The sequence below is a fragment of the Amia ocellicauda genome, chromosome 8 (genome assembly GCF_036373705.1).
Source record: "Amia ocellicauda isolate fAmiCal2 chromosome 8, fAmiCal2.hap1, whole genome shotgun sequence".
Taxonomy (NCBI): Eukaryota; Metazoa; Chordata; class Actinopteri; order Amiiformes; family Amiidae; genus Amia; species Amia ocellicauda.
The window spans coordinates 24,006,120-24,294,477 of NC_089857.1; the positions used below are offsets into that span (position 1 = coordinate 24,006,120).

The following is a 288,358-nucleotide window of genomic DNA, read 5'->3' on the forward strand; positions in this document are numbered from 1 at the left end:
GATAATATGCATAGATAGTAGATACTTATCCATCATGCAATACCTTCTGATTGGCCCCAAATTTATTCTGCAGCATGACAACGACCCCAAACATACAACTAAATTCTTTAAGAACTATCTTCAGCGTAAAGAAGAACAAGGAGTCCTGGAAGTGATGGTATGGACCCCACAGAGCCCTGATATTAACATCATTGAGTCTGTCTGGGATTACATGAAGAGAAAGTGAAGCAGCTGAGGCTGCCTAAATCCATAGAAGAACTGTGGTTAGTTCTCCAAGATGTTTGGGCCAACCTACCTGCCGAGGCAAAGAGTGGTCACACCAAATATTGATTTGATGTAGATTTTTCTTCTGTTCACTCACTTTGCATTTAGTTAATTGATCAATATAGGGCCGGATTAAATCAAAACTTTGACCCACCCGCTAATAGCAAACTACAAACCTGTACATCATAGCGGTTACATTTATGATTAGAAGAAAGTGTCATCTTACTAAAAATGAAGCCGCAACTGAGTACAGTTCTGAAGTTTTTTATTTGCGGGTGGGTCAAATAGGCCCATAGTCTATATATGTCTATTTCTGAAAGCATTCTTACTTTACAGCACTTTTTCACACCTGCCTAAAACGTTTGAACAGCACTGTATGTCTGTGTCTGTGTGTGTGTGTGTGTATTTGTCCATATACAATGATGCATCAGTATTATGGGACTATCAGAACCAATTCACTGAATTACAACAAATATTTATTTTTATGATTTAATCTATTGATTTTTTTTTTTAATTCAAAATAAATTGCATATTTTGCTATAATTTTACTGCATTACTTTTAGCAAGCCCAGCTGCACATCATGCATTAAATTACAAGTGTTTTCTTCTTTCTCATGTAAGTACTTTATGTATAGTTTGGCTTTATATAAAGGGGTCATAATTATATTGAAAAAAACACCTTTGCTGAAAGGTTGATTTACTGATGGTACTGCTTGGTGTCAAAGACTGAAACATGAGAATGATCAAAACACAGTGTCAGCATAAATCTAAATCACTAGGTTTTAGAAAGGATCCCCTAAACTGTGAAACAGAAGCTATCATATATGCAATATGTGATTGTTAACAAGTGGGGTATTCTGATCTTATTTTGTTTGCTGTAAACTGTCCAGTTTGACATTTACTTTTGAGAATATGAATGCATGTTAATAGGAAGCAGTAGTATATGCTGATACATGCTTGTTTAGTTGTATTTCAGTATGAATGTCCAGGTAACCCCATAATTCTAATTCTTTATTTCTGCATTACAACTTTTTTATGTTGGGTGAACACTGTTTTATGAGCCAGAAGAAAACACACATACAAGAAAAAAATATATATATATCTTGTTCAATATTTTTAATTGGAAATGTAAAATATAAGGTTAGAAGAAACAACTGTGTGCCTGTTTGGAGGTCCTAATGCAACAGAAAATTGAAAATGTCTCAGGATAACATCTTGTTGGACATGTAGTTGACCTGCACTAAAACTTACCACTATAGTTCTTCTTTATATGTATTGCAGTAAATAACAACCTTTTTATTTTTAACAAGTGGAATGTTAATGCAAGTTTTGTCTTTCATTGTTAAATATGCCGTAATTCCTCCAATCTTATATCCATTTATCCACACCTAGTGTTGTCCAGTCTGATAGGTTAAGTGCATTAAGAACAGAATAAATCCTTCAGTTTGTTTGTTATGGTTTTCACCTTTCATTAAATATATTTAGCATCTTTGTAGTGTTTATATGTATCTATGTAATACAACATTTGGCAAACAGTTAAATTGGATACATTTAAGTTTTGTTTGAGATCATGAGCAGGTGCTGATGTAAAACATTCCCGCAAGACCACAGTGTTTGATACTTTGTAGGTGATCCTGGTTGGTAAATGTGTCATATTTAAAACCTTCAGTAACAGGGGTCAACAGAGCACAAATGGTAGTGATTGACACCATCTCCTATTCTTTTCCAATATTTATTTATTTTCCCTCCTATCTGTTAAAATTAAAGTTGGTGGGAAAGGTAGCCATAAGACCTTTTAATTAATTCTACTCCAGTTGCAGTGTAAACATAGAATTGCCCACAGATATAATTGTGTCCATGAATTTGGCATACTAGAATTAAAATGTAAGGGATGACTCCTGCAGTTACAGTATTTATTTTTGGTTTTCATCAACATCAATTGACAATCAAATTAAATAGCTGGACACCTAGCTGAGTAAAAAACAACACATCTGACAGAAAATAAATATAAATCATCCAAAGGGGAAAAAGAAACACTTACTGCATATTTTATATAGCTGTGAGATAATCAATGTTAACATTCAACTCTGGAGCCGGTCTCCAGTCATACTGGTAATTTGTACTTGCCAAACTAAATTTAAAAATAAGTTTACAGTAATTATTTTCAACTGCTCCTTTGAAAAAGAGATCTGTTGTTTGTTTTGTGTACTTTTTTAATAAAGCAATAATGACATGTAACACATATTGCACTGAATTTACTTTAATTAAAACTGGTTTCATAACTTAGACTTAAATAGTGGATTATATTTCAATTTTGAGTCTGCTGGTCTGAGAGCAAAATTACACTAAATTAGAATAACATTATCCCTACTTGGTAATTAATTTGGAGCCTGTGCCCTGTAACTGAATGCTTCAAAAGTGTCACATCCTGCATTGCTTTTGGAGATCCATATATACAGTACAGATATAATTGAATATATATGTCTTGTGATTAATATAATTAAGCATGATAAAAATAATCTAGATTGACCTCTTGGATTCATAAAATATTATCAGCTTTTATAGATATTTTAGAGATCATTGGTTTCTTAAATTAATGCGTCGGAAGGCTAAAAATTATATTGAACAATTCCTTGCGCTTTGTGAATATAATATCTTTACAACCACAGGGTCTATGATTCAGGATTGATGAGTACCACTCTCTGGAGAAAACTGTCTATTACTACTTCAGTCCTGTAAAGTACCATTGGTGTGGTTCCACAATTCTTTTGTGAGTTTTCAACATCAAAAACAAAACAAAAAACATCTTGCAGTGTAATGCGCACAATGACCTCTTATGTAATACAGGATTATACATATTGAAAAACAAATCACATAAGGAAATAAGTAAAAAAAAAACTAAAAAAAAAAACCCATGGCCATAGAGAATGAATTGTGCTCAAGCTGATTGTTCAAATATCAACAATTATTTTAAGAAGCAACTCATAGTTTAATGGTTTGGATAACTCAATTTAAAGGTTTTACTTGAGCTCTTCTTATCAACTTGGTTTTGCAATTAAATTTTTATAGATACGATTTAAAATGAAATTGATACTTGATTAGTTCGCTGCAGGTGATTAAGGGGGTTAACTTTCACTTAATAGATTCTCCATGTTAAGTTATGTGGCTGTTACAAGAGAAAGCCATCAGACAAAAAGAGATTTCTTCGCCAGTTCATTGCCATAATCTGTGTCTAACTCAATTACCCATCTCACATGTAAACTATTTCTGATGTCTCATAGTTTTAGACTTCTCTTCTCTTACAGTATCATCAAAGCTGTGGAAAATTGAACGGGCTCTTGTAGGGAAGCATTATATTTTATACAACATGATGCTTGGTAGGTTCTACAAAGAGAGGTTACATTAAAACGTAGTATATAGATCTGTTCCAGTGGACCCTATCCATTTAATTTAATTTTATTACCATATTCTCAAGACTAGCAAATTTGTCTTGACAGCCTAGCAATCGTTTTTTGCATGGACAATGCGCCTAGATCATAACTGTTGTACGTATTTTCCCTTGTTTTAAGAGATAGAAATATACTGGTCATATAGAGTATGCATTTCAGTTGTATGTACCTTTTAACTATTGCCAAATAATCAGATAGAAACTCGTTACTTACAGATAGCCAATGGATGATTTACTAGATTAGAACATAGTGATCACTATGAAGTTCACTGGAGCTGCAAAGCCATTTGAAATTGGTTTTAAAATGTGTGGTTTCTCCCATTAGGGAAGACTTTAGTCCCTTATTAATGGATCCTTTTACACTGCATATTACTTTTTTTGTCATAGAACCATGCTGGAGAATAAAATAAGCTACACAATTCAAACAAGGATCTGTTGATAGGAAAAACATGGTTGATTAGATGTGCTGCTGTAAATTTGAGATGAAAGCATTTTTTTAAACACAAGTTCCTGGGTCCATATGCCTTAGAAGACATATTGCAGTTTTCATTTCATTACTTTGGAGCCCTTTCTGGGCCTCATCCATCTACAAACTACAATCATACCAGTGTGATAATATTGAAATTATAGGGTTTTTCTATTTTTCTAAGAATCCTAGACTGTCAATAAAAACAACTTGTTTTGTTGAATTTTACTTTTCAGATAAAGAGGTCAGATGCTATGAGTTTATCTGATTTTGAAATCACTATTGTGATTACATTCAAACTACAGCTTGCCCAACATAGGTAGTACCTATCTGTACTATGAGAAAGGGCTTTTTTTTTGGCTACTGTGGTCTTTGTTAAAAGACTTTATGCAGGCTTAATTATGTCATCCCTGGTAAACATATGACACCGGGGAAAACCAGCATTCTTCTTAGGAAGTCTCTCGTGTTCTTCTTCTAGTTTGTATAGTCTGAATTCTGAGTTAATTTTCACCTGCAGTACTAAAGCAAACTGTATGCACACTGTTGTAATTTATTTTGTACACACTAGACAGCATACAACATAGCTGACTCAGTTTTCTAAAGATCAACATATATAGTCATCAGTGCTTGTTGTGTCATTGACTGCAGTAGTATGAAATTAGTTTGAAGTTGTTACTGGTAGGGAATAAAGAAAGGTGCATTGATGTAGCTTTGATACAAGAAAATATTTTTCTTATTTTTTCTTAGAGTTGTTTTAAAAATCACAGTTTGATAATAAAATGTACTGTTCAACCCGAAGGTATTTATATGGCGTGACTTTGTTTTATCTTTTGGTATCACCCAGATCATGTGTCCCCTATATTTACATTTCCGACAGACTTCCAAACTAAAATCTCTATCTTTTAACACAACCGATTATACCTACTGAAGAATTTTAGGTGAAGTATTTGACCTAATTCTCATATTCTATCTTAACTACACTTGTTTTAAAATCAGCATAAAACTATCAGACTCTGTTATCAAGTTTTACTCTTACACAGTCTATGTAGTGCATTTTATTATCTCACTGGGCTTTCCTTGCCAAGCCTAGGTATAATGTCAGTGATTAGTTTTAAATTAACTTAATCAAGTTCTGGTTAAAGTGGCTGTGTCAACTCTCCTAAACAGACAGCAATACTGGCAGTGCTCTAAATGGTTGAGTTATTTTATTTCAATATTATTCTCCAAGAAACATTATGGTGCAATAAACACTTCTCTACTGTGGTAGGAGTGAGGGGCGGCTGCTGTTTCTACAGTTGAAATTAAATGTTTAGAATCTCGTGTCCAGTCTAATACAAAAGACGTTGAAAAAATAATCAGGTGGTGTTTTTTTTTTTTTCCTCTTTTTTTTTTGTACTGTAAGTGAACCATTTTGTTAAGATGTAAGACTGAATTTCTGTATCTGGTTCCTACAGCAGTGCTTTGTAAGTATGCCAGTTTTTCAAGCTCCAGCTCCAGGGTAGCGTTTGAATTTAAAATAAATGAATTAAAAAAAAAAAAAATAAGAAATGGTAAAAACAAACAAAAACTGATAAGCACTCAACATTTTAAAGGTACTGTGTATGTAAAAATAAATATATGTATGTGACTGAAAATAAACAAAAACTTTGAACTTGGGAATGAATGTGTATTTTTTAATAATATGAAAATGCTTCCCTGTTACTCATGATACAGTAACACCCTCACTGCACTGTATGCATTCGACCAATACCTCTTCCTTCTCCGGCGATAGCAGGTTGCTATACTTTCCAGAGGATCCTAGGCACACGAAAGCACTGCATATTAGAATATAAACACTTGAGGTAAGGACAAGAAAAACTCATTCATGCAGCGTAGGGCCTTTTCTTTCTCATAACACCTACATCAGTGTAAACATCATTTGTGATTTTGTAATGACCTACATAAAAACACATTACTGGGATTCACTGTTTATAAAAAAAAACATTGCACACAGTATTAGTCTATTTCCATTCCAAAGAACCACATCTGTTTACTTAATGTGTGCTGTATGTAAGAATTGATCCTGTTTTCATTTGCCTTCCATCATTCATTATTTTTTGTCTGTGAAAATTCATTTTTTCCCTTTAGATTTCCCTATTTTCTTTCAGCTCATGAGTTCCAAAGAATTCATATTGTTGCACTTTTTCTATAGAAGTTTTTATAAACTTCTTGAAGACCAGGAAATGGAATGGGAGACAGTATTGAAGACGGAGCCTCATTGTGGGATTATGATTAATTACATGATTTTTAATTGGTCACCTACCAAATGTCCATGTATTCATTCAATTGTCTACCCAAGGGAGCTCAAGTGTTCTAGTTATAATTTACATGAATATCAAAAGGTTTAATTAATAATTGAATCATTTATTTTATGTTACATAAACAAAAGCTTCTTTCTTGTGAGATGTCATACAATTCTCACATTTCTTATTCAAAGCAGTCTTAGCTTACCCATCTCAAGAGTGCACCCCAGAATGACAGAATAAAAACCCAAGAGCAGCTGACTAGCCCCCTTTGAATTTGGTGACAGGAATGATTACAGATGGGTAACAGTAATGAGAAAAGCAAACCCTCTCAGAGCTTCAGCACAGCCGGTGGGTTACACAAGCACTCTGTCACAGTACATGACCGCAGTTAGAGTCCAAACACATTTATAAATTGTCAAAGCAAATGAACCGAAAAGCCAGCCAGTGGCAGGAAAGATAAATAAATATTGTATAAAGTCGCATTTAACAGTCACCCAAATTTGTCTTCTTGACAACAAAGTTCAAGCTTAATGAAACTATCAGAAGCTGCCTGGCACTACGCTCTGCCTTCTACATCCTACAGACTCACTCTTTAATAGCTTTAGGCTCTTTAACAACAAAATTGGCCATTGATAACTTTTGGTTACAGCTAGTTAGTATCTAAATCATGTTGTGTACACTTTTCAAGTTGCAGAAGCATTGAGAATCTGCAGCCTATGAAGGTTTGTCATATTGATTTTTTCAGGGTAAAATGATGCAGATTCTGTTCTCTTTAAAGTCCCCTGATGTCCCATGATTGTGCATGTCATTTGACTGGTGTAATTTTAACAGCTTCAATTACAACATTGCTAGAGCACATGTGCACAAAAAGGATTTTCCCCAGATCTACTTATCTGAAGTTTAATAAACAGTAATAAAAAAATACAAAAACAGACTAACAGGGGTAAATTCAGATTATAGTTGCATTATTATTGTTTACAAACAGAAGAACCCTACTGAAAAACAGTAAAATAATTAATAATACCATCTGTTTTTTAACATTACTTTGAATTATGGACCTTTTCCTGAAAATTGCAGTAGGTGGCAACACTAGAAAAAATTGAAAATCAGATATAAATCAAAGGTATGTTATATAATGATGGGAGTATTAAATTAAATAAATAAACACTGCTTTATAATGAACAAAAATAACAACAACAAAATGAATGGAAATTACATGACTGAATAGAAAATGTATGTTGACAATGTGCAATTGTTTTCACACATCTTACATTCATTTTTTGTTTTTTATGTCCGTGGTAGGGAACTCCTCACCATGTCCAAACCCACCCAAAATATATATAAAAAATACAGCTGTAGTAATATCTAGTTTGCTCAATAGCAATAATACAGGTATCAGCAGCAAAATATAAACTGTACCCCATATTAGAATTTGGAATTCCCTCCATAACTGAGTCTCACAAGTTTGGTAATTAACACCTGGCAGGGGCTGTCTGGGTAAAACAACCAATTTATCCACCAAATCTCCAGGGAAATTTGAAAAGAACAGGTTTTCAAAGTTGCTGCTAAATTGAAAGAAATTAACACATAAATTGAGTAGTGTTTCAATATTCCTGCAGCCACTCAAATTAAGTGAAACACTGATCAATATTTGAACAGAGTACTGTACGTGCAGATTATGCTGATACATTAGCAGCAGATTAAATATGGGTTTCTGTAAAATAAAAAAAGTATAAAAAAACTATAACAACTATAACAAAATAAATACATTCCAGATTAATTTAAGTGTTTTATATTTTATTGAAAACTATTCTACTGCCAATGAGGCAACTATTTTTAGAAAAAGTTGAATCCTCAATTTACACTTTCAATTCTTTCAGTTTACTTTAGTGTCTTGGGGATTAATGGACCAGTTGGCAGCTTTGTGTCTGGTTCTATCAAACACATGTAAATAATATAATGAGTGGAAACCTTTATAGAAACATTGGCACTGAAATGTGACACCATTTAAACAAGGTATAACTGTAGATACACAAGAGCATTCCCTTTTGCCTGTTTTGACTCCCTTGGGTTTCCATACACAGTAATCATCTGGCATATTTTCTTTGAACACACTGCTGGGCAATGTTCGAAGCCAAGTATTACAGTTTTCATCTTGTTGTTGTTGTTGTTTTCGTTGTTTTTACTGGACAGCTAACTATTGTATAATTGTCCCTTGTGGCTTCTGCAAGCCAGAACTTCAAAATGCCTTTTCCTCAAAATTACTGAATGTTTACTGTTGGCATCCTAATCAGATGTGACATGTTTCAATACTCAAATCATTCAGTTCCTTCATGCCAAGCTGAAATATACAACTCAGATGTATGCCTTGATTAGTAATGTTTGAACGGGTAGATCCCACTGTGCTGCAATCATTCCCACTGGTTTATGTTGCAGTTGCAGTGCGTCAGAATTGGAAGCACAGTGAAAGCCATCGGACACTACAAAAAGCAAGAACAGTTTTCTTTCAATTTGTTATATTTTTCCTTATAGCGATTACTATGTAGACCGTACACATATGAATCCCTTATAAAATTACACATTGTTCAAAACATGTTAGATTTGATTATGTTGACTTTTGAACAAATATATTTCACTAGAAGGTCTGACATTTGTGTTTTCTTTATTTCTAAGGTAATGTGTTCAGCTTCAGGTTTTTTTCTGCATTACTAATCTAACCTGTCATGCCTTATTTCTCATTAACCGCTGCAATGCTGAAATAAAACAAAATGTCCATTCTGTGTTCATTCTATGCACCACATTCAACATTATAGATGGATCTAATTTATACATAGTGCCTTGCAAAAATATTCACCCCCAAATAACAAGTAATATAATCCAATTTTATACATTAACTTTTTTTATTCAAAACTCTAATGATCAAACTTAACACTGTTATATGTTAAGGAGGTTGAATGTCAGCAAAACATGCATATAAAATATATACATTGAAATGTCCTGATCGCATCAGTATTCAGTTCCTTAAGTCAGTCCTCAGTGGCGGCACCTTTGGCAGCAATTACTGTCTCTTTGGATACATTTCTATCCAGGTTTGTCATTTGTGCACAGAAACATGCCCCAGTTCTGACAAGTTTGTTGGGGATCGATGATGAACTGCAATCTTCAAGTCTTTGGACTTTGACTAGCCACTCAGGGACATTCGCTTACTTAATTGTAAACCATTCCAGTGTGGCTTTGACCTTGACTTCGGGTTATTGTCCTGTAAATTCTTTAGCCAGTATTGATTCTGACTCGAGCAGGTTTTTCTCTTTGTCACAAACCCCATTCAAGATTAAAGACGGGTCTTTTTTTAGTAATGGCTGCTTTCTTGACAGCTTTGTGTAGTGAGTAGATTGTGTAGATTCTAAATATAAAGTCCTATTTGAAAGTTTAATGATTGAAAACTCAGATGGCATGGGTGAATACTTACCATAATAATTTGATTAATATTTAACAATATGTTAATTGATTCCATGATACTAAATACTATACTAAGGCATATGTTTCTGCATGTGTGTGACACAGTAGTTATTTAAAACATGTTATAACCCCCATAAATACATTAACATTTAAAATGTTTAATTTTGTCTTCTATACATCTTTGGGGAAAGATTCTATATTAAGTATTCAATGGTTATTTTCTGTCAGCTGGGACAGCAGTACTACAAAACAATTGTACTGCCTGAGTGTTAATGCCCGAATAAATCTTCTTAATAAGAGTGAACTGTGACAATTAAATAAATATAAATAAAATACAATAAATCTTTATAATAGTTCAGTGACTTGCGCAAAAAGCTTTCTTATTACTAATAGAGCCAGACATTGTAAATGTTCCAATAATCAGCTAAGTGTATTTATTGGAAATGCACCAAAGCTATGCACAGTGCAATATAAATAATGTCTTACACTCACCTAAAGGATTATTAGGAACACCATACTAATACTGTGTTTGACCCCCTTTCACCTTCAGAACTGCCTTAATTCTACGTGGCATTGATTCAACAAGGTGCTGAAAGCATTCTTTAGAAATGTTGGCCCATATTGATAGGATAGCATCTTGCAGTTGATGGAGATTTGTGGGATGCACATCCAGGGCACGAAGCTCCCGTTCCACCACATCCCAAAGATGCTCTATTGGGTTGAGATCTGGTGACTGTGGGGGCCAGTTTAGTACAGTGAACTCATTGTCATGTTCAAGAAACCAATTTGAAATGATTCGACCTTTGTGACATGGTGCATTATCCTGCTGGAAGTAGCCATCAGAGGATGGGTACATGGTGGTCATAAAGGGATGGACATGGTCAGAAACAATGCTCAGGTTGGCCGTGGCATTTAAACGATGCCCAATTGGCACTAAGGGGCCTAAAGTGTGCCAAGAAAACATCCCCCACACCATTACACCACCACCACCAGCCTGCACAGTGGTAACAAGGCATGATGGATCCATGTTCTCATTCTGTTTACGCCAAATTCTGACTCTACCATCTGAATGTCTCAACAGAAATCGAGACTCATCAGACCAGGCAACATTTTTCCAGTCTTCAACTGTTCAATTTTGGTGAGCTTGTGCAAATTGTAGCCTCTTTTTCCTATTTGTAGTGGAGATTAGTGGTACCCGGTGGGGTCTTCTGCTGTTGTAGCCCATCCGCCTCAAGGTTGTACGTGTTGTGGCTTCACAAATGCTTTGCTGCATACCTCGGTTGTAACGAGTGGTTATTTCAGTCAAAGTTGCTCTTCTATCAGCTTGAATCAGTCGGCCCATTCTCCTCTGACCTCTAGCATCAACAAGGCATTTTCGCCCACAGGACTGCCGCATAATGGATGTTTTTCCCTTTTCACACCATTCTTTGTAAACCCTAGAAATGGTTGTGCGTGAAAATCCCAGTAACTGAGCAGGTTGTGAAATACTCAGACCGGCCCGTCTGGCACCAACAACCATGCCACGCTCAAAATTGCTTAAATCACCTTTCTTTCCCATTCAGACATTCAGTTTGGAGTTCAGGAGATTGTCTTGACCAGGACCACACCCCTAAATGCATTGAAGCAACTGCCATGTGATTGGTTGGTTAGATAATTGCATTAATGAGAAATTGAACAGGTGTTCCTAATAATCCTTTAGGTGAGTGTATATGAGCAACACATTTTAGCAGTAATATAAAATAAAATATTTATACATTTTCTAGTCTGTGCTGAGAAATGTATAAAATGTGAAAAAAAAATCATCATCATAAATTAAGACATTTCCATTTGAATGGGTTCATGGGGTTCTTATTAGCCCTTTAAAAAAATAATTACTAGGACCCTGCATTTTACTTTGCTTAATTATTTTGTTATCCTGCAGGTATTCCTGTAGCCACTCCAGTTCAACTAAACTAATTACCAATAAAGACATTAACACATTAAACTAAAACTAAAGGTTGAATTTAAAAGAAACTAAAAGAAACGTTGAGAATGCCATACCTTTAGATGTAATCTCAGAAAATCAGTTTTAACCATTACTTTATTTTTGATACTGACACAGTATGAAATTAAATAGGTAGCAAATAAATCAAGATAAGCTGTTAAGGTGTTTTATATGGATTGCATTTTCTCAGTGGTGATTTTAATAATAATACACATTATAAACTTACTTAATAGTACAGTTTACTAAAATAAAATGTATAGTATGACTTATGAGTTCTCTGTTAATTTTTATGACTGACATTTTGGCATTTTAATATTTCTACTAATCATTGTTTATAGACTGAAAATAAAATTATACAATATATTTTTGATAATAATTAGTAAATAGTACTAGCTGATTAAGTGAATATGATTTATATTATTAAAGTACAAGAACAAGTAGAAACCACCAAATTATTATTATTATCATCATGGCACCTTTTTTTGTGACATAAATAGTATAAAGTGGCTTCTAACTAGAAATTAAACAATGATAGGGTACAGAGTTGTACTTTGTGTTTCATGAGTAGGTCAATGTTTTGATTTGGTCTTGCCCTAAGTGAATTTGTTTTCTAATGTTAAAGTCACTGTGGGGAAAAAAGAAACACACAAAGCTAAGGATGCATGGAGCACAACTCAAAAAAATAATGCAGGGACACTAGTGCTTCCTCCTTAAAAACTGATCACTTACTACACATCCCACATTGATACAAAATATAACAAAATGTAAATAAAATATGTTTTTTCAATTATGTTGCTGATGCTAAAAGTTTATCCATACAGTGAAGTTTTTAAAGAAAAAAATGAAAGGGTATGAAAAAGGCTTAACAAATATAATGCACCATACTTTCTTTCATTAAATCTTATGTGCGCCTTATGTAAACTATTAATTACTTTTATTTTCTCTTTATATTACAAGTATATACTGTACAGTTTAAATGTATTTTTAAATATATTTTTATATTTCAGCTTTTATATTTATATTCAGGGATCAATCCTGAATGAAAATCCCTTAATAATCTCTTCTGTTAACAAGATGTTACTGGAAATAAATAATTATTTTACACACTGTTTGAATAATTCTATGTACAACTTATTACTAACAAAACAATTATTAATTTCATGTTAACCATATACGCAATTATTTGATGTGTGAATGTGCATAATAGAATGATGGAGTTGAATAAAATAACATAATAGGATGATTGTTAACAATTACTAGGTAGGTGGCTTATTGAGGAGCTATATATTGCCTCTTGGGTATGGAGGACTGAAGAACAGGTTTGTTTTTACTAATTAAATCATTGGTGTACTAAAATAAATTTTGCATTTCCACCACAGGCTTTTGCAAGATGGGAGAACAACCAACAAAACAGACTCTATAAGTGTTATAAGGTTAGGACTTTGGATCCGTTTTTCTACAAACAATTAACATTTGGTTAAAACCTAAATGACTGGTTTCACAGACTGAGATTAACATGAATCTTAGACCACCTGATGTTATTTTAGATGAGAAAGTCCAAGACTGATGCTATTCTGGGTATGTGAATCCCATTTTGGTTGCTGACCTGACTTAGAGAACCATGGACCCAAAAGACAATACAGTTTTCCAAACTACATTCGGATGGTAACAACTATCATATTATATGAACATTATACTATATAATTGCTCATATATCTGAGAGCTTTATGCATAATACCAGATGTTTCCTATGAACCAGAAGTGTCTAATTCAAAACTGAAAGAAATGTGATCAAATGTAATTTAGTCATTAATTAAAACAGATGTTCATTATATTCTTCATTGAATACATATGAATGAAATGTGCAAATTAACAAATAAAATGGTTAAAAAAAGATGGCCTACATTGTGATCAATATTTGTAGTAAAAAATAATTGAAAATCAATTGATGTCTTTTTTCCATTTAATTATGGCAGGCTTACTGCAGGATTACATTATGTTATAGTTTGATATTGAACCTACAGCATCACTGAAACTACCGAGAGTTACATAAAATTCAGGATCCTACCCAGTCAATGCACACAGTTGAGCAGTCTCCAAATTGTGCACGAAATTGCAATTTTACCAGTTAATTCCCTTTAATAAAAACACACTGAAATAATGCCTGTAAGAAAATATCACAGCATAGTGGTTTGTGCAAAAGTCTTATCTGTGTCATTTGTTTAAACACCATATTTGTTTTTGTTTTTTAAGTTTTAATTTATTAACACTAAACTGGACTAGTTGCAGCTTCCTGGATTGAATTTAACCTTTCAAAAAAATGTCTAAGTTTGGTTATGTTGAACTTTGGTGTTTGACTGTTTTCTCTTTGAATATGAAACATGCCGAATGTAAAAACAATCCTACTACCTGTTATTATAAATACCCATTTGTAAGTCACCCTATGCTTGCTCAGTGGGCATTGACTCAGCAGAACCTGGTATACATTTTGAATAATATAGGGTGTCTTTGAAATTCTGTATTTTCAACTGACAGCAAGTGCCAAGCACAAGTAGAAGACAAAGACAAAGGCACTGCATGTATTTTATAAAATATATACATTTTTCCCCCTCTCTTTTTGGTGATGAACAACTCCAATGGCACATAAAGCACAGCCACAAGTCATATTAAAATAAACAATCTTCACAAGATGGGAGGAACACAGGGGGAAATTAAACTGACATACAACAACAACAAAAAGTTACATTACCACATTGAAAAACAAATAAGTGCAAGGAAGAGCCTTGATATAAAACTTAAATGCAACACATTGATAATTTTCAGTTTAAATACAAGACTTGCATTAAAATATTCCTAATTTAAGATACATTACTTTTTTGTTGGTGGTGCAGACATAACTTTTATCTATATACACAACCAGATATTACACTTAACAGTTACATAGGTGGATTAAATATTTGGTAAGTACGCAAAACAAATACTGGCAAGAAAATGTTTCTTTGTTTTCCTTCTGTGTTAATGTCTTGAGTACTAGCCTCAGTCAGGTGACCAGCCACCCGATACCTTATCAACAGAGCAACAGTCTTCTTTAACATATTTTGGCTCAGTTCTATCCCTCTTCACTGGATCCATATAGTATTTCCTCTCTCTGGCCTGCGAGGCTCCACTGTTAATTCTCCAAACGTGGAGAAAAATTGCTCCATTTCTTTTTGCAGCATCTCATTTCTCTTTTCAGCGTCCTCCTTTGCCCGTTCAGCATTTCTCAATTTTATTTCCACCATAGTGTACTTCTTCCTCTCCTGATCGAGTTCCTCATGAAGGGACACCATTTCAGTTTCCAGTTCAATGTTCCTGTGTTCCAGGCTGTAGGAGCACAAATAAACCAAGAATTGAGTGAAGAATAAATCTTTGTTCAAAAAACCCTTCAGGGCTGGGACTTTCCAATCTCTGATATCCACAGCCAATTCTGACAGCCACATCCATTATTTATTACACTTAAACAGACACATTCACAAATCAATTGCTAAACCACTGTTTAAGCTTTTTGTCCATAGGAACTTTTCAGTTACCTTTTCAAAACTATATTTAAGGTAAATAAAACAATATTTTCCCCTTACTTCTTAGATACATTTTTTTGAACTGCCTTCAGAAACTGGCTAACAAATGTTTTTCTGGAGAAGGTATATATGAAAATGTCTTAATTCCAATACATTTTCATCCATTGTCTTACAGGGGGATGAATTAGATCAATTCAAAGTGGTAAACAATTCTTCAATGTATTAATAAGTCACGACTTAACATTAATTGCAAATAGTGACAAACTGCACAAGTGTATTATTTTGGCGCAACACCCAAGTTGGAATGAGTGTGTGCTATTTAATCAGTCTTTCTAGATCTTACATACTTGACTGTCTTTTCTAAAATAACCCATACCTTTTTATTTTTGTTTCATATTCTGTCTTCTGCTTGAGCATCTCTTGTTTGAGACTGGCAACGAGACTGTGCAGGGCGCTGTGGTTGGTACTTGTGTTGTTTGCCACAAACGCTTCGCTGTTGTCGCTGCTGCTAGTTGCTCGACTGCTCCGGCCTCCCCCACTCCGACGGTCACACTTGCTGTCAAATTCCCCTGCCTGGGAGATGTCCTCTTGGGAGGGAGTGTCCAAAACGGGATCGTCGTAATTCCCGCCAAAGAAGTCCTGTTCTGGGCACGTGGTGGTCGAAGAGCGGCAGGAGTTTGAGTTGTCTGGTAAGGAGATTTCGCAAGAGGATGTGGACCAGGTAGCACTGTCAACACTTTGCTTGTCTTCACTGTTCACAGAAGAAAACTGCTGTTGGACATTGTCATAGGTGGACAGTCTGTTCTGCTGTGAGAGCTGATCGTTAACTGAGTCTTTCTGCTTACTGTCTCTCATTGTCACAAATCCATTAGGCATCCAAACCCCATTGCGGGTGTTCATTGCTGTGTTCATCACATCAGTGCTTGAGACACCCATTCTCACTCCTCCATTGGGAACCCCACTAGTGCCCATTTTGGTTCCAGACCCTTTTAGAGATGCCGTCCTTCTAGCCTGCAATGTACCATTGGGCAGCGTCTGGCTCTTCTCTTGTGTTTCCACTGCAGAACTGCTGAAGGAGCCATTCGTCACTATCCCACTGCCTTTGTTGAAAGCTGGATTTTTCTTCACCATTAGAGGGGGGCTCCTGGTTATGTCAAACTTGCTAGCCAGACTGTTTCGGGGACTGCTCGACCTGTTGCCCCCTGTTGATGTCGGGGAACCATTGTCGATGCTGTTCCTGTGGGGAGACTCGGGCTTCTCCCATGTGCACTGTCTTACGGACACATCCTTAGTGTTGTTGTTCTCTTTGTTTTGGAGCTGGCCCGTGGTGAACTTCTTCTGTACCTCGTTGTTATTATTGCAGACCTCCAGGGCTGTTTCATTCTCCTCTTCTTTGGGAAAAAGCTTGTCGTGCTTCCCGATCAGCACAGACATTAACTGCTGTACCAGCACTGTACCTACAAAAATAAAATTATATATATATATATAGATATATATAGATATATATTTAGAAATCAGCTGATAACACGTTTAAGTTATTTTTCTGTGTCAGGAATTATATGCACTGGATTATATGTACAGAAAGTCATAGGAGGATATTTCTTTCTTAGGTTAACTCAATACCTATTGCAATCTCTTTCCAATAAATTATGACACTCCCTGCAATACCTGGACATCATTACCTGCACATGTATGGTGAGGTTATATAGAGAGCTGTGACCATCCACCTCACCCACAACCACACGGCATATCATTGCCTTTTATGTGGTGGTTAATTTAACATTTATAAAATGAAAGATACTTGCCTTCCATGATTGCTACAGGATCCTCTATCTTAGGCCGCAGGATATTGGGTCCAAACACCGTTGCCAGATTCTGAACACTCATTTTATTCACACCTGCATAGGACTGAACTTCATCAAGGAACCTGGTGGGTAAGACAGGGTCTCAGGCAGGATACATCGCTATGCTTGAAATCAAGGGCAGCTTGAAATCATTTGATTGTTTGCATGATATGTCAATACTATTTTTTAATAATAACATATTTCTTTACCACATTTTAGAATATGGTATACCGTACCTGCATATATATTTAAGCAGGTTGTAGTTAACTGGAGGTAGGCATTTTACTTGTTTTAATAATTCCTTCATTCCCTGGATGAAGAAAAGAAAGAAAATATTAAAATGATAAAAGACAAATCTTATATTACAGTTATATACAATGATAGTCTGCTTCAATGTATAGGCCTATTATCTCCCACCTTTACATTATGATATAGTAAAAGAGTCACAATTCTTACACACATACAGACATTTTCCATTGCAAACAGTTTTCTTCATTTAATGGAAATCATGACAAATTCAGTGTTTTTCTTTTTTTTTTTAGGGATATGATATTATACTGATGTGGCATTTGGTTTTTATAGTTGATTGTTAGAGAACATTTGTTTATGCATGGTCCTAAATTCAAGTGACAAGAATGTTCTCAGATTTCATAGTACATACGTGAGTTCAACATGTAATTTCAGAAGCAATCTGAGTTAATATGGTGTGATATCTATTCATTAATATTTTAGGTAATTTGACATAAACTTCAACTTCGATTTACATTTACAGGTATATATATTGGAAAGAGATAATATGACATAATTGCAAAATTGCATTAGATTTTAAACTCACAGGTAATGCAAACTTTACATAATGCAATGCAATGACAGTGGTCTGATAAATTGCAGGATACAGCATGAACCACAGCAACCAAAGCAAATACGATGCAAGATTATAAGATATGCTTCAACAGCGAAAAGAGACACCAAAGAAAATTAAGCACAATCATGAATTATACAGCATGCAGCAAAACAAGGATCTTGTGAAAAGTTGCTAAAGCAGAAATAATATTTTTTGGAGGCTACTTTTGGGTATAAATGATGTATATGTTGTTTGGACAAAGCATAAAGGTATAACTGCAAAAAGTGTAGTGAGGGAGAAGGCTGGGAGGAGAACAAAGATAAAGGAGTAAATATCAAAAAAGTGATGCAAAGGGCCCCTAAACTTACAGATTCGTCATCCTTGCTGAGGAGTTTAGTACAGGAAAGAAATTCTTCATATTTTGCAAAAGGTATGACTGGTTCTGGGAGCTCCCTTAGATACAACTTCAGAAGGGAGGCCACTGTGTGCACATCTGTGTTGCTGAAAAGAAAGAAAATGTATTATTATGTTCTCTTGTTAATATATATGTTACAGCATTTATGACATGATTTCAGTATTTTATATAAACTGATACAGGAATCAGTGCTGTTTCTTGTTTTCCTTTTATTGACAAGCTCCTATTAGTAAACTGAAACTTTTAAATTATTTATTTACACATTCTAAGAAATACTTTTGAATAAGATGTATTTGTAATAAAGAGATGCATGACAAAATAAATGTCTGTAGCTGCTGCCTCTTAATCAACGTGCCAATACACAGTAACAGAATGACTAATTCAGATAATTAAAGGAATCGGGAGATTAATAATCAATAAGTGGTTTAATTAAGTAGACCACATGACCGCCTTGCACTGCGAGGAATTAAGGGCAGCCTAAGAAAGTTAGTCGCTTAAAATGCAAGGTTATAGATAATATGACTCTAAGATCTTTTGAACACCAAAGAATCAGACCTTAACTATTGGCCTACCTATATCATTTTTAGTGAATGTATTAACATGAAAAGAAACACATATAACACCTGTCACCCACCTAGTGCATCTGAGCTTGATACATGACTGAGTATCAGACATTCAGGAACACTGTGGATTTATTACTCACTTAAGAGGAAGATTTCACATTACTCACTTTCAGCCGTGCCACTTATAAGTTATAGTGTCTGTCACAGTTCTACAATAAATACCAACGATCTCGGAATCGCTTTTTTTTTTGGTACTTAAAATCAAAAGCACAATCTGGATCCTTGTTGGTCTAACAGTTTTTTTTAAACAAATTTAAGTTTTATTACATTCTTGCCAAAGATTATTATTATTTTTTTACATGGATTGAAATAATGCAGTTTTACTTCTCCCACACAGCTTCTGCAGAATTGAAAGTTGTAAGCAAAACCAGGTGACCTTTCTTCTGTCGCATCAACTAACACTTCTGTGTTGTGTGAATTTTTTAATTCCACTCTTACTGGCTTTGCAAACCCAAGAACTGTCTCTGCTCTTTTGCTGATATGCGGCAATCTGCCTTCTCAAGCAAAAATAAAGGAATACAAATTATTCAAATGCTTGGGTGCCATTAAACTGAAATACAGTACAACATGAATTTCTTACAGTACTCTACAGAAGTGAGTCTGCCATACAAGTTAATGAGAAATGACAAATTTAGTATCATTTAGTACCAAAGTCTAAAGCACAGAATTCAGTTTACAATTCGACTATATAGACAGCAGAATATTTGTCCCAAGGACTTGGTAAAATTAAAGGTCTTATGGGAACTACTATATACTATAACTAATATATCCAATATGGTATGGCTAATCTAAACAAACACTATGTCAAGCTTATCAATGAAAAAAGGACCTGTGATGCTTCTCCATTACTTTGTAACACCAGCAAGATATCACTGACAAACACATACATTATTGTGCCATTCTGGTGATTAACATTTCTGATATGAAGCCATACAGTTTTTATAAACCACATTTACAAGATTTCTACAAAATATTTTTCAGAATCCCTCAGTGTAAAGACTTTCCTTATTCAGCAGAAGTAAAACAAAATGGAGGACTGAGAAAAGTTATATTTTTTTCAAAACCAAACAGTTAAAATTAAACAAGCACAAGTTGTATTTCCTGAATGGGAAAATAAGCAAACATGGGTACATTTCAAGGAGCTTCATTTTCACACCAAGCCGCATATCTACACATCATTTACGTCACATAAGTGGAACATCATCTTGCAAATCAGTTTAAGTTAGTTTTACGGTTTCACAGGGTTCTGCCTTATTTCATATATGTATCACAGTTTACTGTATCCCTGTATATGACTTCAGCATCATTAATCGATTCCTCAAACACTGGCATTTACTGAATGCTCTTTAATCTTACTATGACTGCAACACATTAATTATTCACATACAAATCTTTCACACTGTTACCTTAAGCTTTTAAAATGTTAACATTTTCTTAGACTTGAAATAGCTGTTCTATTAGATCCTCAATTCACTCTTCTCTCTCAATCTTTGGTCAATCAGAAATTATAAATATGGTGTGTACTAGGCATACCTCAAGGTTACATTCTTGAGCCCAGAATAGTAAATGGGGCGACAGGTGATTCGCCCCTGAACACTGAAATATCACTACCCCCACCAGGTGCTGTGAGGGAAAGAAAAAAATGAAATCGCCCCCACAAAAAAACAGAACATATAACTCACTGTAATGCAGTTACTACAGTACAGTGTGTGGTTTACAGTTAGGCACAGGTGGACACCAGCTAATTAACTCAGCTGCTATCCAGACCCTGGTTCTCTCCCACCAGGATTACTGCAACTCCCTCTTAGCTGTATCTGCTGCCCGCCTGCTCCAGCTCATCCAGAACTCAAATGCTCGTCTGGTGTTTTCTCTGCCTCAATTTGCACATGCTATTCCACTACTCTACTCCCTTCACTGGCTCACAATCTCAGCTCACACCCAAGTTCAAGACTTTGCCTCTTATCTATCATTGTCCCTCAAGACCACTCCACTCCTTCTGTGCATGAAGACTCACTGGACCCCCTCTCCACTCTCCATCCTCCAGAGCCCGCTCCTTTTCCACCCTCGCCCCTAAGTATTGGAACGACCTACCCACCAAGGGCAGGACCACACAGTACCTGACCAACTTATGATGGTTACTCAAGACACATCTGTTCCAACTATATATGTAATGCAGCAGCCTAATCACCTGGGCTGCTCAGCACTCTTGCCCAGGGTTAGACACCAAACCTTATAAAAACATAACTCCATGTTCTTTATGTTACTGCACAATGACTTCCCATTTATTATCTATTCAATATTTCAAATGTTGCTTTCACCTTTGGACTCACATCTCAGATATACAGAACGTGATGATGAATATCAATCAAACAACTGTACAGTTACACACACTTTATTATTTGACCCCTCTAAATAAGATCTAAGGCAATGTTTCAGGTGTCAAAAGTGGTTTACAATATCCAGAACAACAGTCTATCAAGGCATATTAAAAGGTATGAATGTTTCCACATCATCTTGGTAACAATGTAAGACTGTAATCAAAGAACTAAATTAAAAAATCCCAAATCTTTAGAATATTTGATATGCAACTGTTGCACCAGTCAGTTTGCATAGCCCTTGAAGAGGTCATCCTCACCAAGGGATCCAGCCCAAGCCAGAGCCTACAGTGGTCTCCAGATCATAGGCAACTTTCTACAATGTAAGGTCTGTGTAAGTGCACAAGTATCTTGTTCCTGGGGGTCCACATTTTTAAAAATACAATTATAAATCTGCTTTTCTTCACACACACATTCTCTCTGACCAAATACTTAAATTGAGTCCATTAGTTCAGTTCATAAGATCCTAAAAAATGTATTTGTTTGATTCACTAAACAGCCACCCGACAACTGTGTTACTTAGAAAAGACCTCCATGGGGGCCTTTGACGTTGTTTAGTAACATTAGTTAAGTGTTTTCATAGTTGGAACATGGAGAGCCCTCATTCCCAATTGTTTTGAACAAGGCAGTTGCTTAGTATTCCTTAGCAGCTCTCAATGTTAGCCACAGTAGGGCATGTCTGCATTTAAAGGACATGTTCTGCTCCCGGGGACCAGCTGCCTTACCGTTTCTCGCCCCTGTGCACCACCGTGGGTCTGCAGTCTGTAGCGGTTTCATTTGTTTCCAATTTGCAGTGTTTAGCCTCAGTAGGCAAGGGAAATTATGAGGGGTGAACACTGTAGTATTGAGCTTGATCAATGTTTTCTAATCAAAATCATTGTGTAGAATGTCACTGCTTCTTGTACATTATATATAAGTTATGAAGTAAAGAGAGGCATTATATCATCAGTCCACAGATGGTAGTTGTGCAACATTGGTTCCCAGCCAAGCATACGCCTCTGCACTCTGCATGGTGCTTCAATTCAAGAAGCAAGGCAACAACAGGCACACAGAAAGCAGAAACAGGTGATTTACAAAGTTTATGCTGTCAGCAGGGACTTGCAGTTGGGGGGGGGCAGGGGTGGCATGAGCTACTGCCCCTTTGGTCCTCAGAGCCCATGATGTGCCCGCCCCACCCTTCACCGGAGTGCAATATACTCATATTTGCCATGGAGTCGCCAGCACCTCCCGGTCGAGAAACCATCAGCAAGTTCCCAGTTGGTGGGTATAACCCCCTGAATTAATTTTCAATTAAAACATCATACTTAATGATCCATAAATAGTGTTCCTTATTTTTGCTACATTTTGGCCCTATCCCTGTAACACTTCAAATTTAGTTTCGTTGTAGTTTCATACTGTTTTTCTGAACCTGAGACATATTGGATGTTTCTTCCATCATTTGCAATGTCATTTTAATCACTTAAAATTCTGTATGAAGCAAGATAAACCATATATAATTTGTGTATTTGATTATTGAAAAAAAAAAATGTGGATACCTAGATTTGCTTTTCTGGGTGGCAGGTGGCAATTCTTACCAGTCAAAGGATGGCTTCTCTCCACAGTCAAAAGCATCCTGAAGCTCTTTAACAAGGTTGGCTTGTCCTGGGAGACGGAAAAGTCCCTCCTCCTGCAGTCCCCTCTGACGAATGAAATCTACACACTGTTCCACCAGCATGGGCGCCATCTTATTGCCAAACCTCCTCTCATAACGCACAGTCTCTTCCAGCTTCTGACCAAAGATACCTGCAAAAAAAATAAATTATTTGAACCAAGCCTCTACAGCAATCTTACACAACGAGGAAAATCAGACCATTAATAATGACCCATACTATGCATTTAAGCTGCAATTGTTGCTAAACACTTTTATAATACAATATATTGATGTTATGATCATCAGCCATTTCATTCACAGGTGGAACTAGTATTATTTACTTTGACTGTTATTAAGAAGAATACAATAAATCTGTGAATTAACTTGCATCACTTCATTTTCATAGTTTGGTATCCAGAGCATAATTAACATGGACAGTGAAACATCATCAGTAATTGCTGTTTAAAAGGATAACATCCTGAAGAATAAGAAATTAGACCATTGATGAACAGTAACAAAGGAAACAAGACTGAAAGTCTAAAATATGCAGAAGAGCACAGAGGTTGGACTATGACGCAATAGTCAAAGGTGCTTTGGATAGATGAGTCCAAATTTCAGAGATTTGGATGTAATGAAGAGAAGATGCAAGACTACAAACAACTGCAAATCATGAAGAGCCTTGTCTGAAACCAAGAATGGAAGAGATTCACTCAATTTGGTGGTGCATATCCTCAAGTAGTGTTGGAAATTACATTTTAATCCATTATGTTATCCCCAGTGGTGCAAGATGTATTGGTCCAAACGTCATCTACAGCAAGATAATAATCCAAAACAGCTACATAAATCATAATTATTTGTAAGAGGAAGCTGGAGTCTTTCAATTCATTCAATTCCCCCCCTCAAAGCCCATATATACATTTCATGGGTCTATCTGGACAAATAAAAAAATTAAATAACCCCAGCAATTTAGATAATTTGTGTAAGATGTCAGTGTAGGCACTGCAGATCAACTAAAACAAGTAATAATAAAGAAATAAACACATAAAGATCTGCCTAATTAGAAAAATAAGACATAATTATGGTGAGTATTTGTGGTCATTCAAAAAATCTTTGTGTTTAAAGAAAGGTTGAGACTGCTCTCTCTCTGTAGATGTGGTGTACGAAAAGCAGTTTTAAACACTTTACTAACATCATATGAAATCTAATATAATTAATAAAGCAATAAAGTAGTTTTTTAGGTAGTTTAAACATAATCATACATTTTCCCTGCAATGATTTTAATAACAGAAATAATAACACACATTATCAGTTACTGACATAACGCACATTCATAAAGTTTCCTTGGATCATAATGTCAAATCTGTTTATTTACTTATTACCTATGTATTGAAATATGAAGAGACTTTGGACTGTATTTTATATTATTTTTGCAATTGATTTAATTACTGACATGAGACTAATATGTCATTTTTTTTACTTTTTGTAATAGTTCTCTCCCTTTTGTACTATGTCATTATGTTATTATGTGTTTTTATGTATGCACAGCGGCTGCAAAAATAATTTCCCCTCTGGAAAAAAAACTTTGTCAAACTATGTCAAATAAAATGTATGGTATTATTCTTTTGAGTTCTGTAATTTTTGTAAAAAAGACATTTAATTAATGTGTTTCTGCTAATCAAAATATATAGACATAAACAAAATTATATAATATATGTGCTTCAATAATGTAATACAGTAAATTGTACAGTAAACCTGTTGAAAATGATTTCCATTATTAAACTAACTGTGTTTCAATGGTTTTGTAAAAGAGAGGAAATACTCACCATTTGTTTATATCAAGATATATTGGGCTAGATGTATTAAAGTATTTTGCATATTTTAAGAGACATAAACCTCTTACAAAAGAGTCAGAAATCGTGGGTGACGTGTTCTAAACAAGCACAATAACCTTTGTATGGTTAAACAATAAATAATAATAAATAAGTCCCTGATGAATATTTAATTCTGTGCTTATCTGCAAAAAGTTACAAAAATGGGGTGGTAAATAAAATGATATATATTAAAGATGCTATTACCATCAGCACTTACAATTGCATCAGTTAGTTAGGAACTGTTGAAGCAGTTTTTAATCAGCAATCCTCTAAAAGGTGAGAAAAACACTGTAACCTTATCAAATCAAAAGAACAAATCAGGAACAGGTACAGCCTCGCCAGCCACACAATTATTGAGCTATTGAATGATCTAAGAGATGACCTGGAGCCTGCCACCCTGAAAAGCAATGCTATCTCTGTGGTGGTGAAACTATTATCCACCCTGCTTATTCTTGCTTCCAGGTCTTTTCAGGGGAGTGTGGCAGAAGTTGCTGGCATCTCCCAGTCTGCATTCTCCAGTGCATTGCCAGTTGTGTTTAATGCTTTTGTGCAAATGCATACATTGCTATTTTTCCTTAAAGGCATGCTTGACCTAAAAGTCTTCAATATAAATTTTGAATTTCAGGTTTCCCCAACGTGTTGGAAGCAACAGACACAAATGCAAGGTATTGCAGATCAGTCCACGACTCCCTTATTTTAAGAACAGTTCAATATTTAACCTTCTGAAGAAAACAATAATGGAAATGGCTGGCCATTAGGTAAGTATACCTGCTTTACATTGTTAACAAATGTATAAGTGATGGAGCATCCAGTCCCCTATATTCAAAACAACAATGTCACACTGACATTTCAGTTTTTTGTATCTGACCTTGTACTGACTGTTTTAAATTCCATATATGTACATGTGTTGCATAAAGGGTGATATGATATATTGAATAGATTTATTATAGTTATTATTGTATTGTACATTTCTTTCTTTCTTTACATGTCCTTCATTTATTCCTTCAAAGGGGTGGTAGTGGATTCTAGCAGAAACTACCATTAGGGTGGGGGTATTGGGGTGCTACTATGCTTTAAATATAAAGTCTTATACATACTTATTACAACCATATATATGTTTATTTGTTTCTTTTAAAAAAACATGATTTAATCAAGGAAAATATTTTGGAACAAAAGACAGTAGATTTAATTGTGTCATTATTTTCAAAGTATTACATGAAACAGAATAAGTGGTCAGTGTTCCTTTAGTTTATACTCCACTTATTTCAGATGGCCTTGGCCTCGCAGGTCTCTATCCACACTTGCTGGCAGACTCCATCCATGCTCCCAGTTGAGCTTTGCCTCTGGTAGCCTTTCCTCCTGGTATTATTGTTCTTCAGTTGAGTCTTGGGCCCTTGATGACCCCTGCTCCTGATTGTGTTTGTTCATCGTTCAGCTAAGCCTATGGCAGTTCTTGTCACTGGTGTTATTTACTTTGATCTCCAGTGAGCTTGGACCATATTGGTTCCTGCTCCTGGCAGTATGATCATGGTCTCCTGATGACATTGACCACCTACTGAGCTTGGCTTTGAGTGGCCCCTGCTCAGGGTTGTACGTTTTAATTTCAGTTGAGTCCCTTTAGTGGCCCTGGTGTAATTCATATTCAGATGAGTCCCTTTTCTACCATTTGAAGTTAGGTTTAGAATTAAATATGCATCTGTTGTTCTATACTACAGATAACACAATACCTGATTTATTTTAATGGCTATTTCATAGAAATTATAATAAGCAAAGTAACATATTAAATAACACTAAACCAAAGTGGTTAATATGTTTATTATATCCATAATAACCAGAATACCATATGTATTGCTGCAGTCTTTACACCCTTATATGACTTATGATTTATTCTCTGATGCCTTTGCTTAAAGTTATATCAGCCACACCAAGCATTCTGGGAATAATGTTGTTTTTTAAAGTCTTGACAGCTGACAAAAAGCAGTGCTAAGTCATGCAGAACGACCACTGAAGTAGCTGGATTTCAGTTGGGACCTATTTATTTTTGCAGAAAAAAAAATCTTTGAAGCAGGAAGAATTGATATAAGACCAAGTTTCAGACCCCACATATTAGTTCTTCTGTTTTTGTATTTATGAATCTGAACTTGTAAATAAATGTATTTACAATATTCTTTACAATCTTTAAAATTAAAATTGACCTTTGTGTTTCTCATTTTATCTTGGCCAGGATACAAAGATGGATTAAGTTTTCCTTCTTCTGTTTGATCTGGAAACTTTGGATTTGAATTTTTCTGCTCTATATGGATACAAAATCAACAATGGCTCTATCATCTATAGTAGTTTACACACTTTACCCTTGTACAGGTACATAAACTGCAATTTAATCATCACGTATTACATCCCAGTGCACAGTGCCAAGTTAATCTACATCTGTGCTTTTATTTAATCAGAACAACATGAATGAAGATATGTTGTTTATGTTACATACTTCAAAATAAGGTCTTCAGATGTTAATCATTTAAGCCATCAAACATATGACTAACTAAAAGTTCAATTAAAAACTATAAAACTATTTTTAAAAATATATTATTCTTGGATGATATCACAAATCTGTTGGGTTTGTCTTTCTTTTCCCAATTCAATACCACAAAGCTTTACAGTATCTACTCTGTAGACTTATTTCAGTTGATGAATGACTCATTGCTGGTTTATTCAGCCTCTCCTCTTCAGCTGGTGAAAGATCACATTGCCTTCTGTTTACAATGCTGTCACCCTCATTTATAAGACTTACCTCCTCTGAAGCTGACACATCTCCTAATTTTCCGGTAGATGGTCATGTGAATAAATCTGTGATATGTAAGTGCACCTGCAGTGCTCAATTTGATATCCTTGTTTTCAAACATGTTTTAAAATGGTATCCGCTTAATAGCATTGCCAATTCTTTCAGGCACTGAAGTCAAGAGAAAAAAACTAATATTAAGAGAAATAAAAAGAAATCCCACAGGCATTAGAATTTCAGATTTGATTAAGATGTTGCTCTCCCCGTTTAGCGCTGTTCCACAATTTGTGATTAGAAAGTCTCCACACAGAATATATAATTAAGGATTCTCTATAAATGTGACTCCTTACTCCACACTGACATAATTGCTTTGTCTTTGGCTGTCTCCTCTTCCTCCATTTGGCACTGCTTGCCTAGGGGAAAGGTGGCCTCTAGTTTCATTCACCTTTATTTATATTTGCTTTATCATGCCAGTTGAGGGAGTTAGGGAAATGTAATCCAATGTACAAGACCATGGTGAAAAATGCAAATGAAATTATTTTCTCTTTCCCTTTAGAAATCATTTTATTACATTGCAGAAAGAATGAAAACTTCAGTTTGAATTAATTAAAGCTTCAGTGCTCTCAACTACTGTACACAGAACATTAAAACATATTATACAAGGAAAGCAATACATAGAGCCATTTACACTATGAAAATAATGTATAAGACATCCATTAATACTTAAACCCAATTCCATTTTGTTGCCGGCAAGGTCTGTGTGAATGGAGCAGGAAAATTCCGCGTCAAGTCCTTGCGTGTGGCCGCAGTGCGTCAGCTAACTGCTGTAACCAATCAGAATAGGGCCGCATTTTGGTGACCAGACACTAATGTTAAGTTGCCTTTGAACAACAACTTGTGACCGTAACGAGAAACGGACCGGATTGTTAGAAATGGCGGAGGCTGCAAATAATATAGTCGCAGCAATTCTATATATATATATAAGTGTTATAGATTAACCGGTTGTCACACATGTCAGAAGTTATGTACCAATAAATCATACAAAATATATTATCTCTATACAGGCAAACGTGTTACCCCCTCACCCTGGAATCGGTTTGGTTCCTTTGCTGTGAAACAATGTATCAGTCAGTGTGCTGTTCACTTGTCTTCTGTACAAACTGCTCAGTTCGTAACTCGGGATCGTTTTCATGATTCACTTCCGTGTTTTCTCAGGACTCAGATCATTTTGCAATAATAAAGTGAGCTCGGTTCATTGTGTATTAATAAAACACTGGATATTTACATTTTACATGATTAATGCATATAAGAAATGGCAGCATAACACGTCCAATAACAAATACATATGACTACATTGTATTGTTTACTGTATTTCCTATACACGTGTGTAAATTTGATTTTGTAACTTGCATTATGCTTTGAACTGTACTGTAGTTTTGCACTTTGTATTGCTCTTATTTGTTAGTCGCCCTGAATCAGGGCGTCTGCCAATAAATAAATAATAATGATAATGACGGCAATAAAGTTACTACATGTAGTCTAACACATTTGACTACTTCTGATACAACCAAATAATACACAGGTGCATTCATGTTGTGCAGAATGTGCTCAGATCTGACCAGCAAAGCGATTCATTTTCATAATCGTATGACAACAGTGTGAATAGTGACACATCCAGCTGTCTATTTAAACACTGTATGCAGTTATACAGACACAACAATAGGCTGCTATATTTGTGAATATTATAATCAGCGTTGCGCTGCCGAATGGTGATTGTTTTGCCTATTTAAAAATATACAATAACACAGTCGTGTGACATCTCCTAAATATCAATCTCGTAATATTTTACTGCTACTGCCATATCTTTAAACGAGGAAATGATCGCACTTGTACAGACAATAAATGGCCTCAATGTTCTTGCTGGCAGTCTCTGTTTTCTGTGTGATTGGGTCCTTGCCGGAATTTTCTGGCATTCAAACCCAGTGTCAATGGGGCGAAACAGGAAAAAGCAGGCAAACGTTGCCGGCAATTTGGTGGCATTTCAGTGTGAATGGGGCTTAAGATGGCAAATATAAAATGCTGGAAATTATTAAAAGCCTTGTCATTCAATCCACAAGCAACACATATGGACAAACAGACCACGGAAAATGTATTGTCAAATCCTTAAATAGTCTAATCTTCTCTTGAACAAATCAGTGTTGAAGCATTTCCATCAAGCTGTCTACATTTTTTTCTTTCTTTCTGGTCTTAAGCTCTGGATACACACATCAGTTCATCAAAACACAAAGCTTGAAATGTAGAAATTATGTACTGACTTTCAATTGACTTTTAGCAGCTGTCACATGTGGCAACTTACAGCAGGCAGTAAAAAGCCCCCTTGGCATGCACAGGTGGTGCCAGTGCCTTAAGCCTTTAGAGTATTTTCTCTGTCAAGAATGTCTTTTCAGACAGTAAGGCAGTTCCTCCAACTCCATTATCCCCAAAAGTTTTCCATCCGCCTAATCTAATCAGGAAAAATAACTTGAAAGTGAATGAGACTGTACTCTTTATACCCTTTTACTCTGTTCATTAACTTGCTGACCACTGCACAATGTCCTAAGCTGTACCTCAAATTGCACCACTTTCTAGTGCCTCCGTTTCTGCCCTCTCCCCCACACCACAAACAAAACAATATAGTCCTAACTAAGCCTCCATGGTTACAAGTCATCAAACAATTATTTCAGGAGTAGATTATTACAAAAAACAGCCTTGTCTGCCCTGGTTACTGCCATTCCACACACATTAAGCAGATGGAAGCAGAAGTGTTGGAGGGGGAGGGCCTAAGTAACTCTGTTTTGCACTCAACAGGAGAACTTGACTTGGCATCAAGTGTAATGGTCCTAGCCAGGCATGCTGCACTGCTTCTTCCAGGCCTCTTAACAAATTATCCACGTTTAGCAGTTCAAATGTTTGAAATTGTGGTTTTCTGGTAGGTATTTATGATTACAATTTGAGAGCATGACGTAGCCTCTCCTCTTTCTCCATTGCAAGTTAGATCTCAACATGAGCATTGTCTCCAGTTTTTACATTTCAGTCAATTGTATTAATTTCCTTTGACAAAATCACTAGTTTCCTTAAATTATCAATAGTTCTGAACATACAGTGGCTATAGAAAGTATTTTCCCTCCTTGAACTTTTTCACATTTTGTGGTGTTACAACCTGATATTTTCATAAATTGAAATGGGATTTCCTACGAAGAACAACACTACGAAGGCAACACTACGAAGAGGCGAGATCATTTTTATTGTGAAACAACAGTTAATGAAAAATAATAAAAAAATTAAATGTCTTGGTTAGAGAAGTATTCACCCCCTTGAGACAATACTTTGTAGAGCCCAGCTTTGGCAGCAATAATTAGGCCTGTGAGTCTTTGGGGATAAGTCTCTACCAGCTTTGCACATCTGTATTGAGCAATATTAACCCATTATTCTTGGGTTAGTTTATAATAAATAATCGGACCACATAATCTTTTGCCACATCTTTTTGCAAATCCCAAGTGTGTTTTACTTGGGCTTCTGTCCATACAGGACAGATTTGTGGAGTATCTGAGCAATTGTTGACATATGGACAGTTTACCATCTCAGCCCATGAACACTGCAGAGTCTTTCAGAGTTGTCACTGGCCTCTTGCTGGCTTCTCTGACCAATGCCTTTCTTACCCGGCTGCTCAGTTTTGGAGGATGGCCTGCTCTGAACAGATTCTGGGTGCTGCTGTATACCTTCCACTTCTAAATGATCGATTTGATTGTGCTCCGCCAGATATTCAGTGCCTTTGAAATGTTTGTTTTATACCCCTCCCCTGATTTGTGCCTCTCCACAATTTTATCTCTCCATTGTTTTGAAAGCTCCTTGGTCTTCATGGTAGTATCCTTGCTTTGAATGCACTATATCTTTACTTATTGTGTGAATTCTGAAGGCGACTGGTTTCACCTGAGCTTATTGCGGAGGGTCATTGCAAAGAGAATGCACACTTATCAGGTTATTATTTTTAATGAATAGGCTACTTCTAATATTCATTGTAACATGCTGTTTAGACAGGGAAAAACATACTTTATACTATAATGTATACTATAATTTCTATCAGATCATATTTTTATATTATGTATGGTCCCAAAAAGTTCCACATTTCCCTTTGATATAATTTTGCCATTGAGGGTCTTTGGAAAAGTTTTAATTAAGAAGCGTGTACCAGCTCAAAGATGATAATTGGAGTTTCCTAAATTTCCATTGTTTGAAAAATATAACTGCAATTTATTAAATATGGTGAAATGTTAGAAAAGTTGAAAACAACTGAATCAAATGATCATACATAATAGTCTGACCTGACCTAGCTGTGTATAGAGCAACTTCACAAGTTGGACTGCTCAGAACTTTCCATGAAGATGCTGTTGATCTTTCATTTTTTGGTTTTTGGGAGGCTCAATTCATTTGGAAACTAACATCAGGAACAGTATGCACATTTGTTTAACTTTACTAAACCAACACCAATATGAATGTATACTAAACATTTGGACATGAACAGATGTCTGTAAGATTTATCTAAATAACATATGCCACTAATCAACATTAAAGAAAGTCCTAAACCTACAGCTAATCAAAATTTGCATTTGCATGTGCTCCAAATGTATATTATCTACCTATTTATGAATCCATTTAACGGCCTAGACCCGAAACACAAAACAGTTTAGCTGCCTGGGGCTTCCCAATCTTGAGGGTTTACATTACCAAAGAAATCCCTAAGTAATTTAAGAGGAAACCCCAGACTAATTCAAAACTTCCTCCTTGCCTCTTCCACATGCTTTTAATACACAAATCCTCAGTAACAAACTAGAATTATATTCAAAATGTCTAATATTTACATACAATGTCCAATATGTTTTTAAATGAAACAAAAACCTTATCATTCCTAGCTTGTGTACTTTGGTGATATCTGCTTGGAAAATGTAAGCTGCCTCATAAGAAAGAGAAATTAAAAACTGTGGATTTACTGATTTTGTATTAAACAGCAAAAAAGCAAAAGCTTAAAAAAGTGCATTAGATGAAGTATGCATAATAGGTTGTTTCAAGTAAGCACTTTTTGAAGTGAATATTAATTATATCTTTTTCTCATAGAATCTTATCAGGGGTGGATTTACACTGCTTCACAGGGTTCACATAAACTTGTCAGAAAAATGAAAATCCATTGACAGAGCATTAAAATGTATTTGTCTCACTTTAGAAATTCTACCACTCACCTTACAATTATTGCAAATCACTTAGTGGTCATGAAAATGTATTTAGATTTAGACTATTGATTATGCATTCACCTCATAAATCATGACACACTGCTCTCCCCTACATGAAAGTACATAAGCTGCTTTTAATAATAAAAAGTATCGGTATCAGTATCGATATCGGCGATTCTGGCCCTGTATTACTTGGTATCGGATCAAACACAAATTTTGTAGTATCACACACCCCTAGTTCATAACCTCGTTTTGAAATCCAAAATGGTGCTGCCCATAGGGAGAAAAAGTTAGCCAAAACGCATACAAAATTGTGAATATCCTTAAAATGGAACATATCCTGGATCAGGCGCCTATTAGTATGTAATTGTAATATATACAGCTAATAGAATTAAGATTAAAAAAAGTAGTGTGCAGTTCCCCTTTAAGAAACTATGAAAAGTGATGATCAGCAGTAACACTGGCAGAGAAAATCTTAAGTGGAATTTAACCTTATGTTACTTTGATATTCAACAATTTGCTCTTGGTGATATTAATTTGGAAGAAATAAGCAATATTTTCAGAGTAGTTTTATTCCTTAAGAAGCCAGAGTGATGTATGTGTCATAAATATTTTTCCAGCTTAACAAAAATATATTATCCCAATTATACCAATTTAACAGGCCTGTGTATATGACATCTATAATCTGCTGTATTCCTAGGGTTTAAGACTGCCCCATAAGAATTAACCAGTTAATCTGGCAAATCAGTTACAGTACAACTGATAGTCAACCATGGGAACTGCTTTACATAATTCTGATCACATTCACAAGACCTTGTGGGTTCTCTCTACTCTTTGAAACATTATGTAAATCTATGTCAGCCAAGTAGAAAATTATGCTGTGTGTGCACAAGGCTTTAACGAGGGAGACACCACTCCTGAAACACATCTTTGCAGAGTTCTTAGCTGTCATGGACTTCATATGCCTGAAACAGAGTGAGGATCCTTATCACATCAAGTCCAGCAAACCAATGGCTCTGGAATATTAGCAGTAACTTTTTGTGTCCATGGCATCATGCAAACATTCTTTACTTTATAAATCACCAAATAACATTGTATCAAATGAACAGTATGAACACTTCAGCTATAAGTCTGTGCATGTATGAATGCAGTACATATACTGACCTCCACCAAATGGTGCCCAGATGACTCTGCGAATGGTCTTCACCCAATCCTCCATGTCATTCTGGGTGCTGGCCATAAGAAGGTAGGTCTCATGATTGGCTGTCATCCGCTCCCGATCTCCCCCTGTGGAACATATACAGTGAATATGAACTTCACAACAAATGTGTTTATGTAAGGGGAAAAGACCATTAAGCCCTGGATAAGAATTCAACAGATTAAATGATTCAATTAAATTCTGTATTCTTAATCTGAACATCTGAACTATGATACACATGTATTTGTAATGAAGGCTTGAAAAAACGCAACTTCCAAGACATTATCTCCAACATATTAACCTGAAAATCTAGAGGAGAATTCAAAGTAAATTATTGTCAATGTGCATTTAAATGATTTTTCATTAGACAGTTAATTTAGTTGATGACGTAATTGCTTATGTTAGTGTTAAGGTAGAATTAAGATCCTTTTCTGTAATTAATGTATTTGTAATTCCTCTACTATAGACTACAATATTCAATGTTCACCACAGATATATAATAGAAAGTGTTCACTCAAGTCCAGTTATGGCAATTCCAAACGGCTCTGTACTAAATACATTTATATTGGCAAAATGGGAAAGAACAGAAATAGCAGTACAAATAATAAGACCTAAAATAAGGGTTATAATTGCATAAAATGACTTAATTAAGAAGTTAGCTCCAGGTGGAGATTGATCAAACAGCACCAAATATGACTTTTATCATATAGCAGCACACTTCTTTACAGAAATTATTTAATTATTCCCACACTTACTACAGTTATCTTCAAAAAGTACCTTCAGCAATATATGGGAAATATTACTTAAAACTATAAAAAAAGATTTACAAGTTAAAAGCACGCAAACAATATACAAAGTCGTCGACAGCTTCAGTAACATGCACTTAATCAGCTATCAATCATCATGATCATAACAGCCACAAGCACTTTACAATTAGGTGGCGACTCACATTATCCACCACCCAAATTTTGCCAGGACAAAAGGGTTAGTACCCATACTCTTCAGAAAAGTGCCACTGGATCTTCAATGACTACAGAGAGTCAGGACATTGGTATAATGTCTTATTGGAAGGACAGTACCTCCTACTGCTCTCCCCTTTCAGAGTAGAGGGGCACTGGTTTTAGGAAATCCTTTTCCAGAGGGATGCCCCCCTAATTGTTCATTTAGTTTATTTTGGAAAATGTAATACTCATCACAACAGTGTCTATTTACAGTTTACAATTAATTATCTCTCTTGGAACATCTCACAAGGGGTCCCTTCAGCTGCACAACCAAATCAGTAACACATAAAGGATGTCCTTATGGGATGATAAACCCATGCACTTTTAAATGTGTGCGTGTAAGAAAATATCAGTAATTCAATCAATAATCAGTCAAAGTAGCATGACAATGAAACTAAAACACAGTGTCGAATAATTGTGATATAGTAAGGGGGTATGTTTGTTCCCATTACATGCATACAATATATTTCTTACTGTCAGTATACATTAAATAATCGAAACATTAAATCATAATTATTAAACAGAAACATACATTTTTTTATTCTCATGCTATAAATGATTTTAAATTATCAGATTCAGAGGATAATTATGGTTAATACCAATCTGGTTTGCCAACAATTAAAAATATGGTTCCTCAGGATCCACTGCCTTTTCATATCTACATAACACATATGAAAGCAGATAAAATGCAATACAGCCTGCGACTAATCCGTAATCTGAAGCAGACATCTCCGAAGCTTTCTGATAACAATCATTCACAATGACAGAGTGCTGGTGAAAAAGAAGCAGAGGCCTAGTGGGCGGAAAAGTGCTTTTAGTCAGGAAGCAGGACTACCAAGCAAAACACTCAACTAAGAGGAGGTCACTCCCCTCACCATTCAACCATTAATACCTGCACAATAGAGAATCCGTGTAGTCAGTAAATGCCCCGGTGTTCCTTGAACTTACTAAGGAAAAAGTGCTTACCACTGGGGTTTAACAGATGAAGAGAAGCAAAACAATATATATATATATATATATATATATATATATATATATATATATATACTGCTCAAAAAAATTAAAGGAACACTTCAAGTTCAGAAATCAATGTTGAGTGTTCCCTTATTTTTTTTGAGCAGTATATTTTACATTGATTGTCTCAATTAATCACTGCACAGAATGCACTGGCAGTTGAAAAATAAAAGTTTTTACAGTGTTTATCTATTGGCACATAATAGACATATATAGATAGAGAAAGGAGGAAAATTATGTCCAGTCTGTAATATATTAATAATTGACTTATTTAAATCAAATGATAATTTAATAAAACCAATTAGTTTACAAAAGCAGTTTTTACTTCTAAATAACTAAACTAAATATATCAACAACAATGCCACATCATCAGTCAGACTCCACCAAGACACTGACAAGATCAAGATCTGCAAAAGAATGTGTCAAGGAGACAAAAAGCTGGATTTTAAAAAGGCTTTAGTCTTGTTGCATGTGCTTAACAGCATTTGCGCTCCACTAAGTTCTCTATGTCAGTTTTTAGAACAGTTTTAGAAGTGCCTACATCTGGCGTTAAGGTGCGCTCATCTTGCCTGCGGCCAATTCCACCAAATGACCCCAAACTGTTGATTAAAATATGTTAATGAGAAGCGCAGGTAGTCTGCATTAGTAGTTTCAATTTTAAGCACGATGTAACATCCCTTGCAGCCTGGTTGCACTAAGTCAAGGTAATAAGTGATGCAAGTCCAAGCTGTGATTCTTGATTTCTACTTTGTTCCTGCAAAATGGCTTTCCAGGTGCTTTGTCGGCAACGGCAACATAGACTATATCCTGAAAACGGAATTTACAGAATATGTGAAAACTTTATGGATGCTACTGAGAAGCAAATATTACGAACATACCGATTACAAAATTGACCATTTTAGATATATGTGACATCGTGCACAATGATCTAGAATCACCCACCAGAAGGTGCAATTCCTGTATTGACTATGAACATAGCACTACATTTTAATGCCTATGGGCTGTCACAAAAGTCTAACAGTTTAACATATTCTCATTTTAATATACAATTATGCATATCAGAACTCATATGTTACCTGCAGTATTATTTACATTCTTTACATTCTCATATCCATTTGATTCATAAATAAAGTGTTAACCCTTGATGGTGTGCATTAATGTACATGAACTGTATTTACATTAATTTTAGGGCTTGCAAACAATTGTTGAAAGTAGTTAATCTGTATGTTGGTTGAATTGGTCTTGAAAATAAATAGAAACCCCTATTCGTTCACACATTACTCTCACCCGGAGACAGTGATTACAGTTATTACCCAATACCTCCAATAAAACAAAACATACATATACTAATTTATCAGGTGCTGTTCCATCTTCATTTCCATCCACTGCAAACCTGAGTGAACACCTAATTTTTATAGGGCGGTTCATTGCAAGGTGTATATTTGGTTCCACCTGGTGCAAGTTACAGCTGCTTTCAGCTGCGATGCCAGGCGTAGAGATCTGCAATCTTTAAAAATTGCTGACTAAAAGCGGAACGCATGGCGAGCATAGCATTTGAATGCAAGTATGGCGAGATTGCGCACCTGTTTATAATCCAGTTGAAAATCTCTCAAAATCTCTTCAGTCAAACTTCTGGTAAATGGAATTTGGACAACTTACGATTTGTCGATGACACCTGAAGACCTACTGCTTCAAATTCAAGAATGCTTATATAATATATCAATCAAGATAATTTATAAAGAAAAGAAGATAAAATATAGTCAAGACCCAAAACCAAACGTTAATTACATTGAGCTGTGCAAAACCATAAGGAAACAAATTACTGAATATTTACAGCAAAACAATGAAAGAAACCATCAAAAATAATGGGAACATCAAAAATTCAAAACAACTCCTCAAAATAAGAAATAGTCAAATCACTGCCATGAAACATTATGATGGCACAATAATCAAAAACAAAGATGCGATTATCAGAAGAATGGAAGAATTCTAAAAAAACGTATATAGTAGTGATCACAGCTGTAAAGAAGAAGACGTCTCAGTGAACACAAGTGAAATACCAGATGTGATTCCAGAAGAAGTAGGCTATGCCATTAAGAAGATGAAAAATTAAAAAACACCTGGAGATGATGGAATCACAGTGGAGATCCTAAAAGAAGCAACATTTGTCACAAAGTGTCTCAGAAATTAACAAATACAAGATAAATGGAGCAATGCAACTGTCATTCTCCTTCACAAGAAAGTAGATCTGAAGAACTACAGTCCCATTAGTCCACTTCCCATCCTATAGAGTATTTAGAGTATTTAACAAAGATATTAACACCTCACCTTGAAGACACTTTGTCCAACCAAGAGAAAAAGCAGGATTCAGAAGTGGATATAACACAATGGATCATATACAAGTTGTCAGAGAAGTATTGGAAAGATGCAGAGAGTATGAGCTTCCTCTGTGCCTGGGCTTTGTTGACTGCGAAAAAGCATTTGATTCAATATATACAAACTCAGTCATCAGGTCCCAGACATCAACACATTGCTGAAACCTATATAACTCTTATTAAATATATCTACAACAATGCAACATCAACAATCTGACTCCACCAAGACACTGACCAGATCATGATTTGTAAAGGAGTATGGCAAGGAGACACAATCTCTCCAAAACTCTTCACAGCAACTCTTGAAGGTGTGTTTTTGAGAAGAAAAAGGAACCAAGTTAAACGTAGCTTAACTTATCATTTGCTGATATTGTCATATTTGGAAAAACACCTGAAGACCTGCAGCTTCAATTTCAAGAACTCTCCGATTCGAGCAAGAAAACTGGACTTAAAATGAACCTGAGTAAAACAAAAGTCATATTTAAAAGATATGTTAAATCTAAGAAAATGAATGTAGATCAACAGTTACTTGAAGAAGTCCGAAGTTTATGTCTACGGAGATATTATGGAAGAAATCAAAAGAAGGAGTAAAAATGGGATGGAGACTGGAATAACAAGAAGAGATTAATGGGCCCGAACAAAACAAAATATGTGACAGCACTGAAAGAGTGAAAATGTTAAAATGGCAATGGACCAGACACATTGCAAGAAAAACAGGTCAAAGATGGGAAAAGGAAGTTATTGAATGGATCCCAAGAGATGAAAAAAAAAACTAGAAGACGACCACATAGAAGATGGGAAGATAAAATCATACACTCTGCAGGCGTGACGTGGAAAAGAGAAGCTGTAAATCGAAGCAAGTGGAAACATCTTGGGGAGCCTTCATCCAGCAGTGGATCAATATAGGCTGATGTTGATGGTGATATATATATATATATATATATATATATACACACTCACCTAAAGGATTATTAGGAACACCATACTAATACTGTGTTTGACCCCCTTTCACCTTCAGAACTGCCTTAATTCTACGTGGCATTGATTCAACAAGGTGCTGAAAGCATTCTTTAGAAATGTTGGCCCATATTGATAGGATAGCATCTTGCAGTTGATGGAGATTTGTGGGATGCACATCCAGGGCACGAAGCTCCCGTTCCACCACATCCCAAAGATGCTCTATTGGGTTGAGATCTGGTGACTGTGGGGGCCAGTTTAGTACAGTGAACTCATTGTCATGTTCAAGAAACCAATTTGAAATGATTCGACCTTTGTGACATGGTGCATTATCCTGCTGGAAGTAGCCATCAGAGGATGGGTACATGGTGGTCATAAAGGGATGGACATGGTCAGAAACAATGCTCAGGTTGGCCGTGGCATTTAAACGATGCCCAATTGGCACTAAGGGGCCTAAAGTGTGCCAAGAAAACATCCCCCACACCATTACACCACCACCACCAGCCTGCACAGTGGTAACAAGGCATGATGGATCCATGTTCTCATTCTGTTTACGCCAAATTCTGACTCTACCATCTGAATGTCTCAACAGAAATCGAGACTCATCAGACCAGGCAACATTTTTCCAGTCTTCAACTGTTCAATTTTGGTGAGCTTGTGCAAATTGTAGCCTCTTTTTCCTATTTGTAGTGGAGATTAGTGGTACCCGGTGGGGTCTTCTGCTGTTGTAGCCCATCCGCCTCAAGGTTGTACGTGTTGTGGCTTCACAAATGCTTTGCTGCATACCTCGGTTGTAACGAGTGGTTATTTCAGTCAAAGTTGCTCTTCTATCAGCTTGAATCAGTCGGCCCATTCTCCTCTGACCTCTAGCATCAACAAGGCATTTTCGCCCACAGGACTGCCGCATAATGGATGTTTTTCCCTTTTCACACCATTCTTTGTAAACCCTAGAAATGGTTGTGCGTGAAAATCCCAGTAACTGAGCAGGTTGTGAAATACTCAGACCGGCCCGTCTGGCACCAACAACCATGCCACGCTCAAAATTGCTTAAATCACCTTTCTTTCCCATTCAGACATTCAGTTTGGAGTTCAGGAGATTGTCTTGACCAGGACCACACCCCTAAATGCATTGAAGCAACTGCCATGTGATTGGTTGGTTAGATAATTGCATTAATGAGAAATTGAACAGGTGTTCCTAATAATCCTTTAGGTGAGTGTATATAAACAGTGAGGGAAAAAAGTATTTGATCCCCTGCTGATTTTGTACGTTTGCCCACTGACAAAGAAATGATCAGTCTATAATTTTAATGGAAGGTGTATTTTAACAGTGAGAGACAGAATAACAACAAAAAAATCCAGAAAAACGCATTTCAAAAAAGTTATAAATTGATTTGCATGTTAATGAGGGAAATAAGTATTTGACCCCTTCGACTTAGTACTTGGTGGCAAAACCCTTGTTGGCAATCACAGAGGTCAGACGTTTCTTGTAGTTGGCCACCAGGTTTGCACACATCTCAGGAGGGATTTTGTCCCACTCCTCTTTGCAGATCCTCTCCAAGTCATTAAGATTTCGAGGCTGATGTTTGGCAACTCGAACCTTCAGCTCCCTCCACAGATTTTCTATGGGATTAAGGTCTGGAGACTGGCTAGGCCACTCCAGGACCTTAATGTGCTTCTTCTTGAGCCACTCCTTTGTTGCCTTGACTGTGTGTTTTGGGTCACTGTCATGCTGGAATACTCATCCACGACCCATTTTCAATGCCCTGGCTGAGGGAAGGAGGTTCTCACCCAAGATTTGATGGTACATGGCCCTGTCCATCATCCCTTTGATGCGGTGCAGTTGTCCTGTCCCCTTAGCAGAAAAACACCCCAAAACATAATGTTTCCACCTCCATGTTTGACGGTGGGGATGGTGTTCTTGGGGTCATTCCTCCTCCTCCAAACACGGCGAGTTGTGTTGATGCCAAAGAGCTTGATTTTGGTCTTATCTGACCACAACACTTTCACCCAGTTCTCCTCTGAATCATTCAGATGTTGGCAAACTTCAGACGGGCCTGTACATGTGCTTTCTTGAGCAGGGGGACCTTGCGGGCGCTGCAGGATTTCAGTCCTTCACGGCGTAGTGTGTTACCAATTGCTTTCTTGGTGACTATGGTCCCAGCTGCCTTGAGATCATTAACAAGATCCTTCCGTGTAGTTCTGGGCTGATTCCTCACCGTTCTCATGATCATTGAAACTCCACGAGGTGAGATCTTGCATGGAGCCCCAGATCGAGGGAGACTGACAGTTATTTTGTGTTTCTTCCATTTGCGAATAATCGCACCAACTATTGCCACCTTCTCACCAAGCTGCTTGGCGATGGTCTTGTAGCCCATTCCAGCCTTGTGTAGGTCTACAATCTTGTCCCTGATATCCTTGGACAGCTCTTTGGTCTTGGCCATGGTGGAGAGTTTGGAATCTGATTGATTGATTGCTTCTGTGGACAGGTGTCTTTCATACAGGTAACGAGCTGAGATTAGGAGCACTCCCTTTAAGCGAGTGCTCCTAATCTCAGCTCGTTACCTGTATAAAAGACACCTGGGAGCCAGAAATCTTGCTGATTGATAGGGGATCAAATACTTATTTCTCTCATTAACATGCACATCAATTTTTTAACTTTTTTGAAATCCGTTTTTCTGGATTTTTTTGTTGTTTTGTTATGTTATATATATAATAGAACATCAAACAATTTTCCTCTTCAATACAATCTGGAATTGTCAGTTACTGAACTAGGATCACTGCTATGACTCTGTGCTTTGGGAGGGATGAGATTAAAGTATAAATCCCCTGAATTACATTTTCTCAAAGCATTCCAACATTTTCAGTACTGCAAGATCAGACAGCCCAGTTATTACAGCAATCAGGGAATTTTATGTAAGTGGAACTGCTGAACAGTCTGAACTCAAGAGGCCACAGGAGTCCCTGGTGTGCACTGAAGCAAGGAGACTATAGCTGACTTTTACCTATCTAGCCCCTCTGACACTCAGTTTATTGTGTGGCACTCCATTCTAGCAATAGCATATCCTGATAATGGGAAATAGAGTCTGGCATCTCCAGTCTATAGAACGTATTTTGCATGACCTGAGCAGATCTTCAATGTAAATGGAGAAGCAGTGGTTTATTTGTAATTTATGTTCCATAGATTACATTATTCATAAAGAAAATGTACTCCTGGCTTAGGCTGCATTTCAGGAGGCAATTCCATTGTACAGAGATGTTAGCTAAAGCAATGTATTACTCTGAAAAATACATAGAAAGCATGATCAAAAGAAGAATAAATGTGACTCATAATACCTCAAACATAAGATCTATATATTTTTTAAAGCAGACTAACAGGTATCCCTTCTTCTGTATTTCAGTCCAGCAAATTTAGCAATACCAAAAGATGTTCTATTTGTTTTTTGCAGAGAAACCAAATGTTTGAGCCCAGCATTAATCTTGAGATAAACACATTGAACTTGAAGGTGTGTTTACAGAACATCTGCTGTCTGCCCTTTGAAAGTCAGCTACAGAAACTGTAATCTACCAACAAACCCCTCCTCCTCAGGGAATGTGTGCAAACAATGTAGGCATTCTTTTGAATTGAAATTTACTGATTGTAGATCTGGATTTATATTTGCTGTAAAGATATTTTGCAAGAAACATGATTCTCTTCATGTAGTTCCATTAATAAAATCTCATCAATATCATGTACTTACACTGAACTCAAGTTAGTTAAACAATTAAGCCACAAAGGTTGTGCATACTGTATAGTAGTCTATGTTTCTGCATGCCTATCCCAGACTCACGAGATAGTAAGATCCTTTTTCTTCATGTCTTGGAAATTATTAATTAGCTGCATATTCACTGCAGATCTGAGGTCCTTCTCATTCTGGGTAAGCACTTAACATTAGCAAAAACTGGTCTTTTCTCACATTCTCTTTTAAATTCTTGTCTATGTCTTATTTATTCTTTATCCCAGTCCAGACAGATTTCATATTTCAAAAGTGACCTGCATCTTCACTGTGTTGCATCTGGTTTTTCATGAGCTTGAATTCCACACACACATTTGACCATGGGTCGAGCTTGAATAGTTTTATTTTTCTTATTTCACTTTTTTGTGTGAAAGCATTTCATATCAGTAAATGGGATTTATGCTCTCTCTCTCTATATAAAAATCCATGTCCCAACCAAATGCTTTGTTGTTTCGTTACTTAATGTCAGCTCTCAATAATTTCCCCAAAGATGGTGTTTACAGTCTTTTTTCAATTGATGATAAATTCTTATTATGAAAGTTATTGAAGGATGACAGTTGTTTCTATTTTTGTAACAGTATATAGTACAAATATATATTTTTATATGGTTCAAAGAACAAATTGTGACAAACAGTAATTCTCATTCCTATTCTTTCCTGCTCCAGTATGCGTTTTGTATTTTATTCTTAGACACCCAGTAACATTAATGAGGCTTTGGATGAAAAAATGTTGTTAATATAGAAATTGTCTGCTGCAGAATATTTTAAAGCTTAAACATAAGTAATAAACGTTCAGACAATAGCCATCATATTTGTGGGTAGGTAGGCAGAACACTGACCTCAGGTGTGCTTCAGTATCAGCTCTATTCAAAAGGAAAGCCATTCAAACATGATAAGTTTGAGGATTGCTATCAACATATGCTCATTAAATCTTTTTCATTAGGCTCTCTCTCTCAGGGGAAGAAAAAAAAAGCATGACCGAATCCTTTGAAACACAGGAGTGTTGTTGAGAGGGCTCAGAAGTCTAGACATTATTTTGACTGTGCAACTCAAAATCACAGTGTCAACTATGTGTCAGTATTTCCTAGTGAGCTGAATGCAGGATCATTTTCCTTTTAAACCAGTATTCTTATTCATAAAAGGCTGTACATGGATGACATTTTGCCTAAAGCAAATGAAAAATAAAGCCGTGGTTAAGAAACCGTGCACAATTGGTCCTGCTGATCTGTTGAATATACTGTATTCCCAGATTTCACAATACGGAGAAAAAAGTCAACCCCATCTATACCGCGAGAAACTAAAAACCTTAAACGGTGTGTATGCATAACACAGAGTGACATATATGTCATAAACATTTTATACTCTTGACAAATATATTATCTCTCTAATTTAAAGGGCCCTCACAACTTAACCATTATTATAATTATTATTAGTTACCTGTTTAGTCTATCTATACAGATTGTTTAGAAAAATGTTTCCTTTTGACATGTACAACTTTATATCTAATATAAGAATGATTTTTAATGACATTTAATAAGTATGAAAATGATGGACACATTCTCATTATCCTTCCCTTCACGAACAGTAAGGAGATAGTACTCTTAAAAAAATGTTTTCAGTAGCCTTGATCTCAGTAGGGGTGATCAAGCTTCCAGAAGAACATCAATCTTCAATAGAATCATTAACCTTCTTTGATAACACAATGATTGGCTATGACTCTGAGGTCTTATTGACCTTATCTTTCAAAGACAACCAATAAATTACAATTTTCATGAACTCCATAATTGATCATTTTGCCAATGGTAAACCACAGCAGATAACAAATTAGTTTTTAATTTATATTCGGAAACACTGTTACAGTTTTTATACAACCACAGGTTGATCCTGTTTAAACTGAAAACATGCTGAAGGCAGGTTTATAGTAGGGTGTAATGTTTACATTTACAATGATTTCTCATTTAATTAAGTGTAATGAATTGTGAATAATGATATGTTAAATGGATGATGTTGCTTAACCAAAATTACTAAAGACGTACTGTTCACAACACAAATAAATGATCAAATCAGTAAATAATAACATCACAATCAATGAAAAAGTGACAGTAATTGGAAGTAATTTACTATTCCGTTCAAAACATAGCAATTCACAAACATATTCAATTGAATGTTAAAGCTCAACAGAATATTACATGTAAATCAAATATAAAAACTGCAAGTTAAAGCAAAGACTAATTACTTGTATGATCGTTTATAGTAAGTTAAATACTTGTCTGTGGTAGGTTGTTATAGCATCATTTAAAATGGCTTGGCATAGTCTGAATCATTCTAAAACCTCCAAGTTACACTTCATTCAAAAGCTTTATTATAACTGACATAGTGGTAGAACATTTTGATACAATTCATTATCTGTAATAGCAAATTCCTTGAGATTAAAACAGGCTAGGATGTTGCTGCTGTGGGAATTCTCACACAGTATGTAATATTATCTTTACTCACAGTGATTCAGGAGCAGAAAAACAAACAAACACAACAAATTACAGTCACAGGGATAGGTTATTAAAAGCACATACATTAGTAACTGGATTTGTTCCTTAAACAAAAGTAGAAGATTTTCTATACTAGATGCATTCATATCTAAGTATAAGTAATTGTGTTGTGCTGTATTGGTTTTTGCATTGTATCCATAGGTCATTCTTTGTTTTTGTTGGAACCAAAATCCTATACTTTATGGATACAGTAAGACAGTAAAAAGATCATTCCCTGCACAAAACATCTCATTATGAATCTAAAAAAGTGGTATTAATACTATGGAAGTAAATTAAGTTTAGTATTTAGATTCTAAGATTATTTTAATATTAAAAACAATAAGAATAGATTAAATATCTAATGCCTCTAAGCATTACTTAACCATTATGAACATATTTCAAATATTGTCACTTGTGTTGTCAAAGCAATGCCAATAATACATTTATGCAGCAGTTTTCTTCACCCTCTGTTTATGACAAATTACTCTTATGAAAGGACTATAGCTCATCTCAGAGTAAGTGTACTTATAGAAAAGAGAGGAGGCTGTCTGAAGTTAACAGAAAATAAGTAACATTTATCAGTTTGTTTTTCTCATTAATTCCTGCTGAAGTTCCACATTATGTTAAATCAGTTTCACAACATATACTGTGCTAAGTGCAATGTATTTCACTCACATTCCCTACACGACCACCTCTCTCCTTAAACTAGTGTTTCCTGAAGGACTCTATTCGGCAAACCTGCTTCTGCAACCCATTACTTCAAGCTTCAAAAGGACAGAAAGAGAACAAGAAAAAACAACAATGACAGCGTGCTATACTGACCCTCGTAAGGCACTCAAGTAGCAGTCACATGAGGTATGTATCAGCTGAATGACCACGGGAAGTCTCCGTCTTTCACAGGCTCTGGCTTGTTAAAACATCCACAAGCCCCTTTTCAGGTTAAGCTTCATGCATCAGCTGCTAGACAATGGAATTAGAGAGCATTCCAAGCCCCTCCTACACTGAGCCACTGAGAGCGGAGGAGCCGAGTTGTCAGCAACAGCAACACTGCTGCAGAGCTCACTATAGGCAAGCCGCTGTTTAATGATATTTTGAATTAATACTGCTTACATGCCTGCCACTTTGCTCTCTACAACCTCCTGGGCATTGAACTGGGACTATCACAGGCAAAAGCCCTGTGAGGAAGTGTGTGGGGCCAGGGAAAGATAAATGATCTATATAGAGTGGCTGTAGTGAAGATCTGAGTATTCCCAAGTGCACTTTCTTGGGATTATTTAAATATTAACTCAGTGACAGCAGTATTCATTAGGAAATCCAGCTTGTGATGGATAAAGATTAATCTGAGTTCCTCCGATACTAACCTGTGGCTATCGTATCACGCTTCTAGACTCACACCAATCATTTGCTTTTGTCTTTTATTTTGGAGGAGAAGCATGATAAAACACTAGTGAATTAGCCTTACATCATTATCAGCAGTAAAACTACAACTTTTAAAATAATACAAAATGTAAGTAAGATGTAGTTACCTCAATCTTTTCAAAGTATCTGAATTAACAGGATTCACAGTTAATCATAATTTTCAAGATGCAAAATCTGATTATGAAAAAACATCAGTAGTTTAGGAGAAACATATTTTTTGATGGGATGAAAAGCCTCTGACAGGCTTCTTTCTTGTCTACGGGTTTTTGAAGTCATTGATCTGGAATTCTACTATTGTGAAAAAAACACTGACTGACATTGAAGAAATCTACTATCAGGAGAAAATGTTCATAACTAAGAGATTGCCAGTGAATTGCATGTCTTTTTTAATCAATCAGAACTAATTTTAATAGCAGTAATAGTAGTAGTGTTTGTGATTTTAACATTACTGATTAGGAACCTCAGATCAGTCTCATTATTCATAGCAGTTTCAGTCAATTCTCCATTTCCATATTTATTTATTTTTTCATGAAAGGTTAATGTAGTTTTTTCTTAGAGTAACTTTTTTAACCTACTCATAAAATTCAAACTAAATAATGTTCCTGATGTCAAGTTTGCATTATTAAAAGGACAGATCCTTTGGCCATCAAGTATTGTAATTGTATTTTGAAATTGACAGCTTGGTAAAAGTTTGGTAAAATATTTTAAAAATCAGAAAGTCGATAACTATGAACAGCAATATGTCCGTGAGAAACAAAGAACATTTCAGCAAGGTCTTGCTTTGAGGTGTTTATCTTACGTTTTATTCAAGCCCCTCATATTTCAAGTGTATAGATATAGATATATACACATAAGTACTGAGTGTTTTATACATCCTGATGCAGATATTACATATATGTATATGTCACTGCATGGACGTTAGCATGGACTTTTTGAATGTGAAGACATTTGTTTTCTCAGAAATGTCAAACAAGTTTAAGGTATCTGTATCTTTTTTTTTAGGTGAAAGTTATTTTTTCTTGCCAGAATACTATTAAGTTTTGTATTCCTATACTTGTTACTTTTGACCTTCTTTTTTTATTAGTTTGCTAGTTATTGTTAATTAAATCAGTGTATTTTTTGATAGAAAACAAGGAGAATAGTTGTTATACCAATTAATACATTTTCTAAGAAGAATGCTTACTTGGACTCAAGCAATTTCTTTAATAGAGAACATATGTGAGCTGCCCACGTAAAAAAAAGGGGTTACTTCTCAAGATTTGAATTCTGGCAAATTTGATTATACAACTATTGTAACTTTATACAGCCATACCGGCAAAAGCAATAAAACAAGAAATGATGGTTATGAGCTGATTAAAGCTCTCCTATTCAGTTTAACAGTAAGATGAATTACATGATAAAGCTTATTTTTGGAGGTCAAATAATGAACTAAGAAAACAAGCTGTTTTTTGGCATTAAAAAGAAAGAATAGTTAGTGTATGAAATAAATCATTCAAACCCTTCTGCTCAGGCAGTGTCCCCAACATCTTGGGGAGGACTTCATCCAGTGGTGGATTGATATAGGCTGATGGTGGTGATATATATACACACACACACACACACACACACACACACACACACACACACACATATATATTCTAAGAGCTCCTCCCGTGAAGGTGAAAGCAATAAGACACCAACTCCTGATTCAGTGTAGGTTCATAAAACACACCGTGCCAAATTAGAGTAGTATATTTATGAATTACTTAATTACATAAGAAATCGCTACTGCATACGATATGCAAGGGCAAAGGAGGACCCTACTGTGCATGTCATTGCCTTAGTAACAGGTTATATGCAGTTAAATAAGTTTGAAAGTAAGGATATCCTGTCTGCCTTTTTCAAAACAATTGGTTACTTCTGTGAGGCTTGTGTCAGCTTCCTAAATTGCAGTTACACACAGCCTCGTCATCATACTCAATAATTTTTGTATGCATAAAATTTGCAAGCCTCTCTTATGTAAATGTTTTCACAGCACAACTGTGAGCACTGACTGGTGGCAGGCTGATCCCACTGTGCTAGGTAGCTGAAATTAAATTTGGGGAATAGTGGAATAGTGGAAGACAATAGTCTCATTCTTCAATTCGATTTTTATGGGGCGATGCTGGGTACACAAACAAACAAACAAATTTAAGTTTAAGTCAGTCTTGTGGTTATGAGTTGACTGCAAATGTCAATGGTCTCTTTTTGAAAGACAGATGTGCTTTATGAAAGATGTGATTAATGATACAAAGTGTTTGTTTCATTGACAGGTAGAATCTGTAGGGAGTTTGACAGCAACAATTAAATATTGGTTAATTGAGCAGTTACTAATGAGAAATGCTTATTGCCCCACACAGAAGGCTTTAACTCCTTAAGTTAAATGTTGTATAGCTTGATTCAGTAATGAAAAATGGCTTATCTATGAAAAGTCTATTGTGGTGGGTTTCCATTAGTCAAACAGTGAAGTATAATTACTTAATGTATAACCCAAAATGCACAAAAAAACCCAAACTAAATCAATATCCAATTTAATTGTTCTCTTTAAATAAACCCTGTAGCACACATTTTCAATTTTCTTTTAATTATTCACTGAGACAAGTCATGACTATTATTACTCTCAAAACCATTCTGATTATACTGAAATTACTTTTATGTAGCTAGGGAAATACATTAGTTTGTTCTTAATGTGCTTCAAATGTAAATTATACACATATTTATGAAATATTCACCATATGGGAAAATGCATTGAAATAGTAATTTATTCAACAGTGAATATATGAACACTGAACAGCTTAAAATTTAAAGACCTAAGGGGATGTATTTCTAGATTCTAATATGCAAATACTTTTGTAAACTAGACTTATTGTCATATCCAGAAGTATTTTAGAATAAAATAAATATCTATATTAAAATGCAGCATGTTTAATATTTTAATATTTGCAAAACTCCATAGCATAAAATAATATGATGAAAAACAAATATCAAGTAAAATCTTAACCATACTATAACACTGCATGTTCACATAATGTCCACTAAATTAATCAGTTATTCAAAAAAGTAAATCAAACATTATTATTCACACATAACATATTCACTGTTGCAATGTAATAATTTTCACAACACTTCCTGTGCTTCTTAATAGTACAGCAGTCTTCCGATAATGATTTATATTGATAATAAAGAGCCACCATAGTATGTTACAAATTAATTGTTCCTGACCAGTTCTAAATTAAATAATATTTTGATAAACTGAAATAGCTTGTTTGTTTATTAAATACAGTGTCTATAAATAAAGTCTACATTACTTTCAAAATCTCCACCTTTTGCTGCCTTATAGCCTGGAATGAAAATTAGGTAAAATAATAATAATAATTTAACTGCATAATTTCCAAGTGAAAAACATATTCTAGACATTTCCAGAACATTTATTGTAAATAAAATCTGAAATTGCTTGGTTGGAGAAGTGTCCACCCACCTTCTAATAGTGCATATAAAGTACAAATTAAATCTGCCAAGATCAGGTTCTCTCTCCAAACTGGATGACCGAGCAAGATGTAAACTGATCAGAGAGACAACTACTATGGCCAAGACTGGACAAAGTGTGCATGTGTCAACAAGATCCCAAGCACTCCACAAATCTGGCCTGTATGGTAGGGCAATAAAGAAGCCATTATCCACCTGAAACACTCAGGAGATTCTGTAGCTATGTGGCAAAAATGTTTTGTGATCTGACTAAACTAAAATTAAGCTTTTTGGCCTACATGCAAAGTGTTATGTTTGGTGCAAACCCAACACAGCACAGATATTTAATAATGTCAGAAAAATTAAACTATGTGTATATTGAATGGTTTCCATCCTAAATAAATCTCTTGAATACTGCTCTTCCTTCTGCAAACTAAGAACCCAGTTGTATTTCCTTACTAGATTTTGTTCTTAACAAGAGCTATCCAGGCCAGTCTGCCTATTTTAAACAATATTTTGTATTAAATAAATGGGATTATTCAGTACATGGATGCATTTTTAAGAACAGTGTAGAAAATGAGAAAAGCTCTTCTGAGGACACTGCGGCACAGTGACAGCTTTCAGCACTTTGACATGATTACTGATTTAAAGCTTAGCTAACAGCAGCAGTGCAACAGCAATACACTGTGGGAAGGAAAACAAAATGTTTCACTGAAGCCAAGTCTAACAAGGTTCAGAGGACCCCACTCATCCACAAGAGCAGAACTGTATCATCTGAAGCAGTATGAGCTCTATTAAGGAATAGGTAATTTAATAACAAGTTATTCTGTTTGCTTGTCCAAAACTTATTTAAAAAAAATTCTAAAACTATTAGAAGAGGTAGGCTAAACGTTGATATAAGAGGTAAATGCTGAAGAAAATGTTCACAATAAGTGAATGTTCACAGTTCATGATATTCAATCATCCCTTAACAACATGCACACAGATGATCAGGTAAAAACAGATTGCGAGTGTGATCCAATGCCCACAAAACTCATCTGCAAATTAAAATTACAATACTCGATAGTGTTTTCTTTCCAAACACCTGAAATAGCAAATGCCATAGAGGGCTGGTTTTAATTTGGTATTGATGAATTTGATATAACATCAGCCTCTGATATCTAAACTTCCTGCATTTCTTGGGAGCATTAAAGGTTTGTATGAATACCATCAGCCATCAGTGCAGTTTCATGATGTGACATACTGTGAGGGAAAAAAGTATTTGATCCCCTGCTGATTTTGTACGTTTGCCCACTGACAAAGAAATGATCAGTCTATAATTTTAATGGTAGGTGTATTTTAACAGTGAGAGACAGAATAACAAAAAACAAATCCAGAAAAACACATTTCAAAAAAGTTATAAATTGATTTGCATGTTAATGAGGGAAATAAGTATTTGATCCCCTATCAATCAGCAAGATTTCTGGCTCCCAGGTGTCTTTTATACAGGTAACGAGCTGAGATTAGGAGCACTCTCTTAAAGGGAGTGCTCCTAATCTCAGCTCCTTACCTGTATACAAGACACCTGTCCACAGAAGAAATCAATCAATCAGATTCCATACTCTCCACCATGGCCAAGACCAAAGAGCTGTCCAAGGATGTCAGGGACAAGATTGTAGACCTACACAAGGCTGGAATGGGCTACAAGACCATCGCCAAGCAGCTTGGTGAGAAGGTGACAACAGTTGGTGCGATTATTCGCAAATGGAAGAAACACATAATAACTGTCAGTCTCCCTCGGTCTGGGGCTCCATGCAAGATCTCACCTTGTGGAGTTTCAATGATCATGAGAACGGTGAGGAATCAGCCCAGAACTACACGGGAGGATCTTGTTAATGATCCCACGCAGCTGGGACCATAGTCACCAAGAAAACAATTGGTAACACACTACGCCGTGAAGGACTGAAATCCTGCAGCGCCCGCAAGGTCCCCCTGCTCAAGAAAGCACATGTACAGGCCCGTCTGAAGTTTGCCAATGAACATCTGAATGATTCAGAGGAGAACTGGGTGAAAGTTTTGTGGTCAGATGAGACCAAATTCGAGCTCTTTGGCATCAACTCAACTCGCCATGTTTGGAGGAGGAGGAATGACCCCAAGAACACCATCTCCACCGTCAAACATGGAGGTGGAAACATTATGCTTTGGGGGTGTTTTTCTGCTAAGGGGACAGGACAACTGCACCGCATCAAAAGGACGATGGGCGGGGCCATGTACCGTCAAATCGTGGGTGAGAACCTCCTTCCCTCAGCCAGGGCATTGAAAATGGGTCGTGGATGGGTATTCCAGCATGACAATGACCCAAAACACACAGCCAAGGCAACAAAGGAGTCGCTCAAGAAGAAGAACATTAAGGTCCTGGAGTGGCCTAGCCAGTCTCCAGACCTTAATCCCATAGAAAATCTGTGGAGGGAGCTGAAGGTTCGAGTTGCCAAACATCAGCCTCGAAACCTTAATGACTTGGAGAGGATCTGCAAAGAGGAGTGGGACAAAATCCCTCCTGAGATGTGTGCAAACCTGGTGGCCAACTACAAGAAACGTCTGACCTCTGTGATTGCCAACAAGGGTTTTGCCACCAAGTACTAAGATGAAGGGGTCAAATACTTATTTCACTCATTAACATGCAAATCAATTTATAACTTTTTTGAAATGCGTTTTTCTGAATTTTTTTGTTGTTATTCTGTCTCTCACTGTTAAAATACACCTTCCATTAAAATTATAGACTGATCATTTCTTTGTCAGTGGGCAAACGTACAAAATCAGCAGGGGATCAAATACTTTTTTCCCTCACTGTAACTTCACAATTGTTATGTATTCTTACATTTTTATTCAGTGATATTATTTATGCAATTTATAATGCTGGAGCAATGGCTTAGACTGCCCAACAGACAGCATTTGCTAAAGCAAAACTAATGTGGTATCTTTGATTGATGTAGTCAAAGACAAAATAAGTATCAGGTAAATAAACCAAAGACCTTGGTTTCTTGCATGTGAACCGTCTAATGACACACACATATTTCCAAGACGAAGCTCAAGAAATCAATGCCTATGGACTCTAATCATGCCCACAGTATGTATAAATGTGGGACTCAGAAAATACTTTTCCATCATTCATTGCTTCACATCCCTCCATCCTCTCCACACACCGCCTTTGCAGCAAACTCCCTGGTTATTCCAACCTGTCGGGGGGGTTTCAATGCCTCGTTGAGAAGGCCAGGCCATCATTCCCTTCAAGTTCAAACTAAATCTAAATACATTATTACACTCCATCCATCAAAGTCTTATTAGCCCCTGAGAGATAGGTTAGCTCTGTAAAGACAAAATGCACTCTCTGGTTGTCCATAAAATACATAAATGGAAATTCAAACAGGATGTGAGAATTTCAGTAAGGCTTTGTCAAAAAAAAAAAAAAAAAGCATTAGGAAATGTCAATGTTATTTTTTTGGAGCAGAGAAAGAGAAAAAGGCTTTTTTAAGATTTGAGATTTACCCTGTAAAATGTTCAAACATCGGAAGCATGAAACTTCCTCCCTAAATTTGTGATTTAAAGTAAAATTATATTAAATTCTTGTAAAATTTGAAAGAAATGCTAAAAATATGAAGACAATTTTGTATGGGCAAACAGTCTGTGTATTAAATCTCTGTAGACACATATTTCCTTTGTTTATAAATCTGAGCTAATAAATAATGTTTTTGTCTAGACCAGTGTAATTTTATATAACTGACCCAAGCTTCCATCAGGGAAATAATTATACATTTCAAATCCTTAGAATAAGTAAGTAAATTAGATTTTTGTGCTTGACTATCTTTGCTATGTGCTCTTGCCTGTTGTCAGAATAATGTATGACTCTGTACTTAGTGTGTATATTTGCCTAAAGGTCATCAAAACAGAACTGCAGCATTAAAGCTCAAGCATTTTATCCATGTATGCTATGAAAACCGGATATTTACTAAGAGAATTTGACTTTCAGCAGATGTTTGTAGATGTCTTTCAAATGTTACAAGGTGGAGTACCTCATGTATGAGTAGCAGGACTAGCGTAAAATACCAATCCTGGGACTGACAACATACAAGTATAGATATATATATTTGCCTTTGGCCTGTAAGGTTACACTATTAACAACACAGTAAGGAACTGGTCAACCCAATGTATTATTTGAAAAACAGTAGGGAAATCAGTACACAAATTACAAAACAAGATTAACACCAGAAAACAGGAGGCATTTATTAAAGAAAATGAATTTTGAAAGGCTGAAAAACATATTCATGGTATTACTCTTTTCATTCCTTTTCATTTTTAAAATACTGCTTATTTGGACTCCAAAGATGAAGTAGCCTTTTCTAATGTTTAGCTTTCTTTTTCTTTTTTTTCCTTGGTGATCAAAACAATACAATGAACATGGGCTATTCTGAACTGACTCAGCACAAAAAAGGCACAATTTCATTTAAGCAATTTCATTTTGCTCTGCTGCTGCTGTATTAAATGATCAAAGTAAACTGTTTTTTGAAACAAACCTGACAGCCTGTGATAGCTATATATATATTATATATATATATATATATATATATATATATATATATATATATATATATATATACACTCACCTAAAGGATTATTAGGAACACCTGTTCAATTTCTCATTAATGCAATTATCTAACCAACCAATCACATGGCAGTTGCTTCAATGCATTTAGGGGTGTGGTCCTGGTCAAGACAATCTCCTGAACTCCAAACTGAATGTCTGAATGGGAAAGAAAGGTGATTTAAGCAATTTTGAGCGTGGCATGGTTGTTGGTGCCAGACGGGCCGGTCTGAGTATTTCACAATCTGCTCAGTTACTGGGATTTTCACGCACAACCATTTCTAGGGTTTACAAAGAATGGTGTGAAAAGGGAAAAACATCCAGTAAGCGGCAGTTCCATGGGGACGAAAATGCCTTGTTGATGCTAGAGGTCAGAGGAGAATGGGCCGACTGATTCAAGCTGATAGAAGAGCAACTTTGACTGAAATAACCACTCGTTACAACCGAGGTATGCAGCAAAGCATTTGTGAAGCCACAACATGTACAACCTTGAGGCGGATGGGCTACAACAGCAGAAGACCCCACCGGGTACCACTCATCTCCACTACAAATAGGAAAAAGAGGCTACAATTTGCACAAGCTCACCAAAATTGGACAGTTGAAGACTGGAAAAATGTTGCCTGGTCTGATGAGTCTCGATTTCTGTTGAGACATTCAGATGGTAGAGTCAGAATTTGGCGTAAACAGAATGAGAACATGGATCCATCATGCCTTGTTACCACTGTGCAGGCTGGTGGTGGTGGTGTAATGGTGTGGGGGATGTTTTCTTGGCACACTTTAGGCCCCTTAGTGCCAATTGGGCATCGTTTAAATGCCACGGCCTACCTGAGCATTGTTTCTGACCATGCCCATCCCTTTATGACCACCATGTACCCATCCTCTGATGGCTACTTCCAGCAGGATAATGCACCATGTCACAAAGGTCGAATCATTTCAAATTGGTTTCTTGAACATGACAATGAGTTCACTGTACTAAACTGGCCCCCACAGTCACCAGATCTCAACCCAATAGAGCATCTTTGGGATGTGGTGGAACGGGAGCTTCGTGCCCTGGATGTGCATCCCACAAATCTCCATCAACTGCAAGATGCAATCCTATCAATATGGGCCAACATTTCTAAAGAATGCTTTCAGCACCTTGTTGAATCAATGCTACGTAGAATTAAGGCAGTTCTGAAGGCGAAAGGGGGTCAAACACAGTATTAGTATGGTGTTCCTAATAATCCTTTAGGTGAGTGTATATATATGTGTGTGTGTGTGTGTGTTTTTCTGTTTTACTATTGGTCTGTTGCTTGAACCCCCGATTCCCCATCCCACGTTATAACCTAGGGCCAGATTAAATCTAAACTTTGACCCACCCGCTAATTGCAAACTACAAACCTGTACATCACAGCAGTTACATTTCTGATTAGAAGAAAGTGGCATCTCACTAAAAATGAAGCCACAACTGAGTACAGTTCTGTAGTTTTCTATTAGCGGGTGGGTGAAAGTTTTGATTTAATCCCAGCCCTAGTCTCCAGTTTTATGGACAAGCAGAGATCTAGAACTAGTATATGTATGAAATAGCTTTATAACACTGCTGCTTTCTCTTTAAAGCTTTAAAGTTTTGTTTTCATTATTATTTGGAAAAGGAACATGTTTGTATATATATAACGGTTTTACTTATGTAATAAAACTTGCTATTGTTCTAGGTATCAGTCTATATGTAAAAATGTGTAGACTGAATTATGCTTCACTCTTGGCTGAAGACACAATGCAACAGTATGGAAATGCTGATAAATGCTCAATACATATTTCACAGGCAACTTCACTTCAGAAATATGTGATATATTGATGTGACCTCAGTTTAAAAGGTAAATTTTGGTTCTATCATTATCATCCACAGTCCAAAAAAGTTACAACATATAAATGCCTCCAATGTAGCAAGAACATATTTCCCAAAAGGTGTGCTTAACACTGCAAGTACAGTATATCTGGAATGACTTTTCAGTTGGAATAAGTATAGCCAGCAGCATTAGGACACTGAACAAAGATTTTACAAGCTGCAATTCTGTGGAGGCTCAGTTGACTTTGCTACTGTAATTCTGTGATAAGAAGTATTTCTCCATATCCTGGACACTGCAGCAAGGTGATTGTTACAGAGGTCAAGTGAAACAGTGAATTAAGCCTCAGACTGTACCATACTAGACTGAAACATATTTTCATTCTAAGGTAAGGGGAAAGTATTCAGAAATAAGGTCTTACCACTGACACTTTGCAATAGGCCAAGGTAGAAAGAAGGTCAGTTTAATTTTATAGTTCTGTCTACCTTGCATGTTACTTGATTTATCTGAGAAGTGTATAACAGCACTTGGCTGGTGACAAACGTATTACCAAGGATCATATTCACCTCACACTTCCCCTCTGAGACACAATTTGATATTTGATTCTGCCTACCAGGGCTTGGGTTTCTAAACCATTACTGTGGTTGAGTCTGAAGTACTGCTAGAATCCCATCCTTTCGTGGAATGCCATTTTGTATCTCTCTGATGCACAGTCATCTTGTGAGCTTCAGACCTACCTGTTCTTCAGGTTGGATTTGTAGATTGATAACATTTATAAAAGGTAACATTATATTTGGAGCATATTACCAGTTCTCTTTTCAGAATTCTCTCATTTCTAAATTTGAAATAGACACATATTTTTACTTTTATACCATCCCAGTTTAGAATGGAAAACTGTTAATAAAAATGGCTCACTAATACATCTCCAGTACTAATACAGCAGACTGAAAACACACTGCACTGTAAAACTATCATGTGTGTCCATTGTGTAAAGGTTAATGCAAATCTCACTGATAATACTGTAGGCTCAACTCTGTGATGAGCCACAGGAGTCACTGTTCTGTCACAATTTGAGGAAAAGCATTCCTAATCAAGCCTACCTAAACAAAGTAGTGTTTGGTTAATTGAAATCACATTGTGGTTACAGTAGACAAAATGGTGGAGTTTACATGTGTGTGTAAATATAAATGTTTTATAAAGTTAGGATTACAACACAATGAACAGTATTGAACAGTGCACAAAAGACCCACAACAATATAGAGAGCATAATGATAATAGGAAATAAAAATAAAAACATGCTTTCCACATTGCCATTAACCTGAAATACACCATCGCTAACCACAAAATATCCTTTGGCAACTTACTTTACCTTAAAACCCACAATAAACTGACCAGTTATCTTGCACTTTTATAATGCGGTCATTTAAGGATATGTACAGATATCTCAATAGCATTTAGACATGAAATGTGGGTTTACATGTGGAAATGGACGTGTTTTCACAATTTATACGTCATTTACTTGAGTATGTGGGATTGACCCTGTCCTTCTATGATGCCATTTTTTTTGGCCGCAAACCTGCTATTTTCACGAGTTTGCGGGCCAAACATGCATGCGCATCATCACTTCACAAGTTAAAAACACTGCATGGAAACTCCCCAATGACAGTCCAGTACTGGACACTAGGGCTCAACCAAGGGCAGATTTTATTACTCAATGAAGTGTGGGCTATTTTCTCACCAGTGACCATTCAGAGTTACAACTCTCAGACAGTCATTACTATCTTTCCCACAGTCATTGACTTCCACCAGGCAATTATATTATCAAAAGGCAACTGCTACATGCTACTGTGTCAAACAAAAGTCTCAGAAAGACAGCCTTAACAATTATAATCTGTGCATGCATCATTTTAGCACAAACATCCTTCTGATTCAACCTAGGTGTAACTACCCTTAACTATTAAGGAGATAAAAATAGAACATAATAGGCTATAAAATGCTTTGGCATTCCATTGTAAATCCTTTGAAATCACTGCACTTCTTTCTTTGACTGTAACCCTTTGTGAAAGTCATTCATCACATTTACACTGTGGTACCGTAATCAACAGACATTTCAATAATACATGGGCATTATTAAATTACATGCATTCCACCTAATTAGAGTATTACATAAGCTACTTTACTATTAACACATACAATCTTCACTGAAATGGAATTAAAATAGATGGTATTTTCACGTTCAGAGACTAATCAAAAGCAAGCAAGACAAACATAAAACGTGTTTATAAAAAGACTATAGTATGTACGTTCACATATGTCACTATAAATCTACCCACCACCCTGAATCTACCATTACCTGACTTTTGTGTTTTGTTTTGTTATTCAGAATGTGCTGCGTGGCTCTATAAATGTGATGTGCTCAGTTAATTACTGTTTTTGCTGTTTATGTATTCCTTTTGATGTCAGTCTCATACTTCTTTAGGAGAATGGGCAATTGATGCAGTTCACTGCATTCTTCTATTGTATCATATTTAGGAAGGCAATTGTTTTCAAGCTGAGAGCGAACTCCTTCCACCAGCTCAAATTGAATTATTCAAAGGTATGATACTCAGGCCATTTCTGGAAATCAAATGACAACCCCAAGATATAATCTATAAGCTCAGAATGGTGTCAGATTCCCAAATTGGTACAGAGTCTATTGTTCATTTGTATAGTTTCTACATCAACACAAGCAGTTTGAGAGTCAGATGTTAGGTAGTACTCAATTACTGTCTTGTCTCAAGGTTTAGAATCAAGTTTGTTGACCTGTGATCCAGTACTTAATGAGAGACCTTCTCAAACATAGCAAGAGCTGGGTGGAAGATGACAAGAAACTGCAGAACAATTAGGATTTTTGGTTACAAACATTTGGTGAAAATAGACCCCTTTTGGAAATCACTTTTCCAGGTTAACCCCTGTTGTTTTCTAAGAAACTTGAATATTAGCAGCATAGATAAGATAGTTATTCATTTAATTCTGTCTCAGTTGGGATGTAATGGCAAACATAATAACATGTGATTGTATTTACCCTATAAGATATTGGCAGATATGATGCATTTTAGTAGTCTAACAGGCAATTAAAAAGATGGTCATTCCTTCATCTGGTTGTTGATTTGTAATTAGTTTTATTCACTGCAGCTGTGTACATTGTATCATATACTCAAGTAAAGCACAGCTATGCTGAAGTGATATGTGATAACATATCTAAACCAAAGTAACAGTGGCACAGTGATTCATATACAACCTGCTAGCTCTCTCCCATCTTAGATTTCACCACTGCATGATACTATTTTTGTTTTTACATGTTTTGTATTATTATAGTGTTTGAAAGAGCAACAGCAATAAATCAATCAATCAATCCATACAGCCATACAAGTGAATGCATTATGTTTTATCATGAAATAATATGATCAGATCTGTTTGTTATTGCATATTTGCATTCCCTTCTGTGTTTTCACAGTTATATGTTTTTCAGATGATGATAAAATCATTTTTTAATGATAAAACATATATCTTGATTAATATTGTAATTAAATCATTCATGTAAAAAAATAAAATCATGTAGGTAAATAAATGTTACGTTTCCCAATAGATAAAACAGGAATAAAAAAAAAAATGTGTTCAAATTAACAGTATAATACTGTAGACACTAAAAAGAGCAGAACAACACATATAGGCTACTTATATAGTTGCATATTTATAGCCACAAATCACAGAGTTTAGAAAAGCAGGAATCATGTACCAATACACTCTCACTTTAAAGATACCCTATAATGAGACTGAACAATCAGCAGCAGGCCTGGGCACAACACATTGGATAATAACAGCCTGGGACTCTCCCCTCAGAGAGTGGTGTTCATAAACGCCTTAGGGTTTAGAACATGAGGCCGGTCTTGAATCAAAGGTAAAATTTAAACTTACTTTTGAAAATATATTAAATAGATTAAAATAGACCCCTTATGTATATAGCTCTGTGTTTTATGTGACCTGCTTTGTAATGCTGCACTTCATTCCTCCACAAGCAAGGTGGTCATGTAGTCTGCTTAATTAGTCTTTCTATTAAGTTGCATTGGCATGTTGGTTAACAACAGCAGTTACAGACATTTACTCAAAGGGACATGCATCCCTTTATTACTAGTACATCAAATTCAATATTGATTGTTAGACTATGTAAATAAATAATTACAATATTTCAGTTTACTATTAGGAACACATAATTTGTCAACACAATATAATAACAAAAATTACAAAATAACAGCACTGATTACCAGAACAATGTATATAAAATACTGAAAGTCCTAACACCATATATCATGTAGCGTGCACTCCTTAACGATGCAAAATACATACATTCGGTGAAAGCCGGTTGATAAGTGTGAGCTGTTCACCGTTCTCAAAATCGGTTCGAATTGTAAAAGTTGTGTAGTGTGTGCCCAGCTAGATAAATTACAAGTTGTGCAAAAGTGCATACGTTAGCTCAATTTAATGGTTTTTGATTGCTATATGTTTGACTTCATGTCACACACATTTCTTCAATTAGCATGTATACTAATCATAATTATTTTTTTATTTTCTAATTAGTCAAAGTGCAATTTGTTGATTTCTTAATTGTGATTTAAATTACTATAACTGGGGAGGCAGCAAGGACATCTAGGGCATTGCAGTGTAATTACAATTGAAAAAAAAAAAGGCACATAATACACGATGTCCTACTTGTGAAGCTTTATATTACTAGAACATCAATTACATTATTGCTTTTTCATAATCACTTTATTCAAAGGCATTGCCTATAAAAATAAAATACATTAGTAGTGATATGATCTACCTGAAACCTGAAAAAATGCTGTGTTTTCTGCTGGATAACAACTTATTTTTATAAAACAATAATGTTACAGAAGCTATAACTACAATACCACAGTGGCTAGAATCACCACACTCCAAAGTAAGAACTAATAAACAGCTTATTTCTCCACTTCCATGTTCTAGTTTATCCATTCAGCCACCCCATTCAAGAGGTAACCCTACTGGCTACAGTTACAGTTCAGGCCTTCTGCATCTGTTGGCATTGCCCTGTGCTAAGATTGTAGCTCTGTAAGGAATAAAATCACACCCACCCATCCCTAATAATATAGACTGAACAATGGGGAGATCATATAGTTCTCATAGGGACTTTGAAGTGTTGTGTTTAATCAGATGTTTGTAGGCTTGAGCAAACACATCACCTTTAATTTAACAGACTTTCCCAAAAAAGGAACACAAACATGTTTGAAATCTGAATATCCCAATGTATAATTCCCTGTGGGTTCATTTTATAGCTGTGTCAAAGTAAATATGGAAAGGATGTTTTAATATCTGAGCTTGAATTTCTTAGCTCCATATCATTACATTTCTCAATTCCAAAACTGTTACATGTTTAGAACAGCCACAAATACAGTTTAATTAAGTGCAACTGTCTTGTGAAGAATGCATTATCACTGGGAAGTAAGGAAGAAAGTAAACAAGATGGATATACCAACAATTAAATAAACACAAGAGACTCAGACACATTAATCTACTGACGGAATTCCAAAGTTTTATTAATGCATGTGAGAACATTGTGATTTGATTAGTTCAGCTTGAGAAAGTATGTGACTTGCCCTGATGCCCTGGTAGCTTAATTTTAAAATAAACAAGATTGCTGACAACTTAGTTGAACACATCACTGTTGATATTACACCACTCTTGGTGGAGTGGAAGAAGCACTGTTATATATGGTGCAAATATGTATTACTGGTAGAGTCGCCTATATTACAAGAGTTTAAACAAAATACCTTCCCATCTTTAGATTTCTTCTATAATATTTAATCTGCGCTGCATTTTTTTCTGAGGCAGACATTACATTTGACATTTTACATTACTTGTTTTACTCAAGTTAATTTTAAGTCCAGTTGTTTTCTTGTCTGCATCCGAGAGTATTTGAATTTTAAGTTGTAGGTCTTCAGGTGTTTGTGTAAAGATGGCAATGTTATCGGCAAATCGTATGTTTTTCTTCACAATTCAGAGTCTTGAACACCTCTACATGAGCTGCTGTGAAGGGATTTGGAGAGATGGTGTCTCCTCGACATGCTCCTTTGGAGATCTTGATTTTGCCAAGGTGTCATACAACAGGGGAACTACTGAAGAAGTGTCTCGCTCTTCTCCTGTTCTGTAAAGCTCCATTCCCACTGAAATGCCGCCAAATTTAGCAATTTGCCTGCTTTTTTCCTGTTGCCCCCCATTCACACTGGTTTTGAAAGCCGGAAAATTGCCGGCAGGGATGCATTCACACAGAAAACAGAAATTGCCGGCAAGAGCACTGTAGCCATGGGAATATGACACTACAGAGCCCATGGATCCGGAGAGCAGAGCCAAACTGACACTCTGGACATGTCTGTACAAGTGCGATCATTTCCCCGTTTAAAGATATGGCAGTAGCAGTACAATACTCTGAGATGGATATTTAGGAGACGTCACACTACTGTGTAATTGACCCATTCACACCGACCTTGCCAGCAACAAAATGTCGGCAAATTGCTGGAAAATTGCTGGCAATTGTTTCAGTGTGAATGGGGTTTAACCCAGCTGGCATGCAAAAAACACCTGCTAACAACCTATCCACCAGGTGACCAGCAGACACACTTGGAATTCATTTTGTTCACTCTATATAAGGGAAACAACCCCAGTCAGTCACTGTTAAAGAGTACCTAAGGGGAAAAGCGAGGAGGGTGTAGGTGTTTGACAGTGCAACAGTCAGAGAGAATAGCGATCAGGCTTAACAACTTAATAATGACCCTTGACTGGACAATGACCCTATTATGAACAACGACCCCCCCCTTTAATAAAAACTAAGAAACTGGACTGGAGTATCTGCTACGTGTTTTATCTGGGAAACTGAGCAGTGGCTCGAATACAGATAGGGAAAATCTTGGGAGATATACCAGGTGTTTTTTTTGTTTTACATCTGCTATGCAACTATTGAGTTTGAAATCAAAGTAGATTTACTTTACTAAATACAGTTGATTCCAGTGGTAATATTAGACTTTGGTTTCTTCCTTTATATTACAAGACCACATGCATTGTAAATGTTTCCTTACACATCTATTCCATTTTAAAGTCCCCTGCTGTGAAATAGACTGTGAAAAATTATTCAGGATTCAGAGCTCTAGGATAATTAATTAATTCATTAAGTGATTATCAGTAGTGACCCACAAGCAATGACTGATTAGAACTAAAAATCAGCCCTGGAAACTTTAAGGATAATATGTAAGAAAGGTACGAACATGGCTGAAGGGTAATAGTAAAAGTTGTGGTCTATCATTTGTATCCACAATGTGTTACATGTAGAAAGCTTTAGCAAAATTCGATTTCACACTCTTTATTTATTTTATTTAAGCAAAAAGACAGCAAGTATAAATTAATAAACATTATTTAAACCTCCTTAGAATCCTTCAATCCTAAAATAATTGTCAGCCAGCAGCCAGGGGTTGAGGACCCAAGTGCAGGGTATAAGCGGGACCATCATCGTGACCATCGAGGCGGAGGAGCGACTGTAGGAGTGAAAGCAGGACTGGAAAGGTGTGTGGGATCTGGACCTACTGGTTTCAGCAGTGAGACATGAAAAGTCGGGGAGATGCGATAGGTGGGTGGCAATTGTAGATGGTAGGTCACTGGATTGATTTGGCGGATTATCTTGAAGGGTCCTATAAATCGAGGACTGAGTTTCTTAGATGGAAGCTTGAGACAGACCTCCTGCCCGGGCTAATACTGGGGGCCAGGATGGTGTCGACGATCAGCCTGGGTCTTCTGTTGGTGAATGGCTCATTGCAGGCGTACATGGGCTGCCTGCCAGATCTTGTCACTATGCCGGAACCAGTCATCGACAGCCAGGACGTCAGTAAGGGAATAAGGGAGGCTGGTAACCAAGCATACATTGAATTGGTGTAAGGCTGGTGGAGGAGCTGATGACAGAATTCTGGGCATATTCAGCCCATGGAAGGAAATGTTGGGAAGTGCTGCAGACCTTGGAGGTGAATTGGGGACCTCTGTCTGAAACAATGTCTTCTGGCAGCCCAAAAACACATAAGACGTGATTAAAGAGGAACTCTGATGTTTCCAGGGCGGTAGGGAGTCCTTTCAAGGGAATGAGTCGGTATGCCTTGGAGAATCTATTGACAGCAACAAGGATTGTAGTGTAGCCTTAAGATTTAGGGCGATCCATAAGAAAGTCAATAGCAATATGGGACCATGGATGATGTGGAATTGGTAGTGGCTGCAAGAGACCTGCTGGGAGCTGTCGGGAGGATTTAGATACAGTCTGACCACAATACATGCAGAGGCGCTGTTGCTTCCTCCGTTGTCGCTCCTCATGAGACAAAGATGTGTGGCTGAACTGCGTCAGTGCTTGTGCATAGACAGGACTGGACATGTGGATCAGTTCGGCTGACTGACATGGAAAGTTAGACAAGAACAGCTTCCTTCTAGCTTTAATCAGATTGTCTAAACAAACAGCCAGTTGGATTAGTTGCTCCAAACCGAGGGCTTCATCACAGATTGTAAGTCGGGATGGAGCCCCAGTCTGAAGAGTAGCTGGCAGAGTACGAAACTCAAGAACATAATCAGCTGCCGAAGTATTACCCTGCCTAAGGCCAAGAAGTTGCTCCCCCTTATCCATTCCCTCTGCGGGGTGATTGAATACTTCTCGGAAGTGTATGAGGAAGGCTTTCAGGGACCGGGTTATTTCTCCATGCTGTGTCCAGACAGCCGAAGCCCATTGGAGTGCTTTCCCCGTCAGGAGGGTAATTATAAAGGCAATCCTTGGGGCGTCATCAGAGAAGGCAGCGGGCAGATGCATGAAGTATAATGAGCATTGTAATGAGAAGCCTTCACAACCTGCTGGGGAGCCGTCATATTTCTCAGGGACAGCTAACACACGGGTCTGATGTCAGCTGCAGGTGCCGAAACGGGGGGAATTGCCAAAGATGCGCTTAATGAAGTTTATGAGACGATCAAGCATATCCAAAATCTGTTGCAACCTCATGTCATGTTCTCTGAGCAGGGCACCCTGGGCAGACACTGCAGTGAGAACATTTGGGATCTCCGCTGGGTCCATTTTAAGGCTAAGACTTCTGTCAGCCAGCAGCCAGGGGTTGAGGACCCAAGTGCGTGAAATACAAGAAAGGATGGCAAGTCAGGAAACAAGCTGATGGTCGAATCCCAGTAAACAGTGTAATAGAGAGAATCCAAAGTCATAGTCAAAAGGCAGGCGAAAGGTCAAGGATCAGGCAGACAGGGTTGAGCAGGAAATCCAAAAATCGTAAGGCAAGGGAACAGGCAAAGGTCTAAACACACGAAAGGCAAAATACTAGAAGACAGGCTTGGAAATGTAGCAGGATAGCAAAACAAGAGTTAGCACTAATGGAGTGTCACATAGGGGTACGTATAGACAATGCGTGATGAGCAAGAGAAAAGGATCAGGTTAATGGATTCTGGCACCGGGGTGATAATTAAATAATTAGGTGAGTGAAACAGGAGAGTGAAAAAAGGGATTGGAATGACTGTGGCAAGGGTGGGCTCTGCTAGAAACTAGGAAGTGCTGATCAGGGAATGTTACAATAATATTGTCCTTATACAAAAAACTAATTTTCAACTATAGGACTGGTCTTAGGTCTATGCATACAGCCCAATATATTAATGTAGATATTAATACACAATGGCCAGGCTAGAATTGTACAGACAAAATAACTACAAATGTATAAATTTACTTACATTTTATTTAATATTTACTTAAAACAGAAGTCCTTTTCTTTTCATCTCATATGGTGTTAATATTACTTGGTAAAATACATTCTGCATAGAAGTTATACAATATTATTCTTGAGCTCTGGCAATAATAGGAACTTGCCTATATTTGGGTTATTTGAGAAACCAGCCTTGGCATGAAGTTGATTGATTATTTATTTTCACTTTATGGACTTCTAATTACCTCCAGTGATGTTTCATCATTTAAACCTGTCATGTGCAAACAGCTGAACTAGGGGAGGGCATGTTGTTTAAAGGTTAGAGGAGTAGAGATGGATGTGTTTTGTTTCCTGGCCATTCCTTGCATTCCTTCAGCTGCTATATTATAACTCAGTGGGCTAGACTGCAAAACACTAGGATAATCTGAACAAGATAGCTGGATACTGATGGATTCATTACCTTGATGTATCTTTGTTTCTGAGACCGGGAGGCTATTGACACAATAAAGGCTGTGACGCACAAACACAAATAACTTCAGTGGACCTATAATTAGGGCCTATGAAACCAAAACAAATGTGTTTTGCTGACTACAACCATTTTCACCTCTATAATAACTTCTCAGTCCTAATCCAAACAACTTCAAATGCTGCACCATGTCAACATTAAACAAACAAGTTAAAACCTGGTTTGAATAATTGTATCATAGGTCTACTGCATGATTTGATTTGTTCTGATTACTGCTGTACTGCTGGAACATTACATGAACACATGCACACAATGTTTAAGTACAGTATGTAAATAGTGTGACACACCACAGAGTGTAGTGTATGACGGCTAGTATATACGGCAGACACGCCTCCCACATCTGCTCTCCTTGGACTCGGCTACATGGAAAGTTAGCGGTGGCAACCATAGCAACCAGAACAGGTGCAAGCACCTGCTGATCACCAGAGCTCCTCTGTATAAGCACCATGGCTGGAAGTTCAGTGCATTGTATCTGAGAAACTGACCCTGTTGGTTTGAAAACCTGCTTTGTTATTTGACTCTGGACTGGAAAACGACTTCCCGGGACCACCAACGCTTTTCTGTTCTGGACAATTGCTCACCCCCCATCCCAGACTGACACGTCTGACATCCATTCATTTTACAGCCTCGCTGTTTACACATATTTTCTTCACCATTCTCTTAGAGTTCTTCATTCATTATACATATTTCCATAATTCATAGTTTTTATGAATTCCCAAGTCGCTTTATCTGTACTTTATATGTATAGATACATTATGTCATATTAGTATGCTTTAATAATACAATTATTACATGTATTCAAAGACGTTTGTGCTCTTAAGGTATTCAAAGGTATCGGTTTATTCAGCAGTTTGTGTGATGTTTTTTTTTTTTTTTTTTAACATACTATACAGTTTATATATTATGAATATCTGGATACAGGTTATAGATATAGGAATATATATCCGGAGTAAGTTAGGGCTTAACATGGCTAGTTAAAGGGATGGTTCAGTTTCACGACTCAAGGCATGTGTGTACATAAATCAATTAATAGAATTGACTACTCTTCAGCAGGCCTGTTTTGTTGTGCTTCCTCTAGCCACATTAGTCCTGGTGTGCAAGGCATGCAGCTTCTTCTTGGAACCAAGCCTTCAAGAGGGAGGTCTGGGAACAGAGTCTAATGGGTCCAGTTTTACAGATACATTGAAAGCACACATTTCCAGTTGTTAGCTAGACTATGACACAGCTGTGGTCCATTTCTGTGCTACACATAAATGCTGAAAAGTAGTTTTATTGTTTTTTTTGTTTGTTTTTTAACAAACATGGTAATCTAAATATTTATATCTAGTATCTCTTCAATTAGCTATTGTTACTTAATTGTTAGTGTTTTTCACAGTGTGTGTTTTACAAATTTACATCTCCCCCAAAAGTAAAGCAGTCTAATATTGATTTAAGTAATTTCATAAAAACACTCAGATTTAAACATTTTCCCCAATTAAAAAGAAAAAAACAAGCAACAAAAACATAAATAGTTTGATAACCACAATTTAACTGGTCAAATGTTAATTTAAAAGTTTAGTTTATAATTTACGTAACTTAGTTCGATCCTGTTTATCTCTTACCAACCTTATCAACAGGAACTAAGGAACTGTTTTGCTAAAATCAATTGTTTGGCTATTAAGGAGAGAGTGATATCGACACTTACCTTTAGGCATACAGAATGTGCTATCTTTGTCAATAGCTTTTTTAGCAGTAAAAGTTCAAACAGTTCTGATTTTAAAATCTTAATTTTAATCTTAATCTTAAACAAGGAAATCCCAGTGAAGAAACATGAATAAACAATTAAATAAAATGTACTTAAATGTAAAATATATAATTTAAATATGAATTTCACTACTCAATTGTTCATGTCTGTACACTACAATTAATTTAATATAGTTAGTTTGTAGACCACAGGTTCAGTATATAGAGAAATTAAATTATTCCAAAGTAGTAAATATATTTTAATTAACAATATTGATTAAAGTAAATTAATTTTAAAAATACATATGCAGATATGCAGTTAACCTTATTTATTGTTAAATTCAGAACTCTGTGTTTGTATATGCTACCTATACCAAAAATGTTGTCAACTTAAAAGCAAAAAACTCCAAGTTTCAAAGAGGGCCCAGCCATCTAAAGAGGAGATATCAAAGCAATAGACCAAGTTATAACATACTACTGGGGCAGACTTCTCCAGCATGGAAACATTTAATCCATTAGTCAATTTACAATAAACAATTGGGACCATCATCAAGAAATGGATGATGCATTGTCCGACCCAGACAATGCCTAGATCAGGTTGTCCCTCCAAACTGAGCAGCATAATGGTCAGTCCATGTAAGAATTCTCAAGAGTTTTCCACATATCCAGACATACCCACACATTTCAACACACAATCCAAACTAAACAATTACCCCAGCCATAAATGCAGACCCCCAAGAACATGTCAGGAGACTGGAAGACCTGATTTCAAGGCAAATTCCTCTATCAAAATGTGTTTGACTTTTTTGTGACATGGAAAAAAACAGGAAATGGCAAAAGCAGTAAATCAATTACATAATATATTACATTGTAGCTATATTGCATGTATTTGGGTATAATCGTTTTACAAAATTGAGCACATCCCGCTGATGTACTTATACTGATGTTTATGATGTGTTTGTGTGTGTTGCAATGGATATAATCTTTACCTAAAGCCCCTGAGGCAAAAATCGTAGTATCTGAACAACATGGTGAAAATAAGAGATAAATCAGCTTTACCAGAAGCATGTTCCTTGGATGAAGGAGATTTGTACACTTTTGAGAATCCAGTGATGTCTCCATAACAGGCTCAAGTACATGATGAGTCCAGTTACCACATCACATATCCTTGATGAAAATGACGTCCCAAACATTAAAACATAAATTAAGTTGTTGTTATCTCTCTGGCTTGGTGACACACACACACAAGCATTAAACAATGTATCCATTAAATCACTTAATACTGTTTTTTAATCCTTGATTTACTCATTAATCCTAAATACAAAGTGGAAAACAGTATTACCACGAGACAGTGTTTTTCTTAAAGCTATCTAAAAAGGGCTATGATGTGCTTTCTGAGAGAAGGGCTCTTCTGAATTGCTGGCACTGAAAGAATTATTATTTTCCTTTTAGTGCAGGCTTTCGTGTTAAATTGTGCACTAAAGTAAATGGACAACATTTTGGCTTCAGCTATAATCCTTGCTCTTCATAATATTCTTAACAATGTTTTCTCACTAAAATGCCGTGCAGTTCAAATAGATTTTAAACGACATGAAAATATGTATTTATGCCTACGGAGGCTGGAATGTTTTGATATTGTTAGTGTAAACTACTTTTTCATTGAAAATACTATTGTGATATTTGTAATACACTCACCTAAAGGATTATTAGGAACACCTGTTCAATTTCTCATTAATGCAATTATCTAACCAACCAATCACATGGCAGTTGCTTCAATGCATTTAGGGGTGTGGTCCTGGTCAAGACAATCTCCTGAACTCCAAACTGAATGTCTGAATGGGAAAGAAAGGTGATTTAAGCAATTTTGAGCGTGGCATGGTTGTTGGTGCCAGACGGGCCGGTCTGAGTATTTCACAATCTGCTCAGTTACTGGGATTTTCACGCACAACCATTTCTAGGGTTTACAAAGAATGGTGTGAAAAGGGAAAAACATCCAGTATGCGGCAGTCCTGTGGGCGAAAATGCCTTGTTGATGCTAGAGGTCAGAGGAGAATTGGCCGACTGATTCAAGCTGATAGAAGAGCAACTTTGACTGAAATAACCACTCGTTACAACCGAGGTATGCAGCAAAGCATTTGTGAAGCCACAACACGTACAACCTTGAGGCGGATGGGCTACAACAGCAGAAGACCCCACCGGGTACCACTCATCTCCACTACAAATAGGAAAAAGAGGCTACAATTTGCACAAGCTCACCAAAATTGGACAGTTGAAGACTGGAAAAATGTTGCCTGGTCTGATGAGTCTCGATTTCTGTTGAGACATTCAGATGGTAGAGTCAGAATTTGGCGTAAACAGAATGAGAACATGGATCCATCATGCCTTGTTACCACTGTGCAGGCTGGTGGTGGTGGTGTAATGGTGTGGGGGATGTTTTCTTGGCACACTTTAGGCCCCTTAGTGCCAATTGGGCATCGTTTAAATGCCACGGCCTACCTGAGCATTGTTTCTGACCATGTCCATCCCTTTATGACCACCATGTACCCATCCTCTGATGGCTACTTCCAGCAGGATAATGCACCATGTCACAAAGGTCGAATCATTTCAAATTGGTTTCTTGAACATGACAATGAGTTCACTGTACTAAACTGGCCCCCACAGTCACCAGATCTCAACCCAATAGAGCATCTTTGGGATGTGGTGGAACGGGAGCTTCGTGCCCTGGATGTGCATCCCACAAATCTCCATCAACTGCAAGATGCTATCCTATCAATATGGGCCTACATTTCTAAAGAATGCTTTCAGCACCTTGTTGAATCAATGCCACGTAGAATTAAGGCAGTTCTGAAGGCGAAAGGGGGTCAAACACAGTATTAGTATGGTGTTCCTAATAATCCTTTTGGTGAGTGTATATATATATATATAAACGATTTAAGTTTTCAAAGTTCTTCCTTCCTTCAACCCCATTTACACTGAAAGAATTGCCGGCAAATGATACGTCAAGTCCTTGCGTGTGGCCGCAGTGCGTCAGCTAACTGCTGTAACCAATCAGAATAGGGCCGCATTTTGGTGACCAGACACTAATGTTAAGTCGCCTTTGAACAACAACTTGTGACCGTAACGAGAAACGGACCGGATTGTTAGAAATGGCGGAGGCTGCAAATAATATAGTCGCAGCAATTCTGAGTGTTACTGATGAACCAACAGGTTGGCGTATGTAATGCTAACTATTGTCACACATATGTCAGATGTTATATACCAATAAATCATGCAAAATATATTATATCTATAAAGGCACACGTGTTACCCCCTCACACTGGTTTGTTTTGAAACAATATATCAGTCCGTGTTCTGGCCATTCACACTTGTCTTCTGTACAAACTGCTCAGTTCGTAACTCGGGCTCGTTTTCGTGATTCGCTTCCGTGTTTTTTTCCGGTTCGTTTTGTATTAATAAAACACCGGATATTTACAATTCCAGCAATGGCAGCATAAAGCGTCCAATAACAAATACATATGACGTGAATAAAGTAACTACATGCAGTAGTAACATATTTGACTACTGATACAACCAAATAATACACGGGTGCGTTCAGGTTGTGCAGATGTGACCAGCAAAGCGATTCATTTTCACAATCTGTGATGATTGTATCATGAACCCATCCAATATTGAAACACACTGTATGCAGTTATACAGAACACAACAATATGCTATATACTTGTGAAGATTATAATCAGTGTTGCGCTGCTGAATGGTGATAGTTTTGCCTATATGCAAATATACAATAACACAGTGTTAAGTCCCTTAAAAATCCATCTAGGAGTATTTTACTGCCACTGCCATATCTTTAAACATATAGTGCTATTTTACATAATACATTAATTGTATGGTTTTTACAGCAATTTGTTATTTCTGACATGTTCTGCCGCAAAATGATTGTAAAAATGACTCACTCGCAGCATCTTTAGATACAATTGTACGCTGTGATGTATTAAATGTAATACGTTTAGAAAAAAATGAGAAATACCTTTGTAACACCATTGATGAATATACCCCAATATCAAATTGTTCAGATGACTGATGTTACCCTTAACAATAAGTAACTGAACAAATACAAATGCGCATGTTATTTCAACATACTGTACACGTTTTTGGGTTAATTTTGGAGCATTTCTTTTTTGAAAAGGAACCAAAACCCTGCAGTGTCACATTCAAGTTTCCCAAGCGAACCAAACTCAGTTATTTTGCCAAAGAACACCTCTTCCGGTGTCTCAGTTCGTTTCGGTTCCTTTGCCAATCGAAATGTGTTGTTCACACCTTTCCCCAAAGGAACCAAACCACACTTAATACAAAACAAACCTCTAGTGTGAACGAGCATTTAGTCTGCATTACAGTGACACCAATGGTAATTTGTTTCAAATTATTTAATTTTATTTTAATGCAGTATTGTTAAACAAAAAATACATTGTTTTGAGCAACCAATCAATTGCAGATCTGCAAACCCAGACTTTTGGGAGATACAGATATACACACAATGTAAAGTCATGCTTTTTCTCTAATTTATTTCAGTTGATTTAACTTTGCTGCAGTGTGTCATGACCCACACAATGCCTCTCGTTACGTGACCATGACCCGAGAGAGAGTCTCATACTGGGTTCACTGGTTCAAATGCTCTGTGATTGCTGGGTCCAGTGACCACACCACAAAAACACACAACCACACAACTGATGAATTGGACATAGCGCACCTAGATTGATGTATCGTTTGCCTTTCCATCCTGACTAGTTCTTGGTAGTGAGTCCGAACCAAACCGGCGCCCTGGTTAGAACCAATAGCCCAGTAAACAAAATGGAAGGAAACTGCAAAACAGGGAAATGATCGAACTTGTACAAACACGTCCAGAATATGAGTCCATGTCTCCTCTCCTGGCTTCTGTAGCTTCTGCCTCGATCCCATGGCCACAGCGGTCTTGCCGGCACTCTGTTTTCTGTGCGAATGGATCTTTGCCGGCATTTTTCCAGCATTCCAAGCCAGTGTGAATGGGGTGCAACAGCATGGAGTATGAGCCCAATTCTCTTGTTATCAATCAATACCCTCTTTACACTGTAGAATGTTTGCACATGTAGATCATTTTCATTGGAAACCCCCTACAATATTATTGACAAATCAAAGACACAATAGAATCCTGTACAATCTGTGTTTCTAATTCAGTTATCGGATTTCCAGATTAATGTGATATAGCTACTCATTTCATTCACAACAGGGAAGCAATCTGAGCTTAAAATAAACTATATACATCCTGGTTATAAATTATTGCAATCACCTCAAAGATTATGCTATAAGCTAGCATATGATTCATCTGTGCACACTATGAATCTTAAATAATTTGGATGCATGATTACAGATATTATTATTCGTATTCTTATTATTGAAAGACTTTATACTCACCTTGGGTTTTTGAATCAGATAATTAAATACAAAGGGTGTTCTAAATCAAGCTGCCTTGTCACTGACAACCTCTCTGTCTGCATTCATATGTTGTACACAATGTTACATTGATGAGAACTGGGGAACATGTTCATGATTTGCTAAGACAAAAACTTGTATAATGCAAACATTTCTGTGCAGTTATGAATTGTGGAACACTTATCTTCCAACAATATATGCTAATTTCATGTTTTCATTGTTTTATTTCCAAAGTAATTAGTTCAATTTTGTATGTTCCTCCAAGGATTGATTATTTAAATGAGCATTTTGGTGAACTTGCTTTACACTGTCATTTCAGTGTAATGAGATACAGTTATAATTCAATCCCAGAGGCACAGCTCAATACTTTATTTAAGGCTGATGTGAAAATAGACTCCATAACTCAGCAAATCAGGTGCCAGTAAAGCTAAATAAAGTATGTAGTCCAAATCACCTGAAAGAGAAATACATGTTTTTGCTTCTGTAAAATATTAGCAAAACAAATATCTATATGTGTGTGTAAATGTGTTGGGGTGTCTATTAGTTCATGAAACATGTTCAGAATATGAAGAAAGTGTGTTACATTATCTTATGGTCCCAACAGAAATAAGTCAGAAGACGCTGATTTTTCTTCAGTGCTTGCGAGAACATACCCAGTTCAAATGTATTAAACACTATATTTTCACACAGAGACTAGTGTGAGTTAGATGACAAATTATGTGAAATCTACCATTTTATACAAAGCAACTGTGCATATTACAACCACTGATCACATGGTATTAAAAAGATAAGAAAAGGTTATACAGTCATTTTATATCTGCAAGGCTGCTTTCTGCAAGTAATACAATCTGTGCCTCAAATAATACATCCCAAAGCTACTTGGCCCATCTCCATAAGATGTAATACATTCAGAAATGTGTTTTAGCTACTGCTGCAGACCTGTGTTCATTCAATGCAATCTAAATCTGTATTCTGCTGAAAGCATCCATTCACAATCAACACCCCTTGTTCATGGTAAGCAATTTTTGAAAAGCACATCCCTCACTTCCAGCTGCAGTTTCAATTTCTGATTATGGAAACAAATAATAGTTTATATAACTAAAATGTACATGGTTTAAAACTTGGGGTAGGCATAATTAAAGCTTCATCACATAGTGTACCACCTAACCTCCCCAAAAGTGAGCTCTTCAAAATAAGCCTACCATGCCAGGTTGGTGGTAGATGATTGCTGCCTGATGTGTATACTAGAAGGTAAATGGTTGCTGTATGTCTACCTGAAAAAGTAGACATGTGGTTTGGGCCTTTAAGGTGTAAATGCATAATAACAATTTAAAACAACTAGAAGTTGAAGGCAACCTGGTAGCTTCCAAGTTGCTTTTGCAATTCATTGAACATTTTGTAGACTTTGTGTGTTTGTGCTTTTATGATTTGCATTGTATTTACTTTCATTTTTGTATTGTAGCACCACCTATTGGGTGTTTCCTTTAAATCCCAATTGATAAATTTATAACAAATTAAACATATTCTTCTTTGTGCTCCCTATTAACATATATACGGATACTATATTTATTCACATACCACGATTTAACATCTGGCTCCTTTTGATAAACACAATATGACTGCCACACACTAAATATGCATCATCATACAACTTTGTGTAAGAGTTTTCACAGCTGCTCCATAGGTGGTCACAGAGGAGAAAATATTCTAAATGTGTTAAAAAGTCTTATGAAATGCAACATGAAGGTCATTGGCCACATGACACATGACACAGCTTCAATATCAACACAAAGCACCACAAGAGCTAGACAAGGCTTCTGTCTGTGAGGACAATTATAGGCTGCCTACAGAAGAACTTGACTGATTCCTAGTAAAAGCCAGTGCACAGTATTGCTCAGTTCCTCTTTGTGACTTGTGGGAGACAGTGTATTTGTTCCGTTGTTGCCACAGCAAATGGCTGATAAAAGCTCACTGTAGGCAAGGTTTAAGGACCTAAACAATGTTTGTATTGATTAGAAATGGTTTTATTTGTTTAGTATTAAGAATAATGCAATACCCAGTACAGTAATGACTATTTGCTTTTATAATGGCAGGTAGGGAATGCTAAAATATACATTGAAATTAGGTAGTACTATCGAGGGAGGCTGTTACTTTGAATTGTAAAACTAAATAGTGCATCCTATAACTGGTTTGTGGTGAAGGGTCTCTATCTCTCTCTCTCTCTCTCTCTCTCTCTCTCTCTCTCTCTCTCACACACACACACACACACACACACACACACACACACACACAATTGATATACTAAGGGTAAGGGATTTATTAAGGGTACAAGCTTCAGTGCAAATAGATACTGTACATATTGTACATGAGTATTGTTTTACTTTGTATCTAAGCCTGAACCCTTTCTCTATAACCTCCAGAATAATTTCACAGTCATCAATCAAAATGGACCAGTAAGACAGTGCTCCTGATGTGAAGATTAAATGAATGTTTGATGACCTCCTATTGACATGTTGTATTTATTATACCGTTGCCTGGCTCTAAAAGGAGAAAAAGGAGGATTGTGTGGATTCAGATTTCATTGATAAACTGTTCTTTCTAAAGAGCGCTTTCTCTGCAGTGTTGTTGCTCTTCTGTCCGCCTTGCCACACTTCATCCCTATTGCTTTCTCTGACAAAGCTGCTATCTAAACCAATACCTGGGGCTAAATGCTCTGAGTGAAATATAATGTGTCAGTGGAAGAGACTGTAAGGAATTTAATTGGAGTTTAGTGGGCCATTTGAATTGTATATTTGGCTGCAAAACTGCTGACTGTAAAGACAGGATCAAAGTGGGGATGCTCCACATGATATCAACTTAATGCCCCTTTTTCACATTTATCTCATCCTGTAGGAATACTGATGGGTTATCAATAGGAAGATCAAATACAGCCTGGCACTTTAAGCACAAGTCCAGTGGGACTGTGGCCTGAGTTTCAGCATAGCATATGCAGGAAGGTGAAATCAGCCCTGCTGGTTAGCTGGGTGGGTTTGCAGCCCTTCTCTCTGACTAGATGATTACAGTGCTTCCATACTGTGTGTGTCACCACTCCATTTAGAAGAATATCGCATTATGTTAGAATGATTTATGAAGATTATTTTCTGGGTATGGGTAATATAATATTTAACATTTTTCTTTAGCACTAACTTTAACTGAAATTTAATTATTATATCTGTTGATATACTAGCCAATGGATTTATTATCTTGGTAGTCCAAAAATGCAGGGTGCCATAAAAATATGAAAACATTCTACCTGGTGCAGAACATGACCTCTGGGAGCTGTTCTGGGATGTGACATAGAGCAGTACAATGTCAAAAACATTTGTTCATACTGTTCATTTCACAGTATATGGCCAAGTCTAAAGAAAAACTAAAAGAAAGGTCTAATGTTTTTCATTTGACTCCAGTAAGAGAAAAGCAGCAGCTGCAACAATATGTATTCATGCCACTGTAAACTAACACTGAAGACAATTATGGAAAATAACATAATAAATAAATAGTCACATCTAAAATGTTATTTTGGGATGAAATCATATATACAACATGCACAAAACATGTTTGCTTTAGGTGAATAATGAATATTCCAATATCTCCTATGCAAATTCCTTTTGGAACCAATTCTATATACAAATATATTAGTTCTTATTGAAAAATAAAATAAACTGAAATATACAGTATAGCCTAATTGATGATTTGTGATTTACAAAACCAGCACAAACAACAGCTTTCTGACACTAATTACACACGTTCCATCTCAGAATCCACCATGACAAGACAAACAAGAGTCTCCCATTTTAAGTTCCACAGCTCTTAAAATTGAGATATGAAGCATGAATAAAATTATCCTCCGGACCTATTCACTGACATAGTTTTAGTGGTAAAAAGATGCTGAAGAGACCTGCTTACAGACTTGGTAAAACTGAACTCTCAAATCAGAAAGTCTGCTATTGTCTTAGAAGATTAGACGCATGGGTAAAATCAGGTAAGAAAGATGTTCATTATATAACATATCTGGACAGGCTTTGGGTGCAAACTGGCATCATAGGCACATGATCAACAAAGCTGAAATGAGCAATAAACCCACCACACCAAAACAACAAAGAGGGGGGATGTTTTTTAATTATAAAAATCTAGGGAGACATCACTGTAACAGGCCCAGGCATCTTTTAGAACACACAAATCACATAATAATCAAAAAAATCTCAGAACAATATGCAGGAGATAAATATAGATAACTAGCTGAGAGAAACATGCTTAACAAAAACACTAAATGAATAATATTTCTTGTTTTTTTAGGAATAATTGTTGTTCCACTCACTGCCTTGCTATGGGCTGGCATCATGTTCAGATGTACCCTATCTTGTGCCGTGTGCTTGCCGGATTAGGCTCTGGCTCAACATAACCTTGGCCTGTACTGGATGAAGCACTTTTTGAAAATGTGGGGGTGGATGTTGTTACATTCATTAAATTAATCAAATTAAAGTTCTAAATTGTCACAAGCCACTAAATGTGAGATTTCAAGATCCAATAACCCTGAACTCTATATAAAGAGGTTCTTAATCTTAATCTTACTACCACGTGCATTGGAAAGGAAAGCCACTTACACATTTATTCTGGGCTGGCATAGGACAGATGTTGAATCATGTTTACCCTTTCATCACTAAGGACATAATAGAATGGTTTGAAAGCGTAATCCGCATAACATGATGTAATACCGACGATGATGGAAAGTCACTTAGCAGACTTACATGGTTAAATAATCACTAATAAACAGAATATTACAAGGAGGACATCATTGTAAACAATAATTAGATTAAGGTATAAAAGAAGATTTGAATGCTTTATAGGTGTAATCTGTGTGCCTTAGGGAAGTATCGAAAGGTCGAAAGACACTGTGTAGGACTAATGCTCACTGACTGCTCAATCCACCACTGTGTGGGAAAAGAGAGGAGCTGTACTCCTGATGTTACAACAATTGTCTTTCCCTTCTTACACAATGACAAAATATTAGAATGAAAACAGACATAAAACAGCAAAAAGTATCATAAGAATGGGAAAATGCAAATAATGAGTTGGAAATATATCCCAAAATGATGTATAATTATAATCAGCTTTCTATAAAAGGGACCAGTTCTGGTGGGTTCATACTCCAGCACAACTAATAAAGCCATTATTCCTTTCCCTTTGTTATGCATCCTCACACAAATATAAATCAAGAGGATTGTGTCAGCATTTCTATTCAATTCCTGAGTGTTTTATGTTGCTTGTTTAGAGTACTCCTGTGCTGTCTATTTTTAGTTAAGGACTTTGGCCTTTAACCTCCAGAGCTAAGCAGGTCAGACCTTTTGATCAAGCTGAAAGTGGATGAGGTAAAAGAAAGATATATATAACGAGATCAATACTCCTGTCATGTCAGGTAAACTGCATTGGAAGAGCATAGCAACTTCACTGAACAGGATATGACATGTTTTTGGTGGTCTACACATGAACCACATTGTCCATATATAGTATAAGGGATAAAACCTTGCCCAAGGTTTTGAATATAATTAAGACAGCTAAAATCAAACAGGTATTGTTTAATATATTGTATAAATATTTGATTCCATTAAATCAACTACTTCACACAATAAGAAGCTTCATTGTAAAGTGCCTCCAGCCTACATTGTTCTAAGCAATTCATTAGACATTTCATTGGCAAGCCTAAGGCAGTGAATATAACATTGTTAAGTCACTGGCTTGGTAAATAATAGAACAAGTAACACTTTTACTATTTACATTAGAGGCAATTTACCTCTCTCCTCTATTCTGTTAAATATTTTCTTTAATAGGTTTATCTAATTTCTTTATTTCATGGACAGCACTTAGCTTTTACCGTCCAGGATGTAGGACCTCACTTACTGTACTTACCTGTGTAAATTGTAAATTAGAAGTTGTAAAATGTATTATATTTTGAATTGCTATGTTTTATGTAAATTGAATCTGTAATAATTGATGCCTTTACCGAACTGTATTTTTGCACTTTGTTTTGCACTCATGTTGTAAGTCGTCCTGGATAAGGGCGTCTGCCAAGAAATAAAAATAAAATAAAAAATAATAATAATTAAAAAAAAATATATATATATATATATATATATATATATATACACCAATCAGCCATAACATTATGACCACTGACAGGTGAAGTGAATAACACTGATAATCTCGTTATCATGGCACTTGTCAGTGGGTGGGATATATTAGGCAGCAAGTAAACATTTTGTCCTCAAAGTTGATGTGTTAGAAACAGGAAAAATGGGCAAGCATAAGGATCTGAGCGACTTTGACAAGGGCCAAATTGTGATGGCTAGACGACTGGGTCAGAGCATCTCCAAAACTGCAGCTCTTGTGGGGTGTTCCCGGTCTGCAGTGGTCAGTACCTATCAAAAGTGGTCCAAGGAAGGAAAAGCGGTGAACCGGTGACAGGGTCATGGGCGGCCAAGGCTCATTGATGCACGTGGGGAGCGAAGGCTGGCCTGTGTGGTCCGATCCAACAGACGAGCTACTGTAGCTCAAATTGCTGAAAAAGTGAATGCTGGTTCTGATAGAAAGGTGTCAGAACACACAGTGCTTCGCAGTTTGTTGCGTATGGGGCTGCGTAGCCGCAGACCAGTCAGGGTGCCCATGCTGACCCCTGTCCACTGCCGAAAGCGCCTACAATGGGAAACGTGAGCATCAGAACTGGACCACGGAGCAATGGAAGAAGGTGGCATGGTCTGATGAATCACGAGTTCAAGGTGTTGACTTGGCCTCCAAATTCCCCAGATCTCAATCCAAACGAGCATCTGTGGGATGTGCTAGACAAACAAGTCCGATCCATGGAGGCCCCACCTCGCAACTTACAGGACTTAAAGGATCTGCTGCTACCGTCTTGGTGCCAGATACCACAGCACACCTTCAGAGGTCTAGTGGAGTCCATGCCTCGACGGGTCAGGGCTGTTTTGGGACCTACACAATATTAGGCAGGTGGTCATAATGTTATGGCTGATCGGTGTATATAGATAGATAGATAGATAAAAAAACAACATGAAAACAAATAAAATGTATTTCTGAGTACAGTGAAAGCTGTAACTTATTTATTGTGATGAATGCAGAGTCTGATCTGTAAAACTTTGATAAAGTTATGATCAAGAGGTGAAATAACTGAATTAATCTGTAGTTAGCTTAAAGCTTACTGAAATCAGCACAATGCATTTTTAAAATCTTGATTAATATGAATAACTCTTATAAAATAAAAGGTTGTATTTATATATTAGATTGTTTATCTCTGAAGTCCTATAGAACTAAAAGTCCACAATGAACCTGAATCACTCATCCAAATACTGCTTTGAAAAATATAATTTTTCAAAGCAGTTCAAATCTTGGTCAGACAAGATGGACAAAATAATATGGAGTCTGTGACTTGACAGCCTATAGAGATAAAATAAAAAGATGGACTCAAACAATATAGTATAGGCTGAGGGTGATTAAGTTATTTTTTACAAAATATGAAAAAATAATAAATTCTACAGTATTTTTAAGGAAGGCTACTGAAATATACATTCTGATCTATCATATAACTACCTATTTCACAATGGAATAGATGTTACGTGTAAAACACTTGTTCAACTAGAATGCAAATAAAATAATCAACTTCAGCCATCAAGAAGTCTCACTTTAATTAAGATTTTCCAGCCAATCATAATTCAGGAGTTTGCCTTCTCGCAATACCATAGGATTTTGATTAACACAATATGGAGTGGATCTGATATGGATCTGACAACCTGATAGGTAGTAGTACAACTGATACCTACTGGACAACAGATACTAGCTCTTTTCATTAAAGAAAAGCATTTTTGTAATTTTATTTACCACACATTTCAATACATTCTAGCTTCAGAGAGAATTCAGACTCCACTAGTCTGATTGTCATGCATCACAATTCCACATTGCCTAATTTTCTCCTTTTCTATTGCCTACTGATTGTGTCAGGTCAGACAGATTTCAGTAAAACATCATTATCCTTTTAATGTATGATTAGGGGCTCCAAAAGTACTTCAAAAGGACACACGAAATTACAATTAAACAAAAAGCAAAAATTCACACAACAATATTGCAATAACTATGTTTGTGAAGTATTTTATTTTTACCCTAGATACACAGAAATTAAAACTTAAATAACCCATATAGGAATGCTGCATGCACACTGATTCAAACATGAGTGATAAAATAGATTTGCAAAAAGCAATAGTTTTAAAGCACATGCATTCTGTATAATAATTCCCCTTAAGAAAAAGACAACTGGAGAATTCCACTCACCTTGATTAAAATTACAATCCATTAACAACACAGGGAGCCCCTTCTCTGGAGTGAAAGAGCAGCTGCTGCTTTGTAGAATTGGCTGCACTCAACTACGCATCTGTCCCTATCTGCCGGCACACTGCAGCTTCTCCAAGTAACTCCATCACCCAGGAATGGGAAACACCTCCAAGTGCTACTGAGCTACTAGTTGCCTGTGTTTGTTTGTGTGTCAGAGCCAGGTATGGAATGACAGTCACAAGGTCAGGGGAAGGTGAATGGGCCCTACAATAAACTGTGTCATCTGAGAGGAACACACAGAGAGAAAAAGAGAGAGAGAGAATGAGCTAACTGGTGAATGAGTGAGAGCAATTGATAGTGTGAGTGAGAGCTGTCTTGGGAAAGTGACGCTCTGCTCTGTAAATCACAGGCCGAGGCTGCCAGGTCACAGGGGACGAGTAAATCTGATAATTGAAGTGTGGCGCACGGCCAAGCTACTCACCCGCGAAGCCTCGTTTCAACTATAAATACAATCAGCAACCAGCGTCCAAATCACAGCAATCGGTCCGATTGTGATTAAAGATCTTTAATGGTCTTTTCTTTCACTCTGTGATCTTGTACAGGCTATTAGAGTACCGAAAATGATTGTTATTAATTGCAATTAGGGAAAAGAAAATGCTGTAACGTACATAGTAGCTTATACTCAGTCTACAAAAACACTGGTGGGAAAATGCATTTAATGATTTGCCCAGCTGGTGCTTGTGATATATAATTTAAAGAACATGTTTTTACTTTTCCTTTTTTTGTTGTGCTTTCTTAACCAGGTTTCCATAACACTTGCATAATACAGCTACTGATTGATTTACAATGAGAGCCTTTAGTTATGGTCTGGCAATCTGCAGTAAAAATCATTTATAAATAACTATGAACTTGTTTCTGAATGTAAAAAAGGGGTCAGCCCTGGGTTTTGACTTCTGTTTCAATTCCTTCTAAAGAAAGTGGGGAATGTTGATTCCACTGCCTGTAAAGTTGACTTCTTTTAACCCTTTCTGAAAACTGTAGCTGACTTTTATAGTGGCAGAAAATCAATGGTCGACATGAGTCTTGTAGGTGTATTATTTAGAGTTTAGTTCCATAAAGACCCATAAAGTCCTTTAGCTTTAATTCATAGGGTTCATTATTGTATCTGACTGAACAAATCCTAAGGTTCTGCCTTCTTTTCAGCAGAATTGCCTGTGAATCATGTACATTTCATAATAAAATTATTAATTATAAATTACTTTAAATGTTTCTAACATGTTTAACATCCTGCTAAGCAGATTAAGCTATTACATTCATACAGTGTGCATTTTAAATGGCAAAATAGCATTGCTCCTAAACTTAAAAGAATATAAGCAAAACAATGCAACGCACTGAATTTGCTTAAAGTGTTCAGCACATTATTTAGAGACAATTGTTGTCTAAGTGAAAATGTCTAATCAATCATCAGTCTTGTCTAATCTCTTATAATTCTTCCCCAATAATAATGATAATAATGTACAGATAATATATTAGATAAGAAAATCGTGATACTTTATTATTGCTGATAAAATTGTATAGGCCTATAGGGATATAGCAAATTACCAGATTTGATAATACAGTGCAGTGGTTGTCATTGTGAGAGGAAAGGCAATGGTTGTAAGATAAATGGTAGGCTATTGGAGTAGCATTTATGAATTTGGTGGTAATTTCATACGGCATTTGGGCTTTGAGATTATGGCAGGTAAACAGGATATTGACTGCTAAAATCTCATGAGATGTCCAATTCTTGCTTTGATAACTATTTTCAAGGCCCTCAAAAACATACCGCCTGGGGGATGTGCTTTTGTTCTGTGGTGAGGAATGTGCATGATATGTGAATCATATCACAAAATCATGACTCAAGAGCAGATTTATAAGTGTATGTAGACCCAGTCACTGAAAACAGAGGGAAAACAAGACCTAATGTGCAGAAGAAAGCTGAATCTTAAATCTAAAATATGTCAAAAATGGCTTTCAGAGTAATGCCAGAATTAATAAGAACCAAAACCTCACAGATTTGTTTTTAAATCTGTTTTCAAAAGCTTTTATGTAGTAAGTATACATTGACATTTTCTGGGAATTATTTTTTGCTGAATGATGGTGGTCTCCTATTAAAGTAGTAGTAAAGTAGACTACATTAATTTTTAAACTGGACTATATTAAACAATAGCAAAAAAATCATATTTATTTTGTCATGGGCATCTAATTACAATTGCCTTTGGGTAAAATGTGGTTGTTACAGTATAATTCAAGGATAATACAATCAAAGTGATTTGTTTATAATCAGGCATATGCATTACAGTTACTGGAAACATACCATTGAAAATGTACATTAGATAAACACATGTGCCTGTCATGTATTCCTACTCAAGAAATACTTTTAAAAACAAAAATAAAATATATTCTGTAACAGATGGATGTCTTTCAATAATATTTAATAATAAATAAGCATTTCACATTTTGTTGTTGTTGTTTTCTTTTTTTGAGACCAGGTGCCACAGCAGGCTGATCCCATGATTAGGGCCCAATCTCTTCATTTCTCAGAAATGGGATATAGTCCAGTTCACAACACACTAAATACATGCCCATATGGTGAATGCTCTAGTTCCAGAATATGGAAACAGCAATAGTCTCTAACTCTCTCAATGTTGCTATCAATTCCCAATTCCACCACAAAAACTCCGACTTGGGATATTCAAATTGGCACATTGCTTAAAATCCTTTCTCCTTAAAAGATGAGAATAGCAAATGCAGTCACTAAGAACTACCTGTGTAAACACCTGGTAAATATCTGTAGCAATATCACATTGAACGTCCTCTTTCTGTTATGTCTCATATTTGCAGAAGTCAATTTTATTTCAGTAATTGCTATGCATTAAATAGAACTGGTGGGATCCTGCCTGGATATTTGCAAATAGACTGGATAATCTAGCCAATGTAGCATGATGATGTTCTGGTGCTAGCAAAGAAAAAGACAAATGGCCTTCCTCAACAATTATGTATTTCATTATTCAGTTTCCTGAGACCTGTTCTCTAAAAGCTTAAAGATTGACTATCTTAAAATAGCCCTTTTTTAATAAATGATATTACCCAACATATTTTGACAGATCCATAATGGAATTTAAAATATGTGTACTGCATATGTTATATCTATATTTTCTTTAATGAAAACACAATCAATTCATTTCCAAATACAAGGGTAGGTGGGAGTCTTGAGTAAGATCCTGAAGACCTTGAGGAGAATCTCAGCTCTTGGTTTTAGAATTTAAACTTGTCACAGATGAAAGATATCTTATTCCTGGGATGAATTGTGTGTGCTTCTATTTTCCCTTATGAAGTATTCTTAAACTGGTTACATTTTTAAAACATGTAAAGGTGTAAGTTTGCATATTAATGTTGTATAATAAGCTATGGTCCACTTGTGTTATCGCCGACTGTATTCTACAACAGCTGTGTGAGTTACTTCAAAAGCTCTTATTGCCAATAGAGCCAGACATTGGAACAATTGAATAATTGGGTTTAATATTTTTTTCAGACACCCTCCAAAGCTCCAATATTCAGTATTGTATAGCCTATCCACAACATATATATTGGAAGTGACATGTAAGATTGACTGGACATCTTCAAGAGGAGGATTTCGAAGCTGGCTTTTCAGAATTATTTATCATTATAAACTGAACTACACAATGCTTTTAAAATAAAAAAAACAATAACTGGATATAGGGTACTCAAAGGTAGGAAATGATGTTGTATAAGCTTATGGGGTGTATATTAGCCCTTTAAAGCTTTGTAGGTTTATTCTGAATATGTGTCAAAAAGGCCATGTAATTAGGAGAAAACACTGTGAGGATGCAAGAAGATGGAAGATAGTCTAATATGAGATTGACTTCCCCTTATTTCACATCAATCACAGCCATACATACATTTGGAAGCATAAGGATTTGTTTTTTAACTACTTGTAAAATCACCTTCACGGTTTCAACGGCAGCCATAATACAGAATCAGCCTCAAGAGAATGACCATTGCCTCAGTCCAAGAAGACACTGAGAAATAATTTAGGGCATCCAAAACCTCGCTATTAAAAATAAGCATGGATGTTCTTATCCTTATGCAAGGCAAGGTGTCATTTAATGTATCCAAACTTCTTCCTCTCTTTGTTTGCTGCAAAATTGCTTCTTTACAGCTACCTAAATCTAATGTACTCCACCGAGACAAATGCAATGTAGCTACAAAGGGATACAAATCAGGTATAAAAGGAAAGAGTTGCTTAAGTGTTAAATGCTTTTCATTAAAAGTACACATGCAGTCAAATCATTGAAACAAACTATTTAATCTGATTTTTTTAAGGTAAGGCAAGCTGCGTAAAATAAAATGGTAGCCAAAATACTAACTGAAAATAAAATAAAAAATTTCATTTAAGATGTTGCTATAGATAAAAACACACTTTATTGAACCTATACTAGTTACAAAGTTAACACTTTTAGTTAACATATGAATTATATTATAATTTAAATAATTTAAACTACTTTTCTTAATCAAGGGAATTGTTGACAATACAGATTTATAAAACATAACAAATATGTGTGTTTTAAATATTCTGGTAGTTATTTCATTTTAATGTCTACCCTGTAACCTTAAAGTTAAACAAAAAAACACCATAACTGTGAAACAGCCATCTAAAAAGTAAATTTCAAGCTTCATTGCGTGGTAAAGGTGATGGTGGACTGATTGATGTTATTCTTAATACTTTTTTTTTTGATGATTATCATTCATGGGGTCATCAATACAAGACCAAAACATGACGTGGAAGCCACATCCTTATCTCTATTGATAGTTTGCAGGTGGTGCCTTCAGCATTGTGTTGGACATGGGTTGGTTCAGTTATTCTTGAAACACTTTAATGGCAAAGGCTGTCACTATGCAGATAAGCTGGTTTGTGAAGCTTGGCTGCAGATCATAGGCCACAGTGCCTTAGCAACAGACATGGCAAAAGTAACTGACAGGCGTCACATAGCATAGGTCCTACAGGGACACTTAAACAAAAAATGCTCCACAACTAGTGCTGATGTTTTTCGGACCAGGAACTTGGACTGGGATTAAAACAAAACCTTGACCCACCTGCTAATTGCAATTTTTGTGACCCTGTATTTGCTTGCTTATTTCTTTTTTTGGAGAAGAAGCAAAGCCTCTGAGATAAACAAAAGCTGGCAGACAGGTTTGTAATCTGTGATTAGCCACTGGGTCAAATTTTTGATTTAATCCCAACCCTAATGTTTTTAACTGTAGTGTAAAAGTAATTGGGAAGTAGAGTTAACTTAACAATAAACAAACAAAATGTGTCTCACTGCTTTTTATGCTTCATTCAGTTGCTCATCTCATTTAGGATTTACAGTCATAAATAATACTGGAATTTACTGTACATTATTTTCTTTTTTAACACTGTTTTGTTTTGTTTTTCCTTAGATCACACTCTCCGGTATGGAAGTGTATTGCTGTCACCCAAAAAAAAAAAAAAAAATCCCCTGGCAGCAACACTCCCCCAAAATACGAAAAAACACAACAACAAAAAACATATATATATATTTTTTCGGGTGGCAGCAATACGCTTCCTTACTGCAGTGCTCATAACATTCATAGCATTATAGCCTGTAGTTTAATTTCCTAATTCAAAAGCAAAGTGCCCTGTTCCAGGTCTACTAAGTTAAGAGTGTTCTACCAGACAATATAGGCAGGGACTAAGGTACCACTGTTGTGTGTAGTTCCTAAACTTCAGATTAGTTTTGTTTTATTCAAATTCCCATGGATAGTGCAAATGCTAATTCTAAAGATTAGGCAATTTGGAAGAAAAATTCAGGAAAATAATTAAAGGGAAATGTATACGGTAAATTGATGGTTTTATGCGTCTTTAAGTGCTGTTATAGTGTATAAATAAGATACATACCACACAGATCAAGGGCCGGATTAAATCAAACTTTGACCCACCCGCAAATAGAAAACTACAGAACTGTACTCAGTTGTGGTTTCATTTTTAGTAAGATGCCACTTTCTTCTAATCAGAAATGTAACCGCTATGATGTACAGGTTTGTAGTTTTCTATTAGCGGGTGGGTCAAAGTTTTGATTTAATCCGGCCCAAGATCTGCGAGACGTTCCTTTGGCACCACATATCAGTTTTAGATCTGATACCACAACATTTTTGCAGTGTGTGATATCCATTTGCAGAAATGTTGCTAATGCTTCTGCTAGCGATTAGCAGCACAAACATTTTTTATTTAACCGGGCTACAAGTGTTAATGATCTGTGACCTTTTCTTTTTCAGACTGAATCTATCATTGTTAAACTCTTCAGTACCTTTGATTTCTGTGGGAGTTATTTCTGCATCTAGCTGATTAATATTGTAATTGCAGTCCTATTTGTCGTATTGTCTGAGCCAAACCTCTGTGTTCTATATATCCCCACTACTTACTCAAAAAAGACTTCTGTGCCAGAGGCCATTAGCCCATTCTCATATTTCTTTTGTAGTTCTCCAGTTTCTATTATATCCTGATTAAGAACTCCACTAGTAATATAAATCCCCTTCCATTAGGGATGTTAGCTACTTTATTTAGGCCACATTCCAGCATTTCATATATTACTTATTACAAATAGAGACAGGTTGGAATAGCATAACAGTTGTGCAGTGAGTTATGGTCACTTTTACATGACAGGCAAGTTGGCACGAATGAAATAGAGTAATTGAAAGGGTTCTTTGAGATGTAAGTACCACACTGCACACAGCCATTTGTTAAATACCTTTACAACTTTAACAACGAGGATGAATTGCTTTTAAATCAAAGACCAAACAGCAGCCCTGCTTTGGTTACTCTACTGATAAAGAGTCACTGAGCCGTGAACAGAATGTACAAACCCATTCCTATTTGTATTAATGAACCTATTTAAATAGATGAAGGATGCTATTAAATGTTTGTAGATACTTGTTGGATATTAAATGAAACATCAATCTAGTTTTCAAAATACTGTCGAGTTTACGGATGAACGTGTTTCTATTTCCCTTCTCCACTAGCTGCTCACCCACTGTTTAAAGATGTCAGACTATCACTCTCGTCATTCTCAAACAAAAATATTGTTTTATGACTTCTCTCTAATGGACTGAGTGGGGATTAAAAATGAAAAAGAACATATACCAATGAATAGGTCTTACTAAAAGCCCTAACTAATCAGTAAATACATAACTAAATCTACATTATTTTTAAAGTATAGTGCTGTATTTTGAGTTACAAGAAACTGATAATCTATTTTCTAGCACAAGGCTCAGAATTTGATATCTCATATTAGTGAAATACAGGCTCATTTGGTATGATTAGTATTTAATATGTTGTTGGTTTTAATAGTAAGTATCCAAAATGCACCACAAAAAGGCAAAGTTCTGTCTACTGAAGAAAAAACTATGGACACAAATATATCAATTTCCCAGTAAAAAAAAAAAAAGTATTTTCAAAGGAATATATTTATTTCAGGGAAAGGTTCAGAAAATTAAATAATATAATCTGTTTTGACATTTAATAGAGACATAGTTGCTAATGTGTCCACTAATTCACTAACATCCACAACTAATGTAATGCATGACAATGCAGGCAACAAAGAAATACCCATGCTCCTTAGAACCATGTAGGTTACAAACTAAGCAAAGGATTGCTACATAATGGACAATTACCATTTACTCTAAGCAGAGCCAAGCTCCAGAGCCAATAATTTAAAATTGCAGGTTGTGTAAATTAGTATAATTTTGTATTTATTTATTAACTGTATTTGCACTTTTAAACAACAAGAAAATGATCAAAGCAAATATATATACAACAACTCTATATCATTACTTAAGGTCCAAAAAGATCTGCAGTACAATACATTCTGCTGCATCTGTGAAATGAGGAAGTATATATAGTATAGATGTATCTCTGTGTGTGTGAGAGAGAGTCAGTCATATCTAAGCATACAATGAATGTGTAGGAAGGAATACATACATAAGTTATGAAGGCAGTCAATATATGAATGTGTGAATGATGGCCTGATGACAGAACACTCTATATGTCTTTGCATAGGAAGCATTGGGGGGGGGGGGGGGGAAGACGATTGATGACATAAAGGCCAGACATTTCAATAAAACACTTATAACTCATATTTTCATTCAATTTTATGTGTCTTCACCACTTTAGTTTAATGAGGTATCCATATTTTAAATTTTGTTTCACAAACTATGTTCATAAATCCTTTATTTTCTTCGATATCTACTTCATTAATGCAAATCTTGTCAGGCACATGTGTGGTGCCATATTAAAATATCAAGGGCTTGTGTTTTATATATGAATAAGTTGTTATTATTATTATTATTTGCTTCATATGATCATTATATGTACGTTCATGCATGAAAAACATGAGACTGGGAAACTGAAAACAACAGTCATTCTTAATAAATTGGTGAAGTTGTATCTTTAAACATTATTTCCATTTGAACATTTCAGAAATCTATAACATGTTCATAAATAAAAGACAAATGAGAATGATGAACAATCTTCATTAATCTGAAGAACAATATTTAGCTCCCCATACTGTCCAATGAAACCATTACAGTGAAATGGTGCTCAATTATAAACATTTTAGATAACGTTTTACAAAAAATTATTATTTTAAACTAGTTGCCGTACTGAAAAAACATATGTTGCATATCCGAAAAAGCACTAGGTAACGATTCGATTTCTCAATTATTTTATATTAAAGAGAGAAACGGTTGCATTAAATTAGCTCTAAAAAAGGCCAGTGTAAGGATTGACAGACATTTATATTACCTTTTTATAGCATAAGTAGGTGTAAACCTTGATGAATTGTAGGGGGTGGGGTATAAATGGTAGGCTGTATATCACACAGCTTGCCACATGAGAGATTGATCTGTTAAACCCTAAAGACTTTTTCTTCCCTTTCAGGTGATTTATTTCCCTAGACAGAACACATTGCTAAGCAAATGCCTTTCAATAGTCTCCTTTTCTGTGAATCAACCAGTGATTCATTGTTTCCTTTTGGATTTCTAGAACCCCCCACCCCTCAACTCACACACACATGCCATACCAACAAAAATACCAACATTAATACAGGACTGAAGTAATACAAAAAAATATCTGATGAAAAAAGGAAATATGCAATATTGAGGTATGTACAGTGCCTTGCAAAAGTATTCATCCCCCTTGGCATTTTTCCTATTTTGTTGCATTACAACCTGTAATTTAAATTGATTTTTATTTGGATTTGATGTAATGGACATACACAAAATAGTCCAAATTGGTGAAGTGAAATGAAAAAAATTGTAAAAAATAAAAAACAGATAAGTGATGGTGCATATGTATTCACCCCCTTTGCTATGAAGCCCCTAAATAAGATCTGGTGCAACCAATTACCTTCAGAAGTCACATCATTAGTTAAATAAAGTCCACCTGTGTGGAATTTAAGTGTCACATGATCTGTCACATGATGTCAGTATATAAACACCTGTTCTGAAAGGCCCCAGAGTCTGCAACACCACTGAGCAAGCGGCACCATGAAGACCAAGGAGCTCTCCAGACAGGTCAGGGACAAAGTTGTGGAGAAGTACAGATCAGGGTTGGTTTATAAAACAATATCCGAAACTTTGAACATCCCACAGAGAACCACTAAATCCATTATTAAAAAATTTAAAGAAAATGGCACCACAACAAACCTGCCAAGAGAGGGCCGCCCACCAAAACTCACGGACCAGGCAAGGAGGACATTAATCAGAAAGGCAACAAAGAGTCCAAAGATAAGTCTGAAGGAGCTGCAAAGCCCCACAGCGGAGACTGGAGTATCTGTCCAAGCCGTACACTCCACAGAGCTGGGCTTTATGGAACAGTGGCCAGAAAAAAGCCGTTCCTTAAAGAAAAATAAGCAGACACATTTTGCTGTTCGTCAAAATGCATGTGGGAGACTCCCCAAACATATGGAAGAAGGTCCTCTGGTCAGATCAGACTAAAACTGGCCATCAAGGAAAACGCTATGTCTGGTGCAAACCCAACACCTCTCATCACCTTGAGAACACCATCTCCACAGTGAAGCATGGTGGTGGCAGCAACATGCTGTGGGGATGTTTTTCATCGGCAGGGACAGGGAAACCTGTTTCAGTCTTCCAGAGATTTGAGACTGGGACGAAGGTTCACCTTCCAGCAGGACAATGACCCTAAGCAAACTGCTAAAGCAACACTTGAGTGGTTTAAGGGGAAACATTTAAATGTCTTGGTCTGGCCTAGTCAAAGCTCAGACCTCAATCCGATTGAGAATCTGTGGTATGACTTAAAGATTGCTGTACACCAGCGGAACCCATCCAACTTGAAGGAGCTGCAGCAGTTTTGCCTTGAAGAATGAGCAAAAATTCCAGTGGCTAGATGTGCCAAGCTTAATGAGACGTACCCCAAGAGACTTGAGCTGTAATTGCTGCAAAAGGTGGCTCTACAAAGTATTGACTTTGGGGGGTGAATAGTTATGCATGCTCAAGTTTTCAGTTTTTTTGTCTTATTTCTTGTTTGTTTCACAATAAAAAAATATTTGCATCTTCAAAGTGGTAGGCATGTTGTATAAATCAAATGATACAACCCCCCAAAAAAATCCATTTTAATTCCAGGTTGTAAAGCAGGGGTAGTCAATTATTTTGTGTCTGGGTCCAAATTTCTTGGTCAAGGTATATTCAAGGTCCAGACATCAGGGAGGGGGGGGGTCACACCTTCAAATGCCCCTTTCCAATAAACACACAATTCAGTGAATCAGTAATATACCCTGTTGCTTATATTTAGTACATCCGTTTGACAAAGTACAAAAATAAAATGTTTAAATAAATGTATATATTAGTATTAAAACGATTTCAGACCATTTACATTTTAATTTGTTTAAGATTATTGTAGTCATATAGATAAACATAATATAAACTTGCAAGCATTTTGTGTCTTATTAGATTCAAGTATTTACCATTTCCCTTTGTCCCACTACAAAATAAGTGTTGAAAAATGAGGGCAAAGATGATTGAGTAATTGAGTGCGGGGGGTCTGGGGGTCCTCCCCCATAAGATTTTGACAACTGGAGACCTGAAATGCTTGATTCTGGGTCATTTCGAAGTAAAAAAACAGCTCAAAATCTCCATGAAATCAGGCCGATTTGGACTCAAACATATCTTTGCTTCACAACCACACATCACCAGCGAGACATATATCAACCAACATTATACATGCAAACTAGACGCGGTTTCTGGTACTTGTCAATCACAGATCTATTTCGGTGGAGCTCTGTACTTGAAGTGGGTGAGAATGCACAAATACGCGTCTGCATTGGAAATAAGATGTTTCCACCCCAGATGTATTCTAGGTGAACACAAGCTGTGGCACCGTGCACCCCCCAGTCTTGTGTATGCACTTTTATATTTTAGAGGCAAGGTTCACATATGTCCACACGACAAACCATTTTAGCTGCTTGTTTATAGAAATCAGGAAAATCGAATACCTGATTTTGTTTTGTGTTTTTGACAGTGCAGCTCTTGCCCCAGTCCAGAATGTGTACATAGACGCCGAACAGGGAATCTGCGAGCAATCAACTAACTAACTAAAGGGAACACTAGCTCTATATAGGACATCCCATATTAATATGTCACATCCTATTTGCTAATAACCAGGAATTGCTGCGACTAGGTTCCACACTATAACAAGCACTGAGTGCAACAAACCTCCGTAACATTACTTAAAAATATATATATATGATAAAAAGTTAATTAAAATTATTCTCGTGGTCCAGTCAAAAGCTTCTGTCCGGCCGGATTTGGCCTAGGGGCCGCCTATTGACTACCCCTGTTGTAAAGCAACAAAATAGGAAAAATGCCAAAGGGGCTGAATACTTTCACAAGGCACTGTACTTGGATGGATGAATGAACTGCAGGGTCAGTAGTAAGTTTGTCTGTAATTTACATTAGAAACTAAAATGATGAGTTCTATGCTCAGAAACTAATCTGGGATGTTTTTCATGTGCTTAAGAATATTGAAGAGAATTGAGATTGTTTATATAATATATCAACTAGACAGACTCAATTTCAGAACATAATTTCCTTTCCAAAGCAAATGAACAATCAGAATATATCATTTCCTTTTTTTGTGGACCACTGGGACCATTTTAGTTTTTTGGCCTATGGCTTTGTGCCTTGGAACACACTGTACTGACACAGTGGTAGCAAAGACAATTATGAAAATTCATGACTGGTAAATTAAGTTAATAATAATAAAAAGTCAGTATGCAATATAGGTGGTACTTGAGGGCCCCTTTTGTCTACACTGGGTACACTGAAATACCAAATAAGGGATATAAGGTAGCATATGATATTCAGAAAACATTCAGAAGCTGAAATCCGACGGTCAAAGAACGTGGATTTTATTACAAGCACAATTATAAGAAATTACATTAAATCAATTAAATAATAAATAAGATCAGCTTTTCTATAATAGTCTTACACAGATCATGTTTTTTAAATCCTTTCATTTTTTTAATATCTCCATGAAAATAGTTTAATAAATAATAAATAAATAAAAGTATAATAGTTAATGTTTAGAGTTCATGCACCAGTCTGCTCACATTTTCATGCTGGACCTTTTCAAGCACCTCAAAAACCTTTAAATATATTTTAAAAAGGAGATATCACACCAGTGATGTCCTCTAAAGAAGAAACAAACTGTTCTCTGTATGATGTCTGAGGTGTCGTTCCCAAGAGCTCTATAGCACAGAGTTTTGAATGCCAATCCTATTTGCTGTTTTCGTTATGCATGCTGATCGGCTAATCACGGTCAGCAGGAGACCTTGGAGAGAGAGCTGTTGAATGTAAGAGTAGCTTCATTATTATTGAGGACACTGTGATGCCAGCCACCGGGGTATTTCTCCTCCTCTATAACATGTTGCAATGCCTGCTCAATACATTTAGCACTGAGTTGTAAAAATGTTCAATAGGACTTAATTATAACCGGTAGTTATTTTTATATCTCCATCCAGACAAGGATGTGTGGCTGGAAAATCCATACACACAAACAGGAATGCCAATTTGTATGGCACAGTTTGCATGAATGTGCATTCATTGTTGTTCAGCAAGCTTTTGATCACAGGTTTCCTAATGGTTCTCTGAAACTGGTGAGAAGGTGTTTTTGTTACTGCTTCTCCCTAACCAAATCTGTCAGTGCAGATTATGGATTTATGGATGACATAAAAGTGATTCAATTTGCTATCTGTTCCATAATTTGGCTTTTTTGAAACACGTGGAAAGTAATTAATATGGGTCCTACTGGCTGACTGGAAGTAAACCTGTGGGCGTTACACATAGGTATGATTTACAACCTAACATATTAGGAAATCCAGTACAGAAATCTGCCTTTGTTGTTGAACAAACACACCTGTTCTGTGCAAAAATAAATAAATACCTGTTCCTTTCCTGGCAAAGTAACTATCATGCAAACAATCTGAAGATGTAGACTAGGATAATCGTCCATTATCTACCACAATGGTTTAGCCCAGAGCTAAACAAATATACTACTCCACATGAGCCTGCAGAGCATATGTTTGAAATTTAGTTATTGCCAGATCAGGCCTGACATTTTCTCTTTGGTAAAACTAATGATGCACCAGCACAAGGATTTGTTTTAAGACTTATTTTTGTGGCACACTAACAATGTATAATATTCTCACCATTGATTAAATAATCCAAACTAAACTAGACTGCCAAAGTCAGGAACATCTTTAACTACTCCTTTCTGGATAGTTTATAAAGACTAAATCATAGCCCCTGGGGCTACTGGTAAAGTCCAGTTCTCCCTTATTGATAACAATAAATCTCATAGTAATTGACTGTCAGCTTTTACAATCACTAAGCAACATGGAAGCTGGAAGTAATCAGATAATTGAAGGAAAAACCTTAAGGGCTTTTCAATCAAGAGGAAAAACACAGCAAATATATAATCAGTAAGTAATGCATTCATATATTAGCAGTTGTTATTAAATTTAATGTTCTTGCTGTTGGCTCTCTCAAATAAGTCAGTGGTTGTCTGTAGCCAAGATGTTATCAAGCAACTCTCATACATATATTCCTCCTTTGCCATATGTATATGTGATTAAGATTGTTATATATGTGTGTGTGTGCGTGCGTGCGTGTGTGTATATACACACACACGCATTCATTCTCCAGCACCCACTATAAATAAAGGTTGTTGAGATTCAGATCTGACCTTCACATTTCTTACTCTTTACTTTGATATGGAAAATAAAATATGTGGAACTGAGATCGGCAGGAAGTTGAGTGCTGGTTAGGAAAGCCATGGAATTAATCAACCTGTCTTCTGTTTTTGTAATTTTCCTCTGCTTCAGCCTCTTTTGTTTCTGTAGCTACTAATACTTCCCTATTTCTTGCTTGTGACCTGTACGATATTATGTAAAGTATATACGTAGTTCAGTAAGTGTAATATTGTTAAATATGATAGAGAAATATGTTAAGACTTCAGCCGACTCAACAGATCCACAGATCTATTTCTTGTAACATTTTCTCCTCATCCACTAAAATTAGGGTAAAAATTTTTTACGGTTAAAAATGTTTCCTATTTGTTGAGAAAGATTTAAAGAAATCATCATCTGGGAATGTAAACTTTGATGTAACTATAGCCTATATGTATATGTAGCATTAACACAAGGCAGTGCTTGTATCTGAGGGTTGGAAACATAAGAATATAAAAAATATATTAGAATAACCATTAATAAATCAAACAATTGTTCCAACAAAATCCTTTTCTTTTGGAGTACTGCTAATATAAACCTAGTTGGTTAACATCATTTCTTAATCGATTACTAAATATTTTACCTCATCCTCTCTCCCACAGAGAAAATAACAGCCCCCAAAACAGTCTTATATATCAGTGTCTAACTATCCTGACAGGATCAGATACTCTGCAATTTTCCATGTGTTGCCTACACTGTTTGATGTCTACTAGGACATATGGTATTTTATCTATCACATCTCAGCAGTGGCAATCTTGTCTTTCTTTTTACAGATGGGAATATACGTTTTGCATTACACAGGTTCATGTAGTCCACTTGCACAACCTTCCTCTAAACTGCCCTAGCGTATGTATAATTGAGATATATTGCTCTAGGCAGTCAGATATTTTTTTTATTAATTGGCAATTTCTGGTAATAATCCCTGAAGCCTGTAGGAATGTTAGCTTACCAATTTATTTTTAATATTTTCTAGTAAAGGAAGATGATTGATGATTGATTTTTTTGGTGTGCAGTCCCAGGTGGTTGACTGTGCATAACATGATCTAATTTCAAAGCTGTAAATGTAGTCAATCTGCCCTGTACAGTTACAGAATAAAATGCTTCTTTTTGATTTGATTTGACACATTCAAAAATGTTACATGTGATCACGAAGACTTAAAAATGTACAATAAAAACATTGTGCTTAAACTTTTGTGCTTGACTTCATCTTTAACCTTCTACAGCTCTGAAACATATTCAAGAAACATCTTGTTCAGCTTAACAGCATTTTAAAGTTTGGTATATGGCAATTCTTTTTTTATATCCTCCCAATTTGGAATTGGCAATTACTTTTACAACTTCTGCACTAATGCAGGAGGTTTAATAGTCAGAAACATCCAAGCCATTGGCTACTTTTCAAACTGTGAGTCGAGAGCGCGAACAGCAAAGCTAAAGGGAGGACAAATGTAGCTCTACATCATAAATCACAGGTGCTGTGTGAGCCACAGAAAGTTTTCGTTCGTCAACAAGCCAAGGAAACTCTGGCTGACTCAAGTCCACTCATCCCCTGCAACTTTCAGTCAATTGCAGTGCTCTGTGGGGAATCGCTGTCTGTGACATAATTCAGACTCAAAGTAATGATGTCTGGACTCAATCTTCACTCTGAGATTTTACATTTCACTCAGGAGTTCTAACTAAAGCAACTATCTTCCGTTACCTCTGTATTACATTGCTGGCATGACAGACCACCAATATAAATCACAGTTTTGCTTATTCAAGCACGATACAGGATACACCAATGAATACATAAATGCCAATGTTCTAAGATAATACTATCTCGCCAAAACTAAATAAACCAGCATATTGTTTGTATGTTCACATAATCCCATTGTTTCATTTTACATAATATATGTATTTATATCTTGTAAACGAATGTGATGTATTCTGTATCTGTGACATGTTGAGAACAATATGTGATTATTTCATTATTTCAGACAGCCCAAGATCACAAGATTGATTCCTGGGTGGAATGTTGAGGGTGCCATTACCTTGCTTAGATGAGGGAATGTTCTGGGAGATTTGACTGGCTGTTATTTATTTAAGCAGGCAAATGAACCATGAATATTATGTTTATGTAATATACTACTACTACTACTACTACTACTACTACTACTACTACTAATAATAATAATAATAATAATAATAATAATAATAATAATAATAATTGTATTAAAATCTATGTTGTTAAAAACAAAATTGCAATAATATTACATATACTTTGGGCACTTATTGCAGTACCCCTGTACTGAGCAATTCCTATAAAAGCATTTAATTCCTTCCACTTTGTACTGCTAGCTCCCTGTTGAATCTTTATTATGTGCCTGGAAAAGCTAAATTAAGTCTATAATATCCTGCCATTCAATATCAGGAGAGAAAAAAAAAAAACAGCTGTGGGTTTAAAAAGCATTTCCCGGCAGGACTGGCTATGACCTTGCTAATACTGCCCTTGTCCCTTGCAGAGCCTATGTAAAGAAGATGAAAGTATTTATTTCAGGCAGGCATTGACCATTATTTGCCAATATAAATGACATTTCGTGTATCAAAAAGGACGAGACTCCCTTTTCACCAAAGAAGCTCAATGCTGTAAAGAACTTCAGTGACAAAATGGAGCAGGGCTAATTCTGATCAAACTTGTAGGCCTATACATTTAAAATGCACTGCAAACTGGAGTAGATCTACAATGAAGGACTGAACCAGCTGTGCTATTGATTGAAAGGATATAAAAAGCGTAATTTAAAATTATGAAGGAATTCAAAGTCATCCATCTCTCATTCTGAGACACGTCAAATCTTCCTCCAGCGCACCCTGAAACAGCGACACATCCAGTGCACTGAAACCTCAATGTCACTTTCCAAACTGTCCGCATGTCCTGACACTTCTGTTGCCATGGTAATATGTGCAATCCAATGACTTGTAGTGAAACATATTGAAAGTCTTAATATGAGGTCAGTTCCTTGAAAGCTTGTGGCCTAGTGTTGCTTTATTGTTGTTTTATTACATATCCCTCATATAACATCATTAGGACAGTCTTTTTAAGAGAGGCCAGGGATTGCCACCTGGCCTCATAATCCCAGGACACATTGAGGCAGGTTTTGAGAGTCATCCTTAATCTGAAATTAATGAATGCATACATTAAACAATTGCTCAAATGATAAGATTGCTCTATTACTAGAAGGTTTCATTACAATACACATCTTTCTTGAGTTTTTTCAATTTGTTTTAAATGTAATTATGTTTTGTCATTACTTCTTGCCTGTCTGCAAATTTTAAAAAATTGCTCTTCATCTTATAAATCAATATTTCACCTTCCACACTTCTTCTATTATTAGATGAATAACACTGATCAATAGTCCTGTATGAATCAAAGAAGGAATACTAATCAGTTTTATATATTTGAAAGAGGACATATATTTAAAAAATAATAATTTCAAATAAATAAACAAGCAACCAAAAACAAAACCACCACCAGAAACAATAATAATAATGGAAATAAAAATAATATTAAAGATGCATTTTTTAAATTTCCTGCCTTAGAGTAAGCAACATAATGAAATTAGCTTTAAGTTAAGGTTGAACATTCAATTTACATTTAATTGTATTTTATTTTATTGGCACTTTCCTGATACTCAGCTACTCAAGTTTATATTATTATTATTATTATTATTATTATTATTATTATTTTATTATTTTTTTGTATGTATGTGTATTTCAAAATTAAAAACTATTACCCTTTTGTCAAATCAACTTTTCTGCACCTTTTCAATTTGTTTCTGTAAAGAATACTGAAGAGATTTAAGAAAATCTCTAAAATATTTGCCTAAATAAAAGCTTTTGTTTTTGAAGAATTGGTTCTCTTTTCTTGATTAAATAAAACAATATACTATTTACCATTACATTTGATCTAATTCAATGCATTATGATGTTTATTAGCACTTAGTACTTAGTAGCAAGTATGGGTAATGTTATTGTTTTGTTTTGATATGCTCTTAGTTACTAACTAGAGATTTATACTACTTGCTGTCTTGCACACATGTAGCTCTACATGTACAGAGATTTACAGTTATTTTAATTACCAGTAGAGGGAGACTGTGACACAATGATAATAAAATGTTTTACCTTTATTATTCCATCTTATCCTGCACATTTCCCCTTTGCTGCACTCTCTTTAAAGCACAGCTAATACAGCAACTATACAGTAGCCTTGTGTCTTATCAATCAAGATTAAACACATTATCAATCTGCCACTTGCATGTTAATAATAATAATAATAATAATAATAATAATAATAATAATAATAATAATAATAATAATATATGCAAATGTATTTGCTAAATCCAATTTCATTTTAGAAGTAGTCCTCTTCTTATTTATTTATTTATTTATTTATTTATTTATTTTCCTCATTTGTATGTAGTTACTCCCATTACCAGATGAGGCCACTACTATCACTTATGAACCAGGAAAATAATAATGATCTTTTTTATAGAATTGTATTTCATGTCAAAATTCCATATCCAAATGCAGTACTTTATGGCTTATTTCAATTTGTTACAAGTGCAATGTAAACAGAAAGCCACAATACAATACTAGATGTGCAAATTGTAGCTGTATAATTGCTTGACATTTTGACTCTCTGACTGTGACATTTGGTAGCTAAAAGACAATATTCAATTAATTCCTTGTATGATGTAATTGTATCAATACCCACTTATCTACAATACTCATTCTAGTACATGAATTGTGGCTAACATCAGCCTTTAAAATGCCAAGGTACATTTTACAAGGGTGATGTTGATAGCTACCTCTCGGCATAGTCTAAACCTTTATAAAGCTTCAGGGTTTTGTGGATATATGGACTGTAAACAAAACCAAGATATGTCCAAAGAGAGGTAGGATTTTTTAGGAAGCACAGAACCAGACAACCAATAATAAAAAAAAATGTCCCTTAAAAATAAAACATGTCACAATGATATCCAAGAATGGTGTTTGAACACAATTTGCAACCCTAGACACGATCCAAGGTTCAGCAAGGTTCTGTTTAAAATCACTGGCTTTGCATTGTACAAAAACACAGAAGACTTGAAATGTCAGTACACACACACACACACACACACACACACACACACACGTAGTTGCTGTTTTTACTCTATAACTTCAATTTAGTTTATTTGTTCATGATTCATAACATTATGAGTACTTGTATTAGACAGCTCCTGTATTTGCACTATAAATGAATGGGTGATTTGTGAAGAATAGATTATTATCTGGTCATTTCTGAACACAAATTGTGACAGAGAATTCAATAATATAAAATACAATCACTAAAACATGTCACACACCATCAGCATAATATCTCAGGAAAGCCCTGGTAGGAGATGCTGTAGAAAACACTGAAACACTGAAACACACAACGGTCCACTATTTACTCAGACACATTACAGGTGAGTCGCTGTGTGATTCTGTTTTTTGATTGCATCCAGAACAGTAATCACAATCAGTTTCATAGATTAGTGCATCACTAAATGATTTTCATGCTTGAGAAGTAAGTAGTGTGGGGGCATCCCATTTATTTCCAGCCAGAATTAATTTAACTGCCTCATTGAAACCTTTCCAAATGATCGCAGGTGCAATATGACACATTTAAGAGCTGATTGCAAGCCGTCTCCAGCTCTCAGCCTAGTCTTTGGCATTGCAAGACTAGCAATTAAATGTTCCAGATTTTAGCACTCCCATGTCAGTTCAGAGACTGCTTCAAAAATGAGAGGTCCATGGCACTGGACTAATTTTACAGCCTTTACCATTTCAAAACAGTTGTAGAAATAATTTGTCTTCTAATAGCCTCGGGAATCGAGCTCTGTGCCAGCATTACTTATCTTCTGGTTGAATGGACAGGTGCCAGAAAACTGCCACTGCAGGACTTATTAGAACAGTAAATTTGAAGATGACAAAATAACCAGACCAGCATCATGAAGCATTAAATGACTATTTATTATTATCAACCCCTTAAAGTTTCATAGTAGATTGTGCATCTCCAGTTGCTTGTCATCTCAAAGTGTATGGTTTCATATCCTGGTACACACACACAGAGGCATATTAAAACAGACACACAGAGATAGAGAGATAAATATAATGTATGCGTTTGCAAAATATCTCTGTTCTTATCTCCTTGGTTTTAGGTTTGCTTTAGTAACCATAGCTAACATAACATGTATGTGTTTGCATAATCACATAATCCAAAATTCAAATCAAAATGTGACCTTTATGAAATACTTAATAAATACACAATATATGATCTACACTTTCATGCCTACCTGCTATTTTTATATTTTAAGATCTATATATATTTAAATTCAAGACAAGTAAAACTTTTTTCCCCTATATCCTGTGTAACCAGCGTTAATCTGTAACTCGTTACTTCAATGTTTTATACTCTGAGAACGAAAGCTGCAATTAAGACTGTTATTAGTCAGCTCTAATACCTCCATCTCTGGCCAGATGAGGTCCCTGGAACAAGAAGTATTTCCATTTACAAAATGATATGAAACGTGCTGTCCTGATCAAATAAATCATGCTCATTCCTTGCACTTTGACTCCCTGTACTTTCAGCATATAGATACCTGGAACACAGCCAACTTCCATAGCCGAGATCTAAGACAATAAGTTGCTCTGTACTGTGTTTACCAAGCTATGCCAAATGGTAGCAGATGGTGCACTCCTTCCACAGTCAGTGCACTGCATTTGGCATGCTTGAAAGATAGATTTGCTGTGTAGAATTAGTTTCCCCTGTCTCTTTCAGTCTCTTAACACGCATGGCAATAGAGAATTTCTGTCACATTTTCCATCATTATGGAGAAAAGATGCCATGGAAGACAGGACTTTGTTTTGTAGAGCAAGCGGTAAATAAGAACTCAGTAAAAAAAAGGTTTTGTCTGCTATTGATTAGAAAAACATCAATCGTCATTAGGTTTGCAGAAAAACAAGTTGTTTTTGTGCTATCTGTAGTCAGGAAGCGTGAGAAAAAAGGAAACATAACAAATTAGAGAAGGCCACTTGGCCCAGACTATAATTGACATTATAACTAAATTCTTATTTTCAAGTACGTTTCAAATATATATTCATAATATATTTCATAATAGAATAACATTCAGACTGAGACCCAATCTGTAGATATGACAATTCTCTGTTTATTTATTAATGTTTTATTATATTCATCAACATCTTGAGCTGCATTTTCACTTTTCTTTAAGCTTTACATTACTATGATCTTTAAATGCTAAAGTCTCTCCAACACGGTACTATTGATATTACAAAATCAACTATTTTGGACTGCATAAAGTCATAATTCAAAGCATAATAATTCAAAACTCCTTGTTCCCCAAGCTACATTGTCACTATAGAAACAAGTGATTGTTAACCTTGTTGTCTGGATTTTGTGTGAGCATTCATACTTTTGGGGGAATCCATGGCAACCAGACTCCGTGTTTAGTACTCAGAAATTATAATAAAAAACAAACACAAATATATGTCACAAGAGGTGAAATGGGCTAATTGCTATTAATTACTGTATTTATGTTTTTGTTTTGTTTGTTGTGCTTTCTCAATAATATTATTGTTTTTTGGAGTTGCATTTTAATATGTTGCTTTACTCTGTTATAGTTTGGATGGGATTCTTTATTTGTATTTATTGGGATTACATGAACATTTGTTTAATTAAGACCTGCCCCCCCCAGCACACCTGTTGCCAGTAGTGAGGTTGCCTGGCAACAGGTTTCCCTCCAGTCTTTTAATATAACTGTTCTTTCTTTTCCCCAATTAAGATGGGGTTTAGTGTGTGTGTGTCTGTCTGTGTCTGTTTTACATAGAGCCAGGGTGGAATGGGGGGCTGTGCAGGGAGACAGTGTGACCGGGCAACTCCTGGTGTTCAGGACGCTGTCAGGCCAGGAGAAGCCGAGCTGGGGAGTTATAGGGCTTTATACAGAAGGGGATGATCAATTTCTTTCAATATCATGAGCATTTTATTTGAGATATTTTAGATAGATAAGTGAATTATTGAGGATGGTTGAATTTCTGTTTCAGGAGCTATGACACATCATCCCTGACAATATATAAATGATTAAATAAATCAACTAAATAAAAGTAATATTAATGTCAGATTCATCATGTGATAAAGCTATGTAAGTCCCAGCCAACCACAACTTGGTTGTGATTATCCCTGAACCTTTACAGTCTCCGTTAATGTCTACATGTTTTTTGCCAAAATAATCAGTGTATATAAATGCTTGAAGGATGCGATGTTCCTGTTAATGAGTGTATTCCAGTATGTATGTAACACTATTTATGTACATACAGTGGTGTACATTTACTGAATGCATAGTGTTTTGGAATAGAATATAGGAGGTCATCTGGTCTAGGCTCTGCTGTAGGTATTAAGTAGATGCCCAAATTTAATAAATCACCAAGCTGTGACTACAATCTTAGTTGTGATGGATGTCACAGAATTGACATCCTTAGTTTGAGTGCACAAAAACAGACAATTAGAGCACTGGAAGTTTGTAGCTTCCTGAAAAAGATGCCTACTAATACTGCAGAGCGCTGTACATTAATCATGGGTTCATTTAAAAACAAAATAAAATCTTATAAAGGTCTACAAAATTGATTATCATAATATTCAGATATATAGAATATTATGTGTGTATCAAATAAACTGATTTACTGTGTTAGATGTAGGGAACACATAGATGTGAGAGAATTACTTTTCAGGTAGTTGTTGCAGTCAAACTGGATGAGAGATAACTTATCATTTGCATCATTAACAGCTAGATGTCACACATTTAATGAAGGTTCCAATTTAATTTGCACAAATTGATGACACTTTGACTACACAGACTGTTTATGGAAAGTTGTGTAGTTAAGCTGGACCTCACTGTATGAACTCAGCCAGGAGGTATATTTTTGCTTTTGAATGTTCAACAAAAGGAAAAATAATGTATCCCAGTTTAATCTTATTGCTATCTATGACTTCAAACATGTGTGACATTTGTAATCTTTATGCTTAAGAGTATAAAAGGAGGGGTCAAGCAGTTTTCCACTGGGCACTGAGTCACAGTGTTTAGAGTGACTGAATAAAAACCAGTTAACATATGGTGACTAAAAACGAAGCATTTACTTCATGAAAACATACGAGTACATCCATTACTAATACACTTCAGGCTAGGTATTGATACGGGTGCTGGATCCATTACCAGAGTTTGTTTAATCCCCCTTTGTGCACACAACATATGTGTGCCTGACAAATGTACTTGCCACCAATTGCTCCAGTCACCCCAGCTATATAAATAGATTTCAGCTGTATTCACTGTGGGGTATAACATACTATTTGACTAGTGTCCCATCAATGGGGTATCTTGCACTTCCAGTCTGGTTAACACTGCACTGTCACTCTGTGGTGGGTTGGGGTTAATCTCAGTGTCCTTCCTAACAAGTAATTATAAAACTTGCAGAGATAAACTGAAAATCCAGCATTAGCAGATATCCAAAGCTAGTGGGGTTGAAATACTTCACTTTGGGGGAGGTTGCATAACGGAGAATGTTAGTAAAGTCAAAGATTTCAGACAAAAGCCTGTGAAGAACTTGAACCTTATCTTTAATTTGACTAAATTATCAAAACATAAAGCACAACATAGACCCAGTATTCTAAAAATACACTTCTAAATAATCCACTGCACAAACAACAGTAAGTGTGTTATTCTTCGTAATAAATTACTGCACTGTGCCTAGCCTTACATATACCCCTAATATCTTCATACATTTTTTCAGATTTTTTCTAAAAGTGATTCAGTGTAGTAAATACAGCTCTGGAAAAAAATTAAGAGACCACTGAACATTGATTTCTGAACTTGGAGTGGTCTCTTAATTGTTTCCAGGGCTGTATATGTTTTAATATTGGAATTGAGAGATGAGATGGAACACAAACCAGAAGACACGAAGAAAAACAATTGACAATACACATTAACTCCAAAATCCATCTTATAGCATGCTTCAAGTTTAATACCTCTCATTTCATATTTATAATGTACATTCCTGCAAGCTGCATGTCATATTTTGCATTGGTTAACATCAGTCTTTGTTTTGCAGACAGCTGCTCATATTGAATATCTACGTCTTTTCATATTTCCCCTTGTACTGCTGTATTGTTACGTTTTGTCCCTTGGTGGGGTGTAAGCAGCACATGTAATGAGTTTATTAACTATAGCAGATATATTTGATACAAATTAGGTAGAGCAGTTGTACTTAAACCATTCCCATGTATAATGTAAAGCCTAGATAAGGATGTTGTATTCCACTAGTCTAATGCCATGCTGCTTTCCAACTAAGAATACATTCCACAACAATTTTACATTTGGTGGCATAGGTTTAGACAGGAGACATTTAATTGCCCATACATATATTGCTTAGTACGTTACTCAAATACTGCTGTAAAGCTCTAAGCAAATGTCACAGATGCTGGTATTCTACTGTATGACATAAAAAAACAAAACCCACAGGAGCCTTCTGGCAGACCAAACGTCAGTGTTCCCTGAGAGACAAATTAAATTCACAGCTATTAGGATTATATATAAGAAATGTTTCAAGTTTCCAGGGGATAGAAATTTACAGGCTTACAAATAGAAGTCTTAATATTTTGTTGATTTCAGATATCAGAATCTTTGGAGGACTTTTGGTCCCTAGTGCATGATAGTGCATACTGAACCCAATTCACACTAAAACAATTGCCGGCAAGGTCTGAGTGAATGGGTTATTGCCAGCAAATCATTGCACAAATCGTCAACGTGTCTGTGTGAATGAAGCAGGAAAATGATTGCCGGCAAGTGACACATCACGTCGTTGCATAGTCAACTCGAAGCAGCTAGTCAGCTAACTGACGTAACCAATCAGAATAGGGGCGCATTTTTGTGACCACAACACAAAGGTTAAGCCGCCTTTGAACAAGAACTTGTGATCGTAAAGAGAAACGGACCGGGTCGTTAGAAATGGTGGAGGTTGAAAATAATATAGTCGCAGCAATTCTGAGTGTTATTGTATGTATGTAATGCTAACTATCTTCACACATATGTCAGATGTTATATACCAATAAATCATGCAAAATATAATATATCTATACAGGCAAACGTGTTTTTTGGAGCAATCAATCAATCGCAGATCTGCAAACTCAGACTTTTGGGAGATATAGATATACACACAATGTAATGTCATGCTTTTTTTCTCATTTATTTCAGTTGATGTAACTTTGCTGCAGTGTGTCATGACCCACACAATGCCTCACATCACGTGACCATGAAGCGAGAGATGGGTCTCATACTGGGTTCACTGGTTCAAATGATCTGTGAATGCTGGGTCCACTGACCACACTGCAAAAACACTCAACCTTACAACCTGATGAACTGGTCATAGCGTGAACCTGTACAAACATGTCCAGAATATCGGTCTGTGTCTCCTCTAACAGATCCACAGGCTTCTGTAGTGTCTCATTCCCATGGCTACAGTGCTCTTGCTGGCAGTCTGTTTTCTATGTGAATGCATCCTTGCCGGCAATTTTCCCGCACTCAAAGCCAGTGTGAACAGGAAAAAAGCAGGCAAAAGCCTCCACTTCTATGGCATTTCAGTGTGAATGGGGCTTTGGTTACTCTGTGTTTAAGACTCAAGGAGGCAGACTTTTTCTACATTAAGAAGACTCCAACTTGACCTTAATGTTTCCTCTCTGCATCTAGATAAGCATTAATTCCAATATTGTTATAACATTCCTAAACTGGTCAGGCAAAGAACACTCAACACTTTTATACCTCTGCCAGTTTGCTGAATAACTTGGCTGTGCTGCAATACAGATCATTAGTATTCCCCACCTCGCCATAATTAAGCTATAACTGAAGGTGACAATAATATGCTACAACATCAGGGAAAGAGAATGAGCCCATTAAACTTCAATTAATTTTGGTACATCAGCATTTGGAAGCTACCTAGGCATAAATTGAGTGCAGGCAATTGTGATACATGGCATGATTCCAGATTCCAGTCACAGGGGTCTCTAGTACCACTGCAGTCAGCTACTGTCTGGAGGAATGACTTCCTGACTATGTTATCTGTAATCTTCAGCTAGTGCAGAATGCTGCTGCCAGGATTTCAACAAAAACAAAACATATATAATCATATTTCAGTTCTACCTTCTCTTCTCTTCCATATAGAACATTTAGTTACAGGGAAGATAAACTGTGTAATTATTTGCCGGCCAATGTCAGCCTTTAACTCCACGCTGAAGACTTATTTCTTTTGTCTAGCATTCCCGCTGACAAAAACGCTGACAAGCCCCCCTCCCAAGGTCTGACAACGTACCCTGCCACCAGAGGGCTGACGAGGTCCCCCTACAGATGGCAGATAGGCCATCCCAGAGGGAAGTCTACAGACAGCAACTTCATCTAAGAACTTTCTGATCTTGCTGCCTGTTTGTAAATATTGCCTGCAGGGGAGGCAACCATTAGGCTGCCACACTACCTTAAGCTGTGGACCCCCAGAGATTTATTTTCTCCTAAAATATAATTGAATGGGAAGGACAGCATAGGGGTTCCTTCTGCTTTCAAATACCACACTGCTTTGAATTTTCATATACAGAAGTTTTAAAGAAAGTTTAATTGATTTATTTGTATGCTATTTATTATTATTATCCATCTTTTCATTTATACTCCATGTTGTGTGATTTGCTAAATATTTCCACAGACATTCACAGAATGTTTTAGGATTATAACTTTGGGGATTTATTTTAAAACTAAATAGACATCGTTAAAGTATTTGTTTTGTGTTTTAAAGTTGTATTAAATATTTGTAATTAACATATTGCATTCGTTTGACTGTATATATTATAAGATGTTTTATTTTCTTTAGATTATTGTGTTTGTATGGTTTATTTTTTTTCCAACAACTGAATGAGCACTTCAGTTCAGGACAAGTGGATGTAAGTTGATAATGGAAAGCATCCCCAAACTTAAGAAAACCCTCAGTAGTAACAGATACAAGTCTAACATATACACTGGAGGTAGTTGTAAAATCCCAACAGGATTTAACTACAACATTGATGCTTTTGGTTAGACAACACAAAACCTTCTCAATCCATGAACTTAAAGTGGAGAGTTTTGTCAGAGAAAAAAGACAGCAGAACATGAAGTCTAATATTGAATTTAGATATTTAAATCGCATCCTTGCACTTGCAAAAGACAAAATCCTCTGTCACAAAAAGCCAGCTGTAATACAGCATTGTAATTGGAATTGACAGACCCAAATCTACTCATGTGGATAAAATGATCAAAGATGTTTGATTTAAAAATCTGTCACATTACTTGTAATTACATAAAAAAATGTTTCTTTATAATACACAGTTCACAGTATATGATTTATTAGACTACCGTTGATGCAATATGTTGTGTTCAAATAAAGGGGAAAGGATTAACTCATAACTAAAAGACTCGATTAAATATTATGTATATGATTTTATTCAAACTTTCAAAATAAATATATAAATAATGAGCACTACTTGTTGTCTATTTTATGACTAAAGTCATCTGAATGTAGGATTGTGGATCACTTTAGGTTCAATGGCACTGACCATAGGAATGGATGACACATCCAAAGCCATATGAAGCCCTTTGAAGTTGCAAATTACATGCATGGCTTAGGAAAGAGCATTAAATACCCTAGAAGAAGATAATAAATCTCAAACAAAATTATGTGATCTGACTTTTGTACAACAGTCCACAACTTGAACTGCTTTGCTCTTTTTAAAAGCAGACTTGTTTCATTACAAGGGCTAGCTTCTCTCTTGGACTTCTGTGGTGCCTCTAGGCTAATATGTGGAAATGAGTCATACTGTGGCAGCCTAGCTTTAACATGACTAAGACCATGTAGTGGGAATTTAAATGTATGTTCAAATAGTAACTATATACTTTTGTTGTTGAAAAAAAAAAAACAATACCCCCAAAAATGTATAAAAAAGCTTGGCACATCTGATTCAGTTCCTTACACCTAAGCTGTATCGATTAAAGTTTGGTCATGCATTCCATTACTGGCAAGCTGAGCTTAGTTTCACAGCTGTCTATCTGTTTTGAAATCCCGTTTTAGGACTGAAATTCCATGCATTACTCATACTGGGAAAAAAATATTCTCTTTCCATTGTGCTGTCTGTATTTGTCACCTTCAAGGCAGCTTAGGTTTCTTCTGTTTAATGAATTAATCAGTAAAGCCTCTTTTGTTTATTCTTTCATTTTTGCAACAAAGAGAGGCTACATTTTAGTAAATAACTAACCACAAGCATCAACAAAGAGTGGTTAGTGATGTATCACATCATTTTTTTTCTGTTTTAATTTATATTGGAAAATAAAATACTAATTAATGAGATTGAGTCTACATTAAAGCTTAATGTATGAAATAATCTTAGGCTGTAACATATTATGTGCAGCACATTGTCCTACATAAAACAGCATATAGAACAACTCCAAAAACATGCAATTTTATGCCATGATGTGACAGTGATGGGCCTGAATGCAAAACCTAGATTTTATTCAATGCCTTAATTCAGCACCACATGCAACATTGCAAAAAGGTAGTTCAGTTACTACACTACATACACTGGCTGTGGCAGTCTATACAACAGACTGCCGATTAGAATCCACCCTATGTCACGGCTGACCATGATAGGGATTGCACATGGGGTGGCAGGCAATTGGCCAACTCCTGTATAGGTTTACTGTAGTATAGTATAGTAAAATCATAGTAAGGTGTAGGAATTAAAAGTGAAATCATGGTTTAACACTGAGAGGTAACGTAAACCATGACATAAACCTGGAAAACCATTACAGAGCAATTGTGAAGGGTTGCTAATGTTGGGCAGGTTTCCTGGGTTTCTCATACATGAGTAGTACCCCTGTAGTTTACTTACTCATAAACCTGCAGTGTCATCTGTGAAATCTGTATCAATCCTCAAAGCAATGCTAATAGGACGCACAATGTGAAAAGAAACTGGTAGCTATTAAGTCATAAATTGGAGCACTAAATTGAGCTGATTAAAAGATGCTGATCCCACATTGGCAGAATAGAAAATAAACCACATTTGGCAATTTGTAAGTATAAAAAATAAAAGCAATTTTTTAGTCACTTACGTATGCAAAGTGTAATATCTAATGAAAATAAATAAGTACAAAAATGTATTTACATCTGTTGCTCCTGTGAAACAGCATACATTTTCCTGTCAGACAGAAAGAACTAACTAATGAAACAGACCTGTGAGAATCTAGGTCTAGGAAATGACAGATTGAAGTTTCACAATATATATATATATATATATAATATATAATATATAAGCTCTTACGAAAGAGAATGCTTCAAAGTCCCTATATCCACCTTGAAATTGACTCCTTCTGAAAATAATAAAAACTAACCCCACTAAGTTGATTGCCCAATAGTCCAAGGCTAATTCTTTCCAAAACAACAGTCAACTTGCTGCTGATTTCAATTTCACACCAGCTCTATCCATATCTCAAGAAAAGGTATCTACACACCTTCAAAACACTGTTGTGAATGGTAAACATATAGCTAAAATATCAGACCAATTATTAAAATGTTATGTAGTGCCTACAGTTAAACCTGGCATTTGTGGCATAATAGTCTGGGGCTGTTTTGTTGCTGTACAGACAGGACATATAAAAAAGACAGATTCTTCAGTATGTGAACCATCTGTTTATCACATGACCCTAAACACTTTCAGCTTCAACCCAGATGACCAAAACAATAAATTGAACAACTGGGTTTGAAACTCATGTGCTAGTATAACTAGTCACCTGACCTTAATCAGAAAAATAAGCTCAACAGGAGATGAAGCAAAAAAGAAAAAATCTTCAAGAAGAAAAATAGCAACATGTAATTCTTATTAAATTGTTAGGGAATGCTAGTATATTCTAAAACTGTACCATGTATTGTGACATTAACATTGTTCATTGTTACTGTACAGTCATCACACCATATGGTATGAATTATTCCAGAACAATTAAAAGAATCTAAACTGCAATAGCCAAACAAAGAGGTATGGGGAGTTACCATAACCTCATAGTTACATAGTTTCATTTAACATTTTCTGCCACATTCTCCACCATCACTGGAGCAAAGTTGTGGATTTATTTATTTGTCTGATGTTTTTAGCCAAAGCAACGTCCATAGATACACATGGGGGCTGAGGGTTGACATGTTTTTTGTAGTGGTGTATTCCCCTTGAGACATTCTACTATATTGTGCTAATGTGCTGAGTGATTCCAAACACAAGTATAACACATGTGCAGTGCCAGGCATAAATGCATTTATTTCCAACAAGTGCAGGCCTGTTTTATACCTGGACAGGGGAAAGTAACTGTTGCCCAGAACATCTAGTTGCTTGATTCCAAATACCTAATGAAAGGTATAATACTTCATCAGCTAATTACTCTGTGCAGCATACCAGTATATAGGCACTTTACTATTACTAACCTGAATGTAAAACAACTTCCAAAAAACATATAAAGTTACCATGTTGTATCAGCTGGGGGGTGTACACGTTTTCCCAGTTTGAACTTGCCAAGAAGAAAAGCCATGGAGTAAAAATGTTGTATGCTGCATTGCAGGGTAAGCGACTGCAAACATCAAGGGCTGCACTCCAGCTAGTTTTATTGGTCTGTTTCAATGATCAATAGCTTGGCATAACTAAAGGGTTGGAGTAAGGTAATTATTAGTGCAGGCAATTAAGAGCTCTGCTGGAATGAAAACCAGAAGACCCTGTAGCTCTCGAGGACCAGAGCTGAAGAACCCTGCTCTAGATTATACACTAAACTACAAAGATAGGAAGATTAAGCGCTATATAACACTGGTCTACAGCTGGAAAATGTATTACAACTTGTTTGCATTAAGGCTTGAATTGGTGGTGTTCTAAACATATACAATATGGATGTTTCAGTGTAGTAAAACACTGTAATGTATTGTATTGTGTAGTACTGTTTGTTAATCTATTTTCCAACATTTGAAGTTATACAGCAGGCCTTTTTCTTCCCAAAGCCTAAGCAGTTTATTTTTATTTCCCTACCTGGAACAACCTCGAACAGAAATTTCCCAGAGTCCTCTCCATTAGTTGGATGCTCAGTGACTCTGTTTCCAGGTAAAAAAATTGTCCCCTGAAAGAAACAGATAAAGATTAAGCTTAAATAGTGGTTATAAATACATGTGCAAAAAAATGGCAAAGATACCCCCAAAGTGGTACTTGACAAGAAACATATTACAGAGTTGTATACACTCACCTAAAGGATTATTAGGAACACCATACTAATACTGTGTTTGACCCCCTTTCGCCTTCAGAACTGCCTTAATTCTACGTGGCATTGATTCAACAAGGTGCTGAAAGCATTCTTTAGAAATGTTGGCCCATATTGATAGGATAGCATCTTGCAGTTGATGGTGATTTGTGGGATGCACATCCAGGGCACGAAGCTCCCGTTCCACCACATCCCAAAGATGCTCTATTTGGTTGAGATCTGGTGACTGTGGGGGCCAGTTTAGTACAGTGAACTCATTGTCATGTTCAAGAAACCAATTTGAAATGATTCGACCTTTGTGACATGGTGCATTATCCTGCTGGAAGTAGCCATCAGAGGATGGGTACATGGTGGTCATAAAGGGATGGACATGGTCAGAAACAATGCTCAGGTAGGCTGTGGCATTTAAACCATGCCCAATTGGCACTAAGGGGCCTATAGTGTGCCAAGAAAACATCCCCCACACCATTACACCACCACCACCAGCCTGCACAGTGGTAACAAGGCATGATGGATCCATGGTCTCATTCTGTTTTCGCCAAATTCTGACTCTACCATCTGAATGTCTCAACAGAAATCGAGACTCATCAGACCAGGCAACATTTTTCCAGTCTTCAACTGTCCAATTTTGGTGAGCTTGTGCAAATTGTATCCTCTTTTTCCTATTTGTAGTGGAGATGAGTGGTACCCGGTGGGGTCTTCTGCTGTTGTAGCCCATCCGCCTCAAGGTTGTACGTGTTGTGGCTTCACAAATGCTTTGCTGCATACCTCGGTTGTAACGAGTGGTTATTTCAGTCAAAGTTGCTCTTCTATCAGCTTGAATCAGTCGGCCCATTCTCCTCTGACCTCTAGCATCAACAAGGCATTTTCGCCCACAGGACTGCCGCATACTGGATGTTTTTCCCTTTTCACACCATTCTTTGTAAACCCTAGAAATGGTTGTGCGTGAAAATCCCAGTAACTGAGCAGATTGTGAAATACTCAGACCGGCCCGTCTGGCACCAACAACCATGCCACGCTCAAAATTGCTTAAATCACCTTTCTTTCCCATTCAGACATTCAGTTTGGAGTTCAGGAGATTGTCTTGACCAGGACCACACCCCTAAATGCATTGAAGCAACTGCCATGTGATTGGTTGGTTAGATAATTGCATTAATGAGAAATTGAACAGGTGTTCCTAATAATCCTTTAGGTGAGTGTACATTACACATGTGAGTGATTTTTATTGATTTGAAATGTGAAGAGCACTAGAATTCATGGACAAATCTAGCTGAAAGGGTTTTGAGTATCTGTAAATGGTTCATTATTAGTCCTGTGAGAGTACTATGTATATTAATTACACGTGAAGCATAATAAATGAAAACATAAGGCTTTCATAAATAAATGTACTGAAATGGGGAGAATTGCTGAATTAGATATAAACTTTATACTTACTATTTTAACATACAAAATCAAACTGTTACTAACTCAGCTGACTCCTTAATGTTAACAACACTGTCTTACTTCTTTCTCAAATAGTCATAACATCAGCAGGTTTTGATTTCTCTACAACCTTGCCAGCTATTAATAGATTTGTTTTCTGTGTGGCTGGTCTGCAGCTTACAGTTCCTCTCATCTGCTCCATTTTTACCATGGCACAGCAAAAGCATTTTGTTTCATTTTCCTTGTCTTATAAAAGGTTTCGCAAAACAAGTATAAACAAAAACCTGTCAATGTTGCTGTGATACTCTTAATTTGCAAAATCATCTGTATTTGTAATATTTTAAGGCACATGACATTTATATTACTTAAAATGTTTTCTCCTTTAAAGAATAGTCTACTGAACTATGATCTAAAATATGTATCTTGGGGACTTCTTAGTAGTTTAACTGGCACCTGTCAGAAATGTGAACCAAATAGCCATATGAAGTGCTAAAATCATACATATGGTTTATTACACACAGATTGTGCTCCTGCAGCTCCCTTACATTATTATTTCAATCACATTCCCTGTGACTTGCTCATTATGCCAGTTAGGCATTATATTATAAATAAATGGATTCCTGCAATAGCAAGGAATTAATTTGCTTGGCTATCAGTGTGGGTCTTATTTAGATGAAGAAAATGATGATGAAGAATAAGAATTAAAAAAATTGAACTCCAAGAGATCCATGACACTCTAATTAAGGAGTCTACATTTATCACTATGATAATAAGACAAAACAGAAAAAAAATAAGACCAATATTCATATGAAGTAACTCTCAGTCTCTCTGGAGCCAGGAAGGCAATTTCTGTCAGATTGCCAGAGTCAGAGTACCTCAGATGCATTAATAGATTGTGGTATATTATATTACAAAATAGATGGCTTTTTTGCCAGTGTTGCATGCTGTGCCATTGATTCTCTCTTTTGTTGCTTGACAACCCTTATACTATCAATCTAGACAACACAAGACCTTAAACTTCACCAATGTGGAAGAGAAGACTGTAGGGGAATGTAGGAAACATTTCCTGTCAGATGAAAATGTCTTATGTTCTTGTTAAAGAACCATGCTCTAATATCCATGTTATTTGTACATTCTGAGTACAATAATATAGAAACCTGGAGAAACCTCTTTGTAAAATGACCTGATAGGTTGGCATTTTCTGTAACTATGTGGAATTAATGTAAGCTAGTGCTAGCTGCTATGATACTAGGTTCGTATGAATACATAACAATTTATTTAAGAAGAGGCAATCTTGGCTTTTGTCTCCTCATGGTATGTTAAAAATAAATACAAAATAATAAGCCTTGGAATTAAATTCCCAAGAACATTTATGGCAACCCTCTCTATTTTGATTAATTTACTGTTAATCAACTTGGCTCAATGCTACAAGACAAAATTGTAACGTCTCTATTATTATGTGGATTCTTCAGACTGAATTTGAATTGCAGAGGGAGATGAGATGAGCTAGAAGACTCCCCAGTAAATCAATCAAGAGAAACTTTTATTTATTGATTAAATAAACAAACAAAAACTGCCTCGGTAGACCTAAATGAAATAACTTCCACAATATAAATATTGGCTGTATCAATACTCAACATCTCTGTTAGCCTAGTTCAATCAGCTTCTGTTTTCGCAGCTCCTAGTTTCCTTCATATACATATTCATATTCAGTACAGTTCTATTGGCCTACAATTCCTATCACTTCAACAGCTCTCTGCACAGAGCTGAAACTATACATCAATGTTTGTTTCAAGCTATCTTGATAACACTCCCCTCAACTATGTCCCACTCATATGTCCATAAAAAGATAATTCCAGCTTTTTTCAACCCAAATTCACATGCCGAATATGTATGAGCTCTGGAAGACTATATTATTGAAAGTAATAGAATACAATGAAAACCCATAAACAAGGACTAATGAACAAGGTTGAAAATGATCTAAAAACAATAAATAATTTATATTTATTTATATATAATTTAATAATTTATAAAATGGAATGAAATAAATAAGAATATAAAATTTATTTAAATAAAAATGCTCAAACTGTTATTTCCAGTTATGCTATAGAAACCTTTTGCACATTAACTGAACATTATGTTTAAAAGGTAAAGAATGGAAATGTTTGAATACATTTCTCTTTCTTTTTGTCTCCAAGTTATCTGGGGAGTGGGTCCTTGTGAATCTGAGTTGGATTGTTAATAAAAAAAAAAAAAAAAACATTGCTTTATTGTCAGATATGTTACAGCCTACTTCTAAATGACTCCTTTTGAGTTCATGTTATAGTTTTTGAAACTGATGCTGCAAAGTGCACTCTTTAAAGCCAACAAAGATTTACAAGATTCAGAAACTACATCCTGCTATAAAAGGTCTTTAATGAAGGTCTGTAACACCTTAAAAGTTTGATTTTATTATGTAATTTGTGGCTTCCTCTTAGAATCGATTTCATAGCTATTGTCATAAATTAGGGCTCCTATGCCCCTTCCACAACCATATTTTATATCCAGCTAATTCCAACAATGACAGAAGAGTTGAAACACAATCATTATAGATTAGCTGCACAAACTAAATATACCGGAATTCTTCCCAGTTGATACACCTTGTTCTTTAGAAAATCAATGTCTATGTACCATAACTATCCATGCACGTCTGCTTGTATTATTTCTTGTACATAAAACCATATTTTGATGTTATGACCATGTCTCATGACTGTGTGCAGGGAGGTATTTTTTATCAGAGAAAATTCCTAGATCCCGAAGAACAGTGACAACAGGCATCAGTCAGTTTCTATTATGGTGTTATAGGCACCACAGAGACTTCAGTCCACTGTACAGTATCTTTGTTCTAGCTGTTGTCAGCAGTCAGGAGTTCGAATCTCAGCAGGAAACCTCAGCTGTTTGACCTTGGTGGCTCGAGGATGTATTTTACGTGTCACAATGTCTTGAAGGCTACGGCAAGACAGTTCTGGTATTGAGCAAGTACACAGGGTGATATAAAGTTTACTTGCCTGTTTGGTTAGGGAACAGGAAACATCCTGGGGAAATACATAAAAATACAGGAAATAGGTTGTCTTTGCAATTTTTTTTTTTACATTTTCAGTTGATACTCTTGTTTTTAAAAATTGAATTATTTAAAAATGTATTAAAAAATGTATCCAAGGTTTCTCCTTTGATATTACAAGAATTATGTTAATAATATACAAATACAGCAATCTTAATGTATTTTACTTAAGCAATCAATAAGAATGTATAATCTAAATGTTTCAATTGTTAAATTAAATAATAAGCCCAATAAACTATTATGTCCTTCTAGATAACCTGTATTTGGTTAAAATCAACACAGTCTGTACAAAAGCGTGGCTGTTTACATTTTTTTTTAATTATGTTTACAAATGTAGTCTTTGAAGAGTGTATCTTCAAACTTTTAGGTCACATTAAGTTAAATAGGGCCTATACTATCAGTATAGGTAATAATGAAAACTGGTTTTGCATTCAGCATTTAGAACAACATTCCAATCTCACACACAGTCAGTATTAAATGGAAGCACAACTCTATTTACATTTCCAGTAAGAAATTTAGCTCCAAAGTGCTGAATTAAGGAACGATATAGTGTTAAGATGAGACCTGTTTTGAGTACTGAAAGAAAGCGAGCCATAAAATTCACTTTGGAATCACAAGTCCCCCTTAGGAATCAATTAGGAGAGTGCTACCGCTGGGTAAGGGCCAATAAAAAGGCATTTAACCTTGGTAGTTTCATGCAAAGCTGTTTCATCTTCAGTTATTAATGTGTGTGACATGGCAAACTTATTTTAACACAATTACTAGAAAAAGACACAAGTAATGAATGATTCAACTCCTGGCTTGTCATTAACCTTTGCTCTCAGCAAACTTCATGGTATGCTTCTGAATAACAAGGCATCAGCAAAACTCTGATTCAAAGTGACCTGCTGTTAGTATTGACACTCAATCTGCATCTTCACCACAGTTCTGTAATCAAAACCAGGTATTAATTGTCAGCCTATCTGTGTATCATACACACTCAGCTGTGTATTATAACTGTAGTTACCTGAGACATAGCTAATAGGAGTCTAGGTGATCATAAAGGTAACAAGTGTGAATGCAGGGGGTTCCTGGGTCTCTAAATTTACCCTAAGTAAGTTACTGAAACTTATTGTGCTCCATTATTTGGATGAAAATTAAAACCTTGTCTGTGATCTCAAATACAGCCTTTGTCCCTAGGGGTTGGAGTGCAATTAGTAGAGCACCGATAAGGGTTGGTAGAAGCTGGCTGGGAAAACGTTGGTTTTCTTCACACAAACAACTAATCTGGTGCCTGTAGGTTCAACATGTTAGCTGTTCCATCAGCATGAAATCCTCCAATTGCTGTAATAGATGGACTGTAGGCATTCTGGGCTTGCAGTGTGAAAAATAGCAGATGGGCTTGACAGCATGCATATTGGAGGACTTTGTCTTCATCCTTCCTGAAACAGTATTGACGTATGTGCAGTGAGACATTTCAGTAATTGGAAATTCCAAATTTGGGTTAAAAGAGGCAAAAATAAGTGCAAGTTTTTAAATAATAGATTGTGTTTTAAGTGACTTGGTATCAGAAGCTTTAAATGGATAGTTCATCACTAGACTCTTCAAAGTCACTTTGGATAGAGTTTGCTAAATTATGTATTATTATTATGCTAAGGTATTAGAAACAGAAACTGCTGATTGTTGCAAAAAATGCTGAAGGTATTCATTAAAATTCCTATTGTTCTTATTGTCCTACTTTTGATCCATTTATAGTTCTACTTGTGTAAATTGGTTTCTAAGAGAAATCAAAGGCATTTTTTTCCAATGGGCAGCTGCTACAAGCCTATAAAAAGAAGGTCATGTCAATCATTCCTTGCACTGAGCAGTGAAGTACAAGGAATCCCATTTACTGTTCTGCTGTTTGGTTAGTTTGAAACACATTTTGGTAATTTCAACACAACCTGCCTTATCTGAATTTAACTGAATGGAACTCACCCATCTTTTGGAACTCAACTGAAAGCTGAGCAGGATTGTGATATGTGATTTGTGGGTGGGTCCAAGTTTGGACTTGGTGTGCAGCAAAGTGATGCAAGGGCTTGAAAGCATTACAATTAACCTTGCAAGAACATCTATCCCTTTTGCAGTGGGGGTAATATGTTAATCTGAGGATTATTGTTTGATCCTGAATACTAACATAGAATCTGATAAAATAATCATTACATTTGTTTTTGTATGGAATATAAATTATTAAATAACTGCTTCATACAGCACAAGGCGAGCGAGGCACAAGGCAAGGTACACCTTGGACGGGATGCCAGTCCATCGCAGGGCAGCACACACACACTCCCACGGCTACAGGTCAAGCAGTCAAACTAAACATGTTATTTGGTGATTTGTTTTCTTTTAAAAATAGTCTGTTAAACTTTATTTATCGATCAATTATCTTTTCAGAATTTGCTGTAAACAGATTGAGCCTATGCAACTAAACTTTAAAAATGCAGGCTAACTGAACTCATTTAAGACAAGGGGTGTGCAAACCTTGTTGTTTTCCCACTTAAGAAGCTTAATTTAAAATGAATAACAAAGTAGATTAAACAAGGAAAAGGTATGGATTATATATAAGATTATTTCAAATTAAAGAACATAATGTTAGTGGCTGAATGTTACTTGTTTTAATAATAAAGAGAAAACAATGTATACTACTACTACGTCAAAAACGCTACAAAATTGAAAGAACTGGAATTAAATTAACTTAAATACTGAACTGTAATTATCTAATGAAAATAGCACAAGTACTTAATTGTCTGAGTACTGTACATATTCGTCCTCCCACAAAGCAGATTAACAGCTGGAGTTGACCATTCCTCCTGCAAAAGTTTTCCTCCTGCTATGATTAAGAACAGTCTAGTTGCCATGGAAACTACTGTACATGTTTGCTAGAGATTTTTGGAAGCTTGTTCTGGAGCACAATGTAATTTAGAAGCAACCCATTTTTTACGCTTTGGGAGAATATATCATAAATTGTAACTCCATTGTTTTCTGTTCCAAAAACCAAGCCAAAAGACATGACAGAAAGCTAATAAAGACTTACCAGACAACGGTTTATGCTTCTCACAAGAAACACCCACTCATTCACAACTGCAGCTTTCCTCCTTGAGCGAATTGGTTTCAAGACAAGTGTAGTGATAAACTAATGGTATAATATTCCTCAGTTATTTTATTTCAAATCCTAAGTAATGCATAAGTAATATGATGCATTGCCGGGCAGCATGATTAGAACCCTTCCCGTGAGGCTCTGGCACTCCCTGGACCCAGGTGAGGGCAATCTACTGGGAGAGATTTGCTTCCTGATGTGGAGAGGCAGGAAGAGAGCCAGGGAGAGGAACTGGAGAGAGTTTTGAGAGCAAGTGTAGAGAAGTGATTACGATTTGGTTAACGGGGCTTTGTTTACGACTACGATTATGGATTAGACTGGCTTGTTTGCTGTATTTTTTCATTCATCTTATTATTAGTTGTATGTTTTATGCCTGTCCTTTAGTTTTGAGCACTGCACACTGTGTACAATAAATCACACTAAACACAATAAACACTCACATACAGTGCCTCTAGATAGTCTACACCCCCTTTCAATATTTTCACATTGTGTTGCCTTACCTGGAAATAAAATGCAGTAAAAGATATATAGATATATACATTTTTCCAAGTGAAAAAAATAACTATAGACATTTGTAGAATATCACAATCACACACCAAGTTAAGTGGCCTCCACCTGTGTTAAACAGTAGTGATTCACATGATTTCATGATAAATTCAGCAGTTCCTGTAGGTTCCCTCTGCTGGGTGGAACATTTCAAAGTAACGACTCAACCATGAGCATCAAGGAGCTTTCTAAAGAACTTTGAGACAAAGTTGTTGAAAGGCATAGATCAGGGAATGAGTTTAAAAAACACCAAAGGCCTGGAATATCCCTTGGAGCACGGTCAAGATGGTTATTAAGAAGTGGAAGGTATATGGCACCACCAAGACCCTGCCTAGGTCAGGCAGTCCCTCCAAACTGGATGACCGAGCAAGAAGGAGACTGATCTGCTCTGATTTGCAAGAGCTACAGGCTTTTATGGCAAAGACTGGTGAAAGTGGTGTGCATGTAATGATATACCAAGCACTCAACAAATGTGGCCTGTATGGTACTCAAGAAAGCCCTCCCTGTATCCTGTCTTCATGTGGCAAAATGTTTTGTGGTCTGACAAAACTAAAATATAACTTTCTGGCCTAAATGCAAAGTGTTTTATTTGGCACAAACCCAACACAGCACATCACCCGTTTGTTCTGTGAAGCATGGTTGTGGCAGCATCATATTATGGAGATGTTTCTCATTGGAAGATACTGGGGCACTTGTCAGGATAGAAGAGAAATTGAAGTGAGAAAAGTATAGAAAAGTCCTTGAAGAAAACCTGCTGTTTTGACCTTACAGAAACAGGTGTATTTAATCTGAAATCATGTGAACCACTTTTATTGCACACACAGACTCCATTCAACTGCAATAGGTTGTGTAGATCAGAAGAAAAAAAAACTAATTTAAATGCATCAATATTTCAGATTGTAACAAAACAAAATGTGAAAAAGTCCAAGGGGGTGAATACTTAGTATAGGCCCTGTATAGGGAGAGAGAGAGAGAGAGAGAGAGAGAGAGAGAGAGAGAGAGAAACGGGAGGGGATAGATAGATGGTAGAAGCATCACCTTGGTTAAAGACACTAGGAATGAGCGAAATAATAATCAGAAAAAAATATATAGATCTGCAAGGCATATATTTAAACACTTGTTCACAGTGATCGTAAACTTGATACTTGTCTCATAGCGGTAACATTATTTAGAATTCAGGACACTACCACAGCATTTTCTCATTTTACCTTTTTGTTCAAAAACAACTGATCATTATTGGCTACTGGTCTACAATCTCATAAACCAAACATTGAAACATGTTCTTTAACAACAAGTATTTTGTCTGGCTATACAAAAGAACAGTAAAAAGGAGCTGTTGTAGTCGGAGGATACCTTCTCATAGAGGTAACCTATTTGGCTGTACAGGCTTACAGTTGTCATGCAAACATTAAACATTGTTGACTAGTCAACTAATCACTAAAATCCATTAATATAAACACGTATTACTACTACTACTACTACTACTACTACTACTACTACTACTACTACTACTACTACTACTAATAATAATCATCATCATCATCTTAATAATAATAATGCCCTGTGATGGATGTAAGCCCTTTGTGCAGAAGATTGGGCTTCAACTTACTGTAAGACTGTACTCAATGACGCGGTTGTTGAAAATGGATGGATAGATGGATAATAATAATAATAATAATAATAATAATAATAATAATAATAATAATAAAACTATATATTATTTTCAGTATAAGGCTTTGGGGAATTTTCAGACTTGATGATAGGGGTTTGATTCCGTTTATGGCGATTTACTCTTGATTATACAAACATAACTGTACACAGCCTATAGACACTATTCCGTCATTTGGCAGAAAAAAACGTGTTAGATTTAATACGACGAAAGTTTAGAAATGCGATATCCATTTGCAGATATGCTGCTCATGCTACTGCGAGCGACTCGCAGCACGAACACTTTTTATATAAATCAGGCCATTCGTTGGGTTACTGAATTTGGCAGAGACGTGGTGATGGAAAAACGAACAGCATAAATAAGTTATAGTCGTTAATGAAAAGTCAGGACACTACTGCATTGTTTTTCTCTCTTCTGTGTTACCAAAACATATCTTATATTTTCTCCCCTGACTATTCATACTTCAATGAATAGTAGCTTACATATACCAGTATTTCACAAGCATGATACCAGAGTAAGCTAGTAAGCAAAACTAAATTAAAATCTGAAAATCACCCAGAAAATACTAGACAAAAATAATTAAATACACAATTTCTCATTTTAATGTAAATCTGGTAATTCAAATCTAAGAAGCAATGCACTTATTGAAATCAGTTATTGCTATCCACTGTCTTAAAGTAAAATATTCACAGATGTGAACCAGTTAATTTGAAAAGTGTTTCTTGTTGACGCCATCTTGGCAACATCATTAAAGCTCTAATGGAATCCCTTTTATTGTCATTGCTGCAGCAGCTGTGTTCTAGATTTTCAGTTATTTCCGTTGCTTAAATTGTCTTCTTTTGGAAGAAAGCTTTGAGAGGAGAATAGGGTTATAGTATACAGTGAGGGAAAAAAGTATTTGATCCCCTGCTGATTTTGTACATTTGCCCACTGACAAAGAAATGATCAGTCTAATATTTTAATGGTAGGTGTATTTTAACAGTGAGAGACAGATCCTCTCCAAGTCATTAAGGTTTCGAGGCTGACATATGGCAACTCAAACCTTCAGCTCCCTCCACAGATTTTCTATGGGATTAAGGTCTGGAGACTGGCTAGGCCACTCCAGGACCTTAATGTGCTTCTTCTTGAGACACTCCTTTGTTGCCTTGGCTGTGTGTTATGGGTCATTGTCATGCTGGAATACCCATCCACGACCCATTTTCAATGCCCTGGCTGAGGGAAGGAGGTTCTCACCCAAGATTTGACGGTACATGGCCCCGTCCATCGTCCCTTTGATGCGGTGCAGTTGTCCTGCCCCCTTAGCAGAAAAACACCCCCAAAGCATAATGTTTCCACCTCCATGTTTGACGGTGGGGATGATGTTCTTGGGGTCATTCCTCCTCCTCCAAACACGGCGAGTTGAGTTGATGCCAAAGAGCTTGATTTTGGTCTCATCTGACCACAACACTTTCACCCAGTTCTCCTCTGAATCATTCAGATGTTCATTGGCAAACTTCAGACGGGCCTGTACATGTGCTTTCTTGAGTGCTCCTAATCTCAGCTCGTTACCTGTATAAAAGACACCTGGGAGCCTGAAATCTTGCTGATTGGCCTAGCCAGTCTCCAGACCTTAATCCCATAGAAAATCTGTGGAGGGATCTGAAGGTTCGAGTTGCCATATATCAGCCTCGAAACCTTAATGACTTGGAGAGGATCTTCAAAGAGGAGTGGGACAAAATCCCTCCTGAGATGTGTGCAAACCTGGTGGCCAACTACAAGAAACGTCTGACCTCTGTGATTGCCAACGAGGGTTTTGCCACCAAGTACTAAGTCGAAGGGGTCAAATACTTATTTCCCTCATTAACATGCAAATCAATTTATAACTTTTTTGAAATGCGTTTTTCTGGATTTTTTTGTTGTTATTCTGTCTTTCACTGTTAAAATACACCTACCTTTAAAATGATAGACTGATCATTTCTTTGTCAGTGGGCAAACGTACAAAATCAGCAGGGGATCAAAAACTTTTTTCCCTCACTGTATATGTATGTGTTTTACATTTGCAGTTGTTTTTACAATTAAAATGCTAATTATAATTGTAATATAAGGGTTCCTGAGGGACTTCATTAGTAAAGCCCTCCAATTGGAGAGCAAGTTGTGCCTTATCACCCAGAAATCATCAATCACTAGGGTTATCATTTTCTGACTGCTACTGGGTTTCAATATCAGCAGTAAACAATGGGCCGGATTAAATCAAAACTTTGACCCACCCGCTAATAGAAAACTACAGAACTGTACTCAGTTGCGGCTTCATTTTTAGTAAGATGCCACTTTCTTCTAATCAGAAATGTGACCGCTATGATGTACAGGTTTGTAGTTTGCTACTGGTGGGTGGGTCAAAGTTTTGATGTAATCTGGCCCAATGTACCAAGTGCAGCCAGGAGTAGATGATGCTGCCAAGACAAGGTGGGTTTGAAGTTAGCCTGGGTTTCCTGGGCATGTCACAACAATGATCCCAGTGGTTTGCTTGGTGCCATAGTGTTAACAGTGTTATCAGTGAGAGCCACACCAGACATCTATCTCTTAAACAGTATATAAATATTTCAGAGGACAATTTCACATATTTTTCTCCATTTCTCATTCTGGAAAAAGGGTTAAGGCACTGTGCCAAGTCAATTACAAATTGGTGATTCCAAAAAAGAAATAGCTGGCAATTCCACAAAATTGTACAAAAGTAATGTTATAAAAAACATTACTCCATTGTACAATTTATTCTGGTTTCATTAACCATCTTGTTCCAAAATATGTTTCTTTACTGCCAAAAAGGGTGAAGAACTGTTGGTTCCTAAGTTAAAAAGACAATAATAAAATGTATATAATACTGGAGTATTAATCAAGGAATTCAAATTAAATGAAATACAATTAAGATCAGAGCTTAACAACATTATGGTCTGATAACAAACAAGAATGTTATTTTCATCATGACAAATAATTATTTTGTTAATTACTTGGTCTAAAAACATTAAGATTATCCCTCATACTTTAACATTGTTTAACAGTATCCAAAAACTAGGTATTTCTCTGAAGATAATTCAGATCAATTTTACAGCTGAAATGTCACAGTAACTCCACTAAAAAAGTCTTCATACTTTAACTGTCTATTCTCAGAATGCATTTTTTTACATCTCATCCCTCAGTTAGCTTCTAATTTGACACCTGCTTGTATAAATAGATTTAAGTGTATTTCCTTAAAGTACATTTTATTACTTAAACCTATTAGACACTGCTTGTGGGTGTCAATCACCTGCTAATTTTCTCCCTTGGGTGCTGCACTTCTGAGGTGCTAAGGAGTTGGCACCTGTGAATTCATTCCTTAAATCCTATTGGAAAAATTACAAAAAATGTTAAATTCCAATGATGTGGAGCACGATGGCATCAGGGGTTACACGACATTACAGCAAAACAAAGAGCTCAGTGACATGACTGGGAAGATAGATGCACAAACATTTGAGTATTGAGGCCATGCTTAGTCAACACCAACTTCGCTGGACAGGTCATGTCACTTGCATACCTGACTTCTGCCTGACGAAGCATTTTTTTGTACTCACTGAAAGAAGATAAGTGAAGTCACAGACGATAAATTAAGTGCATCAGAAACACTTAAATTACAGTTAGCTGGTATATGTTACAGTGGCTGGACAGTTTCTTTGTAGTATTTTATGCATATAGAATAGTATTTTATTCACATATCGTTTTTTGTACTAGCTTTTTTATGTGGTTGCTAGAGGATAGCAGACAAAATGATTCATTAAAGAATTAATTACACAAGACACTGAATGAATTATGACTTGCTATAGATATATCATCATCAATAATATCACCCATAACTAGCTGAAAACTGACAGTTGAAAAACCCTTCACTTAAGAAATCTATTTTTTTCAGTTCGGATAAAACAAAGCAGGTTCACTTCCTCTGACTCATGATCGAGTCCTGATCCCACTCAGGGGCAGGATGAGCCAAGCGCTGATCTGTTTATTACAACTGGGCTCATACGCGGAGCCCAGGGCCCGGATCCCTTCAGTTTAAGTACACCCAGCCACAGGAAGCTTACTGATTAGGTGACGTATGTATGTTTGTGCACCATCTAAGTTACTATAATGCCATAAGTATGAGGATCCAGCACTGTAAGTAATAACATGGGTGTAAATGCCGGAGCGCTGTAAGTGGGAATCCCAAGTCAAAATGCTGCCGCCGTTCCACTCCACCTGCATATTTTTGTCATCATACACAGAATACAGTCTCTGTTGTTCAAATACCAAACAACTGAATGTAATTCATTTGCTTTGTATAATTTATAAACATAGTACAAATATTAAAAATTCATGATTTATTTGATATTCACCCACTTGTACACCCAACTGTGTACAGTTACAAATATGCCATATTGTTTTTGTGTATCTTTGTTTTAACATCAACAACAAAATTATAACAATGTTACAGTTTTATCATATTTGTCTTATACTTTTTATTGGAAGTATATTTTCTACTGTAAATTATCAATGTTTTGTGGGAACCATATCAATATAGGATGTTAAGAAAATTATTTAAGAGATTTTAAGAGTTTTTAAAAACTATCAGAATGGTTATTGTTATGTTTTATAGTTTTCTTTCTTCAATTCACAATATATTGAAATGTCGCAATAAAAAGTGAAATTGATTGATTCAGTTAAGCAATGTGAAATAACTCCTCTGGTTTTCGATGCAAAGGATATTGTTTTAGGCCTTTTTTTGTTCTAACCCTAAGTTTTGTTATGTGTTATTTCGATTTGCAAAAATCATAGTGCTCTAACAATAGGTTAAATGAGCAATGGAAGAGGAAGCAGTGGCTGAAATGTTCAGTTCCAAGCAGAACCGTCTAAATATTGTGTAGCCTACTGCCTACATATTCAGGTTTAAAGTTGTTTTGCTGAAGCACAAACATGAACTAAATATATATTTGTAAAGGAACAATCTAATGACATACCCTTAGGATGGTGACGTGGATAAAGGTGAAGGTGGATACAATTGATTAAATTGGTAATGAGCCTAATACTTAAACAGACTTATATCAGACCATATATCAGAATAAAGAAAAGCAGGTTGTGAACCTGGTATGCTGGCCTTCTAAGTGACCTGACTATGGGCATTGAATTATTATGAGAAAAATAGTAATGTACAAAAAGAGTTAATAAACAACTTGTAATTGTATGCAAGAATGCCTAGATTATGTACTGGTGTGATTATTAACAAGGCATAAGATCTTCCTGACAAAAGGATATAGTATCATCAAAATGTATCCTTTCTGTTGTTCATTATTTGAGATATTCTTTGAGTAATATTATTGGCATACAAATCAGCTTATTATCCTGATTGTCCTTTGAATGTGATTATCAACAGGGACCTAATTTTGACCTCCAGTTTATAAAAAACAGGGTTGGACTGAACTATTCATGTGAAATATGAAGGCTATGAAATGAGAATTACAATTAATTTAGAATTATATTAAATTACTGTAGTATACAATGATATAATATGATTTTATGAATGTTGATGAGTATAATTATCTCAGTAGAATAAAAAGGAACAATATAGCTTTTGGCACATGCCTCAGATGAGTTCATTCACTGTATGGATGCAACTATACAGAAGGATTTTTTTTAAATTAAGGATTCAAATTCAAATTGAGCAAGTAAGTTGATTCATTAACACATGGGGTTTGTAAAATAAGCAGTCACTTAATAAACCATTTTCATTTTATTTTAGATTTGTGGATAATATATGCTAATTGTGTTCGGAAATGGCCAAATAATTACCAGTTTAGGCTGGGATTATATAACAAATTGCAAATTATAACCCAGAACTGTGATTCTGATTTAGGACTGGATTAAATAAAAATGCATTCCTTTAGAAATTGTGAGCATGTTCCTTGCTTTGTAAAATAAGAGCTGCGAGAAGTCAATTTTTAAAAATAATTATTTGTTTAGTCCCGCTGATGGTTTTGTGAATGATTCACGGATCAAATATTTTTAATTTAATCTAGTCCCGAAGCCCTACGGTACAGCACTCATACAACCACAGGAAAGGAGTAGATAACATACGAGTCCTCAAAGCATTCACTGTCACAGAGCAGAAGCATGGAGGAATGGAGGAACATAACATTAGCTAAATGGATCAGTTCTGTCTAAGTAGTGTTTACCAGTTGTTCAATGCTTACCACTCCAAAACATGTACTTTTTACTTGGTTTTGTAAAATTATATCAGTCATAAAAGAGTGACTGAATTCCTAATGGATGAATATGTATACCAGCAGTATAAGAACAAAAGAAGCAATAGTGTAGTTCTTATGGTGCACCAAACAGCCAGTTTCCAAAAAATAAAATTACAAATGACAACCTTGGACCCTCGAAGCAAATAAGCACGATTATAAAGCAATGAGGCCAGAGTTACCCAAGGGGTTAATTTACTAATGTGGGTTCCAAGACAACAGATAAACAAGAGGTCATGTGACAACCATTGATTTAATTATATATTTCCCTCAAGTCATCATACTTTGTGCATGGAAACCACCCTTCCCAACATTGAGAATAGCACAGAACCTGTTTGCATGGCTAAATTGCTATGCTGCTGCTGCTGGGATAACAAAAGCTCTTTCAGAGTGAAATAAAATCAGCCCATATAAACATTGTGAGCAATAGGATCATTTAATTGTGGATGTAGCAAAAAGTCTTCAGTCTGGTTAGAATACGCATGTAAATTCCAAATATTTTTTGTGTAGATAGAGCACAGTTCATGGAATGTAATTTTGGAGCTTTATAATAGAAGAGTCTGTACATTTTAGAAGAATTCTAGAGTCCTCCTACTGTGTCTCAATGGAAAACTCCATTCTCTTGGTTTCTTTGTTCTTCAGACTATAGTAAAAAGTTAATTGTCCTTTGATTCAGGCTGAATGTAAAAAACATTAATAGCAATGCTGTTGAGAATGTCATTATATTTTTAAATCACTTGTTTATAATTAATATTAACGCTGTGAATAATATAAATATATAAGTATTATTAATGACACATTTTTAGATGAATAAATGTCACTGCATATACAATTTAAATGCAGGGATAATTACAATGATCAAAGTTCTCTGGCAGCTTAAGAACCTATAATTGTGTTTAATTATGTTATCACTGTGAAGTCATTTTTAATAGAAAGATTAAAATGTGGAATAAGGCAATTAAATACATTTTATCCATCAAGAGTTATCCAAAGTGGCATCACTTGCATGCAAAGTCCTACAGTATTTACAGTTTTCCCTCAAAGCATCTGATACAAACACCCATACAAGGTTCAGTGATTCTCTGAATTAATTTTTCAGCTTGAAACTGGGCCACCAACATTACTGAGCACTTTCTTATTTGGGTTTCAGATTTAAAAAAATATAAAAATAATAATGTACAAATGGGAAACCCCAGCTCTACCTGCACAGATCATAATTTAATTAATTCCAATATTTTGCCCCTTGTTCTGGCTACACCTCACCTCCTGCACTGTGTGACCAGGCATGTCATGTTGAGCATTGATATATTTGGTGTAGGGGTGTAATTTGACAAAACAATCGGGAAGGATATGAGTGCCACAGAAGCAGTGTTCATGTGTGTATGTGTGTGGAAGGGAGGGCTAGGTCTCCTCTAAAAGTTCTTGTGGAAAGGCAAACGAATGACACCCCTGGTTTGGTGAAGAATTTCTGGTCAGCACAAATTAATTCAGGGCAGACAGAGAACTCAAAAGATCTGTGAGCTGAGTTTTGCAAAGCCACAGATAGGTAGGCGAAGGGCAATTTGGACTTCTACTCACGTTTGTGAACATGCCATACTTGGTTTAACATTTCATCTGGAAAGAGCACACTTAGGTTAAGTAACTTTGCCCGGGGGAACACAGAGTGAGTCAATGACAGACCCAGGGCTTAGACAAGGTACATCCTGATTAAGCTAGCCTCCAGTGAAACAAATGTCATGAGTGTATTACAATCACATATCCACAAATGGTACTTCATTTTAAACTGCTGTGTATACACATTACTTCAGTAGTGGTGACGGTGGCAGTAGCACCTGGAAAAGCAGTGGAGTGAGTCTTTAATCATTAAGAAGAATGCAAGCTAAGCACAGTAGGATCCTCGTTAAGTCTCTCTCGCTACTATCATGAGACACGGCCTAATTTATCCCTGTTTGGAACAACTGCTGCTGATATTCTTATAGGAACCATGTCTACTGTCTCTCTCAGCTCTACCTGTAACTTGTAACTGTCACTCCAGTACAGTACAAGTGGGTACACTTGACCGTTTGCAATGAATCCTCAGTATCATTTTAGCTTTACTTCCATTGTAAACCATCATATGTAAATCTGGCAGAGAGGAAAACATATTCCCCTATCAAAAGTTGATTTTCCAGCACAAATAATTAAAAACATGCTGCACTATTTATTATAAAGCATATTTTTTACTTTAATCTTTGACGAGACTTGAATTCAGGACATATGACTTTGCAGTCCTTCCCATTATTTTTCAGAAAATAAAACATATTTCAGTGACAAAATAATAGTTACTGAGATAAATAGTCAAATGCAAGTGGATTTAGTTGAGGTAATTCAATGATGTCCGTCTTGAGTTTTCATGTATATGTATATGTTTTCATGTATATCTAGTTGTGCTTTCTATCAGTTGCATCTGTTTAACAAAGATGATATATAATGGCATGATATATATTATAACTGTGCTGTAATGCGGTTATAGGTCAAAAACATTTGTTTGGCTTTTTAAAATGCATTTTGTCTGATCAGTAAGAAGTAAGAGCCCCTGGCATTACTTTTAATGTCTATGCAAAGTTCATCTCATGTCAATGGGAACTCTCTTATGGAGTACATTTTTTTGCACTCAAAAAACCCAAAGTGGTTGTTAACATGTTTATTTACACTCACTATTTAATACATTGTAAGAAGCTACAGAGATGGGACTGTTTTTAGCTTTAACTTAAAGACAGTGAGAAAATATAATCAGGTGAATATTCTCTGTAGTTAAAAGTAGACAACATTGTGTTTGCCATGCAGCAGACAGGCAGTACACATATCACTGAATACCAAAACTCCACTACTCCATCACTCTTTCAATATGGTGGATTATACCTATATCATTCCTCAGCTAAAGTACAAAGCAATCATTCAAATTGTATTTTGTAATGGACCACAAAAGAACTGTAAAACAATGGCTAAAAACAGTATTAAAGTATTGTTTAAAAGTTAACCCTGTTTTATTGAAATGAAATACAGACATAGAAAGCTCACTCCCAGAATACATCTATTTTACAAATGAAGGTTGTTTCAAGTACAAACTAGTACAAAAAGTAATTCAGGTTTTAGTCATGGTGAATGCTTTTGAGTTTCAATTTGCGGCATTGGAGTGAGTTTTCTTTCGTGAAACTGATTGAGTCACATGGTTGTTAGCTGAAAATAAATGTGTACCATAAAAATCAGTCCATTTTAAAATATAGCCCAAATGCAAGGCAAAACAAACACAATATATATAATGCTGCATAGATATGACTCTGCATGGTATCTGCATAACGTAGGGTAGATGAAGGCCGAAAGACCGCTACAATGGATTAACCTAAAGTGAGAAATATGCATTCAATAACATTGAGATATAATATAATATGCTTAGGCTGTTCTGTATTTTCATACAGATAAACCATTATTTGATCTCATTGAGAGCTCTAAAGAGCAAAGAGATTCTTATTCATTTACGTTCATGACATGACAAAATGGCCTGAAGCTGAATAATTACACATTGCTCTTCGATATATATATGCTATATATGCAGTCGTGTAAGAACACTGGGGATTTCTAACTTCATTAGAGGGGTTCTGTGATGTGGAACAGTTCAAATTCAAATTGAGATGTGTGAACTCTTGTCAGATATGCCTCTGGAGAGACAAAATCCTAAAGTTTCTGCTCAAAGATTTTCTTAATTAAATCTGATAGCTTGTCTGAGATTCCTCTGAATTCTTAAGACAGAACTGACACTCTCACTATAACTGATCCGCAGAGACATTGCATTGGCTCTCTTGAAGAGAAAATGTTGGTCTAAGGCCTCAAAGAATGTAGCATCTTGAGTGAACTTATATTTTGTACATAGAAGAGGAGACACACAATCTAAAAATCACTATGGGGGAGCTCATGTGTAGTCTTATCCCACAGTTAGTTACCTATGGTTTGATTAACATGTATGTATACATTCAGAAAACAGAAAAGTATGCTGAAAACAAGTGTAATATATTTAAGTTATTTCGTTTTTTTTTTTTTCAGTTGCATTCATCATAATGTTCAAAGTATGAGTTGTCGGAAAATTACAGGTCACTAACTTCCTTCCACAAGTTGGGTCATGGCTAATAAAAAATTTACCAAAAGCGGTCAGCCAGTTTCCATGATAGCCTCCATCATACATAATTAAAAGGATACTGGAACAGTCACTACCTTGCTAGGAAGAGGATGCATGAAAATATGATCAACACCTGTGGAAAGGTGGTTTGGGAGGCAAACTCAAACCCAAGGGCAATAGTTGGAGATCTCCAAAAGAGTCTGGCATCATCAGGATACAAGGTCTCAAACAGTAACATTTGAGGCTGACTGCATGAATGGCAGAGTTGCAAGAAAGAAACCTCTTCTGACAGCACAACACAAAAGAAAGTGTTATGAATTTGCCAAGCTACATCTCAGTGACATTTGGGATCCAATTAAACAAATATTGAGCTTTACGGACATGGTCATCAACATGTCCGGAAAAAGGTGAAGTTCACTTTGAGAAGAACATCTCTCAAATATATGTTTTGCTATTGGGAGGTTTACATTTTCTGGTCTTGGTCCCTTTATTATAACTGAGGGAAACATTGATTCAAGTAGGTACCAGGACAAAAAACACAACATTCTTAGTCCAAAATGGACATTTCAGCATGATAATGATCCAAAGCATGCAACCACATCTACAAAGAAATGGTTAAATTAAAACACATTTAATATTCTCGAAGAGCCATCACAATCTCCAGACCTAAATCCAACAGAACATATGTGGTTTGAAAGCAAAAACCTGTTCACAACTTGTGGGGATGTGAATAAACATGATTTTTATGAAAACCTGCCATTATTTATAAAACATATTATAAAAGTTGCTTTGTGCAGTGTTGATAGTTTTACAGTGTTACATATTTTCATTTATTTGAGAAAACAATATTGCAAACTTTTCTGTTAAATCATGTTTTGTTAGAGTGTATCAATGGAATGAATGGATATACATCAAGGCCACTGAAAATATGATATTGTTTGTCTCAAAAATGTTAAGAATTACAGGCTTCTAAGAACCCTGACTACCAAATTCACCACAACATGCACAAAAGTTCCAATTATAGAATAAGATGTAAATGTAAGTGAAGAGAAACAATCAATAATCTCTTGATTTTAGTAATTGGTGAAGTATATTCAAGTATATACAGACTACAGTGTAGTGCTGGATTACTGTTTTTATTTTATATATGTTTTATATAAGTATATAGAGATTTTTTTGTATAGGTTTTGTAGACGATTCATTTTGCACCGAAATAGCGAAGAGTGGAAATTCAACTCTATTGTATATCAGATTATCTCTTGAAACATGTACAGTATTTAATTCAAAGGTTAGTTTATTTAAAAGTGGGCCACAAAATCCTGCAGACAACTTTCAGTGTGTATTATTAATCAGGTCAGCATTCTCTCAGGAATATAGTCAACACAGATGAGACCACCGTTACAAGGTACATAGCATACATAATATAAAAGGCTTATGAGGTTTCAATAGTTTAAAAATACAGACACTGGATTTAAAATAACTGGATGACTCGTATGGTTTGGTTACATTATTAACGGTGCTACATTGACCAAAAAATTTTAATGAAGAACATCTTTTTTTTCTGAAACCACAGCAATCTTAAAGAGATTTGACACTCTACTTTCTGGTATTATTGTGAAGTTTATTAAAAGTGTAAAATAATGTATAGAGATCATTGCTGTCTGAAAATACATTAAGCCCTAACATTTCAGATATAGTTGTTATTAATAAATAGAAAATGTTGCATAGTTAATTACTGTACAGTCTTTTCTTCAAGAATATAAGGACAAACCAGGATGAGAACAAGACTTGTAATCAATCACAGCTTTGTGAAGTTAGCACTTAGCACATCAATGTTCCTGATTTGGCAAATTGTTTCCACTTATAACAATCCTCTTTTCGATAACATGGTATGTTCTACAATAAATATTATGTAAGTAAATAAGAAGGTTGTACCAATACAAATGGGTTACCTGTGACAATAAGTACAATATATGTTAAAGAACCATTGGTGTAGCAACATCTTCACAAGCCTTGACGCAGCTAGTGGATTTTGGCAAATACCCCTAGATGCAGACAGTTCTAGGCTGACGCCATTTCAAAGAAAAATTAAAGAACTCCTGTGTGACCAAGAGGGTACAGCATCTACATGGACGATGTCCTTGAACATGGGGCTACCATGCAAGAGCATGATGCTAGGCTCAGGAAAGTCCTGGAGACGATCAGGAAGTCAGGTCTGAAACTTGACTGCCAGAAGTATAAGATTAGACAATTACAGCTGAACTTTCTGGGCCAGATGGTTAGTAGAGAGGGCATTGCCCCAAATCCAGACAGAGTATCCGCCATAGCAGCATTGGAGCTGCCACAGAACCAGACAGAGCTCAGGAGGCTACTTGTCATGATAAACTATAAAGATATTTATCACACCTGTCACACATGTTACATCCACTCAACGATCTACGGATGTTTTGTGGCTGTGAGGCCCCCTGCAGGATGAGGCTTTCAGGGAGGTAAAGAAATTAATTTAATCTGCTCCTGTGCTTCAATATTTCAACCCAAAGCTACCTGCAGTGGTAAGCACAGATGCTAGTAGTTATGGCCTTGGTGGGGTGTTGTTGCAAGACCACGAGGGCACCCTCAATCCAGTAGCCTTTTGCTCACGGACACTTACTTACTTGCTCAAATTGAGAAGGAGTGTCTCAAAAGCATATGGGCCTCTGAAAGATTCTACCAATACTTATGTGAACTGGATCACAGACCACAAACCACTGGTAATTCTGGTCAATAGCAAGGACCTAGACAGAGCTCCCTTAAGATGTCAGCGGCTACTGATTCGGCTCATGAAGTTCAACCCCATTGCAGAATATGTGCCGTGTAAGAACCTAGTGGTCGCTAACACCCAGTCTAGACACCCAAAAGCAGGTACAGAGGACTCTGGATTGGAGGCTGAGATTCGTGCGTATGTGAATGCTATTGATGAAACGGATAGAAAACCTGATGGAACAGGAGACCGAAAATGATTATTCTCTCCATTTCATCAGGGAATAAACAAGGTCAGGATGGCCTGCTTATGACAAGGATGTGGCTAGACCTGTACTGGAGTACTTCCCAGAGAGGGGATCTCTGACTGATGGGAATGGACTCCTAAAAAGGGGCAACCAGATAATAATTCCACCCAGCCTGAGAGAGTAAATGCTCGAGAGAATCCACCAGGGACATCAGGGCCTAAATAAATGCAGGCAGAGATACAGAGATGCCATCTGGGGCCGGTTGTATTAACAGGATCAGAAAACAGGATCGGATCTGGGCTCACTGGATCCGGATCATGAAAAAGCATTGTACGAAGCAGATCAAGATTATTAAGCAGCGCGTGCGATAACTAAGGAGTTTCCTATTGACATAAACAGGCTCGTCAGTCTCTGTGCGGCTGTTTGAACATCTACCGCTCTAATGACATAATGACAATCATAAACCTTTCAGAAAACTATACTGTGCTACACTGCTGATGAGTTTATTAATTAAACAAGCTTAGTTGTTCAGTACGTTTCCCAATGCATGTTAATGTCAGTGTGCTTATCATTGTCACTGGATCAGACGCGATCATTTGTCATCCGAAAAGTTGTCTGTCAAGGACAGGACACATTGGATCCGTTAAAAACTCATGAAGTACACAACCTTTCCAGATTATTGCACTGATGTGCGTTTCTTTAACTCCTCAAATACAAAAATAAAATAATAATAATAATTAGCCAATATTCAATTGTATTTATAACATGCTTTTCTCATACCCAATACCCAATACCCAATAGTCAAACAGTCAAAACAGACAAGATCAAACAGGCAACACCGCAGTAGCAACTCAAGAGTATTTAAAAAAACTTCCACCTAAGAGAGCTGAGTTTTAAGAAATGTCTAAAAATTATGGAGTGTAGGGGCACTTCTCAAAGCGATGCACAGCCATGGAGTTGCTAAAGTAGTTTGCAATGGGAGTGCTGGAGAAATTTTTTACAATAATGTAAATAAATAAAAACCTAATAGCACACAAACTACACCTCAACATTAGGCACAAAAGCACGGTTCAACATTATATTGTTTATTTGAAAGTGCAAATAATAACCTACTATTTGCTAAAATCTGCCAGTTGCAAAATATCTCAACGCTAAACACAGCTTCAAACATTTTGATAAGGCATGACTGCGCTTCGATGTAGGCCCTAAAACAGGATCAATTATGTCTGTGAGGTTAAATATGCTTCATGCTGTTAATCTATACTGGTTTCATATGCCTTCCACCCGAAAAACCTCTAAAGGCTTTTGCCTGTCTTTAAATGCACGCGGCCTGCGTGTTTGATGATGGTGAACTACAGTGAGGGAAAAAAGTATTTGATCCCCGGCTGATTTTGTACGTTTGCCCACTGACAAAGAAATGATCAGTCTATAATTTTAATGGTAGGTGTATTTTAACAGTGAGAGACAGAATAACAACAAAAAAATCCAGAAAAACGCATTTCAAAAAAGTTATACATTGATTTGCATGTTAATGAGGGAAATAAGTATTTGATCCCCTATCAATCAGCAAGATTTCTGGCTCCCAGGTGTCTTTTATACAGGTAATGAGCTGAGATTAGGAGCACTCTCTTAAAGGGAGTGCTCCTAATCTCAGCTCCTTACCTGTATACAAGACACCTGTCCACAGAAGAAATCAATCAATCAGATTCCAAACTCTCCACCATGACCAAGACCAAAGAGCTGTCCAAGGATGTCAGGGACAAGATTGTAGACCTACACAAGGCTGGAATGGGCTACAAGACCATCGCCAAGCAACTTGGTGAGAGTGACAACAGTTGGTGCAATTATTCGCAAATGGAAGAAACACAAATTAACTGTCAGTCTCCATCGGTCTGGGGCTCCATGCAAGATCTCACCTCGTGGAGTTTCAATGATCATGAGAATGGTGAGGAATCAGCCCAGAACTACACGGGAGGATCTTGTTAATGATCTCAAGGCAGCTGGGACCATAGTCACCAAGAAAACAATTGGTAACACACTACGCCGTGAAGGACTGAAATCCTGCAGCACCTGCAAGGTCCCCCTGTTCAAGAAAGCACATGTACAGGCCCGTCTGAAGTTTGCCAATGAACATCTGAATGATTCAGAGGAGAACTGGGTGAAAGTGTTGAGGTCAGATGAGACCAAAATCAAGCTCTTTGGCATCAACTCAACTCGCCGTGTTTGGAGGAGGAGGAATGACCCCAAGAACACCATCCCCACTGTCAAACATGGAGGTGGAAACATTATGCTTTGGGGGTGTTTTTCTGCTAAGGGGACAGGACAACTGCACCGCATCAAAGGGACGATGGACGGGGCCATGTACCGTCAAATCTTGGGTGGGCATTACTCAGCTACAGAGATACTACCACGGAACCAACACAAGAAAGTCCAGCCAGGCTCCTCATGGGCCCGTAGGCTCAGGACTGCTGTTCCGACACTACATCAGAATCTGACACCAGCGTGGCCAAACCTGTTCCAGGTCAAGCACAACGACGCCAAAGCTAAATCTGCTAAATCCAAAGGTACTCAGCCAGACCTCTTCCAGCTCTTCAGGTAGGAGACAGACTGCACCTGAAAACAGATGGCGAGAAGCAATGGAAGGCAACTGGGTCATCAAGAGCTCAGCGGCCGCACCAAGGTCTTTTGTCATCCAAACTACACAAGGAGACCTGACAAGACGGAACCGCAGACACTTACAGCCTTTCAACAGCGAGGGCAACAATGAGGACACACTCCAAAAGATGGGACCTACCTGTGAACCCTCAGTTCCAGACTCCAGCTCTGTGGTAACCAGTCCAGAATTAAAGGATCCAGGACCAGTTCCAGATGGAGCTCTGGTGACCCGATCCGGTCACATTGTGAAACCCACCAACAGACTTAGTTACTAGTAGGAGGGAACACATGTTAATGGGGCAGAATAAATCCCCTGTCTTCCCACCAGGGTATATGGCAGTCTACCCATTGACCTTAGCGTAGGCCACAATAACTCTAAAGTTGAACCCAAGAGACTTGGAAGTTAAAGTGATGTTAAAGAAAAAAATAATTGTATTATGATAAAAATGACCTTATGGAAATTTAGCTTAGTTCAGTTCACCCACTAAGTGCATTAGAGTGTACCTTATTTGGTACAAAAAACAAAAAAAACTGTTTAGTTTAAGGAAAGGTATTTGTATGTTTATCTTTCACTAAAAGGGGGAGATGTGACGATAAGTACAATATAAGTTAAAGTACCATTTGGGTTAATTAAGCGTTAACCTTTAGAGCCAGCACTGGTGGGTACAGGCGCAGTTGATGTTGTGTTGTGTGATAAATTCATAAATTCCCCTTAACGAGAGATAGCTCATGGTGACTGTCCTTCATAGCTAATAAGCTAATACTAGGGTATTTAATATTACCAGCGAAATACCACAATACCACAGAAAGTTCAGCTCATTAAAATTACTAAACTGCATCATATGTAAATAGTATCACTTGATTGAAAATAAATTATTCTAATTTACATAAAAAGATAAGTATAGGGGTGGTTGCTAAACATAACATAATGCATCATTTATTTTATAAACAAAAGCATGCATCAGTGAAATTGAGATACTCTTTATTAATATTACTATATAAATGTAGTTTCCAGAATTGTGTTTATACCTTTATACGCTATATGTCTAGAGTATAGTATAGATCTAGAGAATTTAAAAAATAATGTAAGTTACATGTGCAGTGCCTGTCTGTAGAAACACACTGATGTGTTTTGTGCATTTGTTTTAACAGAAGAACCTCTGTTTTTTGCTAGGAACATGAAAGTAGAAGCGTAGTTACTAGGGGTGTGCAAAAGACTAATTAATTGTAATACTTGCACTTGGTGGACAAGGAAGAGAAAGTGAGTGGTGAAACTGGAAGTTTTGCAAAAAGTGGCCTTTTATTTTATCTCAGACACCCCACACAGTGCTTTAAATACTTTATAAGACTTGGTTTGTTTAATGAAAGTTAATATTTAGCACTACATCTGTGTTGTAGAAAATTATGACAATATGACCATCATTATAATGAAAGCAGCACAAATTTAAAAAAGTGTTAGTAGGGGTTAATTATTAAAATGACTTGAAATAGAGCTACTGCTCTAACCACTTTACTAACTACTGTAGTTGATAATACTTTTACTTCCCCTTTTGGGGGTTTATTTTAGTTTTTCCATTGCTTAACTAATACAACAATTTAGATAACACTTCTGCTTCTTGAAGTGAAAGACTATTAAGTCTAAAATGAACATGTACCTTGGCTCATTCATTATAAAAATAAAATGCAAAGGAGAAATGGATCACACTTTCAAACCTCTACATAAATTAACAGACAGTAGCCTACTAGCAAACATATATATGTTTTTAATTAAACACTGTTTTTGCTACAGAGTTTTTGATTAAACAAGTTCAATAATAATGAGAGAGGTCTTGAATAAGTTACATCTTGGAAAAAATAATAAGTCTAAGAACACGATAAAGCAAGCTGACATATTGTTTGTAACACCAAAAACAAACAATGCTATCAATTAATGATATTATATCAATCTTAGGGCTTGACCAAATCAAACCTTTGACCCACCCATTTTAAGCAGTACAATTGTATATTCATATATAAGGGACAGGGATTTTGCTTCCGTCAAAGGGTGCTTTCAAACATTACCCAGGGTGGGAGTTGTATGTATGTATATAAAAAAATAACATAACATACTGTTGCAGTGTATTGTTCATGGACAAAATGGCCAACTTTGGCCATACTGCTTCTCTTATAAGCCCTGTGTAGGTGTTACACTGCCTGTCATCACCTGACCTGCACAACACCACCCATTATTCATGTAGCCACTTAATAGCAGGTAGCAGAGGCTCTCTGGTTCAAAGGGGTATTGGAAATGGAGCAGGGAGAGAAAGAGCAGCTGTGTGAAGGTACTGTGACTTTAGACTGGGACTCATTTTGCATTACGATTTGGCTTTCTATGCACACAATTTGTTTAGTGTGGGTTTTGTTCAGGCAACTGCTTTGCTGGGCTCTGAACAAATGTTTAGTTAGGGTTGACGAAGAGTTACGTTTTTCTTTGTGTTTCATTTTGCATTCACTTCAACACTGTACATAAGACATCACACTTGTGTGCTCTTTCCCATGCTCTAAGTGTCTGTTTACTGAGAAATGTCCTTCTATCAAGAGCCCAGATGTCAAAGTCAGCCACCTGCAGTGTCACAATATGTATAATATGTGTATATATTTCAGTGCACTTCATAACTGCCTAAAGACTGCTGCTATGGGCACAGAGTAAAAACAACAGAACTGGAATGAGAGAGGGAGCTCTTAAATTGTCACAACAGAATTCCACTCTAACATCATAGTTGAAATTTCAAAGCCATTCTGATATGTAATTTATTATTTAATGGTTTAATAGTTTCTTCTCCGTTCCCTGCATGCTCTCTCAAGCTCTTTGAATATAGAGCTACCCCATTCAAAACTAATGAATAGAAATATCTACCAGACATATAATTACTCTTTTTATAATGCTTCTTTAATACCTCTACTATGGTCCACATGAAAATTAAAAAGTGGAAATTACTACACACAGCAACTAGGAAATAGCTCACCTTGCAACAGATTGCTATGCTTAGCGTGCTTTTGCTTATCCACTGCTGAGCTTTGCTGCTGCCTAAAACTGGCTTCCATTTTTCTCCTTAGCAGAAAACAGATGTCCTCCTCCTTTACAGTGTTGTTTTTCATGACTTGATTGAAATATTTACGCACTATTGCAGCTGAGAATCTTCACTTAATTGTTTGCACAAGTTCTACAAATTAACAGAAAATATTAATTATTTTTTCCTACTTCCACTCATGCACTAAAGACAATGATTATCTCATAATATATTAGATACTCAGAGCAGAGTCCTTGGCACATCCCTAGTAGTCAAATATTATACTTCTACTTTAAGGTTATTAAATAAGGTAATTACATAAGGCCAGGAAACTGAACACGATAAATAGCCTACAGACAATTGACGTCTATTAGGTATGTCACGATCACTGTATGTGCTTCAGATTTGTACAAACATGGCTCTTAATATCGGTTTCCATAATCTTATTACACAACAGTCCCAATTAATTCATCTCTGTGGGGTATTGCTATAAGGCATTAACATCTGTTGCTCTTTACCCTTTTCAATGAACCACTTTTATTAACTTATTGAAGTGGACAAAAAACAGGTAAATACAAGGCAAAAATATCTACCATGCAGCCAATGTAAATGATTTTAGGCACAATGTACTGCAACTGCAATCTCAATTAAAAAGATACAGGGGAATGTGTGTTGTTTTGCATGCCATGATATATTGTACATTGCCAGACTGGTTAGTGTTTTCAGAGGATGGCTTTGGGCTGTGCACTGACCTGCTAGCACTGTGTAAAATTAACAATTCAGCTTTTTTTAATTACATAGTATCTCTCATACATTTAATACAAATATAATTAAATTAGACATTGTTATCATCACTGTTCCAGACTGGAGGAAAATACACAAGGGTAACTGAGCTCTGGGCATACCAGATAGAATGAAAAAGCATATAGACAAACCTATCTTCCATCATTGCAATGAATAATTAATTATTTAAATGCACTCAGATTGTTAGTAGCTTATTACATTCCTCTTTGTCTGCCATTTAAATATCATATGCATTGTTCTTGTAGGCTGACATGAATGGCTTTTTTCCAGATACATCCAAGACATACCCTTATTTAAAGAAAACATTATGAATATAAAGCTTTTAAACACTGCTTTTAAACATTCTTTTAACAGGGCAGAAACACACTATTATTGTGTAATTAGATGATACGTGGTTTAAATTACAATAATTATGCCATTAATTGAATCCAACAGGCAGCTTCTTTGTGGAATGGATTATTTGTGTATGCTACACAAGCAGCAACAGGCATATATTGAGCCCATTCCTTGCCTACGCGTGCCAGTCCTGCAGTGCATATTTATGCCTTTGACATCACTCTCCCATTCCTCAAATTCTTTAAATTACAAAGAAAAGCTGGTATGAAATGTCTTTCACAATATACATCCATTCTACACAAAGAATTATCGAAGGAGCCTCTTTCTGCTAAGTATTTTGTAAGATCCTACAGAGAAAATCAAGAATCGGACTGTTGTTAGACAATTATTATTTGTAGGCCCTGCGATTGAGATTTGATAGGAGCAACATCCCACATACACACCAGGGACAGATGCTCGTGCTGCTGGGCTAGTGACAGCAATTACCAGAATTAGTCAGGTAATGAATGGAGACATCACTTTCAATGAGTTGGCTAATTAATAGTAGTTTTTATCTTCATGCTTCATCAAGTTTTGTAGCTTTACTGTTGGGAATGAGGCTAATTGCTTTGTCTTACAGCATCCAGCAACACAATGATGAATTCCAGAAGCCTGACCTTTTTCCAGCAATTATACATGAGGCGGGCAAGATTTAACATGATTGTTATTTCTAAATATTTTGAAGACAAATAATCTGTTGGGTGTCTGAGGTGTCTATGTCAGTGGTCATTCTGTTTAAGTATACATACATACATACATACATACATACATACATACATACATACATACATACATACATATATACAGTGGATTGCATAAGTTTTCACGCCTCCAGGACTTTTTCAGAGCTTTGGAGAAGAAAGGGTGAGAGTGAGAGAAACCACTGTTCTTACTGACAGGATACCAAGCTTTTGGAACTGACCCTGATTATGTACTATGACCCCTGCTTTTGAAGCACGACAATTCACAAATTAGATTGTTTTGATCACAGAACCAAGTAGTGGCCCTAGCATAGCTACAGACCCAGAGACAGGGTTAGCTAGTGTACCAACCTAAGTTAGGATTTAGTTTTAGTTTTACAGTCTTTTAAAAAGGTTCCTCTTGTGCTTTCAGGCTTTCAGTGCCGTTATCCTATCCGATTTCTCCATACAAATCAATTATCTCAGTTAAGTCAAATGGAATCCTTATAGTTTGGGACTAGGTATCATTCAATGTGATTAAATGTTTGGAATAACATTAGTAACCTGAATTAACATGACATTATAGTCACCAGATAGTTATGTGTTAGAAAGAACAAAACATATTTCTTCATTCTTACACTTTTTAAACATTATAAACTTGAGAGTAGTTCAGATTGGAAATCAGGCTCTAAAAAATAAAAAAATCACTTTGTTTAAGCCAGTTGTTAACATAAATATTTTGTGAAGGAAGCAATTTAATGGAACACATGGCTGTGCCAAATCTGGTATAAACTAGTACAAATAATCTTCAGCTCTTCATTATAATGAGACAGACACCCTATTCCCGATGCATCCTTTCACTGTAGAAACTAAGACGGAATATTCCATACATAAAAAATTGTAAGGGTTTAATTCACCAGTGAGATCCAGAACAATACTTGCATTCTTTGAGTAAGCTTATTCTCCTTGCCTGCCGCCCACTTCCAGGTTTGGTATTCTTGACCTTCAGATTTGGCAGTAAACTGACTTCCAAAGCAGAGGTGGTCTGTAGGGTTTCCAGAAAATCCAAGCTTGTTGCACACTGGTGTAAAATGTGATCCTCGTGTTGAAGTGGGCAGCTTAACTGTGTAGATTATGCCAAAAGATTGGAAAACTCATTAACACTTAATCAAATCTAGCCCTTTTGCTTCCCATCAAACATAGATCTTTTTATTTTTAAATAAATAAAAACGATATGGTCTGTACAATCCAATTTAGTTTTGTACGTGTCATCTTGTCATCTTTGTTATTGTCAGTGTTCACTACAATCCCCAGCAGTCTCCCAGTGCCTAGTTAGATCCTTGAATCCTCAACCTCTTGTTTGACGTCCCGACAACAACTTTGATCTTCCCCTGATTGCCTGTTTGCCTGATTGCCCGACCCTTGCCTGTGACCACGACCACGTCTTTGCCTTGCCCTTGTTTTCCCTGTCTTGCTGGTATTCGACCCACGCCTCTCTGACCACCTCTACCACGCACCGCAGCTGGGTCCCCCTGTTCCTGTGCCCCACTGTACGTTATCTGCTGCAACAGTGGGAAGGGGTTTCTTATGATAAAAACTCTCTTGTCATGTAAGATTAGATTTCAAAGTGAGAACAGGGATGATAGCAAAAAATGCAGCAAACCCTTAAAAAATAATGTTAATCTGGGTTTTTCTTGTTGATCAAAATAAAATCAAATGAACAAGTGAAAAACACCTCTCATTATATATGTCACTGAAAAATGTGGTGTTGAATTATTTTTTTTTGAATGGATTAGCAGGTATTTAAATTCCATTCATTGACACGCTGAGCATGAAACCATCTGCAGCAGATAAAATAAATGAATTCACCCTGAGTTTCAAAGAGACTGCTACCTTCACAACTCTCAGAATCTATGTTACAAAAAAAAAAAACTTTTCTGAAAGCAAAGCTAATTCTGATGAAACCAGAAGATCTATTTCTGTTACCTCATTCATCAGTTCAGAAAATAGTTCTAGCTGGCAAAATTCAGTGGGAGTCACACATTAATCTCCTTATCCCTGAATGCATCATTGATCCCCCCAAAATAAAGAATAAAACATTCTAATTATTATATTATCTTGTAGTTACAGATGAATATTGTTAAAGTCAGTTTCAAAGAATCCACATTCTTCAACATTTACAATATACATTTACCATTTATGCAATATGAGCACGATTTAAATCAAACATTGTGATATTTCTTTCTTTTGAGGACTAATGATAATTAATTCAAACACAGATGTTACTAGTTTGACTTCTTCGCCTTGCCATTTAAATGTATTTAACAAACTCAATTAAGTGTGGAATACATGTTTTACAAATTATAAGTCTCTATAAGAAACCATACATAAATGGTTAATTATGAGTAATGGTACAAAGGTAGAGCCATCTTCTTGGTTTAATACCACTACCAATATCAAGCTAAATATAAGCTCAAAACCCAACTACAATGGAATACATTTTGTGGGTTGCAGGAAAGCACGACATGCAAAGGCCTCATCATGGCTTCTGGTTGGAACAGGTTCCACATTGTGTCAGACCTATTGTGAATGTGGTTTGAAAGTGCTTATAATTTCACCCATGTTTAAATCAACTTTATAGACACCATCTCTGCTAAATGTGGTAATATGAATGTGTTTCTCTCTCAGGAACAAAGTTCAAGTACTGTCACTTTAGATAGACAGCCTTAAAAAATACAACTACAAACTTACCGTCACTGCTAATATGATCTGCATTATCTTTGAGTGTTATTTGCAATTTCCAAAGCACACTGAGTGAAATTATAGCCTAAGTGAGACTTTGGAGACATTACAAAAATGTTATCAGACAAGCATATTGAAAGATTTATAAACAATTAACATTTGCACTACATGATTGTAAAGTTTACAAAAGGGACATGACAAGAGCAATAGAAGGTGGCTATGAGACCTTTGGGTGTAAATGTATAGTTATCAACTCTGCTAAGCTGTACATCTAATCAAGATGTTTCAGCAAAATGGTGTGGTGCATAATATCAAATTTACCATGACCTTATGTTCAAGATAAATCATATTAAGTAGAATAGAATAAGGACCACCTTTTTCTTTTTCCCTTTTTCTAATAAGTTCAATATAATGTTCCCTGCTATTAAATTAATTGTTTCTAGGGTGTGCATATTTGTAATAGAAGAAATAACAACAAGAAATAGTGCTCAGAAGTCATCCTAAAGCATATATAAATTAGGTAGTGTCATACCTGTCATATCAGTGACCTTTGGTATACATGAACAAGGAAGTTTTTTTTAAGTTTCCTTACATATTTTTTCTAATCTTTCCTCTTTAAAAACTCAGGCTATAAATAATTTAAATTAATCTCTGAGGTAAAGGCTCATATTTGAATACATTGTACCTTTATATGTACAAATTAATTTTGTACAAAACTAACTCAAATTCAACATCTTGGTGGTAGTCCAGCTTTGAATTTAAGCTACATTAAAGGGAAGAAATTAACTAGATGGACATCATCTCCATACCTGACAGAACAAGCGTATCTGGTACACTATATATGAATCTATACCCTTCACAATCATAGTGCAATGTTAATGTTGCATGATTTCAAGACATTCCTCTAGTTTTTCCCTTCTGAATAGCTACAGCCTCAGTACTGCAGTTAAACAAATGCCTTACATCATGGGATTTCACCCAAATGAACACCTGAAAAAAAAATGAAATCTGAAAACCTGGTATATGCCTAAATTATTAAAAAATTGTAAAATGTGGGTAAAAAAGTTATCATTTACAGATTATATTAATAAGGACATTGAACAACTTATAACTGCACTAAAATACTGTTTAAATCCAACAGTTAAAAAAATATATACTCACTTAGCAAACAAATTATTTAAATATATTCATCCCATAGGCAAGAAAATCGCATCTGGACAGTTTTTGGCATTTGGTGGAATGAAAACAGATGTACACCATAAAAAAAATATCAGAGGAAGGAAACAGTATCTAAAAGTACCCACTCAGCACAAAACTTAAGGCAAAATGAATCCCAGGCATTTATTTCATATTCCTAATTAACTGCAGACAATAACTTGATATTAGTGTTAAGTATTACTCTAAGATGCTTTCAACAACAAGTAAGTTGGTGCATAAGTTAAATTGTATTAATGTATTTCTAAGATCAGTTTATGTTGTTTTTGTACTGTTTTCTCCTGCCTCATTGTTTTGTTTCATGGAAGATTCAGGCTCAGTATGGATTGGAGTGGGACAGAAAGATTAAACAGGACAGGACTCTCTGGTACAATGAAACAACCGGAACATTTTATTTACTAATTAAATAAACAAATAAAAACTGAAATTTAAATAATGACTTCCAAAATATAAATATTCAGCGTCTTCACCACCTAGGTATCACTGCTGCTTGTGTCAACTCCTGCTCCGAATGCTCTGCAACAACAACCCTCAAGAACTGTACTCACATGGCTCTGTCTGTGATTATAAGGAATCCTTATAACGTAAGGAACCACCCCTCAATTAAGCCCCACCCCAAATATCCATATCAAAAGAATTCTAGCTTTGTCTATATGCAGGAGAATGGAGCAAAGCACAAACCCACTTCTTGAATATGTATGAGCTCTGGAAATTTATATTATTCAAAGTACAAAAACTACAAATTATACAATACAAATAATTTGAATGAATGAAGTATATCTGTTTGAGTGGTGTGTCTGCTTAAGGGGACTTAACTCCTGATGTAACAAGAGTTTGAAAGCTGATCTTATTATACATTTGTCAGGTCCAGAAGGAAACTTGAGTGAAGTAAGGAAAAGTGAGACTGAATTTGGTAGATTTAATCCAATAATGCAAATAAAGTAAACCAAAGAAAAACTCATTGTATATTGTATAACTAAAAGCTCAAAATTAATGACATTGGGAATTTCAATGCCAGAGTATTAGAAACTGTACATTTCATTATAAACATGTACTTCTGATTTTCCATGCCTTGTTGCTATGGACTGGGAGAGCTTTGAACTCTCTATCCATTGTGCTAAACAGTACAGAATGAATGTACTTTCTTGCAAAAGGGCTACTTACCAGCGCTTTTGTTTCATCTTCATCTTTGTAATAATAAAGCTGGTCTCCCTTGAGAACAAACCAGCGTGTGTGCCAAGTCTTGACAAAGCCTCCTTGCTTTCTTAGCCACCCACATCTAATGACATTCTGCCTGGTCCGGCCCTGTTGGGGGCTGCTGTTGGAGCCACTCTGCTCGTCCATTATGAGACTTATAGATCTTTCTGTTAGGAGGGTAGAAAGAGAAGAAATAAGCACAGTTAGGTTAATTGTGTGGCATTGCAAAACCTGGCTTTACAGAGGCTTAGTGATAGACCTGACAAAGGAGAGACCTCCAGCAGGCTTTTTTTACATTTCATAATTTCATCTGGAGCAGCTAACCCAGATTCTTTGCCTACCTCTCAGCAGGGAGATAACCTACTTTCTAAAGTGCCATAAAGGTAACCAACTGCACAGACCAAACAACAGGAAAGACATTTCAAAAACAATCTGATGCAGCTGATTTTACAAAGCTGATTTTGAAGAGGTGAAACCAAAGTTTGAATTTTGCAGATAAATAAGCACATTCCTGAAATTTAAAAAACATAAAGTGCCTATATTGCTCATCATAAGTTAATGACAGAAAAGGGACAAGTGTGAATACCAGATAAGCAGCACACTGAAATATTTTTTAATGACCTACGTAGCCATAGTTACCTTAACGCTTTGACAAGTAGCCTAGTACAGGCTTCTCAAAAACACCCTTGGGTGAAAGATACGATGGTATTAACCAATGTGTTACGTCACATAGCTTTTAGTTACAATTGGTAATTTCAGCAGCAAGCTGTGAACCAGATTGTGATCATGGAACCTAAACCAAAACTAAATATTTCAGACTTATAAAACGTGAAAGTGTATTTCAATTAAACTTAATGTGACAGATAAGAGAGATTTTGACAGCTTATTTGCAGTTTTAAAATAATGTATTTGGCTAAATATATGTGTGTATGTACATACTAAGTATATATAATTACACAATATTTATTTAAAATACATAATAAAGTAGTGTTTGTAGCTTAAAATAAGTGTGTAGAAGACTGCATAGGAATACATAATTATAAAAACTTGACTTTCTTTTTCTCAGGGTAAAATTTTGTCAAATTAAGTCAGGGTTACATAAATATAATGAAATGCACTTCAATACAGTACACTGGTACCATCAATGAATGAAGCAGAAGAAATAACTATTTGTACTATATTGGGTCATTGCTTAGTATGATTGGACTTCTGAACATGACATATACATTCTCGAACATTACTTTGTACACTGATGGCAGTACCAGTATCAGGCACTTCAGTTGTGGTACAGTACAGTTGTGTTAAGTTAATAAAAATGTGTTGCTTAGGATAATCGTAGCCTATGTATTTTAGCTCAGGTTGAGTATTGCAAATAACGCTGAATTCAAATATTTTTTAACTACTGTATATGCGGCCCATTTTCAGAAATGGTTCAATCAATATTTTGGATATTTTGGAATTACCAATGTCTCATTCCGCTAGAAACTGCACTGCAAGAAGAATGGCATAATAGTAATCCAGCCATCAATCAAAAGGATTGCTGCTGACAGTTAGACATTTGGTCATTTCGCCCTGTCAAATACATCAAATAGTTTTTGTCTTGGTCTGAGGGCATAAACGTATGATAACATATTTATGTGTGTGTTTGTATGTATGTATGTATGTATGTGTCTTGGTGCATAAAAGCAAGTAAAGTTGCCTCCAAATCTATACTTTTGATAGAATGTAAAACATGTATGATTTCCAGTATCATACACACACACACACAAATGTATGTTTTAGAAAATGACTATTGTTTTGAATGTAAAGCCTATTAGGTGACAAATCTTGACGTATTATACAGTTAGGTCCATAAATATTTGGACAGTGACAAATTTGTCATCATTTTGGCTCTGTACACAATCACAATGGATTTTAAAGGAAACAATCAAGGGTGTAGACTTTCATCTTTAATGTGAGGGTAGTTAAATCCAAATTGGGTGAACGGTGTAGGAATTACACCAATTTTTATAGGTGGTCCTCCCAATTTTAGGGGCTCAAAAGTATTTGGACAAACTAACATAATCATGAATTAAATTGTGAGTTTCAATCCTTTGCAGTCAATGACTGCCTGAAGTCTGGAACCCATAGACATCACCAGATGTTGGGTTTCTTCCCTGGTAATGCTCTGCCAGGCCTGTACTGCAGCTGTCTTTAGTTCCTAATTGTTCTTGGGGCGTTTTGCCTTCAGTTTTTCCTTAGAAATCAAAACAAACAATCAGAGAGATACCAAAAACATTAGGTGTGGCCAAATCAACTATTTGGTACATTCTTAAAAAGAAAGAAAGCACTGGTGAGCTCAGGAACACCAAAAGGCCTGGAGGACAACAGAAAACAACTGTGGTGGATGACAGAAGAATTCTTTCCCAGGTGAAGAAAAACCCCTTCACAACAGTTGGCCAGATCAAGAACACCCTCCAGGTGCATCTGTGTCAAAGTCAACAATCAAGAGAAGACTTCACCAGAGTAAATACAGAGGGTTTACCACAATATGGAAACAGGAAACAGGAAGACCAGATTAGAGTTTGCGAAAAAACATCTAAAGAACCCTGTACAGTTCTGGAACATCCTATGGGCAGATGAGACAAAGATCAACTTGTGCCAGAATGATGGGAAGCGAAGAGTATGGAGAAGGGAACTTGGCAGCCATACATGCCCATGCCATAACATGCTTCACAGATGAGGTGGTATGCTTTGGATCATGTGCAGTTTCTTCCCTTCTCCATACTTGTTCCCTTGTATGTATTAATGATGTGACTGCTGACAAAAGCAGCAGGATGAATTCTGAAGTGTTTAGGGCTTTATTATCTGCTCAGATTCAGCCAAATGCTTCAAAACTCATTGGACGGCACTTCACAGTGCAGATGGACATTGACCCAAAGAATACTGCGAAAGCAACCCAAGACTTTTTTAAGTCAAGAAGTGGAATGTTCTGCAATGGCCAAATCAATCACCTGACCTGAATCCAATTGAGCACCATTTCACTTGCTGAGGGCAAAACTGAAGGCAACACACCCCAAGAACAAGCAGGAACTAAAGACAGCTGCAGTGCAGGCCTGGCAGAGCATCACCAGGGAAGAAACCCAGCATCTGGGACTTCCAGACTTCAGGCAGTCATTGACTGCAAAGGATTGAAACTCACAATTTAATTCATGATTATGTTAGTTTGTCCAAATACTTTTGAACCCTTAAACGTGGGGGGACCACCTATAAAAATTGGTGTAATTCCTACACAGTTCACTAAATATGGATGTAACTACCCTCACATTAAACATGAAAGTCTTCACTTAAAGGTTTTTTTTTTTTTTTTCAAGTCCATTGTGGTGGCGTACAGAGCCAAAATGATGACAATTGTGTCACTGTCCAAATATTTATGGACCTAACTGTATGACATTTTTACACTAATTTATTATATACATGAAGAATTAAAAACTAAAGATAGTCTAGCTACTCTTTCCAGCTATTCTGAGCTGGCAAGTTGCCACATGCAAAACTGTTTAATTTTGAAGACTCTTAGGCATAGATGAAGCACAGATGTATTTCCTTCCTCAGTTTCAGTCATCTACAAAACAAGTGTGAGGTTGTGGTTTGTATTGAGAGAGGAACCAGCAATTGACTGCTGAACTCAATAGCAGTACAACCAATACAATCAGAAACACTCTCTTTTAAAGGTATATTTAATGTTATACTGAACATTAAAAATTGTGTTGCCACTGTGCACCAATAAATATATTTGCAGAAAGAATTACTGCAAAAGTTTGCTGGTGCAGGTTGTCTATCACTGTCTTTTATGACAGACTATGATTAGGCTTAATCTCTATTGCTATTGGTTTTGGGCTATCATGTAACTGTAAAATCAGATTCTTATCAGGGCATCATATGTCAGTTTCAAGGGTTGCTCTTTCTCTGTTATTTAATGTGGCCTGTCTTTTCCTTGTCTTTCAGAATTTCTTTCAAACTGTAATCTGCCATCATGAATTATCTGTCAACAAGTCTTCCTGTCAAAAGAATCTCCTTCCAATTGAGTCAGCTAATATTATTTATACTACCATCTAATTATTATTATTATTATTATTATTATTATTATTATTATTATTATTATTATTTGTATTTCTTGGCAGACACCCTTATCCAGGGCGACTTACAACATAAGTGCAAAACAAAGTGCAAAAATACAGTTAAGTAAATGGCATCAATCATTACAAATTCAGTTTAACTAAAATGATGATTAAATGTCTTTATTAGAAGACTTCAACAATCTTGTTCATTTTGTGACACCGTGGGAGGATATACCCAGTGTCCGGGCTCTGAAGGCAGGGTTTAGGAAACACACAACGTATGTGATAGGTATTTTGTGGGTTATTGTGATCAAAAATGAAGACAAGACTAACATAAACTTAAAATAAATCCAACTCTTCTTTGAGTCCACCTAAACGTGGAAAGAGGTCCATCTCTACACATGTAACTAAGACTAAGCATAAACTGTACAAAAAGACAAATCACAGTTGTAGTCAGAAGCAAATTTCGTTACCATCGTCAAGTTGTACTCTTCAGTACTCCTTCTCTTGTTCTCTCAACATGCTCCAAATACCCTCCCTGCATTTCCCGCTAGGTACTTTGCATCATACAAGTGCGGGAGCAATTCCTTTATAGCGTGTTGGATCTGTGAGCTGATTATTCTCAGCTGTGTGTTTGAACAACCTTTAACACACAAAAGTTTAACCTCACCAAAACATGGTTGTTGTCTGTACCCCAAAGGAGTCTTTCACTGTTTCAGGATGTGACATTTCATCACTTACCAGACAACCAAAAGACTACAGCTACAAGAGCAATGGTTTTGTCTTCAAGGGAACTCAGGTGATTCTGTGGTGCTTTAGCATTAACATCTTCCCCTAATAACAATAATAATTAGTAATTAATAATAATAATAATAATAATAATAATAATTACAAGTTTGCATTCTTTATCTGTGTTTATATCACCCAAAATCACCCCAACACAGCACTTTGTAAAAAGGATAGAATATAACAAAAAACTATAATATGGTCTCAAACTCCAAATAAAATGCTGCATTCTAGAGTACATTTTTTATATACACCATAATGGACATAATTGTTGTGACTTGGATGTTTTTGGTTTTCTTCATACCATTCTCCCTAAATTATTTGCCATTTTACATGTACAAATTTGTTTTTTTTTTCTATCTAAATGCCTACTGTTTATCTGTCTGTCAAAAGTGGAGTAAAAGAAAGGCTGCATTAAGGTTGTCATGAGCCCAGCTGTTCCAATTAATATTCTTTGAAGTATTTATCTGAACAGACACATCAGCTGAATGCATTTCATTTCTAAAATCAGACAATTACATTCTACCACATAGTCTTGTACTGGGACTTTCTATTAAAAAGGTATTGTCAGCTATTAACTGGTCAATTTTCACCTTTTACATCTCTCCTTGTTTCACATAAAATATTTAAATCCCAAAAGCTGTAAATGATAACATAGTGCTTCAGTTCTAATTATTGGGGAGGATTTAAATGGTAACACTTCCTTCATCTCGAAAAAACAAATCTGCTTGACATAGAAAATTCGAGAGGCTGGCTGTCATAGCCTGTACTTCACATATTGCCCTGGTATCTTCCACACTCAGAGCATATTCATCTTTTGACAGTAGGAAGGAAGACTGTAGACATTTCCCTAAAGCTGGCAGACTCTCTCTGAGATGGTGCAAGTCTCATGCTATAGCTCAGTTGCTTTGCCAAACCTCCAGGGCCATGATTTATCACATCCTCCTCTGCCAGCAACAGTCACTTTTCTGGCAGAGTGCAAGATAGAGAGCTATCAAAATGCTGTAATAGGACTATTACTCTCAAAAGGTCATCTGCTCTGCCACTCATGTTTGGCGATTTTCCTTAAAGGTCTTATGGATGATTTTCCATGAAATTTGTAAAATCCTCAGAACTGAAAAGCCCAGCCAATTAAATGTTCTTAGAATATTTTAATATTGTGTATGAAACTGTTTTGAAGGCCTTGCTGTTGAATAAAACTTCTTTGCACAGGTCTTCCCTTATAAATGTTTCACTATTTTATACTATGGTACAACCACAGTAAAGTGTAAGAAAGCATAACAAGGTTTGATTAACCATGATACAAACCATTGAAAATGACCACATTACTGTGGTGAAATATCTTAATACTAGGTCATAGAATCCTGTATGCTCTTATATAACTGATACATCTGTGAGCCTATCAATCTACATGGGAAAAGTTGACACTTAATACAGAGAGCAATATTGTACAGAATAGATTGCTTTAGCAAAAATATGATAACATTTAAAAACATATTATTTGCTCATTCCTGGTCTCTCCAAAACATTAAATTCCCCCATAAAAAAACTTGTAGGCCTAACTTTTGCCACTGCCGACGTGAAAAAATCCACTCTGGGACAAAAAGAGGGTAACATATTGTCGATGTCCATAACTGAGTATAAATTCACTACATGTGAGTTTCATTGCTAAATGATTTAATTGAATACATACTACCGATATTTACAATCCTGAAGGTTTCATGTTACTGAAACAGATGTCCAAGCACTCACCGTTAGTAACCTTGTTTGGAAATTATAATATTTAAAAAGAAAAACTAATTTGTTATAGTCTACATTTTCTAAAGGACAGACCTATCATTTGTCATAGCGACGTTAAAAACTATCTATTGTCCTTTCTGAGGCTAAATGTTGCTGTGACAGATGGATAGCCACTTTGCTAACACTGCCACTTTCTGTGCACCTTCCATGGAAGTTTGAATGAATCTGGTTAAGAATTTCATGGACAAAAATATGCTGTATCCTGCAGATAAATCTAAAAGGAAATATATGTTATAATGTCAGAAACTAATAATAATCCTCAAATTGCATCAAATTGAGATTTTGTTACTGAATTTGGTTACTTATATTTAAGTCAGTCAATGGAATTATGGTCAATCTAAAGACATACACATTCACACACACAAAACAAACTGATCATATCTACTTAATTATTACAATTGCTCAAAGTTGTCCGCGACCACATTTAGTTATGTAGTGCACATTAGTAGAACATTTTTTAGTAGAAAATTTAATAATACAAATCATTTAGGCTACTCTCTGGAATGTTCTCACAAACAACGTGACCTTTCAAAACTAGGACATTGGGGGGGCCGACACAAAGCACAAACACAACAGGAAAAGCATATCTCTGCTCTGTCTTTCAACTGACCAATTAGTTCCCTCATATTTTAATCTAACACATGAAAAACTGTAAGTATCTATAAACAGGATACAAAATATTCCCTAGGGTTTCTGGTCAAACGTGGACTATGTATATTTTATCCCTTCTTCTTTTCATGTTCTCGTGACTAAGATATTGCGCTTGTCAGTTTCTTAAATCAAATTTCATTTGAAAGCTAGTGTTCATGAATGGTTTATTTATTTATTTCAAACTGTTTATTTTTAATATAAAACTACTTACAAACATGTACATGGTTTAATAGTTTAATCAGACTTTTTCCTGGGAATGTGCATTCAATCACACAGGGAAACTAAACATACAAGCCCAGGATTCTGAGTTTTATATTCAATTACAGAAACTTACTTAGCATTATTGAGGAAAGGCAAATAAATGTAGTTAAACTCACAGGACAACAGATGTTAAATACCAAATAGATTAGACAGAGGTGCACCCCTTATTGTAACATAAATACCACTAACACAGTCAACTTAAAAATACAGTGTTTTAAAAATCTGATGTTAGAGTCCACATTAGAAACTAACAGGTACATTAAGTGTTCATAATACATTAGTTTGTTGGTAGTGTAGGCTCAGAATTTATTCAAAAACTTGCTTCAAAGAAAGAAATTAAATGTGGAAAAAACAGGACTTTTACAACAGAATTAAAAACCCCACAAACTAAACTCAACTGAGTTGGAAACATATCCTGCATTGAGGAAATCCACCCACTACTATGTCATTAAGTCTGCATATAAAGCTCCCCATATACCACTCCCTCAGATGTGATTCATTTGTTCTCCCATCTCCTTAGTCTCAACCGTGCAGCGGGGCTTCTTTGGTGAAAAGAAGGTCTCAGTTACCACCTGTCTGCTGGCATTATTTCATGCGAACATTAACAAAAACATTAGTCTCTACATTTTGGGGGCAGTGGCCAACAAACTTCCATGGACAAGGCTATGAAGGAAAACAAGTAACAACTAATGTAGACAATGTCTGACATGTTTAAACTCCCACTATGTCAATACATTGTTCATTTTCATACAGTGCATCTGGAAAGTATTCACAGTGCTTCAGTTTTTCCACATTTTGTTATGTTACAGCCTTATTCCAAAATGGATTAAATTCATTATTTTCCTCAAAATTCTACAAACAATACCCCATAATGACAATGTGAAAGAAGTTAGTTTGAAATCTTTGCAAATGTATTAAAAATACAAAAATAAAAAAGCACATGTACATAAGCATTCACAGCCTTTGCCATGACACTCAAAATTGAGCTCAGGTGCATCCTGTTTCCACTGATCATCCTTGAGATGTTTCTACAACTTGATTGGAGTCCACCTGTGGTAAATTCAGTTGATTGGACATGATTTAGAAAGGCACACACCTGTCTATATAAGGTCCCACAGTTAACAGTGCATGTCAGAGCACAAACCAAGCCATGAAGTCCAAGGAATTGTCTGTAGACCTCCGAGACAGGATTGTATTGAGGCACAGATCTGGGGAAGGGTACAGAAAAATGTCTGCAGCATTGAAGGTCCCAATGAACACAGTGGCCTTCATCCGTAAATGGAAGAAGTTTGGAACCACCAGGACTCTTCCTAGAGCTGGCCACCCGGCCAAACTGAGCGATCGGGGGAGAAGGGCCTTAGTCAGGGAGGTGACCAAGAACCTGATGGTCTGACAGAGCTCCAGCATGTCTCTGTGGAGAGAGGAGAACCTTCCAGAAGAACAACCATCTCTGCAGCACTCCACCAATCAGGGCTGTATGGTAGAGTGGCCAGACAGAAAAAGTAAAAGTAAAAGGCACATGACAGCCTGCCTGGAGTTTGCCAAAAGGCACCTGAAGGACTCTCAGACCATGAGAAACAAAATTTGAACTCTTTGGCCTGAATGGCAAGCGTCTTGTCTGGAGGAAACCAGGCACCGCTCATCACCTGGCCAATACCATCCCTACAGTGAAGCATGGTGGTGGCAGCATCATGCTGTGGGGATGTTTTTCAGCGGCAGGAACTGGGAGACTAGTCAGGATCGAGGGAAAGATGAATGCAGCAATGTACAGGGACATCCTTGATGAAAACCTGCTCCAGAGTGCTCTGAACCTCAGACTGGGGTGAAGGTTCATCTTCCAACAGGACAATGACCCTAAGCACACAGCCAAGATAACAAAGGAGTGGCTACAGGACAACTCTGTGAATGTCCTTGAGTGGCCCAGCCAGAGCCCAGACTTGAACCCGATTGACCATCTCTGGAGAGATCTGAAAATGGCTGTGCACCGACGCTCCCCATCCAACCTGATGAAGCTTGAGAGGTCCTGCAAAGAAGAATGGGAGAAACTGCACAAAAATAGGTGTGCCAAGCTTGTAGCATCATACATCATACAAAAGACTTGAGGCTGTAACTGGTGCCAAAGGTGCTTCAACAAAGTATTGAGCAAAGACTGTGAATACTTATGTACATGAGCTTTTTTTCATTTTTTATTTTTAATAAATTTGCAAAGATTTCAAACAAACTTCTTTCACGTTGTCATTATGTGGTATTGTTTGTAGAATTTTGAGGAAAATAATTAATTTAATCCATTTTGGAATAAGGCTGTAACTTAACAAAATGTGCAGAAACTGAAGCGCTGTGAATACTTTCTGGATGCACTGTACATGGCTAACTCCTTCTAACTGTATATTTTTATGCTCCTTTTTTAAATCAAGGCACCTACTGACCTCCTGAGTCTAACGCCTTTTAATTATCTGTCCAGATGGTGTTTCGTACATGTGGCCAAGTGAAATTAGCCATCATTTGACAAAACACTGTCAAATACCCAAGAGGTTATAAAGACCCAGCACTGTCACAGGCACAGTTGTATCTACAGCTTTCTGCTTCTTACACTTTACTGCTGTTTTAATGGCATTACTACAGAAGGGAGAAAAAATACAGCCCTTTCATTTATGACTTGGGTGTCCTGTGTGTACCCTACAAAACAAATGTAAGAAAGCAGGGCACGGGATCATCACAAAAAGCTGTACTATTAATTTAAAATGAGTTAGGCAAAATAGCAAAGCCCACCATGTTGATATTTTACTTCAGATGGTATTTACACATGGTTTACACATTACAGATGGTTTTGAAATCACAAAAATAAATCTTCTTAATAATTTGTTACCTCAATGATAATATTCCATTTCGAACCTGCATTCTATTCCTCATGATAGTAATAGTTTTTGTTTCTAATTACTTTATGCAGAAGCCTGTTTGTTTTATTGCTGCCATGTTTCTGCCTCTACTCATAATCTTTAACATCTGGCCTTGCAGCATGTAAAGTCACTCTGTTACCACACCAAAGACCTACAGTAAATATTGTTTATCTGGCAGCATCAACCACACGAGGTACAGAGATGTAAGTACCTGAAGTTACATTTTCTATAAATAGTTTAGATATCATGTGATTGTGAGATATGTAAGTGGAGTATAAGTAAATCTGTTAAAGATGTGTTCGTTCAGGTGTGTGATGTTTTAAAATTAATATATAAGACCCATTCTGATACTAGCAGAAATTGAATATGAATAACCACTGGTCTCTGGAGCTCTGGAACACTTTGGTGTCTGTACATGTAATATCTGTATTCTTGAATCAAAGTTGAGTAAAATGTTATTTTGGTTTATCTATGACTGTGTTTTAAAACATAACTAATAAACATATTTTCCCTACAAGTGCAAATCTCTATTTTAAAATGAAATATAAATGCATTTAGTGCACTGAATATGTCACTGTGGTGTGACTGCAAACCACTTGTACTTTTAGACACATTCAACAGCCCTGTGGTCAAACATGTTTGTTACCTGTCACCTACTGAAGACCATGTAAAGATTAATATCTGTTACTTTAGTAGGTAAAAAAGAAAAACTTGCAGATTAATTAAAAAAATGTAGACATGAACACATTTATTTTAAGATAGATCTGCTTTTTCTCAATGTAAAGATCATCTCTTACACAAGATGGTTTCTATTATTGCTTAAAGGTCATATTAAAAGGGAAATACGAAATGCATGACTTTGTAAAACTGAACGGTAATTTGATGTAATGAATATACACTCACCTAAAGGATTATTAGGAACACCATACTAATACTGTGTTTGACCCCCTTTCGCCTTCAGAACTGCCTTAATTCTACGTGGCATTGATTCAACAAGGTGCTGAAAGCATTCTTTAGAAATGTTGGCCCATATTGATAGGATAGCATCTTGCAGTTGATGGAGATTTGTGGGATGCACATCCAGGGCACGAAGCTCCCGTTCCACCACATCCCAAAGATGCTCTATTGGGTTGAGATCTGGTGACTGTGGGGGCCAGTTTAGTACAGTGAACTCATTGTCATGTTCAAGAAACCAATTTGAAATGATTCGACCTTTGTGACATGGTGCATTATCCTGCTGGAAGTAGCCATCAGAGGATGGGTACATGGTGGTCATAAAGGGATGGACATGGTCAGAAACAATGCTCAGGTAGGCCGTGGCATTTAAATGATGCCCAATTGGCACTAAGGGGCCTAAAGTGTGCCAAGAAAACATCCCCCACACCATTACACCACCACCACCAGCCTGCACAGTGGTAACAAGGCATGATGGATGCATGGTCTCATTCTGTTTACGCCAAATTCTGACTCTACCATCTGAATGTCTCAACAGAAATCGAGACTCATCAGACCAGGCAACATTTTTCCAGTCTTCAACTGTCCAATTTTGGTGAGCTTGTGCAAATTGTATCCTCTTTTTCCTATTTGTAGTGGAGATGAGTGGTACCCGGTGGGGTCTTCTGCTGTTGTAGCCCATCCGCCTCAAGGTTGTACGTGTTGTGGCTTCACAAATGCTTTGCTGCATACCTCGGTTGTAACGAGTGGTTATTTCAGTCAAAGTTGCTCTTCTATAAGCTTGAATCAGTCGGCCCATTCTCCTCTGACCTCTAGCATCAACAAGGCATTTTCGCCCACAGGACTGCCGCATACTGGATGTTTTTCCCTTTTCACACCATTCTTTGTAAACCCTAGAAATGGTTGTGCATGAAAATCCCAGTAACTGAGCAGATTGTGAAATACTCAGACCGGCCCGTCTGGCACCAACAATCATGCCATGCTCAAAATTGCTTAAATCACCTTTCTTTCCCATTCAGACATTCAGTTTGGAGTTCAGGAGATTGTCTTGACCATGACCACATCCCTAAATGCATTGAAGCAACTGCCATGTGATTGGTTGGTTAGATAATTGCATTAATGAGAAATTGAACAGGTGTTCCTAATAATCCTTTAGGTGAGTGTAGATTTTGGTCTCTAATAGAGATATTTCTTTTTCTGGCGTATTGTCATGGTTAATTGTTTATTTCATCTTTGCGGAGTACAGGATTATTACATAAAGTAATGGTAATAAAACAGAAAGATGTGATGCTTACAATTCAATTAAATCTTAGGAATGATAAATAATCATAGTGTTTCTTGTCTGTTTTCCCCAGAATGTAAATTGTTTAATCATATATGTTGTTCCACTATAATTGTGTAAAGTTACTTTCTTGTTTGGAATATTAAAATAAGATATTATTATTCATATTATTGGTGTATAATCTCTTTGAGACACATTCAAATTATTTTTTAATGAATTGAGTGATTCTTCTTAGACTTTAGTCATTAAATGAGAGAAGAGGACAACAAGAAAAAGAGAAGCAGAGAGGCTCAGGGGAAGAGGGGAACTAGGAGAAAGGAAAGAAATAAGGCAGACAATAAGGGCTGGGACTGCTAGTGCCTGGCAATTGAAACAGGACTAATGAGACTGCACCATCATGCTTAGTCTCCAGGATCTGACATAATTGTTTAAATCTGGTTGCCCAACAGGTTATGCAGGGTTATAAGCAGTGGTAATGTATGGGTAAAAATAAATGTACTGGAGCGGTCCCAATCTGAGTCGTCGGGCAGTCGGGCAGTCCCATGTCGAACCATGAGTCTCAATAATTGAGACTGTAGCTACTGAAATAAAGTGTCCCATGCAGCTCACTTTCCCTCTCTAACCCTCTTCCTGAACTTAATTGTCAACATTATGTTGTTTAAGTAGGGAAATTAAAGAAAAGAACAGGAGATGGGGTATTTTAAAGCAGAAATGCAAAAGTACTTAATTACATTCCATAAACTAATTAATGTATTTTGTGCACAACACATTGCTTAATGCTTTAATTTATTCATGCTTCAATTCTTCAGTACATAAGTTTCTCCTCTCTGCTACCCCATCCCACTACTATCCCTAGAAAGTGCCTTTATAGCTTAGGCTATCCTTCCTGTGGAACTAGATATATCTGTTTTCAATGTTTTAGACTATGCTAGCCATTTGGGCTAGCACACATGTGGTCACCAAAATGTCTTTAAGAATAACAGCGCAATGTATTAGAGGTCAAGGTATCCACTTCACTCCCTAGATTATAAAAAGGTGCTTTAGGTACTATATTGGAATGGACAGCATATTTGAATCTATATAATGTATTCTAACATTGGTTATTTTAGGTTGCTATGTTGCTAGGTCCTTGATGTTTGGAAAACAGTGAATTAAAAATATGTAGAATGACTTCAGCTTTTTTTTCCTCGAGGTCCTCAGGCATCTACCCTAAGGAAAAACTCCATCAGGTATAGGGTCTTCAATTGGTGGGTGTGCTGAGATTTTGTGTGAGGTGTGTTGTAAAGGCAGGATTTCATTTTTAGGGTTGGATATTGTGGGGGAAACTGTTAACAACCTGTTGTTTTTCTAATTTATGATTTCATACGCTGCCCCCTCTTCTTTCTTGAACCCCAAACACACGCAGCAATTACTATGGGAGACTGACAAATTAGGGGGCATAATAAGGGTGTTGAGAGTGGCTGTATCACCTGAACTCAAGTTTAATACATGTACAGTGAGGGAAAAAAGTATTTGATCCCCTGCTGATTTTGTACGTTTGCCCACTGACAAAGAAATGATCAGTCTATAATTTTAATGGTAGGTGTATTTTAACAGTGAGAGACAGAATAACAACAAAACAATCCAGAAAAACGCATTTCAAAAAAGTTATACATTGATTTGCATGTTAATGAGGGAAATACGTATTTGATCCCCTATCAATCAGCAAGATTTCTGGCTCCCAGGTGTCTTTTATACAGGTAACGAGTTGAGATTAGGAGCACTCTCTTAAAGGGAGTTACCTGTATAAAAGACACCTGTCCACAAAAGCAATCAATCAATCAGATTCCAAACTCTCCACCATGGCCAAGACCAAAGAGCTGTCCAAGGATGTCAGGGACAAGATTGTAGACCTACACAAGGCTGGAATGGGCTACAAGACCATCGCCAAGCAGCTTGGTGAGAAGGTGACAACAGTTGGTGTGATTATTCGCAAATGGAAGAAACACAAAATAACTGTCAGTCTCCCTCGGTCTGGGGCTCCATGCAAGATCTCACCTCGTGGAGTTTCAATGATAATGAGAACGGTGAGGAATCAGCCCAGAACTACACGGGAGGATCTTGTTTATGATCTCAAGGCAGCTGGGACCATAGTCACAAAAAAAACAATTGGTAACACACTACGCCGTGAAGGACTGAAATCCTGCAGCGCCCGCAAGGTCCCCCTGCTCAAGAAAGCACATGTACAGGCCCGTCTGAAGTTTGCCAATGAACATCTGAATGATTCAGAGGAGAACTGGGTGAAAGTGTTGTGGTCAGATGAGACCAAAATCGAGCTCTTTGGCATCAACTCAACTCGCCGTGTTTGGAGGAGGAGGAATGACCCCAAGAACACCATCCCCATCGTCAAACATGGAGGTGGAAACATTATGCTTTGGGGGTGTTTTTCTGCTAAGGGGACAGGACAACTGCACCGCATCAAAGGGACGATGGACGGGGCCATGTACCGTCAAATCTTGGGTGAGAACCTCCTTCCCTCAGCCAGGGCATTGAAAATGGGTCGTGGATGGGTATTCCAGCATGACAATGACCCAAAACACACAGCCAAGGCAACAAAGGAGTGGATCAAGAAGAAGCACATTAAGGTCCTGGAGTGGCCTAGTCAGTCTCCAGACCTTAATCCCATAGAAAATCTGTGGAGGGAGCTGAAGGTTCGAGTTGCCAAACTTCAGCATCGAAACCTTAATGACTTGGAGAGGATCTGCAAAGAGGAGTGGGACAAAATCCCTCCTGAGATGTATGCTAACCTGGTGGCCAACTACAAGAAACGTCTGACCTCTGTGATTGCCAACAAGGGTTTTGCCACCAAGTACTAAGTCGAAGGGGTCAAATACTTATTTCACTCATTAACATGCAAATCAATGTATAACTTTTTTTGTTGTTATTCTGTCTCTCACTGTTAAAATACACCTACCATTAAAATTATAGACTGATCATTTCCTTGTCAGTGGGCAAACATACAAAATCAGCAGGGGATCAAATACTTTTTTCCCTCACTGTATGGTCAGCTATAGAATGCCCCTGGAAATACAATAGAAGACAGATATGACAGTGTTTTTGTGATTCCCCTTATGTTTCCTTGCATGGTGTGACCAATGCGTAAGTCAAAAATGCACCTAAAAACCTTCTATTTTATGATACTTCAAAGTTCACCATGATTGTGTTATTTTCCTCTTTATCTACCCACATAATGAAATGCTACTGTCTGCATGTTTGATGTTTGCAAATAATACATTTGTATTTTTAATAAATTCTGGAAATATTCAACAGCCCGGTTTTCCATGTATAACATAAACTTTAATGTACTGGCAGTCATTTGTTATGGTCCCAGTAATCAAATGTGTTAATAAAAAAAGTAATTGGTTAATTAATGTCCTACACCAAGACTTCCTTAAAGCCCCCCATTGTCAATTGTTTGAATTGGAAAAAACATTTACTTCAGCCATGGTTACAAAATCAGTGGACTTTTCCACTACACTGACTTCTCAGTTGATGTTTAAAAGATGTAACCAATATTTAATATTAGATTTAATTTTTGTGATTAATTCAATTGCATTTATTTGAATCATCTTGATTATTCCCTAGTCCCTTGGGTGAAGGCAAATAGTACATGCCAAGTTATATCTCAGAACCCTCCTTAAATTCAGGCAAAGACCCTGCACTAATTAAAATGTGTACCTGCAGGCCAGAGATTACTGGTTTAAAATCTGGGCAATTTCATGACATTTGACTCCAAATGGATGATATATTATCATTGAGAATTATTCTTCCTTGAAATGCCTCAGCTCTATTCTTTGTGTTGTAGTGTGACAGGGTAAACATGTATGTTGTCTTCATCTCCCCCATGCTATAGCATTGAGGCAAACTAATTAACAATTCCAAACTAAAAGGATAGAAATAAATTATATATATACAGTGAGGGAAAAAAGTATTTGATCCCCTGCTGATTTTGTACGTTTGCCCACTGACAAAGAAATGATCAGTCTATAATTTTAATGGTAGGTGTATTGTAACAGTGAGAGACAGAATAACAACAAAAAAATCCAGAAAAACGCATTTCAAAAAAGTTATAAATTGATTTGCATGTAAATGAGGGAAATAAGTATTTGATCCCTTATCAACCAGCAAGATTTCTGCCTCCCAGGTGTCTTTTATACAGGTAACGAGCTGAGATTAGGAGCACTCTCTTAAAGGGAGTGCTCCTAATCTCAGCTCGTTACCTGTATAAAAGACACCTGTCCACAGAAGCAATCAATCAATCAGATTCCAAATTCTCCACCATGGCCAAGACCAAAGAGCTGTCCAAGGATGTCAGGGACAAGATTGTAGACCTACACAAGGCTGGAATGGGCTACAAGACCATCGCCAAGCAGCTTGGTGAGAAGGTGACAACAGTTGGTGCGATTATTCGCAAATGGAAGAAACACAAAATAACTGTCAGTCTCCCTCGGTCTGGGGCTCCATGCAAGATCTCACCTCGTGGAGTTTCAATGATCATGAGAACGGTGAGGAATCAGCCCAGAACTACACGGGAGGATCTTGTTAATGATCCCACGCAGCTGGGACCATAGTCACCAAGAAAACAATTGGTAACACACTACGCCGTGAAGGACTGAAATCTTGCAGCGCCCGCAAGGTCCCCCTGCTCAAGAAAGCACATGCACAGGCCTGTCTGAAGTTTGTCAATGAACATCTGAATGATTCAGAGGAGAACTGGGTGAAAGTGTTGTGGTCAGATGAGACCAAATTCGAGCTCTTTGGCATCAACTCAACTCGCCATGTTTGGAGGAGGAGGAATTACCCCAAGAACACCATCCCCACCGTCAAACATGGAGGTGAAAACATTATGCTTTGGGGGTGTTTTTCTGCTAAGGGGACAGGACAACTGCACCGCATCAATAGGACGATGGACAGGGCCATGTACCGTCAAATCTTGGGTGAGAACCTCCTTCCCTCAGCCAGGGCATTGAAAATGGGTCGTGGATGGGTATTCCAGCATGACAATGACCCAAAACACACAGCCAAGGCAACAAAGGAGTGGCTCAAGAAGATGCACATTAAGGTCCTGGAGTGGCCTAGCCAGTCTCCAGACCTTAATCCCATAGAAAATCTGTGGAGGGAGCTGAAGGTTCGAGTTGCCAAAAGTCAGCCTCACAACCTTAATGACTTTGAGAGGATCTGCAAAGAGGAGTGGGACAAAATCCCTCTTGAGATGTGTGCAAACCTGGTGGCCAACTACAAGAAACGTCTGACCTCTGTGATTGCCAACAAGGGTTTTGCCACCAAGTACTAAGTCGAAGGGGTCAAATACTTATTTCCCTCATTAACATGCAAATTAATGTATAACTTTTTTGAAATGCGTTTTTCTGGATTTTTTTGTTGTTATTCTGTCTCTCACTGTTAAAATACACCTACCATTAAAATTATAGACTGATCATTTCTTTGTCAGTGGGCAAACGTACAAAATCAGCAGGGGATCAAATACTTTTTTCCCTCACTGTATATATATATATATATATATATATATATATACACTCACCTAAAGGATTATTAGGAACACCATACTAATACTGTGTTTGACCCCCTTTCGCCTTCAGAACTGCCTTAATTCTACGTGGCATTGATTCAACAAGGTGCTGAAAGCATTCTTTAGAAATGTTGGCCCATATTGATAGGATAGCATCTTGCAGTTGATGGAGATTTGTGGGATGCACATCCAGGGCACGAAGCTCCCGTTCCACCACATCCCAAAGATGCTCTATTGGGTTGAGATCTGGTGACTGTGGGGGCCAGTTTAGTACAGTGAACTCATTGTCATGTTCAAGAAACCAATTTGAAATGATTCGACCTTTGTGACATGGTGCATTATTCTGCTGGAAGTAGCCATCAGAGGATGGGTACATGGTGGTCATAAAGGGATGGACATGGTCAGAAACAATGCTCAGGTAGGCCGTGGCATTTAAATGATGCCCAATTGGCACTAAGGGGCCTAAAGTGTGCCAAGAAAACATCCCCCACACCATTACACCACCACCACCAGCCTGCACAGTGGTAACAAGGCATGATGGATCCATGTTCTCATTCTGTTTACGCCAAATTCTGACTCTACCATCTGAATGTCTCAACAGAAATCGAGACTCATCAGACCAGGCAACATTTTTCCAGTCTTCAACTGTCCAATTTTGGTGAGCTTGTGCAAATTGTAGCCTCTTTTTCCTATTTGTAGTGGAGATGAGTGGTACCCGGTGGGGTCTTCTGCTGTTGTAGCCCATCCGCCTCAAGGTTGTACGTGTTGTGGCTTCACAAATGCTTTGCTGCATACCTCGGTTGTAACGAGTGGTTATTTCAGTCAAAGTTGCTCTTCTATCAGCTTGAATCAGTCGGCCCATTCTCCTCTGACCTCTAGCATCAACAAGGCATTTTCGCCCACAGGACTGCCGCATACTGGATGTTTTTCCCTTTTCACACCATTCTTTGTAAACCCTAGAAATGGTTGTGTGTGAAAATCCCAGTAACTGAGCAGATTGTGAAATACTCAGACCGGCCCGTCTGGCACCAACAACCATGCCACGCTCAAAATAGCTTAAATCACCTTTCTTTCCCATTCAGACATTCAGTTTGGAGTTCAGGAGATTGTCTTGACCAGGACCACACCCCTAAATGCATTGAAGCAACTGCCATGTGATTGGTTGGTTAGATAATTGCATTAATGAGAAATTGAACAGGTGTTCCTAATAATCCTTTAGGTGAGTGTATATATATATATTACATACAGAACTCTATGTTGCAACATCACAGGTGTTACAGACATGTAAAATAATGCTCAGTTTAAATAGAACTGCTTAAGCAAAAGAACATCTCATGGACAGTCTTTCCTTGGTGTAATTTATTTCTGGTCAATATACTTACCCTAGTACAAAATGAAAATCATGTTATTGCTGCTTGTTAACAATGATTCAATATAATAATATAGTCAGATGCAAAGAAACAAGAATTATGTAATAAATAAGATATATGTACAGTATATCACACTTGAAAATATTAAGATACTAATTTAGTGTTTTTTTTATGGATAAACATTTGTATGAAACCGATTCTTTCAATTATTTATATGACTTCATAAAATGTAATGAAGTTATTTATCAAGAAGAAAAGCCACAGAGATACTAGATATATATATATACAACAGCACAAGAAAATAGCTTGCTCTAACAGTATAATCACACCACACTGCTGTACTGCCTGACTAAACACCAATTAAACCCCCGACCTCCATCTGTATCAACTTCTGTTTGCTTGTGTGTCCAAGAAACATTAAGTCATGGTGCCGATTACACTAGAAGGCCCAGCTGTAAAACAGCAGACACTGCAAGACAACCTGCTACCCTTGTGTTTACGTTCAAATTAGTGCCATATTTATTTACATTCTTGACACAATGCTGAGACACAGTATAACCAAAATTATTTCACGTTCAATAGTTTTTGGTTTTCTTTTTTGTTAAATTACATTTGTTTTAAAAGGAATTAATCAAAACAGGTTTTTAAACCACACAACAACAATATTAAATCCTTCCTTCTCCTACTGTTCATGAAGCAAATGGGGTGTTTACTCACTGCATGGGAATGCACTGCGGAGTGTTTCAGAATACGTAAGTGCCAGCTCCATATGCTCACTGTCTGAAGATACAGTGTTTTGGATGTCTATGTGTGTACAAAAAATACCAGCTTTTCTGGATATTAAAAAAAATGGCTAACCTCTGAAGTAGAATCAGTTGCAAAATATTATATGTTTCATTATACAGTAATCAATAGTATGCATGTTTTTATATAGTGTAAATAATATTGCAATGCTGATTATGAAGGTCACCTAAGAAAGACCTTTATAAAACATTATGAAGCTCTTAAAATCTATGAAATTTATCTAAACATCACTTAAGACCATTCAATATTTATTTACAATATTTAAACATGAATTCTTATTTTTTCTGCTTTAAGCTAGTTGCCAAACCCCCTCAGACCATCTGTCTATCTGTCTGTCTGACTACAAGCCCGAGTGACAGCCTAGCAGATGCTATGCATTTGCATCTAGAGAGCTCATGCTACACTGATGGAAGGAGTGCATCTGACAAAGCTGAAATTAAATGATTGAGTGAATAAGGAGTTTATATTTATGGAAATCCTTACATATCCACTAACAAACACTAGCTGTATTAGTATTTAAATTATTATTGTTATTTATCTCTCAATTTTACAATTTGATTATTATAAGCTTATTATAACGCAAAACATTTATATCACTCTACCTACAAATATTTAGCTAATATTATAAACTAGTGTAGTCAAGCAGCATTATTTATAATAATAATAATAATAATAATAATAATAATAATAATAATAATAATAATAATAATAATGATTCACGTTCGTATATAATACCAAAGAATAATTTTATCCTCATTTTAAATCAAGTAGTCCTAGCCTTTTGTATGCTTATGCATATTTACATAACATTTGGCTCTACAGTTCCCAAGGCACCAGAGGATTGTAAGGTACACGTCCTTGAGGAATACTTTAGCAGGATACATTACTATGTCATTAGAGACTAACAAATTGTTGAAGAATGTCAAGAAGTTTTTCTGCAATTTAAATGTTTGCAGTAACTGATAATACTGTACATCATATTTATACTACTTTCACAACATACCATTTGAACACGTATTAGCAGATTATTCAAACTCTCTTTTAAGCAGACCTCATCCATAATCAAATTCTTCTTAACCCAGTTGTTTATTCATGATTTGATAAACTGAGTACAGTATAACACTCCGTGGCTATACTGCTTTCTTTCAGAGAGACACTTGGGCCACATAGATAGGACTAAAGGATTGCATATTGGGCATCCTTGCTTTGCCGTACTGTTTGACCCCAATCTAGAGGTCTGAAGCGAGAACTATTAATGAAAAAGAAAAATGTTCCCTGCCTGATCAAATGAAATAGCACAATAGTAAGTGTAATCTCCTTGACAACAGCAAACAGCAAAGAACTACTGTGAAAGAATATACAATGAACAGACCACAGCCTGTCACCTTGTCACAAGTCTCCGTTAAATTCTAAGCTATAACTTCACTATTTCTTATTTTGAGGTTATTATGGGTTTACGTTATATAAACATAATATACATATATAATATTATGTTCACAACTTTACTAAATGGACTCCCTGGGAAAGGAAAAAGTTGAAAACATGTATAAAGTGTTGGAAGTAAAATCACAACTCATTTAGAATACATTCTTAGAATTTAGATTTTTTTTTTCTGTTTTGTTTAAACAATTCTTATATTACTAAATAATAGGAATTATATGACACTGTGCTACTACTACTACTACTACTACTACTACTACTACTACTACTACTACTATCCTTCATTACCGAAGTTGACATAACTTCCACGGATGTTAAATTGAGAAGTGATGTGGCTACCGCTGCTGACAGCGATGCCATTGTAAGTAGCTGATAATACATGTGAACACTGTACAACATATATGTATGCATGCAGTTATGATCATACCCAGCAATACACAATTAATATATAAAATATATACACACACACACACGTACGCACACGCACACACACACACACACACACATATATATATATATATATATATATATATACAGTGCATCCGGAAAGTATTCACAGCACTTCACTTCACTTGTTTTAAAACTTTGCAAATGTATTAAAAAAAAAAAAAAAGCACATGTACATAAGTATTCACAGCCTTTGCCATGACACTCAAAATTGAGCTCAGGTGCATCCTGTTTCCACTGATCATCCTTGAGATGTTTCTACAACTTGATTGGAGTCCACCTGTGGTAAATTCAGTTGATTGGACATGATTTGGAAAGGCACACACCTGTCTATATAAGGTCCCACAGTTAACAGTGCACGTCAGAGCACAAACCAAGCCATGAAGTCCAAAGAATTGTCTGTAGACCTCCGAGACAGGATTGTATCCAGGCACAGATCTGGGGAAGGGTACAGAAAAAATTCTGCAGCATTGAAGGTCCCAGTGAGCACAGTGGCCTCCATCATCTGTAAATGGAAGAAGTTTGGAACCACCAGGACTCTTCCTAGAGCTGGCCGCCTGGCCAAACTGAGCGATCAGGGGAGAAGGGACTTAGACAGGGAGATGACCAAGAACCTGATGGTCACTCTGAAAGAGCTCCAGCGTGTCTCTGTGGAGAGAGGAGAACCTTCCAGAAGAACAACCATCTCTGCAGCACTCCACCAATCAGGCCTGTATGGTAGAGTGGCCAGACGGAAGTCACTCCTCGGTAAAAGGCACATGACCGCCCGCCTGGAGTTTTCCATAAGGCACCTGAAGGACTATCAGACCATGAGTAACAAAATTCTCTGGTCTGATGAAACAAAGATTGAACTCATGTCTGGAGGAAACCAGGCACCGCTCATCACCTGGCCAATACCATCCCTACACTGAAGCATGGTGGTGGCAGCGTCATGCTGTGGGGATGTTTTTCAGCGGCAGGAACTGGGAGACTAGTCAGGATCGAGGGAAAGATGAATGCAGCAATGTACAGAGAAATCCTTGATGAAAACCTGCTCCAGAGCACTCTGGACCTCAGACGGGGGCGACTGAGGTCCAGAGTGGACAATGACCCTAAGCACACAGTAGGGCTGGGCGATATGACTTAAAAATAACTTCTCAATATTTTTAGAAGTTTGGGCGATACACGATATATATCTCTATTTCTTGTTTTTATCCAATCAAGCCACAAAATAAGACCAAAGACATTCAAACTACAAGTATTTCGTTAATCCTCCAATAAACAAAACTAACAAATACTACATGCAGGCTGTCATGGTAAATATATGCAGAATGCAACACATTACAGGGCAAGTGTTGTGTGATTACTATTATGTGTGTTATGTTGTTATGGGATATATACACTCACCTAAAGGATTATTAGGAACACCTGTTCAATTTCTCATTAATGCAATTATCTAACCAACCAATCACATGGCAGTTGCTTCAATGCATTTAGGGGTGTGGTCCTCGTCAAGACAATCTCCTGAACTCCAAACTGAATGTCTGAATGGGAAAGAAAGGTGATTTAAGCAATTTTGAGCATGGCATGATTGTTGGTGCCAGACGGGCCGGTCTGAGTATTTCACAATCTGCTCAGTTACTGGGATTTTCACGCACAACCATTTCTAGGGTTTACAAAGAATGGTGTGAAAAGGGAAAAACATCCAGTATGCGGCAGTCCTGTGGGCGAAAATGCCTTGTTGATGCTAGAGGTCAGAGGAGAATGGGCCGACTGATTCAAGCTGATAGAAGAGCAACTTTGACTGAAATAACCACTCGTTACAACCGAGGTATGCAGTAAAGCATTTGTGAAGCCACAACACGTACAACCTTGAGGCGGATGGGCTACAACAGCAGAAGACCCCACCGGGTACCACTCATCTCCACTACAAATAGGAAAAAGAGGCTACAATTTGCACAAGCTCACCAAAATTGGACAGTTGAAGACTGGAAAAATGTTGCCTGGTCTGATGAGTCTCGATTTCTGTTGAGACATTCAGATGGTAGAGTCAGAATTTGGCGTAAACAGAATGAGACCATGGATCCATCATGCCTTGTTACCACTGTGCAGGCTGGTGGTGGTGGTGTAATGGTGTGGGGGATGTTTTCTTGGCACACTTTAGGCCCCTTAGTGCCAATTGGGCATGGTTTAAATGCCACGGCCTACCTGAGCATTGTTTCTGACCATGTCCATCCCTTTATGACCACCATGTACCCATCCTCTGATGGCTACTTCCAGCAGGATAATGCACCATGTCACAAAGGTCGAATAATTTCAAATTGGTTTCTTGAACATGACAATGAGTTCACTGTACTAAACTGGCCCCCACAGTCACCAGATCTCAACCCAATAGAGCATCTTTGGGATGTGGTGGAACGGGAGCTTCGTGCCCTGGATGTGCATCCCACAAATCTCCATCAACTGCAAGATGCTATCCTATCAATATGGGCCAACATTTCTAAAGAATGCTTTCAGCACCTTGTTGAATCAATGCCACGTAGAATTAAGGCAGTTCTGAAGGCGAAAGGGGGTCAAACACAGTATTAGTATGGTGTTCCTAATAATCCTTTAGGTGAGTGTATATATATATATACAATCACACACACATATATATATATATATATATATATATATATATATATATATATATATATATACATAAGTTTAAAAATAGCTGGCGTTACAATAGTTTTAATAAATCTTAAATGCGGGGTGCCTTATCCCAGGGATTTTATATAGAACAATTATCCGGTCAAGGAAGGACAGCAGCTCCCGTCTAAAAAGTCCATATTTACCGATTTCTCAAAAATTATTTATTCAAGAAAAAGTGAACATCATTATGCTTACGCGTTTCGACTTATCTTCCTCAGAGCACAAATATACATATACACATTATGATTTACTGTCACATAACAACAATAACACAAGTAATAGTAATCACGCAACACATGCGCTGTAAAATGGTACAGATTCAGGTAGATTTACCACCGGGTTTATAGTGGTGCATTAACATCTGCTAGACAGAGACATTTCTTTCTGATTGTCGCGTCTCGATTCTACTTACAAGTACAACACGTTGTTAGTACAAAATAATAATAATAATAATAATAATAATAATAATAATAATAATACAACTGTTGAACCACTTCACCATCTTAATAAAAATAAAAATATACTTTTTGCATGTGTTTGCATTGCTTTCCAATTCATTAAAATGCAAACAAACATTTATTAATTTTATAAAAATGATATCAATCTAAATTAGCGGGGGTGGGGGGTGTTTGCAGATCCAGTTTAGCCCGGCGATGAGAGCGGGGCGGAACGTGTGCGCTTGCGCATTAAAGTATCTCTTGGTTGTGTTGGTTATTGTGTCAGTTCACTCTCCTCATGTCTGTGTTTCTGATGCTCATTTCATGCCGGATCCGACACGTGTTGGAAGAACCGGGAAGAACGCAAAGCGTCCTAATGACGAAAAATACTGCCATAAAGATTGCAATTTGCGACACCACGATATAGCATAATATGAAACGTTTTTCTATCGTCATACGATATATATCGTCATATCGCACAGCCCTAGCACACAGCCAAGATAACAAAGGAGTGGCTACAGGACAACTCTGTGAATGTCCTTGAGTGGCCCAGCCAGAGCCCAGACTTGAACCCGATTGAACATCAATGAAGAGATCTGAAAATGGCTGTGCACCGATGCTCCCCATCCAACCTGATGGAGCCTGAGAGGCCCTGCAAAGAAGAATGGGAGAAACTGCCCAAAAATAGGTGTGCCAAGCTTGTAGCATCATACTCAAAAAGACTTGAGGCTGTAATTGGTGCCAAAGGTGCTTCAACAAAGTATTGAACAAAGGCTGTGAATTCTTATGAGCTTTTTTTGTTTTTAGTTTTAATAAATTTGCAAAGATTTCAAACAAACTTCTTTCACGTTGTCATTATGGGGTATTGTTTGTTGAATTTTGAGGAAAATAATGAATTTAATCAATTTTGGAATAAGGCTGTAACATAACAAAATGTGGAGAAAGGAAAAATGTGAATACTTTCTGGATGCACTGTATACTGCATCAGCAAAGTCTCTCAGGCAGAAATTGCAAGGCAGACAGGGGTTTCTAAATGTGCTGTCCAAGCTCTTTTGAAGAAGCACAAAAAAACGGGTAATGTTGAGGACTGTAGACGTAGTGGTCGGCCAAGGAAACTTACTGCAGCAGATGAAAGACACATCATGCAACCGGAAAATGTCCAGCAGTGCTATCAGCTCAGAATTGGCAGAAAACAGTGGGACCCTGGTACACCCATCTACTGTCCAGAGAAGTCTGGTCAGATGTGGCCTTCATGGAAGACTTGCGACCAATAAGCCATACCTCCGACGTGGCAACAAGGCCAACTGACTCAACTATGCATGAAAACACAGGAACTGGGTTGCAGAAAAATGGCAGCAGGTGCTCTGAACTGATGAGTCAAAATGTGAAATATCTAGCTGTAGCAGAAGGCAGTTTGTTCGCCGAAGGGCTGGAGAGCGGTACACGAATGAGTGTCTGCAGGCAACAGTGAAGCATGGTGGAGTTTCCTTGCAAGTTTGGTGCTGCATTTCTGCAAATGGAGTTGGGGATTTGGTCAGAATTAATGGTCTCCTCAATGCTGAGAAATACAGGCAGATACTTATCCACCAAATTTATTCTGCAGCATGGCAACGACCCCATACATACAACGAAGGTCATTAATAACTATATTCAGCCTAAAGAAGAGTCCTGGAAGTGACGGTATGGCCCCCACAGAGCCCTGATCTCAACATCATCGAGTCTGTCTGGGATTAAATGAAAGAGAAAGAAGCAGCTGAGGCTGCCAAAATCCACAGAAGAACTGTGGTGAGTTCTCCAAGATGTTTGGGCCAACCTACCTGCCGAGTTCCTTCACAAACTGTGTGCAATGCCTCGGTTCCACTGGCTTAAGCGTCCGTGTCATGCCGTGCCGTGCCGGACACATCCCAGAGATTTCTTGTAAAACCAGGCCATTGTAGCAAGTCCCTGTCCCTGTTGTGGGAGGAGCAGAGTGATTGTGGGTTTGGTTTGTGTTTCGCTTTAAAAACAAAGACCAAAAACAACACTATGAGCAACACAGCCTGATGTGGATAGGACATTTGTGTCTGTTTTATTCTTTCTGCTTTACATGGTTGTAAACAGCGTAATAAATACACATTTCTGTAAAGAGATGTTAGGAAGAGCTAAACGTGTAGAGACAACATTATATTCAGACAAGCATTACGTTACCGTAAGAAAACGCTTCCATGTGCAACAATAAAATAAATATTTGCTATTCATTATTATTGTTATTGTTATTATTGTAATCATCAAGATATGTGCTAGTAGATGTATTTTTAACTTGACTCCCTTAACTTATTACTCTTACTACAGATTTGTAACTGCCTTCATACTGATTGTCTCTGCGGGGCTGTTATACAACAGACTGCACACCATTCACAAAACACAGCCTGAAACACTGTACAGTTGTTAATAAAATATTAATCAAATTGGCTGCTACCGATCCGATTATTATCCTTCAGTTTATTTTTAACTAGTCAGGGCACTGCACCGGGGTCCTGTGAAATCCAAGTTTTTAATACACTCGTATATTAACTGTAAGCAGTAATTGTTTCTGTATGTGGATTTCACTCCATGCTGCTAATAAAACTGTAATTCATTTGTGATCCCACACAGCACTTGAGATTATATCATCTGACATAATGTATCTGATCTCTTCCCTGTCTGTCTACAAGTCAAGCGCACATCTCCATTTCTGAAAGAGAAGTGTTTCCTCAGTGGGTGACGGATGCTTACGGCCACGTCTGACAGCAAATAGTTAACCGGCCACAAAACCTTGTGGAAACACCCGTTTAAGCGTCCGGGGCCAGAAGGGTCCGGACACGTCCGCCAGTGGAAATGGGGCACAAGTGTACCTAGATAAATTGATGCTGTTTTAAAGGCAAAGGGTGGTCACACCAAATATTGATTTGATGTAGATTTGTCTTCTGTTCACTCACTTTGCATTTAGTTAATTGATAAATATAATCTATTAACATGTCTATTTTTGAAAGCATTCTTACTTTATAGCATTTTTTCACACCTGCCTAAAACTTTTGCACAGTACTGTGTGTATATAGTGCCTAGGTAAAAGTAGTGTTTCTACAGGCTGGATGTACAGAATATTGCTCTGTCTTTAACACTGCCTGTCAGAGTTGGGTAAGTCCCTGCTCTCCTTGTTAACTGGATGTCTGAGTTCTGCTCCATTCTATCATCTCTAGAATTTGCATTATATTGCTAGAGCCAATTATATCTGCTCTGCTACAGGCTAGACGTTTTGAACTTTCTTCCATCCATTACAGCTGCCTGTATGGTGTCACAAATTTGTTAGAGAAGATTGAGTTTTTCTCCCTGCTCTTTATGTCATGACACTTGTCAAGGGTCTGTGGTTGTGGTGTTCCATTGTGTCTCTTGGGAATTTTCTGCGGATCAGTCATCTTATCGCCATGAAGTGGGTATCCTCCCAACACGCTCTAGGGGAACTGTTTTGAAATTTAAAGATGGATGCAACCTTGGTTATCTGAAAAAAGAATCAGTCCCCTCAGATTGTAGGGGTTGCGTTACAGGCCATATTCGGCCAGGCAAAGAGGGTGTTGTTCTTGTGTTGGTGTACTTAGACTGAAACAGTGGGCATGCTAAGTGAATGATTGCACACAGAAGCCAATCGGCGACTTTGAAATAAGGCTTTTTTCTACTGTTTCCAGGGAAAAGTTTTCAGATAACCAGGATTACAGCTGCAACCCTATGTTGGATATCTTTGCACTCCATGTGCTTGCTGCTCGTAGCTGACTCTTTATGTGACTACAAGAACATAATACATAATACATGTGCGATTCAGGAACCCACAAATTAAAAAGCCAACAGGATGTCTGAATAATAAAAGTAATAATAATAATAACAATAGTTTTATAGTAGTAGACATTGCTACATGCAGCTAATAAAAAACTTAATTAATGTGTTATCCCACTAACATATATTCGACATAGTGTATGTGTGTACATTAGTTCTTGCATAATATTTAAATATTAACCTGAAGCATTCACCTACTAAAATATAACTCCCCAGTCTCCATCCTATCCTGTCATTGGAAACTGTAAGAAAACATGGTGAAATGGAAAACCTCTGCTGAAATGGCAGTGTAGTGTTAGGAGGTCTGTACTGTGTGAATGTGTGCTCACAGAGGGGCTGTAAAGTGACATCTGACTCCAGGTCCATCGAATCAACCACAGTAGACTGAGATGGACTGTGCACTTAGCAGGTTCCTGAGTATGTAGAAATCAATTTTAGGACACCTACACCGCCCTCCCCTCCCGCCCCTCAGAACAAAAAGTACTACTGCTGCACAGCTCGAGACTATGCGCACCGCTGCATTTCAAAGACAACATTCAATTATACAGAGATTGTTTTTTCAACTGGGCGTGATGTGCTAAAACATCACTCCATGTTTCAGACACTTCTGTAGATTATTAAAGACATAAAACCACTGGGAATTATTTCGACTCCCTTGACCTTCAATGAGAGCACTGTAGAGAACATTTTGGTCTCAAGATGGTATTCAGTGTATAATGCTAGTCACTCGTTATACAGTTTTATCAATCAATAACATGTTTTTACTCTTATATTGCTGTTTTGCAAATTTTGTCATTTGTTTTTTTTTCAGACTAATAGTTATTCTACAGTATGTTGTGCTGCAATCAAACTGAGCTTGATTTATCAAGTATTTTCATTAGTAGAGAAATATAGAGAAGCAATTATACATAACATAATCATAAGCTAGATAAAAAACATCAGTGTCTTCCTTGCTCGCTATTTAAAATTATTCAACAGCAAACCATCAAATTGAAGATACAGAGTTATTGGTTCTCATTAGTTTGACTTAGTATCAGAGTTACTGTTGAAAATGACACTATGTATTATGAAATATTGCTGTTACAATTTAATTGAAGGGTTTATGTTTGTTTAAAAGTTATGTAAGATTTCCTCTGTTGTTTTCCCACAAAACTCCTATTTGAGTTCTAAAAAAAAAACACTTGTTTGTTGATGTTGTAACAAGAATCAGACTTTGTAAATAAATAAAAAAAAGAGGCTTGAATTGACCTAATTCTAAATTATGCTCGATCAACAAAGAGACAAAATTGGAACTGTTCAGATATGCAGACCGCTGATTTTGCATCCTCCTTCCCTGGTGCCCAGATTAGAGTTGAGGGGACAGATGGATTCCAAAATATACCAGGATATCTTAACCAGAAACAGTCCTCTTATAAGAAACTCATGGTAAAGCTCAAAAACACATATCAAAGACAATAGTATCCAGACCTCCAAAAAAAATGGTGGTATGAACTGAATAAAGCAGTCAACAATGACTGGAGACGATAGTCAAACATTGTGGAGCTGGAGACGTTATACATGGAGCAGTGGTCCCTACTAACAAACAAACCTATAAGAAAACTACAGAAAACACCTTGTCTATATTATCAAAGCCATAGCAGGATTCCAAAAATAAAAATTTCCATGTTATGAGTACACTGGATCATTGTGCATTTATAAGTAACTTTTTTACATAAAATCTATTGATGCATACTATATGTATAGTCATACAATTATTTACTTTTTGATATATTTTAATTAACAGTACTCCAACGACAAACACCTACATCATGAATATATTGGGAGGCTATTGTAGTTATTTTTCCTATTCGATTTATTGAGTAAAAAGGGTTTATTTGCTGATACTCATGGTTGGTAATTGGGTTAGACTAACTCACTTTTTGTACTAAACCTCACTTGATTTGCCACCATGTTGTTTCACAAGCCTATAGATTTAATTAATCCAGTAATTAGCATATGCATGTATTATTATCCAACCCTTACATATCTTGTGGGTGAAATAAGAACATAGGAATCTAAGATCTCCTGAATGAGATTCGACTTAATGGGTTCTCTGAGCTCTTCAAGTGCAATATTTCAAATTACCCAAATACAACATTTGACTCATTCTTGAGGGATCCCAGTGTAACACTACTACAATTTTCATCATACATCATGCCTTTCCATTTCCAGGAATAATTATAGTTGCCCTACTTCATGCCCTCAACAAGGCATTTATTTGTTACAACATGTTTCCCAGAACTGAATATGGTATTCAAGATGTGGTCTTATATCCAAGGCATTGCTCACAGCTTATTTTATTCTATGTATTAGTCCTTTTGCTAAATATCCTATTTTTGCCTACCACATTTTTTTTTATAAGTGATGCATTATAATATTCATTTCTACTAAGTTCTGTTCCACACATTTAATACTTAGGTACAATAATTTTACTACGAGCATTACATATTTTGTACATTTTAATGTTATTCCAAAATCAAAAGTAATATGCATTTTTCCAATTATACATATCAGAGTATTCCAAATGGGAGTTTTTAGTACTATCTATACATTTTATTTTATTATCTTTCATCTTAATTTATACTCAGGACCGGATTAAATCAAAACTTTGGCCCTCCTACTAAAAGAAAGCTAAAACCTGTACATCATAGTGGTTATATTTATGATTAGAAGAAACAAGCATCATACTAAAAATTAAGCCACCACTGAGTTGGCATGTGAACTGTTTGCACTTTAAAGAAACAGCAGATTTTTATGACTTTTCATGGATGAATCTAAACATATCTAAACACAATATAAAGTAAAAGTTGCTTTGTAGGGATAATTTGCCTCCTTATTACTTTCTATCAGTATAACACAGTATAACACAGTCTTAATCAGGTAATTTGTGAAATATATGTACGGTCAAATAATATATTTTGCAATAAGATGCAGTTTTAGACTATTTTATCATTAGCAATTATTTTAATATGAAAGGTGTTGAAATACATTAACTGGCATCACAATGAACATGTGACTCAGAGATCAACCTATCAAAACAATAATTATTACAAATAACAATACTAATGAAAAGTCTACCACTACTAGTAATGTGTAACATTAAACAAATATTTGCCAGTAAACAAAATAAATATGAAAAACAACTGAGACTTCAAAGTTAGGGCCCAATCTTGTTTACTGTTAGTCCATAGACATGTGTGTAATAGGCGAGTCATTAAAGCAAGTTAAGCTTATCTTATTGTTCAAGGATTTCACCAGAAGCAGTGTTCTTCTGCCCAAGTAGTTTGGGTAAAATTGGTGTAATACAGTACAGTAATTTCTGATATTGAGACGATTACTGGCCACCTAAGAATACAAGGAAACATAGCAGTTTGAAAACTGAAAACATGTAGGCCCTATCTGGCTTATAATACAAGGAAGTTTTTTATGCTACATATTCTTCATTCCTGAATTGGATTGCTGTGTCAGAGGAAAAGTATTGGTGATATGACTAATTCATACATTATCTTAGATGTTTAAATTACAGTTTCAAATGTATTGTGATGATGCTGAACCTGATATTTTGGATAAATGTACAGTACAGCAAGAAACAGTTCTAGTAATGAGTTAGTGTTCCATACTCTTTAACAAATTACTGCTTGTCCAGTATTTAGCATGCAAGGCATAATATACATAATTATGTATGTATATTAATACTTTACTGGACTTGTTTTTCACTTCTTATCTGTTTAACCTTTTATTACCTTCAATACAATCATAATTATTCAAATATAGCCTAAACCCCATTGTGCCTTTGTGGGAATTAATTCAAATTCTGCTAGGCATGCAAATTAATGTTCAGTAGAATATATTAATTCTGTTCTTTATACCAAGTATGAAGACAGAACAGTGACTAAAGTTATCACTTGAAGGTTCTGAAAGTAGTACTACGTTACCAGAAACTTGCACTATTTTTGCTGTTTGTTGTTGTTTTTTTTATTGTTCATTTTAATTATTATAGACATAGAAAATTACATTTTTTTCTTGACATCAAGCACACCTGAGGGTGTTGTCAGCGTATTTTATGTTCTGACAGTTTGGAAATGAAATTGTGTCTAAGGCAGAATTGTAAAATGTGATTTGGTCAAACAGTGTTTGGACAATCTCCAACTTCCTGCCTGCTCTCAAGCTGAATAGTACTTCAGAGGGGTGTTATGTCAAATGATCAAACATCACTAGCTGGGTTGTTGTTTTCATCTAACGACATGTGTCACAGTCAGCCTGACACAGACAGTTTCTATAATAGAAATACTACTAAGACCACATAGTTTCAAGACACATGCGGCTGTGAGTCAGACAAGCCATCAAAAAAGCTAAAAATACCCAGATGATGCAGATAATATCAATCACACTAAAAACTCACAGATATGTTTTTCAAATGAGCAACATTTATTCCCTATATTAAGACAAATTAACATTTTAAAGATGTAAACAAAACTTACGTATGAGAAATATTTATTTTAAACAGAGTTCAGAATTTGTTGTGTTATGCAGTCAGGAAAACTTTATCAACTGTGACAATGAACAATAGCTGTGAAAGTTAGCCTGTAAATGTCTTAATGTTAGTAAGTAAAGCAATCACTGGCAGAACTTTTTTAACACCTTTTAAAAAAAATTACCTAAGTAAAATAATATTTGCTGGTACAAAAATATAGTATTACTTACAGAGATGGTGACAGGGATGGCCAAACCAAGTAAATTGTTAATTTCAGGCAGGATTGGCCAAACTGACTTGCTTGACTGCTTGAATGAACTTGTTACAGGTCTTTATTAACTGATGATTTAATACTTATATATAAAACCAACTGGATTGTGGCTTTCTATGACTGGGATTGTCACTTCTAGACTAGGAGGTGACTTCAGCAACTGACATTGGAAAGCCACATAAATAAAATAATAATACGCCCTTGTCTTTTATGGCGCACATCGGTTCACATAAAGAAACCATATAGAAATTTCATCTGAGTTTGTCCAGTAAGTCACTCATGTCTGGCATAGTCCCAGGACTAATTGTTGGGGAGTGTTCAGGTCAAATCTGAGGCACATTTGTAACTGCAAGAGGAGAAGGGATTGCGGGTAATGATGCCCTTATAATGGAGCTCTCATGGTGTCTGCTGGCACCATGCCTGATTGCAGTGAGCCAACTTACTTTTTTCTACTAAGCACTCATCAAAATCATTCACATTCTATCATTTCCAAATCCCTAGCAATCTCTAAAACAACCGCACAGTGCATAGAGAACAGTGTAATCAAAATAAATCCATCTCATTGATAATACAGACATCCAACAGTATAGCTTGTCATTTTCCAGTCAGTTATAGGGTATGATCATTGTCCCAATTAAAAAATAAATATATCAACAACTAATATAGGGCATATAAGACATACAAATCATCTTAAATGCAGTGAAGATTGCTATGTGGTCCATTTGTGCGTATGTAAAACGTGATCTAGCCCAGGATCCCTCCACTAAACCAAAACACAAAGCAAAACCTTTCTGAACAGCTGACAGCAATCTGATCTTTTGGAGCTGCAGCGAAGTTTGGACACTGCAGACATTCCTGATGCTGTACACATTCATGCTGAGTGTCTGTGCACAAAGAATAATTATACAAGAGACAGTGCCTACAGCGAGCCCGATTTAGGGACACTTGATATATACTATGATCCAACAACTATTTTAATCTGGGAAGGAATGCTTCTTTTTCAGATCTAATAATAATCTATTCACAGACACAAATAAATGCAATAATGGTTACAATATTAAAAGCAGAAGTATAAGAGACATGTTTATCTGAGTATTTATTCTTCCTTAGAACCCTACGTCCTTGAAATGAGAGCACAGATAAATGTACTGTTGTTCTTCATGTTCAGTTCTTAGTTATAAGGGCTTTGAATGGCTTACAGTGATGCAAAGAAGATCCCTTTGGGAACATTTTAAAGTGTCTCTCCAAATGAATTACTGTAAATAAGTTATTTGTTTATTAAAAGATTTGTGGGACTTTCCATGACACAGTGGTTGGCTCCCACTAAATTATTGGGTCAAACAATATCATGATGTTGAACTATGTGTAAAGGGAATTGCTGTGTTCTTCTATGAATTAAATATTAAGAGAATCACATTTATAATATATAGTATTAGTTTAACTGAAATATTAACACAGGTGCATATTTAACACTGGGTAAACTATAGAGCAGCAACTGTACACTGTCATCCTTGAGTTTGTTTCTTTTCTTTTTCATCTGTCTGTGTTTAAACAACCATTCATAGACAGAGTTTAGATCACTTGTATAGCGTAAACCACATCCAGTCATTACATTTTACATTAAATGTAAATTAAATGACAGTGACTTTTGTAATACGTTTAAATCCAGTGACAGGCAATTGAAAAATAAAAATACAATCTGTTCTTTAAATGGCAGCAAATATGGTATTTTGTATTGCTGTAAAATTATTCTTCAGCTACATGAGACAGTCACAGCTGGCAGGCAAGCACCCAAAACAAAGCAATATGACAGCAGGATTTGTTTTATTTATTTTTAAATGATGCATACTTAAATAATAAAATGATTTTTAAATAACAGGCATATAACAGACACTGGAAAACTTACAAGAAAAAAGCAGACCACATATAAATGTTGTTTCAGAGACTGTTGTTTTAGGTCTGTAGTGCTCAAACAGAGACTGAGAATGAGAAGGAACCTGTTCTGTCAAAAAGAACATGACCTCTAAGCCTTGTAAACTCACACACACACACACTTACATAATCTTACACAAGGCAACGTACCTACCTATCCTTGAAACCACCTCAGTATTCCACAATGAAAGAGAAAAGAACAATCCACTGACTTTTTTCCTCTCTCAGACAATCCAGAAGAGGCTTACTTCACATGAAAGGTTGCTTTAGTCAGCTCCATATAACCCGGTTTGCTGCTTGGCTGGTTAAAATAGGAAGTAGTCTAGATCTGAAATTAGCTGTCACAAAGTTATTCTCTTGACTGGTTAAACCATCTGCACAGCTGAAGTCTCCAGGGGCCAGCAGCTACATTCAGCAGAGCACAGCCACTACGGATTGGAGCTAATCCTTCTACCGTACTATATCAGCCAGTCGTCCAAGAAGTTAGCCACCCGGCAGACTGTGTGTGCAGAGAGGAGCATGTGTGTTTGTGTGAGCATGTTTGAGAAAGGCAGGAGTAAACTGTTCAAAAGCCAGCCCCCTCAGATACTGCCTCAGGTTTCAGATTTCACAGACAACTGGCAGCTCCAATCTATACTGCCAGCTTGCTCAATCAGGGACTGCCTCCCTCAGTAGCAAAACGGCTCACCACTAAGATATCCCTGGAGGAGTAAACAAATGCCAGGGTTTGACGACCACTCTGGCAAGGCACTGAGTGCACTGTTTCCTCTTTTCACTGCACTGACTCACATGCAGTGGCATGTAAACATTTGCAGTGAAGTACCTTGTATGAATTAACTATTAGCCTTATTATATTCTAAGTATATATAACAGTGTGTTGATTTGTATGAAAGAATTACAGCTAGGGCATTTTAGGGGAATGTAATTCAATCACTTTCATTTTTTAAAAGGGTCTCTAAATGAAATGTAAACTGTTTTTTATGTTTATTTCTTCTTTAATTCTCCATCACACCCCCAGACTGTCTTCCCAGTATGGCATGGAAGGGTCATCTTTTCAGGATTGAGAGGGTGCTTTGTTACCCATGCCTATTCATATTTGTCTTTCTTGTCTCACTACAAGAGGTGTGTAACCGTTTCATACAGCATGTTAGTTTTCTCATGTTGAGCTGCGGCCACCAGGGGGTTGGTTGAAACTAACAAATTATTTCCTGATGTGACCTCAGGAACCATGGCCTGTAAAGGTGAAGAGGATGATAACATAATGAGCTACCATATCTCAGCACCTAGTGAACCTTTATCCCCAAGCTACTGTGAATTCAAAAGATATACAATTTAATTATTAAACCAGTAAAAAATATATAAAAATGAGACTGCAAAATTATGTAATGTCAATCACTGGAAGTTATTCATTGAAAAGTGTGCCGATTAATTATTTATCAAATAACAGAAATACATTTTACATCAAAATGAGTATTGTAACACCAACCCCCCCTCATGATTTCAGAGATTTTCATTATATGGTGAAAAATATTTTCACTGCTTAATACAAGTGCATAGGTTCATTGTGGCCAGGTCTGGGGCTTTGTTATTATTCAGGTGAAATGAGAGTCTCATGCCTCTTCTCATATTTATTTATATCAATACCTATTTGACCTAGGTGACATGACTGAGATTATCACAGTTTTAATCTTACCCATAGTAGTGACTTTCAAAATGACAAAACAATGTATTTATTTTCTGTTCCATGTCCGGGTTTATGTCAGAAATCATGCAGGAAATGGTTCCCTGACTACTCAGAGAAATAGAACATGCCTTGTGCTTCAAATCAATGGCAGGTATCCTGTAATATACATATCTTTCAGTTGCTTTTGGAAAGCTCTTCAAGTTAAACCACAATTTTACAGCTTGCTATACATATTAGTGTTATCATTGTTTGTAATAGCTGGCTAGTAGTAGTAGTAGTAGTAGTTGTAGTAGTAGTAGTAGTAGTAGTAGTAGTAGTAGTAATAGTAACAGTAACAGCAAAAGCTACATTGTCTTCACTTTTTTTAAATTAAAAATAAAATGCAGTTAAATTTCCAAAGCTTCAGTTGGAATTGTAGTCTTCTTTTCTTTTCAACTTCTACATTAACCCTTTCCAGATTTGCATATTTGACTGAGAAGCAGATTTAGCAATCAAGATTTGAATATCACTCTATAAATCCAATCTAACTCTAAAATAACTAAAATGATACAGTGCCTTTCCCATTATTTGGATCCATATCAAATAGATTATTGTAAAGTTTGAAAACAAGGGTGATGAGAACAGCTCTTTCCCAAGTATGTTCATATAAAGGCCTTTTAAAAACCATTTTGTTTGAGTACGTTTGAGATATTTGGCTTAACATCGGTCTGCTGAATGATAACTCCTGTTTCTTTGGACAGTCTATCAGCTGATAATTTGTATGTTCATCAGATATGTGACATGGAAATATCCCAGCCTCAATCAGTAGCCAAAGAGCAGACTATGAAGTTTAGTCTCCTCACAGACATTTCCATAGACAGATAACACCTAACCCACCTCTTCCATTCCCAGTTATGTATAGTACATGAAAGCCAACATTGTTAGAGCTCTGGTGTATTCAAATAAGAAACTTTGCCATGGGCATGCTATGCAACACACTACCAAACAGAGCTGAATCAAACAGCAGTAACTGATAGTTTAAACTAAACAGATGCTCATATAAAAAGTATGAATTAATTAACATTTGCAGGAACACATTATGTGAGAAATAGACATTTCTGCTTTGCTTGGTGTTGGTTCAAAATTATATGGCAGGGTTCATCGAGTCAAAGCAGGAAACATACCTGTCTTTGGCCAATGTGATATGTATTTTTATAGAAAATATAGTGATTTAATAATACATTATGCATCACATAATCAATAAATTAAACCTATTTTTTTAATCTGCTATTCTTTAATGTAGCAATTTTTAAATTCCACCGTCTGATGGTAGCCCAACCTAGTCCATTGCTTTGCAGGTTATTTATTTCTATATGAGAGCTGAAATACCTTTGGGGCATCCATTAAGGCAATTCTAGAAAAGTTTTTTTTTTTTTACTTGTAAAAATTGAGCATTTGTTCTATTTTTATAGTAGAACTGCTGGAGCATGACTGATCTACAGAACGAAGTGTTGTCAAAGGAATCACAAGTTTTAGTCCTCATACTATTGGTCTTTAAATGAAGTGGTACAGAAGACAAAAAAGGTCTCTTGTATTGTTGTCACGCAATGTGTGACATTCCAACACAACAGGCCATGTTAAGACAGGACTGACAGTTTTCAACAAGCACATGTTGGCCTCCTTTAAAAACAATATGTCTGAGTCTCTGTATTTAATGGATTGCTAAAAATTGAAAATATGAAATAATTCCCTTTTTGTTTCATTGTTTCTTTTTGAAATGCCAGTAACACAGTTAATTGTTCATTTACTTATTTGTCCCTGGGACAACAGACAAACACCAAAAGAGAACTGATAATAATATATTTAAATTGTAAATTGTGTCGTACAGCTTAGTACTTGTTTCAGTATGCTAAAGTATATTACAAGATTATTATTTTGGAACAATGTAAATATAGTCCAAGACTATATCCAGTAAACAAAGAAATATATACAGCAGCCTGCAAGTGTATTAAGTATACTTAATGTGTGCTTAATTTTTTGTATTATTGTAAACTTAAATATAATATAATGTGGACATTTCAAGGTTTATATGGATGGGAGAGAGACAGAAGAAAAGAACAGTAAAAGGGGTGGGTGATATTGCCCAAAAATATATTGCAGTATTCTAGACATAACAGATGATTTATGGTAGCCTACCAAATGGTTGCATACCCATTTGTTCCCATGGCTTTCAAACATAGATTAGAAATTATGGTACATTACTCTATATCTGTTGTTTTCAATCTGAAAAAAAAACCACCACTGTACCTTTCTTAGCAATCAGCTGATATGTATTAGAATGAGGTAAAGTTTCACTGCTTTGCTCTTTTCACTTTCACTCATAAATGTCATTACTATTAGTTCCTTCTGAGTGAGAAACTAACAAAGTCATGGTGAGAAGATTCAAACTGGTTTTGTGAGGGTTTGTCAATGCTATTGAACAAGTTGGACTTGACCAACTTGCTCAATCCAATCCAATTTGGATTAAATGCTTTAATGAGAAGATATCATATTATATGTTTTAGTTCAAATGTAAAATAACGTAGTGCAAAAGACAACACAGTAGCACAATTTAATTTTGAAACCTCCCTATGCAGTTCATATGGCTCAGACCATAAGACATTAACTGAGCACAGGGAAACTAAACCTGTCATCTATGTCATTTTTGTGTTTATTGATCAGGTTTCAGAGCAATTGGTTGAGCACTGGTAGTATGCACTTCTTCCAAATGCAGTCAATCTCCTTACTCTTCTTTAGATTTTACTGCATGAGCTCCATCTGTGCTGAATTGTCAGACAAGGTAGACATAACTGTTGACTTCTTCAAGTATCTATTGATCTTCTCCAGTCTTCATTTTTACAAAGCTAATGAACATTACTTTAGTCTTATTCAGGTTCATTTTGAGTCTTTAGTTGAGAAACTAAAGGTTTTTCAAATAAACTGTGTTTGTTCATCCCAGTCCAATGTCTTGAACATTTCTTCAAGTGTTGCTGTGAATGGTGTTGGATATATTGTATCTCCTTGTATCTTGTTTGCAGTCTGATGATTGTTGATGTGGCATTGCTGTAGATACTGAATGAGACTTATGCAGATTTCCTCATTATTTTTATTTGCTGGAGCACTGACATAGGTGTAGCCCAACCCAGTGTTGAGAGAACATTCAATTGCCCCCCCCAATAATGTATGCCCATGTCCACAGGGATAGAGGACATGTCCCCTCCAATATTGACAGTGTCCCCCCCAGTTCTGAAACTAAACCTACGCCCCTGAGCACTGATAACCTATCATGTATAGACTGAATCAACTGCCTTCTTCTAATCAATAGAGCTCAGTTACAGTGGAAGCTCATATTCGCTGAATCTTTCTAATCCCACTTGGACAATTTGGATATGACTCTTCATTTTATATCTACTTCTTAACCCAGCTTTTTCTCTTCATTAGGTAACATTAAGGGTGTCTCTGAGGTGATTTTTTAGTAGTATTGTAAATACTTTGAATAAAGAAGACCATATAGAACATAGGAAGATGAGATAAAAATAGCTATGCAAACAATTGAAAGGATGGTGATGATATATAGGCTATATAAAGCAGAATTCAAATAAAATAATCACCCATTAACTTTAATAATACAATAAATAATAATAATTAAACAAAATATTACCCAACAATGAGAGTTTTTCACAGGTGCAGTGGAAATCCTCACATAAACCCCAATTCAAAGGATGAACAACATCACATTTGACGTACCAGTACAAACTGTAGTGTCTCAAATGATTTTTTTAAACACCCTTCCATATATTATAATTATTAATCAGGTCAGTTGATTATGGATGACCAGTTTCTTGTTAATATTAAACCACATGTAAATGGGTGGCAGTTGTTGTATGCTACCAAACAGTTGAAACATGCAAAGTGGATTATTGTTTCAACACATGAACTTGAGTAATCTATATAAAGATTGATTTCCTGGGAAGGAAACTCAAAGCCTTTATTAGTTTTACACTGCACTTTTGAAAATCTGTCACTAGATAGCTTGTTATGTTCAATCGAGCTCTTTTGTGTGAGAAAGGTTAGTTTTAAAAAAGACCCGAAAAAGTCATTTGTGAACCGTGTTCTCCAAAAAGCTTGCCTATCCTTGTAGATTATTCTCATGAGTTGTTCATCTTAAGTACTGGTTAGCCTCTTAAAATCAATAAAATGGAATTTAAGAGTCTTGCTGCATTCAATTGCAGCACTGCAGAACTCTCAATCGCATTCCCTGAAGTGATGCTACTTCTTCCTCTGCAAAGTTTTCTCTGAATCACATAAAATAAGCCTCAGCTGGAGCTCCAGTCAAGCTTGATTTTTAACTAACCCAGAGCTGAATACTTATGCCATCCTGCATATGAAATCCATCATGCACAGACAGGGCTTAGCAGCTTGCCAAGATCTGCCCTATTACTAAAAGGGAACAAAACACAGTGAACACATTGTCAGTGTCAAACACTTGCACTGTGCCATATCTAATATTATACCAAGCACAGAGTACTGCATGTTACTTGAAAAAGCTTCAGCCTCATTTACCACCAGAAAGCCACTTGGTTGTAGAGAGTATCACTTTCTTATACCATAACGTCAAATTCTAGTATGCTTTGGTCATGAGAAATTGATGCTGTTCCAAGATCCAGCTGCTCAATCTGATACTGTGGCTGAGCTGAAATTAGATTAATATATTTTAAAACGTTTGTAAGGATTTCCAAAAAAACAAACCAAGGCCAAACCAAATAAAATAATGACTAATTAAAAACACAGTGCATGATAACAGTTTGAGAAAGAATTCTGATTCAACAACAACAAAAAAACACCATCAAGGAATAAGAATTGTAATTTGCAATTTGGTTGTTTAGTTTGATATTCTCCAGGGCAAAGTTATATTTGAAGGGGATTATTTGTTTCTTACTTGTATGAATTTATTATGAAATAATAACCACCACAACCTTCTGTTGTTCCAGAAGAGGCCCATTGCAAGTGGTATTAAAGTGAACAATCTCTAAGCGCCTCCGAAACTGAACTCTCTTCTCTATCGATTACCTTTAAATAGGGTTCATCATTAGCTAGTGTTTTCATAGAAAAAATGTGAGTAAAATGTTTCACAATGAAAGTGTTGCATGAATCTATGTCAACACTAAAAAGGACCTTGTCAGCATCTTGGACCTTGCATACAAAACTGAGACTGAACCTAATTAACTATGAATGTCAGTTTTTCTTGAACTACAAACAAGAAATATTGGTTCAAATCCCTTCATAGATAACCCATATTTGTATCTGGGAACGAGTTTCTGAGTGTAGGCTTCATAAGTAAAATATATTTGATTCTCAATTAGACCGCTTTACAGAACATTCAAAATTATTTTCCATTACACAATCATCCTTCCTCTATGCATGTAAAATTAGTTTAATCGAGTCTAATGTAGACATTTACTTAATATATTATATTAGAACATCCAGGTTAAAGTAGTTTAGAAATGTTAACTCTCAAACTGAAAGCTGTTGGAATCCAAGACAATAAATGTGCAGTATATTAATGACTGCATTACAAAAAATTGCTTTCTTCACTTCCTTATCAAGAGCCTTAAAGACAAACCTAGTTCTACACAAAACAAAGTCATGGTAATGCCTATGTTAGTTATTATGGCTTTGGTCAAGCAAAAGTCAAGTCTCAAAAAATACATAATTGTTAAAGAAGTATCGTTTTTGTAAACAATATTTTTTAAATGAAATAAATAACTGAATAACATTTTCAAACAGAGGGTGTGAATACTTAGAATTAGATATTTATTGCACTTATTTTAAGTCCCATATATCACAAAACAAGTAGCTACAAACATATTGTAATAAATATTTAAATTATTAAACTCAATTGCAATAAAAAAATGAATTGTATTATGTTTTTATTTTTGCAAACAGATGCACATACTGTTTATATTTAAAACAAATGTCAGACAAGCTTAAATGAGACAAGCTAATTTTGGACTAAACCTCTGTATGATAGAAGGAATATTACATATAGGATTAATATAATGATAATTTTAATTTAATTTTTTTTATTATTTGATTAACTTTATTCACATACTGACCATTTGTAATAATATTTTCTTAAGAATTATGAAGGCCATGTATAGTTTTGTGAATGCTATTTACTTTTACTGTTCCCCAATCAAACATGGAGATATTACTGTACATTTGCTGAGATTTGATATCATTTATCTTCTGTCTTTCTTATAGCCTCCATTAAAAATTGATGTATTAGTGTATATAACTGGTTATAAAATTATGCATGATATTAATATTTAATATAGTTATTTGTTTAGTGTCTTGCATATTATACTGCTTTACAAGAAAACGTCAATAAATTGTATGTTTTGTTTTTAATGAATGTACGCTTAGCAATTTCAAATACTATAGCATGATAAATTGCATTATCTCAGTACTCTAGTTTACTTAGTACCTCCTCACATACAGCCCTAGTATTGTCTCCCTGGTCTGAAATATAACCAATATAACTGTGCAGCTCCTCTGTTCTACTTTGCACTCCTAGTACCACCTCCTTGTTTCTCACACACTGCACTAGCAGTGGTCTACAACTGCTTATATTGTGTTATAGTAATTTCAGTGCCTTTTTTTAAAAGTTGGTACATTTAACACACGCTGAAGCACCTAGAAAAGAGAATATAGTATGAATTTCAGTGCTTGTCACATAATTTATATATATATTTCCCACCCATTAACATAGTTCTTTAATAATACGAATATTTTAATTACTCAAAAACTGTAATTTTTCCACATTCTTTTGAACCTGGGTTGCTAGGTTGATGGCAAATAAAAAGTAAATATAGCAGCTATACAAAGAACAAAATAAAATAGGTTACTGCATGCAAAACATGTGGCTGATCTTATGTAAATGAGTCCAATGGTAAGATAGGTATATTCAAATAAAGATCAATTATAGTTACATAGACATACGGATTGGAGTGGCCCATACTGGCACAGGACTCTCCAGTAAAATCAAACGAGAAACTTTAATTCACAAATTAAATAAACAATTTGTCAGCCCAAAATGAAAATAACACTTTCCAGTACATACATTTCAGAATATTCACATTTGGTTGAAATATATATATATTAAAAAAAAAAAAAGCACTGGAGTCAGTTCAAAGAATAACCATGTAGTTATTTCCTGGCCTTAAGGGAATGTCATAATTAACAGAATAAAATCTGAATCTATTTGGTTTTGAACAGAGAAGACAAGAAGCTTTAAGTATTCTAAACCTTAAAAGTACAGACAAAATCAACATAGAGGACTACTTCATGAACAACAGTAAAACAAAGCCCATGCGAAAATGTAGAGAATTTAGGACTAAAAACAGGAAGCGCTTCTTTACACAAAGGGCGGTTGGAATCTTCAACAAGCATTAGAGTCATGTTAAAACAAATTCTGCAGGGGTACTTTAAGAAATGACTGGAAGAGATCCTTGGATCAATAAACTGCTGAAACAAGCAAGATGGGCCAAATTTGTTATCCTCAATCTTTTATTCCATTCTTATCTTAGCAGATTTCAACAAATGCCTTTTAAAAGAGAGATCTGCCCCTGCGAAAATTAATCACATTAATCTCAAATCCATATTAAGAAAATAATTAAAAATACTTTAAAATGTTTTTATTCGTATTGCATCTTTTATTAGTAATTAAACTTTTTCCCCTTTATACGAGAGCATGTGTGAATGTTCTATATGCAATAAAATGATTGTTCATATTGTAGTTCATGATCCTTTAAAGTACTTAAACACAAAGAATACAAAAAACAAACAAGAAAAAGATACATGTGGAAAGAATGTATTTTAGTTTAATTAAATCACTTATATAAAGTTATAGCTTCTACTTAAAAAACTAGCTGGTACTCTGCCTTGTTTCCTTGTCCAGGTAATGGTAAGCCATCCATCCATCGAAAACACTTATCCATGGGGGTCGTTTGGGCCAATCCCGGCAAGCATAGGGTGCAAGGCAGGAAAACACCCAGGATGGGATGCCAGTCCATCGCTGGACAACACACAAACTGGACAATTTAACTTGGCCGATTAACATAAACTGCATGTCTTTGGATGGTGGGAGGAAACCAGAGTACCCAGAGGAAACCCACACAGACACAGGGAGAACATGCAAACTCCACACAGACAGACACCCTGAGCTGAGACTCAAACCCAGGACCCCTGGAGCTGTGAGGCAGAAGCAGTAACCACCACACCACTGTGCCACCCAGTAATGGTAAGTATATTTTAATAATGTCTTATATATTATTTGAGTTTAAAAATGTGATTTGGGTTATGGAATGCTGCAGCAACATTTCCAATTATTATGTAGAGAATAATGAGTGATTTGATATTTCAAACTGCAATGTTTTATCTTTTGGTGCTATACAAATATTTTCAGGTGATCTTGACTAAGGGCTTTGCTGTTATTTCAATGGAAACAATTTAATTCTGTATGATATTTAAACTGCTGTGTGATGGACACTAAATTGGAAGAACAAACGTTTTTTATTTCACTTCTGATTTTCTGATGTTTCACTAAACGTTAAAGAGATTGTCCAAGGTCATTTGAATGCAGTTTTTTGACTGTACTATACATCATTTGAAAACACTCATGACATGACAGTTCACATTCAACTTGTTTTGTTTGAATGGAACACCCATCATTATAACTCCAGTTAAAGCGGAACTGCTGTGAACACATTCAAACTGTTAATAAGCAGCTCTATCAGCATTTCAGTATTTTATACTGCCACAGTGGACCTGTGGATTTTCATTCACATTTTACATACATGTAGATTTCATAACTATGCTTTCACCAATGTTTACCTGTGTTTTACTAAACTAGATTATGAAAACCATTGTTAAATATAGTAAATGTACAGGGGCAGAAGAACACAGTCATTGTAGCCAAGTAGGCTACTCTTACGTACAATGTTACATAAAAATAATATAGTGTAGCTTAATAATGTGCAAACAAGGAGTGATATGAACACAGGATAAGCAAAGTAAACTGTTAAGTGCAAATTAAAACCGCAAATACATTTTGATGGATTTTTATTGGATAGAAGGCTGTAAACTACGGTGACCCTGAAGTGCAAAACACCGAAAACCGCAACTGCAAAAAGAAAAACGGAATTGCTAAAAAAAAAAAAATGCAATTGCAAAAAGAAAAACACAAATACAAAAAGAAAAACAGAACATGTTTTCTAATGGTAGGACTCTAGATGACGCAATTCCATAATAAAAAAAAAGTTTTTTTCCTTTTCCTTTCTTCCTTTTGCTTTTGCAATGGAATGAAATGGAACTTCAGGGCCACTATAGTAAACCTCTATCATCAGGTTGTGGCTGGTTATTTTTTTTGGTTTGATAGAGAAAATAACAATGCATATTTATTATTCTCTATTTCATAAAGCAAATGTGAATTATCTGCATCTCTATACTGTCAGTCCTCGACTTACAGCCATTCAACTTATAGTGCTCCTTTATTTACACCCATGTTCGAACATACAGCCTTCAAACACGCACTTACGGCATGATGGTAGCAGATGTACATGCTTCACCCAGTCTGCTTCCTGTGCCTGGTTGTACTAAATTTTTTATTAAAGGAATCCAATCCTGAATCTGCCCCCCGAGCTTGATCTTGAGCCATCAAGATAAGTATATCATATACGAAGGAACATAGGAGGTGGAGCTCATTAAATATGGTGTTTGTGGTAATTTGTATAAAAATGTGGGCATCAGGCCTTTGTTCAGGAACGTAACACCTTATTATTGTTTCTGTGGGAAAATCGATTTACATCATATCAACTTACAGTGTCTTTTCCCACGACATAGTCTGCTGTAGGTTTGAGGACTGCTTGCATCTCTTCCAGAAAGTAGTTTTATATTCAAAACATGTATGAGGCAATATCTTATCGGGAGGAAAATTACAGTCCAGAGCATTGTCAATACAGAGTCCTTGTTAATAGCCATAAATTTAGAAATGTGGACATGAAGGTCAGTCATTAGGGAAACCTATTAGCAGCCTTGGAGAATATGAAATATACTGGGATATTTATTGGAACACTTAAAAGGGGATTACATTATTTTGTACATCTATTACCTACACTCGAAATATTGCATCAGAGGGTGCCGTGAGCAAAAGCAACATACTGTAACCAACAAGAACAATTCCTGGAGAATTCAAACGCTAATGGAAAAATATGGGGGGAGGGGCTGTACATATTTACCTAATTGCCACAACAGAAGTTCATTAGTATAGATGTCCATATGGCTATCATCATTATCTTTATAGGACTTGAGAAACAGGCTACTGAAAGAAGCTGTGAAAAAATGAATTGTTATTAATTGCAATATCTTCCACAGGGACTCATTTGAGAAAGTAGGAGGTTACACACTGTGCCGCAGCTGTAGCAAATTGGAATGTCACACACTTCAAGGAGAAATATAGTCCACTCTCCCATGGCCGCTAAAGATGAATTTCAGATTTCTTCAAATGCACTTTTAGAAACAACAACTTCCCCCCTTCTTAATTCTTAAGAAATAATCAAATTATAACTGCAGCCTCACAACAATAAGTGTGTTCAGTCTCATTTGTATGTATTCTTTTATTTGTATCACCTGCTCTGATTTTGCAACACAGCTAATAAAGAAATACATACAAGCATATACAAGGAAATAAATATATTAACAAGAAAAAAACAAATCTAGCACTAAACTTGCAAGACAGATTGTTTTGACCTATTTTTAAAGTAACCCACTGTTACTGAAGAATCTCCAGCAGTTGATCACTTTAAGGTATTTATAGTATAGTTTTCAATGTATCAATTATTATAAGTTATTGCACCAAATACAGTTTGTCAACCATCTTAGTATTTTAGTTTTATTTATGTTAACATTTTTCAAAAAAATATTGACCTGTTTAGTAAGAATACTTTAAGGTTATATTTTTATTTAAAAATAAAATTATATATATGTAGTATGGCTTGCGGGACAGGTTTATATCTTTAAAACATGAGCAGATAGTTAAAATATTATCCCACAGCTGCTACTGAAAGTTTCACAATATTTATTTTTAAGGAATTCATAACATCTGGACTAAAATCTGCAGAAACAAGCATTCACAGTAAGAACATACATTACCATTATTTCTGGTTTGTTCCATGGATTTGATCATTAAGTTTCCAAGTATTTTTTTAAAATGAACTGCATTTGTGACATATTAAATATATCAGGGCATCGGCCACATCAAACCAGAGGAGCTTTTCCAGATCAGCAGGAACACACGCACCCGGGGACACAAATGAAAATTGGGCTACAAGGCATTCAAAACGGAAAACAGGAGACACTTCTTTACATAGACAGTAGTCACAATCTGGAACAAACTCCCCAGCAATGTGGTAGATGCTGAAAATTTGGGAACATTTAAAAATAGACTGGATAGTTAGTTATTAATGGACACCAAACGAGCACGATGGGGCGAATGGCCTCCTCTTGTTTGTAAACTTTCCTATGTTCTTATGTTCTTATCACTATTAGACATTACAAGCTGATTGTGAGGATTTATTCTGGTTTGCCATTGTAGTGGTCTGCTTTCCTAATCATAACTATAGAAGCAATGGGGTATTCCAATCTTTTTTCCTATTCTTAATCTGTGATGAAATTGTGAAAGAAATTCTTAAAGCCAAAGTAGATAGATTTTATAGATTATAATATCAAAGACTCATTGTAATAAGCATATTGCATTGTAATTGTAGACAACACTGCCAGCAAAATCTGTGCAAGTCATCAGAACTAACATATCGTATCTTAGGTATGTGCAAAACACCTCCTTTGCTCTCGTTTATATTCTGCATGCATTCTTGCCCTGAGGTAAGTGAATATGAAGATAACAGAATCCCTGGAATTCATCTGGGGAAATACACAAGGATTAACAGAAATACTTACAATAGATTTATATTCTCTTATAGCTTTCCCCCAACACCATATTTTATAATAACGCCAACAATAAACCCTATCATACCTCATGAAAATGTATATAAAATAGAAATCCTAGAGAAGACAACAGTTTCATATTTCTCCAAATGTGTGTTAACAAAGTTTGAAAGGGCTTATCTGCTTGGCTTCTAGAAGGCTGAGGAATTGATCAAAATGTCCTCAAGATAAATCCCTAATGAGACAAGAGACTCCTGCATCAATCCAAAGGCAATAAGTAGCCATTCACAAATGTTTCTCTCAGCTCAAAAATGGACAGGAGTGCTTGTGCTTCATAACCAATACAGGCGCAGCATCCTCTGCATAGCACACATTCTTCTCTTATTATAAACAAACAGCGCTTGAATCACTTTCCACAGTGAGACACTTCATCTGTTTCAAATGCATTCTCAATCAAAGGCCCCCTCAATAGTGATTTATAGCTGCAATTATGATTGCATAACAAAACATACTCATAACATTCTTTTTTTTTTAAGAAAGTGTGTTTTATGTTGATGCCTTTCGGTTTAAAGACCTAGACAAGCTACTCACCTCCCCTTGTCACTAACAGCCAAAGTAAATATATTGAGAATAAAGTCAATAGAAACAGAAATAATAATGTTGTAGGTTTAGGTTAAGGTCACTATTGACACATTCCATCAGAAATAACAGAGCCCCTTAATAATCTCTGTATAGAATATTGTGACTAAAATATTATGCATTCTTGCACTTTGTTGTGACTAAATCTACCTTATATTGTGTTTTTTTTTATGAGGCATAGACCCCTTTTATTATTGTTTGTGACAACTAATACATACAATACAATACTAATACAGGCTTATATTTAGCAAGTGCTGTTTCTGCTTCCCTCCTTTGAAACAGGAATATAATACAAAAATGTTTATAAATGGATGTTAATATGGAAAATAAAATCCATATTGACTTTCAATATTGCAAATAAGAGACAAATGTTAACATGCTTTTTGTGTTATCTGTTATCTCCAGTTATTTCTCTTTCAATATCCTGTTGTATATGACCTTAAGTTGCTGTGTGTCCTGTTATTATCATGCATTTTACTATTACAGCAGAACAGCTGCTGGAAAGATTCAGTGCAGATTTATACAAAGAATGGTAAAGGATACAATTCTTATTGAATATTTTTAGGTCACACCCACACAACTCCTGGTTGTACATGATTTTCCTCCAAATAAGCAACTTTTTAGGATTAGGAAATTATATCCCAATGTGTTATTATACTGTATCCTACCATAATATTGTTCAACCCTTATTGAAGTCAATAAAACATATTTACCTTCAATGTCCACCAACAGATAATATATACAATAGCAGCTTTGCCTGTCTTGTTTAGCTTCCATTTAATTTAAATAATCATGCCATAATAGCCTGTATACAGAACAAATGGCCAAAATCAATGGAATAGAATTTGAATCTTATTTCAAAACCTATTGCCTCAAGTTACTACAATTAATATGTATTTCCTGTTACAAATGGAAAGAATACCAAGGCAGGAAGCGATTACCCCTTTTAAGTCATAAGTAAAATACGATTAAAAAAAAACAAAGTTAGGGTTAACACCAGTTTGTAATATTACATGCAGTTATTATTATCTTTGCCAAACATCCTCATCATCAGGTAATGTTATAGCACTAACTATTCACATTTTCCAAATTTAAAACAGGCAATTTATTCCAATTATAAATAACATATAATTACAAATATATAGGCTATTTAGCAGCATACGGAATGTGTCCACTGAAGCAAGCACAGAACAATAATTTCCTACAAATGTATTTGTTCATTGTTATCTGCATATTAAATAGTAATTATTTTTTTAAATAAGATTGCAATCCTGCATGGTTTTACCAATTCTAAGCATAAATAAATGCAGTTTAGCCTGCCAAAGAGTATCCTGACACTTTAAAAATGTAATGTTTGATGAATTCATGCAGTATGCTTTCAGAGAGAAAGAATTATAATTGAGACAGAAAAAAAACTGTGTTTCAGTTAGAGCTGTCTGCAATATGTTTGGACTGGAAGCACATGTTTAAATGCTATTGGAGAGTTAAAAAAAACACAACAAAAACAGCAGGCATTCCATTTTCAAATTTGCCAAAAACCTGTTTGAGCATGCAGATGAATGTAGAACAATGCACATACATGCATACTGTGACTCAGTGTGAACCAAATGGACTGAAAACAACAACTTATTTAAAATGTTTATCAATAATGAGAAGTACTCACATTTTTTTATATATAAAAATTGTAACTTACTATCAACAGGCAAAGAAAGTGACCTACATCAAAATCCAATGGATTGCCTTCAGTTATGTTAATTACAGGTAGTAATATCACCCCCAGAACTGACTCAGTGGTCTGGCATGCCATTTGAAGGTGCCTTTAATCACCAGAGCAGCCAGTAGCTAGGAGGACATAAGAGAAACCCAGAGCACACATATGGCAGGGCGATAGCCTTGCTGAGAATGATGTTGTTATCACACAGCTTGTCATTCACAGGCAATAGATCATGTCGAATACAAAATGGATCGCACGATTGGGCACATTTAATCACAGAATATCAGGTCTAAATCACTGATCCCTGCACTGCTGTTTCCCATCCTAGTAACCTACCAACTAAGCATAGAAGAGTGCAACCATGAGCAATTAATTTTACTGCATAATGGTGTCACTATATCGAGTGTTAAGTCAATATTCTGTGTCTGCATGTTTGAGAAGATTAAACGGTCAACAGTAAGTGCTGATGGTGTTGTACATGTGAGAAACACCACAGAAACGGGTGACCCATTAAGTAAATTAAAGTGATATAAAAAATAATAATATGAAATATGAAGGAGTTTGGAGTTTGGAGGGGTGATAATGATCAATATGCAGTTCCCACTTTGTTGGTTTGTGCATATTATCATGCAGTGTTCATGTATAATTGAATAAGATTTAATATTATGTGGTGTAGTACTAGGTGTGGCACAAAATGGCAGTCATGAAGGGTCCTGCAATTCCCAGAATCCCAGGGAACTGAATCATCAGATAGGAGCAAATGACCTGCAGGGCTCCCATGATTGGCCTGACTACTACATGAAGGAAGAAAGCCTGCACACTTGTTGTTGGGTAACAGGATGGAGGATGGAGAGGAGTTAGGAGAATGTACAAAATAGACACCAGTAAATGACCTTTGCTTATGGACTTTGCTATTGGAATTCAATTGGGAATGTCTGCAACATTTGTTTGTCTGTATGATTTATGTGTGGGTTTATAGAGGGACATCCTAAAGAGTTTTGTTTTGTATTGTTTTAGATTTCACCGCCTGCACCTGTAAATAATATATTCACTGCTTTGTACCATATCCCAGCCTGTGCCTATCTGCTTTCATTCTGTAAGAGCACAGTACTGTGGCAACCTTCCTACAATGCTAGGCATAGGCATGAGTACTTGAATATTCAAAGGGATTCGATTACGTGTGCGAGTAGTTGAATTCTGTGAGATAAAAGTGTAGGTGTATTTAAAAAAAAATGAAAAACCCAACCCACCCACTGAGTGTAAAAACTGGCGATTTGTTGTTGTTATGCTTTAGAATTCAAGATAAATCATGGTTTGAACGAAACAGTAATGGTGAGTATTAGTAATATAAGAAAGAAGTATGTGGTTTTGTTAAGTATTTTGAAAATGTATGTTGATTAACCTAGGTAGGTAAAATAATGTGTTTTTAAGTGAGTTATACAGTAGGAAATTATAGAAACCAAATGCACTGCTGCTTCTTTAATATGTACCTGCAGTGCTAAACTTAATTTCACATTTTGAATGTACCAATACCAATGAAATGTATCAAATACCATGGAGCCTTGCTATAATAAGGAATACTGTGTACACCAAATCCAAGGGTGAATCAGTGTGGCAGGTAGAGCACCCAGCACCCCGTCCGGCTCTCGTGTGTTTTTTGGAATACTCGAAAATATTTTTCTTGTTGTGTGTACACAATAGCCTGTAACATGTACATTTTAACTGTGATTGCAATTAAATAATGGAGTTGTAAATTTAAACATAATGTGCAATTTCACTACAATTGTATAGTAAACAATGTTTATGAAAGCAAGCTTATTTGGGGATGGATCATGACAAATAATAAAATGGATTTCAATTACTAATGAAAATTAATATAGTGCCCATGGGAAGTCTACACCTTTTTTTATTGAAAATAAAATATTTTAAAAATACAAAACTGAAATATCAAAATTGGATAAGATTCCACCCCAGAGACAATAAATGGTGGAAGCAGCTCCGACAGCAATTACAGCTTTGAGTCTTTAGGTTGGGGCTCTGACTGGGATACTCAAGGACATTTACCTTTTTGTTCCTTAGACACTCAAGTGTAGTTTTGGCTGTGTGCTTCAGGTCATTTCCATCCCAGTTTCAGCTTTATTGCAGAGGGCATAAAGTTTTCATCAAGGACTTTTTTGTACTTTGCTCCATTCATTTTTCCTTCTATCCTGACAGCTGCCCCAGTTCCTTCCAATGAGAAACATCCCCATGATATGATGCTGCCACCAACACGCTTCACAGTAGGGATGGTGTTCTTTGGAGTGCTGTGTTGGGTTTGTGACTAACATCATGCTTTGCATTTAGACCAGAAATTTCAATTTTAGTTTTTTCAGACCACTATATGTCTTGCCTGGCTACAGAATCCCCTGAGTGTTTCAGATGGGCTTTCTTGAATAATGGCTTTCTTCTTACCACCCTACCATACAGGCCAGATTTCTGGAGTGCTTATTGTTGTCACATACTATACACACTTTGACCAGTCTTGGCTACGAAAGCCTGTAGCTGTTGAAAAAGTTGCCATTCAGCTCTTAGGTAGCCTCTCTGATCAGTCTTCTTGCATGCAGTTTGAAGGGACAGCCTGATTTAGGCAGGTTCTTGGTGGTGCCATACATCTTCCACTTCTTAATAATAATCTTGACCATTTGGCCTTTCAACAACTTGTCCTGAAGTTCTTTTCAAAGCTCCTTGCTTGAGTCTTTGCTTTGAAATGCACTACCCAGCAGAAGGAAACTACATGAACTGAATTTATCCTGAAATCAAGTGAATCACTACAATTAAACACAGGTGGAGGCCACTTAACTTGGTGTGAGATTTTGAAGGTGATTGCTTACAGCTGAGCTAATTTAGGATTGCTTTTACAAGGGGGGTGTTATTCAACCAAGCTTTTTCAGTTTTGATTTTAATTCATTGTCTACAATATTCTATTTTATTACAAAAACAACTCAATCAGAGAAGTTATTTTAGGTGATACATGCAGAATAAACAAACCTTACAAACTGTTGGACATAGATGGGTTGATGGCAAAGGTCTGAATTATGACTTGTTTTTACTTAATTCTGTATAGTCTGATAAATAATAGTTAATAATATCTCATAAAAAAAGAAATATACAAAGTACATGCTGTGATTACTGACAGTAGTGTATTATAAGCAGGAACAATATGTCCCAGTTTATGTTTAGGTAAGAAACACACACACACACACACATATATATATACAGTGCATCCTGAAAGTATTCACAGCTCTTCACTTTTTCCACATTTTGTTATGTTACAGCCTTATTCCAAAATGGATTGAATTCATTATTTTCCTCAAAATTCTACAAACAATACCCCATAATGACAACGTGAAAGAAGTTTGTTTGAAATCTTTGCAAATGTATTAAAAATAAAAAACAAAAAAAGCACATGTACATAAGAATTCATAGCCTTTGCTCAATACTTTGTTGAAGCACCTTTGGCACCAATTACAGCCTCAAGTCTTTTTCAGTATGATGCTACAAGCTTGGCACACCTATTTTTGTGCAGTTTCTCCCATTCTTCTTTGCAGGACCTCTCAGGCTCCATCAGGTTGGATGGGGAGCGTCGGTGCACAGCCACTTTCAGATCTCTCCAGAGATGTTCAAACAGGTTCAAGTCTGGGCTCTGGCTGGGCCACTCAAGGACATTCACAGAGTTGTCCTGTAGCCACTCCTTTGTTATCTTGGCTGTGTGCTTAGGGTCATTGTCCACTCTGGACCTCAGTCACCCCTGTCTGAGGTCCAGAGTGCTCTGGAGCAGGTTTTCATCAAGGATGTCTCTGTACATTGCTGCATTCATCTTTCCCTCGATCCTGACTAGTCTCCCAGTTCCTGCCGCTGAAAAACATCCCCACAGCATGATGCTGCCACCACCATGCTTCACTGTAGGGATGGTATTGGCCAGGTGATGAGCGGTGCCTGGTTTCCTCCAGACATGACGCTTGCCATTCAGGCCAAAGAGTTCAATCTTTGTTTCAATATACCAGAGAATTTTGTTTCTCATGGTCTGAGAGTCCTTCAGGTGCCTTTTGGAAAACTCCAGGCCTTTTACCGAGGAGTGAAACTTCTTCCATTTACGGATGATGGAGGCCACTGTGCTCATTGGGACCTTCAATGCTGCAGACATTTTTCTGTACCCTTCCCCAGATCTGTGCCTGGATACAATCCTGTCTCGGAGGTCTACAGACAATTCTTTGGACTTCATGGCTTGGTTTGTGCTCTGACGTGCACTGTTAACTGTGGGACCTTATATAGACAGGTGTGTGCCTTTCCAAATCATGTCCAATCAACTGAATTTACCACAGGTGGACTCCAATCAAGTTGTAGAAACATCTCAAAATGGCAAAGGCTGTGAATAATTGTGCTTTTTTATTTTTTTTATTTTTAATAAATTTGCAAAGTTTTTAAACAAACTTCTTTCACGTTGTCATTATGGAGTATTGTTTGCAGAATTTTGAGGAAAATAATGAATTTAATCAATTTTGGAATAAGGCTGTAACATAACAAAATGTGGAAAAAGTGAACCGCTGTGAATACTTTCCGGATGCACTGTATACACATATGCACAGTCACCTACAAAATCACTGGCACCATTGATAAAGATGAGAATAAAGGCTGTATAAAATAAACACATGTAATATGTAGAAAGCAATTGTCTATAACTTTCATTAAAAACATGCTTTGTTTATAATTAAATTCCAAAGTCATGTAGTTGCACCCACTCAGTTGCATAGTGGTGACTGTCAAAACCAGCTCGCCTGCTCACTGACTGGGTTAGAAAGAACTGTCACTCAAACGTAGTGGACCAATGGAGAGCCATGACCTACGCCTCCCTCTAAGCCCCGCCCTCACACCAAAACAGCGCCAAAACTCGTAAACGAAAAAAAAAAAAAAGCAAAGAAACTGGCGGCAAAAGCAAAGTTTGCAGCATCACAACAAAAGACAGCGACTCCAGTGCTCTCGCTTTAACATTATTTCCTTATATTATTTTTTTTGCTTTTGATATAATTTTTTGTTTACAATTCTATACATTTTGCTTTCGATTGTTTTATTTTTGATCTCAACATCATTTTTTTCGGTTACAATATTTTTTATTTTGAATTCATTACTTATGGCACTAATTTGAGCCCATAACCCAGACCCCCACCCTGTATTCAATCCTATTTTGCAATTAATTTTGTAGTGTACAGTGATAAAGGGAAGTGGTAAAGACTTAAGTTGAATCTAATAAGACATGAAATGCTTGAAAGTTTTTATTACGTTTATCTGTATGCCTACAATTATCTTTAACAAATTAAATCAATTAAAAGTGGGCTGGAAGCGTTTTGATAACACTGTGCAACAATTATATATTTTTTTGTTCCTGGGTAGTAAGTGTTATTTCCTAATTGCTTATGCCTCAAAAGTATAGAAAATGGCTATTATTCCCCACAAACTTTGCTTTTGTGATCAGGACAGTGATATCTTTAAATGTACCTATTTCTAATGAGAAAACGGGTGAATGTGTGTCTTTTCGTTCAGTCAGAAAGAAACAACATATAAATCCAAATTAACGTATTTATACTAAAGTAATATAAAAATTACTACAAAAGATTTAGAAGTGAGTAGTTTTTTCGAGATTCATGATTATACAGTATCTGTTATTTTGTTGTATGCCATTAGGGATCAGCAATTGTGAACTCCAAGAGGGAAATATGTGACAGTTAAGAAAACTCTGTCTGTGGTGGTAATGTACTCAAGGATAGTGGACAGGTTTATTGAGAACCTTTTGATCCAGGACTAATGCCTTCATCTGTTGGATACTGTGCAAAGTATACATGAAGTAACTATAGTTGCACCCTAAAATGAGTGGGATATGAACTCTATCCCGAGTTTAAGTGTTAAAAAGTTGATTGCTGATTTATATTCCAGTGCTGTCATCTGTGACTAGGCCTTCTTTGGTGGTGACAGGAGCGACAGCCTCTCCTCACTGTACTCAGTAATCATTTCATCATTTGTCAAGAATAACCCAGACTTGTCCAAATGATTTAAGCAATGGGCCTTTTACACAATCAAAACTAAAATGTTTTTAATAGCAGAAAACTGTAATTAATCACATATTACAAGATAAATATATTTCTAGATAATGGATATATAAATATATGTTAAGTAACACATTGTATCCCTAAAATGTATGATTGTTTTGCTTTTATTTATGATAAATATTTTAAGGTGTTATGTAACAAGGTAACAAATTAATGGTTTATTTATGATTAAAGGTAATGAACTACTCTATATGGATGTATCTAAAGCCTCTTAACTCTAAACTCTGAATGAAAAGTCTCATTTATCAAAATAAGATCAAAGTCAATATTTAATGATTTACAAATATTATAATGAAAGATGCAATGTAATCCATCCTACTTGTTTTTTTTTAATGTTGCTAATGCAGCTGCTCCAGACTTCTTTCATGTTTTTTTAAGAGATAATATTATAATTCCAAAACCATCCAAGTTTTAAAACCTGCAGAGTCTCCTTAAGCACTCACATTGCTTTCCATGATGTGCTTTCTGCTTTCACACTGCTTTCCTTTTTTTTCAAAGAAACAAGACAAGTTCTCTTGCTTTACGATGTTCCTACACCAAAATATTAAAACTTACAGTCGGGATATTAATAAAGTTAATAAATAATTAAATGCAAATCCTGAACCTCATCTGACTCTACTCCTGTCATTCAGTATGTTTACCAGAGGAGGCTGGTTCACAGAGGCAGATAGGTTGCTCCTCCTCTATTTTTGAGAAGCAAGAGGGAGATCAAAATATAAAAAAGAGTAATTGGTTGAAATAAACCATTACCAAATGGTATCATTTATAAAATAATACATTATTGAAATTCTGATTAAAATGCTTCAACAGCGACACCTGCAGGCAGAGGGGAAGGGCAGGCTGTGTGAAGTGGTGGTGGGGGGCAGAGGAGGACAAGCTCCTGCTGTCCTCCTTAGGGCGAGATCTCATATCAATTTATTGTACTTCATTTTTTTTCAAGCTAATCTGTTATTGGCCAAAACATGTGAAATGATGCTCCAAGGGAGGACATCCTCCCTAACCAATCAACAACCACTGTATTGTATCGAAAAGTATTATTATTATTATTATTATTATTATTATTATTATTATTATTATTATTATTATTATTATTTCTTGGCAGACGCCCTTATCCAGGGCGACTTACAACATAAGTGCAATACAAAGTGCAAAAATACAGTTAAGTACAAGGCATCAACATTACAAATTCAATTTACATAAAACATAGCAATTCAAGATATAATACATTTTACAACTTCCAATTTACACAGGCAGGTACAGTAAGTGAGGTCATACATCCTGGACAGTAAAAGCTAAGTGCTGTCAAGATGTAGGGTTACAGTCAAGGGCTACGGGAAAGGGAGCACAGAGGAAAACAATCAAAAATGAAAGAAGCATAATAAAATTCTGTGATGTGCTATCTAATGAGGATTAAAAGGACTAATATTACAAGTACTGTCTGTAAATATGTGTCTTGAGTAAGCGCCGGAAGGAGGTCAAGGACTCTGCCATTTTGACTTCAGTGGGAAGGTCGTTCCACCATTTAGGGGCCAGGGTTGAGAAGGAGCGGCTCTGGAGGTTGGTCTTCTGGCACTGGAGGAACGCAGTGGTCTGGAGGGAATGTATGGGGAGACTAGGGTCTGAAGGTAGCTTGGTGCAGTGTGGTCGAGACAGCGCTAGGTGAAGGTCAATGTCTTGAACTGAATGCGTGCCGGTATCAGGAGCCAGTGGAGGGAGCGGAGCAGTGGAGTAGCGTGTGAATCGGTGCAGAGAGAATACCAGACGAGCCGCAGAGTTCTGGATGAGCTGGAGCGGTGGGTAATAGTTGCAGGCAGGCCGGCCAGGAGGGAGTTGCAGTAGTCCAGGCGGGAGAGGACCAGTAGGGAGAGGACTACAAATCAAGTAGCTAGCTTGATTTGTGTTGATATTTTACTGAGTAGACTTCTTCTGACCTTACAAAAAAAGAAGACAAATAAGTCCAAAGAAGACAGCCAGCCTTTACTTCACTCTTGCTCTTGGAAGACTGGATGCCACAACAGGCCAGCTATGAATGTAATCTCCCAACATGTAAAGTGAGGGTTCCTCCCACAGGCAGAAGAACTCATAACACACTTCATTTTTGCTTTGTTTTTAATAATTCCAGATTTTCATGGTTTTTCATTTTTCTTTTTATATCAGATGGTGTTGTGTAAAATTCCCACTGTAATGTACTGGGTGCTGCGTCACTCCTAATTGGACTGACAGGCTTCTAGTGCCATTCATTCCCATCCAGAGCCCGCAGTGATTAGATGTGTCTTTCCCTCTCGTTCACCTGGCTCCTTTTTTATATTCATCCTTTGTGTTGTAATATCATAATATGATATGTGTTCCTTATGGAAGATGGGGATAAACTTCGGGTGCATTTCCTTACCTTAGTTGTACAGTAAGTTTGGATTAGGTTGCTAGTTGGATTATTGCTACATTTGAACATAAGAACATAACATAACTTGAACATAAGAAAGTAGAGATAAGTAGCCAACTAGTGTAAAATAACATGATGCAGTGGGTTGGTTTTCCTCCTGTCCTCCCCAATTTTTTGAGTCACCAACCACCACTGATGTGTACATAGCTGTTCATACTGTGCTGGCATAAAGTATTACATGGGGTACTGTTATTAATTGGATATATTATTACTCCTTATTATTACCATTTGTTTGTTTCGCATTTTTGTCAAAATAAACAGCAGGTTATTTTGGTTATTTCGATTGACACACATATTATTCATATGACTGTCTTCCTAATTTGGAAGTCTAATGACATGATGATTAGGTTTGATGAATCGAGTGAAGCATCATCTTTTGATGACTTGGAAGACTTGATTTCAGATGTTCACATATGAGTTATAAAACCAATTGTAAGTGTGAGTCGGTGGCATAACTAACAGTTTTGCAGTGGAATTATTAAGCATATGATTCTGTTTAATAAAATTGGATTGTTTGCTTGCTTGTGTAATACGAATTATGTCATTATATTATTATACACACATTCTATGTATGTAGAGAATGTAACAGGTTAGATATAACATTTTCAAGGTTTCTATATGTATTTCAATACCCAACATCTCATGAGACAAAGCAGTAAGACTGTCTCCAGATTGGGTTGAAGAGAAAACTAAAATAGGCTACAAAATCATCATGAGCAGAACAATCAACAGACAATAGCTCTGTAAACAAAATCTCCTAATTTTCAGACAGACTGACCCTCCACCAATTACTGTCAGTCCACTCTCTTTGTGACTATGTGGCAATTTAGACAGACTACAGAGTAGAACCCTTCAATTTCATAGCTTCATCCATTAGTTTGTCACTGACAAATGAACCCCCCCCCCCCCCCCTCAGGGTGTATTTCCTAATGGAAATGGCAAAAAATGAAATAATATAAAACTTTCTGTGTCACATATTAAAGTATATGAATACTCCACAGAGATCTGTGAGGTTATAAAAACTGGAAAAACAGAATGTAATTTTTGGGGGAATCTCTGAGATACTGAGATATACAGCATATATAGATATAGTTTATACAGCAATTAAACAGTTTCCATGCATGGTTGACAGAACTGAAAATACCCAAGCTTTGGAAAGCTTTGGGTGATATCTGTCTTTAGTTTAATGGGAGACTATGTTTCTCTTGTTAAAATAACCTTCTGTAATGAAAACAGAGGGTTATGGGGAAATAGCAGACCGCCCCACCGACGTCAGGAGTGCACAGTCCCTGACCACCTTCGGCGATTAATCAAGACACATCTGTTCAGACTGTACCTGTAATACAGCAGCCTAATCTCTTGTAAGCACTCTTGCTTGTATGCAAACTATGCTCCCTCGTGTTCTTGATTACTTATTGTTAGAACTATGATTTTACTGTAACTTCTCCTATGCCTACACCACCCTTTAGCACATACCTGGGATTTAAATATATTTTGACTGAACTTATTAGCTCATTGATACTAGGATAAATGCTTATTGTACATTGTGTTTTGTACCGATTGCATTTTACTGCACTTTTTAATGCTTTGAAAATAATTATTGTGAAAACTAAGTCATCCTGGGTAGGGGTGTCTGCTAATAAATAAATAAATAAATAATATTAACTACCTTGTAACTTTTTTATTGGTATTTATTATTTCAACTATAAAGGGTCCAAGTTAATACAAAACATTAAAGTCTTTTCAGCTCCCGAAGGACTGGATATAATCTAAAATATAGGCTTCTTTTACATTTTTACATTTTGCTGACGTGATGTCACTTGCAAGTGGATTTTGTTTTTGTGCCTTTTTTTTTTCGAATTTAACATTTGACCTACCATTAAGGGATTAAAACATGCCCCACTTTTTACACATTAAGTACATTTTAATAATCCATAATTACACTGTACTTATGAGTAATTACAGGTGTAGTTACTGAGTACCTACTGTGTAAATACACTGTAACTAGGGAGACTTATTGTAAAGTGTTACCCATTTGTTTTTACCATCGTAGTATTGGATAGAAACTCGTCGAGATATATTATCAGATGCATATAACCACCCAAATATAGGGTCGGTGTGCAGTGTTATGCAATAATTAAAATGTATTCTATATAAAAAACTGTTCATGCAAGCGCAGTGTCCAGAAATCATGTTCGATCAGTACATGAAAGGGATGTATTTTCTTGTACTCAGCATCCAATAAGAGCATTTATTCTGCATTTATAAATAACCTACTGTTGGTGGAAAAATTATAGCTGCAAAATTTAGAAGGGTTACTATGTGTAAGGAGTGGAAAGAGCAATTTTGTATGTGGTGTCTCCTTTGTGAATCAGGTTACAAGAGAGATTTCAGATCGCAAAAAAGGAATTGAAGGTGGTTTTCAGTGGTCATCAGTCTTGCCATATAGAATATAATCTAATTACAACTAAAAGGTTTTTGTTTGTGTGCTTATTTTATGTTTGCTGTAGGTCACATTCATGTTGTGCAGATTTCTGTGGTTCTGCACAAAGCTGCACAATTCCACAAATCCCATTGGTGGAGCAATACAGATCTGCGCAGAACTGCAAAAGTCTGCACTACACAAATGCCAACACAGATCTCAAGCACCATATTTAGTTAACACATTCACTGTTCACTGTGACACCATGTGCAATTCTGCAGCAGGACAACAGCAAAAACTCAAATATGTTAAACAAATTAAAATGTTATGTTGGGTATGCCAGAGAATAAAACACATACTCAAACATGGCTGCAGCACCTTTTTAAAAATGTGGCATCCACCAATTCAGACTCTGACAAACACACACAGATGCATGCAGACATTGTTGAAATGTTAAAACGAATATATCAGACAACCAAGATCACAAGATAATATTTGTTATACTTCTTGTACACCTGTTTGGTGTCTTTGTTCAAATCAAATCCCTAGGGGTGGTGGTAAAAACATGCCACTAGCACAAAATGTAGCTGGCTGATTATCTTTTTTTCATACAGAGGTCTTTAGATAAGGTATTTCTTAATTACAAAAACACAAGGATAATGACATGTTCAATTTTTGACTCTCGTGTAACACAAGTGGTACTTGTTTCGGGAGAATGACCCAATACAAAATTGTCTAACTCTGATTTTACTGCATATGTGATTTGAAATAACTATTCATCACATTGAAAATGAATTTAGTGGTCTAGATTTTGTGCTTAGATTACTCCATAAAAAACTAATCCCATATAAAATGTATTGCAATTGTGTCTGCTGGATTTCATTCCAACTGTAATCTAAATCACCCAATTGACACCTTCATTGAACTAATATTTTGATTAAGTAAACCATTAATCTGGTTCTCCAAATGTCCTTTTAACAATTGATGCACTCAGTCCTAACAATGTTAGACCAGATGCATACTCTGCTAAATAGAATGTATCTGAATTCTCTCAAGCACTGCTTTATTTTAAGATTCAGGTTATTGTTCTATACTAAATCATACAATCCATAGTACAGATATGTCTGTGGAAAATTATGTTTATTTTATGATGTAGTGACATCATTAGAGAAAAAGAAATGACTTTGGATAAAATTGGTTTCTACAGCTAGGGTTGATTTATGTCTGTACATCTGCATTGCAGTTACTCTCTTTTTTCCTAACTGCCAGACGTTGGTAGGTATTTTCACACAATGCAACAGAAAATTTATAAGAAAAAAAAAAACGTACTGTGTAAATACACAAAGCAGATAGAATGAAATAATTCAGAGACTAGAACTCACTTTTGGAGCAGTGGAATTGGGTAGGTTATGGATGTTACTTTAAAAGGTAAACAAACAAAAACAACTGCCATTCAGGCTTAACAAGACATAACAATTGTAACCCCACAACACATATGAAATAAAGTCCTGGTTCCATTATTTTACATTACAGGACACCAACCTTTACAGACTCCTTTATAAATGTAATAACAGTACCAAAACTTGGAATATTCAGCTATTATTATATCCTGAATCATGTTTGCTAAATATTGAGCTCAGTGTTCAATGATTTATACAACTGAGAGACATCAGTAGAGACTAGATCAGTTATTTTACTGCTTCAGTTTTCTGTACCCTGCGCAGTGACACTGCAAACCAGAGCACAAGTCATGCTAAGCTTCATTAGACCCAGAACATGATACTTTGCAAAAGCAATTTGTGATAAAACACCAGAGGAATCTGATATGTATAGAAAAAATAGTTTCCAAATACAAATATGATGTACTATTTAAGTTACAATTTACAAATTGTTGTAAATAATTAAGTACATTAAAAACGGTAGTAAAAAAATAAGAAATATTGCAATTATAACAGAGATTAAATACAAAATCTGACCCACCTCAATAATAAAATGCTGGCTACTCAGTAGCAGCTTTATGTTTTGTCAGAGGCTTCTTTCTTTTACACATCAAAAAAATATAAAATAATAAGTAAATGGTTATAAATTGCAATCAGCAGCTGGTTTAAAGTTTTGATTTAATCCCAGTCTATGTTCACTGTTGTTTTAAAACAGCAATTATATTTACAGTTGTTGAATATTCCTTGATTTTATTTGATTATACAGTTATACATTATACTTGTATGAATCCTATACTTCCAAAAGTTTTTAGAATGATTTTGTTCAGGAACAAGATTCTGGTAAATACCCTGTTTGGGAACAGGATCCATGTCAAAGTCCTGTTCAGGAACGGGAACCTGGTCAAAGTCCTGTTCGGGAATGAGATCCTACGCACAACATTGGCAACATTATTTTGAAAAGATGTGAACTGAGAAGACTGAGGACAAACCATAGAAGCTGAAAGTGACTAAAACCAGTCATTAAAAGTCAATTCCAGTTTAGAATGAAATACAAATAACTGTTCACAGCTTTGTTCTATAATGCAGACCCTTTATCACAGGTAGACTAAGAAAACAAAAATCATTTACACTGTCAGTTACCACTAATATGCTACCAACAAATATACACCATTGGCCAGAAAGTCTTATGTCTAGCTGTCAGGATGTGGAAAAGATTAATTTTTAAAGCAGGTAACTGCAGGTTTTGATGTAGTACAAGTCTTACAGTTCAGGAATAATGTCTTCTGAGAAAGCTCTTAAGGATAATGACGTTATTCTGCAGCATGAGGAAGGAGAATGTGGGATCTGTGAGATCTCACATTCTTAGCTCAACTAAACAAACCTTTACCAAACCTTAGCAGTGTAAATTTGAAAACAGGAATGAAAATACTGTGTCAAAATGCAAGTTAGCTCATGTGCTGTGTTCAAGTTGGGTTCCTTTAAATAGCTTTGCCATTAGACATGCCTTCATAATAACAAATAAATTGTTCCTTAAATCATTCTTTCAAAAGCCCCCATGTGAATTATAATGCCTGAACACTGATCACAAAAGTGGCAGTAGTACTTACTCTGCTCCTCAGTTTGTAAGGTGTCAACAAATTAATAATGGATGTCAAGGAGTAATAATAAATCAGGTTTAAAGAACTTTTGTAAATTCTCATCTGATTTAGCAGTGTGCATCTTAACCTCTACAACATGGAGTTGGTCTGTAACATAAAACAGAATTCATATGTAACTTCTTAGACTTCCAATATCAAACATAATCAAATGTATATACCACTTTCCTCTTATGTGTATTGATTTTTTAATTATTATTATTTTAATCATCCTCCCACACTAGAACATATAAATAATGTGCGAATGTGAAATACAATTTGGGCACACAGTGCGAATACAATATTTGAACTCTATAAGGAAATACTACATTGACATGATTATGATAATAACGATATTTTACACTAATCGTTATTACAGTAGCAAATGTGGGAAATGTAGTTCGGTTATGGATTGTCGCAATTAACCGAGGAGGCAACGAAAACTACAAGTCCCGTGAATTACATTTATGATCCAGTGTTGCATCGGCTCATTTGGCAAGATCACTATGGCAAGCCAAATTATCATTTAGAGATATCTCTAAATGCATTTCAAGATATCTTCAAATATTTAGAGATATCTCTAAATCATTTCAATATATCTTTAAATCATTTATAGATATCTGCAAATCATTTAGAGATATCTTAATACGGTGCTTTTTAAAGATATCTCTAAATGATATGCAGATATCTCTAAATCATTTAAAGATATCTCTAAATGATTTGCAGATATCTCTAAATGTTAATTTGGCAAACCAAATCTGCCAAACTGTCATTAACATATACATATAGTTGACTTAAAATTATACATAAATCATTTAGAGATATCTGCAAATCATTTAGAGATATCTTGAAATGATTTAAAGATATCTCTAAATGTACTTTTAAATTAGATATCTTGAAATGATTTGCAGATATCTTTAAATTATTTAGAGATATCTTGAAATATTTGAAGATATCTGGAATTATTTGACGATATCTTGAAATATTTGCAGACATCTTGAAATGATTTAGAGATATCTCTAAATATTTGAAGATATCTTTAAATGATTTACAGATATCTCTATATGATAATTTGGCTTGCCATAGATCACCTACTAGCTGGCGTTAGTTGTCTCCTCATTAAAACACATGTACAGATACAACAGTACTCAGTGACAGCAGGGCTGCAACATAGCGATAACATTGATTATTAAAATCAATGTTAAAAAAAGTGATTTTTAACACATTTCTTTAAATGTGTAGGGCGCCTCAGAACCTCTGGAAGTGTGTTGCACAGCCGTGGCGCATTATACTGTATGATCAAACTAGTGCCATACATATTGAATTCAAAATATAAATATATATCATAAATGAAAAAACAAATGGAAAACGTTTGCAACGCTGCTGTGTGTGCATGTATTTATACAGGGATGTGCAGAGGTTGGGGGCAGGGGTGCCCATTTTCTTTCCCCTGCCCATTTTTCCTCCAAGGTGCCCTATGACCCCACTGACCCCCCGGACTGCACTTCGCTAGCTACCCCCCCCCCCCCGGAACAAATTGACCTTTTTTTGGTTTGAGCCACTACCCCCCCACAAGGCTCTATTGTACATCAACATATTTAAATGTCTTGAACATTGTTGCATTTGTTTTTCATTTTAGCATTACATATTAACCATTTATGATGTGCCACTAATTGTTTTTTTGTTTTTTTTTGCTTGTTTGTTCTTTTTTTTTAGTGTGCCCCTACATTTTTCAATACAGAGGCACAGTGCTCCTAAGAAAAACAGTAAGCGTAGAGCCCTGCAAAGGTATTCATATTCTTCATTATGTTATTCAGTGATTGCTTTAGTTTAAAACTGAGTGCATTCAAGTGACTAAAATCCGTGAAGTTGCAGTAAAAGTTTATACACACCTTTTCATGGTTCAATAAGCTAGAATCCTTATAGTTATCTCTAGGCTGAATAAGTGATCAGTATACTCCAAAAATATATAATTGAATCACCAAATAGCATTGTTTCAAATGAAGTGTGTGCATAATTTGACATTACTGTAATTGGTGTTATCATTCACATTGCAGTTGTTTGCACAACTCCACGGCTATAACTGCCATTTTCATTATACACTTCAGTTTCCTTCATTAATAATGAAACAACCCCAAAATAAGAAATAATCGATCATTCTTCACATTACCAAGGTTTACAACACAAGGTGGTTTCATTAGTGCACTTAGTTTTGAATATGAAAGAGATGCATCATTATGAAGGAAAATCAATGCATGTGCACCTGACTTCACTAACTACATTATTAACTGTCAGGTATGACCTTGAATTTGTGAAAGGGCAGTCTTAAGTTTGTACTGCTAGGGAAAACAAATGTATAGCGCTTAGAGAAGAGACTTTTTGTTTTAAAGATTTTTTCCTTGTACCTTGTTTTTTTTTTTTTACTTGTGAACTTAGATCTTTACCCAAGCTACATCATAGATGTGGGCAACAGTTTTTGTGCATCCTTTGCAAATAATGGATTAAGATCATTCAAAAATTAAACCGCAGCAGCAATAAAAACAATGCAATATAAACTACAGCACCAAATAGACAATTGCAATAAGTGTCCGTTTTTTCAATGTCATTTGTGAGGTTGTGCATTAACATTTCTCCATGTATTTAAAAACTATAGCATGACTCTGTAGTTTAGTTGTTTACCTAAACAATTATTCTTTAAGTATCATTTCTTTTTTTTCATTCAATAATAATAATGGGAAGAGCGTCATGCTTATAATTCTTATTTAGTTTCAGTTAATTTAGCAAAAGCAATGTTTCAAGCTGCAGGGGACTAAACACACACAGAAGGACTAAGGCCACTGGCTCACACAGGGAAATAAGCACTCAATGAATGGAAAGGCTAGGTTATTTAAACTCACCCAAAACTACGTCCCTGCTGTGTGCGTCCGTGTGCTCATGCTGCTGGTGTGTCCTTGCTTGTTTTGAAGGGACTCTCTTGTTTTTTTCATGTAGGAGTGTGAAATTTCGGTTGTGAACTAAACCGTCTATTTCTCATGCTGTCAATACAAAGAAACTGGTGTCCGGATGAGCTGAGAGATCCAAAATGCAGGTATATGCATCTTATGTTCCTTCGTTTTCACGTTGAAATCATGTAATCATGAAATCAGCAGCTTGAAGTATAGTCAGATGCCTAGTATTTCTCAAAATCAGTGGCCGTGCGACCCTCACTCTCCCCGTCTGATTCAATGACTTCCTGCTTCTCATCCCACCTCACGTGCTACACTGTTGCAAGTTTTGGTTCCTTTTCCAGTTGTCTTCCTAGAATATATTCAGACGCACGCAGTAATGACGTTATATGCTTAATAGAATTAAGGCAGTTGTGCTATAGGTTTAATTTGAATTATTTTCCATTTAATCAATGTTCCACCCCCTCCCTCCTTACACGTTTTGTACCGAAAACGTTTGATTTATTTGGCATATATTTTGGATAATATTCCAGGGTCTGAGTACAAGGATACATAAATGCAGTATGCAAATTAAACTAAATTACATCTGAATAATACAATTTTCCTGTTTAATAGAAAATAATAAAAACAATCCCTGAACAGTAAGGAAGCTTCTCCCTCATTGTGGTTGGTTTGCATTCAGAAATGACATGCTCAATACATTAGTAAACCCCTCTTTTGCATCTAAAGCAGATCATACCACATCTTCAAGTTTGCTACATTGAACTGTTAAGTGAAGTTAAAATATTAAGTGATTTAATATTACCATATCAGAGCTGTATTTAAGCTGTATGATGTGCTCTTTGTCTTCAGGTTTAAGTAGCTTCACCCATCTTCAGTAAAAATGAATACCTATTTTGTCATTATTTCTTTAATAGGCTGTTCCTTTGCACTGTGTTGATGACTTTGCGATTTCCCTCTGCATGAAAGCCTCTCCATGATCAACATCCAGCAAACTCAACCCACCATCTCCATTATTCATGAGTGAACAAAACTGCTTTTGACTCTTCTCTTCCACTGTTGCAGGCATTGCTAGGAGAAATGTTCACCTAAGCATATATTCTCCACCCACATATTGCTTAATCATAAAACTAATATTACAGAGAGTATGGCTGGAGGGGCAGCCTTGGGCCTTGAAGCCCCAGAGATTTATTTTACCCTATTATTTTCCCCTCCATGACTAAAGACTTGTCATGATACATCTTACAGCAATGATTTCATATTTAAAGTATATTATAGATGGTGGCTATGGAGTTAAATGTATTGTGTCTTTGCCATTCTCATGCAATCCATTTTAGTTTTTGGAAAAATTGAAAAGTTGGTTAAATCAATATGAAAACAAGTCTGAGAATTAAAAACTGCTTAAAAGTGTAGAATCATTGGAAGCCCCTTGCAGCATTCTACCTTTTTACAATAATACAAAAACAAACAAACAAAAAGTATACACGGCAGCTCACCGCAGTTTTCCACAAACTTACAGATTTGCTGAAGTAGCAACATAAAAGGAAAGACTTTCAAAGGAGATATGCTAGATACAGCCCCACACTTATACAGTCATTTTCACACCAGTGCATTTCACAGCTTTGCATTCCTTTTATGAATGTAAAATGTTGATCTTATTCGTCTGACAGTTCTCATTGCAGAGTAAATATACCTGACAAGATATACACCTTTAAGTTCTATAGATGTACTAAGAGTTTGGAAAAAATGTGAAAGCTACTTGTTGCATTTCTCTTTGATAATGTTCCTGCTTGTCAAATGTTTGGTTTGCTCGTTGTTTGATGTGAAAGAAAGGTTTGAATGAATTGAACAGTATGTTATTATTTAGCCATTTTGAAATGCTAATGTCAGATATTGAATAAAGCAAATAGTAAGTGGCTGTTCACATTTGACATAAGATTATACCTACTACTAAAACTCTTTTAGCTTATTTATGAGCTGCCCTTAAAGTTGAGTAATGAATTAATAAATGCTCAACAAAATATAAATAAAAAGCTATATAATGGCATGTTGCTTACAAGTGTATGTATGTTACAGTAATATCCCTGTTGAATTTTAAAACATGTTTTATGATGTGTAATACTTTTACTACACTATTAAGGAATACAGTTATGTCTAGATGATATGTGTGGTTCTGTCTATACCATGTAACTATATAGTATGAATATTAATGAGGAAGTTTACTACAAGACAAACACATTAGAAATATGTTTGTTTATTTAGTTTATTTTTGTTTTAAGAATATATTTTCTTTGTTCTGTTTTGTAAGGGTGTGTATTTCTCTGGAGACTAAAAAGTTGAAATGAAACGAGATGGGGAGTTTGTAAGGCTATTTCTGGAATAGTGTTCACAATAGTGTTTTTTTATAATACCCTTTTTTTCTTATTAATCTTAAATATGCATTTGTAAATGATGCATTCAAAATCAAATTAGTTAATATTTTCAGGTTTCACAGAGCTCATGGCAAGTACATAAGGTATTCATTCGTTATGTCTGTGGTATTCATACATCAATTAATTAAGGGACAAAAATATGTACCAATTTATGAATTAATATGGATACCACAGGAATAACACATAAATACCATATGCACTTCATCCGAGTTATGCTGTTAATCACATGTATAACAAGGTTAGGGTTAGAGATATGGTTACAGACTAGGTTTGGGGTTAGGGCATATTGGAGGTATGCATATTATTCCAGTACATTAAGTTAATTAATTAAGAATTGAATTATTGTAAAGTGTTACCTCATTGAGAATTGGTGCCCATTATTCTAAAGTGTCATACACCCAGTGCTGGAGTAAAAAAAAAACTTTGACTCACCTATCATTTGCACATTTTAAATTCAAATACTCTACAGAGAGCCTCTGTCAAGTGACATTTACAAATTGTAGGTGAGTTTTATTTCCAGGTTGGAAATGTAAGAGGGTTAAAATATTGGTTAAAATGTAAGAGGGTATTTCATCTAATCAGTGCAGTCATATTCATATTATCTCAATTCCTTAGAAAAATAAAGATGAGAGAGGTGTACATCTACGGATCTAGGTAGAAATTCACAGAGGCCTTTATGTTCTTAAGTATGGCCCTGGAAATTAAGAAAATGTAAAAGGTTTTATGGACAACTTCAAATATCATCACTAAGGTATCAGGTGACCTGGAGTAGGAATGCGAATTCATATGTTCTTCTGAACTACATTCACAGTCTGAGGCTCTGTTCTGAAAGATGTATAAATATGTAAATGTGCAAGGCTCAAATTAAATGCTCCAAACATGCTTCCAGCACATGGCAGATGACCTGCACAGCTGTGACATTGGCTCCCGCAGGCAATTGGTATTTCTGATATGAAGCCCCATAATCTTTCAATTTTATTAATATTTTGGTTAAGTTCTCTACTGTTGGCTATCTACTGTAATGATGCATGATTCTGTTCCACAGTAGGTTGAAATGTATGAGAAAAATCACGATTTATATATCACAATGCATGAAGTTATATGTGCATAATGCTGCTAGCTGTTTTACCTGTTAATCTGAGGGTAACGTATTGTAGCGTTCTCACAATGCGGTGGTTTCAGCACCTCTCTTGAACAGTCAGTTTATTGAAATTGACATGGAATACTGTTGACATCATAAATAAATAAAACACATATAACTTAAGTATCTGTACTTCACCAATACCTGGGCAACTCTGACCCCCTCCCTCCAGACAGGGCATATTTAATACTTCTCCACTGAACCCACCGCTGTCTCCCCAGGTACCTGCCACCTGCACTGCAAATTAATATATTATGCATACTTTCAATTGGCAGATCTTTACATTCTTTCCTAACCTGCCAAGTTGTAATGGGCATCCTCTTACAGTACTATCGCTAGAATTTGTTTAAAATATAATGATAATGATCTAAGTGTAATAAAAACTGGGGTTTTGTATCATAAATACCTTTCATATGCAAGGTTCACTGTACTGTATCTACTCAATCAGTCATGCAATCTATTTTGAAAGCCTTTGTGTATTTGTACATTTATAAAACAATTCATATTAATATATGCATAAGGGCATTTGAAATACGTTTGAGGGTCTGATGCATTAATTACCATATTTAAAGTGTCTATATGACTTAAATGTGCTGACATAATTCTCTTTCAGGCAAAAACTTTGCATCTGAATGGCTTCATATTTCACAGGGGTATTGACAGAGTATTGTATCCATTATGAGGTACAAAACTAGTTAACAAGGATGGTATTTTATGTGATACATCAGGGATAACTCACCAAAAGACTAATACCATTATGAAAATATTGTCTACTGTAGTACAGTATAGTAAATGTGTGCACAATTAAAGCATGGGGAAAGTGCACCCCTCATATCTAAAAACACAATAATTCTCAAATATGTTCTACAGATAGTTTGTCTTAAAGGGAGAACTGGAAGAGATGAAGTTCATCCTTATTTAGGAAAGCTAACAAAGTGCTGTGCAGTGCATGTCCTCCACATTAAGAAACAGCAAAGACTTACAATAAACACATTACCATTGAGGCAAGATAAAAAATAACAATTGACACATGACCTTTAGCGCTAAATATTTCTGGAGACTCACTATGGGATATTAAACAAAGAAAGAACATGTAAACAGTCATCCACTTGAGGATGAAGAGTTGTTTGTATTTTTTTAATTAATTGGGGGGACCTCTTAATATAAAAAGCACAACACAAGTAGCAGCAAGGTGCAAACCAAACCTCACCCCACAAAAGCAACCATACCATCCTGCCTACCAGTCAACATTTTTCCAGGTTTTCACAGTTTAAAGTTGTCATATGGGTCCACCATAGGCATGTTTAGTGAATCATCTCCAAGCCAGAAACAAATAAATATCATGTTGTGATGGTTTAGCAGGTGATCTTGGTTATACCTGTAACTTCTACAGTTTACAACTAGGATGGAATTCTTCCTGTCCATCTGTCCAAAGAGGCAATTAATTTTTTTAATGAAAACTGAAATTCCCTAAGTTGATTAGTAATATTTTTTATAAAACACACTTTTATGGGTGTGGTACATTACACACACCATTGCCTCAAGTCAACATGTTTAGTGTTTTGGTAGTGCTTTGGTACATTTCCAGGACAAGTTTGTATCTATAAAAAATTGTATATTTCAATCTCTATGGTTCAAATTTAACAGGTTTCCACTGGTTGAGAGTAGATGGGCAGCATGAGTGTAATGGAAATGAAAAGCATTAGATAGAGTATCTGTAATCTCATGTAAAGTACCACAATCCCATTTTAAGGAATTTTTGTTTGTTTGTTTATTGAGATACATGATAAGTTTTATTATTATGGGAATAGAGTAAGGTTATGTACAAAGATCACTTGTGGTGGCTAGATTCATATTGGGCTCTGTCTTCCCATTTATTAAGAAAGAAATCAAGTTTGAGACTTGAACCTATAAATTAAAAATAACAAAACCACTTCTCATAAATCAAGTTGACCTAACCAAAATTAAAACAACAACAAAGAACTACACATAGAATGCTACATGAAGACCAATGTTCTTGTTATTGATTGTGTTCTATGATTTTCACTTAGACTTTTCCCAAATATTAAGCATTTTAAAGTTTTCAGATAGGATTGAGGAAATAGATAAAATATGAACCTTCTATTGAATACTTTTCTGGCAAGGTCTCTATAGATTTATCATGTATTGTTTCAATCAAATGTTTACCAATCCCAGATGTTCCATTTACTTTAGCTACAATTATACGCACAAACACATATCATAGTTCTGGTGTTTGTTTGCTTTTAACAATATGTACAGTACAGACATAACTATTTTCTAAAACATTATTTTACAGAAACTATATTCATGAACTCCCTGCAATACAGCAATTAATCAAATTCCATCAATATAACTAAAGTTGTATTACTATATATTCTTTTTGACAGTTTTCTTTAGAAGCCAAGGAAAGCAGCTATGGAAAATGTATCTTTTGGCAGATAAAGTATGAAAAGTCTTGACCTGATCGTTTATTTTCCCCAGATATTTTCATTTATGTACAAGGGCACCCAGTACAGAACGTGGAAGCAGGTTCTTTGGAAAACACCTTTGTGTAAGTTTTTTGTTTGTTTGAGAGGATTTGAATTAATCCATGTAAATTAATCTGAAAAGAAACTGACAAAGGCAAGGTTAATTAAAATGATGGACTGTACAACAGGGGCATCATTTGAAAGGAATCCCAAGTGGCAGTGAACTAGGGAGCCCTAAACTGATATACCTTTTGAAATTGACTTATTGGATTTTTTGAATTGTGGTTTTTTGAATTTGAAACCAGAATTTTTAGACAAACTAATTTTCTAATTAGTTATAATACAGATCTGATCTGTACATTTGTATTTTGCATTAATACCAAATTGTTGTAATTTCTGAGTGTTGCCCGTCTGGGTTTACTTAAACCAATATCAATGAAGTAACAAGGGGCACAGGAAATCAGCAAATGCTGGTATATCTGGCTTAAACAGATACACATGTGTTCCTGCTTAAAGTCTTGAATACTTTTCAGAGCCATCAATAACAGTGACATCCAAGTTAAAAGTGTATTATCTACTGTGCTGCTCAACTGGACAGCAAATTCACTGGTCAAATACTTAAGCACCTCTCTTTGCTTCCGTCTGCAAATCTGATGTTTAGAAGCCAGCAGCTGTCAAAGGAAATCAGGAAACTGTCCGGTAGGGTGTCTTACCTCCTTTATCCATGGTACCAGGTCTTTAAGCTTGAAAAATGCTTTTGTTTTTTTACATTTCAAAAGGTTTCTGGAACAGTACTGGTGAGGGATCAGAAGGAATTAATCTCACAGGAAAGTACCACCCCATCAATTACTGTATTTTTTTTTTTTTTTGTGCTCATTTAAAATCACAGTACAGTAGCAAGTGTGTTTATACATATATATACTCCACTTATAGATTCAATGCCAATAATTATGTTTTTGCGGTTTGTTTCCTTTTTAAATAACCATATTAAAATGTGATCTTGGGAGTAAATGGTCTCTCTATTGAGAAACACACCTCCTATTTAAAAATAACTATTATTAACAGCTTAAAATAAATTAACATTTTGTTATATACTGAAGTAATTGTATACAGTAAGTTAATCAGAGGAGAAACATCCCATTACAAAATATATTGTATTCGTGTTTTATACGTTTTAATAAAAATACAAGTTTTTTTTTAAGTCTTAATTTATTTACTAAAATGCAACTCCCCCTACTGACTAATGCTTTGTTTACACTGCCAGAGCAGCCAGGCCTGGAGAATGTTTCTACACTTTTTACAAGCCAGGCCACAGTCTAAAGTTATTAACATGCTATAAGGGATTGTGTGATAGTATTGTGTTTCCTTATTTAAATGCACAGGCAAAAAACAACTCTATGTAAAATAAGTACTATGTTATTTCTTTGTACATGTATCTGTGCATGTTCATATAATGCAACATTAGTAAGAAATAAATGTGTACAGGCAACATTTTACTCAAACAAGTTAAATTACTGGTAAGAAAAGAAAACTAAAATGAAGCAGTGATATCTGCTTAGTAATAATAATAATACATTTTTTGTTTTTAATTTGACACCATTTTAAACACAGCACCTCCTAAACAATAGTTGTGTATTCATTCCCACTTCAAAATGTCATAACTGCAATCTTTAAAGCAACAAAATGAGAAAATTGTGAGAGGATACTTTTGCAAGGCACTGCATTTCATTTGCGGGCAAAATGACTGATTCTCATCTATGTGGCATCAGTAGAAACAGCCTGTGATAATTACAGGATTATATATATATAATATATATAAACTATATACAATATTATACTATATATCTTTCACTTCATGTTAGCCTAAATATATATATATTAGCTAAAGCTGTAATCACTTTTTATATTTTGTACTGCAATGTTGTATATTTTTTAATCAGATTTACACTTTGCAGTACTGACATGAAAGCATGCAACTTTAGAATATGACTGTAAGGTATTTTTTTATTAACTGCCCCCCTTTTCTGAAGCTAGAGATCTGGAGGAGACATATTTTAAGAAGAAAATCTGCTATCTCTTTTATAATTTCTTTGAAAGTCTGTCCTTATCCTTCAAATCTTTATAAACAAAAATTGAATCAAACCAAATGTAAAATGCTGCAGCACATTTGAAGTGAGATGTTGAGTCTAGTTTGTTAAAGATTGTCAAAAAAGCTTTCTTGTTCTTGCTGTTTTTCTGTCTCCAGTGGGAGTCCATCTTAAAAATCCAAACCAACTCTTTACACTGTTAAATGTTTTCATTTTCAGAAAATCATGGAACACAAAATCACCTAAGAACAATTTGACGTTTATATTTCTGTATTCAAAAACAGCTCAAATCAAGAATTTATAAACACAAGAGCTCTATTAGGAGACAGGACTTTGGATTTAGTTTGTTATTAATCCAATTAGGTTCACAGTGAACCAGAGCAGAGCAGACACAGAGTACTAGGTGGGTACACCCTGAACAAGTCCATCCCAGGGCAGCTCGTACACACCACACACCCTAAGCAGCATGTCTTTAGGATGTTAGAGGAAACTGGAACACTTAGTAAAAATCTACACAGTCACAGAGAGCATGCCAACACCACATAGGCAGACACCCAAGGCTGGAATTGAACCTGGGTCCTAGGAGCTGTCAGGCAGCAGTACCTACCACTGTGCTGCTCATTTAATATGATTTAATAAAACATACTTTTTATGCATTTGATTCCAATTCAAGGTAATCAGATATCTTCCTTGTACTAATTAGTTTTATGCTTGTGGCTTATTCCCTGCTATTGGAGTTTGATGAGTGCACTGACCTCCAACAGAGCAAAACAATTCACCATGTTGTCATTATGCCTAGGGCCCTGCATTTGATGCGACCTGCTTTCTAAGACTGAACTTCATTCCTTCCCATGCAAGGTGGCCATGTTATCTGTTAAGTAAACCTCTAATTAACTAAGTCTCACGATTCCTTTAATCATCTCATTTAGCATTTTTTATTCAGCCGCATTGAGGCTTTGATTAAGTAGCACCGGCTACTGATATTTATTTAAAGGGACATGCAACCTTTTATTACTAATACATAATATTCAACATTTGTTGAATTTGGAAATGATTTGGAAATAAATAATTTAATTTATTTGAAAACAGCACTGATTCCTGGAACAATGTATAAAAATACTTAATTCATAACATCAACTCTTACCATATTGAAGCTATCTGGGAGACTTGTGTGAAATGGAGGGACTGCAGTGTGTTGGTGTGTGTTTGGGGATCTGAATGTTTGAGTGGGGAATCGTGGTGGCTTCCAGGGTCAAACGTTCACCCTGCATGGGAAAAGAGGGGGAGTAGTGATCATGGTGAGGGAATTACGGGGGCAAGGGGATATATAGGGGTGCCCTAGACCTTGAAGGAGATTTCAAGCAGAGTTGAGCATAGGAGAATGGGCCGACTGATTCAAGCTGATAGAAGCGCAACTTTGACTGAAATAACCACTCGTTACAACCGAGGTATGCAGCAAAGCATTTGTGAAGCCACAACAGGTACAACCTTGAGGCGGATGGGCTACAACAGCAGAAGACCCCACCGGGTACCACTCATCTCCACTACAAATAGCAAAAAGAGGCTACAATTTGCACAAGCTCACCAAAATTGGACAGTTGAAGACTGGAAAAATGTTGCCTGGTCTGATGAGTCTCGATTTCTGTTGAGACATTCAGATGGTAGAGTCAGAATTTGGCGTAAACAGAATGAGAACATGGATCCATCATGCCTTGTTACCACTGTGCAGGCTGGTGGTGGTGGTGTAATGGTGTGGGGGATATTTTCTTGGCACACGTTAGGCCCCTTAGTGCCAATTGGGCATGGTTTAAATGCCACGGCCTACCTGAGCATTGTTTCTGACCATGCCCATCCCTTTATGACCACCATGTACCCATCCTCTGATGGCTACTTCCAGCAGGATAATGCACCATGTCACAAAGGTCGAATCATTTCAAATTGGTTTCTTGAACATGACAATGAGTTCACTGTACTAAACTGGCCCCCACAGTCACCAGATCTCAACCCAATAGAGCATCTTTGGGATGTGGTGGAACGGGAGCTTCGTGCCCTGGATGTGCATCCCACAAATCTCCATCAACTGCAAGATGCTATCCTATCAATATGGGCCAACATTTCTAAAGAATGCTTTCAGCACCTTGTTGAATCAATGCCACATAGAATTAAGGCAGTTCTGAAGGCAAAAGGGGGTCAAACACAGTATTAGTATGGTGTTCCTAATAATCCTTTAGGTGAGTGTATATAGATATATGTATAGATATAGATAGATGATAGATTGTTATTTCTGTGGAGTTATAATGTAGAAAGCCGAATTTAGCTAAGAATATGCAATGATAGTAAAGACTTGCAAAACTATGAAACTAAGAAAATTATGTATTTGTTGTTTCTCACAGTGATTTAATAGTGAGACTGTTGTGTCCTGACCAGTTGGCATCTTAAACTTTCCTCTCAGAGTTATTTTTCAAAGTGTCTACAGACTGTTTGGTGTGTTTATTCAGGACTTGACATCAATTAAAATCCCTCCTATTATGAATGGCTGACAGGTGCCTCTGTAACACCCAATAACTTGGGAAGATGGGAAACACAACGTCTGAAACAATATCATTCCTGCATAGCCACTACAACACTGGATAAATTGCAGCTCTGGAAATAGTTTTTACCATATAGGGAAGTTTGTTTTTAAAATCAGTGGGCCAAGCATAACATAATAGACAGAACCTCATTTAAAAGTACAAATTATTATTATTATTATTATTATTATTATTATTATTATTATTATTATTATTAGTAGTAGTAGTAGTAGTAGTAGTAGTAGTAGTAGTAGTATTAAATTGCATATATATATTATATTGTTGTATAACAATATAAGGCAATTATTCATGTGAATCCACACAGCTCATTTGATTTAAAATTACATTTGTCACTAGTTCGTAGGAACTGCATTTAATACAAGTCACAAAACATAAAACAAGTCAAAATAAAATAAAAAATACTTTATTTTTAATGTTTTGTGACTTGTATTAAGTGCAGTCCATACAAACTAGTGACAAATGTCAATTTAAATCAAATTAGCTGTATGGATTCACATGAATAATTGCCTTATATTGTTATCATCGGCGTCATTAGACCCGGGCTTCCAGGTCTTTTAGTAATAGCCCCGGATCTTTTGATCCAATTCTGATCTTCCGGTCTTATCGGAGAAATATATATATTGCAAATTACCTTAACACTTGTTTCTGCCAGTGAGACAAAAAAATATAAAATATAAAATATACTTTTTTCTAAAAAGTTGAAAGCTAAATGTTAAATTTTTGCACAGTCAAGTCTAAGAGCTCGAGTAAATCAAATCTTTGATCTACTCACAAACTGTTATATTTCTGTAATTGTAATCTCATCTTATCTGTCAAATAGAACATTTTTTGTTTCTATTGGCAATAATGTATCGTTCACAGCAGTACTTGTGTGTGATACTGGGGCCTATGCTGTTTTCACTATACATGTTACCATGGGGCCATATCATTCATCAGCATATTCATTTTCATTGTTATGCAGACAATACTCAGCTTTACCTCTCAGTCAATCCTAATGACTTTAGCAAAGTTGTTATTTCACATGGCTGTATTTCAGATATAAAAAATATATAATTTTCTTCAGCTGAACTCAGACATAGCAAAGGATCTCATTATAGTCCCTGATAAAATCTCCAGACAATTTCAAGTGAATCTTGGGTTGTTTGCCCCTAACATTAAATCAGTTTTCAGAAATCTAGGAGTGATGTTTGACTCCAATTTAAATGTTGAAAATCATATAATAAAACTCATTCAGTCATGTTTTTACCAACTTAGAAACATTGCTAAAGTTAGATCTGTTTTATCTTTTTGGGATACAGAGAAAATTATTAATGCTTTTATTTATTTACGTCTCAATTACTGCAATGCCTTATTTTTAGGCTTAAATCACCATACATTGGCCCGGCTGCAGATTGTCCAGTATTCTGCTGCTAGATTACTGACTAGGACCAAAACTTCCTCATACATTACCCCAGTATAGCCTCTCTACACTGGTTGCCGGTAAATTTTAGAATTGATTTTAAAATTGTACTAATCACATATAAAGCATTGCATGGTCAGGCACCTTCCTGCATTCTTGAGATCCTAAATCTCTATAAGATTAAAATACTCAGATCCTCAGATCAGGGAATTTTAGCTGTTCCAAGTCCAGGTTGAAATCTAAGGGGGATCGTGCTTTTGCCATAAAGGCCCCTAGCCTTTGGAACAGCCTACATTTTAACATTAAATAGGTCCATCTTTTTAAATTGCATCTCAAAACTCATTACAAAAAGTTTTAATTTTTTTTAATTTTTTGTATCTACTACATTTGTTCTCTTCTACTATATTCATGAGCTTAATTGCTTTACATTTTAAATGTCCTTTCCTGATTGCATCTTGTTCTTTTTTACATTTTTATTTCCTTGTATATCCTTGTTTTAACTATTTTTGTTTTGTATGGATTGTGCAGCACTTTGTTATTTGAGCTTGAAGTGCTATATAAATAAAGTTATTATTATTATAAATTGTAATACTTTTTAAATATATTAAACAACCATTGTGTGGCCTTTAAATGATGACTCAAATGATTAAGGACATACTTAGAGAGATGGAGTTTCTCATGTGGCCCTGCTGGAAACTTGCTTAGTAAAGGCTACTGTAGTGCAGGGCTGTGAATCACCCAATATGACTTTCCAGGACTCGCCCTTTGGAATGCAGAGGCCAACAATGCAGTGTTTCACACGACTCTCCAGCCAAGACTTGGAAATCTTTATGATCGCTAGTTGCATCAGAGACCTCCAGGACAGAGGGAACCATTATTAGAACTGAAGTCAGGCAATAGCTGAGGTCAGTGGACTGGGGAAAGAAAACCAGGGCAAGTGCATGATAGGTATAAACACAGGGAGCTAGTGGTTAGGGGTAGGCAATCATCCCAAATTGTATTTCTGACCACAATATTAGAATATATATATTTTTTGTAAGTCTATATTTAATGCTTCTGCCCAGACAAAAAAAATCTATAATTGTTTGTAAAGACTAATGTGCAGTACAAAAAAGGTAGTTACGTCCATATAACAGCAGATTCAGTTAAAACAATTGTAACCACAGAAATCTACTAACCTGCTTGTACAGCCACAGATATAATAAAACGTTGTTCATCATAGATTTTAACTAACAATACTGAAAGTATATTTTCAAACACTGTTTTGTAGTAAATATACAGTATAGGAAATATTCACCCCCCTAGAACAAATTTTGTGGTGTTGCTACCTGAAATTGTGATGCATTTAAATCGGATTTTATTCATTTGATTTTCATAAACTACTCCACAAATTCAATGTGGGAAAAAATTGAAGGGTGAAAAAAAATCCACCCCCCCAGTAGGTTCGCACCTGGCCACCTGACCAGGAGAATGACAGAGGAAACACTGAATACTACTGTTGAATTCACTGCTTTATTATAATTACAGTGTTAGAGTGTACTTGAAATCACAAATATGGTTTACGTTCATTATTTAATTAACCGTAAATTATTATTTTTAACTGTATTTGACGTATTTACCAGCTACCTTACAGCTACTCACCTACATTAGCATAACAACAGATTTAATAAACTAAACTGAGCACTTCTTCTAATCAGAAATGTAACCGTTACTATGTATAGATTTGTATTTTTCTATTAGCAGGTGGGTCAAAGTTTTGATTTAATCCGGCCCCATGTCTCCCTGGTGTTACACATACATAAACTTGTCTTAATATATAAATACTGTTCTTACCAGGGAAGGACTGGGACTGAAAAATGGCCCTGGACTTTGGCCCAGACCGGCCCACCACAAAAGGCCTGCGGATACTGGCCTGGCCCCACTGACGCACGTTCACACACCAGCCCTACTACCACCGAGCTATTGCTGTACAGTATGCAGTGCTATTGTCAGAGTGCTACACAACACACACACTCTGCAAACTGCTGTAACAGTTATACACACAACATCCTGACATTTCAACATCCCATCTTTATCTGAAGCCTAGATTAAAATAGAAATGGTATAATAGCTAGAACAGCAGCAGCCCCTCCATTTGATCAAATGAATGAATGAATAATACTAATACTAATAAAACTATTTGTATAGCATGAATGGGGCGGGAGAAAAGTAGCACAAGAAGTCAGTTGTAATGCAGTTGTTTTAGTGACAGATTATAAATATAGCAACATAGTGGAAACAATAGCTTATACTCAGGTTGAATCATCATGCATTTAATTAATAAATGTGTCTTATACATTTTAAATATATAAATGTGTCTTATACATTACAGGGCATAACCTGACACCTGATGGTTTATCAGCTGAGTCCCAGAGCTCTTTGGATTGGCTGGATATTTGTAGAGTCGTGGTTTGTGATTGGGTAAAAAACATCAGATCTCTAGGGCTGATGCCCACAGTAACATCCTTTCCATTGGTCAATACCAGGCCCATGTTCTGCATTTGCGCATTGAAATGCAAACGCCAGGAAGTACGAGATGTAAACAAAACGCATGTGGCTCTTTTCAGCCGAATCTCAACTACGCAACTAAAAAGCATGACTGTCACAAATCGTTTCCCTTTGAATTAATACTTAGTAATAGATGCCCCAATTTTGGGTGGATCCCCCCAATTCGACTTCAGAATAAAGAGAAAAACGTTGATCTATTTGTTAACATTTAAAATGTAAACTATTAACATCCCTATTAGCAGCACAATATTGATGTTGTTTTATCTGTCTCTCTCCCTGCCCGGCCCCCAATTCCTTTCGCTTCGGCCACAGCACTGATTTTGCCGTCTCCTTCTGCTCCCTCTGACCCTGCGGGGCTGCAGCGTCCGCTTCACATCGGCACTAGAAGCGCCACCGAACAGGCCTAAGTCTGTTAACTTCCTACTTGATGCCGCTTCATTCTCAAGGGTCTTTGCTTTTTTCTTCCTTAGATCTTCTTTTATTCAGTTTTTTTTAATTATTATTATTATTTTTTATCCATGACGTTTTACAAATCGGACTGGACGTGTGTAGGCCGCATCACTGTCAGTGTGTCCGAGGGAAGCGGCAGGGCTCCGGGCTGGAGCCAGGCCTGTGTCGCTCAGGGACGTCTGCTCTAAGCCAATGGAAGCCCCGGATGACCTCGGAGGTAATTCCGGTACTGGGCCGGCCCAATGTAATATTGATTGAGTGAGCTGGTGTTCTGACAAACTGAGCTTCAAATCGCCCGGCCCACATGTCGACCGGCCCAGTATTTCTCCTGGTACACCAGATGGCCAGTCCACTACTGGTTCTTACCATAATGCAATGTAAATCCTGCAATAAATAATTTGCCAGCGTGAAGTAGCTTTCAGAAAATAAAATCTGAATATTCATATTTGCTAGTCTTAAATTTGTTCAGCAAATCTATAACTTTAAGTTAAAACTGTAAAAGCGTGATAGGTCACTTTTAAATTAGTGTTCACTCATATATTACAATCGAACTTTCAAAAATGGCATCCAAAACAGGAATGTCTCATAATGTTGCGTCACTATATGAAAATACCATGAAAGCTGTTGGGACTGAGTGGTGGAAGCGCAGTTGGGCTCCAGTTTGCTTTACCCATCACATTAGGGATCGTGGGTGTACAAAATGTAATAATTTATGTTTAATCTTAATTGTAAACTACTGAAAATAAATTAATAAACATATCAATTTTGGCCCCCCGGCCCCTCGTCCCCCCAAACTTCAGAAGATGTGGCAAAAGATTCTGTGGTCCAATGAAACAAAAATAGTTCAGTTAATGACTGAAATGCAAAGCATTTTGTCTGGCACAAACCCAACACAGCACATTAACACCATCCCTACTGTGAAGCAAGCATCATGTTATAGAGGCTTTGCAGCCTCAAAGACTGGGAAACTTGTCAGGGTAGAAGGCAAAATGGATGGAGCTACATGCAGGCAAATCCTTGAGGAAAACCTGCTTCTGTCTGCAAAAGACCGAAGTCTAGGACAGAGATTTACCTTTCAGCAGGGCAATGACCCCAAGCACACATCCAGTGTGACACCATACCATAGTAAAAAAGGAATGAAATTTCCTAGTCAAATCCTGGATTTGAATCTGATTGAGAAGTTGTGGCAAGACTTGAGGATTGCTGTCCACCAACGATCCACATACAACTTGACAGAGCTTGAACAATTTTGCCAATAATTACTTAGTTATTAATGGATACCAAATGAGCACGATGGGTTGAATGGCCTCCTCTCATTTGTAAACTTTCTTATGTTCTTATGTTTTATTAATAGTTTTTCAATATTGCCTGAATCCAGTGCAAACCTGGTAGGAACATATGACAAAACACTCACAGCTGTAATTGTTAAAAAGCCATATAGAATTAATAAATTAAAAAACGAATAAATTATAATATTTTCTCTTTAGCTGAATTGTATTAGCAAAAGAGGAAATACAGATTAGGCTATCTTAATAATTTGTAGACTGGAGGGGAATGATGTGCCTTTTTTTCAGCAACTGATACGATTCACAGGTTGACATTCTGTTGGTGTATTGAATGACCTCTCTGTACTCTAATACACTATACTTTCCCTTTGCTGTGGCATCCCACAGAAATGGTAGAATAGGCCAGAACTCAAACATAGAATAACCTAGAATTGAGACTAGAAAATCTGATGACAAGCATCCAGTGGTGAGTGACCTTGTCCATTGACCTCTTTCATGTGAAGAAGACACAGGAAAGTAAATGCTACTCATTGCGGTACTGACAGGTGCTATCACCACTTTCAGCCCCCGAGTTCACAAACCTCTACGACATGACATTAAATGAATGGCAGATGTCAATGACATCCTTTCAGTATTTTGTGTATTGACTGATTTAATTTGTGCAAGGTGATCGGAATGGGTAGGGGAACAATAACTGCAGCAAATATAAACACAATATAACAACAAGGTCAACAGCAATAACAGAAATGTATCTGCAAACAGAACATTAGATTTTCAATTATTTAAAAAGATTGATATATTGAGTTGCTCATGTGTCATCTTCTATCCTTTCATGCTGGTGTCACACAATCTATTTTGGTATCAAAGTAGAAATTCTATAAACACTCGTGTCCACAGAGTGGAAAACTATCTTCCATATCTTGTGATCTAATAGCACAAGGAACATTTAGCAGGAAGATTCCTGTTTAAATTCTGCAGTGTGTTTCAGATGACAGCAGACACAGGATATAGCGTATCACTGCAGGATATTTACACTGCTGAGTTGGTAACCTAGTTGAATACCCCAGGGAAGGAAGCACAATTACTCAAGCCGTGACACTGAGCTGTAACAATTGCTTAAATGAAAGTAATCAGTACTGGAACAATTTTGAATTTTATTAGTCTAAAATCCCTTGATTCTATGTTGCAAATAAAGGGCTTTGTAAATCTCACAGCTCACCAGTTTTTCATGACCGTACTTGTAAGTACTTTACTGTGATTGTCATTTGTTTTCAAATGGCTGAATGAAGTTATTGAATATCATCAAGACAGAATAGGTAGATAGTTGGAGATATGTATACAGTAGACTAATTTTCATAGTAGCATATATATATATATATATATATATATATATATATATATATATATATATATATATATACAGTGGGGGAAAAAAGAACCAAAGGATCCTTTGAGTTATTGCTCTGGTGGAACCCTACAGTGAGGGAAAAAAGTATTTGATCCCCTGATGATTTTGTACGTTTGCCCAGTGACAAAGAAATGATCAGTCTATAATTTTAATGGTAGGTGTATTTTAACAGTGAGAGACAGAATAACAACAAAAAAATCCAGAAAAATGCATTTCAAAAAAGTTATAAATTGATTTGCATGTTAATGAGGGAAATAAGTATTTGACCCCTTCGACTTAGTATTTGGTGGCAAAACCCTTGCTGGCAATCACAGAGGTCATATGCTTCTTGTAGTTGGCCACCAGGTTTGCACACATCTCAGGAGGGATTTTGTCCCACTCCTCTTTGCAGATCCTCTCCAAGTCATTAAGGTTTCGAGGCCGACGTTTGGCAACTCGAACCTTCAGCTCCCTCCACAGATTTTCTATGGGATTAAGGTCTGGAGACTGGCTAGGCCACTCCAGGACCTTAATGTGCTTCTTCTTGAGCCACTCCTTTGTTGCCTTGGCTGTGTGTCTAGGATCATTGTCATGCTAGAATACCCATCCACAACCCATTTTCAATGCCCTGGCTGAGGGAAGGAGGTTCTCACCCAAGATTTGACGGTACATGGCCCCGTCCATCGTCACTTTGATGCGGTGCAGTTGTCCTGTCCCCTTAGCAGAAAAACACCCCCAAAGCATAATGTTTCCACCTCCATGTTTGACGCTGGGGATGGTGTTCTTGGGGTCATTCCTCCTCCTCCAAACATGGCGAGTTGAGTTGATGCCAAAGAGCTTGATTTTGGTCTCATCTGAGACCACTTTCACCCAGTTCTCCTCTGAATCATTCAGATGTTCATTGGCAAACTTCAGACAGGCCTGTACATGTGCTTTCTTGAGCAGGGGGGCCTTGCGGGCGCTGTAGGATTTCAGTCCTTCACGGCGTAGTGTGTTACCAATTGTTTTCTTGGTGACTATGGTCCCAGCTGCCTTGAGATCATTAACAAGATCCTCCCGTGTAGTTCTGGGCTGATTCCTCTCCGTTCTCATGATCATTGAAACTCCACGAGGTGAGATCTTGCATGGAGCCCCAGACCGAGGGAGACTGACAGTTATTTTGTGTTTCTTCCATTTGTGAATAATCGCACCAACTGTTGTCACCTTCTCACCAAGCTGCTTGATGATGGTCTTGTAGCCCATTCCAGCCTTGTGTAGGTCTACAATCTTGTCCCTGACATCCTTGGACAGCTCTTTGGTCTTGGCCATGGTGGAGAGTTTGGAATCTGATTGATTGATTGCTTCTGTGGACAGGTGTCTTTTATACAGGTAAGGAGCTGAGATTAGGAGCACTCCCTTTAAGAGAGTGCTCCTAATCTCAGCTCGTTACCTGTATAAAAGACACCTGGGAGCCAGAAATCTTGCTGATTGATAGGGGATCAAATACTTATTTCCCTCATTAACATGCAAATCAATTTATAACTTTTTTGAAATGCGTTTTTCTGGATTTTTGTGTTGTTATTCTGTGTCTCACTGTTAAAATACACCTACCATTAAAATTATAGACTGATCATTTATTTGTCAGTGGGCAAATGTACAAAATCAGCAGGGGATCAAATACTTTTTTCCCTCACTGTATATATATATATATGTGTGTGTGTGTGTGTGTGTGTGTGCGACATCAGTCTCTCTGTGTACATATGTCATGTGTTGAAGTTTTCATTGTAATTAATCAATGTATTTTTTTGTTTTGTTTTTTAACTACTTCGTGGACAGTGTTCAATATGGATATGGATATTTATGGACTTGTATGGAAAGTTTACAGCCATTTCATCAATACCATGTCTGCATGTTAAATATATATTTCTCTGTGGAGGAAACTAACTACTGGGGATAAAACTATAGCGATCAGTCTATCTTTGTTTCTGTCAAACCCCTAAAATAATATTTTTTGTTGTGTTTTTTACTGGTTTTGACTTGTTTAGTTTTGTTTCTCAATGAGTAAAGACAATTGTAGGGTAGCCTTCTCAGCGATGGGGAATGACTAAGCATGTACATGGGCAGAAAAAAAAAAAACCTCACTCCTGTGGACACGCCGAGCTGTTTTAGACCTTACCACCGAAAGAGTTAAAGAAGGATTTTTAAGGCTTGACACAATTGAGACATGAATTGTGTATGTTTGCCTTTCAGATGGTAAATTGGCAAGACAAAATATTTAAGTGCCTTTGAATTGGGTATGGTAGTAGGTGCTAGGCACGCTGGTTTGAGTGTGTCAAGAACTGCAACGCTGCTGGGTTTCCCTTGTGTATCAAGAATGGTCCACCACCCAAGGGACATACAGCCAACAGCAGGCCAGTGGTTGAAAATGTCTCATTGATGAAAGAGGCCAAAAGAGGCTGACACAAATTGTGCAGAGCAAGAGACGGGCTACAGTTACTCAACTGACAGTCCAGTACAACATTGGTGCCAAAAGACCCATAAAATAATGCACTAATATGGTATGGCTGCCAACAACCAACAGAGTTCCACTTCTAATGTGTTATACACCTATTGTGCATGTAAATGTGCTATGAATGTATTATTCATTATTAATTTGTTATTTACTTTATTTACTTTATATATACTTAAAAGTTAGTTGAAAATGCTGCAGAATCCAATTGGCTTTATTGGTGAAAACAAAATTCCAGAGGGAGTGAAATGCGGTAGTCCAGCAGAAAAACAGCGGCAGCCCCACCATCTAAATTTCTCTGAATGGCTGTGTATTTTAAATAAGGAGTTTACTATGCAGACATGTTAATTTGTACTTTATTTCAAATTTGAGGGATTCAACTGGGACTGATGTTCATGAACTGCCTCCAGACAGCAGTTAATGAAACCACCAGCTGTGAAGAACTTCTCATGGATTGTGAAACTCTTCAAATGTATCTTTTTAAATAAGCTGTCGGTTACTTCATATATGTGCAGGGTGTGGTAAATTTCTCAGGAAGTAAAGCAAATCAAAAAATATACTCAAGATACGAAGATTAGAGAGTGGGTGGATGTCTCAGGAAAGTAAACAAACTGTTTAGCACTCTCATATGTTTCCATTTATTGAACAATCTCATTTTTAAAAGTCTCTGATTTTTGTTAAGTGTTCCTTAAAATCTTTCCTGTATACTTTAAGATTTTTCAACAAATCTATGAATACATGTATTCTATGAAAAATAAAGAAAATAAATAACACTTCCCTTAACACACCGCATTGTATCTATCAAATGTGTAGTTCATATGGCTAAATCACATTTGAAGCAATACTAAGAGGATATTGTTTATCTGGTGTGTGGTAAAATACTGTATTTCCTGTCTCCAACAGGAATGTCCAGACAACGTTTATTGAATCCTTGAGTGTTTTTATGTAACATTTAGAAAACCATTTTCTGTGTTTCCACCAAGAACCTTTAAGACATCTACAGTACACTTGTACCTGTATTTATACAGCTTTGTGCCCTCTGTCAGTGCAGGTGACTGACCTCCCCCAGTACACCCGTGGCCACACAAGCTGCAGACAGCTGCTCCAAACACATTTTATAACCCCCCTGTGGAGTCACTGAAAACTACCAAACGTCACTAGTCTACAGCTTCTAAATAGCTCTCAGCTTCTGGTTGCCTGGCTTCACTGACTGATTCTTCCAAGCAAGATCAGTGGGATCCTGCCTTCTATACTGTTTTATTTGCTTATTAATATTTTAAATTTAATTATTTTAAAGGTAGAAGTAATCCATGAATTGGCTAAAGCAGGCAAACCATGCAGTACCTCTTGCTACTAAGGATGATATAAGAAAAAAAAATGTTTTTCAGGTATAATAACTTGGAAAAAGAATTGTCAAATGTTATCTCTCTAATGAAGCATTATGAATTCCTGTGTATGTACTATTTCTTGTATATATACTATCCTCAGCCTTGATTAGCTTGCTGAGAAAATCCAACTCAATTGGTTCTTCGAGAAAATAAAAGATGAAAAATAGTAACAAGATCAAAAGCAAACAAACAAAACATCTAAAACGTACTTAGAAACACTAAGCAAATATATTCAAATGTGGCTCACATCAGCGACTCAATGGTATGTATTGTAATGTCTTTCTTTCAGTTCACATACATCCACTTGGTGGTTCTCATCAAAAATATGCCAACAGCACACACAGTCAGATGGTGGCCAAGCAATAAGACTATGTAGCCTGGTTTCTAATCCTTAATATTAAAATTAAGTAAATACACAAATGTAGGTCTTAAAAAAAAGCTCTCAGGTTGCTTGCATTCTTCTTTTACATTGTGCAAGTATTAATTAATTTCCTTATTTTTAACCCTGTCGTAGCCAGCACATTTATATCAACAACCATTTTTACAGTGCACCACTATCAGTACCAACACCAATAAAATATTGTTCTCCCTAAAAAGTAAATTCCAGTGAATATATCCTTATACAATGCAAATATGTATAAAGCATGTATGGTACTTGGTTGAAGTACCTGCTTTTTTTTTTGTTCTAATGACAGTGCCTTCTGCTATCATGTATTAAATATCAGTTTGCTTTTCTCCAAATTCCTAAAGGTAACTAATACAGTTGCTTAGTTATACGCTGAATGTTGAAATTGGTGATTGGACCTGCAGAGAGCCTGCAGACACCGACCTAGAGTCTGCCTTAGGAAGTGATGTAATGTGTGACTTTCAAAATATTTATTTAATTTTTTGTGTCAGGTTTATAGAATAGAGGGTGAGAAAGAGACATGAGTAGTTTGTGTTAATATGCTTTCATTTATAATCAAATGTCCTCCAAAGATCTCATACAGTAAACATTTAATTACATTTCTGAGGCTGATATATTATTTCTGTTTATGTATAATTATATATAATATAATTTGTACTACTACTACTAAACTACTATTTGTACTCAGAAAACCTTTGGGGGTTTTCATGAAAATCCATCTGTGGTATATTTCTTATGTTTTCCTCTTTCATTATAAGAAAAATGATAAGCAATAATGAAGAAGAACATTTATTAAAATACAAAAATCTTATACTTTATTGACATGTGCATGAGCAGTGAGGTGTGCCAACAGTTTTGAAAATAAGGACAACTGTGATGCAAAGACGAAATATCAATTCAATATTTATTCAAATTAATTGTCCGATGAAAGTTAATGAAAGTAACAGGTTTATCTTAATTTAATGAAAATAATGTCTTTGCTTGACATTATCCCCTATCAAAACATACCTAAATGGAAAACTACCCACTATGATTTGTAATCACCATCAAACAGGGCTTAGAGCACCTAAACAATGTATGATCTTATCATTTTAAAAACAATCATCAACCTAATTTACTTCCAACCATAAAGCTCCTTTAGCCCTTTTTAGTAATTCTGACAACGCAAGACATAGTTTTATATCTTCTGAAAAAGGCTGAACTGTTTTGTTAGAAGATCTAATTGTGGATAAGGTCTTGGTCAGTTTTTGAATGCTGCAGTGTTTGCCATCTGGCTGTAATATCACAACTGCAAGCTCCCCATAGAAGATAGTTGAGTAAGGCACAATCCCACTATTAATGCCATACAGGTTGCATAGCAGTATGCATCCAGCATGAAAAAACATATTTTAAATTTAGCAAATTTAAATTTCAGAGCCAAACTATATATATATATATATATATATATATATATTTGGAGCGTTTGCCTTTTGATTTATATCCAATGATTTAAACAAGAACAAATATACACACATAGAAATAACAAAAACAAAAGGTTTTACTTGCTTAGCTGACTGTAATATAGAAAGTAAGCTGTATGGAACATAAACACATAAAAAAGGTGGGAAAATGCAATTGTCTTGAATGCTGCAATGAACATCATGAATTGTGATTTTGAAGATGCAATAATGTTGGTGTTTTCTTGCACCACAGTGCCACTTAGTGGTAGACCAAACATTAAATTACATCTTTGTATGTATGTGTCATACATTCCTTCCATCACTGTGTCAGATGCCACTGTGCCAAAAACACATAAAAAAACATTGTCACCATTAAAAGTAACTTATTTACTATATACACAAATGTGTTAATTACATTTTAAATTGCTGCAGATGACAACACTTATATAGTTATAAATAATTAAAAAAACAGAGGTGAAGAATGATTAAGATTGACTGTTGAACTGTTGAGCATATTCAAATTTAAAACTAAAATTAAATCCTTACTATGCAGGGCTGGCACAAAGGTAAGTGCCGCCCTGGGCGTGCCAAACAAACCTAACCCACCAGATGGGATGGATAAGTTGTCACAACAATTATTTTTGCCATTTTAAAGTTTAAGCTAAAGAGTTGTCCTCTTTCAGAAATATTTATATTGTGTAGTTCACTCAACTTTGAACCCCTCATGTTTTTTTGGTTGTGCCAGCCCTAACCCTGTGAAGGTATAGGAGAAGCAGGTAGTGTTAAAGAGAGGGGAAAAGCAGATTAATGTGATTTACGTGCCTGTTGCTGTGTTGGTTAGATAGTATCTGTGAAAGAGATCCTTTGGAATGGTGGTGCAAATGTCATGTCAAGCGTGGGGTATTTTTTTTTTTTTTTTTTTTATATGTGAAATTTAAAGTGCCTTTCAAGAAACCTAAGGACACTGTATGAAGGGAAGTAGAAACAAGAAAATGGCTGAGCTAAACTGATGGGAAATCCAGGCTGAACAAGTTGGTTTTTTATAAGTTTTGAAATGTGGTAAAAAGTCAGAATTTTGGGTCACTAGGGGAAAAGAGTTCCAAAGTTTGGGGGCAGTGATGGTAACAACCCAGCCCCCCTTGGTGCAGCATCTTGTTTTGGGAATAGTGAGTAGTCCAGAGTCAGAGGAGTGGAGCCTACAGAAAGGGGTGTATGCGTGAAGAAGGTCGGAAAGATATGAAGGGGCAAGGCCATGAAGGTGTAGGTGGTAAGTAAAATCTTAGATAATATGGAATTTGACTGGAAACCAATGAAGGTTATACAAAGTGGGAGTGATATGCACCCAGGACACTGGCAGTGGAGTTCTGGGCATACTGGAGCCTATCCAGAGCTTTTTCGCCATTGCAGTAGTCCAGGCATGATGTCACAAAAGCATGTATGAGGATATCTGTTACTTGATCCGTCGAGAGATGTTACAGAGGTGAAAGAAGGCAGATTTGGTGATAGACTTAATATGGGGCTCAAAGTAGAAGGTGCAGCCCAAAATGACCACCATATTTCTGACCTTTGATGATGGGCAGATGGAACAGCTATCATCGTGGGTAAAAGGTTACCCACTTTTTTGAGAAGAGCCTTGGATGCCACCAACATCACTTCAGTTTTATTGCGGTTAAGATTAAGTTGAATTGATGTCTCCAGGACATCGTAAACTGGATGACAATTAATCAGAGATGGGGGAGGAAGCTGAGAGGCGGGTTTGGTGTGTATGCAAATCTGTGTTTCATCCGCAGAGCAATGGAAGTTGAGACGATAGTGACAGATGATCTGACCCAGGGAAGCATGTAAATGATAAACAACAGGGGTCCAAGCACAGAACCTTGAGGCACCCCTTGGTTGACAGACACTGGAATAGATTTACATTTAAATGCTATAATTTATTTGTTATCCATGCATGACTATTTAAAGAAATACACAAATAATACATTCGTATGTTAAAGTCTACTTATATTTTTGTACAAAACGTATTGAGAAAAGAAAAACAAGATTGCTTAAATTTGAAAAACTAGCACTTACACTGTAAACTACATCACTGGTTCAGCACTGGTTCAGCGCTGAGAGCTCCAACTTGGGAAACGCAGCTCTCGGACAGCAGATCTGTGTTGGGCTGTGGTGTTGGAGGTGCCAAAGTCTGAACCTCCACCTGTGCACTACATTTGTTATTTTCTTTAAAATAATTCAGACCAACATCATATTCAATGTGTACTCTAGATAATAGTGTTGAGGTCTCATTTGGAGGAAAAAAGTGCAATGAGTAATGCAATTTAGCCTTAGCTATGTATTTTTTTGCCATCAATATATTTTCGTACACAGTTATCTTGAGTTGATAAAATAACATCTGATGAAAAAATATTATTGACAATGCTACTAAAATAAATGTACTTTAACAATATAATACAATGCAAAGAATTGCTCAGACGTCCTACTTGAGGTGAGGCCCAGCCTCTTCACTGACTTCCTATTTGGTAACAAGACATCAAACTATAATCCTTAGTACTGTACTAAAGCTGGGGATCACCTAGTCTCCAACGTTGTTCCGCCTCTTTTTCATTGCAATGGGTTCTAACTTAATATGCAGCTGGAGATGATCCCAAGATAGTACCGTACTTTTCAGTTCACAACTTAGTATGCAGGTCCATGCTAACTCTGCAAGTTTGTTGCAATTGACTCCATCATGCGTTTCTGTATTTGCATATTGGTTTATGTGGGTTATCATGTAGAGTGAACGTGTAGCTCTCTTCCTTGTGGTAATGTTCCCCGCAGCAGAGAAGAGACATTTAGAAGAAGTGGAAGTTGCAGGAAAATACAGGTATGATCTAGCTAGCTTTACCAGTGTTGGAAACCTTCCTTCATTTGACTTCCACCAAAGGAGGGAATTCTCTGTTTTGGATAGAGGCTGTTCCCCAAAGTACAGAAGCACTTAATTTCTCACCATTAGGATTTCATCTGAAGTCAGAAACTTCAGCTTGTGAAATCTTGGGTCCAGGGCAGCTAAAATGATCTGTGTGTTTGGTGTATCCTTTGAATTACAATTTCCTTCTCCCATCTTGCAGCTGTGTGCTCCGTAGCAACAGCCAGGAATGCCTGCACTGAGGCTGTGTAAAGTAGAAATCTGTATGAACTTCAGGATTCCCTTCACCAGTGGAGGTACTGCTGAGAAGGTAACATACTTCTCCTCACTGAGGCAAATGGTGGCACACTCATAAGGCTGGAGAGCATGTGTCAATTCTTCCAAAAGACCCCACTGTTCAGGTTTCAGGTCCAGATAGTGTTTTCCTTGCTTTTGTCTAGGCTGGATCTAAAATATTTGCTGTCACAGGCCATCTCTGCTCCAAAAGGCAGCTTATTATGTGAAATGTGCTATTCCATCATGTACTTGTAGCGAGGGCTACTGGGTGCACAATTGTGTAGCCAATTACGCCACTGAAGGCACCACCTTCAGTTTAGGTTAATTCAGTTTCATTTATCTGGCCCTGGAGTTACAGTAAAACAATGGAAGTTAACAAGTTAAGTTTTAACAATACAAGTTTATTAAAACACCAGGGAATAAAAGGACAAGGGATTGCAGTTAAAAGTTATAAAAGATTCAAATATTAAAACCATTAAAATAAATTAAGTCAAATATAGGGGATACACATTTAGGCTCTAAAGCACCCTATCAATCAAGCTAGTCACTATAAGAGTAACTGAGCCACCGCCCAAACCCACTTACTCTTTTCTAGGCGCCTCTAATGCTTTTAGCCTACTTTCAGATCCAAATCTATAGCCAATTCTGCCTACAGATTGTGGCTGCAGTACCCCCACGACCCGCTACAGGCAGGGGTGCTAAAGAGCACTGGAATTGGCTTTAAGAATTGTGAATAGTGATTCCCCCAATACGAACCATAAAATACACACCATCGAATACACCCCATAAATTATAAAAACAAAGATACAATAAAAGCTGCTCAAGTCCCCACAAATGCCGACCTCTTCAAGATCGCTAATGAACACAATAAAAACACTTCTTTGCGCTTATAATTTTCCCTCAGTCAGTCTCTCTTGACCGTGTGGTCAGACGTGGTGTGACAGGCTCGGAGCAGGTGAAGTACAACGTGCTCCGGCAACCACACAGCTGGACCGATGCGCAGACGGGGGAAATTGCGAACACCAAACAGGACAGACCAGGGGCAGGACCTTCATAAGAGCAGGGAGGCTGTTTCAGCAGCAGCTCTACACTTTAAAACAGGGAGATCACAGTTAAAATCATAGCACGTTGAACCAATCTTCATAAGAGCAGGGAGGCCATTTCATCAGCAGCTACCAGTATACAAACCAAGTTCCTTTTAAAAAGGTACCATACCTGGTATAGGAGTCTCAATCAATCAGAGCCCAAGCCAATCTAGTAATTAGCACTTACACTAAATTAACTACACGTGAATATGTAAAAGAAAAGTGCGCCGAAGTAAAGAAATAACGTGATTAATTAAATAATTTAGGTAAAAAAATATCAAAACGTGCACAAAAACAGTGTTACATACTCACATCTTGCACTAGCTTGTGCTCAGGTGTGCCCATTTGCTGTTGTTTTGTCTTCAGCTTGTATGTTGCCAGCTCACTCTTCTTGAAATGCTCTACATCTAGCAGCCCCAATGGCTTTGTTAATTGCAGGATTCTTCAGTGCATGGTTGACCACTACCTGGAGAGCAGATTGAGGACTACCCATGCTTCTCCTCTAACAACTTAATTGCTGCCACTATAGTGGCAACATTATCATGCACAGCAGCCTGGATTTTACTTGGAGAAATCTCAAACTTTTCAGTAACTTCCTCTATCCATGTTGCAAAGTTAGCTGCTTCTCAAGTAGCATTGTGGTGAGTCTCCCAGACTTTTCCAATAGAATGGCAGGTGACACCCAGATGTCCAAGCATCTCTAGTGAGTGAAATCTTGCTCCTGTTGTCATTTATCATCTCCTTAACCTTTTGGAATGTTTCCTCATATTTTCTCACCATTTGATTTCTGAAGTAGGTTCTGGAAGGTAACTGGTATCGAGAATGAAATGTTTGGATCTTAATCTTCAATCATGGACACGTCTCGTATCTTTAACTAACATTTGCAAAACACTCTCATGAAAGACAGCTGTAAACTGTGGTGTGCATGTGGTATCCCTCCTTTGCATGAAATCCTTCATGTGGTGTTACTTTTAATTAGGATATTGAAAAGAAAGGGAAAAACAACATTATTACTCATACAAAAAGCACGTTGACATGCATAATAGATCATATTCGACAGTCTTAAGTGTCCAGTTGTTGTTCAACTGATTGCAAAAAGTAATTTACACAATTGAAAATACATTTCATAGATTTTCCACAGTACCTGATAAAGTGCTATTGCCCCAGAGTAAATGTTCACTGTTGCCCTTAGTTACAAAGTGGATACTAGCTAAATTTGAAATGAAGTAGGCTAATGTAACAAACTAAACCAACCTTAAAATCTCACATTGTTGTTGTAATAGCTTTTGATCACCCTGCCTTCAAAACAGATAGATAGATTGGCATGAGAGAAAAGCTTACATCGGAGGCAAGCATAGCAAATACAACACTTTCAAATGTCATAGTTCAGTTGCCCTGTTAGCTAGCTAGCAATGTAGCAAAAACTTACCATGCACGGCCATCCTGCTGCTGGCACCCCGGAGCCTTACAAGAGCAGCATGTCGGATGTGGTCTTGTTTAAAGCCAATTCTGACTTACACAATCCACAAAGTCACAAATCCACATGGTTAACATTGTTAACATTCACAGTTTCTCTGTTACATTCCAAAAGATGCCTGCAAACACTGTGGAATGCATAGCTCTCAAGTATTATAAATACCTGTGTGTGAGATATGTCACATTAAACAAATCAGTGACAGATACCGCTCCCGCTAGCAAAAGCAGCTATGTGTGTATTTGTTTGGGGTGGGGGTGGGGATTGCGCACCAACATTTTTTGGGCAAATGCATGAGATTTTAACGACAATGCGTGAGAACAAGAGATGGAGCCTCATTCCGAGAGACTTGAGAGCTATGGCAATTTAACATTGCGATCCACCCTACCGTTCAGTCCAACGCACACAATGGATGTTTTTGCTCTACAGTGTTATGGTGAATAGAGCTATCACACTGGGATTCGTTGTTACAGAAAATAGCTATTTTACTTAGGCAAGTCAAGTATCACCATGCTAGATAATATTACCCACTCACTGATGTGCGCATGATTTATGACTGCCTTCATGAATGCTGTACTGTTCGACCAATCACATTTCTGTCAGCATGGTTTGATTGATGTCAATTAACCATAGCAACTTAACCGACACAGACATAAAAGGCACAGGGTGTAGAATTATCATTATATAAATAATTATTTAGAAGACCTTTGTCCATCAAATTTCAGTGTCATATTTATGCTTTTAAACTCAATAATAATAATCATAATAATAATATTATTATTATTAATGTACCTTATTAATCCCCAAAGGGAAATTCTGATTTTACAGTCCACATGTACATTTCAAAAGTGCTCCTATTAGAGGTAGGCCTAATGAAAAAATAAACAGCAATACATAACACTAAAAATGTAATAATAATTGAACAATAAATATACAATGTTCAAAAAAGAACCTATGCAGTTATAATAAATAGAAATATTTATATCAAATACAATATAAAATATAAAAAGTAACATGGAGAATGTGTGATGGGATATATGTTGGGGATTCACTGCCTGCTAGAAATGTTGTCACTATTACTGACCAAGTTGAACAGTCTGATCACTGCAGGCACACAGTAACACCTAAATTGCTCCATCTTACACCTGGGTAGGGTGATCCGATAGCTGAAAGTACTCCTCAGCTGCTCCAGCAAACAGTAGAGAGGACAAGAGCAGTTCTCTAATATAGAGTTGATCTTAGCCCTCATTCTCCTCTCAGCCACTGCCTTTATACTGTCCAGATCACTGCCAATGACCAAACTGGCTTTCCTCACCAGTTTGTTCAGCCTCTTGGTCTCTCCCACCTTAATACCACTTCCCCAACACACCACAGTGCACTAGCTACCACAAACTGATAAAACATCTGCAGTGGGCTGCTGTAAACATTAAATAACCTGAGCCTCCTCAGGAAGAACAGACTGCTCTGACCTTTCCTTTGCCACTGTATTTTGAGTCCAGTCCAGTTTATTATTTAAGTACACTCCCAGGTACTTGTATGACTGCACCACCTCCACCACATCACCCTGGATGGTGACAGGTGGAATTGAGAGTGACTTCCTGATCCGTCTGAAGTCCACTACCAGCTCTTTGGTCTTACTAACATTGATGGTTCTTATCATACCATCCAACGAAGCTCTGCACCAAACCCCTGTACTCCTCCTCTTTGTCCTTGCTGATACATCCCACCAGGGAAGAGTCATCAGAGAACTTCTGAAGGTGACATGTCCCAGAGTTGTACCAGACGTCAGAGGTGTAGATCGTGAACAGAAAAGGAGACAAAACAATTCTCTGGGGGGCCCCAATGTTGCTCAAAACTACCCCTCACTGGTTGCCCAGTCAACGAACAAACTGCAGTCTTCCAATAAGATAGTCTGTAATCCAGGCCACCATGTTGTGGTCTACCTGCATCACTGAGAGCTTATCCACAAGCAGTAGAGGCTGGATGGTGTTAACGGCAACGGGTAAATAAAAAAACATGATCCTCACAGCACTCACTGGCCTCTCTAGATGTGAGTATGCCCTGTGAAGCAGATAGATAATGAAGTCATCCACACCAATGGGAGCCTGGTAAGCAAACTGCAGGGGGTCCAGATGTTAGTTCACCTAGGGCCCTAGGTACTGCAGAATCAGCCTTTCGAAGGTCTTCATAATGTGTGATGTCAGTGCCACTGGTCTATAATCATTGAGAGTGCTAGGACAGCTATTCTTGGGCACTGGAACGATGCATGAAGTTTACCAGAGAGTAGGAACCCTCCTCAGTCCCAAAGAAAGATTGAAGAGATGCTGGAAGACCCCTGCCAATTGGTCAGTACATCCATTGAGCACCCTGGGACTGACCCCATCAGAACCAGCAGCCTTGCTTGGTTTGAGTTTCTTCAACTGCCTCCTCACCTGAGTCGTGCTAATGGACAGGCTTAGTTTGAAAGGAGGGAGCAGGGCAAGGCCTGCAGTGGCGTCAAGGGGTGCAGGGGAGAGGACAGGGTTGTGGTCTGGAATGGGTTGGGGCGGCAGGTGATTGACTGGGAGTGCTTTCTCTTGGTTCCCTTTTGGCTTAAAGCTCGTAATGGTCTTCATTCCACTTAATTTTCATTTCTTCAGCTGTTTCTGGACACATTTAACCTCCTCTCTGTCCCACACCATAAACACCCTATGTTTATTATTAAGAAGGAATTGAATGTCTCTGGTGACCCAGGGTTTATTGTTGGGAAAGCAGCAGATGGTTTTGATGGGGATAATATTATCTGTACAGAAATTGATATATTCTGTGACACAGTCGGTGAGCCGATCAATGTCCTCTGCATATGAGCTCTAGAATAGGTCCCAGTCCATCAGGTCAGAACAGTCCTGTAGAGACTCCACAGCTTGCTTGGACCAAACTCTAACTGTCCTAGTGATGGAAGACTGCTGGAGGACAAAATGCTGATAACAGGCCACCAGGTGAACCAGATTGTGAATCTGTATGCATTCTTGACATTAGCATAAAGCAAATCTAAAGTTCTGTTATCCATAGTTTTACATTTCACATATGGAGTGAAGTTAGTCAGTTGTTAGTACAGTTGTTCATAAAATATTAATAACATCGGCTGCTACCGATCCGATTATTATCCTTCAGTTTATTTGTGACGGACGTTTATGGCCACGTCTGGCAGCAGATAGTAAACCCAGGGCCAGCCCTAGCCTTTTGGAGGCCATAAGCAAGATTTGATTGTGGGGCCTACCATAAAACATTTTATTGGTGCCCATCTTTATGGCGGAGACAAACTAAAACTAAAAGACAGACATTTGAATAGTGCACATTGCAGAACATTTATTGCACTTTAACACTGTACATGTTGAAGAAACAGATTTAGTAATTAATACAAATGTAAATATTGCACTGTGCACATTGAAATAACAGCAATAACTAATAACAGTTTAGGTAAAAAAAAACATGTTTTAAGGTAAAAAAACACACACCAAAAATACTTAAAAATATATTACACAGTGCTCATTAAAAAAAGAATGCCCCTTCGTGTGTGCAAGCCAGCAGCAGGATACAGGGTAAGTGTTCAATATTCATCTTCCCAGCATCTCTGCCTGATGAGTACATATCGGCAATTGTAATTGGCACAATGCCTGGGTTAGGCTCTATTTTTTCCACTTTATTATTAAATAAAAATGTAATTTCTTTTCTGACCCTCCCAAGCCCCTGCCAATTGTCTAGATCGGTGTTTCTAGGACTCATTCGTCATAAAGGTTTTCTAAATATCAATGGCATTGCTTTAGTGGTGGAGCAAGAAGTATCTGAGATCTTCTCGGTGAAACCTGTTATGGGGAAACAGATTTGAATTTGAAGTGACCTTTATCTAAATCTCCTTTTGCCCAACTGGTGTAGCTGCTAGTGCCCAGAGAAGATGGGGTTTCAGAAAATCCTACCTCTTGAGCTGGTGGTGGCTCAAGTCACGTGACAATAATGATGACGATGCCAGCCAGCCCCAGTTTTCGTAAAGTTTTCTGCTTCTTTCAGTGCAGCATCAGTGCGGACGTGTGAGTGAAAGCTCTGGTTGTGGATGTAGATCTTGGGGTTGACAGTGGAGTTTGACTATCTTCAATCTGTCCTCGTCCGATGCTGCTGGCCGAGTTGAGGGGCACTGGACAGAGGTTTGCCATCAAGGCCCTCAAGAAAGCAGGCGGTGACATTGAGAGGTAGGGCTTCATGTTGGTTCTAGTGAGCCTTCTGGGTTTGAAAGCAGTGGAAAGTTAGATAAACCAGTCATGTATAAAAAGCCACACACCAATGCACTGCATTAGCAAGGATTCCAGTGACTTATTTTACTCTCTTACTCTGCAGGAAAGACTGCTCCACCCGAGTTGTCTCTAAATGTATGTCCACATGCTGTCCGTCTTCTCTCCTCAGCATCCTACAGGAGAAGAGGATCCTGCAGACAGTCAGCCGATCACAGCACCCGTTCCTGCTGCACTTTTTCGCCAGCTTCTACATGAGGGACTGTGTGTTCTTCATGCTGGAATTCGCTGCTGGGGGAACCTGACCATCAAGCCCATTTGCGACCGGTTCCCGGAGCCCCGCGCTGTGTAAGTGAGACTCTGAGATGTGTGACGTGTGCAGGAGCGTCCGTCTTGGTAGATCAGCTCGTTCTGCCAGCAGTGATGATATCATAGATTGAAATGATGCAATAATAGGCGAATATTTGAACGGTGCTTTTGTTTCTCTCGGTCTTGAACAGGTTTAATCTGTGTGGTGCTGGGCATCCAGTTCTTGCGCTGCCCCAAGTTTGCACACCGGTAAGTTATCACCCATCAGCTATCTTTACAACATACAGAGAGGAGAACATCTACCGTCTGAGACCAAACCTCACAGTAGAAGCAAAGTCCTCCAGTCAGTGTAGACGAGGACCTGAGGACCTGAGTGCCTACAGTGAGAGACGCGTGTCCTTTAATGGTCGACAGAACGAGTTCTTGTGTTCCTGGCCAGTCCTCTCTCTGCTCTGCAGTACAAGTGATTCTACTGTATTTTTTTTATTTCAGGGATTTGACGTTGCAAAACCTTCTGATGGACTCGAGAGGCTACATCAAAATCTTTGACTTTGGTCTGTGTAGAGAAGGTACACTAAAACTCAAGCAATAGTCTTGATTTCCTAGTTTAGCATTTTGTGTATAATTAACATTTCTACCACAATGTGTTTTCCCCCCGACTGTCTTGCTAGGGATGGGTTTCAGAGACCGGACTCGGACGTTGTACGGCACCCACCCGTTTTACGCTCCAGAGATGCTGACGAAGCTGTCCTACACGAGGTCCGTAGACTGGTGGGCACTGAGGGTCCTCACATTTGAGATGATGGTTGGCCAGGTGAATGTTCTTCACAGGCCTTCATGTGCCATAGCTGGAGGCGGTATCTGGACTTCAGGGGGCAAATATTCAGTGGTTTGGTCTGCAGTGACCCTTTAATAACGTGCTCTCCATTTCCTTATGCCCGTAGTGTCCCTTCTCCAGAAATCGTAGGAAGCAGCTGTACAGAAACATCGTTCACCAGGAAGTGAAATATCTTGCCTTCCTGTCAGCTGAGGCCATGTCCCTCTTGAGAAAGGTCTGTGTGCCAGGGTTGTGTGTTTTTGTGACCAGTCTTTGTCTCACCTTGAGCGTCATGTTTCAGACTGAAGCCCATTGATGGAGAGTAATGCCATCTTAACTTGTAACTTCTCTTGACTCTGCAGCTGCTGAAGAAAAACCCCAGGAGGCACCTCGGCGCCGGCAAGCAAGATGCGGAGGTGGTCAAGCTGCAGCCCTTCTTCAGAGTACTTGGTGACGCATCCGCTTCATGACCGCCATGTCACAGGAAGGTGTGCCACTCGTTTACCGCACCGCATCCTCCTGACTGTCTCGTTCTTCTCTCTCCTGACAGGATGCGGATTGGCGAAGCTCTCCGTGCCCAGACGGTGCCTCCACTGGCCATTCTGCCCATCAGAGCCCCAGAGGCCTCATGGACCCCCTCTGCCCCCGTCCTGACTCCACTCCTCAAGCCCAGGGTCATCACCCCCTGGGAGCAGGAGCTCTTTAAGGACTTCAAGTATGTGGCGGATTTCTGTTAGCGGGTGGGACTTGGTGTACAGCTGCCCTCCAGCCCGACACCTCAGCCTCAGAGTCCTGGCAGCACATCAGCCCTGTCCTCCCCGAGCTCCACTGGCCACCTGCTCATCCCTTGCTCCAAACCAGCTTTCTGTCCCTCTTCAACCAGGCCAATCCATATCCACCCAGACCCCAAACCCACACCTCACTGTATGTTGTTCAGTTCACACCCCTTTCCTCTGTCAAGTGTTTTAGTCTGTAGTGGTTTTGGCTTCATTTATGTTCTGTTTAAATGTAATAAGAGTTGTGTTTGTGTTCAGCTGTGTTAAGGGTTTTGTTTGTCCTTTTGTTTTGTGCACTTCCTTCAATAAATCCCAAAAACCGAGAAACATATTATCCGTCATATCAATTAAACTTTGCCATCAGATACAAGGACTCTACTGAATACCCATTGCACACCGGAGAGAGGGACTGAAAAGGTACGCGTGAATCAAAATGTCTCCCATAAATGTTGCCCTTTGCTACTACAGACAGCCAGTTATGTCCGAGAGTGTGCTGAAGTGGACAGACAATACATGAATACCATAATTGTTCTTTTTTGGAGATGGTTTTCCTGTATAGAAGGATTTCTGTCACAGACCGCCATGCAGAGAAGAGCTCCTCTATGCGATTGAGGAGGAAAGGGCAGTGTGGTGGGAACTGTGAATCTTGATCATTGATGAAACAGTCATGGACCAGAACAGCTTGGTGGAAACTTACGCCATCCCAAACAACAACATAACAGGACTGCTCTAGCTGCCCGTCTCCGCTCTGCCCATGGTGGAAAAGAGCTTCCTGTAGGCCATCCAGGAATGTCAGCAGATGGCCAGCGTTGTTTGGGCCAAGAGTAGCCTGGCTGTGGCCGATAATGTTGCGATCTCTTCATCTTCGCTTTGTGAGGGTAAACCCGCCTCATCCACAAAGATGAGCTCCTGTAAGTCTTGCTGGCTTCAAGCTGGTGTTCTCTCTGAAGAAGATGTGATTACATTAGATTTCCATGCAGCCAACTACAAAGTCCAGCAAACCCCATCAGAACAAGTAGGCCACTGTATTGCCGGCACTATATTATTGCATAAACACACACTTGCACATATTGCAGCTGCAACTCTTTTATTCGTTCCCAGTTTCTCTCCAATGGACCAGTACACTTGTTCCAGGTGCTAAAGGATGCAATCAATTGTGGACAGAGGGACTCTCTCTATACCTTGAAAATGCAGTATAGGAGAGAAGACAGGTCAGTCAGCACACACTCTTCTACACAGAACCACAAAGGATCCTTTGAGTTATTGCTCTGGTGGAACCCTACAGTGAGGGAAATAAGTATTTGATCCCCTGATGATTTTGTACATTTGCCCACTGACAAAGAAATGATCAGTCTATAATTTTAATGGTAGGTGTATTTTAACAGTGAGAGACAGAATAACAACAAAAAAATCCAGAAAAACACATTTCAAAAAAGTTATAAATTGATTTGCATGTTAATGAGTGAAATAAGTATTTGACCCCTTCGATTTAGTACTTGGTGGCAAAACCCTTGTTGGCAATCACAGAGGTCAGACGTTTCTTGTATTTGGCCACCAGGTTTGCACACATCTCAGGAGGGATTTTGTCCCACTCCTCTTTGCAGATCCTCTCCAAGTCATTAAGGTTTCGAGGCCGACGTTTGGCAACTCGAACCTTCAGCTCCCTCCACAGATTTTCTATGGGATTAAGGTCTGGAGACTGGCTAGGCCACTCCAGGACCTTAATGTGCTTCTTCTTGAGCCACTCCTTTGTTGCCTTGGCTGTGTGTTTTGGGTCATTGTCATGCTGGAATACCCATCCACGACCCATTTTCAATGCCCTGGCTGAGGGAAGGAGGTTCTCACCCAAGATTTGACGGTACATGGCCCCGTCCATCGTCCCTTTGATGCGGTGCAGTTGTCCTGTCCCCTTAGCAGAAAAACACCCCCAAAGCATAATGTTTCCACCTCCATGTTTGACGGTGGGGATGGTGTTCTTGGGGTCATAGGCAGCATTCCTCCTCCTCCAAACACGGAGAGTTGAGTTGATGCCAAAGAGCTCGATTTTGGTCTCATCTAACCACAACACTTCCAACCAGTTCTCCTCTGAATCATTCAGATGTTCACTTTAAGAGAGTGCTCCTAATCTCAGCTCGTTACCTGTATAAAAGACACCTGGGAGCCAGAAATCTTGCTGATTGATAGGGGATCAAATACTTATTTCCCTCATTAACATGCAAATCAATTTATAACTTTTTTGAAATGCGTTTTTCTGGATTTTTTTTAATTCTGTCTCTCACTGTTAAAATACACCTACCATTAAAATTATAGACTGATAATTTCTTTGTCAGTGGGCAAACGTATAAAATCAGCAGGGGATGAAATACTTTTTTCCCTCACTGTAAGCATAATGTGTCTTTCATCTGCTGCAGTAAGTTTCCTTGGCCGACCATTGTGCCTACGGTCCTCAACATTGCCCGTTTCTTTGTGCTTCTTCAAAAGAGCTTGGACAGCACATCTGGAAACCCCTGTCTGCCTTGAAATTTCTGCCTGGGAGAGACCTTGCTGATGCAGTATAACTATCTTGTGTCTTGTTGCTGTGCTCAGTCTTACCATGGTGTTTGACTTTTGACAGTAAACTGTCTTCAGCAACCTCACCTTGTTAGCTGAGTTTGGCTGTTCCTCACCCAGTTTTATTCCTCCTACACAGCTGTTTTGTTTCAGTTCATGATTGTGTTTCAACCTACATATTGAATTGATGATCATTAGCACCTGTTTTGTATAATTTTGTAATCATACACCTGACTATATGCCTACAAAATCCCTGACTTTGTGCAAGTGTACCTAGAAGAATTGATGCTGTTTTGAAGGCAAAGGGTGGTCACACCAAATATGGATTTGATTTAGATTTTTCTTCTGTTCACTCACTTTGCATTTAGTTAATTGATAAAGATATATGTCTATTTTTGAACGCATTCTTACTTTAAAGCATTTTTTTGTACATACCTATACACGTATACAGTTAGTTCCATAAATATTTGGACAGTGACACAATTGTCATCATTTTGACTCTGTACATCATTACAATGGATTTGAAATGAAACAATCAAGATGTGCTTGAAGTGTAGACTCATGTTTAATGTGAGGGTAGTTACATCCAAATTGGGGGAACTGTGTAGGAATTAAACCCATTTATATATGTGGTCACCCCAATTTTAGGGGCCCGAAAGTATTTAGACAAACTAACATAATCATGAATTAAATTGTAAGTTTCAATACTTGGTTGCAATTCCTTTGCAGTCAATGACTGCCTGAAGTCTGGAACCCATAGATATCACCAGATGCCGAAAAAGATTGTTTCCTTTCAAATCCATTGTGGTGGCTTACAGAGTCAAAATGACGACAACTGTGTCACTGTCCAAAAATGTATGGACCTAACTGTGTGTGTGTGTGTGTGTGTGTGTGTGTGTGTGTGTGTATAAATTCACACACATACATACAGTATGTATATAAAGTGCCTCACACATAAATTCAATAGTGTATAAACAATCTTTAACTGTGATCAATGTAATCAAAAATACCACACCAAAAGAAAGGGGCAGTGACACAAGAGAGTATACCTACATATCAACCTCACTTGGCACAGTGGTCCAAGTAGTGGTCCAGATCACGTAGCGCAAACTGGGATGTTTTTTTTTTTCCTTGGACATATGGTCTAAAACCCGTTTACTGTAAAATATGTGGTCGACATATGCAAACTACAAACACTGCACTACTCTGCGGCCTGGTCCGGACCAGTGCACAGTACTGCTCTGTGTGCATATGAACACTTTCTGATTTTGTTTCTGATTTTTTTTTTTTTTTAAAGCCATAACTATATCGGCTACTTAGTGGTTAACATACTTATTGCCTTCCCCGTTATTCCACGGGATAATAACAGTAAACATTATTATTATTATTATTATTATTATTATTATTATTATTATTATTATACAGTAGGGTTAATAACTATAATATTATTTTATTATTATTATGTTTTGTATTATTATGTTTGTAGTTTCCATATGTCGACGACATATTTTACAGTAAACGGGTTTTAGACGATATGTCCAAGAAAAAGAAAAAAAAAAACATCCCAGTTTGCGCTACGTGATCTGGACCACTCCGCGGACCACTGTGCCGAGGTCCGGACCAGTACTGAATAAAAACAAACGAAATACAATATAGAAACTACTAAGTTTTAACTTCCATTGAAACACGTCTGTCCGCCATCGCTCTGCTTCTGACTTCTGATCACTTTCTATGGCAACATTGTACAAGCGCACAGTCTGCATCTTCATCTTCATCATCATCACTGGGATTTTTTGGTTCCGAATTATGATGTATGGATGATGTTTTTAAGTATAAATCTATGTATTTATTCATCTATTTATTTATGTATTTCAACATTTATTTACACATTCATTAGTTTCAACATGTTATTTCCCGTTTGTCTCTTTGCTATTTGCATTTCTCTGTGCACTTCTGCATTTCATAGCGTCTCTTGTATTTCTTTTTTTTTTTCAATGTGACAAAACATTGAACTCTGTCAGTCAGAGCTAGTGGGCGGTAGCCAGTGCGCTTATTGTCCTATCCAATGCACATAATCATCTTCATAATTATCTTCATGTTCACGTTCATAATCTTCTTCATAGTCATCTTCATGTTCATCTTCATAATCATCTTCATTATCATGTTAATAATCATCTTCATAATCCTCTTCATGTTAATCTTCATAATCATGTTAATAATCATCGTCATAATCATCTTCATGTTCATAATCATCTTCATCTTAATTTTGGCACTTATCACCCTCCATACTCCCTAGTGGAGATAGACATATTAATGACTGCGTATGCAGAATAAGAGTATATATTTAAGAAAAAAAGCAATACAGTAACAGCAGCAAAAGAACGTGAGCTGGCACAGCAGATAATTGCTGACCGAGTCAATGGGTGAGTATTAATTGAAAAGAAGAAAAGTTTTTTCTCGAGTGTTGCATTTATTCAACATTTATTATATATATATATATATATATATATATATATATATATATATGTGTGTGTGTGTGTGTGTGTGTGTGTGTGTGTGTGTGCGCGCGTGTTTAATATTTATGCAGGTGCAACCCAACAGGCACAAAACGTACTTGGCAGCAACTTCAAACAGGTAAGGTATAATTTCATTACAATCAATTGTGATGTTGTTTAGCCTACCCTACCTAATTAAACAGCATTCAGTGACTACATTCAACATGTGATATATTTAAGTAGTTAGTGAAATTTTCTAAGCAATCCCAACACTGCCAGTATTTAATATTGTCTATTTGAAAGTAACACCTAAATGCCTTTATACATACAAGTCTCCAAATTTGTGCTTACTGGACATGTTCAAATTTGACCTCCATTATAGCCAATACAAAAAAGGCTGAGGTCCGAAAAACAGGTGGGGGTCCACCACCACCACCACTCACAGAGGCTGAAGAGATGGCCCTCAGTCAAAATAGTGGGTGACCTATTGCTGAAGGCATCTCTGGAGGAAGCTCATCTGACCCAACCACCCCCCAGGACACAAGGGCCTACATAAGAGGTTAGTTATTAAAATTAATGATATACAGCTCTGGAAAAAAATAAGAGACCACTTAACATTGATTTCTGAAGTTGGAGTAGTCTCTTAATATTTTCCAGAGCTGTATGTACATTCATCCTTTTGCCAGTGTAGCTCCGTGACGCCCACCCATCCATCTTAGACACAACTTGGCACACTGATTTTCTTGTAGCGGTACAATTCTTTGTAAGTGACTGCTGTTACTTTTTCAGATTTAGTTGTCCTTCAGACATCATAATCTATTTTAAAGTGACTCAGAGTTATATATTTGAAAAATTGTGATGTGACCTGCACACTGTTGTAAAAAAAAAAAACTTTTCTGGGTAAAGTTATAATTTAACTGTCTAATCTTCTTCATCTTCTACCAGTTACTGATGGTGTAATCTGCCTGGTGGAGCCTTCTGCCATAACAGACCTCCATGCAGTTGTAAGTACTCTTAATACTCCACAGATTTTTCATAATAGAGTTTTCACTAAACCCGCTTTCTGAAACAGGGCCCTAATGTCCTGCGTCACTGGTTTGTTTGAGCTGATTTGTTTATTCCCGGCATGAATCAGGCCGCCTTTTCGCCTGCATATGTGAACGCACTTAGGCCTCCTAAACCCGCAAATGTGAACGGGGTCTCTACAAAAAGCCGGACTAAATTTGAGGCGGCCCAGTGCTGGCCTAATATGTGAGAACAGGGTCTAGATGTAGTCATAGACCTCATGCACAGCAACAGAAAACACCCTACATGAATGTATATCTGAAGCACTAAAGATAATGCTGTAAACTTTGTATGGAGGAACAAACAGTTAAAATCTCCAAAATAACAGCAGACTTTGGTTTATTATTTTTGGGGAAATTAATTTTTCATTGAAACATTAATAAAATGTGTATGCTAACTTAATTGTCAACGTCAATGGTCTTATTGGTTAAGAAATGTGGGTTTTTAATGTATAGTGAAGACTTTGTATGTGTCCATTAAATTGGGATTCAGAATTAAAAGACGTGACTCAATAGGAAACATTTGAGTAAAAGCTTAGCATTTGAACATTTGAACATAGTCAGTATCAATGTTGAAAACTAAGCACCTTGCTGCATTAATATTGTAAATGTGGATGTGTTTTCTATGAACCTGCAATGATTCTCTTCTTAGGAATTAAACTTATTTAATTTATTTTTCCACTTACTCTGTTCAAAACTTAATATTACATTTTCCTTATTCATGCTCAGACATTACTATATAAGTATATATGAAACTAATTCAATCATCCTACATTTACATTTACGACATATATTTCAGGCCCCCTGTACGTTTTAGGTATGTGTTTGCTTGCTAGAACCACAAGGAATGCAACTTTGGAATTGGGATGGTGGCTTTTTTACACTATTACCCTCTAGGTGGCAACATAAAACATAGTTTACTAACTTATATAAATGTGCAAAACATGGGTTATCACTACGTAACAGTACTGTTTGAAAATGATAATACCATTACCTCAAATAATATTTTGAATGTGTATGTTAGAAGTGAGATGAGCAGTGTTACTGTTAATTGAATATACTTTGTTATACACGAAACTGTAAACCTTAAACTAACAAAACATCACAATTCATTCAAATCACAATTTGGGTACAAAACCAAAAGGTACCATATTATGTTAAATACTTTTGCAAGTGTAATGAAATTAAATCATGCTCACATTTAAATCATATAATTTTTACAACTTTAGCAAAACATGGGTGGGTATAAACTTTTGAAGGTTTTAGATTATCCGAATTTCTTGCTCAGTTGATTTAATCTGTTTAACGCTTTTGGACTTGCACCAATCTTGTCTTCTTGGGTAGGACAACACATTGTTTCATATGCACATATGCGAAATATTATTATTTTGGTCATTTTTCTATTAAAGATGGAACTGAATTCATCACACATCTTGCAGCAGTGCAACAGCAGCCCCCAGCTATATTCCTTACACTTAATGTCCTATTGTATGGGAGAAAATATCAGCAAAGGAAACTTTATCATTGTGAAATGCTCTGTTTTTAATTTTATTATAAATAAATACATACATACATACATACATACATACATACATACATACATACATACATACATACAATTAATAGATAAGAAGTACACGCTTCCCTAAATAAGTTATTGGCTTCCAGTACCTCTTCCTCCTCTGCTATGTGAGCCAAATTAGATATGGAGTCACTATTAATTTCATTTCACAGAAGGAGGAACAACCCACCTCACAGACATTTTATGTACTTAGTGGATTTTATTTATTTTGATAATTGATTTTATTTAAGGGTCAAAATTACTTATATGGAATAGTTTATATATCCAAATCAATATCTACTTTGATGTTAATTTAAATCCTCTTAGCATTCCAGGAAAGAAAAATGGCCTCAGATAGATGATGTCTTGGTTATTTTGATTGGCACTAAGAAAATAGTACTGGATATTATTATGTAGAATTCACATTGGAAACATAAAATTATGATTTCAGAAAATAATCTAAAATATGTTTAAATGTAATTACAAAAATAATAATAAACTAAAACATAACTTTTGTAGTCTCCTGTTCATCCTTTGAAATTGCCAGGGGAACAGTATTTCAGAGGGCATTTGTTCATTAAAATCGATGTATGCAGCAAGCATGCATGGACAATTGAAGTCTTTATTGTACCTTGACTGCTCCACACATCTGCACAGTTTAATCTACTCACAAAACCTTAAACAACACCAAAACAATTAGGCATCTCAAGATTAACTGCAAATGGTGTAGATTTTATAGAATTTAAATAAATCACTTTGTTTGCTCTTTAAAGAACCGCAAATATTTAAAGTTCAATGCAGACTTGCTCAATCTTGTTTGCCCTTGTGAAAGAGGAGCATGCATTCCTCACAATATATTATGTAATAGCGTACCTACGCCTTAGTCTTTAACTGATCATGGTGTGCCATGTGGAGCATTAAAGGAGGGGGCAGAGGACAAAGAAGAGGAACTGTTGCATTTTCATATTTCCCTTTGACAATGTATGAGTTCTGTTATGTTCTTAATAGTCATTTGTGGCTTATTATCAACTATATGTCTATGTGAATAACAAACACAGGTAGAGGTAAATAAAATATCCTAAGAACCTTGCATTTACTTTTTCAACACCCATATTTTATTCTTGAACATAGACAGCCTCCAGCACTGCACTGTTACACAGTGGTCAAGGAATGTCTTATATTCTATAAACTGGAATATTTATGACTTTCCCCCCCCCCCGTCGGTGGAATCTGAATTTATTTCGCAACCTCTTTGTTCTCATCTTCTTGTTCATCAGAAATGGCACAAGTTCTACTTTCATCACAAACTTGTTCCTGCCTGTGAAAAGTGGTACAACACAGGCATAGCAGCAAGTATTGTAGAGGTAACATATTCACCTTGAATGATGCATGTTTTAAGCTGTTTTCCCGACAAAGACTTTTTAAATTTTTAATTTTATTTTTTGGTTGAAAAATTGCCAAGTTCACCTCAAACACCGCCTTTGCAGCAACTCCTTGTCTCATTCCACCCAGTGGGGGGTTCCAATGACCTCATCCTCGTGGCCAGGTCATCCTTCCCTAAGTCAGGAAAGTCTAGGCCGAAATTAAAGATTAACCTTCTACAGTTTGGGGTTGTCCAAATTCCTAAAATTTAACTGAACATGACTACAGTACACAACTGTAGTGGTTCTGTTTACATATCATATTGTAACAAATTGCTCTTCCTTTTTCTCTATTGTCACTTCCTGTTTGCCTCTGTGGTGTATTTTAAATATATTGCAAATATCTGAGTCTTTACTATGGTTTGATAAACACATATTTTATCCCACTCCACATAACAAAGCAGAAAAGATAAGATTCCGGAATATAGTAACGATGCAGGGTCGTAATCAATATAAGGATTTTATTTACAGGACAAAAATACATTTAAAGCACATTAATCTGAGGTGTCCTTATTAGCTCAACACAGCAAACATAATCAAATGGCATACATATTTCAATGCCACATTAAGATTTCCCTAAATCAGCTCATCCAAAACATCCAGCCAGATTGATATGAATGAAATGTCTTTGTCCTTGTTATTAATGGTTGATGTCTATAATAAAAGATCTACTGATATTAGAAATCTCAAACCCTGATATACAGGAATTTCACCACAAGCATTGCAGCCATAAGTCAGATATATTTTAATATTTTTCCATGTGGAATTAAAACTACATTAATGTGTCCAAACAATCTGGATTCTTCATTTAAATCTGCGTTAAGCATTGTGGGTAATATAATGCACCAACGGATGCTACAATCTTCCAGGACCAGTTTTTTTCTATTTTTATTTAATTTAATCTTTAATCTTTGATTTACCCTCCTAGTGTTACAACTTTTTTTTTAAACAAACTCAGACATCACTTAATTTCCTAGAAGGTCACACTGCATATTTCTATTTTAACCAATTTGTCCCATTTCATAATTAATTTCAGTTGTTTTACTGTAAATATTACTGAACATACTTGCAATAAATCACTATTATTTACTATGCTTTTCACGCACCTTTGTCTCTGAGGGCGGTGCTGACGTGCATTGAGAGAAAGATAAAGGGTATTTCTCACCAACACTTTCCTGTTATTTATATGCCTTTGTTTGGTGCCAAATTCCCTGCTTCTCTGTTCTCAAGGGAATTATATACACACTTGGACCATATTAACACCACACCTCAGATTTGTCTTATCACCCAGCCTCACTGAGCAGATATTACACGCTGGCCCTGAAACTTGTTATTCTGCGTTGATTGCCGGATACACGGGGTTGTTCAAAAGTTGTTTGCCTTGAGCGGTTCATGGTTGTTGAGGGGCAGAATGCCTGCACTGCACAGAGAGATGGAAAATCAATAACCATCAGTGGGACAATGCTATGCCAGAATGTTCCCTGAAAAGGTTTATTTTTTCTAGTTCAATTGCTTTTCTTTGCCTTGTCCTCTCACATAAATATTCAGTTTCGATCTTCACTGTATTATAACACTGGAATTTTATTATTGCCTAATTAACTGCCTAATTTTATTAATGGCTTCAAATAGGCCATACTTGCATAAAATAAAATAAAGACATGTGAGTTACTTTGTAAGGGGTTTGGTACTGGTCTTCTTCATAAAGTAAATTGAATAAATAATAGGTTGTTCTGCAGTATTTTATTCAACTATTTAATCAGGGACCTGAATGTCATATTCCAATAAGATCACTATCTGTTTATTTTCAGTTAGGTAAGTAAAATATAATATTTGTTTTCTGTAATTATTAATTTCAATTGTGTGTTTGTGTGTATACTTAAACATTTAGGTATCCTTATAAATGTGTATACCTCATAACTATAGAGTACAGTAAAACACTTCATATATTTGTGACCTAGAAATAGAAAACTAAGGAAATTGATAATTATTATGATTCTTAGGCAAGGTTTGTATATTGGTGGGAATTGTTTATTAAATTGTGGTCTCAAATCTCAAATAATAATAAAAAAACTTTGCTCACATTAAAAGTTAATAAAAGTTGTTCTTTAATCTGTTTTCTGGTCTCTCCATAGAACATAATGGGGTCCGGTCCATTACATTTCTGTGATTGTCGGACTTAACTGCATGGAGACACGAAATGTGAAAAGAACCGAAAGCCAGCAAATAAACTGGGCACCCTAATTAGTAACAGTGCCTGAGTGACAGCAAACCACTTGTTCATTCTTATTTACAAGTCCATTAAGCACTCTGCATTTGACATACAATAGGACTACGGTTTCCTGAATTTCATGGTTATATTTGACTTTCTTTGTTTTAATGTAATCTGAAAAAGCCAACTACTGTGCTATTGTACTGATTAAGGTTATATATATATATATATATATATATATATATATACACTCACCTAAATGATTATTAGGAACACCATACTAATACTGTGTTTGACCCCCTTTCGCCTTCAGAGCTGCCTTAATTCTATGTGGCATTGATTCAACAAGGTGCTGAAAGCATTCTTTAGAAATGTTGGCCCATATTGATAGGATAGCATCTTGCAGTTGATGGAGATTTGTGGGATGCACATCCAGGGCACGAAGCTCCTGTTCCACCACATCCCAAAGATGCTCTATTGGGTTGAGATCTGGTGACTGTGGGGGCAGGTTTAGTACAGTGAACTCATTGTCATGTTCAAGACACCAATTTGAAATGATTCGACCTTTGTGACATGGTGCATTATCCTGCTGGAAGTAGCCATCGGAGGATGGGTACATGGTGGTCATAAAGGGATGGACATGGTCAGAAACAATGCTCAGGTAGGCCGTGGCATTTAAACGATGCCCAATTGGCACTAAGGGGCCTAAAGTGTGCCAAGAAAACATCCCCCACACCATTACACCACCACCACCAGCCTGCACAGTGGTAACAAGGCATGATGGATCCATGTTCTCATTCTGTTTACGCCAAATTCTGACTCTACCATCTGAATGTCTCAACAGAAATCGAGACTTATCAGACCAGGCAACATTTTTCCAGTCTTCAACTGTCCAATTTTGGTGAGCTTGTGCAAATTGTAGCCTCTTTTTCCTATTTGTAGTGGAGATGAGTGGTACCCGGTGGGGTCTTCTGCTGTTGTAGCCCATCCGCCTCAAGGTTGTACGTGTTGTGGCTTCACAAATGCTTTGCTGCATACCTCGGTTGTAACGAGTGGTTATTTCAGTCAAAGTTGCTCTTCTATCAGCTTGAATCAGTCGGCCCATTCTCCTCTGACCTCTAGCATCAACAAGGCATTTTCGCCCACTGGACTGCCGCATACTGGATGTTTTTCCCTTTTCACACCATTCTTTGTAAACCCTAGAAATGGTTGTGCGTGAAAATCCCAGTAACTGAGCAGATTGTGAAATACTCAGACCGGCCCGTCTGACACCAACAACCATGCCACGCTCAAAATTGCTTAAATCACCTTTCTTTCCCATTCAGACATTCAGTTTGGAGTTCAGGAGATTGTCTTGACCAGGACCACACCCCTAAATGCATTGAAGCAACTGCCATGTGATTGGTTGGTTAGATAATTGCATTAATGAGAAATTGAACAGGTGTTCCTAATAATCCTTTAGGTGATTGTATATATATACTTATATATATATATATATATATATATATATATATATATATATATAACTCCAAACTGAATGTCTGAATGGGAAAGAAAGGTGATTTAAGCAATTTTGAGCATGGCATGGTTGTTGGTGCCAGACGGGCCGGTCTGAGTATTTCACAATCTGCTCAGTTACTGGGATTTTCACGCACAACCATTTCTAGGGTTTACAAAGAATGGTGTGAAAAGGGAAAAACATCCAGTATGCGGCAGTCCTGTGGGAGAAAATGCCTTGTTGATGCTAGAGGTCAGAGGAGAATGGGCCGACTGATTCAAGCTGATAGAAGAGCAACTTTGACTGAAATAACCACTCGTTACAACCGAGGTATGCAGCAAAGCATTTGTGAAGCCACAACACGTACAACCTTGAGGCGGATGGGCTACAACAGCAGAAGACCCCACCGGGTACCACTCATCTCCACTACAAATAGGAAAAAGAGGCTACAATTTGCACAAGCTCACCAAAATTGGACAGTTGAAGACTGGAAAAATGTTGCCTGGTCTGATGAGTCTCGATTTCTGTTGAGACATTCAGATGGTAGAGTCAGAATTTGGCGTAAACAGAATGAGAACATGGATCCATCATGCCTTGTTACCACTGTGCAGGCTGGTGGAGGTGGTGTAATGGTGTGGGGGATGTTTTCTTGGCACAATTTAGGCCCCTTAGTGCCAATTGGGCATCGTTTAAATGCCACGGCCTACCTGAGCATTGTTTCTGACCATGTCCATCCCTTTATGACCACCATGTACCCATCCTCTGATGGCTACTTCCAGCAGGATAATGCACCATGTCACAAAGGTCGAATCATTTCAAATTGGTTTCTTGAACATGACAATGAGTTCACTGTACTAAACTGGCCCCCACAGTCACCAGATCTCAACCCAATAGAGCATCTTTGGGATGTGGTGGAATGGGAGCTTCGTGCCCTGGATGTGCATCCCACAAATCTCCATCAACTGCAAGATGCTATCCTATCAATATGGGCCAACATTTCTAAAGAATGCTTTCAGCACCTTGTTGAATCAATGCCACGTAGAATTAAGGCAGTTCTGAAGGCGAAAGGGGGTCAAACACAGTATTAGTATGGTGTTCCTAATAATCCTTTAGGTGAGTGTATATATATATATATATATATATGTGTGTGTGTATGTACATAATGTATAGATTTCCTTAATCCAGATTTCCCTATTTTCGTATTTTTTATTTTATCATTTCAAGCTATTAATTTCACTGAAGACACAATGCATGAAAGGATTGTGGAAGCTTTGCTCAGAGATAAGGGTTTAATATTTATATAGATATAAAAACTTTTTTCCTTTCAAGTGCAATTGAATGTAAATCTATTGTATTTCTCAGGTCGAGATTGTTACAGGAAGCAAAGTCTATGTTTTCAAAAATGCATGGGCAACTGTCAAGTCTCAGAGATCCTGCACATGTTTTTCCTGAATCTGTCCTGCTTCGGTATTACAGTTGTGGACTTATTTTTTTAATATAACTGTTAAAAGAACAATAAATGATTTGCATATAAATCTCCGAAAAAGTGTGTAGAAGACTTTTATTAGACACTTTTAGACAGAGTTGTTTCTTTGCACTGGTTGGTTCTTAGTGTAACTTTAAAATTAAACTATTCTGCTTAATGTGATGTTTGTTTTAGATCATTAAAGTCAAACATGAATGAAAAAAACAAACATGGTTTGTATATTGCATTTTCTTTAGTTCATCTAAGTGAAATCTATTAATGTATTGAAGCTTAAGCATCCCATTGTTTTAAGTTACATTTCTATTGAAAGTGTACATGTGTTTGTAAGTTTATCCAAATATATACCAGTATATTTAGAATATAACATGATATATTTCTGCAATCTAATTAAATATATTCACAGTATATTATACATATACTTTGAAATGTATTGTTTTATATTTAGCAGTATACTAAATGTATATTTATAAGTGGACATATATTTACACATTTTTATATATTTGGTAGCATAAAATACATATATGTGTAAATATGTTATAGTATATTAAAGTTTACATATATTTCTGAATTTACCTTAATATACATTAAATATATTTTTCTTATATAATATAGTATATTTTACTATATATTTCAGTATAAAATGTAATATACTAAAGCGGAAATTATATATAAAAGTATATTTTGAACATATAAAATATATTAAGTATATTTATAAAATATATCTTAAAATATATTAAATATATTTCAGAATAATATATTTTATTTTCGTAAGGCTAAAACGATAGTCTGAGGATCTAAATACTGTGCATTTGTTCAGGATAATTCATATTGAGTATTTTCAATGTTTCAATTATTAGATTATTACTGTTGTCTCTATATAGATTATCCCAGGTTCACTTTTATATTAGCAATTTTAGAATATTAATGCTGTTCCAACTTTTGTCCTGATCTTCAGACATTAATGTTGTCCCAGAATCGATGTGCTGTGTTTGTCCAGGATCACATGCATATTCCTGATCTTCAAATATTGACGTTTGTAGGAGCCAATTTATGTTTTCATATACATTTATAATATTATTTGTTTTGTTTAACTTATATTTCTGTATTTTGCATTTATTTTGTGTTGAGTATAAATTATTCAATGATTCATTTGTAAATTAGATAATTAATGTAATTCATAATTGGGTGAGAACAGGGACGGAGTGAAATAGTTCAGGAAACGGGCCAGGCTGGGGGGATAGATCGTGTTGTGCAGGGTCACAATCTGGTTTTCAACCACCTGTACCTTGTAAATAAAGATGATGTAAACAAAGCGAGACGGTGCACTGATATTTTCAAGAATGATTGTGTTGTGATTCCAAATTTCAGTGGATAGGTATTTCATTTGTTTGTTATCATGTGTATTACACACAATTATATGAAGCCTAAATAATAATAGGCTTACACATTAATGTAGTTCAATTTTGTGCCAATGCCTTTCGGTCTCACGTCCTCCGATTAATCTGGAGCCACGGTAACCCTATACATAGCAAAGAGTGGCCACAAACATTGAGAGTGATGTATCAAAATGGCAGAAATGGGAAACTAGGTGAACGTCTTGGAATATGTCTTTTTCCACCACAGAATCCTATTTCCGTCTGAGCTATTACCACCTCAGGACCCTGTTTCCGCCACGCGTTGTCTAAATGTTGCTGCTGTTTCTCTGGGATGTGTCAGTGTTGTTTTCAATGCCGCTGTCATGTTTCAGATGTTTCCACCTCTTTCTCTTCACTGGTTGCTGGCATGTTTTCAAAGTTACTGCCCCCTCTCTCTCCTGGTTGCAGCAACGCCTTCTTCTGACGCTGCCGACGTGTTTCAAATGTTACCAGCCCTTTCTCTTCTGTGGTTGCTGCAATGTCCTGTTAACAAGTTTGTTTTGCTTTTGCACTCCTCGGTTTCCGTACTAAATATCTTAGAAGGTGCTGGGTATCGAGAAAGACCATATAGAATAAAAAGAAAGAAATGCGCACACATTGTACAGCTCAAAAAAACAATAAGTATTTATTGAGCCCATGCTTCACAGGTTTTTAGCACAAACAACATTTAGATCTACCAGAGATCTTCATCAGGATGAATATAATATAACTATACATAGCAATAACAAACCCCAATTAAGATCCTAAAAACATACACTGTTTTCAGCCTGAATGATAGTATACAGTGAGGGAAAAAAGTATTTGATCCCCTGCTGATTTTGTATGTTTGCCTACTGACAAAGAAATGATCAATCTTTAATTTTAATGGTAGGTGTATTTTAACAGTGAGAGACAGAATAACAACAAAAAAATCCAGAAAAAAAACGCATTTCAAAAAAGTTATACATTGATTTGCATGTTAATGAGGGAAATAAGTATTTGATCCCCTATCAATCAGCAAGATTTCTGGTTCCCAGGTGTCTTTTATAAAATGAGATTAGGAGCACTCTCTTAAAGGGAGTGCTCCTAATCTCAGCTCGTTACCTGTATAAAAGACACCTGTCCACAGAAGCAATCAATCAATCAGATTCCAAACTCTCCACCATGGCCAAGACCAAAGAGCTGTCCAAGGGTGTCAGGGACAAGATTGTAGACCTACACAAGGCTGGAATGGGCTACAAGACCATCGCCAAGCAGCTTGGTGAGAAGGTGACAACAATTGGTGCGATTATTCACAAATGGAAGAAACACAAAATAACTGTCAGTCTCCCTCGGTCTGGGGCTCCATGAAAGATCTCACCTCGTGGAGTTTCAATGATCATGAGAATGGTGAGGAATCAGCCCAGAACTACACGGGAGGATCTTGTTAATGATCTCAAGGCAGCTGGGACCATAGTCACCAATAAAACAATTGGTAACAGACTACGCCGTGAAGGACTGAAATCCTGCAGCGCCCGCAAGGTCCCCCTGCTCAAGAAAGCACATGTACAGGCCCGTCTGAAGTTTGCCAATGAACATCTGAATGATTCAGAGGACAACTGGGTGAAAGTGTTGTGGACAGATGAGACCAAAATCGAGCTCTTTGGCATCAACTCAACTCGCCGTGTTTGGAGGAGGAGGAATGACCCCAAGAACACCATCCCCACTGTCAAACATGGAGGTGGAAACATTATGCTTTGGGGGTGTTTTTCTGCTAAGGGGACAGGACAACTCCACCGCATCAAAGGGACGATGGATGGGGTCATGTACCGTCAAATCTTGGGTAAGAACCTCCTTCCCTCAGCCAGGGCATTGAAAATGGGTCGTGGATGGGTATTCCAGCATGACAATGACCCAAAACACACAGCCAAGGCAACAAAGGAGTGGCTCAAGAAGAAGCACATTAAGGTCCTGGACTGGCCTAGCCAGTCTCCAGACCTTAATCCCATAGAAAATCTGTGGAGGGAGCTGAAGGTTCGAGTTGCCAAACGTCAGCTTCGAAACCTTAATGACTTGGAGAGGATCTGCAAAGAGGAGTGGGAAAACATCCCTCCTGAGATGTGTGCAAACCTGGTGGCCAACTACAAGAAACGTCTGACCTCTGTGATTGCCAGCAAGGGTTTTGCCACCAATTACTAAGTCGAAGGGGTCAAATACTTATTTCCCTCATTAACATGCAAATCATTTTATAACTTTTTTGAAATGCGTTTTTCTGGATTTTTTTTTTGTTATTCCGTCTCTCACTGTTAAAATACACCTACCATTAAAATTATAGACTGATAATTTCTTTGTCAGTGGGCAAATGTACAAAATCAGCTGGGGATCAAATACTTTTTTCCCTCACTGTATATCACTCTTCACTGCACCATCAATCTTGAGATTTCTTTCAGAGAGGAAGTTGTCCAGGGTGGGAAAGCAACTAAGTTGGCCTTTTTCAACACTTGAGCACCAGAATTCAAGTTTTCTTTTTGTGGCTGCGATTTTGTCCCTAGCAGAGAAAACAGTAATGTATTTTCCTTGAAGATTTAGTAAACATATCTGCCAAGTATAACAGATTTTGCAGCTACATAAGGTCTTGCGGTCAGTAAGACAAATTAAAAGTGTGAGTCTCAAAAAAACATTTGATTTCAACTCTTAACTTGAACACTCTGACGAGCACTTTGCCTCGGCTCAACCAGTGAACAGTCGTGTGCATCAGTAATGAAGTATGGAGGCTTCCCATATCTTCACAAATGATAGAAAAGAATCTGGCTTTCAGAGGTTTGGATTTGTTAAATTGACTATCTTAACAACTTCATCCAAACTTTGAGGCATTCTGTTCGTTGCAAGTTGCTGGCAGTGAATAACGCAGTGCGAGCTAGTACACTGTGGAGTTTTCTGCTTTATTCACGCTATGATGCCATTCACCGAACCAGTCATGCTTTTTGCCCCATCTGTACATTTCTGCCATGAGATTGAATTTTCAATACAAAAAAATCCAAAATATTAAACATTTCCTCATCAGTTGTAATAGATGGCAGTGACTTGCATAAAAGCAAATCGCAAATCCTCTTGAACTTCTCATCTTGTTGATTAATCGAGCTGAAGGCAAAAGAAATGACAACTTTTTAATCAGGAACATAACACTGATTTTATATCGTTTACCATATCATTAATACGACAACCTACTGTGCTGTTGGACAAAGGAACACTCAATTTTTTGTGCAGCTGTTTCACTCAACACTATACTCACAACATCCAGAATGCAGCGCTTGATCAGATTTTCTGCCATGGTGTGAGCTTCAACTGCCATCGCTATTCTCTTGCTGGCTAGGTAGGATGCTTCTAGTAACTTATCATTTACTGTAGCTCTTGATTACATTTTTTCCAGCTCGTCAAGCTTATCGGAAAAGACTGTCACATCCTTACCAACCAAATCTGAATGTTGACTCTCAAGGTGTCTCTTTATTTTGGCTTGCACAAGTGAGCTGTTTCACAAGATTTTCTTGCATACAACACAAAGAGCATCAGGATAATCCTCAGACCCTGTCCATGTTAAGCCAAGAGAGAGACAGTTTCATCATACTTGCTTTTAACAACCCGCCTGCTGCCATCAGGTATGTTTAATGACTCATCTGGCACTGGTAATTTATTTCCAACACTTAGAATTACATGGTGGCTAACCTTAACACTAGTGGATTTTCGGCCTCAGATCCGGTTGCAGCAGGTTGTTGGAAATCGAGGCAGTGGGAACACTGCTAACACCTTTCAGTGAGCCACTTTTCAGCCAACGATCCATTAAGAAGGGATTAGCACATCATTAATTGATTGAAGTATTTTATGTATAAGTTGCAGAGAACTTTAAATGTAATTTAATTTGCACAATATAAAACAATATAGATTCACAACAACGAGGACACGTGTGCACGAAATTCAAATCCAGCTATCGAACTAACAGTGATCCGCTGTTGCCAAGTTTTTCGATTGATAAGTCTCCTTTGTTGTCTACTAGCGCTCTTTATTGGAGAAACGGTGACAGGTAATGTATGTTTTAGAAAAATGCAAGGAAAATGTAAAATTGAGAACATTTTATTTATTAACTATTTGATAAAGATAAACACCATTATTAGATTTTAACGGTGGGACATCTCGGTCCATCTCACAGAACAACAGTGTTCTGCGGGAGCATAGTATGAGAACCACTGGTCTACAACTGTCTAGCTAGCTATATTTATATTACATTTATATGCACTTGCCGCTGCCATATTTTCTCAATTGACTTGTCTCCGCAAACAGTTCTGGGACTTCAGCGCTAAAACACTTCTGCATAAGTGTGCTGTTTTGTACACTCCATCGAAGGGAGCATTGAAGGGCACAAAAAGCTCGATTAGACTCCCTTCACTCGTTCCACCCCGCAAGGGAAGGGAATGAGGGAGCAAGTGTGCGATTTGTTTAAATAGAGGATCATTGACAACACAGCATATCCCCCCGGCCCGTCCCATTTCTTGAACTATTTCACTCCTTCCCTGTTCTCACCCAATAATGAATTACATTACTTACATATCTAATTTATAAATCAATAATTGAATTATTTATACAAAATATGCAAAATACAGAAATATAAGTTAAACAAAACACCATATTATAAATGCATATGAAAACATAAACTGGCTCCTGCAAACATTAACATTTGAAGATTAGTAATATGTACGTGATCCTGGGACAACATTATCTGAAGATCAGGAACAGCATTAACATTCTAAAATCGCAAATATAAAATTGAACCTGGGAAAACATTATATTGAGACAACAGTAATAATCTAATAACTTAAACATTGAAAATACTCAATATGAATTATCCTGAACAAATGCACTGTATTTAGATCCTCAAACTATCGTTTTAGCCTAGGTGGACACAAACACACTATACATGTACTATATATGACTTTCCAAGCTTATTTGTAACATTCATACATTATTAATTATTATCTTGAGTAAAACACACAAACACACAAAACATGCCTATGTACATGCTGATTTTAATATTTGTATTTTCTGAATATATGACCTCTATTCTTTCAAATGTTGAGTAAGCTATATTCGGTATTTTGCCATTGTGGAATTGCACTATTGCAGACAGCTTTGTTGAATAGCTTAAGTTTAAAACATTTCAATTGACCATTTTACATATTTTGCAAACATAAATTAAATTATTGACCTCCTTTTGCAGGACATCACAACTGCAAAGTTTTAGTAATCTTAACATTGATTGGTTAAGGAGTTGTTAATCCTGGAAAAACAGCAACACAGCAAAGTCAAGTCGTCTACTAAGGGACACTGAGTCTCGCGATACCTGTAGAGCCATTCCAGAGACCGAGTTTCCCTTGTGATGTGGAATTAGTTTGTGCTTGTGATGGAATGAACCCATCTCTAACAAAACCAAACCACTACTGGTTTAGTATGATTCAGTGTTTTGTAGTTAGGAATAACAAACTTTTAAATGTTACTAATGTTAGTAAATTTGTGATTGTTTAGTAGCAGGGCCGTCGCTGGACACCGTTTCTAATCACCCCCTCAAACTTGAAGTCTAGAAACGACACTGGTTAGTAGTATTAAATAATGAATGAACCTACTTGTGGAGGAAAATGGGGAACTGAACTGGCGTTGCTAAGGTTAGCACTGTGAGCAGCCCTGTTGATTGACAATTAAGTTACAGAGGCCATTATGGAGAAGTCCAATATACGCTTTTACATTACCATATTTATTGTATTAATGTAGCCGCTTCTAATTCTCTGACCACAATGGAAGGGTTCATGTGTTTGTAGGTATAGGGCTTGTGCGGTCATGTTTTGTTTTATTTTCTTTGTATTAATGTTGGTTTGTCTTTCTTTATGGTAGTAGATATTATAATTAATGTTAATAATTTTGATCGTGATTGTGTGCAATGTATTGTATTTGTATTTATACTTCTATATATTTATATTTATTCTACTAATGGTCTGTTCTGGGGGAGGAGCTCTAGACCTTGGGTATAAAGGTGGAGTGAGCGCTGCTAGGGAGTCAGTTGGGAGGTTGGGTTGCATCAATGATTTCAGTAGAGAGCCTTGCCATTGTTTCCATTTTCTTTTCCTCCTGGACACAGGAGTTTTGTTTTCTTTTTGGGAAGTAATACGTTTTTGTAATCATTCTTTTTATTTGTTAATTTTTGAAGACAAGAAACTGAAATAAATTAGTTTATTTTTTGAGAACTCTATCTGGTCCTATTTATTTCCTGCATCATAACATCTGACCCTGGGTCTGCAAGAGTGCTGTGGAAATGGCTATGGCTCTAATGTAATCCTATAGATTAATGCATTAACATACATTATATTATGTTATTTGTAAAAAGTTGTTTGTAACATGATGGTGAGGTTGAGAGAGAGAGAGAGAGAGAGAGAGAGAGAGAGAGAGAGAGAGAGAGAGAGAGAGCTGTTTTCACAAGCAATGCACATCAAATACTGAAAAGCATGCCAGGTGAGCTCCAGATGCTCCTAAAAGGGCATCACTGATTGGCTGAGGCCTGCTGAGTCCACTTAGGAATGCTGCAGTTGGCTAAAATTGTTGCTGTGTAATATCATAAATATATCCTTAATCAAAAAAATATAATTCATATATCCTATTGCATGTATTTTATGTAGATGTTTAATATCATGCTTTTATAGCTGTTTTTGGAGAAATATAATTTAATTTCTCTTTTTAATCATAAGGACTTACTATTAATGGAACTGACTGTCAATGAAGAAGTCTGCTAGGAGGATTATGTGCTCTAGATACCATTAGGTATTCAGATTTGTTTTTACTCCATACCATCTATAGCATCAGTGACTTTCCATTGTTTTGTGACTGTTGTAATATTGCATAATTTGTATTTCATCCAGATATTGCCTGGCTTAATATTTTGGTAGAATCCTGGGGTGATATATAAGCAGGGTCTAATAAAATTGACCGAAAACAGTGATAGATTTTGTATTTAACTATAACAAATACAGACTATTATTATTATTGTTTGTTTTTCATTTACTAGGGATGTAGGGATGCCATTTCACTTGAACCTTGCATTGTTTGTATTTATTTATTTTGTAAATATAGCTTTTGTAAATTAGAGCTAGTAACAAATATACAAATCTTGCCAAGCCCTTCAGCCTTGAAAAATAAACCTTATGCACTATGCCCACCTTTTGTATTCCTAAGATTCCCAAATTTTGACTTGCTGAACAACAAACCTCACATTAGTAAATAGATTGGAAAGGAAATGACCAAGGAAGCTGAGGAAAGTCCAAAATAAAAAGTCAGGAATAGCGAGCTAAAAATAAGAACTTGTGCCTTAACAGGAAGGTAAGGCATAGTTTCTTTCGTTCACAATTTTCAACAATTGCCTTGAACAGAAGGTCTTTACAAAGTAAAATCCTTCCTTCAGAAAAGATCAATCAATCATGGGAACCCTAGTAACTGATGCAAGTTCAATAGGCAAGACACTAATGGCATGGAGACCTGTCCCACACAAACATTTTACTTATTTGAAAAAGCAGCACATTTATTTATTTTTTTAGTGCTTCTTGGTAGACTTGCATCTGTGTATGGCAGTGAATGTGTGAGTTCTGACATTTCAGCAATGCAAAATATGTACTTTGAAGGTCTGCAGTTCAGGTTTTTAGTAAATGGGCATCCAAAGAAATATTGACAGGAGTTTGCCACCATTGATTCTGCTGAAGGAACAGATAAAGCTACGGTAATAAAGACAAAAACATTTAGTGACCAGTTCACAGTCACACTGTTTCTATTTCAAAATGTCTGTGAATGAGGTATTTTGATTTTAATTCATTAATTTAATGTACTGACATTTTCAACGTGTTTTTCATAAGGGGCATAATAAGTTATTTGCAAAGTATTTTCTAAAACCTAATTTGGATTACTTAATAAACTATTATAAAATGTATTATTAATCTTCTTGCTGCATTTTTAAAAATATAAATGCAGTGATTATTTTATTAATCAGGCTGTAATATAAAATAAATAAATAAAACCTTATCTTTTCTTTTGGAAATAATGCTGTTAATTTTAAATAATCTCAGTTTCGGAAATGTTACCTCCTTAATTCCAGAATATTTGTATATAGATGTATGCATGTAAAGGCAAAAAAATGAAATAGAATTCGAGCCTCCACAGTACTAATGAAAAAAAAGGGGAGATAATGTTCAACCTAGTCATCCAGATCAGTACAGTTATTTTCCTAAACTGTCACTGTCGTACTTAAAGTATACTTATTTTGTCTTCTTTTTTAACTCTGTTAAAGGAAAGGGTCTCAATTTTTAATCACCAAGAACCAATATAATGTTCAAAACATGTAGACTCTTTGATGGCAAGGTGATGACAGAATTAACATTTAACTATATGTCCTATGTTTGTTATTCACAGGATTGGTGCACAAACATTTAATTTAGTTTTTTTTAATACCCTTTGAAAGTTTACAGGTGATACATGCATCAGCTCTCTGAGAATGGCCATAAGATTCTAAATTAAACTTGTTTGTGTCTCAATATTTAACCTTAAAAAAATAAACATTTTTTATCAGGAAAGAATTCAGATAAAGTATGCGGAAACCCAGGGTCTTTAGCTGCCTCCACTGTCCTCTGATGACGTGTGTCACTTGACAAATTCCAGCTCGTTAAAATCCTGCCTTGGGCAGACACAACAACAACAGGAAGAGGTGACCAGTTTTGCAGGTGTCAGGAAATATAGGAAATAAACAAGTTGGATGCTCCAAAACAACAAGGTGCCGAGATGTTTCTGAGGTGAAGGTGACAACAGCTATTTTTATTCCAAAAAGGTATTTATAGGTTTAAATTTACTGAGCAGACTCTATTAAGGAATATTTGTTTGCGAGGCCCATGAATATTACATATATATATATATATATATATATATATATATATATAAAGTTCAAGAAATTCCAGTGACCGTCCAGGTACAATAGAAGGAAAATACAAAATCCTCAAAGGGCAGATATTTATATCTTATCTTAATCATGAAAAACACCTGTTGATCCTGCAAAATGAAAACATTGAAATACCCAAGGGTCATTGACCTATTTTTAATTCCTTACTTGTTTATTTGAAGTTATCAACATTCAATTGATTATTGAAATTAATTTTCTACTTAAGGAAATGCCTGTTTGGTTGGTAGTCTAGAGTAATTGGATGTGGTTACGGTGTCATGTAAATTTGGAAAAACTAACTAAAGTCACATAAACATGGAAATACATTTCTTTCTCTTCTTTTAAATTGAATTAAAAATTAAATACTTGTGTTTTAAGTCTTGCTTTTATCAGAATCAGTGCTTTCTAAACCCGAATAAAAACTTCAACAGACTGATACACTAATTTTGAAAACAACAGAAAACTACTGTTAGAAGAGGTGGTCTCAGTTCCACAACCTTGTAATTGTAATTCAATAATCTGCCACATATGAAAATATTCTTGTTACTTAAAATTATGATCAAATTGCAGAGATTGCTGCAGACTTTGTTGTCTATGCTGTTGTTCATGTGTCATCTTTGAAATATGCAAAGTAACCTGTGTACATGATTTGGTTCTGCAAACAACAATCTGAAAATCATGACAGTATCTGTAGATTGCAGTTTTGCTGGTTGTAGTTTCAAATAAATGATTACCATCATTACTAGCATTAATGCAGCACAGATCCCCCCGCCCCCAGCCCCCACACCCCCCACACCCCAAGTTTCCAGTTTCCTATAACTACCTGGACAGTGTTGTTATGTTACTGATTTAATCTCTCACAACCCCATAACATGTAAATCCTTCCTCCCACACTTGAACAATGTCACAGATTCATTTTGTAACATTCTTTAATTATGTGTATAATGTTTCTAAATAAATATAAGACATATAACACAACTTTACAGGATTATGTCCATGGAAGTTTTCTTTGTAGCAAGACTGGTGCAATTATTATTGTGAGACCACAGCATACAATGTTGGAACTTAGGAAAAACATGACAATGTATCTCCAAGATACACTACAGCAGGGGTTCCTAAAGTGCGGCCCAGGAGCCTAATGTGGCCCTAGAGGATGTTAGGTGTGGCACCCCAAAGCCAACATTCAACCACCCATTTTCTGAACCTTTGCTATATTTTTACACTTTCTGAAAAAGTTCTGTTACAAATTGCACATAATAATAATAAAACAAAAATTAGAGTTCATAAATGTTCCCTAACAGAAATGTATAGGAAATAAAAATGTATGATTTGGGACATGTTTAGTTTTCATCAGTGATTCATTTTCTACTGCGCCCCCCCATTCCACGCAACCTCCAGAAATTGGCCCTCCATCACCAGACATTGGGAACCCCTGCACTACAGTATGGGGGGGGGGGGGGTAAACTGATTTGATGTACTCTGATATATATTATGCATGAGATAATTAATAAAATTAGTTTATAGCTTTCATAGAATGTTTATACTTATATTGGATTGTAATGTTACTGCAGCTTTTACAGATTGTAAAGGTAAAGGGTGCTTGGGATATCTTTAAGTAAATGGTTTTGCTACAACATGTGAACTGGCCTTGATTCCTGAGTAAGTGTGTAGAAATTAGGAGTTAATTGTGTATAAGAAGTGAAAATATGATTTATTAAATGATGCAGTCATCCTACAATCTTAAAATTGACTACTTTGTAAATTAACCTTGTTGAAAAAAATAACACTTAAAAGTAAGAGATAAAAGTAAAAACAAAATCTGGCCTGAAACAAGTAAAACACTCTCTCTGTTTCATTAATCATTAACCCCTGTTAAACAACTTAGTACAGTACTTTAATGTGAGATATATTCAAATGTCCTAAATCTTGAAAGGAAGTATTCATTTGATTAAATTAATAAAAATGTAGAAAACATCATTATAGCAAACGTTACAAATGTGACATGACGTGATAACCGAACTAGGAAGAACACTTTGCATATTCTGGAACCATACATATATTATGGAACCATGATGATGTATTTAAATATTATTGACTGAGCTGTATAAACATTAATGGAACCAAAACTTTGAGCCACCTGCAAATTGCTAAAATACAAACTTGCATCCAATGGCTTCTTATTTAAAAAATGAAAAATCTCTGTTCCATATTGATACTGTATTTCTACTGGTATTTTTTGTTTTCCTTTTGTATGAGTGCATGTGTTTGTTTTACATGCAATACAATGTATATTGGCTGTATAGTTCATATTGTGTTGTTCCATGATACTTAAACACCAGAAAATAGCCTGACTACAGTGTGAAAAAGTTTAGGGAACCACTTTATAGATCATTCATGGCACGTTTTCAGACTGTCAGTTCAGCAGAAGAGTAATGAGATTAGGGGAGGACAGTGTGCTTTAGACCAGTCAAGCCTTAACACACTTATCTTTATACATTTGTGTTGCAGATAGCCCATTTACACAGATTAGAGTCCAACAGTTGCTCCTACTTAAGAGTAAATACAGTGTACTCACATGTATTGGTTATATTGTATTTTAAGGTGCAATTTTTACATTTATTAACAACAAGAATACAAATACATTATCATTCTTTTAAATTAAATGTTAGAATATAGTAACCATTATAGTACATTTCTGCTTATTAGATGTTTAAGTTTATTCTAACAGTTAAAAGTTGTATTGTGTAACAGAACAAAAAAGTATGCATAGAATAAAAAATAAAGTCAGAACCAAATAATAAATAACATACTATCAGTTTAGCAACACTTAAGGGTTACATTAATGTATTTATTACCTGATTGATAACAATGAATACATGTTAAATAATGAAAATGCACCCTTAAAATGAATTCATTAACAATTCACAAAAAGAGGACCAACAATGGTAATGATTTGGGGGATAACAATTCAGTGTTACTATATTTGAAAAGAAGGCTCTTAATAGCTAAAGGTACTAACAGTAATAATAATATTATGTTGTAAAGAACACTTATGCACTGTATAACATGGTCTTTACACAGTTTTCACTATCCCTTTTGCTTGGTAACAAAGTCTCAAATGTTAAGAGCCTCAGAAAGCAGACAAAAAAATTACAACTTATGAAATGTAAATCAAAGGTACGTAGATCACATTTAAGGCCATCAACACAAGAACTTTAAAAAAATCAGTACAGTAAAATTAAATGTACACACATAAAACAACAGGGGTCTGGTTGCTGTTCAAATATATATATACGAATAACAATGTGAAAGTGATCACAAATAAGTCCAGTTTTCCAAATACGGCATAAAAATCTCTCTAGAATAGTCCCGAACATAACAAAATAGAAAATCTTTTAAGTTTGTTTTTTGTTAATTTAGTACTCTGCTACATTTACACTGCAAAAAGCTTTAGAGATGTCAGCGAGGGTTTAAACGTTTTGTGCTTGGAGATCGCACCTTCTCATTTAACAAATCTCCATTGTGGTCATCACCAGATCCCATATCATTTCCTAGAGAAAACAAAAAAACAAAAAAAAACATTTTATTGTAATGGAGCATGATATTATTTTATATTTCAATGTATTGCATGAAAACAATATGTATTTGACTAGGCTACAATAACAAAGATAACATCTGTGGAAGTCTAATTAAAATAACAGAAACATTGAAACAGTTAAGATTAGATGAAAGACACTAAGGCCAGAACAAAAATCAAAATGCTCTTCAACCTTCTAACAGCAAATTACAAACACAGAATATGATGACAGGTTTGCATTAGGCAAAATAACAAATCCACTATTAGAGAACAATTTGTAAATTTCTGATTATCAGGTGGTCAAAGTTCTAAATTGGTCTGGGCATAAAGCAGACATACACATGCAAAATAAAAGAAAGATGGAGAGAAGCAAATAAATAGTGGTGGTATTGCTCAAAACTTTAAATGTAATCTTGTGATTTATTTATATATCACCCCAAACATATGAATGTTATCAGATATTTGTTCTCTAAATTGTAAATGTGCATACCTTTTCTTGATCTTTATCTCTAAACTGACTTGCTCAATCTTCAGGCATTCAATTGAAATGTTTTAAAGAGGATTAACAGATGAACACAAAAGCTCACCTGTCTGTGGCAACAGCTTCTGTCTGTTAGCTTGTTTTGAAACCAGCATTGTGAAAAATTTTAATTTCAGACATGTTCCAGTTTCTCTGTCACAGATTCCTTCTGCCTTACAGTTGCACTTTTTATGGCACTCCAGACCATAGGTACCATACAAACAATCTGTTGGAGAGGAGAAAGGTGAGGATGAAAGACAACCAAACATACCATAAAATGCATAATTATGATTTATTCAAGGTAAGGTAAACTGTAAAACAAGGTATTTCACATTATTACTAAATTCATTATAGTATCCAAAAAAAAAATGGATTAATACTTTGCTTTGATATTGTTTCTCTGCCTATATCTGCAATAATCAAAGGATAAGGTATTTTAAGTTAAAAATATAATATAACTGGAGACTTACCTACAATTTGCTGATGGTTAATTAATATTGGTTTACAATGAAAATTCAAATCAAAATGACTTTTGTTATTGATTTACTTATTTAGATACTTTAAGGCAAAGGCAAGAATGCAGGTGAACCTTGAACTTGTGTTAATGTGTACAACAGAATAATATTTTAATATATAAATTTAGTTTCCATGAAATGCTTACAATAACCCCCCGCCCCCCCCATTAAATTAATAGCTGCTTAGCATAATTTTGTTAGCCTCTATCATAAATAGAACGTGTCCAGATATATTTAAAACATTGTGTGGATGTGTTTTTTTTTCTTCTTCTTCTCTTAAACAGATATTCTACTAAGAATATATGATACCTGGAAATGCTTAAGTATTCTGCATTAAGCATGCCTCAGCAAAAAGGGGAAAAGGTAGAAATAAAGATTAGTGTTTGCTTTTACCAGGTTAGTGAAGTAGCTTAATAATAAAAAAAAAAGCATAAGCTTTCACCACAACACCTACCCATTCAGGAAACATTTCAAAATAAGTAGCAATAAAAGTCACTTAGCACTAATACCAAGCATAATTAGCTACTTAGACAGAGGACAGGATTTAATCCCCCCTTTCCACCTATAATACTATAAACATTGGATATAATTGTTTGACTTGCCAAGAGGAATGCTTAACAAAGCCAAATTTAAAATCAGTGATTTAAAAGAAGAAGCAAATGCCTGCCATGGCAAATAGTGTCCAGAATTAATTAATTTAATGAACATTGAGACAAGTTTTGACAAGTCAGCTGATCTGGTCTGGTCTGTCATAAAGGCATGTGAATTTTCAAGGGGACATTATAGAATATATTCAGAAATACCAAAGGATTGCAATACGAGACTGTAACTGTAGTTCCTGCACTCTCCAAATGTGAACATTGCCCTATAAATATAATGTTTTAATTGTATAATATGACATGGTAAATGTTCCCTGCTTTATATTCTTTCAGTTGTCTTGGTCCTAATCCATATCTATAGTTTCTAAAATGTAACATATAGAGCAACTGACTGTGACAGCAGGTAGTATCTGGATAAATTGTCTGTAGGAACTCATTAAGATAAGACCAAAAAAAAAAAAGTTTTATTTCTAAAATAAATATATATTCACAAAGATCCATATATGTTACTAAAACATTTTGTGATGAAGTGCATTGGTGTAGGTGAAGTGTACTGGTGAGGACAGGAGAAACATGCATTATAAAAAGCTTACCTGATGTTCTCAATAATGTATCGTGCTTTAAGTTTAATTATTTTAATTTATCTAGTCATTAATTATTATTATTATTCTTGCATAAACTGTTACAATGTCTGTCTGTTAAAATGCAGTATATATATATATATATATGTCTGTAGAATTTGTTTAAATCTCCCACAATTGGTATTTGAATATATATATATATATATATATATATATATATATATATATATATTGGGAGATTTAAACAAATTCTACAGACATCTTGTCTTTACAGAAAACATTAATAACAAAACTGACAAAAGAGACTATAAGACTATAAGAAAACAAAACCATGGTAGGGGTTAAACACAAAATGCACACCTCATATTTTATCTCTGTAAATCTAGTCTGCGGTACGATAGCAACGTGGACAAAGTTACCAAAGTAACGAAATAGAAATTGGGATTTGGATTTGTTACAGAACGAGTGTGATTTCACATAAATAAGTAATAATGAACAACAAATATGATTTGTAAACATAATGGGATTCCTTCTGATGAGGATTTAGGGTTATTATGATCATTATTAATAATACTAATAATCATCATCATCATCATCATCATCATCATCATCATCATATGGTAACACTACAATAATTGGCACCAATTCTTAATGAAATAATGTACGAATCCCACAGGAATAACATGAATGTCTCTTCCACTGAAATCTGATGTTGATGATACGTATAAACCCTAACGTCAAACCTAGCCTGAGATTAACCCACTAATAGGAAATTACAAAACTGTACTCAGTTGCGGCTTCATTTATTATTAAGATATTACTTTCTTCGAATGATAAACGTAACCACTAGGATATAGGCTACAGGTGTGCAGTTTGCTATTAGCGGGTGTGTCCAAGATTTGATTTAATCAAACCCTATCCCTAACCTTACCATAACTTTGTTATACATGTGATTAACAGCAGAACTCAAATTAAGTGCATAAGGGATTTTGTGTTAATCCTGTGGTATGAATACATTAATGCATTAATAAGAATTGTTGCTCATGATTGTAAATGTGACCATTATTATTATTATTATTATTATTATTATTATTCATAATAATAATAATAATAATAATAATAGAAGTGGTATCAATAGTAGTAGTAGTAGTAGTAGTAGTTCTAGTGCAAGTCTATACAATATGTTCGAAACATTTAAATTAAGTTAGAACAGTTACAGAATGTTAAAAATATGTATTGGTGTTTAATTTGTTTTAAGCTTTAATTGCAGTGTGATAATTTAATTTCAATTTGGTCATATCAAAGTATGCGTTATAATTGATGTAAGGCTGCGAAAATCCACATTGAACAAACAGCATCCAGGGTACAATGACCTCGGTTATATTCGCGAGGAAGCAATTTAATTATCCATACATATAAGATCATATTATTTCTGCGTGTGCGCCAAGCTGAGAACTGTACCTTTGCATGTGCCATATTCATCTCCGAAATCGTCCTCCTCTTTGTAGAAGTCGCAGTACAGCCCAGGTCCACACTTCACCCCGTGCATCCCTGAGACAGTGCGGTAGCAGAGCTCCCCCCGGTCCGCAGCGCAGACCTGGCAGCAGCCGCAGTCGTCCAGGACTGTCCGTTTGCAGCGCTGGGTGCCGCCGCACAGCTCCACACTGCAGCGCTCAGGACAGTCTACTGCGTACTGCGCCCTGGCGCTCCAGGCGTTCATCTCGGGCACCAGCAGCACAAAAAACACTGCAAATGAGAGAGCATGCATGGCTGAATCGGTCTTATTGATTTCAGTTCTGGTCGATGTCGTTCAATAGCGGTGTGAAATGCAGCTGTAGTGATACAACAGTACACAGGTCAGAGCGGACTTGTGTTAGTGACGTGTACTTATGATAGTGTGGATGTTCCCATCAGGTTGCATGCTTTTAGGCTTTAAACAACTTTGTTTTGCACATGGTTTGCCCTCGTCAATTTCCTCAATCCGGTGTTGTTGTCTAGTTGCCAGCCTGTCCCCTTGTTTTAGTTTGAGAATTCCGGGATGGAAGTAGGATTAGCACTCAGCTACCATCCAGGAATTGAAATTGTACGATGCTGATGTCATCTGTTATGTTTACTTTGTTTTTGTGCTGGAATTCAGGGTGCTGTCACGTAAATCCCAAGGACAAGCAAACTAATACATCAAAATGAATTAATTCATCTCTAGGGAACGCTAGCCTTAACACGCATGGCTGTTATCTCATAGCATACGTAAACTTGTACGTGATGTCATTGTAACAATGTATATAGCACACCAATTATTGACTAAAAACCTGTTGCAAAAGGCAGTGGTTTTATGTAAAAGCCTACACATTGCCCCAATATCGATTCCCAATGAACTTTCAAAATAATAATAATAATAAT

The 288,358-nt window shown here is 36.5% G+C and overlaps 2 protein-coding genes across 6 annotated transcripts; both read right to left on the minus strand.

Moving 5' to 3' along the window:
* Positions 1 to 13,855: 13,855 nt before the first annotated feature.
* arhgap24 (Rho GTPase activating protein 24) lies at positions 13,856 to 187,548 on the minus strand. Of its 5 annotated transcripts, XM_066710763.1 has the most exons (11): positions 187,133 to 187,548; positions 178,234 to 178,366; positions 150,919 to 151,118; positions 114,735 to 114,822; positions 34,270 to 34,392; positions 23,139 to 23,346; positions 18,520 to 18,652; positions 17,544 to 17,617; positions 17,269 to 17,390; positions 15,840 to 16,920; positions 13,856 to 15,269 (listed from the first exon to the last, which is right to left on the minus strand). In XM_066710763.1, exons 3-11 carry the CDS (start codon positions 151,096 to 151,098, stop codon positions 15,026 to 15,028), a joined length of 2,253 nt encoding a protein of 750 aa, XP_066566860.1. In that variant the 5' UTR covers positions 151,099 to 151,118; positions 178,234 to 178,366; positions 187,133 to 187,548; the 3' UTR covers positions 13,856 to 15,025. The 5 variants fall into 5 exon arrangements, with proteins under 5 accessions (XP_066566860.1, XP_066566861.1, XP_066566862.1 ...); XM_066710764.1 differs by lacking the exon at positions 178,234 to 178,366; XM_066710765.1 differs by lacking the exon at positions 178,234 to 178,366 and having other exon boundaries at positions 187,129 to 187,548.
* Positions 187,549 to 282,978: 95,430 nt separating this feature from the next.
* esm1 (endothelial cell-specific molecule 1) lies at positions 282,979 to 287,874 on the minus strand. Its single transcript, XM_066710768.1, has 3 exons — positions 287,420 to 287,874; positions 284,331 to 284,489; positions 282,979 to 283,717 (listed from the first exon to the last, which is right to left on the minus strand). The coding sequence occupies exons 1-3, from the start codon at positions 287,724 to 287,726 to the stop codon at positions 283,626 to 283,628; spliced, it is 558 nt and encodes a 185-aa protein (XP_066566865.1). The 5' UTR covers positions 287,727 to 287,874; the 3' UTR covers positions 282,979 to 283,625.
* Positions 287,875 to 288,358: the final 484 nt, after the last annotated feature.

Coding starts and splice junctions, on each gene's coding strand:
- arhgap24 (XM_066710764.1), bottom strand. CDS start 151,098: ATGGACGAGCAGAGTGGCTCCAACAGCAGCCCCCAACAGGGCCGGACC. Junction 114,823..150,918: donor AAGATGAAACAAAAGCGCTG/GTAAGTAGCCCT, acceptor TGTTTCTTTCAG/GGGACAATTTTTTTACCTGG. Junction 34,393..114,734: donor TCTGTTCGAGGTTGTTCCAG/GTAGGGAAATAA, acceptor TATGTTCCACAG/GGGGAGATCGGGAGCGGATG.
- esm1 (XM_066710768.1), bottom strand. CDS start 287,726: ATGCATGCTCTCTCATTTGCAGTGTTTTTTGTGCTGCTGGTGCCCGAG. Junction 284,490..287,419: donor TGAATATGGCACATGCAAAG/GTACAGTTCTCA, acceptor CCTCTCCAACAG/ATTGTTTGTATGGTACCTAT. Junction 283,718..284,330: donor GAAGCTGTTGCCACAGACAG/GTGAGCTTTTGT, acceptor TGTTTTCTCTAG/GAAATGATATGGGATCTGGT.